The sequence below is a fragment of the Caenorhabditis remanei genome, chromosome V (assembly GCF_010183535.1).
Source record: "Caenorhabditis remanei strain PX506 chromosome V, whole genome shotgun sequence".
NCBI lineage: Eukaryota > Metazoa > Nematoda > Chromadorea > Rhabditida > Rhabditidae > Caenorhabditis > Caenorhabditis remanei.
In genome coordinates, this window is record NC_071332.1 from 3,024,557 (window position 1) to 3,273,178 (window position 248,622).

Below are 248,622 nucleotides of genomic sequence, written 5' to 3' on the forward strand. Positions count from 1 at the left end.
GAAATTATTTCCGGAAATCGGAAATATCCGAAATTTCCGAAAAAATATTTCGGAAATTTTCCGACGGAAAAAAGTTCCGGAAAAAGTCGGAAATTTCGAAAATTTCGGAATTTCCGATTTCCGTTCCGCACATCCCTGTGCGGGACGTAACGAATAGCAATCCGACCCGTAGTAGGTCACTGACATAGAACTCGCTGAGATCTACATTTTGGTATATTTATCAGTTTTTAATACTGCGTTTGAAGCGAGTTACGCGAATTGGAAACAGCGCCGAAAAGTTCGATCCCAACCTACTCCCTCCTCGCTTCCATACTTCCAAAATTTCCAGGTCGAGCCCTACCAAGTCACCGATTACATGCTTCCACCCGTCTATCCTTCGCCCTCCCCATCATCAATATACCAACCACAACCACAACAACCCGTCTATCCAGAAGTAAAACCCGCAGCTAATACCTCCTCAGTTATCCTAAGTTCCACTACCCTTCCAGCTTCTATAGGTTCAGCTTCTCTTCCAAACTCAGTTCCCCCTTTTGTACCTTCCTCAGTTGTCCCTCCGATCCCTGCGCCGCCCTCCCAACCCATAACTGTGGAGGAGGTGGGTCCGATACCTCCACCATCGGTACCATTATCCCCATGGATTACCCCTGAGCCGATCCCCACGCTCTCCCATACCGCCCGTCCCCCTCCACCTGCCACCACAATCCCCCCGCTACCCACACTTCTTCCCCCGTCCAATATTTCGGTTAGTTACAGTAACCCATTTTTGTTACAGTAACCCTTTTTTTTAGTATGTCACGTCACCACCGTCACAGGATTCACCATGTGCACGCGCGCTCTACGGTGACGCCACGATTATGTGTGAGCACCAGCAGGAGATATGTCCGATGGGCACGTTTTGTCAAATTGGGCAAGGACAGAGTATTTGTTGCCCGATTATGGGTGAGTACCTCAAAAAGTTTAATTTTAATGATAAAAAGTGTTCCAGAAGACCCTCCATGCGAGCAGTCAATCGAAGAAGGCGTCGGAGGTGTCCTCCTCCGACGCTGGTTCTTCGACCCGGCCACCCGTCTGTGCCAACCGTTCTATTATAAGGGATTCAAGGGAAATCAGAACAATTTTATGAGCTATGACACGTGTAATCGGGCGTGTGGCGCCACGAACGTTTGTCCGGGTGGGAGTCCGCAAATGTCGATACATACGCATCTTTTGTCGTGAGTTTTTATTTTGGTGGGAAGGGAAAACTTGTTGAAGAGCCAAAATACACAAAAACCACAACTTGTTGAAAAAAACACAACTTGTGGTTGAAAAAACACACGGAAAACACAACTCGTTGTAGAACCACAACTTGTGGATAAAAAACCACAAGTTGTGGAAAAAAACACACAAAACTCACAACTTATAACAAAAATACACAGTAAACACAACTTGTGGTTGCAAAAACACACGGAAAACACAAGTTGTGGCTGAAAAGCACACAGAAAACACAATTTGTTGAAAAATGCACAACTTGTTGAAAAAATACACGGAAAATACACAATGTGGATGTAAAACACAACTTGTGGGAAAAAACACACGGAAAACACAACTTGTTGAAAAATCAAAAACACAAAGTTTACAAAGAAACACAAGCTGCGATTGATAAACCCATGGAAAACACAACTTGTAGATAAAAGCACAATTTGTGGATGAAAAAACACAAATTGTAGGAAAAAAAAAACACACGAGAATCACAACTTGTTGACAGAAACACAACACACACAAAAACACAAGGTGCGGTCAAAATACACACGATTTTCTTAAAACTTATAACTTTTCCGTTTCCAGATGCAACTCGGAATCCGATTGTCCCTACTATCACGACTGCATTCAATCGACTCCTCATAATCTGTGTTGTCCAAAGGTTTTGGTTGCTCAGCCACCACCACCACTACCAATTCCAGCCCCTGTACCTCAAGAACCCTCGAATCTAGTGATCGACATCATTCCGGCTCCACAACACCCTCACCCATCCAACAACCTGTGCGACCAACCAGTCGACGTCGGCTTCGGACACCAGTCAGAGCACAGATGGGCGTTCTCAAACGGGCAGTGCACTTCATTCCTCTACGCCGGTCAGGGCGGTAATATGAACAACTTTTTGACCAGGACGGATTGTGTGAAGACATGTCAATCCTCAGTGTCTCCGCCTCCCAGTCAATGCTCGCAGCCAGCAGCCAGTGGACACGGGGAGCAGTACCTTTCCAGATACTTCTTCTCTCCAGAATATCGACAGTGCCTTCATTTCATTTATTCCGGGGATGGCGGAAACTTGAACAACTTTGAATCTCTCACGGAATGCTTGGAGACATGTGTCGCCAATGGTGTCAAGTTTAGCTCCCTGGCCAATAGTCCGATGTCACCGGTACCCCCGCCTCCCACACTCATGCCATCACTACCACCTCAACCTCAACCAACCTTCGAATTCAAACCCTTCAGAAATGTGTGTCCCCAAGGGGATCCGCTGATTACTGTAGATGGTCAACCGATCCAGTGTGACCCATCGAAAGCCGCCAAGTGCCCTGGAGACCACGTGTGCACGCCGAGAGGAAATGAAGCGTACTGTTGTCCGTCGCCAAGTGAGTACCGATAAATACGATTTTTGGGGTTACGGTATAGGGTTTAGCTATGCCGTCAAATCAAGGAACGCCATTTTGCAACCACATCCATGCTACCGTAATCTCTATCATTTTTTCAGTTCCAGAGTTTTTTGGTTATCCATATAAAGCCATAATCGCAACACGCTTCAATCTCAATATTATGGTCTCAAAAATATACCGAAATGTAGATCTCGGCGAGTTCCATGTCACTGCCTTATCACGGGTCAGATAGCTATTCGTTACGCCTCAATAGAATTCCACTACCCGGCCGCCGATGTCACAGAAAAGAAATCGCACGGAGCACATTTTTTGAGCCTCGCCGCAAAAAAGGTCAAAAGATTTTTTGATCATCATATTCAGAATGGCCGGAACTACCTGTGATCCAATTTTACTTTTTTTTCCACTTTTTTCACTTTTTTCCGGTCCGGAACACATTAACGAATGTCCATCCGTCGCGTAAAATGCCACGGACATATAACTCGATGAGATCTACATTTTGGTATACTTTTATGCTCATAACATTGAGTTTAAAGCGAGTTACGCGTCGTCTCGTGTCAGAATAGTCAAAAAATTCTGTAACTGAATAAATGTTAGAGATTACGGTAGCATGGATGTGGTTGCAAAATGGCGAGTTGCAAAATGGTGTGGTTGCGAAATGGGTCAGAGCCGTGTCAAATTTTTATAAACCCTTGTTTGTCATACTTACGACGAACCGGGCCGATTTGAGGATTTTCACCGGTCACGGGTTTCAGTACGAAAATTTGACGTTTTTTGAAATTTTTTGAAATTTTTATCGAAAAACGATGGAGCTTTCAACAATATTTTCAAGCTTCGATAAAAATCAAACATTTATAGCTTAAGGCCAAATTTATTCCGTTTCCGCGACGCGCACGCAACGCAGTTCGAAAAAATTCAAATCAGTTTGTTGCGGACCTTACACCTCGCGATGCAGGGATATGGGATTTTGACTACTTTTATAAAAATTTCGCACGTATTTAAAATAAATTTTCCTATTCCAGTGAACTTCTGTCTCCAATCCCGTCCACCAATCTCTGTGTGCAACGGTCCCGATTTTGAGCCAGTCCGTGAAATTCGCTTCACGTACGACCCGCTCGCCGACAGATGTGTGCGATTCAGTTTCCAGAATTGTCGAGGCGCCGCGTTTGCGCCGACTGGAAGCCTGAATAACTTTGTCAGCAATTCCCAATGTAATCGACTTTGCTGTAATCAAGGATACAATCTGGTGTACAAGCGACGTCTTCTGATGGCGATGAACGACGAGCCGATGGGGGATGATGAATGAAACAGACAAAACTACAGTAACCTCAATTCAAAAAAAAACGGGACAGAGACACAGAGTGTTGAACGTATGCGACATTCGCAACTTATCTTACTCAAATATGATTTGCTCAATTCTTCAGACTTTTTATATGTAAATTTTGGAATTCATTAAAATGCTAATTATCATTAGTTGTTCAGTTATAATAAAGTGATATAAAGAAAAAAATCAAACTGAAGATCAAAGTACAAATCGATAATGAAGTGGAGACCGATTCGTTGCACATATCCTTCTCACAACAGCACCATTTCTGGGTTAGCCCGTCCACTTCTTGAGTTGGGTAGCATCTTCAAATAATTGACAGTTGAAAGCGCGCTCTACGGAAAGCCAGTGGAGCGCATTTGCCAACTTTTCAAAAAAGTTATTACAGAGAGAAAAAAAAACTTAGCCTAACAGACCAAAGTCTGAGGTGGGTACTTTAGCCTAAGCCTAAGGGACTTCACCCAAATTTACCAATCGCGCTCCACTGCACTCTTCGCAAATTCCCTTACCCTGGATCCTCATCGGTACAGTAGACATCGACACCTGCACATCCGCGGGTTACCGTTGACCCATTTATGAATTTGATACAGAATAATTGAATCGGTTCGCACAGGTGTTCCTGAAAGTTTTTTGAAAGAGTTGTCAATGGAGCGCGTTTACAGGCGACACGGACAATTTGTGTTTTAGTGTGTCTACATGTGTAACCGGCATTAAAACGATTTTATTTCGTTTTTTCTGGTTTCTAGAACCATCTTATCAGGCAGCTAAGAATGTTGCAAATTTTTGCATATAAAAAATGTCAAACTTTGAAGATGTGAAACTAAGTGATGGGATGTGCAATTGCGAAAAAATTTTATTTGGCTGTGTAGATCAAAAATATAGCTTCATATTTGTAGTTGACAACTTTTTGATAGCTACTCACGCTTTTGAGATATGCGCCTTTAAAGTGGACCGGACGAGAGAGCGTGCAGAAAGAGGAGGGTGTCTAGCTTCTCTGCGTCTCTCTCACCCACAGCCGCCCAACTTTAAAGGCGCATATCTCAAAAGTGGGCGTAGTTATCAAAAAGTTGTCAACTACAAAAATGGAGCTCTAGATTTGGTCTACATTTTTGTAGTTGACAACTTTTTGATAACTATTCACGTTTTTGAGATATAGCGCTTCAAACTTGAGGGCGAGAGAGCATGCAGAAAGAGGAGGGTTTCTAGCTTCACTGCGTCTTTCACCTCCTACCGCTAACTTTAAAGGCGCATATCTCAGAAGCGTGAATAATTATCAAAAAATTTTCAACTACAAAAATGAAGCGCTTCATTAGATCTATACATCTATATAATTTTGGAACAATAAGATTCCAAACCGCGCTGTGTGAGAGGCTCTCAAAGTATTCCTTTTTTTAAAGTTTATTGCTCATATTAGATAAACTCTGGCAGTATCATTATAATCCGCTCCCGCCCAAATCCTCTTACCTGCATACTGGTATCATAGCACTTTAACGCGTCGGAATTAGTCACCATCCATGCCGAAAACAACAGTAAAACGAAGCCGAGAGACCGCGTCATGTCAAAAAGAGTTTTTGTGTATGATGTTGGCTCCGCTAGTGATAACAAAACCTTTTTTACAACCACCTTTTCCTTCTCCCAAATGACATAATTGACAGTTAACAGTGCTAATCATTCATTTCAGAAAGAATAGTGAGTGCATCGAAAAGAGAGAGAGAGAGAGTGAGAGATCGAGAGAGGTGACAGAGAAAAAAAGGAAGGAATTATTGTTCAGGGAATATAGTATATATACAATTGATTGAATTGTCGTCGGCGCACTATTTTGTCGTTTTCGTCTTTATTGATTGAAAAAAATGGGCGGAGCTTGCTCACTTTCCCGGTCCGGCGAAGCTCATGAACTTGCGAGCCTGAGTCTGTGATTGGAGGAGATCCGAGAGATCGCATCCCTGCGAGAGTCCCGCGTTGAGAAGGCATTGACGGTTGCGTTTCATCGTGTTTCGGATGATTCTGAAAGATGAAAGAGAAATGAAATTTATGAGTTCATAAACATCGTGTCAAACTGATTGGGTGGGGGGGGGGGGGGAGCTGTCAATTTGATTGGTTGGTTTTCAGAAGAAAATGCACGTGGAGGGTACGTCTTATCGCACGCCAACTACTGTACCTGGTATGTGTCCGGATAGTTTTATGATCAAAATGTGGCAAGTAGAGTTCGAACTTAGGTCTAAGCATAAGACACCGGCGGAATATCAAAAGACGGTCAAGCCTAAGTCTAAGGCATCGCGCTCAGGCTTAGGCTTAAGCCCCAAGAAACTTGTTGAGCCTAAGCATGAGTGACTTTTGAGTTTGAACCTATTAAGCCTAAGCCTAAATATAATCTCTGGTTTTAAGCCTAGCCTCAATCTTAAAAGTTTCTTAGCTTAGGCTTAACCGGCTTCTCCGAGCGTAGGTCTAAACGATGATCTGATTTTTTTTAACTAGAGCTAAGTTCAGCGCTTATTAACTCTTAGGCTTAGGCTTCACAAGTTGATTAGCATGACGCGTTCTAGGGTAAACCTAAAAACAAAGCGTTGCTCAAGACAGTTTAGAGTTAAGCCCCGAAAAACTCGTTAAGCCTTGCTTTTAAGTTTGAACCTATTTAGCCTAAGCCTAAGGGTTAATTGAGCCCTGAGCTTAGATCTAGTCTAAACACCAAAAAATTCTTTAAAGTTTAAGCCTAAGCCCAGAGAAACTTTTTGAGCCTAAGCCTGAATCGAATCTCTAGTCTTAAGCTTGGGTTAATTGAGCCTGTTAACCTGAGCTAAGCTCTCTTATTTAAGCCTAAGCGCATAAAGCCTTACAGTCAGACTACGGTACCGTTTAACCTCCTGGTCCCCCTTAACCTTTTCGCAGCACCATCTAGATATTCTTCAGATGACGTGAAACCCGAAAAACCGGGCGGCACCTTTCCTTTCATCTCCCCGGTTCCCCACCCCCTCCATAAATTCTCCTTCAACTCACTGGTTGGCGTCATAGTCGAACGACACGTCGGCACCATCCCTCTTCTGCTCCTGAATACGATCGGAAGGCATTTCGAAACGGAAGACACGAGACTCGACGAGAATCGCCGAGGCGACGAGCACCAAGAGGAGCATCGATGAGAAGCAGCTCATTTTTTTTGCTTTTTACCTGCAACTGGTTTAGGTTTTGATGAGAGAAAGTCGTTGGGGGGAGGGGTGTCAACGGGAAACGGAGAAAATGGACAAAAACCATCAAAAGATAGAGAAAAGTCAATCAAAAGTAGTTTGGTGCTGGCTGCTAGCTATCACATAAAATGGGGAAAATAGGAGAATTGTTATTGCGAATCGACCAAGTGATTACAATTACAATATTTTATAGTTAGTAATATTGCGATATCCACCCTGTCTGACAAAACAACACCCGACGGTGACGCAAATGAAATTTCTATTTCCTAGGAACCGTACTTTCGAAAATATATGGAGGAAAGGAGAATGTGCACTTTGAGGCGTGCATATGTCATAAATTATATGTCAGTCTGAAGTGAGGAGGTGATTGAAATATGTTTGTTTCGGGAGGAACCGAAAATCTAGTTGGGGAGAAGAAACCAAAAAAGAAAAAAGTTTTGCGCCAGGGCGGGGATCGAACCCCGGTGTGTCGGCGCGCCGGGCAAAAGCGCGACCGCCTGCGCCACACAGCTTCATTCTGTATGGATGTGAAGGGTGTAGATGAGCTGAGGGGAATTGGGAAATCTCAGGGGGAAATGAAGCACTATGCAAATGCGCTCGACGGAGAACACTCAAAAAAGTGGGAAATTTTCAAATTTTTGAGAAATTAAAAGGTATTTTGTGGTATAAAAAGAGGAACAATGACGTGCCCTTCAAATTGTGCAAATCTCCACCCGAACACCCTCGGCAAACCAAAAAATTTAGTGTCAACCCAATTATTCTATCCCCCCTCTCTCTCTCCCTTGGTTTTATTTATTTCACAACGAGGGAGCCGCGAAAAGGCAAAGAGCGACAAGGCGAATGGGATTGGTTTTGTGAGGGTTTTGCATATATGGGGGGAGCTAGGCAGGAGGCTCCGCCCACTTTTTCGAAAAAAGAGAAAAGAAATCCTTTTCGAAAACGTCATAAAATGTAATGGGTTGAAGAAAGCCATTCTCGACCATTTCGGAGCCATCAATTATATGGCATGGGGGGAGTACTGTAGTCGTTTAATTTTAATACATAATTGCTGATACTTACCTCCGCCGGAAATAGAGTCAAGTGACTTTTTTTCAGCACAAGATTATGAAAACTGACTGAAATTTCAAAATTTGAAACACTGTGTGTGTGTCATGAGGAAAAGGTGCAAAAAATGAAAGGACGATGACCCATTAGTGTAATGTAGCCATGTACATTATTTATTACGATGGTTCTTCGTAAATATTCGAGTAGAGAGAGATAGAAGGGAGATAAATTATGATGATTACATATGTTGCGAAGTGATGTAGGATGGGGTTATTAAATGGGATCGGACATCAGGAATTGATCTTAGAGGTGCTAAGAGCACAGGAACTTTGGGAGAAGGAAGTACAAAAAGTTAGGTCATCAGTGCTTACTAGGGAAGGTCATGGAGTCAGTGTGGACTTATTGGATGTGACCTATATCATCGGAAAGCTGAGAAAACGCTGATTCCAAATATATATTCAGTTTTTGCCCTCGAGGCCTGGTATTCGAGAAAAATGAGGTCAAAGTTTGGACCCTCTGACAAGTCATTACCTTTCCGACATAAATATCGGCAGCGTGGTGTAGGTGGTAGTGAGAAGGCATGGCATGAGTGAGGAGTGTGGGTTAGGTTCCCGGTTAGTTAGTCACGGTTTTTTCATTTTATTTGAAAGAAACTACGAAAATTTGTTGGAAAAAGTACGAAAATTGAGCAAAATTTTTGTCCGAGAAGACTACACGGCCGCGCGGAAAATCTCTTCCACCTAATCAGGAAGAGAACGTGAATGGTGGCGTTTAGAGCGATTTGATAAAAGTGTCTTAGAATTTTTTGAAGTAAAGAAATCTGTAACTAGAAAAATAAGAGTTCAGCCCCCCCCCCTCAGGAGACACTGAAATGGCTCCGCGACGTTTGGCAACCTGGACATTTCGAAACCACAACAAATGGAAACTAAACGTTCATGCGATTCAAATTATCAGTTGTCAAAAAGGCATGGTTACCAATTCGCTCGGTTTCGAAACGTCGTTTTGTTTCGGATAGTTCGCCGTTTTATTAGAGGAGAGTCCCATCTGAGCAGCCCTGACATTTGAAAATTAAGATCCTAAAAAGGTACTTCGGACTCTGAAACAGTTTCAAGAATTCAGTAAATGTTAAAAAGAAAAACTGCATATCTTTTTTCACTTTCTCACTAGAAAAAATCCAAAACCAGATCCAGAATCCTTATGACTTTACCTGCTTTCTAGGTATTTTTCAAGCAGTGAGATGAAAACAAGAGCGTAGAATTTCAGATTTTATGCCGAAGCTCTTAAAGCAAGCTCAAGAATTTGACCCCCCTGATACTTTCGAGTCCATAGATTCCAAATCTGAACTAAAATTCTGGTAAATCCATCTGTGAGCCGAAAAAAGTTATGATCCGTCAAACGTTAGAAATATGGCAACGGGTCATAACTCAGCTCACAGAAGGATTTCGCAGAATTTTATTTCAGATTCAGAATCAACGGACTCAAAAGTATCAGGGGCCAAATTTTCGAGTCGTTTGAATAATGTCAAGGAACCTTATATTATGCAAAACTGGATCTAGATACTGTGCTATTAGAGCCTCAAAATGAAACAAAAGCTCAGCTCACCACCATCACCGTCAGCTTCCAGACAGGACTGAGCTCATCATTTCTCTTTTTAGAGCTCTCTCGCCGGTTCTCACCACGAATACAATGAATATTTCAGTGCTGAGCAGCAGAGAGGGTTGCAGAGCATATCCCCCTTAACGAGACACTTCAACACCTGCACAGCACAACCCACGCCTTCTAAGGAGGCGTTTTCTGAGAGAGATGCCTGGAGAGGTGCGCCTTTTAAGCTTAAGCGGGTGGGAGGAGACAGTGTTGAGGAGGAGGGATGGATTGTGGGAAGTGGAATTGTAGTTGGGTGAGAGAGAGAGAGAGAGAGGCAAACTACACACGTCACTTACTGGTAAATCTGAAAATAGGGGAATTGGAGCAATAATAAGTGGTGACGGTAGTTGTGAGGTAAGCATCTGGTATGGATAAACAGGAATGGGGTTACTGTAGGATGGCTGATATTGCTAAGACACCTGCGGAGTTAATTGCCACGATATCAGAGCTGTTCGGAAGTAAAGTCTTGAAAAGCAAGTCGGCCTCGGATGCAGAAGTCATAAGGATTCTGATTGTGTTTCAAGTTTTGGGGGAATGAATCGAAATGCAAGGCGACCACAGTGATGTTACGTATGTTTTAAATTTTGGGATTCAGACTTTTCTTGCATAACTCAGGTCAACATTGAGGACAGACATATCGGAACCTGTGTGGTGAAAGCCTTGACCAGAGTTGAGCGAAATTCCGCTTTCCGCCTTCCGATGATTAATGATTTTTTCCTCAGCTTGAAAAATTTGATCACCTATTCCAATTTACGGATATTTTTGAGGTTTTTTGCAGCAAAGCTATCAGTGTTTACCGAAAAAACAAAATTTAGCAAAAATTTAACCATTTTAGTGTTTTTTACTGCAAAATAAGGCCAACATCGTATTTTTAAAAGAGATATCGTATTCCGCCTTCCGCCTTTTAGCATTTTTTTCCATTCCGCTTTCCGCCAAAAAATTTTCGCTTCCGCCTTCCGCTTTCCGCAGATATTTTTTCAATTCCGCCTTCCGCCTTCCGCTTTCCGCCCAAAAAAATTTCATTCCGCTTTCCGCCTTCCGCCTTCCGCCATTTCAAAAACCGCATTCCGCTCAACTCTGGCCTTGACATGCCCTAAAAAGTAGTTACCATGAAACTCAAGGGGGAAACTAGAGGTGTCAGTAGACTTCGGTTCTCATGAAAGGCTTTTATGGAAGATAACTGACAAAATGCTCAGAATTGTTTTGGCTTCAAACGGTGGGAAAGATAAGGACCTGATGTTGAACATTATAGTGCAGAAGCTGGACGCTGAGAAACTACGAATGGTTGGCACTGAGCCGCCAAGTTCATCTTGGCATTTTTAAGAAGCTGTTGAACTGTTCCATTACTAAGACACTATAACTTTGACGTGATGTTCCTTCAAATAGTTGAAAACAAAATTGAAAAAAGTTCGATTTCACAGTTACCCGTTACAGTACCGCTCAAATGTCTAACTTATTTATAGTATGTCCGATTGACCTGAAACTTATCATCAAAATCAGGACGTTGAAACAGTGCTTATGATGGCTTCCCGTTAGATATAGCTTAGTTCTAAGTACTGGTCAGCAACATTCTTCACATGTATCCCATACTGGTTGTCTGATCAAACTCATACAATATACAAATATTCATTTTAGGTAATTTCCCCAAAAACTATGAGGCACCGTGATTTTTGTTCAGCTAACAACGCAAAAACTTTTTTTTTCAATTCCCTATTTTCTTAGACACATCCTATTCAAATTCCAAAAAAAAAGCGAAATTGGCGTTTTTCCAATTTCACGGAGCGGCAGTTCCATTTTAAAATACTTTATTCATCATTCCGTTTCCATGACCAGCTTTCGATTTGCATAAGTCTTTTTGGCCTAGAAAATGCGAAATTGAAAAAAAAAAGAAAGAGGAAATTCAAATGAGATGGGAAATGGCGCTTTAAGCTTGAATCTTGAAAACTGTAATTTAGGAGGATAATCTTAATCTGAAATCAAAAATCACTCAATTCATGACGCATTTGTAATTGTAGGGTTGTGTGGGGAACCGTGGCAAAACAAGAACAAAAAATAAGAATAAAAATCATATCCTGCTACAAAATGATAGCCTTTTAGTATTTACTAGAGTTCCTAGAATTGGGTCGGCTCTCGGAATTCTGAATTCTGAATCCGGAACCCAGAATCAGGTATCTAGAATCCGGGTTGATCTGAAAAACAGGAAAGAGCAAGTGATCTGACAATCGGAAAAATGAGAGAATCGTAACACAATGATATCATATCGTTTGTATTTTACAGGGAAAGAGAATAACAAGAATTGGGAAATGAATAACTGGTAATATGTAAAAGTGATGTGATTTTTCTGCAGAATCGTGAATCACTCGTATTTTTCTCGCAGGTAGTCTAGCAAGGAATTGATAACAGTGGTATGGAAGAAATATGGGCTCTATTCCAGAATGGGGAATTTTAAAGTTCATTGGGGACTCTAGCTTCGTAAGAATTCTTCATGTATAAGCATACCGGTTCATGTTTAGAATGAGTTATACTTGGCAACCTATCCACTGTTCAAAAAATGAGTCTGAAAAATGTGGAACTTCATTGCTCAGATAGAGCTAACAAGAGTTGTCTATAACAATACGGTATTATTAAATTGTTTTGTTTTAAAAGTTCAAGACCGTTGTTTTTGAAAATCCCCTATTCTCATACTTGCAACGGGCCGGGCCGGGCCGGACCCGGCTGAAAAAAGGTCGATTTTTTGACTATACTTCAGAATTCAATCAAAAGATAGTTATGCATCAAAAAATTGAAATTTTTAATGTAAATTTTCAAAAAAATTCAAAAAATTTGGTAAAAAGTAGGTACCTTTTTTTGAAGCCGGGCCTTGAAAATTCTCTACCGGCCCGGCCCGGCCCGGCCCGTTCCGGGTCTTCGGGCCTTGCCGGGCCGGGCCGTAAATTTGCAAGTATGCCTATTCTCAAATAGAGCCAAAATATAAGTCGACGAGGATTCTGAATTCTTGATAGTTTAGACCGTTTAACTTTGATTTCATGCATTGAATAGCTCCATTAAAGGTACCAGTTCCATTATGTTAGGCTTACTACTTGATCTGTGTAACCGTTCTGGTCTTAACTATGTTCCCGTGAAATAAGTTCAAATGTTTTATTGAATCTTTGCTTCACCAAGTTCCAGAGCCACCTTAACTCCAACTTATGTACTACATATAACTATTTTCAAATACATATGTATGCCTTTTCACGTGAAAACGTGCACTTCATCGTTGTCTTCAGAGTTTCACACCGCCCACTTGAGATTATAAGTGCATACTTTGAACCTTCTTTTTTGGATATGAGTGAGTGAAGTTTGGTTTCGTCTTTCCAACCTGTAATATATGATCTTGACAAATTTAGATGGCCTTTTGACTCTTTTGAGGCAAGAAAACTATGAACTAGGTAAAATTTGTACTGTTGTTGATAAGTTAAATCATTTCCGAATTCCAAAAAATTTTATGCTGATAATAATAAAACGTTTGACAAACTTTTAGTCGGTTCTGATTTGAACCAGCTCTGATCCGAGAAATCGTGAAATCACGTTCACTAGTAAAATGTTCACAATTCGGTAAGACGTCAATCAGAAAAAAACTGACCGTCTCGTTTCTAAACGTCCCGATTTTGAGGAGCCTGTTATGGTATTCCATAATTTGATACGGTTTTCTGCAGAGTCTAAAACTACAAAGCCTATTTATGCGTTTCTGTCCAAGACTCTCATACGCCAAACAATACGAATTCAGAAAACTTTTATTTACGCTCCATAGCTTTTGACAAATAATATTCATAATATGTGTGTTTCTAAAAAAGATATGAAGATTGGAATGGTAATGATTATGGGGGAATGTATAGTTACAATATATTAAAATAAATTACAATAATTACAAGTAGACCTAAACACTTTGCTGTTGTACAATCGATAGAATGCACCGATCAATTGATGCAAAGAACGTGGAGGATGGGACAACCGAACAAAAGTTCTCATCATTACAGAGAACTGACAACACCGCTTCAGGTAGGCCACAGTAGAACACTTGGACTCCACAATTTTGAGCATCCCGGTACACGTCACGCAGAGCATCCACACCCATTGAATCCACGTATCCAATCGGGGCTCCATCCAGGATTAGAGTCTTCCCATCGATCAACGTCTCTCCTTCGGGCACCCGTCCAATAGATTCAGCCATTTTATCCAGGAACAAAGTGACATTGGCAAAGTGAATCGCCCCTCCGAATCTCACAATCTCGACGCCTTCTGGAAGATTCTGACGTGGAGTTTCATCGTGCAACACTTCCGTCGAAAACGTTGGCCATTGTTGGCGGAGAACCAGTGTGAAGAGAGAGGAGACGAGAGAGATGACCAAGCCAGTGGTGACATCGGTGAAGATGGTCGAGAGGCATGCGACTAGCCAGATTGTCTAAAAATGGAATCACTGATAAGAAGGAAAGGGTCAGGAATGGAAGACATAAATATTTTCCAGTTGATGCATGTGTTGATTTTTAGAAAGAGAAGCGGAAGGGCGGTTTGAACTTTGGTCTAAAGGAATGAGCCGGAAGTGCAGAGTCTTAGAGAAGGTGGCCTAGAAAACGATGGCCTAGTTTCTAATAATGGCGGACTAGAAAACTAGGGCCTAGATCAGAATGGATAACTTTGGGCTTCCAAGGCATCACCTTGATCGGTCGGTGGCAAAACTTTTTAGAAATTGGTGATTTCTAGTGAATTTCGATTAAAAATTCTCAAAAAATGTAAGATTTTCAGCGTTTTTTGACTAAAAATCGCTAATTTTTCATTCAAATCAGGGGATTTCTCGTGAATTTCGATCGAAAATTCTCAAAAAATGTAAGATTTTCAGCGGAAAATCGTTCATTTTCCATTTTTCCGTTTCACTTTGGTTGAAAAAACCCGATTTTCAGAGTTTTTCGGCTCATTTTTTATTCAAAACATGTGAATTCTTGTGAATTTCAATAAAACATTCTGAAAAATTAAGGATTTTCAGCGTTTTCTGACTGAAAATCGCTTATTTTCCATTTTTTCCGTTGCATTTTGGTTGAAAAAACCCGATTTTTAGAGTTTTTCGGCTCTTTTTCAATTTAAAAAAGATGATTTCTGGTAGATTTCGAACAAAAATTCTCAACAAGCAAGGGTTTTCAGCGATTTTTGACTGATAATGGCTCATTTTTTATTCAAAACATGTGAATTCTCGTAAATTTCGATCCCGAGATGATGTGCGAAGTTTTTCACGCCAATAGCCTAACTGTTAGAATACACCTACCTACCGTGGTGGCCTAACTTTCCTAGATTGTGGCCTAACATTCCCAGAAAACTCACAAAATCATATTTGCTAATCCTGTACAACCTCGGCAACTCCTTCACGTGCATGAACAGACTCTTCAAGCTGACTATTACGATACACGCCAGAATACACATTGGCAGTGGCTCCAAAAATGGTCCAAATATCAGAATGACGGTGAGCAGCAGCAGTGACGAGAATATGGTATACAACTGAGTGTTGGCACCAGACATCTCACAAACCGACGATCGGGATAGCGATGCTCCGACCGGGTAGACAGGGAAGAACGAGGAGATCGCACTGGCGAGCCCGATGGCGTAGAGCTCCTGCGTGGCGTCCGTTTTGTACTTGTGCTTCTTGGCGAACAGTTTACCCATGGACATTACAAACATGTAGCAGACGATTGCGATGGGAATGGCGTCTTGGACAAGAGCAGGGAGGAAGTGAAGCTGTGGAAGAGACGGGGACGGGAAGCCACGTGGGATTTCGTGTACTGTCTTGATATGGTAAGAGGTGTCCAGGTCGAAAATCATGGAGATTATGACACCAAAGATGACAAGGATTAGCTCGAGAGGTGGTGGGATGGGGGACACTTTCTTGACAATCGGATTAATAAAAGTCCTTCCAAGATCCAAGAAGAGTATTCCGAAGATGGAAATCCCGAGGGCCACATAGTTGACACTTCCCAACGACCAAAACATATCTCGATACATTCTCACAATCATTCCGATCCCCTCATGACGTGGCAACTTGACACCTAGGACCTTATTCAATTGAGAAGTGAACACATGGACCGCGGCGCCAGTGGTGAATCCAGAGACCAGTGGGTCCGAGAGGTAAGTGGTGAGGAATCCAAGGCGCGATACTCCCATTATGATTTGAACGACGCCGACGAGCAGGGTGAGAGCGCTGGTGTAGACGAGTGGGTCGATGTATTCTCCGAGGGGGTAGTATTCATCTGGGACGACGGTGGAGGTGTTGGCGATGACGAGGCGTTCGGGCGCGTTGCGGAGGCGAGACGCACCCACCATCATAGACGCAACGGCGAAGACACCTAGAATGTTTGTTTTTAGAAACTTGAAGGTAGGTGAAAGTTGGGTTTATGGGGATTCTGAATATGTTTTCAAAATTTGAATAGCGTCGAAATAAAGCGAGTTATGCAGCACAGAATGGTCAGAGCTGCCAGTCGCGCCTTTCAAACGATCTATAAATTCGGTCATAGGTACTTCCGACTACGGGGAGTCCATTTTTGCAATCAAAATGGGCTAAATGCTTCTGTGATCCGAGCTGTGATCCCTCAAACTCCCATACGTTTGAAAAAGGTGAAGACCTTTGCGCACACTATTCGCCGACTTCCAATTCCATGTGAAAAAGCTTAAAGTTTGAGAGTTTATAACTCGGCTCGCAAGGACATTTAGTCGGTTTTGATTGCATGAATGGACTCCCCGTAGTCGAAAGTACCTATGACCAAATTTATAGATTGTTTGAAAGCCGCCAGATTCAGAATCCTCCCTCACGACGTCAACTCGGATCCCACTCACCAATCGAAATATGTCTTGCTGTGCCGAAGAACATATAAATAGTGCTAGCAAAAAACGACGAGTACATCCCATACACCGGGTCAACACCAGCCAAACTAGCATACGCCATTCCTTGTGGGACATGCATGATGCCGACAGTCAGCCCGGCAATCACGTCGCCACTGAAGTGCTCTTTCCATTTGTAGTTGGGAAGCCATTCGAGAATCGGAATGTATTGTTGAAGTTTCTTCCGGATTGGGGAGATCGGTTTGGTGTCCTTGTCAGTGTGGATGGTAGTGGTGCAGGGTTGGTAGACCTGGAAGAATGGGTTTTTTTGATGGGCACAAACGGCTTACAAAGTTTGGACCATTGTAGAGGAGGCCTTCCCTAGTTAGTTCTAAAACTTCTGAGTTCTAAACGAAACAAATGCCACAGGAGGAGTTTGCTTAAATACAACAAAGTTATCTGAAGCTCCGCTTATCAAAAGAGGCGGAGCTTCGAATGTCAACTCTTTAATTCACCAAGAACTATTTCAAATTGATCAGCAAGAATATTTCAAAAATTGTTGGAGCACGTTTGTACCGTCTCAGAAAACTAAAACTTACCAGCTTTAACAAATTATTTATACATATATCACTAGTAAGCTGACGTCGTGGGGATTCCGAATCTGTATTCGAATTTTGTCTGACCTTTCCATGAAGCCATGCACCTCGGATAGTATTGAACCTACAGAAAATCTGAGAACAAATACAGAATCCCCATGATTTCAGCTTTCTAGTCAAACCAACTAATAAAAATTTAATTTTAGATTCATGTATATAATGGGGGTTGTTCAGGTAAAAGTGTATTTTAATACATTTTTCCCCTTTTTGCAATTTTTTGACACGCTTATGTAGAAAAAATGTGAAAAAAGGGGGAGAAATGTATAAAAATGGGGAAAAATATGTAAAAGAAATACATTTTTCACAGTTATAGGGTAAAGGTAAGGTAATAAGGTAAAATATGCATCAAAAAACATCTTTACATGACCTGAATAAGCCCATTAAAAAAACTTCCGTGAATCATCGGATAAATTCTCGGATAGTTTTGAACCTACAGAAAATCTGCGTGATTTCAGCTTTTTAGTCATACCAATTTCAAGAAAAATAATTCAAATTTGTATAGTTTTTCCTACTTTTTCAGTTAAAAACCCGAATCACTCACCTCCCGCATCGTGCAACCTTCTATATAATTTCTCACTCGAGTCGTCCTCGTCCTCTGCCACAATAATCCGTGGTTGTTTCGAATTCAAAAATCTAAATAATATTCAAATATATGCATGAAAGAATGAGAACATGAAAAGTCGTCAAGTACAAGTGATCAATGGTAATGTTCTATTTTTATACTTGACATTCATTCCCCAGTCGCCCCCCTCCTCCCCCGATTTCTTTTTTTCTTTGATAAAAAAGGAAACGCAATGTATTCATATGAACAAACATTTGAACATTTGTGTTTTATCAATTGTTGTATCGCCGAAAGGAAAATAAGAAAATATAAAAATCTCTTCTAAAGAAAGAAACTCACTTGATTATATGTCTATATGTGTCCGTGGGCGTCTTGGTTTCCCTCTGCTCACCGATCATTCTTGTTTTTCAATTCTTTTTCCTCCGCCTCCCACTAATTACAGCCTGGACATGCCTCGAGATTTATATTAAAAGTTGTTGGTGGAAGCAGAAGCAAAATCGCAAGGGAGCACAATTGCATACGCATTTGACAATAATAACAGAAGGGGTGGGGAGAGACAATGTAAACAAGAGAGATTTAGAGAGGCAGAGGAAAAGGGTGCGCGGAGGAATTGATGAATGACAATGAAAAGGGGGGACAGAAGTGTTGTAATGTGGAGAAGGGTGACCTATATGATTTTCATGCAGAGACAGTAGAGAGTCACACTTGTAACGGGCTCGACCACAGTACAAAAGTTTAAAAATTTGAATGTTTTCGAAATTTTTTTGATTTTGCTGCGACAAAGTCGAAATGTGGTTAAATATCGAAAAAACCCAAGCGTACATAGAATTTTTGACTATTTCTGATAAAAATTTCAAAAATTAAAAAAATGTTGTGAAAAAATTGTGCACATTTTTGACTCCGGGCCGGGCCAACCAACTTCTTCACCACCCCAAGCCGATATTTTGTAAGTCTGGAGAGAATGAAAAAGAGATTGAGATTGGCTTTGTAACGCTTTACAAGGGTTATACTCGATCGGAAGGTTCATGCGAATTTCATGCGAACTATACAGTCTCCTTGAAACCAATTGCTTGCCGGGACCATTCGAGATGATGATCCACTCGACGGTGATACGATTGTTGTTGGTACCCTCCAGCCCTAAAAATAAATAAAATTTTCTGAATATTGCAAAATACCAAAATTGTGAAGTTTCTCGATTTATACACGCAACAAAAATCGACAATTCTTAACGTTGTGAAACCCTTCGTCATTCTTAACAGCAGATATGTGCGAAATTAAGACGGAAGTAAGACGTAAAGGATATTATTGAAAACAGTATAAAACTGACAGAAATATGTAATACCAAGTAAATTAGTTGTATTGAAGGCATAACTACCATTCGAGCATAAAAATCCTACTCATCTGTCACCAGTGGACCTGGAACAGTCTCCGATTCCGATTTCCGTATGTTTTAAGGCATACCAATTTCATTCTTAAAATTTTAAGTGATTAGTAAGACCAGTTGGGTCAAGTGGTGATCAGTTTTGTCCTTTTAATTATCCGAACTCCCGATGATTTTATAACATGATCTGATATTAACTAAGCATATTTTGTAAAACTGTAAAACACTTTAGGTTCCCTCGAGAATTAAAAGCTCAATGACCATCATCCTCATATCAAAAGTTATCAATCAAGATTTCTGATGCTGTTTTCAAAGAGTCCCCATCTAAAATTAGTACTCTCGTAGACAGCAGTAGTCACAAGCTCCCCGAGAGGCGTCATATCATAATTATCCATTTCTTGTTGTCTCTGTCTCTCCTGATATCTCATTAGTCATGTAAGCACACCTTCTTCTTTTTCCTTTTTTCGAATTTTCGGAAATGAGCTCTCAAGGTAAGTGGTTTGTCTCTATTTCCTCTGCTATATAGTTTTAGGATAACTAATTAATTAATTTCAGATTTAAATGGTCCATCAGTCGAAGTTGCCACCACCACTGCCATGTTAGCATGGTGGAATAACGTGGTGGCGTGTGCACTTTGCTCAGTGTTGAGTTTAATCGCAAGTTATATAATAGTACGTGCGAAATCGATACCGAGAGGGGTGAGGATATGTTATGTGCTCTTCAAACTTGTGGAGGTTGGATTTAATGCACTCTTTGTGGTTGCGTGCCCGGTGAGTTGGATAACAGAGAAAATCAGACCTGGTACGAATTTGTACCGTTCTCTTGACTGTAAAATGTCGTGGTTTTGAAATGTCCCGAAGCCGAGACAACTCAAAATTTCAAAACCAAAGACGTTTAGAAACTAAACAAAGGAAATAGATCCTGTTGGTTTTGAAATGTCCGGGTTTCGAAATAGCTTAGTTCTGGCTCCAGGACGTATTGGAACCGCGAATTTGCCGAATCTTACGTTTCGAAGTGTCTCGGTTTTGAAACGTCTCGTTTTGAGGAATCAAGATTCTCACCCTTTGGTGTCAAAATTTATTGAAAAAAACGGGTCATTTCAAAACTGGGAGCAGAACCAAAACGTTGTAAAGCTTAACGTTTTCTCGGTTTTAAAGTGTCTCGGTTTTGAAACGCCCGGTTTTGAAACGTTTTGTAACGATACAATCGTTTCTTAAGGCTTCAAGTGCGCAACTTAGAGCGCATTTACACAAAGCTATACTTTTACTCCAGTTTCAAAATGTACCGGTTTCAAAAAGTGTTGAAATAGAACAAGCGCTCTGTCGGCGTTTCAAATTTGTTCTCCATGGAGCGCATTTCCTTTCTTTTTGCAGATCTTCGTGGCCATCGAAACTTCCATCGATTTCGAGGGTCTAATGATTGTCAATGCCGGTATCATGCTGCCATCAACGCTCGCTATGATATGCCTAATGCTCTCCATCGTTCTCCTGACACAACTCATTTTTGTGTCTCCAATCGTGTATTGGATACGGTATCTGCAGATTTGTCGGTAAGATTTTCTTGTTATTATTGACAAAATTTGTGTGTTTTGATAATAATCACCGAAATTCTAAATTCCGAATTATAAATTCAAAAACAAACTACTATAGTTTTTTTTTCATTCTCACTTTTTGTTTTTCAAAACAACAGCTATAGCACATAACAAACAAAATAACTTGTCCACCGGGACTACACGGTTATCAATAGAGCGTACTTTCAGAAAAGGGATCCACCCACCACATGTGATATCTGTCATTTTCCTCAACATAATTCTGCTCCTACTCTCTGCAGGTGTCTTATGCTACGCCTCGAGTCCAACCATTGAGGATGTCATATATTTGAGCGGGATTGCTGTTAATTATGTTGGACATGAAACAGTGTTCCTCGTATTATCTTATGATGTAATTTAAGACGAGATTCTGAAAATCCGAACCCCCTTCTTTTCTTTTTCAGAAAAGTGGAACATCAATCACAGCATTTATCTCAAGTGGCACTTACCTCTTCATCTTGGTATTCTCTGTGGTGATAATGGGTTTCAGTCATTTGAGAATCAACACTCGAATTAATTCGAACACGACGATGAGTGAGAATTTGAAGAAGATGCAAGTTCGAGCCAATCAGATTTTGACGTCACAAGTGAGTCAGGGAGTTTAAGGTTTGCTTGTGCGGGGGTAAAGAAGAAAGTAAAACGGAAGTGAAATTACTTTCGATATTATGAAACTGACGACAATAAAACAAAGTTAATTAGTTGTATTGATACTATAATTACTCTTCGAGCATAAAAAATCCATTATCTGGTACCAATTGACTTGTAAAACCCTCCATTTCTTACTTCAGACTTCCGTGTATCAAATTCAGCTGCTTTTTCAAGTCCACTGGTACAGATAAGTAAAATTTTGGGATTTTTTATGCTTAAAGGGTAGTTGTATGTACATTCAATAGAACTGATTAACTTTGTTGCCATACTGTATAAAATAACTTTAATTCTTCCGTCTTTACGTCCGCACAGCTCTGTCACGACCAAAGTTGAACGGAATGCGGATGCGGAATTCCTTCCAAAATCTGATCACGTGTCCGCAAACCGATAATATAAAAATGCGGTCAAATCAAAAACTGAGTTTTATGAGCTGAAAAATATATCGAAATGTAGACCTCAGCGAGTTCAATGTCTGTGTGTTGCTACGTGTGATCCCGACCCGCGGTACCTTAACGAATATACATCCGGCCACAGATATAGTAGTCGGATACATAAGGTGCCGCGGCCCGGGACCAAGTGCCAACAAACCGATATTGCCTGGCCAAAGGTTCATTACCGATTTAGCGTTGGTCACTGATACACAATACCGCTCAAAAGTACATTAAGTTCTACCTTTTTTAGTTGAAAATGCCCAACTTTGAGATGGTGTCATAGTAAAACTAACTGTCACACAAAACAACATTTTATGGGATCGCACAGATCAAAGGTAGAGCTCCAATTTTGTAGTTGACCACTTTTCTGTACAAACACTTCCTAGAGAGTTATAGCAATTTTAAGTGAACAGCTCAAAAATCACTCCATTTTGCACTAAAATGGGTCGATTTGAGGGAGAAATTACTTTGACGATACGTAACTTGCTAGGGAGTGTCCGTACAGAAAAGTGGTCAACTACAAAATTAGAGTTCTACTCTTGGTCTGCTCGATTACAAAAAAAGTTATTTTGTAAGACAGTTAGTTTTACTATAACACACTCTCAAAGTTGGGCATTTTCAACTGAAAAAACCAAAACTTAATATACTTTTGAGCGGTACTGTAGAACTCGTCGAGATCTATATTTCGGTAAACTTTTCAGTTCTTAAAACTCATTTTGAAGCGAGTAAGTGTATCTCTATTTTCAGTTCATCATGACCCTAATCTTCATCCAACTTCCCTTCTTCTACTCAGTCCTTGGCCCAATGATCGGAGTATCCCAGAAGCTCGCCACCTATCTCCTCTCGATTCTCTTTGTCTGGGGACCCGTAGCCAACACTGCAAGTCTCTTCATTTTCAAGACTCATGTTCGTCAAACCGTTTTCTTTAAGTGTACTCAAGACAACGAATCGACCGTTGTGAATGTAGCGGAGAGATCTGTGATGAAGTCGGATATGAAGATGAGATCTGTTACTTGAAGACATTTTTTTACATTTTTATTCTGGATATAATATTTTTTGTTGTAAAAATAGTATAATAAGTACATAAATATTATATATAATAAACCTTTTTGAATAATTAGAAATTAGAGATCGGGCAGTTAGGAAAAATAGAAAGTGTGGGGGAGTGGTGAAAGAATCACAAGAATAAGAAGGAATTTAAAAAAAAGAAGCCGATTAGTGAAAAAAAAAACTTTATGAAAGCGCTCCCTTATGATTCAGGAACTCCATGAGCGTCTCGATTTCCAGATTGATGTTCGCTGTGGCACGACGGATGCGTTGAGCGATTTCATCAGTCTCACAGTCGTCGAACGAGCGGCCACAGAATGAGGCGACCATTGCTTGCGCTTGTGCGTCCTCGCTGGAATTTTAATTAGTCTTTAATTAGAGTGATTAGTAGTTGTTATGTTTGTTTAGTTGAGTTTGTTAAAAAAGGCTCATGCATAGAGAGTGTTAGAATTGAAAGACGGTAATTTCAGAAAATTAGTTACAGTTTTCCAAAAACTGTATAACTAGTCTTGTAGATCAAATCTAGCCTGAGATTTGAGATATGACGCTTTAAAGCTAAACAGTGAGGTAGCGAGAGAATGGGAGACGCAGAGAAGCTAGACACCATCCTCTTTTTGCACACTCTCTCGCTGCCCAACTTTGAAGGCGTATAGATCAAAAACAGGAGACGCTATCAAAAAGTTGTCAACTACAAAAATATAGAGGCAAATGTGATAAATATTTTTGTAGTTAACAACTTTTTGATAGCTATTCACGTTCTTGAGATATGCACCTTCAAAGCCAGGCGCTTAAAGCGACGAGAGGGAGAGAGACGCAGAGAAACGAGAGTGTCTACTTTCTCTGCGTCTCCTGGTGTGATAAACTTTACTAAAAGCGTCATATCTCAAGAACGTGAATAGCTATCAAAAAGTTGTCGACTACAAAAATGAAGATCTGGGTATGATCCATGCTTCTGCAATTCTAGAATTCCTGAAATTTGGAAATCTGAGAAAAATTTACTCGTTTTTACAACATATAGTTATTTCAGTGCAATTAACAGAGGGTTAGCAACATTCGCATTAGAATATGTACAAGACGTCTCGGTTTTGAAACGTTTCGAAACGATGCAATATTTTGTTATAACTTCAAGTGCGCTCTGCTAGACTTAGACGAATTCGCCGATAGAGTGCGCTCTGTCGGCCAATCAAAATTTTCCTCCATGGAGCGCATTTGCTTTCTTTTCCAGAAAATTTCATGTGTGCTCTAAGCACAATACAGTATCCATTCTTACTAATAGCACGGCATGCTTCTTACAACCGGGCTCTACCGAAACCTAAGAGAAAAAGAGACATTTTTCAAAGACTTTTCGGTGAAGCGCAGTTGTAAGAATTGTGAAATAATTTTCTACGGAAAGATAGCGAAAGCGAGATGCGGGAGAGGCTACCTGGCAACTGACACATGAGACCCGGCCTTCTTTCCGCCATCCGACGACGACGATCTCAACAGTTTATCCCTCAGCTCGTGCAAATCAATGAAGCTTCGTCGCTTCGACGGAGTCGATCGGATTTTGTGTGGAGTCGCGGTGAGATCCAACTGTTTCAACGCATCATTCAGATCTCCGCATTTTGTGCGTAGATCAGAGAAGTGGAGGATCGTATCTTTGACGATTTCATGGATTTCTGCCACCCAGAATTTCATTGAGAGACCCAGAGCTCGACGACATTCGTTGATGAAGAGCTGCGACTGGGCGACCGCCTGGAAATTAGAGATATTTATAAAATTATTAGCTGAAAATGCGTTGTTCAAAATTTTTGCAAAAATTTCTTTCGATACAGCGCCGTACCTAAGAACAAAACTTTACAATAGACTTTTTGATTGAAAAAAGAGAGGGGCGGAGCTTAAAGATCCTAAAATTAACCAAATTTTCGAAAAATTTGAGGAAAAACACGCTGAAAATCTTTATTTTTAATGACTTGGCACGGTGACAGGAGGCTCCGCCCCTTTTCTCAAATTTTACAATTTTCTTGTAGATCAAAACCAGCTCTCCATTTTTGTAGTTGACAACTTTTTGATAGCTGTTCACGTTTTCGAGATACGAATGGTCAAAGTTTGTCACCTGGAGGAGAGACGCAGAGAAACGAGGGTGTCTCGTTTCTCTGCGTCTCTCTGCGCATCTCTGTCTCACGTGGCACAGGTCGCCGTTTTTAATGACGCATATCTCAAGAACGGGAATAGCTATCAAAAAGTTGTTAACTACAAAAATGGAGAGCCGGTTTTGATCTACAAAACTATATAAATTTCAAAAGTTTTGGACTAGAGAAGAAGCCGAGACGCTCTCTCAAACTTTGGTATTTTTTCAAAAAAAAAAACACGATTTTTTTTCAAAATCCCTACCTTATCCAAATGATGATTATTCCAAAGTTGCAAATAATCTCCCTTATGATCTACATGTGGACTCCAATCCATAATTGCACACCAGTCCTTCATCAGCAGAGGCTCCACCTTAATTCCAGCTTGAAGCATACACAGAATCCCTTGTTTCGTGTACAAATCTCCTCGATTCAAGTGTGGGTACAAGAACTTGACGGTCATTTTCACATCGACTTTTTTGATCTCCTTGCGGACTTTGCTGAGGAGTAATCCGAGTAATTTGGCGCACGCCTTATTACTCTTACACTCATCTACCACCTCACATTTCGGCTCACAATCCTGATGAAAGCACGGGGATTTTGAGACGAAAATCTGGATTTCATGAAGGTCGACGGTGTATTTGGAGATCAAATCGTAGATCGCCGCGACCAATTGCTCTTCGACATGAGGCTCCCCTTTTGATTCATGATAGAAATCGCCTCGATAGACATAGTCCTCTCCGATAAGCGTCACAATCAACCCAGACGACTCGTGCTTGTGCTCGAGGAAACAGTTCTGGACGTGTTTTGGGACGGAAAATTTCGATGCTCCATTCGTACAGTCTCCGGAACATTTACAGGCGGCCGAGCAGAAACCGTAGACTGTCCGACACGCGCATTCTTTCTTCACACATTGCTTTTTGCCTTTTGCACATTGACATCCGGAAGTGGGTTTGGCCACTTTTGCCAGTTTTTTTGGGGCTTCCTGCAAATTTGGAAAATGTGTTTTTTTGTCAACAAGTTGTGGGTGTGTGTGTTAAATCGTGTGTTTTTGTCAACAACTTGCGTGTTTTTCAACAAGTTGTGTTTTCTTGTGAAATCGTGTGTTTTTGTTTTCCCACAAGTCGTGTTTTTTCAACAAGTTGTGTTTTCTTTAAAGAAATCATGTGTGTTTTTTTTTGTAAAACCGTGTGTTTTCCCACAAGTTGTGTTTTTGTCGTCAACAAGTTGTGTTTTTTTTAAATCGTGTGCTTTTGTCAACAACTTCTGTTTTTTCAACAAATTGTGTTTTTTTTTCAACAAATTGTGTTTTTTTTTCAACAAATTGTGTTTTTTGGACAATTGTGTGTTTTACCACAAGTTGTGTATTTTGTGAAATCGTGTGTTTTCCCACATATTGTGAGTGTGTTTTGTGATATCGTGTCGGTTTTTTCAACAAGTTGTGTTTTTGGTAAAATAGTGTGTTTTTGTCCACAAGTTATTTGTATATAGGAAACAAGCTATCGTTTGTTTACCCACAAGTTGCGTTTTTCGTGAAGCCTTGTGTTTTACCACAAGTTGTGTGTGTGTGTGTTTTCAGTTTTTTTACTACAACTTGTGTATTTTTAACACGCATGTCTTTCTTATCAACTGCAACAAAATGAGGTTTTTCAACAAGTTGTGTTTTTTCAACAAGTGGTGTTTTTTTAACAAGTTGTGTTTTCTCGCCAATTTCTTTATGTGCATGTGTGTGTGTGTTTTTTTTTGCCACAACTTGTGTGTCCCCGTGTGTGTACCTCCTCACCAACCTTATTCTTACAAATCTGCTTACACGCGCATAACTTGCTGCACCCCTCCTTTATCCTCAAACAATCGCATCTCTCGGATTTCGAGCACGCATTTTTCGCCGGTTTCGCCGGATCCACCTCACACGAACACTTGCAAATCGCCTGATTGAGACAGTCCCCTCGGTATCTGGAAAATTTCAAATTTCGCGGGTTTTTATTTTACGAAAAATCTTCTTATTCCCAATTGGACAATTGAGCCTTTTTAGAGTGCACTCGTGATATTTGATATGTTGTTGTGAGTATAGATGGGAGAGAGGGAGAAGATGTGTAAGTGTGGGTACGAAAATTTGCATTTTCGAAGAATTGGAGAGGATTTTTATACTATAGCGTGCCATGGACTCATTATACATCAAATAGCTTCAAATTGTTATTGGTTGTGTAGATCAAACCTAGCGCTACATTTTTGTAGTAGAAAGTTTTTTGATAGCTATTCACGCTTTCGAGTTATAAGCGTTCGAAGGTTGGAGTGAGAGGGAGAGAGACGCAGAGAGGGCAGACACTCTCGCTTCTCTGCGTCTCCTCTCTCACGCACTCTCTCGCCCGAAATGTGACCATCTTTAAAGGCGCATAACTTAAAATTGTGAATAGCTATCAAAAAGTTGTCAACTACAAAAATGTAGGTCTAGTTTTGATCTATCTGAAAATATAAAAATTGGAAAAAAATGGGCGGAGCCTGGCACCGTGCCAAGTCTGAAAATTAAGGATTTTCCACTGATATTTCGGAAAAATGTGTTCTTTCCTAATTTTTTTTTCAAAAAATTTGGTCAATTTTACGATTCGAATTTTTTTTTCATTTAACAGTGCGAGTGCCGATTTTAAAGGATCAAATTTGTTCACAAAAAACAAAAAGCTATGTATTTTTGGATAATCAGAAAGAAAGTAGAAAGAAAGGACGTAAGGAAGTTTTTTGTCAAAAAATTACAAAAAATTAGTAAAAAAAAAGCTACCTGTCACTAGATGATCACTAGATAAATAACATCTACGGCTCAGTGCTTGGTAATCATAATAGGTTAATTTAGATTGCCTATTTTTCAAAATGTTTTGTATTAAATTTGAGACAACGTTTTAAACTTCAATTTGACCAAAAATCACCTCAAAACACTAACTGAGATATGAGATATGTACAAAAGTTTATTCTTTAAAAAAACAAAAGTTGCTCAACTTTGAGAGCCCGCATTAGTGTCTTGAATGATTCAAAACCATTTGAAATTATATTCACCATGTAGATCAAATTTAGCCCTTTATTTATGTAGTTGACAGCTTTTTGATAGCTATTCACGCCTTTGAGATATGCGCCTTTAAAGTTTGGTACCTTGAGGAGGAGACGCAGAAAAATCAGACACTCTCGCTTCTCTGCGCCTCTTCTCTCAGCTACCAATCTTCAAAGCCTTGTATCTCAAAAGCGTGAATATCTATCAAAAAGTTGTCAACTACAAAAATGAAGATCTGGTTTTGATCTACATAACCAATCTGGTCATAGACTCACCTTGTACTCTCACAATGCTCATCACACGTCTTCCTTGCCGCCACACATGGACATGTGTCCGCACTGCATCGTCCTGAAAGTGAACAAAATCAAATAGTATGCACGTCACGTTTCTTACAACCGCGCTCTACCTAAACCGAAGAAAATTGTGTGCGAAATTGAGAGACTCAGAGAAAAAGAGACATTTCTCAAGAGCATTTTGGGGGAGTGCAGTTGTGAGAACTGTGTCGAGTTAATAATTTTCATCAATATTCTGGGACTCACCTTGCGACGCGATACACTCGCAACAATAATTAGTGGCTCTGCTCATTTCGGAAGCCATCTCGCTCGTCTCACGTCGTCTTCTGCGCACCGCCGCCGGCGTCGCCTCACTCTCCGAGATATCCAATTTCGACGCTGTGTTGGAAGCTTGTATGTGTGTGGTCCCAAAAAATCCGGAAATTGGGGTCTAAATTGACGACCGGCGGATAGATTGATGGTGACACAACAAATTTGATGACTATTTTGTTGGAGTTGGCGGTGCGGTCCTTTAAAAAAAAGTAAAGTGCGTTTCGGAAAAAGTGAAATAAAATTATTCGAAGACGTCGTCGGTCGGAAAACAAAATCTCGTTAATCTTGCACATGGCTTAGGGAAGGTGTCAAACGGAACGACTCATTAGGCATGGAGAGGGAGAAAAGAAAAAGGAGACGTAAAGGGCGGAAGGAAAGGAGAGAAGGAGTAATTGTAGGGTGTGGACGCTCTATGGGAGAAGGTTTTTTGGGTTTTGGATAGGATTAGTACCTTCGGAGGGCTTATATAAGGTAGGAGAGGTCGTTATGGGTTTTTTGTGAGAAAGCTAATCAAAAGTAATCAAAACTAGTACGAATTTAATCAAAAGTGTAATATCTGGGAAGTAGAAAAAAAATTGGGGTGGAGTTGATTGGAAGTAGGCGAAAAAACTGGCTTGAGCCAAATCATAAAAATCTGAAATTTTTGAACAAGTTTTCAGTACAGATTTAGAATCCTCATGACGTCACCAAAACTCAAAAATGGCCAAAAATTTATTCTAGCCAGGTCCGCGACACATTAGCGGATAGCAATCCCGCCCGTGCCAAATCACGAATATAGAACTTGCCAAGATCTACATTTTGGTATACTTTTCAGCTCACAATATTGAGTTTAAAGCGAGTTACGAGCCGGTTCATGTCGGCCCGGTTGGGTCCGATTTAACAAGTATGCTATTAAGAACGACCTTCAATAATTATCATCAATATCATCGATTATACAGTACCAGACAAAAAGGTATCAACTTTGGATGTTTTCAGTGTAAAATGGTCAACTTTAAGAGTGTGCCGTAGTAATTCTGAATGTCACACCATGAAAATTTTTTAATGAAACATATAGATTGAACGTAGAGCTCCATTTTTGTAGTTGACAACTTTTTTGTATGAACACTCCCTAAAGAGTTATGGTTATTTTAAGACGACAGCTCAAAAATCGCACAAATTTGCACTAAAATTGGTCGATTTAAGAGAGAAATTACTTTGTCGATATATAACTTGCTAGGGAGTGTCCGTACAAAAAAGTTGTCAACTACAAAAATGGAGATTTACCTTTGATCTGTACGATCCATAAAAAGTGTACTTGATGGGACAATAAGAATAACCACAACACACTCTCAAAGTTGCACATTTTCAACTGAAAAAACCAAAACTTAATATACTTTTGAGCGGTACTATAGCTGATATTTGTTCGATATTGTCAGCAATTTTACCCCAAAACAAGCCGAAAGACCTTAACCGATGAACAACTCATGTCGGGGGGAGGCGGCCAAATAAAACCTCGGAACATGAGCATTTCACAAGTTTTTCCTTCTTCTTCGTTCTTCCCCCTAACACATTTCTCATGGCGCCCCCCTCTCTTTAGTCAGTTCCCATCCGCGCGCCTTTCGCCACATTTGTCCCACGAGAGTCAGTAAAAGTAATCTATCGTCGTCTTCAGGATGTGTGTGTGCTTCACCACTAACTCTTCTTGCGCCAAAGATGACAACCAGATAAACTAGAAAGCCTCTCAGAGGGTGGTCCCTTTTTCAAGGATGTATGAATGTATGCATGTGAGCAAATATTTTGTGGTGGGATAAATCTGGAGGGGAATTGAAGAGGAAGATTAAATGAAACAAGAAGACAAGGCTTTGAGCGAAAGCTGAAGACGTGAAGATTCAGAATCTGTTTTCAAATTTTTCATAGAGTGAAAATGACCCGAGTTATGAGCCCAAGAATGTTCAAAGCACTGTAGTTTGGTTAATTTTGCTCCTTGACAAGTTTTGAGTCCAGATTCAGAATCCTCATGAAAATGTGAATTGGGATCAGGAATTTCATCTTGATAAGTTCAACACTGGCGATTCCGACGATGGCTTGGAAGCCTGGAAACGGGGGGAATTTTCGTGATTATTCAAAATGAAATTTATATGGTTGGAAAACTGAAAATGTGAGGATTCTGAATCTGTTCTCAGATTTTTGAAAATGTCGAATCGGATATTAAAACTCACTTTGAAAATTTAGGAAAAGTTGCTTGCAAACTACTGAACATTTAAATTTACCATCTGACTCCATTTTCAAAATTAATAGAAACTTACTAGAAAGGTGAAGCTATAAATGTTCTAAATCAAGTTAAATACTTTTTCTTAGCGTCCAGAATGTATTCAGGCTGGAATTCTCAAAATTTAAGAACAGTTTATAGATATATATGACACGAAATCTAAACTCATGAGGATTCTGAATCCGTACTCAAAATTTGTCTGGAAGCAAAAGGAGCCAAGTTACAGTGCTTTGAACATTCAAGACCTCAAAACTCAGTTCATTTTAAATATCTAGACGAAATTTGAGTAAAGATTCTGAATCCTAACGATGGTTGTTTTCGATTCATATAAGGCTTTTGAGTATTCAGTGCATTGTACCCTCAACTCAATTGGATTTGACCTTAGACTAAAATTAAGGTGACGATTTCTACATCCAACATTTCTAGACATGATTTAATCATGACATTGGTTGCAGCTAAAGAAAAAATACAGGAAAATATGAAAAAAGAGCAAAAATGTTATCAAAATTCCATCATGGTTAGGAAGTTGAATTCATGAGGATTCTGAATCTGTACCTAAAACTTGCCTAGGAGCAAAATGAGCCGAGTTACATCGCTTTGAACATTCTTGTGCTGATAACTCGGTTTAATTTCACTCTAGGAGAAATCTAAAAACGGATTCAGAATCCTCACGTCTTCAGTTTTTTGGCAACATATGAATTGTTCGGAAAAGTTTATAAAAAATAGTTTCAGCGGATGGATTTTGCCTAGAGTCTGAAGATAAACTTCTTTAAGCATTTCTGAGTGAGAAGTCCTGTATCTCGAATTCTGTTGATATTCTGAAAAATCGAAAAACGGATTCAGAATTCTGAAGTCTTCAGCTTTGTAGATGTATTGTAGATCGCTGATTGTCCAAGACACAAGGACCCGGTGGTTGCAAGAAAAAAAAAACAAAACAAAAAGGAAACTTTTTTTTCGAAAAACTGGAGCTGGAGCAAATTGAATTAGGGCTCGGGTTTAAATTAGACCCACCGCTCCCCGAGAGGGATCTAAACTCTAAAAATGTTGTCCCTCTATACTAGACACCTCACACGAACACACATCAATATATATATAAATGAAAATGAGAAACGGAAGAGAGGAGGTCTGGTAAGGGGAAGGGAATGAGCAAGAAAGAAAGACAAAATGTCCATTGAAACATGAAGAAGCCGTCGATGTGAGGAGGAGGAGGAGGAGGACCGCTGGGGTACTGGTGTTGTTGTTGTGCATGTGTGTGTGTGTGTGCTCCGGCTCCAAGCCCTCTCCCCGTGCCGTCTGCGTCTCTCTCACACTCTCTCGCTTCTATATTTGGCAATTTGCCAGTTGTGAAGAAGTCGAAGCCCCCTCCGTCTTTCGTTTAGGCTGGAGAGAGAACGAGAAAGAAAAGAAGGGGAAAAGAGGAAGAGCATCTTCTGGGATTGGAGCAGAGAACAGAAGATTATGCGAGGTTCGTTTCGAGAAAATGCGAAGGATGTAGAACGGAACTTGTCGGTTAGGTTTTTGTGTAGTTTCAGGAGGTTTTTCAGATTCCGGTTTAGCAAAGCCTAAAACAGGTCAATTTTCAGATTTACCTAGTAACATTTAAACGAATCAAGAAATCTGAAGATGTTAGGATTTAGAATCTGTTTACCAACTTTTCATAGTGTGAAAATTAACCGAGTTACGAGATCGAGAATGTTCAAAGCGCTGTAACTTGGTTCAATTTGCTCATAGACAATTTTTGTAAACAGATTCAGAATCCTCATGAATTCAGCTTTCTAGCCATAACCAAAATTATTCATTACTGTACCAGCTGAAAACTTTAAAACAATAAAACTAACTATTCCCCTGAATGAACCTCTTTGAACGAGGATATAAGCATGATAAAAATGAAAACCCATCACAGTACTAAAAATAGTTTTAAAACATTGTTTTTTCATATAAAACCGGCTGATTTTTCAGTTGACCGTTGAATTCAATATCAGATTGCTTAAAGTTCGCTAAATTTTTTTGTTTTCAAATTTTAGCCAGGATCAGAACGAACTGAATTACAAAGTATTGAACTGAGCTAACTTTTTCAATTTTCACGGTCAAAATGCTTTTTCATGACTACCGTAACTTTGTAAAGGTGTAAAAATCACAATAAAAATTTCATAATTTGTAATTTCTATGCCTGGAAAGCTGAATTCATGAGAATTCTGAATCTGAACTCAAAACTTGTCTAGGAGCAAAATGAACCAAGATACAGCGCTCACACTAGAAAAATTTCGAAGGCAGATTCAGAATCCTCACGTTTTCAACTTTCCGGCTAATTTGAAGACTATGTAGCCCATTTTTTCGAAAATCATAGTTTTTTTTTCCTGTTTCCATCTTTCAGGACCCCCTTTTCTTCACAACATTAAACTTCTTCCAAAAATTACATTAACCCAACAAGTGTCTGTTCCTTCCCCTTCATTCCCCCTCTCTTCCCATCCCCCCTTTTCATCGTTCAATTCGTAATTGCATGCATGTAGGCGTCCCCCCTCCTCCGTCCGAACTGGTCTTGAAATGACAGATGGTGTGTAGACGACTCCTTACTGATGAATGTTGCCCCCCTCGTCGAGCCCCCCCACGAGCCCCGCAACACAACTCGCATCAAGTACCTTTGACTAATGAGGAGGGGTGTGTGTGAAGCGGAACGAGTTAGTTGGCATTGAATAGAAAATAATAGAAGAAGGGAAGGGGGGTTCTTGGAAGAGTATGCGGAACAGCCAGAAAGAGGAGATGTGGAAAAGTTTAAACATTCATCTAGTGGCAACTATGGTCAAAAACAATTGTCCGTATGAGCCGTCCATGTGGAGTTATGAATGGTTGAAGTTTGTCAGTGTAAACTTGCACTGACCAAATTTTGGTCACTGTAACAATGTACACTGGTCAACTTGTACGTGTTGGAAAGATGAAGACGTGAGAATTCAGAATCTTGTGCAACCACCTGATCCTAGTGTCCTGGACAATCATTTTCGATTTGTCTAGAACGCTGAAGATGTGAGGATTCTGAATCCGTTTTTAGATTTTTCAGAATATCAACAGAATTCGGGATACAGGACATCTCACTCAGAAATGCTTAAAGACGTTTATCTTCAGATTCTAGACAAAATTCATCCGCTGAAACTATTTTTTATAAACTTTTCTGAACAATTCATACGTTGCCAGAAAACTGAAGACGTGAGGATTCTGAATCCATTTTCAGATTTCTTTTAGTGTGAAAATGAACCAAGATATGAGCTCAAGAATCTTCAGAGCACTGTAATTTGGTTCATTTTGCTCCTATACAAGTTTTGAGTACAGATTCAGAATCCTCATGAATTCAGCTTTCCAGGCATAGAAATCATAAAAATTATAAAACTTTATTGTGACTTTTAATGCTTTACAAAGTTACGGTAGTCGGTTTGAGCTTCAAGAATTAGGCTTTTTGAAAAAGTGGGTTCTGTTCAGAAGCTCACGAAAGAGTGACGGAAGAACAGCCATCCAGGAAGAGAACATGTGGAAAAGTTGAAGCATGTGGCAAACATGAAAAAAAACCTTTGTAATTGGACAGTTTTTGATACTATGATACTATGACTATAGTCAAAAACAATTTACAAACCAACTTCTACTCTTTATGCTCTTCAGAAAGGTGACCTACCAAAAGTGGCTAACTACAAAAATGTATCCATAGTCTTATCATACTTATCTGAAATCTATCTTCGTGTGTGACTTTGGAGAGAATTGCATGGTTTTTAAGTTTCCAGCAGGTACAGTACGCCTATGAAGATCATAAGACACCACTTTTAAAAATAAAACACGTCTGTCTGAAAATACACATATCACAGAACATTCAACATTGTATGACGGCGTCACTTGACCCGCCCGCCCGCTTCCCTTCTTCAGAAATACCTAAACTATCAGAATTTTGATAAGACACCTCACCTACTTCTTTGGATTCTTGAACAGCCTAACACGTCTAGATGACGTCTTGAAGTCAAAAATAATCCTTTCATTTTTGAACTCGGAACAAGGGAAAGTAGGTTTACGGTTGTTCCGGAGACACTGTGATGGTGGAAGATCAGAGTTTTCGCTATCTTCTTTTGGTTCTGGTCGAAGATAAGAAGTGAGATCATTTTCACTTTCTTCGTCACCTATTTTAACAGCCGGAAGACGATGATGTGAAGATTTTTGGAATATCTGAAATAGCACGTTGAATCGAGAGACGTAGAGAGAATGATCTGGAGTACAGTATACCCATAAGTTGAGAGAGTAAGGGTCTAATAGAGAGACGCAGAGAAGGAGTACGGTACAAATTTGAGATACCGAAGCTGAGATAGTATGGGGAATGGAGTGACGCAGAGAAAACTATGAGAATTTTTGAATAGTAAAAAACCGATCGGTAAACACCAATACACATCAGGAACGGAATACAATTTTCACAATTTTTATGAGAACCGGATCCCCCCAAGTGTATATAGATTTATTGGGGGATCTACATAAATATCCATAGCTACTTTTTGTCTTTTTAATGCTGAAAGTTTTTTTTCAACTTTTTTCAACTTTTACCGCTTCTAACTGTGTTGCATAATGTCACAGCGGTCCAAAGTTGTTGTCAATGTGTAAATCAAATCTAGAGCTTTATTTTGGTATAAGAAACTCACATAAACTGTGATTAGAGCTTTTTTCAATTTCCATTAAAACGCTCTACTTTGAGTGTGTGTCGCAATATCAAAAACTGTCCGAATTCAAAAAGTTTTAACATTTTTGTGTAGATCGAACCTCGATCTTTATTTTTGTAGTTGACTACTTTTTGATAGCTATTCACGCTTTTGAGATACGCGCCTTTAAAGATGGCTACCTTAAACAAGAGGAGGGAGAGACGCAGCGAAGTCAGACACTCCCGCTTCTCTGCGCCCTCCTCTTCTCTCGCTGGCACGGCTACCAATCTTTAAAGAAGCATATCTCAAAAACGTGAATAGCTATCAAAAAGTTGTCAACTACAAAAATGAAGAGCTGGATTTGATCTACACAAAAAATGCAATTTTGAAAATAAAAGGGAAATATTGGAGACCATGACGCCCTGTCAAAGTTTGCTTATTTTTTGCGTATAATAATGGAGAAAAGTGATTTTTCCGTTTGTTTACTTCCAAAATTGCCTAACACCGTCATTTTGGTATTTGCTTTTCTGGTATTCGGTTTTATTGGAAGCCAAAAACCGGAGGGTCACGTCCACTTTTTGCACTGACCACGTCGTCAAAGTTGACATCATCCCAATTTTAGGAGAGAGAGAGAACTTGAATTTTTAGTGTTTGAACTGACACACGACGACACGGAGTGACCCCCACCACTAAATAAATTTATGTTGCATGAATGCAAATCCGTCTAGATTTGAGACTGGTCGTGCCGGGGGAGACGCATTTTTTGATAGGTACGTAGAGTAATAACGGTGGATTAGCATAGAGAAAAACATGATATAAAAACATGCACAAAACTGAGGAATTTATAGGTTTCTATGTTTTTAAGACCTCATACACTTTAAGAGCCCGTTACAGTGTCCAAAATAATCCGGATTGTTCCAAATTTGCATTTTTTGTGTAGATCAAAAATAGGGCTATATTTTTGTAGTTGACAACTTTTTCATAGCTATTCACGCTTTTGAGATATGCGCGCTTGAAGTTGAGAAGATAGGTGGAGAGACGCAGAGAAGCTAGACTGTCTGACTTCTCTGCGTCTCCCCTCCCCTCTCTTCTCTGCTGCCTAACTTAAAAGGCGCATATCTCAAAAGTGTGAGTAGCTATCAAAAAGTTGTCAACTACAAAAATGGAGCTCTTCATTTTATCTACACGAAAATATAAAAATCAAAAAATTCTGACAAACCTTGGCTACGTGCCAGACGGTTCAAGAACCCAACTTTTTTTGGATAAAAAAATATTTTTTGCCTTGAAATAAACGCTCTAAGGCAGCTTCCACAGCGCGATACCAAAATCAGATAGATTCTAAGGTGGTTACGGTACCGGTGGTAATGTACAAGTATTGTATTAGTCGAAATTTTGTTAAGGTCGAAATTTTCAACTTTTTGCGCAACTGCGCTCTGTTGAACTGTATGCTACAGTAAGACAACGACTACAGTAGTCCACATACTATACCGACACATCTACTACAGTAAGACAATGACTGATACAGTAAGACAATTACTACCGTTTTACTTCGTACGCCACGCGACCGGAACGCATCAGGCTCAACACTAGAAGTTAGACAGCGACTACAGTAAGACAGGTTTCAAAATTGAAATTTTTCTTAAATCTGGATTTCTTAGGACATGGTTACCCGAATAAAATTTACAAAGAAATTTTAAAGAAAATTTTCCGTGAGCCCCAACCCTTTGTTGACTCGTCGCTTTCTGATTTCGGCAAATTTGAAGACCCATTAAAACTTTCAAATTCGAAACCCCGAGGAGGCGTGGTCGGAAGTGATCGCATGGCCTCTCCCCGTCGAAATAGTGTGTTGGCCGAAGACGACGTCCTCCCCCAATTCTGACCGGTCAACTGTTTCTCAATGAGTATATTTTATATCTCGAGTATAAATATCATAGAGATTTCAGGTTTCCTCACTTTTCTTTAAAAGTTTACTTGTCTTCTTTGACACTTCTTCAGATGCCTAACCACGATTTGTTGTACCCTCTGAACTCGGATTGTTTTGTGGGCGGAGTCAAAGGGGGCGGAGCCAGGTGTCATTTGGTACCATTAACCTAACTGTGTATATAATGCTAACTCATTTGGGTTTGTTATCTATCTCATCGCAATTGGATTTTTTTACCTTCAATTAAAAAGACACTTAATTTTTAATTTTGCTGAAGTTTCAGAATGCTCGACATCCTCATCCAGTACTCTCCAAATTGGACGGAACACACGACATGGCTTGTCATTGTCGCCTTCATCTTTGCCTTCTTGGTTTCTTATGGAATGGGAGCCAACGATTCGTGCAATGACTGGGGACCGGCGGTGGGCGCCGGCACTGTCAAGTTGTATCAGGCGTATATTCTGTCGGGAATCTTGAATGTGGCGGGAGCCGTTTTGTTGGGTGAGTCGCATTAACATGTTCTTGTAGATCAAAATTTGCTCTTCATTTTTGTAGTTGAAAGTTTTTTGAGAGCTATGCAAGGTTTTGAGATACAAAGCTTTGAAAGTTGCGATTTTTTTCAACTATTTGAAAAAATTGAAAAACTTTAAGAGCCGACAACTATGTCCAAAATTGAATTATTTTTACAAAATTTAGTGGTTTGAGTAGATCAAATATAGCTCTTCATGTATTTGAGTTATGCGTCTTTAAAGATTGGTAGGAGGGAAGAGACGCAGAGAAGCGAGGGCATCTGACTTCTCTGCGTCTCTCCCTCCTCTTGTCTGAGGTAGCCATCTTTAAAGGCGCATATCTCAAAAGCGTGAAGCCCTATCAAAAAATTGTCTACTACAAAAATGAAGAACTGGTTTTGATCTACTTGTTAGTATAAATGTTTAATATAAAAGCGCTCTGAAGTTGCTCGGTGTGTAACTTTTTAAAAATGAATCAAAAACGTTTTAAAATAAACTCAAGTTACCAGAATTTTGCGGAGAATAAGATTTAATAAGATAAAAACAATTGTTTTTATAAATAAATAAAAAAGAAAATTTTAGAAGGAAAATCAGAAAAAAACTGAAGATTTTGAGTGAATCCTAATTTGTCTTAAAATGAAGCAACATTTAACAAAAATTGCTAAAAATGACAAGATTTTTTTAAACAAAAAAAATAATCTAAATTTTGGTTAAAACTAGAACTTCAATTATTTGCCATAATTTTGTAAGACATAGGGTAAGACATAGACAAAATTTTCTCAAAATGAACTAAAATTTGTCAAATATAACTCAAAAAGGTTGTACATTTCTGGAGAATAAAAATAATTAGATTTAAAATTCTTCGAAATTCATGATTTTAAGTATTGCCCTGTAACTTACCGTACCTTCAAAGATTGGTCAACAGAAAAAATTCGAATAATCCTTCATTGGTCATACTGTAGTCTCTTATCTGTGATCTACCAAGAAAAACTTTTGATCTTCCAATACTGACCGGTCAGCTGTATCCCTCTCTATCACTCATGGAACACCTTTTTTATTTCCGAGAGAGAGAGAGACATTTCGAGATTTCATCTCTCATATATGACCGGTCAGAAAAGAAGTGAAAGTGAGAATGAAATCATCAACAAAACATTTGCAGACAGACAGTAGTGGTCATGAGAGAGAGAGAGAGAGGTTTTTATTTTCATGAATAATTTATGACTTTTTTCATTGCGACAGTTAGTTTTTTGAAACAAAGGGATTGATGAAGTTTTACGTTTCCAAAATTGATAAAGAGAGGACAAAGAGGACAAGGTTACTGTAGTAGAAGTGGAACTGAGGGACTCGCTGAATTCATTGATGGGGAGATAGTGTAATAATGATCTCGATTTGCCCTTTCTTTGAAAATCGAAAGACTGGCGGACGTGATGTAGCAGACAGCGTGTGAGGGGCTTGTGATTTTAAGGCTACAGTAGTCCCTACAGTAGTAGGGACTACTGTAGCTGAGCGGATTTGACTATGCTCCTTTAAGGGTACTGTAGCATTCGGTACGGTAGTAAGGTTACGGTTAGGTAGGAGCTGGACTAAGCGCTTTCAAGGATACAGTACCCCTCGCTACAGTATTCCACCGCATTTGTTTTTTTGCACTTTTAAGGCTACAGTACTGGAAGTGAGGTTACTGTCAAGTCGATGAACAAGATATCGGAGCGTCGTTCAGGTCTACAAATGTTTTTGTGGATGCGCCTTTAAATTACGTAGTAAGGAAAAAGTTAGGTATCTGATCATGAGCTTATAGGATTTTTTTTCAAGAAAAGTAACAAAAATTAATGACGATACTCTACACGATGCTCTGAAATATCACAAGACAAAAAGAAAACTTTTTTCGAAAATTTAAGTTTATAAAAATTTTAAACCGTTTTGCATACTTTTCAACCGGGTCGACGCGTAACTCGTTTAAAACAAAATATTTTGAGCTGAAAAATATACCAAAATGTAGATCTCAGTGAGCTCTATGTTTCTGATGTAATACGGAAGGGATGGCTAATTGTTATTAGGAAAAAGTCCCAAAAAACGCGAAAATGACCAAAAAGCGATTCTAGCCCGGCCCGTGGGACATTAATAACTAACCATCCAACCCGTAGTAGGTCACAGACGTAGATCTCATTGAGATCTACATTTTGGTATATTTCATAATATTGAGTTTGAAGCGAATTATGCATCGGCCCGTATGTCTTAAATCTCAACAAATTTTTGTAATTTTCCAAAATCCCTATCCTCATCTCCCTTGTCTTCCAGGCTACAAAGTGGTCGAAACCCTCCGTACCGGAATCATCGAATTCGACATTTTCGACGTGTACGCCCAATACAACGCTACCACCAATCAATACGACACCGTCGACTTCTGTGGTAACTCAACGATAGTCGGCGGTTGGAAAGCGCCCGACATCCTGCCAGGAGCCACGCCTCTCGAATGTGCCAAGTACACCTCCATCGACTTTATGCTCACGCAAACCGCCTCTTTGGCTGGCTGCGCCGCGTTTATGATCCTCTCCTCGTGTTACAAAATCCCAGTGTCCGCGACACACGCCATCGTCGGAGCCTCCGTGGCCACGTCATTCTACATTCGTGGAAATGTTGGAATCAAGTGGGGAGAGATAATGAGTATCGTTGTCTCCTGGTTCATCTCCCCAATTATTGCTGGTGTCATCGCGGGATCCTTGTATTACATCGTCAAGTTTTCCGTCTTGATCCGTCAGGACACCTTCAAATGGGCTCTAAGACTTTGTCCAATTTTTATGTGCTTCACTTTGGTCGTTAACTTGTACGCCTGTATTTTCGATGGATCTAAGTGTGAGTTTTTTCATTCCGTCTCATTCCGTAGGGATTTGACAAGTGGGCGCACTTTCTAAATTCTAAATTCTTATTTTCCAGACCTCGGCCTTGACAAACTCAGCGCATTTGAAGCTCTTCTTGTGTCCGTTGCCATCGGAGTTGCCGGATGGGCTATTCTCACTTTCCCACTGAAAAATTGGCTTCCAAACCGTGCCAAGAAACTTTTCGACAAGGAAACTATCAAAATGCAGAAGAGATTGGAATCTGGAAAAGCGCCAAGTAAGTTGTGCATTTTTTTGAGTGCGCGATTGCTTACCTGTGAAAAACTGCAACTTTAAAACTGGTGTATCTCAAAAAGGGGAGGAGCTAAAAAAAAGTAATCAACCAAAAAAATGTAGAGCTTTAAATTTTACACATTTTACTAGTTGACAACTTTTTGATAGCATCAAAGCTAGAGGAGATACGGACGGTTAAAGTTTGGAGAGAGACACAGAGAAACGAGAGTGTCTAGCTGTCTGCGCCTCTCCGTCACCCCTTCAAACTTCCACTGTCCATATCTTCTCAGGGTAAAGAGCTATCAAAAAGTTGTCAACTAGAGAAATGTTTAAAATTTTAAGCTCTACATTTTTATTTGACCACTTTTTTCTAGCTCCTCCCTCTTTTGAGATATACCCGTTTTAAAGTTTGTTATTTGGGCTTTGAAAACAATGGAAAAAGAAAACACCTCAATAATGAATTTTCGTGGAAACTACAAACTGCACTACTTACAATCCTCCCCATTTTCAGAGGGCCACAAAATCACCGACATGCGTGAGCCAGACGTGGCCGATAACATCAAAGAGCTCCCATGGTACAAGTACTTCTGGGCGTACGTCCCGGAAGACCGTCTCACCAAAAAAGTGTTCAACACCCTTCAAATCGTCTCCTCCTCAATGCTCTCCTTCACCCACGGAGCCAACGACACCGGAAATACCATCTCTCCGCTGCTCGCCATCTGGCTCTGCTATGAATCTGGATACGCGTTCGGGAATGCGGAGACTCGCGACGACACTCAACTCCTCCTCGGCTATGGATCACTGGCGATGATCGTTGGATTCGTGACACTCGGCCATCGAACTATCAAACTTTTGGCCCATGAGATGACTGTCGATATGTCACCTATCTCTGGTTTCTGTATTGAAGTCGGTACTGCCTTCACGGTCTTGATCTGTGTCAAGATGGGTATCCCTATCTCATCCACTCATTGTACAGTCGGTGCAGTGGTATTCGTCGGAATGGCAAAGTCAACTAGTGAAGGTGTCTCGTTCGGAACATTCAGGAAGATCTGCTTCTTCTGGCTACTCTGCTTCCCTATGGCCGCTATCATTGGTGTGGGAACCACGATGATTCTTCAACAATTCCTATAGGTTTTTGTACATTTGTGACACACACCGGTGCCTTTTTCTGATTGAAAACGGGTTCTTCTCTTTCTTTTTCTCTTTTTGCGACTCACATTCCGTTACATGTTCAAACTGAATGCACAATTTCCTTTCTTTTTCTTCTCAATAAAAAAATACATACTTTAAATAACTTTGAATAATTTTGCCCTTATTTTGGTTCAGATCTATACCAATTCCGTTCCAGCCGGATGTGATTAGGACCATCACTAAATCATACTCGCGAACCGGACTAGCACTCGCTTCAAACTCAATATTATGAACTGAAAAAATTACCATAATGTAGATCACGACAAGTTCTATGTCTATGATATAATACGGGCCGGGATAAAATGTCAAAAAATGGTAAAAAACCCGTTTAGCCCGGCCCGCGGCACATTAAAAATTTGCCGTCCCGCCGTAGTGGGTCACAAAGATAGAACTCGTGAAGATCTACATTTTAGTATATTTTGCAGCACATAAGATTGCGTTTTAAGCGAGTGACGCGTCGGCCCGGTTAGCAAGTATGCTTGAAATCCGGAAATTTATTTTTTAACCTATGGTATCTGTAAAGCTTATTCATGGGCAGTCTCGATGAATCCTTAACGGCGTTACATTCTAAACATAAAATTTTTGAATAATTTTGCCCTTGTCTTTAGTTTAATCATCATTATTTTGGGTTCAGATCTATACCAATTCCGTTCCAGCCGGATGTGATTAGGACCATCACTAAAATCATACTCGCGAACCGAACTACCACGTAACTCGCTTCAAACTCAATATTATGAACTGAAAAATATACCAAAATGTGCATCACGGCGAATTCGATGTCAGTGATCTGCTACGGTCCGGACTATTCGTTAATGTGCCGCGGACCGGGCTATAATGCCTTTTCGTTTTTAGTAAGGAAGTGGTCAACGCGCAGCCACTTTTTGGTTCGATTCCGCCTTTAGTTTTCTAAATTTCTCTTTTTTTATCTATTTAAACAGAACTTTCAAACCACCTACACCACGCTGCCGATATTCTAAACACGTCGGTAAGGTAATGACTTGTTAAAGGCGTATTGTGGTCTGTTTTCATGTTTTCATGTCATAATGTATGAGTTTCGGCGAGTTCATTTTCATGATTCAAGAATTTTATTATTCGGTCGACAATCGACGATTATTTTTGTTGTATTTCTTCAATAAATTCGATAGAATACGGTCAATATTGATAGAAAAACATTAAAAACTATCGAAAATAACGCCAGAAATAGCAGAATACTGAAAAAACAACTTTACCCAAGTGGAATTTCTAGAAAATTCTCAATGACCAAACTTTCCGTTGGTTTTTTCAGTATTCTGCTGTGTCTGGCGTTATTTTCGATAGTTTTTAGTGTTTTTCTATCAATTTTGACCGTATTCTATCGAATTTATTGAAGAAATACAACAAAAATAATCGAAAATACCGTCAAAATTGAAAAAAATCAACGCTGCCGAAGTAGAATTTCTAGGCCACGGTTACCAATTTTCTTCGGCCTTCTCAATGACCAAACTTTCCGACGGTCACTCTCAACGGGTTGCGGACCGACTTAAAAAATTCTTGAAGTATGAAAATGAACTCGCCGAAACTCATACATTATGACATGAAAACATGACAACAGACGACAATACGCCTTTAAACGTCCAAACTTTGGCCCCGTTTTTCTCGAATACCAGACCTCGAGGGCAAAAACTGAATATATATTTGGAATCAGCGTTTTCTCAGCTTTCCAATGATATAGGTCACGTCTCATAACTCCACACTGACTCGATGACCTTCCCTAGTTAGCACCGTTTCCACTAACGTACACTACAAAAGGAGTCTCTCTTTCAAAAATGCTTTCGGGATGTTTGTTTCATTGGTCTCCGAATCAATTCAATCTTAATTGATCAAATCTACAAAGCAAATCACACTGATCAATAATCATTTATTTACTAAATACCATTTATACATATATTTACATCATCATCCAACCCGTATCATTTCCTCGTCCAATCCTTCTCAATATCTTCTTATCAATTTCATCGGGATTCCATGCGACGGCTTTGCGACAACCTATAAGATTGTGATTTGATCTACACACCTTCTCTGTGTTCTCACCTCGAACAACGGCTTCGTTTCATAAAAACCAATTTTCGGCACCAGTCGGAAGTTTCTCAGAATATGTACCAGCATAACTTTTTCATTTAACACTGAAAACTTTTGACCGATACAATTTCGGAGTCCCGCGGAGAATGGTATATAGTCATAGGAGTGTCTTTTGAGACATTCCTCCGGCAGGAATCTATCCGGATCGAACTTTTCGGGATTCTGATAGACTTGCGGGTTGCAGTGGAGTACTGTAGGCGAGATGGTGATGTTCCCTTCAGATGGGATCGTGATTCCGTCTGCAATAGTGTAAAGATTAGTTTTGATTGTTGTAGAGGAAGGATAGGTAGTTCAAGGTCTTCTTAGGAAAGAGAAGAAAACGTTTAATTATGTGGTGATGTCATTGGTTTTAATCAATCAAAAAAAGAAGTGTCTATGTTCGCCAATAACAAGAAAAAAGAAGAAATTGATAAGAAGGGTACTGTAGGTTTGTTCGTTGAATAGGCAGTGTTTTTTTTCAAAAACAAACAATATAGTTAGAATAAGAGAGAGACGAAGAGAAGACATACGCTCTAGCTTCACTGCGTCTCTCCCCTCTCTCCCCGAGTGAGCTCCCTGGTACCTAACTTCAACATCGCATATCTCAAAAGCGTAAGTAGCTATCAAAAAATTGTCAACTGCAAAAATAAAGAGCTTAATTTGATCTACAAAACAATATTATTTTCTTTGCAGTGAGGTAAATTCTGACAGATTTGGCAGTGTGCCAAAATTTAGGGGTTTTCAATTTTGCTTGGTCATATTTAAAGTATAACAACCAAAGAAGATTTTTGTAATCAAAATAGACAAAAATTTGTTGAGAAGACGCAGAGAAGTCAGACACTCTAGCCTCTCTGCGTCTCTTTTCTCCTTAATTCCAGCTAACCATCTTCAAAGACGCATATCTCAAAAGCGTAAGTAGCTATCAAAAAGTTGTCAACTACAAAAATGGAGCTCTACATTTTATCTGCACAAAAATATAAAAATTAAAAAGTTTTGACAAATCTTGGCACCGTGCCAGGCGGTTCAAAAAATTGCATTTTAAGCAGAGAGGTTACGATAAGAAGAGGGGCCGATAACCCAACTTTTCGGTTAAAAAAAAAATTTTTTGACTTGACGAAGCGCAGCTTCTACAGCACGATATCAAAATTAGAACGGCTTTTTTTGAGCAACTGCGCTCTGTTGAACTGTAGGATACAGTAAGACTACAGTAGACTACATACCATAGCGACACACCTACTACAGTATGACAATGACTACTACAGTAGGATAATGACTACAGTGGGATCAGCAGAGGACCGTACTACCCTAGGTTACTGTAGCAAAAACGCGGAATGTCAAATTTTTAGGTTACAAATCCTACAAACCCCCATTTTCCCTTTCTTGTCCAATCAAGTCTTCTCCTATCCCGTACCCATCTCACTTTCAATGACTAAATCAACACATTTTTGTGACCTACAGTAACCCAATCACCGCGTGACTTGGCGCCGGAAGCAAAACAGATCAAACATTGACTCCCCCTCTCATACCTATCACAATATCTTTCGTCAATTTCCGCTGCACGCCTGGCACCGGTGCAAACATGCGTTTCGACTCTTTCAGCACCCTTTCCGTATACTCTAAACGGTTTATCTTCTCCGACGTGACGTCTTCATTTGGGTCCTCGCCGAACACCTCCAGAATCTCACGGTACACGTTCTCCTGGACGTCCGCGTTGTGTGCAAGATTCCAGCACAACCAGGACAGCGAGGTGGATGTTGTGTCGTGACCGGCGAATAGGAAGGTGTCGACTTCTTTGCGGATGTCTTCTGAAGTCAACTCCATCGACTCCTCACTCGACAACAGGATATCCAGAAAATTCATTTTTCGCTTCGACGTTTCCTTCTCGACGGCTCCTGACGCCAACGCGGCACGTCTTTCGACAATGGCGTCGTTTGTAAATTTTTTGAGGACTAGGAGAAAGTCATCGTGCATTTTTTGATAGCCCAGTGCCCAGTAGACGAATTTGTTCCAGAGGAATGGGTTGAGCGAGTACTCGACCTGAAAAATTTAGTTAGTTTTGTAGATCAAAACTAGGCCTACATTTTTGCAATTGACAGTTTTTTGATAGCTATTCACGTTTTTGAGATACAAGGGAACAAAGACGCCGCACAAAGAGGGGGAGGGCGCAGACAGTCACACACCCTCGTCGTCTGCGTCTCTCTGTTTCTCGCTTCCAGTTACCTAACTTTAAAGACGCATATCTCAAGAACGTGAATAGCTATCAAAAAGTTGTCAACTACAAAAATGAAGCCCTTTTTTTGATCTACACAGCCAATACAAATTCAAAATAGTAGAATGAAACCTGGTGAGTTTTCAGTATGTTAAAGTTAACCAATTTTCAGGCAAAAATTTTTTTTGAAAGTTTTAACTTTCACCGCTTATATCTCAAATGCCTGAATAGTTAGAAGAAAGTTGTCAAGCTATAGAGTCCGAGAGAGCGCAGAGAAATGAGACACCCTCGCTTCTCTGCGTCTCTCTCTCTCTCTCTCTCTCTCTCTCTCTCTCTCTCTCTCTCTCTCTCTCTCTCTCTGAGCAGCCAATCTTCAAATGCGCGTATCTCAAAAGCTAGCGGAGCTATTAAAAATCTATCAACTACAAAAATGAAGCCCTTTTCTTTATCTACATAGCTCACTAAATTTTAAAAACTTTGCTCAGTCCTTAGGCTCACTATACCGCTTTGAAGTTCGCCGTCTTTCCACTCACCGTCAACTTATTGAATCCCTCCACCGCTTTCACATACTCATGATGATGTTCGATTTGAGCGTTAAACTTGATACCCATCGCAGTCCCACAAATAATATCCAGGGTGCATCGTTTGAAAAATGGGAAGAGATCTATGGTGTCCTGAGTTTCCATCGCTTTCTCGATGCAGTCGATGAGGATCTAAACTGAGACTGGTGATGGCCAAGAATTCTGGTGGCCTAACTTTTATTAGAATATGGTTACCTTCGATTCACTATTAAAGACATCCAAGTACCCTTCTAACTTTGCAAAATGAAACGCTGGCGTCAACATCTTCCGATGATTCTTCCACTTCTCCCCCTGCTCCATCAACAGGCCCCCACCGAGCCATGGCACCAGAAATGAGTAGTCGTCGCCCTTGTTCACTTCTGTAGAAGATTCTAGAATAGTCTGTAACCGAAATATTCCGATTTTCCGAAATTTTTTATTTTATAGGTACCGCGGCAGTCTTCCCGTTTAATGGCCAGACATAAATACGATTCATCACTTGAGTCCTCATCAAGTTTGCACCTTTCGCTCGAGCTTCGTTAGCCAAGTTAACAAAGATTTCGACGAAATCTAAAAAATATAAAAAAGAAAAAAGAAAATCCGTCGAGCCGGATTCGAACCAGCGACCTAAGGATACCCACTGACTCTACAGTCCTCCGCTCTACCAACTGAGCTATCGACGGCACGAGTCAACAGGGGGCGACAAGCACGTCACTTACCTTCCGTTGTCTTATTTTTGAAGAGGGACGCGTTGCCGAATATCGGATGAGCTGGTGGTCCTGGCATCTGAAGAACAGGGAAATCAGATGTCAATATGTTTTCTGTATTATGTAATTGCCCGAATTCCTTAATTAGCAAGTATTTTTTCTGTTCTCTGGAAGATACACAAGAACTTGAGTGGCATAACACACAATTAGATATTGCAAAATTTGATTGGAGGGTTGGAAAACTTGGATTCAGAAGACACAACGACTATTTAGAGGAAGTAATTATAATATACTTTACATATTTATTAGAAGATCGAAACCTGAATATTTTAGTGGAAAAAGTGAAAAAGTTGATGGAATTTCTTAGTTTGTAATTGTCTCCGAGATGCTCCAAATTTTTTGAAAGTTATATCATTAAGTAGATCAAAACTAGGCCTTCATTTTTGTAGTTGACAACTTTTTGATAGCTACTCACGCTTTTGAGATATGCGCCTCTTAAAATTGCCACCTGTTAGTGAGAGAGGATGAGAGGAAGAGACGCAGAGAAACGAGGTGCGCATGCGCTCTGTGGATAGAAGGATTGCTGAAACTGTCATAACTCAAAAGCGTGAGTAGCTATGAAAAAGTTGCCAATTGCAAAAATGGAGTTCTAGGTTTGATCTACTCAGAAAAATATAATTAATTAAAATCGGTTCAAGTTGAACAAAGTTATGAGCTGTCAAAGTTCACGAACATTTTCAATGTTTCAAAAAGTCGCAACTGTCAAAGCTTTGTATCTCAAAAGCGTGAGGAGCTATCAAAAAGTTGTCAACTACAAAAATAAAGCCTTGTATGTAATGTATACAGCAAATGTAAATTTGAAAAGAATAAAGCTAAACCTGAGCCGTGAAACTCTTTCAAAGTCGGTCATATTTCGGGATGGGGTTGAGAAGTACTGTAACACCACGGATTCCAATTTTTGGAAAACCATAGGAATACTGCTGGGAAATTGCGCCAGAAACACGCCAGCTTCTCAGAATCTTCCCTAAGGTACTCTAGGTACTACAGTAGCTCAAAACAGTTCAGTAGCCAAACCGATTTACCGTAAGCCACATTTTAATCTACCTTACCTTCCCTCCATAGATCCAGAACTTTCTCATCAGCCTGATATTATCATAGAATGATAAAAGGTACACCAAGAATAAGATGATGGCCACCGGAATTAGTATTGACATAGTTTTGGTAGCCTTGAAGAAGTGCAATGGGAAAGGACGACGTAAATAAGTCAATTAGCCGAAGGGGGATGGGCGGTACTGATTGACTTGTGAATGATTTGAAAAAGGGGCGGGGCTTCCAACAACACACAAACTACGATTCGATTTGAACTTTTCAAATTTAATAGGCTCCGCCCCTTCCCCTTGGACAGTTTGTAGCGTGTAACATATTGTTCAACTGATACCATCAGACGGGTATCAATTACCTTTTTTCTTTTTCTCGAGTGTCTCTTCTCTTCTGTTTGATATCGTCGTGCGTGCGGGTCTCTTGATAAGGGCGCCATAGATCTGGAAGAAATTTGAACAGGTTGCCGGTGATCTCAATTCTTTGATCATCGGGTGGGAGGTGATTTGCAACTGTTTCCTGCTTGTCTCGTTTTTGTGACAAGACAGGTCATGTTCTGATTTTGTTTGTTACCGCTTAAAAAACGAAAATTTTAGGGCTGGGGAGTGTGAGACGGGGTAAAGGGTAGGTAGGAAGTAAATTTTTGGAATTAATTTGGGAAATTTTTCAATGTTTCGAGGCTTAACGGGATGGGATAAAAGCATACCTGCAACACGGGCCAACGTGTAACTCGCTTAAAACTCAATATTATGAGTTGAAAAGTATACCAAAATGTAGATCTCGGCAAGCTCTATGTCTGTGGCCAACTACAGTACTGGTCATAAAGAATGGGACACTTGCAGTTTTTAGTTGAAAATGGTCAACTTTGTGACTGTGACACGGCCTCCCTGATAGTCTCACAATATTGATCTTTTATGGAGTGTATAGATCACAAACAGAGCTTCATTTTTGTAGTTGACCACTTTTTTATACCGTCACATCCTAAGAAGTTAGCAATCGTCAATGTAAATCGCTTAAAAATCTCCTCTTTTAGCACTTAAACAATGCAAAAATAACAAGGAAATATTTTGACTACCTGTAACTTCGTAGGATGTGCCCGTACAAAAACGTTGTCATCTCCAAAAATGAAGCTTTATTTGTGATCTATATACTCCATATACAATCGATATTGTGAGACTATCAGGGAGGCCGTGTCACACTCACAAAGTTGACCATTTTCAACTAAAAACAGAAAGTGTCGCATTCTTTATTGCCAGTACTGTCCGTACCGGATGGCTTTTGATTAATGTACTGCGAGTCGGAAAAATTGTTTTTACAAAACGCGAAAAGGGCCAAAAAAACCATTCTAGCCAGGGTTGAGTGGAATTCCGCGGTATTTTTTTCATTCCGCCTTCCGCCTTTTTTTCAGCGAAGCTATCCGTTTTTACCAAAAAACGACATTTAACACAAATGTAACCATTTTTTGGGGCGTTTTACAACAAAATAATATAAATGTCCCGCTTTCCGCAATTCAAAAAACTGCATTCCGCTCCACTATATTTTTCTACATAGAACTTACTGTGATCCTCATTTTTGTATATTTTTCAGCTCATAATGTTGCGATTCAAGCGAGTCACGCGCCGGAACGTTTTTTTTTAGAAAATCTGCAGAAGTTTCAATTTTGGTAAATGAAATGTTCTGAGCCAAACAGGAAGCAGGCAGTGTAAAATATACTTAATTTTCAGGATTTCCCCAAAAAATGTTCAAATTTTTTGAATCACGTTAGCACAAAACTAACTGGGACTATATTTGTGATTAGTAGACGTCTCCCTCTAGGTTATGATATAACCTTGACGGTTCAACAGACTTCTTGGCTTCTTATTTTTGTTCGCGTTCTCTCAGATACTCTCATCTGCGTTTATGTTCTATTATTAGCATCCCCACTGTTACAATAGCTTGGGGATGAGGCGGTAGGCGGACTCTAAAACCATAAGAACTCTTACTGTAATCACCCCCGATTTATGACTTCCTAAATCGTGACATTTCTCATTTCCGTTAGACATCGAATCATTTTGTACCCGTAAACATCATTGTCTCAGGTATTCTGCAAAACCTGTCTTGAGACACGTTTTGTACAACTTTGTAACAGTTGATCTTTGTAAGAACAGAAATCAGATTCGTCACAGTTTCGAATAACATTTGGAAGAATATTTTTTGGGTTGTTCAGAATCTCTAGATCTCACTATCAGATTCCAATTGTTAACAAAAATGTCTTCCTCATATAATTCCTTTCATCCTAATATGATATCATTTCTGCCTTGTGTCTTGTTCAGAACACAGTGTCTCTGCGGTCTCTTAACTCTCTCGCAGACTTATTTAGGTACCGATGACTTTTAAAAAGCGATTGTTATCTTTTTACTAGGAAGTTTCTTGTAAAAATAAAACCATTTTCTGGTCATTTGATTCTGATATTTTTTTGATTGGGAGATGATGAGGCCCATACTCCAAGGGTACAACGAATGAGACTTGTTTTGGAGGGTTGGAGGGTACTTTGGTTTTATGCGGACCAAAACGAACCGGCGCGTAACTCGCTTTAAACTCAATATTATGAGATGAAGAATATACTAAAATGTAGATCTCGGCGAGCTCAATATTTCTGACCTGAAAATTTGTATTCGAATTTGTAATCGGCATGCATTTTTGGGCTCTATTCCAGTTTAGATGTCCTTTGAAAACTTGAACGTCCCAGAAAACACTTAGACGTCCCTTAAATCACTCAGACGTCCTTTGAAATATTTAAACGTCCTTTCGGATCCCAAATATGTTCAAAAATGTTTAAACGTCCCGAAAAACATTTAGACGTCCCAAAAAACATTTAGACGTCCCATCAAATATTAAGACGTCCCTTGAAGTCTGAAAATTTGGTTTTAAATAATTAGACGTCCCAAAAAACATCTACTAAAAGTCACTGAAAGTGTTCAAGGGACGTCTAAATATTTTTGGGACGTTTAAATGTCTTTTGGGACGTCTAAATCTTCAGAACTGTTTTTTGGGACTTTAAGGGACGGCTAAACATTTTATGGGACGTGTAAACGTTTTTTGGGACGTCTAAACTTTTGAAAAGACGTTGCGAAAGGCCGTTTGTGCGAAAGGCCGTTTAAGTGTTTCAAGGGACGTTTAAGTGTTTTTTGGGACGTTTTTAAAGGACATCTAAACTGGAATAGAGCCCATTTTTGCGTCAAGTACGATGCATGCACACAGTGCATCATATCTGACGACATTAATGGTTTACCTATTCAAATTTTCAAGTTCCCGAAAAATTTTCGGGAAATCTGGAAACGTTTTTCCCTCGTTTTATTCGGCTTCGGTACATTTCGCAACCGCAGAATTTGCAACCTGCCGTTTTGAAACCGAAACATTGAAACATAAAATGTGATACTCAAATTCAAAATGTTCTTTTGGGAAATGCTGGTTGCGAAACGATCAGTTGCGAAATGTCCGAAAATCAATATTATGAGCATAAAAATATACCTAAATGGAGATCTCGGCGAGTTCTATGTCTGTGGCCTACTACGGGCCGGATGACTATTCGTAAATGTGCCACAGGCCGGGATAAAGTTAAAAAAAAACACGAAAATGCCAAAAAAAGCCACTATAGGCCGGCCCGTCAGAGACATGGAACTCGTCGAGATCTACGTGTTTTAGGCGAGTTACGCGCCGCCCCAGTTTGCAAGTGCCGCAAATTTCGTGATTATTCAAACAATACCGCCTCGACACATTTGTTACACATTTATTACAGAAGTGGAAAACAAATCACATCAAATCCTTTTAATCAATTTCACTGGAATCCCCCTCGATGGCTTAGACACAGCCTCGAAACACGGCAAGCTTTCATCAAACTTCAGCGTTGGCTCAATCCGATAATTGCGGACCAAGTGGGCGACCATCACCTTCTCGTTCAAAATCGAGAACTTTTGACCGATACAATTCTTGACTCCGGCAGAAAACGGCACGAAATCATAGGGGTGTCGTTTGGCACATTCTTCAGGAAGAAAGCGATCCGGGTCGAAGATTTCCGGGTTTTTGAAGACGTGATGGTTTTTGTGGAGAATGAATGGGGAGATGGAGATGTTGGCGCCGGCGGGGATCGTGTAGCCGTCTGGAATTTTTCAATTTTTGTAAGGTAGCTAGATCGATGTTAGCTCTCTATAGGTCTGCAAGGTTTTCAGATATGCGCCTTTAAAAATAGGTAGAGACGCAGAGAAGCGAGGGTGTCTCGTTTCTCTGCGTCTCTTTTTTTGGGCTATCTAACTTTGAAGCTTCGTATCTCAAAAGTGTGAATAGCTATCAAAAAATATTCAATCACAAAAACAAAGCCCATGATACAATCTTCATTTCTGTAGTTGATCACTTTTTGATAGATCTGCATGGCTTTGAGTTATATAGCTTGAAAGACAGGTTCTCTGCGCACTCTCTCAAAATTGTGGATAGATATGAAAAATTGATAATTACAAAAATATAGCTCTAGAATTTATCTAAATTTTTGTAGTTGACAACTTTCTACTAGCATCTCTAGGTTTTGAGATATGTGCCTTTAAAAATAGGCAATATGAGCCAAGAAAAGGAGAGAGACGCAGAGAAGCGAGGGTGACTCGTTTCTCTCCGTCTCTTTCCTGGATGTCACAGCAAAAGGTTGTCAACTACAAAATCAATCTTCACACAATTTTTCACATTTTTTTAGTTTACTACTTTTTGATGGCCCTTCACGCTTTTGAGATACACCGCTTTGAAATTAAAGGTGAGAGAGAGAGTGAGGGGAAACGTAGACATGCAGACACTCTCGCTTTTCTGCGTCTCCCTTCATCTTCAAATGCGCATATCTCAAAATCTAGAACAGCTATTAAGAAGTTGACCATTACAAAAATATTGCCCTAATTTCGATCTACCCAACTAACCAATCTCCATCTCATTCTGCAACTGTCTCTCCACTGCTGGCACGGGTGCAATAATCCGTTTCGACTCTCTCAACACCCTATCCAAGTAGTTCAGCTGATTTGCTTGCTCATAAGAGATGTCACCATTCGGATCCTCCCCACACACCTCCACCAACTCTTCATAAACGTTCTGTTGGACATCTGGGTTATGAGCAAGATTCCAACAGGACCACGAACAAGAAGTTGTCGTTGTGTCGTGTCCTCCGAACATGAATGTATCAACTTCTTGTCTTAAATCTTCCTCAGTGAATACATTGGACTCTGTCTTACTCAGCATCAAATCGAGGAAATTCATACTTCGTTTTGATCTGGATTTTTCAGCTTCACCGGATTCCAGAGCTGCTTTTCTTTCGGCGATGATCTAAATTCCTTATAATTGATCACAAAATAAAAATCTCAAAAAGAACTTACATCTCCAGTAAATTTTTTCAAGGTGTAACAAAAGTCATCTTGTCGCTTTTTGTGTCCGAAAAGCCAGAAGAGGAAGGGATTCCACATGAGAGGGGAGTAGGCGTATTCGAGCTGAAACTTGGAAGTGTGAAAGGTTATCAAAAAATTGTCAACTACAAAAATGTAGAGCGGGATAAGATCTATATTTTTACAGTTGACAAAATTTTGGTAGCATTGCTAGCTTTAGAGATATGCGCTGTTGAAGTTGGGTAGCTAGAAGTGAGAGAGAGAGCAAGAGGGTGAGAGACGCAGAGAAGTCACATACTCTCATTTCTCATTTGTCTCTTTCATATACCAATTTGGCAGAAAGTGTGTAATGTCTAAATCATGTGCTTAAAACCAAAAAATATTTAAAACCTAAGCAGAAAAGCCAACTACTCTCGCTTCTCTGCGCCCTCTTGTTCTCTGACTTCCTGCAACGGTTTTTTAAAAGCCTATATCTTAAATACTCGCAAGAATATCAAAAAGTTGTCAACTACAAAAATGTAGAGCTGGACTAGATCTATATTTTTACAATTGACAAAATTTTCATAGCATTGCTAGCTTTAGAGATATGCGCCTTCAAAGTTTGATAGCTGGAAGTGAGAGAGAGAGAGAGTGAGAAACGCAGAGAAGTCAGACACTCTCGTTTCTTTGCGCTCTCTACAAAACTGTATATCCAACATACCATCATCGCAGTATACCCCTCGACTGCTTGCAGATACGGATGCTCATGATTAAACTGAGCACTGACTTTCGTTCCCATCGCAGTTTCACAAATCACATCCAGCGTGCACCGGTTTATATAAGGATGAAGGTTGACAGTTTCTCCATTTTCAGAGAATTTCTCCAGACAGTCAACAAGAATTTTCGATTCCTGATTGAAGACGTCAAAGTATCCTTCTAACTTTGCAAAGTGGAATGACGGGGTGATCAGTTTACGGTGGTTTTTCCAACGCTCCCCGACGCTGTAATATGGAAAAATTAGAGAAGGAAAATGCGCTCTACCGCACTTACGAAACAAGTAGTCCACCGCCGATCCACGGCCCAAAGAAGTCATAACTCTCTCCTTTGTGAATTTCTGTGGTAGACTCCAGAATCTTGGCAGTAGCTTTGCCGGTTATCGGGTAGACCAAAAGTTGTCCGGGTAACAAGAATCGGATGACTGACTTGCCTTGGTCACGTGCCTTGCGGGCCTCCTCTTGCATCATTTTTATTAGTCCTGAAATGGAATTAGAAAGTGCGCTCTATTGAACTCTTGTTACCATGACTCGTCTCATTCTGAAACATTGACATATTCCCGGTTAGCCAGTGACCTGGGGGTCCTGGTATCTTTGAGCCATAATAGTTGGCCTTCCGGATGCTTTGCAATTTTTTGAATAGGGAAAATAGGACAAGGACGGCGAAGGAAATAAGAATTGGTAATAGGAGAGCCATTTTTTGAGTTGGTTGTGTTTTACCGGTTGTCTTATATACCACTGTCTATGATGATCAATGGGTAGACTCTACCCAAATCGTGCAGTCAGACAAATGTGTAGTTTGTATTGATGGAGGCAACTTTGTTGGAATCTTTCAACAGTATTATGCAGTTAAAATGTTTAATTTTTATATATTTAGATTCATCAAGATTAGAGCTTCATTTTTGTAGTTGACCAATTTTTTCTAGGACTTTTCCCTGGAAAGTTACAAGCAAAAGTACCAGGTTCTCCACTTTAAAGGCGCATATCTCAAAAGCGTGAATAGCGATCAAAAAGTTGTCAACTACAAAAATAAAGCTCTGGTTTTGATCTACACAACCATATTAAAATTAGATAACCTTAATCACTTTTAAGACCAGGGCACTCTTTTAAAATAGATCGTTTTCACCTCATCGGTATTTCGTACAATACAAAGTACGGAATGAAAGGAGGTAAATTGCTATCAGCAGAGCGTAGCAGGACAAACAAATTTAATGGGATGGGAGGGGTAAGTATTTTGTTTTGGTTTTTTTTGGGAAATTGAAGTGGTTGGAAATTGTGTTCGCTGTTTTTTTTTAAATTGGCGGTCTATTATTAATGACAGATTCTGTGTCAATATTGAAATGCTCAAACCCCTGCTCAGAAAGATTTTGTTATTTCTTATTTTGTTAAGAAAATATTCGCAGAGATCAAAAAGTGAACTCGATAGATTCTAGTGTTCCCCAAATTCGTTAATTAGCAAGTATTATTCTGTTCTATGGTAGATACACACCTGAAAGAAGTACTTGAAAGTGTATGGCATAACACACAATGTTGGAGAATAGAGTGACGGATTCAGAGGACACAACGGTTGTGATACGTGTTGAACATGAAAACAGTCAAATTTAACGAGAACTGGATTTTGAGATACAGTCCCGTTATATACAATTTGGCCTTTTTTAGTCGAAAATCACTAACTTTGAGAGGGTGTTACGATATCACAGATTTTCCCACAATGTAAACTATGTATAAACTATACAGAACAAGAGTAAAGCTTCATTTTTGTAGTTGCCAATTTTTTTGTACGTACCGACACTCCCTAGCAAGTTACAAATCGAAAAAGTCATTTCTCTCTGAAATTGATCAATTTCAGTGCAAAATTCTGCGATTTTTAGCTGTCCCTTTAGAATGACCATAACTGTACATAGCTTTTGTAGAACAATCAGTGATACCGTAACACCCTTTGGTCATTTTCAATTGAGAAAGATCAAATTGTATATCTTACTGTAACATAAAAGTTTAGTACCAGTATCAGACACATATGTAATTGCCTATTAAAATTATGTACCGTAATATAATGTCTTTCTGAATTTGACACATGAAAGTCAGAAGTGGAGACTTTTACAGCTCCACTGATACCAGATGAGTAATATGTTTAAGAAACTGAAAAAAACCAATAAAGTACATTTTGAGTTACCGTAGAACCTGTAACCCATATTTCGAATAACTTCAACTTTCCATTGTTACATATTCTACAGTATGTAGAAAATAGGATATGGCGTTATGATAGAGGTTTTTAAAGTGACCAGTCCGCCACCCTGCCCTTGGTAGGTAGACATAGAACTCGCCAAGATCTACATTTTGGTATATTTTTCAGCCCTTAACAGTGCGTTTTAAGCAAGATACGCGCCGGCCCATGCCGGTCAAGGTAAGAAAAAAGGCACCTAGGGAAAACAACGGACCACACTTAATTATTCATGATTCACTAAATTTTAGTCATGATCGACCTTTTACAAAAAATCATTTCATTACAGACCCCTGACTAATTTTCCCCCGACCTATGATAAACTGATTGTTGATCCCTCACTCCTTCCTCCTCCTCCCGACATAAATCCCTCAAATAATTCCGTCTCCTGCAAAAGAAGCTACAAGCCGCTACCCGAGTGATCATCAAAGATTATGGCTATTGCGCAATCATGTGTACATTTCCCGCCGATCCAGTTCCCACGTGCGAATTGAATAAGTCCATTGTTTACAGAATGTTTCTGGTGAGAGGGGGAGCACAAAGCAGAATAGACGGCGGTACTGGAGCCCCCCATGCCCGAGGCAAAACTTTTTTCCCCTACCGCCGCCGTAACCGGAATTGTTACTACTCGAGTGTTTGTGTTCTTTGACGGCTCTCTCCCTCTTTGACAGCATACCGATGACTAGCCGTACCTGCCAACCAAATCACACAGACTGATACAAAAAAGTTGCCAACCCATGGTCAGTAGGGGCGCTATCCCCCACCCAGGGGCGCATATATAAGCGAGAGTTAGACGGCTCGCCGTTTAGGTACACCTCTCGACATGCGTTATCACTTGGCAACAACACTTGGTCTCTTACTTTGGTAGGTTGGAAGTTGAGAAGAGAGTTAATTCTAGTTCCAAAAATTTCAGTTTGAATTCGGGCGCCGCTCAAGTGGAGCAGTTGAATCCGGGAAGATACTATGCGAAAGCCGCTCCGGTGCTCACTCCAGATCTGTTACGGCCTTGCTTGACACCTCCATGTCCAGTAGCTACGATGGGGCCGGGGCCAGCAGGACCGGCGCCTGGAGGACCAATGGGTCCAGGACCCGAAGACAACCTTCCAACCCCTCCACCAGAGTACCCATCCCAGCAGCCAGTGTATCCGGGTGGACAGACGCCACAAGGGTATCCAGCTCAAGGGCAACAGGGGTATCCACAACCTGGAGCGCCTCAAGCTCCTCAAGGGTATCCTCAGCAGGCGCCACAGGCTCCACAGGCTCCTCAAGGCTATCCCCAACAGTACCCTCAGGGACCACAACCTGGAGCTCCACAGGCTCCTCAAGGCTATCCCCAGCAGTCTCCTCAGGCTCTCCAGGGATACCCCCAGCAGGCCCCACAAGGATATCCTCAACAAGCTCCCCAACAGTACCCACAGCCTCAAGGAGCCCCGCAAGGCTATCCTCAACAAGCTCCCCAACAGTACTCTCAGGGACCACAACCTGGAGCCCCACAAGGCTATCCCCAACAAGGACCTCAAGGACCCTACGCTGACCCGGCTCTAGGATACCCCCAGCAAACGCCACAAGGATATGCTCAACAGGCTCCCCAACAATACCAACAGGTCCCCCAGCAGCCACCAAAAGGATATCCTCAACAAGCTCCTCAGACACCCCAAGGTTATCCCCAAGACCCTTCCCAATATGGTCCGGCTCCAGGTCCCCAGCAACAACAACAAAATCTCTACCCATCCCAGCAACAACTTCAAGGATACCCACCACAGCAGCCACAACAGCAGTACCCACAGGCTCCTGGACCCCAACAGTACCCACAAGGTCCGGGACCTCAAGGTTTAGGACCCCAAGGTCTGGGACCCCAAGGCCCCCCACCCCAGCAACAAGTGCCATCTTACAACCAACCTGAAGCACTCCGCCAGGAAATCGATCAAATCCAGGAGGGACCAATGGCGCCAACCCGCGGGAACCGTATTCAGTTTGGAGATGAAGCGCAAGCGGTTTTCAGCAAAGCAGTGTACAACGCCTTGGGAGCACCTGCTCCACGAGCCGGAGAATATTTGCAACCCGCGAGAGCACCTGGCGCGGAGCCAGCTGGAGCCAAGGACCCGTTCACCTATGCGAATTACTTCATTGGAAGTAATAAGAAATCGGATTTGGATTTGGAGTGAATGTAGATTTGTGACGGATGCGAACCCTTTTTACGACGATCTTTAACTATTTATCTTGTTTTTTTAAATTAAATTTTAAATATTGTATTTTGTATTGTAACATCATTCCAAGACACATAATAAATATTTGAATGACAACAACTATGTACACTGTTTGCTCTTTTTCTCGGTAAATAAATAAATATGTGTGGAGGACAAAGAGTATAATTGAGTCAAGTTCCAGATGGTGACGTAGAGAACTAAGAATTCAGATTCCGTCATTTCCGTTTGTAGTTGACAACTTTTTGGGTACAGTAGCTCAATCTTCGGAAAGTTTATTAGGGACGTTCGGATCTTCATTTCCATACTTGAGAGCCCCTAACAGCAAAAAGTGTTACTTTTGGAGAGGGCGCAGAGAAGTCAGACACTCTGGCTTCTCTGCGCTCTCTCACTTCTAAGTACCTCACTTTAAAGGTGCATATCGCAAAAGTGGGCGGAGCTATCAAAAAGTTATCAACTACAAAAATGAAGAACTTGGTTAGAACTGTACAGTGAATATAAAATTAAGCATTTTGGTGCACATCTGACTTTTTGACGGTGCTTCGAATTCAGCGAGTTCAAATTTTACTCGACAGACCTGTGACTTGTAAGGAAAACGTTCAGAAGTTGTGCAGGGTGAAATCCTCTTCGGGTGGTGCATTCAATTTGATTATCACGTCATAAACATTTACATATCTTTAATTTTCCTTGAAATCGTTGAAATCCCGATCACAGATGTTAACCGCATCCCTTTTTCAAAAATTCTGATAGAATTATAATTTTTAAACCCTCGCCACGGTGTCAAATCTAGTACCACTGTCTTAAATTTAATATGATTGTGTGTATCATATCTAGCTCGTCTTTTTTGTAGTTGACAACTTTTTGATAACTCCTCACGCTTTTGAGATATGCGCTTTTAAATATGCGTCTCTTCTAATCTGAAATTAAACAAAACCAAGAATTTTTAAAGATCAAATCATATTATTTCATTGTGTGCAGTTTGCAAAATATACAAAAACAAGTTGGTCGAGTCGAAAGAAGTCTTATGCCTTGACAGTCTTGGCCTTGTTGGCTCCGATCCAATAAGCGGCGGTCTGGAATGGAGCGTAGGCTGGAACGGCCGCTGGGATGGCAGCTGGAGCAAAAGCTGGAGCAGCTGGAGCGAATGCTGGAGCAGCGGCAACTGGAAGTCCGTTGACTGAAGCAGCGGCAAGAGCTGGAGCAGCAGCGATCATTGGTGAAGCCATTGGAGCTGGAGCGTAGGCTGGAGCGGCGAAGGCTGGAGCTGGGGCGTAGGCTGGAGCAAAGGCTGGAGCTGGAGCAAAAGCTGGAGCTGGAGCGAAAGCTGGAGCAGCCAGAGCTGGAGCATACGCTGGGGCAGCGAGTCCTGGAGCAAAAGCTGGGGCTCCGAGAGCTGGAGCGTAGGCTGGAGCTGGGGCGGCGGCGACGACTGGAGCGGCGGCTCCACCGAACAAGGCTTGGTAGAATGGAGAGTAGGAGGTGGAAGGCCACGCGGCGAGTTGGGCGGTGGAGACGGCGAACAAGGTGCAGAGGATGCTGAAAATAGGTAGAGATGGTTTGGGATGGGGTTGCTGACTAGGGAATGGTCTAAACTGACCGTGGAGTTCAGAAACGGGACCTAGCACAATCGATAGACAATCAAATTTTAATGGGAAATCAGTTTTCAAAAAGTGCTGAATGGCCTCCAGAATCCAGATATTCTAGTCTGAAAATGCAAACTTAATACATGTGATTTACTCGATTTTTCATCCGAATTCAGTTGTGTTTCGTCCCAAATATCACGGCACCTGAACATCCCTCTCGGCCAGCGATTCGTGGTCGAGTGGTGAGTGCGTCTGTCTATGAAGCACGCTATGCAGGTTCGACCCCCGCTTTTTCAAACTTTTTTTGTTTTTTCTATTCTTCCTTATTTTTTACTTTTTGAGCCGTTTTTCTATTACATCTAACCAAAACTGCGAACGGTTCTGAATCACATGAAGTAATTTGAGAGTTAAGCGAATCAGAAGTACCGTCAACGATATTATCTACGACAAGACGGATATAAAATACTCACGGCGCAGTTTTGGTTTGATGTAATAGAAAAACGGCTCAAAAAGTAAAAAATAGGGAAGAATAGAAAAAACAAAAAAAGTTTGAAAAAGCGGGGGTCGAACCTGCATAGCGTGCTTCATAGACAGACGCACTCACCACTCGACCACAGATCGCTGGCCGAGAGGCATGTTCAGGTGCCGTGATATTTGGGGTGAAACACAGCTAAATTTGGGTCAAAAATCGAGTAAATCACATGTATTAAGTTTTGATTTTCAGACCAGTATATCTGGATTCTGGAGGCCATTCAGCAATTTTTGAAAACTGATTTCCCATTAAAATTCGATTGTCTATCGATTGTGCTAGGTCCCGTTTCTGAACTCCACGGTCAGTTTAGACCATTCCCTAGTGAGGCTTAAAGGACGCGCTTTAGGCTTAGGCTTAAGAAATTGCAAAGACTCATCAAAGCGCCGCTTAGGCTTGAGTTTCACAGTTTTCTGTGACTTAGGTTTAGACTTCAGCTAGATGAGTTGCTTTAAGTTTAGGCTAACTGTCTAAAGGTCGTTTAGGTTTAGGCTACGGCCCAATGACTCAAGGGCTTTTGAGGTTGTTTAGGCTCAGCGAAAACGGGCCGCTTAGGCTTAGGCTTAAGCGATCGCTGGGAGACTCGCTTAGGCTTGAACATAAATTGGAAAAACTGAAATTCTAGCCAATTCCAAAACTGAAAAACTTACGCGACAGACTTCATGATGCAAGTGATTGATAAACCAAGCGGATGGCTTCTCCACCGGTGCATTTCATCCGTCTTATATACCAAAGGCAGAGCAAACTAGAGATTACGGTATCAGTCTCCGTCTCCCCCAGCTCCCTCCTGCATTTTTTATGTTCTCTCGTTGAGGGGTAAATACCAAGGCGCGAAAAAAACCTTCCCCCTCGCGGCTGCCGTTCTTCTTCGTCTTACCGCGAGGAAAGATCAGTAGAGGCAGAACTAGAGAAAGGGGAAGTTTGAGGTGTCAGTTACTTTTTTGTCGGCACACACGGGAGGGATGATGATGAGCCGGTTTTACTACCACCGGCAGATATGTTTGCAGTTTATGCACTTTCACGCAGTAAGACTGGAATCCACCTATTGTTTATATAATACATTGCGCAATTTATATGTGTTTGATCGAATTGTATTGTATAGGTGAGAAGAATTGGCAGCTATCGGAGCAGCAAGTTTCGGCGGTGGTGGAGGGCAAAGATTGTGCCGTATAAGGAGATGGTGGTGTGTAGTTTGGACGGAAATTGCGGAGGGATTAGGTGAAAAAACGCAATTTGGAAGACTTGGGGACTGTAGATATAAAGATTTTTAAAAATTGAGGAATACAGGTGATTCTGCTGCGTCAAATCAAAACCATCCTGGCAAAATCTGGTACAAATCAGAATCGTCGGTGCTAATTACCTGGTTTTTTTTGGACAGTTTTGATTAGAACCAGAGTATGGTTCAAGAAATCCATTGATCTTCGGATATCAAAATTTGAGCCTAAGCCTGAGCAATTCATTTAGCTCAAGCCTGAGCCTAAATCACAGAAAAATGGGAAGCTTAAGCCTAAGCGGTTCTTTGTGAAGCCGTTGCGATTTCTTAAGCCTATGCCTAAGAGGATCCTTGAGCCTTCCCCCAAGCCTAACAAGAGAAGTCTTTGGAGACGGCACTTTCAAACTATCTACAAATTCGGTCATGGGTAATTTCGACTACGTGGAGTCCATTTCTGTAGTCAAAACCTGCTAAATGTCTCTGCGAGCCGAGTTATGAGACTTTTCATCTCAAACTTTTCATATGGTTAATGTTGTAAAGCGAATCCTTAAGCCTTTGTCTAAACTACTTTGCAAGCTTCAGCGATACATCAAGCCAAACACTAAGCAACCTTGTGTACCCATCCCAAGCCATCTCTCATTTTTTCGGTTACAGATTTTTTGCTGAGTTTAGAATCACAGCTTCAGACAGTTTCAGAAAAACTTCTAACAGTTTGAGATTTCAGAAATAAAAGGCTACAAAAGTATATCAGGCTAATGAAAGTGTCCCAAATTTCGAAATTATAAAAACTGGATTCTCTTGTTAAGTAAAGTTCCAAAACGGTTCTAAAATGTCTTGTCGTCAACTGAGGAAGAATCACGGATGCACATCTTCTCGGAGCCCAATAAATAATAAAAAAACACTTGGAAACTTTATTGACAAAATGAAGACATCGGTGTCGAAAAAACAAGGATATTGGCAGTTTTCCGTTGAGAATTACAAATTTGCGACTGTCTGAAGGTGTCCCTTACTATCTCATATTGTCAACTATCGATGGGTTGAGGGCGGTTCACAGAGAATTTCAGATTATCTATACCATAGCTGTTCGGAAGTGAAGACGGAAGTAAGTTGGAAGGAAATATTTTGACTGTTTGAAACTGACGGCAATAAGAAAAAGTTAGTTAGTTGTATTGAAGGAAGAATTCAAGCATAAAAATCCCAACATTTAACTCATCTGGTACCAGTGGACCAGAGTTGCACGGTAGTGAAAATTTCTTATCCGGAAGTCGAAAGTCGCAAGTGATTTTCCTTATCCGGAAGTCGGAAGTCGGAATGACATTTTCTTATCCGGAAGTCGGAATCGATTTTCCTTATACGGAACTCGGAAGTCGGAATGGAAAAAATGCTTGGAAGTCGGAAGTCGGATGTTGGAATTCCATGCAACTCTGCAGTGGACTTGAACAAATTTCCATTTCCGACTTCCGTGTGTCAAAATCAGCTGGTTTTTTTAGTTAAATGATGGAACTTTTATGCTCTAAGGGTAGTTTCGCCATCAATACAACTAATTTACTTTAATTTATCTTATTCCGATATAATTTCACAACCCTTTTTTCTTTGGCTGCAACGACTGATCCCGGAATTTCTGAGTTAAAGTGGCGTTTTCAATTTTTCCTTCATTACAGCCCTGGCTTCTTCTAAGCCGTCCTGTAGATTTTTGACCATCATCTTTCATTCAATAAGCCATCTATTCATAATGATTCCTTATTAGCAGACCACATTCCGTAACTCTCTCTCTTTCCCTCTATTCTTCCCCTCTCCCGAAACCAATGAAAAACGATCTCCGCCGCTCTTATACCAATACGCGTTCTTTTCTTTTTCAACGCGTACGTAGACGGGTGGGCATGGCTTATGGCACAATGCCCTTGCAAACGGAGGAATATAAAAGTGGCGGTGGTGCCCGCACCGAAGTACATCCATCGATCACTTCCTCATCTCAACATGCAAACCTTCTCGTGAGTTTTCAGTTTTCACACTTTTCTCATTTTTCTTAAAATCATATTTCCAGAGCTGTCCTCCTTGCTTTGGGTCTCTTCTCCGGAGTCTCGGCTCAACTCGCCGCCTGGCCATCTCAGAGCTACTCTCCATTCTACCAAGCCATGTTCGGAGCCGCCAGCACTCCAGTCCTCTCCGCTCCAGTCGCCAAGACCGCACCATCCGCCATCCCACTCGCTGCTCCAGCCCTTGCTCCAGCATTCGCCCCAGCTCCAGTGCTCGCCGCTCCAGCACCACTCTTGGCTCCACCAGTCTACGCCGCTCCACCACCGGCACCAGTCTTCGCCGCTCCAGCTCCACTTTTGGCACCACGTCCAGTCCTTGCTGCTCCAGCTTTCGCTCCAGTCCTCCGTGCACCAGTCCTCGCTGCGCCAGCTCCAGTGTTCGCTGCTCCAGCATTGGCTCCAATCGCCCCAGTCCTCGCCGCACCAAGATTCGTCCCAGCATACGCTCCATTTGCCAGAGCTGCCATGTTCATCGGATCCAACAAGGCTAAGACGTAAGCTATCGGTTATTTTTGGGATAGATTGACCATTATTTTATTTTCAGCGCCTAAGAAGGTTTCCCCTCTCCACAACTCTTCTTGCTCAAGAAGTCAACACGTACAACGACCATTTGTTTCTGTATAAATCGAATTGAATTCTCACCTTGCCCTAATCTTTTCATACTGTGCCGTAATTATTTGTTATTCCTTCCGTCTAATAAATTATGCACAATTATTCTACGCTTTGCTGACAAATCTATCAAAATCATTAAAAGTACACTAGAGCGAGGTTACACAGTTGAAAACCGTCACAAATCGTCAGCTCACCTCGACTAGCGTGCCAAGTCTACTTAAACCTATTTAGGATAAAGCCTAGTACAGTAGAGCGCAGTTACTCGGCTCCAGACTTCAGAACGTTGTTAGCTCTGGTCCTATAGGTCATGAAACAGTTTCCGGATATTGTTAGTTAGCGAGATAGCCAAATTAAGGCACGTTTTAAAGTTAACAGTATTTTACTATGAGCGTAAGCGAGGGTATACGACTGGAAAAAAATCTCCTTTACAGGCTTAAAACGACCGGCTAGCCCAGGCTTCCTAAGATGTCGTATACACCCGAGCTTTTTTCGTGGTTTAGTAAAACTTGCCTATCACAGACGTACTCCTTCAGCATATTCGAGCATTGCGACTTATGAACCCTGCATGCTGTGCTACAGTACACAACTACAGTAATCTGGCTGCCTTAGTCAGGGGAAAGTGTACCCGCAATGTTCAGTATCCGAGCATTAAAAAAAAATATTCTAACTATAAGTTCCTTAGAGCATCATAGTTAGGCAGACACTTTTTTCTCTTCCCTCCTCTCTATTTACCCAGGTTTGTTTCATATGCGGCAAACATGAAGAGAACAAACAAATGACCGTCTGCCTAACATCATGCTAAATACACGTATGATGATTTTTGACGCTACTTTTCAGGTTTCTTGTGTACCGGACATGTTGTTGCTTACTGTAGAACAATAGTGTACGCTACTGCTCAGGTTTCTTAGATACCGGACATTTCGTGGATTACTGTACATAATGTGTGCATAATTTATTAAACAGAAGGAATAATAAATAGTATAGGCACGTAATGAAAGGAAAGGCAAGTGGGTCGAGTTATACAGATATTGAAGGAAAAAATACTTTTCGTTGTTGACTTCTTGAGCAAGAAGAGCTGACTGGAGGGGAAACCTTCTTAGGCGCTGAAAATGAAATAATGGTTAGACTATTCCAAAAATAACTGATAGCTTACGTCTTAGCCTTGTTGGATCCGATGAACATGGCGGCTCTGGCGAATGGAGCGTATGCTGGGACGAATCTTGGGGCGGCGAGGACTGGGGCGACTGGAGCCAACGCTGGAGCAGCGAACACTGGAGCTGGGGCGACTCCAACCTGGGAGAGCACTGGAGATGGAGCGTAGGCGTAGGCTGGTCCGCGGAGCACTGGAGCAGCTGGAGCGGCGAAGACTGGTGCTGGTGGGGCGGCGAAGACTGGTGGTGGTGGTGGAGCGGCGTAGACTGGTGGAGCGGCAAAGACTGGAGCTGGAGCGAAGGCTGGAGCGAATGCTGGAGCAAAGGCTGGAGCAGCGAGTGGGATGGCGGATGGTGCGGTCTTCATGACTGGAGCAGAGAGGACTGGGGTGCTGGCGGCTCCGAACAGGGCTTGATAGTATGGAGAGTAGCTCTGAGATGGCCAGGCGGCGAGTTGAGCCGAGGCTCCGGAGAAGAGACCCAAAGCAAGGAGGACAGCTCTGAAAAATATGAAAGGGTTATAAATTTTAATAGATATGAAACTCACGAGAAGGTTTGCATGATGAGATGAAGACGATCGGAATTGATGGCTTCTCCGTTCCCATCCTCCACCTTATATATGACTTGTGAAAGGGGGTAGCTCTCCCACGGAGCAAGACAAAAACGCTTACGCACGCATGAGCCCGGTGCGCCCCTCCGCCGCGCAGGCCGCCCTATTCATTGGCGCTTCGAGCCGGGGGGAGAGAAGAGTTGCAGCCGGTTACTTGTCCTGAAACGGAAGTGGAAGACATTTTACGTGAAATTGAATAGTACACCTTACACTTTTTTGTCCTCTCTGTCTTCCGTGGAAACATTTTATTGATCAGAGAATCAGAAGTTGGACTTGGACTGGATTGGGAGAAGGGGGATGTGTCATGGTTACCGTGCTCAAATTAGATTGTGTTTCATTAATGTATGCGTCTGGTGTGAAGTATTTGCACTGAATAATGAAATCTCATAGGGTGGTGACTCATTAATGAATGTCCTGAAGGTGAGGGGGTGAGTCACAAGAGTTGAACAAGCACTCGGGTACTGTAGCGAAAATCCACTAGTATCCAAAAACAGTAACCCAACGATTTATAAATGTGATTTTAACGGTGAATTGACAGTGCAGCAAGCAAGAATATTCTGAGCTATAAACCTCCACCTAAATTTAGAAATAACTGTTTTTCTTTTTTGGCTACATTCACGACTATCGTACGGCCGGCCGTGAATTAACTGAATGAACTAAATTTTTGAACACCGACAGATCTGAAGAAGCGTAAATTTTCCACGGCTGAGAACTCCAATATAAAATTGCCCACTTCCCTTTTGACAGCTTGAGCTAACTTCTAAACTTTCATTATTTTGAATGTCAGGACTTGAATTTTTATATTTTTGAAATCAGCATGTTCTTCGCTTTGGATGATATATGTCATAGTTCTGCTGCAATTTCGGAACAGAAATTCGATTTTTTTAAGGCCATAGTATCTGTCTATTCATGAGCAGACTGTGTTGAGCCCTCATAAAACTTTGGCTAGGATGAGGGCTGCTGATAAGATTAATTCCATTTTTGCTGTTCAAATCAAGGATTCAGAATCTCCACGTCATCATCTTCCCCCTCTTCGCTCCATTGTTTCAATCTCGCCCCAGCTGATTCCTGGTGTTCTTTGTCTCCTCACAGAGAACAAAACAAAAACATTTGTCTTTTATTCTTCCCGAGCGTTCCCACGCTTCTGTTTGCTTCTCTCTCCCGAACACTTTCTCCCCTTTTCCACGTGCCGACAGCCCCCCCCCCCCCTACTAAGAAATCAGACCAGACCTGATATCAGATTAATATGAATGAATGAGTGCAAATAGACAAAAAGATTATATAGGGGACTGGTTACCGATCCCTGATAGTGATATTGATAGGGGGTTCAGAGTGTGAACTAGAGTTTTCTTTTTAATATTTGCACTCTCTGTCTGGCATAGGTTTCGTAGTTTGATCTAAGTTTGCTCCAACCCCTCCTGATTTCCAAGATTCAGAGGGTTGCACTCAAAGAAACTCAAAGAAGGAATGATGGTGAAGCAAAAACGTATAGTTAGCGGGGCAGCGCTCGGGAAAATAAGAGTAAAAAAAGGAGTGAACAAAGGAGTTCCTGAACAGTAGCCGACACGGCATTGGCAACACGAGACCGGTTTAGAGAGGGGAATGGGAGGAATGGAGGTGCTGAAAATAGAGGATAATGGGAGATAGAGATTTGAGAGGTATGATGAGGGGGACCAAAACGAACCGACACGGGCCGATGCATAACTCGCTTCAAACTCAATATTATGAGTTGAAAACTATACCAAAAAGTAGATCCCGGCGAGTTCTAAGCCTGTGAGCAAGTACAGGTCGGATGGCCATTTGTTAATGTACCACGGACCGGGCTAAACTGGCCTTTTTGCGTTTTTTGGCTCTTTTTTTGCTACTTGTGGAACATTACCACCGGAACAAGTCACGGATATAGAACACGCAAAGATCTACATTTTTCAGCGCATAAGATTGCGATTTAAGCGAGTTACGCGTCGGCTCGGTACATATTCAGAATTCTCAGGACTTCAACCTTCGTACAGTACTGACCAAAGTTTTGCTTGTCAAAAATGGGAAAAAATGTGTATAGAAGTGTGCGATGAAAACGGGTAATCCCACAGTATCGATTCCCACAGGTTTTGTAGATCACATGGAGCTCTTCACTTGGGCCGAGTAGACCGTCCAGTGTACAACTTATTGAGGGCCACGGACTAGCAATGCCAGTTTAAATAGGGTATTTTTGTGTAGTTGACTACTTTTTTTTGTACGGATACTTCTTGGGGAGTTACAACCGAGTTCTGGGACCGCCCGCACAAAAAAAGTGAAGCCTATGTATTTTTCTGAAGTTAAGATGGGCAAATCGTCAAAGGAGCCGTGGCACACTTTTGGCGGATTAGACTGAAACGGATTGAGAATTATGAAGTTTTTAGCGTTAAAGGAGCCAAAGTCGCATACGGATTTCAGATATTCCCCTCGGAAACTTTGAATAAAAACTTGTGAACGGTAACACTTTCTGGTCGCATAAGATCATTAGACTCTCCAATTTGGCTGAAATCGGCAAGTTGGGAAAAAAATCTGAAAAAATCTTCCATGGGCCTATTCACAAGATAGTGAAAAATATATACCAAAATGTAGATTTCGACGAGTTCTATATTCCTGACCTACTACGGGCCGGATGGCTATTCGTTAATGTGCCGCGGGCCAGGCTAGAATGGCCTTTTTGGCCATTTTCTCGTTTTTTGTCACTTTTTCCCGGCCCGCGGCACATTAACGAATAGCCATCCGGTAGGTCACGGACATAGAACTCGTCGAAATCTACATTTTGGTATATTTTTCAGCTCATAATATTCATTTTGACGCGAATTACGAGCCGGCCCGTTGACAAGTATGGAATATCTGAATTTTCGAATATTTCCTGTACAATGCAACTTGAAAACCCTGCTACAGTACACCACTACAATAATCTGGCTGTCATAGTCGTAGTTTGTGTCCCAGCAATTTCTTCCAAGCCTCAATCGGCAGAAACAGCTAGAACTACAGTAATCTTAGTCAGGGTTGGGAAATTCCGGGCTGGCCCGGCCCGGTCGGCCCGGATTCAAAAAATGTACACCATTTTTTCACAAATTTCTGCAAAACTTTCATTTTAAAAAAGTCAAAATTCTCAAAATTTCTCGTACGCTAATGTTTTTACCGATATTGTAAAACACAGTCGAAAAATCCACTTTTTTGCAAAAAAAATCAAAAAAAATTCAAGATTTTTTCAAAAAATTTCAAATTTCTACAGGAGCCGGGCCGACCGAGCCGAGGAAAAGTTCTCAGTCGGCCCGGCCCGGAATCTCCCAACCCTGATCTTAGAGGTCTCTACGGATTCTCAAAAATCACATTTCTCCGTTTTACACCTACCTATGCACCCCAAGACACATACTTCCATTACATATTTGCCATTCCCAATGCCAATCGTTTTCTTCTTCTCCTTCTTTCCCTTTTCTAATCGCATTTGTGTGTATCGGGGGCGGCGCTCCGTTTTTCCGTCGCCCCTGAGTACGCAAGAACTCTACCCGCGCACCGAGATGGAAAACCGTAAAGATGGGCGGAGCAAAACTTTTTCTGTGCTCCAAGAGAGCTTCACGCAAAAACTTGGGTGGCGACGACCGGTCATGACGGTAGTATAAAAGGAAACGAGTGATGAGCACTAAATCATCATTCGATCCTCCTCCTCCTCATACAACTCACTCAATATGAACACTGTCCTCTCGTAAGTTTTTTTTTTCATATATTTCTTATTTTTTGGTTTTTGGAACATTTTCTTTATTTTGCAACATTTTAGCCTTCTCCTCGCCAGTCTGGCAGTCACCTCCGCGCAGGTCGCCATCAACGGACCATTCCTCGGCCGCTACTACGTCGCCGCTAAGCCAGTGTTGGCGCCAGGAGTCGCTCCACTCGCCGCCCCGGTACTCGCCGCCGCTCCACCAGTCTTCGCCGCACCGGCTCCACTTTTGGCTCCACCAGTGCTCGCCGCCCCACCAGCACCAGTCTTCGCTGCTCCACCAGCACCAGTCTTTGCCGCTCCACCAGCACCAGTATTCGCTGCTCCACCAGCACCAATGTTGGCTGCTCCAGCGCCACTCTTGGCTCCACCAGTCCCACCAGTCGCCCCAATGGTTCCAGCCTTTGCTCCAGCTCCAGTCATCGCTCCAAGACCTGTCTTCGCTGCTCCAGCTCTTGCTCCAGCTCCAGCCTTCGCTCCAGCCTTTGCTCCAGCTCCAGTTGTCGCTGCTGCTCCAGCATTCGCTCCAGCCTTCGCTCCAAGACCAGTGTTCGCTGCTCCACCAGCTCCAGTCCTCGCTGCTCCAGGTTTGGCTCCAGCCTTCGCTCCAGCCTTCGCCCCGGCTCCACTCGTCCCAGCCTACGCTCCATTCGCCCGCTCCGCTTTCCTCATCGGAGGAAACAAGGCGAAGAAGGTGTCCGAGTAAGAAGTGTTCATTCGATTTACATTGTTTGTATATACCGAAACCCATGTCTTTATAATAAACTTTATTTAATTCTTCGTATTTTTCTTGTTTTGACACTCCGTGGTTTGCTGACGCAAATAGCGGCTAAGAATAATCCTGGGAGCTCTGCGAGCTCTGCGAGCTCGGTGAGCTCACACAAGCTCAATCAGTCTTCCTCTGCCTCAGTAGTTCCCCTCCAATGCAACTATCCTTCTTCTCGCTCTACTGCTACATTTGCAATGGCTCCGGCATCTTGCTCAACGCGATTCTTCTCTTCCTTTCCTCCCATAAAAGTATCGAAACCATTCGGGAGCTCCGCTATTTTCTCTCCAACATCGCCGTCTCTGGAATCGCCTTCGCCGCCTCCTTGTTAGTCCTTCAGCCGCAAGTGGTGACACGTGGCACGATGACGATCCGCGTGGTGCATGGACCAGCGCAGTACTTGACGGAGAATGCAGTGGTCTATTCAACTTTTTTGTCACAAATTTCAAATTTGGAACTTTCAGAAAGCAATCGGATGTGTCACGGTGATCTCGTATATGTATGCTTTACTATCGTTCCCACTGTTCTTTATCTATCGATCGATGATTTTGGCGAATAGGTTTGTTAAAGGGGAATGACTCAAAATAATATGTAGAAATTTCAGCAACATGTTCGGTCAGTATTTCACAAAGAACACATTGATGGTCACTTTGGTCATAGTTTTTGTGTTATGCTGCACGGAGAGTGTCTTCTTGTACTACTCGTCAATTCCTTATGCGGTAAGTGTAAAAAGTGCCGTCAAATTCTGTCGGAACGAACTCAAATTAATATGGTTGTGTAGATCAAAACTAGGGCTTCATTTTTGTAGTTGACAATTTTTTGATAGCTATTCACGCTTTTGAGATATGCTGCTTTAAAGCTTGCTTCTCTGCGTCTCCCCTCTCTCGCTCCCTCACTGTCTATCTTTAAAGGCGCATATCTCAATAGCGTGAATAGCTATCAAAAAGTTCTCAACTACAAAAATTGAGTTCTAGGTTTGATCTACACGAAGAATGCAATTTCAATAATTATTGGATGAAATCAAAGCCTTGTTCTAATGTGTCAAACTATAGTGTCAAATCGTTCAGTTTTTCGTGATGAAATCAGTTGGGTTGTCGGTAACTCTCTAGGGACCGCCCGTACAAAAAAGTTGTCAACTACAGAAATTGAGCCCTAGTTTTGATCTACATACCCTGAAAACTTGGGTCTTTTGGGAGCAGTGCAAGTGCGCCCCATTGTACAATTTTCCAGGACCTTCTCGACCGTGCCAACCGTACCACCTCTATCGTCGAGGAATTCGAAAACTCGACTCTCCTCCTGAACCAACACCTTCGTAACATGGACATCAACTCTCAGCACCCCGTCACCAACGTCTCCAGCGGAGTGATCCAATCCGCCGAGGAGCTAAGCGGCAAGCGTCACTTATCCCTCTTCGGCGACGATCACTCCCGCAATCCGCTTATCCTTATATTCCACGGAATCCTTGTGATCTGTCATGTGCTCTCCTACCTCATCATACTCGTCTGTGCTCATTTCATGTTGAGAACACTCAAAACGAGACAGGGAACAATGTCAAAAGACACGATGCTCGAGAACGAGCTGCTCGTCCATTCCGTGTTCGCCGTGGCGTTTATCCCGTTGTTGCTCTCGGCGCCAGTCGGTGCCAACGCCGTGTTGGTGACCGTTTATGAGAATAGTTTGTGAGTGGAAAACGGCATTGAAAATGAGCAAAATTTCATTATTTTCAGAAAATGGCAAGAATTCCTACCAACCTACTGTATGTCGATGGTACCCGTCTTGTCTGCACTCTACACTATTGTGTTTATCGGACCATACCGAGATGCTATTATATCGTTTGCCACTTTGAAGTTTTTAAAGAAAAATCAAAATGATACGCGGAAGAATGATGATGACTCTTAAAGCCTCTTAGTGTCTGAAATTGCTATGGTTGTGTAGATCATAAATCGGGCTTCATTTTTGTAGTTGGAAGTTTTTTGATAGCTAATTGCGCCTTTTAGTTATGCGGCTTTAAAGATTGCCAGCAAGAGAGGGGAGACGCAGAGAAACGAGCGCGACTGCTTCCTCTGCGTCTATCGCCCTCACCTCTCGAACTTTAAAGACGCATATCTCAAAAGTGTGAAAAGCTATCAAAAAGTTTCTAACTACAAAAATGAAGCCAGATTTCTGATCTATCTAACTATAGCAATTTCAAAGATTTTGGACAAAATCAGACACCGTGGCAAGGATTTGAAGTTATTACTGAAATAAATTTATTGTCATTGTATCGCAAATAAATGAATGAAAAAGTGGATGAAACCAAGTCGATCGGTATATACAGAAATCGAAAATAATTAGTGAGAGCACAAATGAGCCAAAAAACTTAAGCCTTGATGCTCTTCGCCTTGTTTCCTCCGATGAGGAAAGCGGAACGAGCGAATGGAGCGTAGGCTGGGATGGCGGCTGGGATGGCAGCTGGAGCCAAAGCTGGGGCGAAGGCTGGAGCCAGAGCTGGAGCAGCGAGGACTGGAGCTGGTGCCAAAGCTGGAGCAGCGAACACTGGTCTTGGGGCGGCGAGGACTGGGGCTGGAGCAGCAAGGACTGGAGCTGGAGCGAATGCTGGAGCAGCAGCGACAACTGGAGCTGGAGCAAAGGCTGGAGCTGGAGCAAGAGCTGGAGCAGCGAAGACAGGTCTTGGAGCGAGGACTGGAGCTGGAGCAAAGGCTGGAACCATTGGGGCGACTGGTGGGACTGGTGGAGCCAAGAGTGGAGCTGGAGCAGCCAACACTGGTGCCGGTGGAGCCAAAAGTGGTGCTGGTGGTGCAGCGAGCACTGGTGCAGGTGGAGCCAAAAGTGGTGCAGGTGGAGCCAAAAGTGGAGCCGGGGCGGCGAGCACTGGTGGAGCGGCGGCGAGTACTGGGGCGGCAACTGGAGCGACTCCTGGCGCCAAAACTGGCTTAGCGGCAACGTAGTAGCGTCCCATGAATGGTCCGTTCACGGCGACCTGAGCGGTGGTAAGGGAGAGTCCGGCGATGAGGAGGCTAAAGGATTTTTCGAATTTTTCAAAAATTTTCAAATTTGGCGGGGAAAAGGGAAAATGAAAACTTACGCAAAGACTGAGCTCATGATTTCTTGAGTTGGTTGAGGCTGTTGGGTGTGCTGTCTTTCCCGATGTCCCCATCGGGACTTAAATACGTGGCAAGGCACATGTGGAAACTAGATTGTTTCATTTTTTCATGCCTTCACGTCAAAAAAAAGGTAAATCGTTTCGCGCGCGGAGGCAAACTTTCGGGCGGCATGGGAAGAATAGGAGGAGGGGAAAAAAGTGTCTTTGAACGGGGTGGCTGCCGCGCGGCACACGGCGTAATGGACACAAACAAAAGGCGAGAAAAAGTTGTGGCTGGAGCCGGAAGAGAAGCGTTCTTCTCTGATGATGAGCAAACACTTCGGTAGTAATTGAGAAGTGGTGGTTGGCAGGGAGAGGGAAAGTGCGCTCTATTGTGAAATGCCTTGTTTTTGCAGTATTTTCAGGTTTTTAGACGTCAAAATGGATGAAAAAAAGGTCCCATCTATCAGAAATGTAGAAAACGAAATTCTCTATCATATGAGCCTGAAAACGTGAATTTTGGTAGAAAAATAACATTTTTGATACAGAAAAGCCGATTTTCAGAAAATGTAGTATAATTTTTTCGGCAGAAAACAATTTCTTATACAAATTGCACATATTGCACTTGAGGATGCTCTGAAACTGTTACAACTTCGCACACATTGTCCTTCGGTTTCGGTAGAGCGCGGTTGTAAGAAACGTGCCGCGCTAATATAATTTTGTTAATTGCCCCTGGAAAACCCCTTAAAACATGATTTTAAAAAAAGAATTTTCTCATAAATATATTGGACCTATTCTGGGGTAGCAAAAAATAGTTTTTTGCTTATTTTTTGCTATTCAGAAAGAAGCAAAAAAAGCAAAAAACTCCTGGTTTGGAGGTATTTTTTGCTTGACCTTTTCTAGGCCAGCTCGCGGATTTCTAGGCCATGTGTAGATTTACGGGAGAATTTTTGGCGATTTTTTCAGCATTCATGTACTTTATCGCTACTTTTGAACTGAATTTGTAATTTTATTGATTTATTCCATACTTTGCAATCGTTAAATGATTTTTTTCCGAACTTTGCTGAAAAAATCCCAAAAAAAGCTCCCGTAAATCTACACCAAACACAGGTCTTGCAGCGAATGGCCTAGAAAACCGCGGGCTGGCCTCGAAAAGGTCAAGCAAAAAATACCTCCAAACCAGGAGTTTTTTGCTTTTTTTGCTTCTTTCTGAATAGCAAAAAATAAGCAAAAAACTATTTTTTGCTACCCCAGAATAGGTCCATATCTAAATTTATTTTTTTCTCTTATTTTTCACATTTTTTCTCCATTTTCAACGCCAAAATTCAGAATCCCTGACGACTACACCCTGAATAATGCAAGCGCGCTCCATTGCACACGCAAATTTTTCGCGGAAAATTGATATTTTTGAATTTTATTTTTGCGATTTTCAGTATTTTTCACTCAATTTTTTGGTTTTTTCAGACTTCTGGGCATGACGCTCAATAATCAATCACAAAATCTTATAAATTTCGCGAAAAACTGTGTGGAAAATGAGAAAATTGAGAGGTAATTCACAAAAATCCCGAAAAAAACAGAAAAAAAAATCAATTTCGAAATTCCAGAAGAGCAATCGAACACATTATCGACATTATCGACACGTTGTTAGGGGAAAATTTCATTTTCAGTGATGAGGAATTGGATGAAGAGGAGTTTTTGGGAAAATTGTTTGTGAAAAAATATTATTTCAAAAAAAAAATTTTTTTAATTCCAGAACAATTCTTCAATATATCACATACTCCTTGGATCTGATCATTGAAAAATATCGATTATCGATTGGTATTGATTGATTTTTTGGCTGAAAATCACTAAAAATTAAATTTTCAGACGAGATCTCTCATTTATTTCAAGAAGTTATCACTGCGATATGCGCTTATGGGGATGAAGAGTTGGCGAGGAGTTTTGATGTGGGTTAGCAGTGAAAATAGCAGTTTTAGACTGAAAATTGAGTGAAAAATGTGTTTTTTCGACCTGAAAACCGATAAAATCGCAGAAAAATTAGTCGAAAATGGTTTTTTTTGCAAAAATGAAAAAAAAAATTAATTTCAAAAATTGATTTCCTGTCGGAAACTTTTATTTTCGGCATGAAAAACCTCGAAATACGCGCCCGTATCCCCACAATTTGGGGCATGGGGGTTGATTTCCTGGGGGCGTAGAGGTTGATTTTTTTTTGCTAATTCGATTGCCCACAAAACACTTTTTTACTCAGTAGGAACCGAACCCCGGATGTTGTGTTTCACAATCATCCGTGTTATCCACTTCTCCAAGTGAACACGCTAATTATCGGATTTTATGGTTAATATAACTCCACGCGATTTTAATTTCTGAAAATTTAACTTTTAGGTACGTGAGCATGTATTCATTCACCTTTTTCTAGTGGATTCGTAAAAGCAGTATCCCGGCTCTGCTTTGAGCATAAATACGGGGCCAGAGCTGTTTTAAGGTAATCGCTACTTCTAAGGTGCTGAGCCAAGGGGCGGAGTCAGAGCAAGCTCCAGGGTGTCCCTGTTTTAAGGTAATCGCTACTTCTAAGGTGCTGAGCCAAGTGGCGGAGTCAGAGCAAGCTCCAGGGTGTCCCTGTTTTAAGGTAATCGCTACTTCTAAGGTGCTGAGCCAAGTGGCGGAGTCAGAGCAAGCTCCAGGGTGTCCCTGTTTTAAGGTAATCGCTACTTCTAAGGTGCTGAGCCAAGTGGCGGAGTCAGAGCAAGCTCTAGGGCGTTGCTGTTTTGAGGTAATCGCTACTTCTAAGGTGCTGAGCCAAGTGGCGGAGTCAGAGCAAGCTCCAGGGTGTCCCTGTTTTAAGGTAATCGCTACTTCTAAGGTGCTGAGCCAAGGGGCGGAGTCAGAGCAAGCTCCAGGGTGTCCCTGTTTTAAGGTAATCGCTACTTCTAAGGTGCTGAGCCAAGTGGCGGAGTCAGAGCAAGCTCCAGGGTGTCCCTGTTTTAAGGTAATCGCTACTTCTAAGGTGCTGAGCCAAGGGGCGGAGTCAGAGCAAGCTCTAGGGCGTTGCTGTTTTGAGGTAATCGCTACTTCTAAGGTGCTGAGCCAAGTGGCGGAGTCAGAGCAAGCTCCAGGGTGTCCCTGTTTTAAGGTAATCGCTACTTCTAAGGTGCTGAGCCAAGTGGCGGAGTCAGAGCAAGCTCCAGGGTGTCCCTGTTTTAAGGTAATCGCTACTTCTAAGGTGCTGAGCCAAGTGGCGGAGTCAGAGCAAGCTCCAGGGTGTCCCTGTTTTAAGGTAATCGCTACTTCTAAGGTGCTGAGCCAAGTGGCGGAGTCAGAGCAAGCTCTAGGGCGTTGCTGTTTTGAGGTAATCGCTACTTCTAAGGTGCTGAGCCAAGTGGCGGAGTCAGAGCAAGCTCCAGGGTGTCCCTGTTTTAAGGTAATCGCTACTTCTAAGGTGCTGAGCCAAGGGGCGGAGTCAGAGCAAGCTCCAGGGTGTCCCTGTTTTAAGGTAATCGCTACTTCTAAGGTGCTGAGCCAAGTGGCGGAGTCAGAGCAAGCTCCAGGGTGTCCCTGTTTTAAGGTAATCGCTACTTCTAAGGTGCTGAGCCAAGGGGCGGAGTCAGAGCAAGCTCTAGGGCGTTGCTGTTTTGAGGTAATCGCTACTTCTAAGGTGCTGAGCCAAGTGGCGGAGTCAGAGCAAGCTCCAGGGTGTCCCTGTTTTAAGGTAATCGCTACTTCTAAGGTGCTGAGCCAAGTGGCGGAGTCAGAGCAAGCTCTAGGGCGTTGCTGTTTTGAGGTAATCGCTACTTCTAAGGTGCTGAGCCAAGGGGCGGAGTCAGAGCAAGCTCCAGGGTGTCCCTGTTTTAAGGTAATCGCTACTTCTAAGGTGCTGAGCCAAGGGGCGGAGTCAGAGCAAGCTCCAGGGTGTCCCTGTTTTAAGGTAATCGCTACTTCTAAGGTGCTGAGCCAAGTGGCGGAGTCAGAGCAAGCTCCAGGGTGTCCCTGTTTTAAGGTAATCGCTACTTCTAAGGTGCTGAGCCAAGGGGCGGAGTCAGAGCAAGCTCTAGGGCGTTGCTGTTTTGAGGTAATCGCTACTTCTAAGGTGCTGAGCCAAGGGGCGGAGTCAGAGCAAGCTCCAGGGTGTCCCTGTTTTAAGGTAATCACTACTTCTAAGGTGCTGAGCCAAGGGGCGGAGTCAGAGCAAGCTCTAGGGCGTTGCTGTTTTGAGGTAATCGCTACTTCTAAGGTGCTGAGCCAAGGGGCGGAGTCAGAGCAAGCTCTAGGGCGTTGCTGTTTTGAGGTAATCGCTACTTCTAAGGTGCTGAGCCAAGGGGCGGAGTCAGAGCAAGCTCTAGGGCGTTGCTGTTTTGAGGTAATCGCTACTTCTAAGGTGCTGAGCCAAGTGGCGGAGTCAGAGCAAGCTCCAGGGTGTCCCTGTTTTAAGGTAATCGCTACTTCTAAGGTGCTGAGCCAAGGGGCGGAGTCAGAGCAAGCTCTAGGGCGTTGCTGTTTTGAGGTAATCGCTACTTCTAAGGTGCTGAGCCAAGTGGCGGAGTCAGAGCAAGCTCCAGGGTGTCCCTGTTTTAAGGTAATCGCTACTTCTAAGGCGCTGAGCCAAGGGGCGGAGTCAGAGCAAGCTCTAGGGCGTTGCTGTTTTGAGGTAATCGCTACTTCTAAGGTGCTGAGCCAAGTGGCGGAGTCAGAGCAAGCTCCAGGGTGTCCCTGTTTTAAGGTAATCGCTACTTCTAAGGTGCTGAGCCAAGTGGCGGAGTCAGAGCAAGCTCTAGGGCGTTGCTGTTTTGAGGTAATCGCTACTTCTAAGGTGCTGAGCCAAGGGGCGGAGTCAGAGCAAGCTCCAGGGTGTCCCTGTTTTAAGGTAATCGCTACTTCTAAGGTGCTGAGCCAAGGGGCGGAGTCAGAGCAAGCTCCAGGGTGTCCCTGTTTTAAGGTAATCGCTACTTCTAAGGTGCTGAGCCAAGTGGCGGAGTCAGAGCAAGCTCCAGGGTGTCCCTGTTTTAAGGTAATCGCTACTTCTAAGGTGCTGAGCCAAGGGGCGGAGTCAGAGCAAGCTCTAGGGCGTTGCTGTTTTGAGGTAATCGCTACTTCTAAGGTGCTGAGCCAAGGGGCGGAGTCAGAGCAAGCTCCAGGGTGTCCCTGTTTTAAGGTAATCACTACTTCTAAGGTGCTGAGCCAAGTGGCGGAGTCAGAGCAAGCTCCAGGGTGTCCCTGTTTTAAGGTAATCGCTACTTCTAAGGTGCTGAGCCAAGTGGCGGAGTCAGAGCAAGCTCTAGGGCGTTGCTGTTTTGAGGTAATCGCTACTTCTAAGGTGCTGAGCCAAGTGGCGGAGTCAGAGCAAGCTCCAGGGTGTCCCTGTTTTAAGGTAATCGCTACTTCTAAGGTGCTGAGCCAAGGGGCGGAGTCAGAGCAAGCTCCAGGGTGTCCCTGTTTTAAGGTAATCGCTACTTCTAAGGTGCTGAGCCAAGTGGCGGAGTCAGAGCAAGCTCCAGGGTGTCCCTGTTTTAAGGTAATCGCTACTTCTAAGGTGCTGAGCCAAGGGGCGGAGTCAGAGCAAGCTCTAGGGCGTTGCTGTTTTGAGGTAATCGCTACTTCTAAGGTGCTGAGCCAAGTGGCGGAGTCAGAGCAAGCTCCAGGGTGTCCCTGTTTTAAGGTAATCGCTACTTCTAAGGTGCTGAGCCAAGTGGCGGAGTCAGAGCAAGCTCTAGGGCGTTGCTGTTTTGAGGTAATCGCTACTTCTAAGGTGCTGAGCCAAGGGGCGGAGTCAGAGCAAGCTCCAGGGTGTCCCTGTTTTAAGGTAATCGCTACTTCTAAGGTGCTGAGCCAAGGGGCGGAGTCAGAGCAAGCTCCAGGGTGTCCCTGTTTTAAGGTAATCGCTACTTCTAAGGTGCTGAGCCAAGTGGCGGAGTCAGAGCAAGCTCCAGGGTGTCCCTGTTTTAAGGTAATCGCTACTTCTAAGGTGCTGAGCCAAGGGGCGGAGTCAGAGCAAGCTCTAGGGCGTTGCTGTTTTGAGGTAATCGCTACTTCTAAGGTGCTGAGCCAAGGGGCGGAGTCAGAGCAAGCTCCAGGGTGTCCCTGTTTTAAGGTAATCACTACTTCTAAGGTGCTGAGCCAAGGGGCGGAGTCAGAGCAAGCTCTAGGGCGTTGCTGTTTTGAGGTAATCGCTACTTCTAAGGTGCTGAGCCAAGGGGCGGAGTCAGAGCAAGCTCTAGGGCGTTGCTGTTTTGAGGTAATCGCTACTTCTAAGGTGCTGAGCCAAGGGGCGGAGTCAGAGCAAGCTCTAGGGCGTTGCTGTTTTGAGGTAATCGCTACTTCTAAGGTGCTGAGCCAAGTGGCGGAGTCAGAGCAAGCTCCAGGGTGTCCCTGTTTTAAGGTAATCGCTACTTCTAAGGCGCTGAGCCAAGGGGCGGAGTCAGAGCAAGCTCTAGGGCGTTGCTGTTTTGAGGTAATCGCTACTTCTAAGGTGCTGAGCCAAGTGGCGGAGTCAGAGCAAGCTCCAGGGTGTCCCTGTTTTAAGGTAATCGCTACTTCTAAGGTGCTGAGCCAAGGGGCGGAGTCAGAGCAAGCTCTAGGGCGTTGCTGTTTTGAGGTAATCGCTACTTCTAAGGTGCTGAGCCAAGTGGCGGAGTCAGAGCAAGCTCCAGGGTGTCCCTGTTTTAAGGTAATCGCTACTTCTAAGGCGCTGAGCCAAGGGGCGGAGTCAGAGCAAGCTCTAGGGCGTTGCTGTTTTGAGGTAATCGCTACTTCTAAGGTGCTGAGCCAAGTGGCGGAGTCAGAGCAAGCTCTAGGGCGTTGCTGTTTTGAGGTAATCGCTACTTCTAAGGTGCTGAGCCAAGGGGCGGAGTCAGAGCAAGCTCCAGGGTGTCCCTGTTTTAAGGTAATCGCTACTTCTAAGGTGCTGAGCCAAGGGGCGGAGTCAGAGCAAGCTCCAGGGTGTCCCTGTTTTAAGGTAATCGCTACTTCTAAGGTGCTGAGCCAAGTGGCGGAGTCAGAGCAAGCTCCAGGGTGTCCCTGTTTTAAGGTAATCGCTACTTCTAAGGTGCTGAGCCAAGGGGCGGAGTCAGAGCAAGCTCTAGGGCGTTGCTGTTTTGAGGTAATCGCTACTTCTAAGGTGCTGAGCCAAGGGGCGGAGTCAGAGCAAGCTCCAGGGTGTCCCTGTTTTAAGGTAATCACTACTTCTAAGGCGCTGAGCCAAGGGGCGGAGTCAGAGCAAGCTCTAGGGCGTTGCTGTTTTGAGGTAATCGCTACTTCTAAGGTGCTGAGCCAAGTGGCGGAGTCAGAGCAAGCTCCAGGGTGTCCCTGTTTTAAGGTAATCGCTACTTCTAAGGTGCTGAGCCAAGGGGCGGAGTCAGAGCAAGCTCTAGGGCGTTGCTGTTTTGAGGTAATCGCTACTTCTAAGGTGCTGAGCCAAGGGGCGGAGTCAGAGCAAGCTCCAGGGTGTCCCTGTTTTAAGGTAATCACTACTTCTAAGGTGCTGAGCCAAGGGGCGGAGTCAGAGCAAGCTCTAGGGCGTTGCTGTTTTGAGGTAATCGCTACTTCTAAGGTGCTGAGCCAAGGGGCGGAGTCAGAGCAAGCTCTAGGGCGTTGCTGTTTTGAGGTAATCGCTACTTCTAAGGTGCTGAGCCAAGGGGCGGAGTCAGAGCAAGCTCTAGGGCGTTGCTGTTTTGAGGTAATCGCTACTTCTAAGGTGCTGAGCCAAGTGGCGGAGTCAGAGCAAGCTCCAGGGTGTCCCTGTTTTAAGGTAATCGCTACTTCTAAGGTGCTGAGCCAAGGGGCGGAGTCAGAGCAAGCTCCAGGGTGTCCCTGTTTTAAGGTAATCGCTACTTCTAAGGTGCTGAGCCAAGGGGCGGAGTCAGAGCAAGCTCCAGGGTGTCCCTGTTTTAAGGTAATCGCTACTTCTAAGGTGCTGAGCCAAGTGGCGGAGTCAGAGCAAGCTCCAGGGTGTCCCTGTTTTAAGGTAATCGCTACTTCTAAGGTGCTGAGCCAAGGGGCGGAGTCAGAGCAAGCTCTAGGGCGTTGCTGTTTTGAAGTAATCGCTACTTCTAAGGTGCTGAGCCAAGTGGCGGAGTCAGAGCAAGCTCCAGGGTGTCCCTGTTTTAAGGTAATCGCTACTTCTAAGGTGCTGAGCCAAGTGGCGGAGTCAGAGCAAGCTCCAGGGTGTCCCTGTTTTAAGGTAATCGCTACTTCTAAGGTGCTGAGCCAAGTGGCGGAGTCAGAGCAAGCTCTAGGGCGTTGCTGTTTTGAGGTAATCGCTACTTCTAAGGTGCTGAGCCAAGTGGCGGAGTCAGAGCAAGCTCCAGGGTGTCCCTGTTTTAAGGTAATCGCTACTTCTAAGGTGCTGAGCCAAGGGGCGGAGTCAGAGCAAGCTCCAGGGTGTCCCTGTTTTAAGGTAATCGCTACTTCTAAGGTGCTGAGCCAAGTGGCGGAGTCAGAGCAAGCTCCAGGGTGTCCCTGTTTTAAGGTAATCGCTACTTCTAAGGTGCTGAGCCAAGGGGCGGAGTCAGAGCAAGCTCTAGGGCGTTGCTGTTTTGAGGTAATCGCTACTTCTAAGGTGCTGAGCCAAGTGGCGGAGTCAGAGCAAGCTCCAGGGTGTCCCTGTTTTAAGGTAATCGCTACTTCTAAGGTGCTGAGCCAAGTGGCGGAGTCAGAGCAAGCTCTAGGGCGTTGCTGTTTTGAGGTAATCGCTACTTCTAAGGTGCTGAGCCAAGGGGCGGAGTCAGAGCAAGCTCCAGGGTGTCCCTGTTTTAAGGTAATCGCTACTTCTAAGGTGCTGAGCCAAGGGGCGGAGTCAGAGCAAGCTCCAGGGTGTCCCTGTTTTAAGGTAATCGCTACTTCTAAGGTGCTGAGCCAAGTGGCGGAGTCAGAGCAAGCTCCAGGGTGTCCCTGTTTTAAGGTAATCGCTACTTCTAAGGTGCTGAGCCAAGGGGCGGAGTCAGAGCAAGCTCTAGGGCGTTGCTGTTTTGAGGTAATCGCTACTTCTAAGGTGCTGAGCCAAGGGGCGGAGTCAGAGCAAGCTCCAGGGTGTCCCTGTTTTAAGGTAATCACTACTTCTAAGGTGCTGAGCCAAGGGGCGGAGTCAGAGCAAGCTCTAGGGCGTTGCTGTTTTGAGGTAATCGCTACTTCTAAGGTGCTGAGCCAAGGGGCGGAGTCAGAGCAAGCTCCAGGGTGTCCCTGTTTTAAGGTAATCACTACTTCTAAGGTGCTGAGCCAAGGGGCGGAGTCAGAGCAAGCTCTAGGGCGTTGCTGTTTTGAGGTAATCACTACTTCCAAGGTGCAGAGCCTAGGGGCAGAGTCAGAGCAAGCTCTAGGGCGTTGCTGTTTTAGAGAGCATACATAGGTGCTCCAAATCATGTAGTATAGGTCGGAGTTTTTAGGAGTTTTGGGGGCAAGGTGGAATTAGGTCGGGAAAAAGTGGAGGAAAAAAGTTTCAATTACATTTTTCACTTTATATTCCTCTTTATCAGATTGAGGACCAAAAAAAGGTTAGTAGATGGAAACATTTCAATTTCTGCAGCTCGTAAAAAATTTTGATTTTTCCCCTACAGGATTTTCGGCCATGTATGAAAGCATGCTTCAGGGCGTCCATACACTGTATAATTAAACACAGTCTCCTCCATACATGTTCAGATTTCTTGTGGCTTTTTAAGGAAAATTTGGGGAGGGTAGTGAATCTACTAGTGATGAGTCGGGAAAAAGCGGAGGAAAATTTTTTTCGTAAAATTGTTGTCAAAATTTCAGTGGTAGGTTGGAAAACAGACTTTTTCACAATTTGGTAGCTCGTAAAAAATTAATACTTCCCTCAAGAAGGAATTCTGAGCACGTAAGGTGTTCCTCCCGGCGCTAAGGAAGTTGGGAAAAAAAGTTTTCATAGAAATTCAGAAAAAGTTGACAAACATATTAATAACCGTTTTTGTCAATTCTTTTACGGGTTTCTAAGAAACCTAAGCCTAAGAGAGTGGTGTAAAGTGGTCCCCCACAAGAATCACACAGGTTATGTAAACTTTGTTCACCATTCAGCGCACTGATTCTAAATCCTCGAAGAAATGTTTTTTTACTCCCAAAATTTCATCCTATGTGTGCCCAGTAATAGAAATCTATGTGAACACCAATTTTTATTGCTGACAGAAAAAATATTCACAGTTCATAAGGAAATAAAATCAAATTCAAGTGGATAGATCGTTCAATAATTTGCCTTCAGTGACTTTCTTTGCACAAATTCTTCTGCCGATTGCCGGAGGGGTCCTTAAAACTGCTCCGCAGACATTCCACGTCGGCGAAAACAATAAAATGAAATTTGGAAAACCGAATTATTTAAATATTCGAAGGTCAAAAAACACGCGAAAAAAAGAATGGTGAAAAATCCCGAGGTCACACGCATTAAAAATTCAACCCCCATGCCCCATCTTGTGGGGATACAAGCATCCCCTCGAAATTGCGGTTATTTTTGATTTGAAAAACCATAAAATCGCAGAAAAATTGGTCGAAAATCGTTATTTTACGCAAAAAATGAAAAATTCAACAAAAAAAAATTAATTTCCAAAATTGATTACCCAGCAAAATGAACTATTTTCTGCATGAAAAACCTTGAAATTTCGGTACTTTTAAACTGGAAAATCGAGTTTTTTCACTTAAAAATGATAAAATTCCAGAAAAAATGGTCTAAGTATATCCTTTTAGCCCCAAAATACACGATAAAAGGTTTTCGGAGCCTAAAAATCAAGAAAAAGCTGAAAAATTCATAAAAAATTGATTTTTTGTTGTGAAAAACGATTTTTTTTTCATAAAATTGAAAAACAGCTGTAACATGTGATAAAAATTCAATTTCTGGTGGTTTTTGACAGAAAAAAAGAGTTTTTCGACACCAAAACCCATAAAATTGCTCAAAAAACCAATTTTCTACTTGGAAAATATGCAAAAATAGGAACATTTGGATTTCAAGACGTTTTTTTACCCATAAAACTTGAAAAATGCTCAAAAACTTTGTTCCTTAACCTTATTTTCTTATAAAAATCCACAAAAATATGTTTTTGCCCCGAAAATCAGGAATTTTTTATCAAAAATACGCGAAAAACAAGTTTTTAGACTTAAAAATACCAAAAATAAGTGGAAAATCACGATTTTCCGTCAAAAAATGTCCTAAAAATTGTCGAAAAATCAAAAAAATTTCAGATAATTCTGAAACTGCTGCTCTCCGCCTCCTCAAAACTAGAAGGCGATGAACACGAGACGATCCTTCAGAATCTTCTCCACGTCGTCAATTTCTGTGATTTCGATTCAGAATCCTCGACGTCGATTCCGATTCTGATTCCACTGAAGACAGTGATGAGACTCGAGACGAACTACGACGGCTTCTTCAAACTTCATCTGAGTCTGAATATTCTGACGTCGTTGTTCGAAGATGACTTCATGGAGGATTCAGAAGTTCTTCTGGAGTACTGGACGCCTTCTAAATCGTTTCTGAATGAGGAAAGAGCACCGGAAGAGGCGTGGATTGTGGAGATTTGTCTGAAAGTTTGGATGAAATGTCTGAAAATGAGAAGGAAGAGAGATTCGGTGGTAGAGCTGGCCGGATTTATTGGGGAGATTTTCTCAACGTTTTATGCGGTTGCTGAGTTTAAAGACGAGGTTATGCAAGTGTTGGAACAGGTTTTTCAGGTAAAAATTGAGGAAAAATGGGGGTTTTCAGGTAAAAATATAGGAAAAATGGGATTTTTCAAGAAAAAAAATATTATTTTTCTTGGAAAAAACGAGAAAAATGCGATTTTTCATGAAAAAAACTTGTCATTTTCACTGAAAACTGAAAATTATCTTTAGAAATCATGCAGAAAATCAGTTTTGGAATGGATTTTTTAGCGTTTTCTTGGATTTTCGTCATTTTTCGACCGAAAATTTACGATGTTTAGAAGAAATTCATGCTATAAATCTTTGAGATTGTTTTTGACTGTGTTAAATGGAAAAAATTCGAAAATTTTCAATTTCAGCATGAAAAGAAGTCTATAACGCGAGATTTTTGATTCTCAAAATGCTAAAAATGCTTATTTTCGTAAAATCCTTTCAAAAAGAGATAATTTTTTAAAATGTTTATAAATTGCTTACAACGCAATGTTATGAGCTGAAAAATATACAGAAATGTAGAAATGTAGAAATGTTCCAGCCAAATCAATGAAAATCTCATGAAAATCAGCGAAATCTCCAGATTTTGCAGCTTTTTCTGGGTTAAAACCCCCTATTTTCAAATAAAAACCGGAAAAAAATGTTTCGTTGCGGAAAATAATCCAGTTTTCTTCATTTTCTGTTATTTCCTACACGAAAATCCTGAGTTCTCGATGAATGTTTTGGTTAAAATCAATGTTTTTGCACAAAAATCACTGAAAATCGCTGGAAATATCATTGAAATTAGAATTTTTGACATTTTCTGTCACAAAAAATCATATTTTTGGTTTTCAACTACCTTCTCCTACGATTCTCGGCACAATTCTTACAACTGCGCTCCACCGAAACGCTCTTGACAAATGTCTCTTTTTCTCTGAGTCTCTCAATTTCGCACATTATTTTCTTCGGTTTCGGTAGAGCGCGGTTGTAAGAATTGTGCCGAGCTAATAGAAAATATGGATAATCCAAAATACACCGATTCTCTTGAAAATTTTCTGATTTTCAGCTTTTCACAGCATTTTTAAGCTAGAAACTCCAATTTTCATCCGAAAATGATACATTTTTCGTTTTTTTTAATGGGTTATTCGCCGAACCGGTTTGCAAGCATGTAATATCCGCACAGGGATGCGAGGCGTAAGGTCCGCAACGAAAAGTTTTGAAATTACCGGTTCAGTCGCGATGCGTGTGCGTCGCGTTTTTCATTGAAATATACAACAAACACACGCTAAACTTGAACTTGACACTCAGCCAAGTCAGTTTTTGGCACCGTGCCAACCGCTGAGCGACGGAGGACCTTGCGTTTTGCACCCCTGTGATATCCTATTTTATCGAAATTTTACCCATCTTTTTCTTCCAGGAAATCCGTGCGTTCATCCACGAAAACGAGCAAATTCTGTCAATTCACAAAGATCTTCGAGAGAATCTTCTGGAATGGTTGAATATCTATCTGGAATTGATTGATGACACCACTGATGAATTCGGACTACTCAACACGTTCTCCACGTTTCTCGTTGATCTGACATCGAATCAAGAAGTCCATGAGATACCGATGAAATTGTGTTTGGCGCCGAGTGAATTGTGTGTGGTGAGTTTGGAAAATATCGGTGAAAATCTCATGAAAATTACCGAATTATCAAGATTTTTAGACTAAAAATACGATTTTTCAGCGATTTTTGAGTGAAAAATGCGCATTTTCGCATAAAAATACAGTTTTTTTCTATCGAAAATCATGAATTTTCGATGGAATTTTTCACAATTATCAGTCATTTTTCATCCTAAATCATGAGTTTTCAAAATGAATTTTCATTAAAATTATAGATTTTATTCAGAAAAAGTAGCTAAAAATCGCAGAAAATTTATCAGAAACTTCCGAATTCTGCCAAAATTTTTTCGAAAAATCGGAAAATTACTGAAAAAATTATGTTTTTTTTTTCAAAATCGCTCAAAATTTCACCAGAAAAAAGTATTTTTTAGCTGAAATTTCAGCTGAAAATCTAATTTTTCAATAAAAGAGACGAATTTTGACGGAGAATTGCGAGAATAAAAGTGCCATAAAAATCTACATTTTCCTTCAGAAAATTCTGGTTTTCACTCTATTTTTCCATTTAAACCAAAGTTTTCACTATAATTTTTCTGAAAATCTCATTTTTTGAAAACAAAATTCTGCAAAAAAGAGGCATTTAGCTGAAAAATTGAAATTTTTGCTCCATAATCGCTTAAAATCTCACAAAAATCACCTTATTTGCAACATTTTTCAGGCTGAAAATCTCATTTTTCATGGAAAAAAAAATCGATTTTTGACCAAATTTCACTAATTTCCCATCAAATTTCCCCCATTTAAAACAAAATTCTGCAAAAATGAGATATTATGCTGAAAAATTAGAATTTTCGTCCCAAAATCGCTTAAAATCTTACAAAAATCACTTTATTTGTGACATTTTTCAGCCGAAAATCTCATTTTTCAATGAAAAAATCGATTTCCAGACCCGAATCAAGCTCTCCCTGGAAACCATCCGTACCGACTGCCTCCCCAACTACCTGGACCTCCTCGCCTCTCTCTTCAAGCTCTCCCGAATCCAAAAACCGGAAAATTTCCAATGGTTCATCCAGGACGTTCAAAAATTCAATTCCATCGAAAACCCGCAATTCCCACGTCTTCTCGGCGCGATTTTGAGTGTCCAACACCCGATTTGTCAATCATTTTGCAAACAATTCGCACCGTCCGTCGATCAAATGTGGCATAGGCTGAAAAACGATTCGAGTGAATCGACAAGGTGTACTGTAACCTCGATAGCGATTTGCCTCGGAAATTGCTCGTTTTTACAAAGTAACGATGAGAAGTTGAAGCAGATTATCCCGTTTTTGTTGATACCTTGTCTCGGAGACTTTCGGGAGAGAGTTGGTACGAAATGGGATGGATTCAGAATCTCCGGAGCTCAAAGAAACGAATCGATTCTGGATTTACAGCGATTCGCGTCGGTATTGGAGACGAACGACTCGGAGGAATGGAGAATACGCGCGGCGCAATGCGCTCTGCAAATCGATAAAAAGACTGGAAAATACTTGAATCTAGTGGTTGATATGAGTCTCTCGGTGATAGCAAAAGCTGAAAATGCTAAAAATGTGACCCAATGCCTCCCTGCGATCACCCATTTCTTGTCTGAAAATCCGCAATTTATTGGAGAATTCTTGACGGTTTTGGTGACGAAGCTAGGAAAAGGAGATATATGCAAAGCGATACGGAAAATTATAGAGAATGCCAAAGATGCGAAAGGAAATCTGAAAATTGATGAGCAAGCTCTCGCCGTTTCACTCAATGAGCTCACAAAACGAAACGAAGAGAGAAGTTTCAGTGCTGAAAAGGAAATGCTGAAAATGTGTAGAGCGATGCTGTTGAATGTGGATTCGAGACGACGATTGACGCCGGCGTTCACACCGGTTATCGAGGCGATTCACTTGGCGTTTGGAGAGGAGGAGACCGCCGATTGCTATTTGTGGGTGAAAAGAAGACGTGCGGATTCTGAATTTCAGACAGAAAACTGTGTAACTCGATCCTAACAAGAATATGAAAACGGATTCAGAATAATCGTGTTTTCAACTCTTTCACGAAGAAAATTGGGATTTCTGAAACGCTGATATCACGAGGCTTCTGAATCACTTTTCAAATGTTAGCTAGCGTGAAAATGATCCGAGATACAATTAGTTGTGTAACTCGCTTCATTTTGATGCTATTCTAAATCTGAAGATAGATTCAGAATCCTCGTTATCACAGCTCTGTTTTCATGAAAAATTCTAAAAATTTTATTTCTGGAACCGGGACGACGTTGGGATTCTAAATATGTTTTCAGATTTTCTGAAAAATCAAAATAAACCGAGTTACACCACTTTCAGACAAAAAGTCGTGTAACTCGCTTCATTTTCATCCTAGCAAGAATCTGAAAACAGATTCGGAATCCTCGTGATCACATCACTCTTTTTATGGAAAATTCTGCTTCTGAAACCCTGAAGACGTGAGGATTCTGAATCGATTCATTTGATGGCCGCGGACTAGAAAACTTTTTTCTAGCTTCTGTTGATTGGTTATCTTTATGATATAAAGACTTTATCCAATAAGCAAAAGCTGGAAGATTTTTTTTCTAGTCCGCGGCCGCTGACGTGCGTTAGTTCGTCTTCACGCGATTCTGAATCCTCCTACGTCTTCAAGATTCCATATTAGCCCAGTTCTTACAACTGCGCTCCACCGAAATGCCCCTGAAAAATGTATCTTTTTTCTCTGAGTCTCTCAATTTCGCACACAATTTTCTTCGGTTTCGGTAGAGCGCGGTTGTAAAAAGCGTGTCGTGCGAATAGATTCCAATAAGACTTGATAATTTTCAGCCGCGTGTGGGAGCTCGTCACCTGTAAGAGCTCGATGACTGTCGAGCGGAAACAACTGATCTACATCAAACTCATCATCCAAGGATTCCTCGAATCCAACTCCACGTCTTCTATTCAAAAATTCACTCATAACGTGCTCACGGCAAAGCTTCCAGATGACGTTAAAGCGATCGTGTGCTCCGCCCTTTTCGCTCACGCTTGCTTCATGGATACACTGGAAATCTGGAATCTCACTATCTCATTTACACGTCAATTAGCTTCAAATCTCGTCAAGAATCTGGTGGACGCGACGGAAGACGAGCTATTTCAAGCGTTGTTACGTCGATACGCCACGATTTTTACGCGCGCTTTCCTTCATCGATTGTTTTTGGAGTGCTCCGCCGAGCAGCTCGATGAGCTCAAAATCCGCGAGTTGGCGCAATTTTTTGTGACCCAAATCGCGATTTTTTTCAAATTTTCAAACTTGAACGCGGCGATCTCGACGATCCGCCCGTCTCTCTTCTACTACTCGATAATTTCGGGTGCCCGTGGGATCCACGCGGAGCACGTGTGCTCCGTCATCGACTTTATCTATCAGGAGCTGACGGCGACCACGCCCACTTCGATCCCCAAAAATCCGAGCGATATGAAAGTGATTTTGAGTCAACGAAAATCGCTGTGCACCGAGTTGTTTCCGAAAATTGTGCAATTTTTGCAGTTTGAAGAGGGGGAGGAGGAGCGAAACGAGATCTTTTGGAAGTTCTGCAAAGAGCAGTGTGACTTCAACGAGGAGAATCTGAATGCCGTCACGGCGACGTTCCGAAAACAAGTTTTCGAGAATTTGCTGCTCGTTGCACCTCATGTACTTTGTGACATTCAGGAGGACTCCAGAATCCCACTGCAACTTCAGAAGACGTACGAGATTATGAAGAAGGGGGAGAGCTTCACGATTGCGACGGCGATGGATACGAGGAATGAGGGAATTGAGATTATATTCACATTCCGGAGCTATTTCACAGTGGACGCGTATTTTATGATGAGAGACTCGGCGGCTGCCAGTTTTAGTGTGGTACTTCAGAATCTGAAAACCAGTTTCCTTGACGCGCACTGGTGGGCGATTCTGATGACGTTGCGGCAGAGTCCGCCTGAGTTGGAATCCACGAGACAGTCTTGGTTCACGTTCATCGAGGAGATTAGTTTGGAGACGTTGTTATCTCATCTATGGAGACTTATCACGGATATCTCGAGGGTTTGGAATAATACGGCGATTATTGAGAGAGTGTGGAGTCGGTTGGGCAATGCTAGGTAAAGATTTTGAGACCGATTCGCTTCAAAATCAAAAGTTTTGGGTGGAGAAAAACAGTATAATGTGTAGATCTCGACAAATATCGCTGTGAAAGAACATTATAATGTAACTAGTCTTGATTAAAGGTGGAAAATGTCTGGAAAACGGCAAAATAAAGAATACTTGCAAACTGGGCCGCCGCATAACTCGCTTCAAATTCAATATTATGAGCTGAAAAATATACCAAAGTGTAGATCTCAGCAAATTCTATGTATATGACTTATTCCGGTCCTGATGTCAGATCACTGATGTGTCACGAGACCATTTTTTGTGTTTTTGTCAAAAAAGTTGTTCTAGGTCAGACCAGCAAACTGGCATCAGGACCGGAATAAGTCATATGCATAGAATTCGATGAGATCTACATTTTCGTATATTTTTCAGCTCATAATATTGAGTTTGGAGAGAGTTATGCGGCGAGCAAGATTGTAAGTATCATTTTGCGTTCCAGATATTTTTTACTTTTAATCAAGACTACTTACATTATAATGTTCTTTCAAAGCGAATATTTGTCGAGATCTACATTTTATTGTTATTTTTTGCTGCACAGAACTCTAATTTTCAAGCGAGTTGCAGATTTCTTACTGTAGACTTCCTATAATTTTAAAATCTTTTAGTGGGAACATGACGAAACTGTTCTGGGTGGTGCCTGTCGAGGTGGAGAGGAACTTTTTGAATATATCGATTTCGAGATCGAGACAAGTGGATGATGTGCTCGAGTTTATTGGCCAATTTGAAAGATATCCGTCGTTGCAATTTATTGATAATTTGGCGAGCAAGATTGAGAGAAACAAAGTGGGAAAGGAGGAGATGACGAAATTGGTATAGGATTGTGGGAATGGGGGAAAGGGACTGAAATTTCAGATTTTGATTTAGAAAAGTCTGAAAAGATTCTGTTAGCTTCAAAGAGGATTACGGTGACTGTATAGTGTAGAAAAATATGAACTATGATAATACTCAAAAACACCGAAAAATTTCAATGTCTCAAATTTTTCCGCCAGAAAATCTTGAACTTTCTAAGTGGCCAATAAACTGACCGATGTTTTTCTGTTGGATTTCTAGGCCATCGGTCTTGAGGCGAAAGTTCTTCGGCCTTGTCAGTTTCACTTTAATTAAATTGTTTTCAATAGTTTTCAATGATGTTAGTCTATCGATATTGATAAACCAATCGCTTTGAAGAAAATTGAAAAGAGTTGAAGTGGGACTGACAAGTGGAAGAACTTTTGCCTCAAGACCGGTGGCCTAGAAGTCCAACAGAAAAACATCGGTCAGTTTATTGACCACTTAGAAAGTTCAAGATTTTCTGGCGGAAAAATTTGAGACATTGAAATTTTTCGGTGTTTTTGAGTATTATCATAGAAATGTTCATATTTTCAACATGTAGTTGTCAAGGTCCGAGCCGGGTTTCAAAAAATGACCCTTTTGTCGAAAATTTTTCAATTTTTCATCGAAAATGTGACCATTTATGATGATTTTTCAGACTTTCTTCTAGTTTTAAATAATAGTCGAAAATTTGACTTTTTCGCGAAAAAATTTGAAATTTTAACTTTGGCGCCAATCTGCCCGGGCCTTGACAACTATGCAGATTACCGTAATCCTCCGATTTCGAAATCCAAAAAAAACTATCTTTCCCTATTCCAGATCGGCGCTCTCACTGGAATCCTGCCAATGTGTCAATCGCGAAAACAACGAAACCAACTGATCTCTCTTCTCCAAAAGATCCCAATCACCTTCTCCGTCGCCGCCGATCACGACTTCGTCCGATGGGATCCCTCGTTCAAATTCTTCTCCGAACCGAGACAGCTGACTCAGGCGGTTCTAGAGGAATGCGCTGAAATTCTGGAGAATATGGTGGGAACGCCCAAGTTGGAATATGCGGATAGAACGATGTGTGATGCGTACAAATTCTTTAATTCGAGTCTAGCATCCGAAGAGTGAGACTGAAAATTTTATTTTAAAAAACTTAAAATCGAAAAAAAAATTTCAGCATGAAACTCACTATAGATGGGCTGAAAAATATGTATGCAATAATGTGTTCGAAAAAGCCGGAACCTGTAATGATTGAACAAAAAACGATTGATGAGCTCACCACGTCTGGAAATTCGCGAAATGAGTCGTTCGCTCGTTGGCTTACTGTACTCATTATAAAATGTGCTGAAATGGCTGAAAATACGGCTTTAGGGAGCTTGGTACCAATTGCTCATTGTAATGATACTCGGTTTTTGGCGAAGATGGCGATGAGATTCATTCTGACTGTGATTCAGATGGAGAGGGGATCCGTCACGCAATGGGTACGGTAGTTAGGCATTTTTAGACGAAAATGAAGGAATCTGTTCCAAAATGTGTAGAAAATATGCCGATATACGTATTTTCATGAAAATTTTCAGATTTTCAGCTTCTCGCGGCATTTTGAAGCTGAAAAGTTCGATTTTCAGTCGAAAATGATACAAAAATGATCCAAAAACCCGATGAAATTCTCAGAAAACTTCCGATCTTTAACTGAAAAATTGGATTTCAAAATAAATTTTTTTAAACACTAATTTTGAGGCTTTCTCCAAAAAAAAACACCATTTTTGAGACTGAAAATCTCTGCAAAAAGCTGAAAAATCTAGTAAATCCACCTGAAATTTTTCCACCAGTTTTTCAGCAAAATAGGTATAATTTTTGAGAAAAATTCTAATTTTCACCAGTTTTAAACTGGAAAATTGGAATTTTCTTTTGAAAAATTTGTTTTTAAGTGAGATTTCGCGATAATTTTGGGAAATTCGATTGTTTCAGAATAAAACTGCTAAAAATCGATCTATTTTGCTGGAAAACAGGAATCACCAAAAAATGTATCATTTTCGGCTGAAAATTGAACTGTACAACTTCAAAATGCCATAAAAAACTGAAACTGTATAAAAAATTCCCGAAAATCGGTGTTTTTCGCTGAAAAAATCCTGAATTTTGAGTCATTGAAAAAATCCTGAATTTTGAGTTCAGTTTTAAAGACGTATTTTTCGGTTTTTGTAATTAAAAATCATAAAATTAGCATGCCCAAAATCTCTTTTTCAATTAATTTTAAAACAAAAAATGCAGTTAAAAAAAAATAATTTTCCCCCCGGATTTCCAGATTCTGACAACATTCGAGGACGCTCTAACCTGTGCCCTCAAACGACGTCTCACTCATTCCGATCGCGGCGCGTCCACATTCATTTTCTACGTATTCGACTTTCTCTACATCTACTCGAATTCAGAAGACGTCCGACGTCACAAAGAGATGCGAGAGAAAGTAGTGGAATTCTGGAAGTGTATGATGTCATGGACACGAAAAGACTCGCACGGACACGATCAACCGTTGATTGTGACGGTTGCCGAGTCGTTTGGAATGGAGAAACGATGCATTCTGTGGCTGGAAGTGTTCATGGAGATGAAGAGGATGGAGCAGCACAAGAAACAGAGCCAACAGCTTCAAGAATCGTCGTCAGGGATTCAGAAGATGACGTCTGGAGCGATGTCAACGACAATGGAGAGCTCCTACTATTTCACACTGATGAATTTATACGCACGAATACACGAGTTGAATGGTGTCAAGGGGGCGTACGCTATGCTGAGCAAGACGCAAATCGATCATGTTTATGGGAAGATTTGTGTGAAGGAGGCGTTCGGAGAGATGCATTCCGCGGCGTCGTTTGGAAAAATGACGGGAAAAGGACGAGCGTTTAGTGTGGGTATTCAATTTGGTTGAAAATTGACTTGGAGTAGATTTACGTGGCACTAGGAGCCTTGTGTGGATTTACGGAGAGTTAGGGACGATTTACAGAAGAGTGGGGTAGATTTACGGGGTGCTAATGTAAATTTACGGGCGGCTAGATACGGTTTACAGAAGAGTGGGGTCGATTTACGGGGGAATCGGGGGTAGATTTACGGTGAATCGGGGGTAGATTTACGTGGCACTAGGAGCCTTGTGTGGATTTACGGAGAGTTAGGGACGATTTACAGAAGAGTGGGGTAGATTCGCGGGGTGCTAATGTAAATTTACGAGCAGCTAGATACGATTTACAGAAGAGTGGGGTCGATTTACGGGGCGCTAATGTAGATTTACGAGAAAGTTTGGGTAGATTTACAGGCGTCTAAGGACGATTTACAGAAGAGTGGGGTAGATTTACGGGGTGCTAATGTAGATTTACGGGAGACTAGCAGTTTAGTGTTTTTAGGAGGAACTTTCGTGTGGATTTACGATCAGGCTGATCGGATCAGCTAAGGACGATTTACAAAAGAGTGTAGAAGAAAATGAGAGAATCGCAGTCTGGGGTAGATTTACGAAGATGTTCGGGTGGATTTACGGGAAGACAAGATCTCGGGTCTATTAGCTCGGCACAGTTCTTACAACTGCGCTCCCCCGAAATGCCCATGAAAAATGTCTCTTTTTCTCTGAATCTCTCAATTTCGTACACAATTTTCTTCAGTTTCGGTAGAGCGCGGTTGTAAGAAGAGTGAGGTCACATTTCAGCTTTCTGAGTATATAAAAATCGTATTCAATTGTTACAGGCCACGGAAACCATCAAGAAAATGATTGATGAGCAAAATGCACTTGACTATGCACCAATTGAGAAGAAGGAGCAAGATGAGTACATCAAATCGCTGAAAACGTTGACACAATGGACATCGAACGATAATGATGTAAGCTATTTGAGATTACTGTAGCTACAGTACTCCAATTCGTTTTCAGATCGCCCCATCGCCTCAAGTCTTCTCGAAAACTATCGAAACACGATCCGCTGAGTCTGTAATTTTGACAATGATCAAAACCGAGGAACCGCCTGAAATTATTGATGAAATGATTCAAAAAGCTAAGGAAAAGATTGTGGATCGACTATCGGAATTCGCGATCGGCGGATCGTGTAGCTATGAGACGTCGACTCCATTCATTATTGAACTTCAGAAGTTGGATGAGATAAGCGAGCTGAAAAATGCGAGAAAGGAGGATTTGTTGGGATTCGACTCGAAGTTTTGGAAGAATTTGAATAAAGTGAGCAAGAATCAGAGGATTGTGAAGAAAATGAGATTTCTGAAAAGCGCAAAAGTTGCTGAAATCAAAAACGAACTTTTTTTTCAAAATAAAAGTCTTATAACTCACCATTCCAAAGCGAATATGACGAGATTCAGAATCCCACCGTATTTTCAGCTTCAAAATGGAGGCGTGAGAATTCTGAATCAGATGGTTCAGAAATCTTGCTTAATGAGAAGATGGCCGTGGACTAGAAAACTCTCTGCCAGAGATTGCTGATCGGCCTAACAGACCTACAGTAATCCCTGGCTGGGAGTTTTCTATTCCACGGCCGCTGAGTTACGTCGCATGCTTACAATTGAAAATTAAAGGTTTTGATCGAAATTTTTCTCATTTTTCTAGAAAAAAACCTTTTTACAGGAAAATAGGGGGTTTTTTAGTCCGGAAATTCAGAAATTTGTTTCCCGAGAGGCACGCTAGCTCTAAATTTTTCAAAATAAAAAACGAGTTACCAGACGTTTGAATCATGTGTGTTTTCCTGTGGCCGTGGACTAGAAAACTCTCTGTTAGAGATTGCTGTAAAAGGCCTACAGTAATCCCCGGCCGCTGAGTTAGGTTACATCATTTAAATTGAATTCTCGTGTTTTCAGCTTTTTGGACACGCCTATCACGAAAAAAGGGTTTTCCGAAAAGCTGAGACCACGAGGATTCTGAATCACTCTTCAAATTTTGGCTAGCGTGAAAATGGTCCGAGATACAAATAGTTGTGTAACTTGCTTCATTTTGATTCTATTCAAAATCTGAAGCTAGATTCAGAATCCTCGTGATTCCAGCTCTCTTTTCATAGCATATTCGGCTTCTACAACCGTGAAGACGTTGCGATTCTGAATATGTTTTCAGATTTTGACTGCCATCAAAAAGAACAGAGTTACACGATTGATTTTCAGACAAAAAGCCGTGTAACTCGCTTCATTTTGATGCTATTCAAAGTCTGAAGCTAGATTCAGAATCCTCGTGTTTCCAGCTCTCTTTTCATGAAAAATTCGATTCTGAATCGATTTCAAAATTTTGATTTTCAAGAAACTGGCATCCGTTTGACGGCCGCGGACTAGAAAACTCTCTGTTAGAGATTGCTGGTTGATAACAACCTACAGTAATCCCTATCAGAAACTTTTCTATTCCACGGCCGCTAAGTGACGTCGCGATTTCAAATTTCCAAATTTTGCTTTAATTTCAGCGCACAAACGACGGTGAGCAATCGATGACAATTCTCGAACCGATTCTCCGTGTCCGCCGCTCGATGCTCGATATCCGAAGTCAAACGATGAGCGAGAAAGAGAAGGATACAATCAGATCTCGAATCGTCGACTCGCATCTTCAAAGTGCTCGAATCGCTCGGCTCACCGGATGTCTCGAAAGAGCACAACTCTCAATCATTAATGCGAAAAAAGTGTTACCATTTGAGAATAAAATCGTGCTGGAAGAGGCGAAACTCCGCCTACAAACATCGGATGAGCTCAATGGAATGAGTCTATTGGATAGTATCATTGCGAAGAATTTCGCTGAAATTCAGACGACCTATAGTCACACTCAACAGTCGACGAATCTTGATATTCAAAAGTCGGCGAAGCTGAAAATCGATTTATTTCCAGAAGAGACGAAAAAGTTGTTCTCATCAGTTCAAATGCTCCGTATCTCTCATATGATCAAATCGGGGAATACTGTAGGCTTCGAGAAGTTATTCGATGAAACGAAACAGCTCATCGAACTGTTCGCCGGCTCGAATGCCATGTACGAAGCCGTCTGGTTTATGGACTATTTGTCGAATTATAATGAGCGGAGCAAGCCGGTGCTCTCACTGCTCACAGCGTATGGAAAAGTGGCTCAGCATGAGAAGAATGTGGTGCTGCAGGCGAGAGCGGTGGAGAGAATGACTTCGTTGTGGTTGGCGAATGCGAAGAAAGTGGTGAGAAAACCCTGAAAAGGCGAAACAGACAAAAATTTCCAGATTTTTCAAAAAAAAATTTCAGAAAAATTGTCCAAAATCTTCTGAATTTCCGAATTTTTAAAATCTGAAAAAGTTTTTTTCTGAAAATTTCGTTTTCAAAAAAATATATTTAAATAAAATTTTAGCGTCGAAAAGCTGTCAAAATGCAATATTTCAGTTTTTTTTTTTCATTTTTGACGAAAAAAGACGAAAATTTTCCAGATTTTTGGGTTTTTTCTCAGAAAAAATTGTCCAAAGTCTTTCGAATTACGAAAAAAAATTTGTAAATTTTGAAGGTCCGGAATCAAAATTTTCAAATTTTTTGCTATTTTTCATTGCAAATGAACATTTTTGATGATTTTTCAAAAAAAAAAGGCTTTTTCGCGAGAAAAAAAAAATTGAATTTCGAATTTCGGCGCCAATTATCCGGGCCTCGACAATTATGAAAAAGTATACATAGATAACATTTCACCGTCGAAAAGGTGTCAAAGTGTTAAAAATTTCTAGATTTTCAAAGAAAAAAGCTGAAAAAACGAAAATTTTGATTTTTTACTCATTTTTCCTGTAGAAAAATTCGAAAAATTGGATATTTTTAGCTATTTGTTCATCCTAAATATTGAAATTTTCAAATTAGAAAAAATTGTCCAAAGTCTTCCGAATTTCTGAAAATTCCGTTTTTTTTTCTATTTTCAAAAAAAAAATATATAGATACAATTTCAGCTAAAATTACAGAGAAAATTCAAAAATAGGATATTTTCAGCATTTTTCGATTTTCACCATTTTCCATTCAGATTTTTTTTTTGAGAATTCTGAATTCGGAATTTTTTTACCAGATCTGAAGCCAAAAAACGCCAATTCCAGTGAGAAATTTTGGAATTCTGAAAATTTTGAGAGCTGCTGCCTGAATCCTGCTAGAAAGTCGATATTTTTGATCTCAAACTTTTTTTTTCAAAATATCTCGTATTATTGGAAAGCTGAAGACGTCAGGATTCTGAATCTATTAACAAAATTACTGTAGCTTCTGAATGAGCTGAGATGTCAGATACTGTAGTTTATGAGATTCAGAATCCTCACAAATGTCGGCTAACTCATATAAATGGAAAGCTGAAGGCGTGAGGATTCTGAATCCATTTTCAACATTTCTGTAGCTTCTGAATGAATCGAAATACCTAAGATTCTGTAATTTGAAAAGTTCAGAATTACTGCGCCGTCAGAATTCTGAATCTAATACCAGATTTTCAGTAGCTTTTGAATAAATAGAGTATCCTCCAAATAAATGAATTTTCAGTCCGACCACATCGCGAACAACAAAATCTCGAATGGCCAAATCAACGACCTCCGCGCAAACGTGCGTCAAACGTGCACAACGATGAACAACGCGCTCGACGACATTGGCTGGCGTGCCTTCTACCCGGCGTACGCTGTTCTCACCCGTCATATCGACCATAAAGACGATGAAGTTGCTCGAAATATCAAGATTATGATGAGAAAACTGATTCTCCGAATGCCACATCAATGTATGTGGCAATCGGCGTATCTCCTCCGTCAAAATATCGCTGGAATCAAGGAAAAGTATATGGAAGTGCTGGCGGATGTCAAAAGAAACGCGCCGTGCTACGTGACGATCATCGATCAGTACGACTACGCGTCGGGAATATTTAATCAAATCTCGACGAAAGTGGATTCCAGCGAGTGCAGACTATCCGAGAGAGTTGAGGGTATGAAAATCCTGTTTCGAGATAAGAAGTATGATGCGAAGGAGTTGGAAATGAATCGACGGCTTGATGGGGATTGTAAAGTGTTTAATGGAATTATGGTACCGATTCGATCGGTCATCGATGAATCTGTACACTACCCGGAGTACGGTGGTGATAATGACGCGGAGAAGGCGTGTCAGTTGCCTGATCAATATTTGATTCATGATTTTAGTGAGCATGTGAAAGTGCTCCATTCGAATACGAAACCCGTTTTGATTGAGTTGACTACGATGGCGGGGAGAAAGGTTCGATTGATTTGTAAGAAGAATGATGATTTGACGAAGGATTATCATTTCAATAAAATTGTCGAGGTAATTATTGTATAATTATGGAATCTGAAACAGAGTTGAGCGGAATTCCGCCTTCCGCCTTCCGCTTTCCGCTCTCCGCCGAAAAATGTTTTATTCCGCCTTCCGCTCTCCGCTTTCCGCCGATAATTTTTCAATTCCGCCTTCCGCCTTCCGCTTTCCGCCCAAAAAATGTTCATTCCGCCTTCCGCCATTTCAAAAACCGCATTCCGCTCAACTCTGATCTGGAAGTTTGATGGGAGCGGTGGAGCGCGTTTGAAATGTTGTAAAATTTGAATTTCGCGCCTAAACGTTTGTCTAGTAGGGCTACATCGCACATTAAAAGGGTTCAACTTAACTTTTGTCATTTCCACTCAATTCACTGCGTAGCGACTTCCTGTTATTAGCCGAGTATTTTTATCAAAACTGCGCCCCACCGCAAACGAGAGAATATCGGCAAGATTTTTTGTTTTTTCTCGCCCCGACTCAGATTTTCACAGTTTTTGCTATATTATCGCTATTTTACAAACGTTTTTTCTGTAAATTACTATGAAAAACAACGAAAATTGGTCAAAAATTGTGAAATCTGAGTTGGCGCGAAAAAAAAACTCCGCGTCTCTCGCCGATACTCTCTCATTTTGAGTCGGATTTTGAATTTCGCGCCAAAACTTTTGTCTAGTAGGGCGCTGTTGCACATTAAAAGTGCTCAATTTAACTTGGCTCATTTCCGTCTGAAAATCGAATTTCCCCACCTTTTCGGTAAATTCACTGCGTAGCGACTCCCTATTTTCGTTGATCTTACAACCGCGCTCTACAGAAACCTGAAAATTGAAAAACCGCTAGAAGACCAAAATACACCACCAATTTCGATTTTTCCGAAATTACGACCTTCTGAATTCACCCATTGGACCCATCCAAGGCAGATATAGTCCTCCAGGACTATATTCGTCTTCGATGGGTCCGCTAAGTGACGTTCGGTGCACAATCATCGATTTTCGCCCATTTTCAGATGTGCAACGACCTTCTCATGAAAGATGAACAAACGAAAATTCAGAATATGGCGGCCACCACATTCTCAGTGATCCCCCTAGCGAAACATGGCGGAATCATAGAGTTTATTGAAGGCGTCACACCGTACTACGATACACTTGACACCATCATGCAACTGAAACAAAACGAGTGGTCTGGGAAGTTGTCAAAGTGGAAGGATGAAATGAGCAAATTGAAGAGCCGAGAGTCGCGAGCCGAGTATTTCAGAGAGGTCGCGTGCAAACAGACGCCAATCGTCATGTCGAAATGGTTCCGTATCCAATATCCGGAGGCCGGCAAGTGGTTTGCCAGCAGGAAACAATTTGCAAAATCCGCCGCCGTCATGTCGATTATCGGATACATCTTTGGACTTGGTGATCGACACACGAAGAATCTCATGATTCATTTACAGACGGGAAAGTGTATCCACGTGGATTTCGATATGATATTCAATAAGGGCGAAACGTTGGGCACCCCGGAACTCGTGCCATTTCGACTCACTCAAAATATGATAAACGGAATGGGAGAGGTGGCGTTGGATGGGGAATTCCGGACGGTTTGTGAGCAGACGCTCCGAGTGTTCCGAGAGAATTCATACGAAATTGAGAAGTATATTTCGGATTTGCCGAATTTGGTGGCGGATTTTGCGAGTAATAAGATGGCACCGGTAGGTTTGATTGTCCACGAGGAGTACACGGAAAAAAATCCGAAATTTTTGTTAAAAATTCTTATAGAGCGCATATTCAGCAATATAGCCAAAAGTTTTGAAATTTCGCTTTTCTGATAGTCCACGAGAAGTACACGAAGCGGTTGTCATTGGAGCGCATTTACTTGTTTTTGAAACTCAAAACGTTAATTTGAGTTTTGAAAACTTGAATTTAATTTTTCTGAGTTTTGTTAGAGCGCGTTTTCTGAATGAAAATTTTGAAAAGGAGTGTTTTGAAAATCCACGAGGAGTACACGAAGGGAGTTATCAATAGAGCGCATTAACTTGTACACTAGTGATTTTTACTTTTTCAAAACTGAAAATCGAACTTTTTGGTATCAAAATGTTACTTTAAGTTTCGAAAACTTGAATTTTTCATGTTTTTCGCATTAGAGCGCGTTTTCTCAATAAATTTTTTGAAAAAGCTTGCTCTGAAACTCGACGAGAAGTACACGAAACGGTCATTTTCTGCAAAAATTGATTCGGGATTTGAATTTTGGGATTTCCTGGCTTTGTTACAACTTTTGGAAAATTTTAGCAAAATTCGATTTTTCTAGAAATTTTTCTTTAAATTGACTGAAAATCTCGTAAAATTTCACAAAAATTTCTCACAATTTTCAACAACAAAAAAATCTCGCCACACCCTTCTTCATTTTCCAGAAAGACTTCGACATGACAGAAGCGAAACGTCTCGTCTCGGGCCGAATACGCGGACAAATCATGACGGTGAAATTGCATAAGAGCAAAGCGATCACCTACCCAATGCAAGTATCCCAATTGACATCATCACTCATCGATTTGGCGACGAGCGACGAGAAACTGTGCGAAATGTTTCCCGGATGGATGCCGACGTTGTGACAATTTTATAATTTTTCAATTTAAAAACGGTTTTTTTGCATTTTTATATCATTTTTATTGTCTCCTTTCCTTTAATTTTGTAAAATACTTTGAAACTTTCTTTATCAATGGCATGAATGCGGAAGAAGACAGAAAAAGAATTCTTACTACTTATTTACTACTATTTCCCCCTTCCGATAACAGTTTCTGACGGTTCTGAAGGCCGCTGCTGTATCTGCGCCTCCAACCTTCCCCCACACTATTTCCCTTTGATGACCACCCCGCAGTAAAGCGGAACTGAAAAATGGTCAAATAGCAAAACGGATAGATAGAGTAACCTTGAGCCATCGATATGGGAAAAAAAGGAGTATAAAAGACCGGGGTAGACCCGAAAAAGGCATCTTGGTCTCATCATGGTTAAGACATTGGTTCAAATCGCGTCGGTTGGCAGCGGAGTCGCCGTTCTCGCGTGTCTCTTCACCGTCGGATACATCTTCAACGATATCAACTCGTTCTATGATGACGTCATTGATACCATGACTGAGTTCAAGGTGAGAAGCGTTCTCACGGAACCCTTAAGGGGCTCGGAAACACCAAGCAATTGCGCTCTAGCGGATAGCAAATTCCTTCCGCTAGCTGAAAATCATCGCGTCTAGAAGCGGCGCGGTCGCGTAGCGTCCCTCACTAGAGCGCTGAAAGCACGGCCTAGGTGTACTGAGCAAATGCGCTCAATCGGGCAAATTTCAGAGAGCCGCAGACGGTTAGAGACTCTAGCTGACTGCGTCTCCTGGTCTTGTGCGATATTTCTCGCGCTTTACGTGAAAAGCGTTTTTCAGATGCGCAGTGGTTGCGTAGCGTGCATCAGCTTATAAACGAAAATTTGTTTCCGAAAGCGACGCGGTTGCGTAGCGTGTCTTAAGCTTTTCTGAGAGAGCATAGGCTACTCTCTGCGTCTCTCTGATTGCTATTTCCACAATTTATCAATGGAGCGCGATTCCACCCCCACCACTCCCCACCACTGCCACCGTAACCATTTCTCAAATCTTTCAGACGAACGAGCAACAAGCATGGAATTCAATGCAATCTCCATCCGACATCTTCGGAAGAATCAAGCGTGGAATCAACAAGCGTAACGCCCAATGCAACTGCGGTGCCCAATCGAACGGATGCCCAGCCGGACCACCAGGACCACCAGGACAACCAGGAGCCCAAGGAGAGGCCGGACACCCAGGAGAGGCCGGAAAGCCAGGAGCCAACGGAGTGACTATCGGACTCACCGGCGGCGACGGACCATGCATCACTTGCCCAGCCGGAGCACCAGGACCAGCCGGAGCTCCAGGAGCACCTGGACCACAAGGACCATCGGGAGCACCAGGACAAGACGCCGTCGGTGGAGGACCAGGACCAGCTGGACCACAAGGACCAGCTGGAGACGCCGGAGCACCAGGACAACCAGGTGCACCAGGAGCACCAGGAAACGCCGGACGCAGTGGACAACGTAGTCGTGGACTTCCAGGACCAGCTGGAGCACCAGGACCACAAGGACCAGCCGGAGGACCAGGACAACCAGGACAATCCGGAGGAGCCGGCGCACCAGGACCAGCTGGAGCACCAGGACCAGCCGGACATCCAGGACAAGCCGGAGCACCAGGACAACCAGGAGCACCAGGAAATGCTGGAGCACCAGGAGGTGACGCCGCCTACTGCCCATGCCCAGCTCGTGCCAGCGCTGTCCGCAAGCACCGCAAGGTCTTCCGCAGACGTCACGCCAAGGTCTCCGCTTAATTTCGAATTGAGTAACACTGAAATAAACTTTTTTAATGCATCATTTATCGATTTTTCACACAACAATTATTTGGAGGCCGCAGTCTTTGAGATACTTGGGGTAGTAGGGGTCTTGGATACAGATGTCGATGGAGTCTTAGACATCTCCACACTCTTAGGCTCCGCCTTCTCATTCTTCTTGAACTTTCTAACAAATCCTCATCTTCTGCTTCTTTGACACACCAAAAAACAACGTAACATCCCCCAAAACAATGCATAGAATCATAATTCAAAAAACAGAAAAATGGAGAAGTGCCCCTTGTCCCAAATGCCTAGTGTTTCAGACTTCTTGTTATTCTTGACCACATAGAAATCCATTGCACACGAAGACCTCTGTGCAGTTTTTGGAGGTTCAGGAAGTCGTGGATTCTGGATATTTGATGAATACGGTGAGAGGAGGCTGTAAGCGCTTACGATTCATTATTCGCTCCTGTGTAAACCGACCGAATGAAGTTGTCGTTGTGGAACTGGAGCTCAGTTTGAAAAAAAAAACAGTCTGTCAGTGGGCGTGGCTTCATTTACATAGCGAAAAAAAACTCAATTTTTGAAGATGCATATCTCAAAACCGGGAAGAGATATGAAAAAGTTGTCAACTACAAAATTGTAACTCTATTTATGATCTACATTTTTGTAATTGACTATTTTTTAATAGCTATCATTGTTACAGAGATATATAGAAAAATTGAAATTTAGGATAGGTATTTAATTGAATTCAACCTGATAGCACGAAGAATTATGCGAAACTGGTAGTTTTATAGCATATACAGTCTAAAAAATTAGTATGTTTTATGCAATCATCACTGTTCGATAGAGAGACGCAGAGAAGACAGACACTCTAGCTTCTCTGCACTCTCCCCCTCTCTCACCTCGCCGTTCTTTTGCTTATCTAACAGGACGCATATCTTAAAATCTTGAGGAACTATCAAAAATTAGTCAACTACAAAGTTATAGCTCAATTTGTAAACTATATTTTTGTAGTTGGCTATTTTTTGATAGCTGTTTTAGTTTGCGAGATACGGGCGGTCAAAATTGTGAATTTTGTTACAAACTGTGATCTAGAGGTACATAATGGCTGTGATGGTATATATTTCAGCATTTTTTTCATCTTCTTTTGTAAATTTTGCAATTTTTGTAATATACATGATGTACGCTGACAGCCAATATTTAAAGAAGAGACGCAGAGAAGTTAGAAACTCTAGCTTCTCTGCGTCTGCCTCTCTCACTCCTCCATGTTCTCTCGCTTGCTTATCTAACACGTATCTCAAAACTCTGCAGAGTTATGAAAAAGTTGTCAACTACAAAATTGTAGCTCTTTTTATTATATACATTTTTGTAGTTGATCGATTTTTTGTTACTCTGCAGGTTTTCGAGATGCGACGCTTCAAAAATTGGCGTTGAATACCGCTCCACCTCACTCTTTCCTTTTCAATCAAATTTTTTCGGTTTTTTTTAAAATTTCACAATTCAAATGCCCCGAGTGTCAACTCTGCAACTCGATACTCAGCGAATAGCATTCTTACCGCCTTCCCCTTCAAAGTAACCAATTTTGTAGCTGTAAACCTCTCCAACTTGGAATTTTCCTCAAATTCCATCGCCAAAGGAAAATTGTTTGTTTGATAACGATCATGGGTAGAGGAATAAGTTCCTTGGAGACGTGGAAGCGGTGTTATAGAATCTGAGTATGAGAGGCAACGTAAAACTTTTTATTGATTTTGATTTTATTGAAAAATTTCGAAAATTGAAAAAATCAAGCAACAATCTTGGCGTGACGTCTGTGAGCCATAACCTTGCGGTGTTTGACAACATTGGAGCGTGCTGGGCATGGGCAGTAGGCGGCGTCACCTCCTGGTTGTCCATCATTTCCTGGTGCTCCGGCCTCTCCGTCTTGTCCAGGTTGTCCTGGTTGCCCATCTGGTCCTGGTGCTCCAGCTGGTCCTGGTGCGCCGGCTCCTCCGGATTGTCCTGGTTGTCCTGGTCCTCCGGCTGGTCCTTGTGGTCCTGGTGCTCCAGCTGGTCCTGGAAGTCCACGACTACGTTGTCCACTGCGTCCGGCGTTTCCTGGTGCTCCTGGTGCTCCTGGTTGTCCTGGTGCTCCGGCGTCTCCAGCTGGTCCTTGTGGTCCAGCTGGTCCTGGTCCTCCACCGACGGCGTCTTGTCCTGGTGCTCCCGATGGTCCTTGTGGTCCAGGCGCTCCTGGGGCTCCGGCTGGTCCTGGTGCTCCGGCTGGGCAAGTGATGCATGGTCCATTTCCTCCGGTGAGTCCGATAGTCACTCCGTTCGCTCCTGGCTTTCCGGCCTCTCCTGGGTGTCCGGCCTCTCCTTGGGCTCCTGGTTGTCCTGGTGGTCCTGGTGGTCCGGCTGGGCATCCGTTCGATTGGGCACCGCAGTTGCATTGGGCGTTACGCTTGTTGACTCCACGCTTGATTCTTCCGAAGATGTCGGATGGAGATTGCATTGAGTTCCATGCTTGTTGCTCGTTCGTCTACAAGATTTGGGAAATGGTTACGGTGGGGGTGGTGGGGGTGGAATCGCGCTATATCGATAAAATGTGAGAATAGTAAACGCTCAAAACAGAGAGACGCGGGGGGGGGTCTTCCAGGGGCTTAAGGCGTGCTACGCAACCACGTTGATTCTAAAGCGCTAAGAACGAGAAATATCGCAAAGACCAGGAGTCCCAGGCAGCCTAGCCGTCTGCGGCTCTCTGAAGCTTTTCCGTTAGAGCATATTTGCTCAGAACTCCAAGGGACGCTACGCGACCGCGCCGCTTCGATGATTTTCAGCAGGCGGAAGTAGGAATTTCCGAGCTCCTTAAGGATTCCGTAAGAACGCTTCTCACCTTGAACTCAGTCATGGTATCAATGACGTCATCATAGAACGAGTTGATATCGTTGAAGATGTATCCGACGGTGAAGAGACACGCGAGAACGGCGACTCCGCTGCCAACCGACGCGATTTGAACCAATGTCTTAACCATGACTGATGCCAAGATGTCCTTTCTCCCAAGATTCTTCTTATTTTTATACTGGGAAAGGTCAAGACCTTGAATCGCCCATCCCCCCATTAGCGGGAGACGCCGTTCTTTGTCCCTGGTGTAATAATCGAGTAAAGATGGCTTCCGTGTTTCCCTTTTTCCAGTGGAAAGCGCGCCGTTTTTACACTTGAATAGTAAGACTGTAAGAAATAAACTTATTTATTTTTTGGTTCCTTATTTGTAAGTAGGTAAAGGGGAAGTGTTTTTGTGTGAAGCTTCAAAGGAATCTGTCTTGTGTCTTGGAAAGGCTTTTCTGAAAAATATTGTAATTGTTGGACTAGAAACATTATTTTGTTTTATTTCCAATGCATTTTTTCTGGTGGTCCCTAATGGCTCATCGGAGTCAACGGACTAGACGATTAGAGTAATGAAGTTTTTACAACCGCGCTCTACCGAAATTAGGGAAAAATGAAGTTGACAAACGCAGAGAAAATGTATTTTTCAAGTGGATTTCGGTGGCGCGCAGTTGCAAATACGGTGCTCCGTTAATAAGTGGGAACAGTTTAAATCATTCGCCGTATTTATAGTAAAAAAATTGTTTAATATAGCAAATACTCTCGGAATTTGAAGTCCTGGCCTAGGATCCGATAACTCAGCCATCGTGATATTTGACCACGTTATTGGGCACAGCTGAAATCGAGTGCTACCGTAATATGCCAACAATTATTAAATATTCTTTCAAATATCCCTCCAAAATATTACGGTAGCACTCGTTTCCAGCTGAGTCGAATAACGTCATTTTGTGGTTAATTATCAGGATGGCCACCCCTCTTAATTTTAATACATATTTCAATTATATGTCAAAAACTTGATAATCTCAATCATTCGACTACAGGTAACCAAAATCATCGAAATGATATGTTATTTTGAGTCTTGTTGAGAGAGAGAAATACGTATTGGGTAGAGTCTAGCCCGTTTTGTGATTTGAAAGGGTATGTGTGTGTGTGTCTAGGCGGCTTGAGTTTCTGGATAAAACAAATGCAATTGATAGAAATAGAGTTCTACAAGGACAGGAATCAAATCAGTCAAGTTTGAAAACGTTTTGTGAATAACAAAACTGCAAATTTTTAAAATGATAACCGTAAACTGGCGGGAATTGTTATTCTGAAATGCTTCCTTATTCATGTTAATAATTAAATATGAGACTGTAGTGTTCTCACCCATTTTGAAAGTTATGATTCGGAAGCAGGGATCTCGACAAAAATCCTTTTTGTATCGATGTTATAAAAAGTGCAATATGGATTATAAATCGTATTTTGATTCCTTGGATACTTGGAAGTTGGAATTTCTAGAATATAGGAGGCTGATGAATGACCTATTGCGCTTATATAAATCCCTCATATCCAACGAAATCTGATATACAGTACCGCTCAAAAGTATATTAACTTTTTGTTTTTTGATCATAACTTATCTCAAATAGGTCCGATTGAGCTGAAACTTTGGGAAAACATTTATTGTAGAGTTTTTAATATATTTACATTCCTGTAAAGTTGACAAAGAGATGTTAAGAAAAGAACTATTATTTATTGAAATACCAAAAAACCATTCGTTTGTACATATTATTCATTTTACATTCCTAAATTTTGGCACTTTTTCAATTAATTCGAATAAAAAATTCAAAGAGATCAAATTTAGATTCTCAAAAACCCGATAACCCAGAAGTTTGCACCCATTGCTTATAATAAATAAGGAAATTCAAATAAAAAATCAGACATGCGCCTGTTTATTACTAAAATGATGGCGCGTCGAGTTGCGACCGAACAGGATCGATTTGAAAGCACGACGGAATTCTGTGTTGAAGATTGTGTAGATGATGGGATTCATGAATGAGTTCATATAGCCGATCCATGTACAGTAGAAGAACAGGTCGTAGCCAACCTGGAAATAAGAGAAGCTTGAAAACGTGTATAGAACTACAAGGGCTAAGATCTCTAGACAGCATACTAGCAAACCGGGCAGGCGCGTAATTCGTTTGAAACACAGTATTATGTGCTTAAAAATATAGCAAAATTTAGATCTTGGCGTGTTCTATATCCATGACCTATTATGGACCGTGTGGCGAATCGTTAGGTGGGGAAAAAGTGCAAAAAACACGAAAATGATCAAAAAGCCATTTAAGCCCCTCACATTAACGAATAGCAATCCGGCCCCGTGTTACATCAGATTTGCAAAATTCGGGGTCGGACCGGATTTGAAATTTTTGAGCTTTTTTCTCTACAACTTTTTTTGTAAATTTTTTAAAAAATCTTTGAAACCTACAAAAAATGAATCTTGAAAAAGGTTTTCTTCCTAAAAATCGGGCGGGAATAATTTTTTCGAAAAAAATCTTATTCGTTATTTGGTCAAATAATCAATGTAACCTCTCAAACAACCCCTGTTCTGTAAATGTGTCCTACTATGGCTAGTCCGTAATATGCCTCGATCCGGGAAAAAATTCCGAAAAACGCGAAAATTATCATAAAGCCATTCTAGTCCGCCCCGCGGTACTTTAACTAGTCATCCAGCCCTAGTAAGATATAACAAAATGTAGAACTCGCTGAGATCTACATTTTGGTATATTTTTCAGCTCATAAAACTCAGTTTGAAGCGAGTTACGTGCCGGCCCGTTTCGGCCCGGTTGACAAGTATAGTATCCTATCACAATTGGAGTTCAAAACGCCAACTACTACAGCTCCACATACCCTCCCTTACCTGACACGAATCCTTATTGAGCAAAATGCACACCGCATTCAATATATTGATAACGAAGAACGGCACCCAGCACACCAGAAACACGCCGACCACAACGCCCAACGTCTTCGTCGCTCGTTTCTCTTTCCGCTGCGCTTTTGACACCTGAAACTAAGTCCCCTTTTTGTCAAAATCGCATTTATTAAGATTCAAAATACCTTCCTCTTCAAACTATGCTCATGTTTGATTGCCCTCTTCACCAACTTCACCGCAATCCCATTTCGACTGCTCTTTTTTGAGCTCTTCGTCGAGTCGACGGATCTCAAGCTGCCGGCGCGTGTTTTTGACGAGCATGTAGTGCCAATTGAATCCATGCGTTGAAGGTCAAGATCTGCATATAATAGAGCGTGAGTTAAGTGGTTGACGTAATAGGCTCCTCCCACTTTTACAGATTTGAAGAGGCGCAGAGAAACAAGAGTGTCTGACTTCTCTGCGTTTCCCATTCTCCCTGTTTCAGCATTAAATCTTTAAAAGCGCGCATATCTTGGAAGCAATCAAAAAATTCACAAGACAATGTAAAAATAAAAAAGATCTAGACATACTGTGCCTAGGTGTAACAATTTTCAAAGAAATTTGAAAAAAATTGACTGATTTTAAAACGTTGCTACGAACTCAGTTTTTGCCCGACTAAAATTATTTTATATGCATCTTGTAGCCCTCATTTAGCCCATTATTTTTGTAATTGAGACCTTTTTGATAGTTATTCACGTTTTTGAGATATGAAGGCTCAAAGTTTGCAGCTTCCCACAGTCGAAGGGGGGAGACGCAGACAGTCAGACACTCTCGCTTCTCTTCGTCTCTCACTATAAGTTGCAAACTTCAAAGACGCATCTCAGGAACATGAATAGCAATCAAAAAGTTGTGAACTACAAAAATGAAGCGCTCCACTTCATCTATAAGAAAAATGTAAAGTTGTGTAGGTAGGACAGCAACTCTTACAAAAAAGTCATTTTTGAGGTTTTTCTACAGGAAAGGGATCTACACTAAAAACTGGCTATCATGCGTCTTTATCTTGCCACAATTGAGAAAGGAGGAGACGCAGACAGTCAGACACTCTCGCTTCTCTGTGTCTCTTTGATGCTCTCTATCCCTAAGCCGCAAACTTCAAAGACGCATATCTCAGGAACATGAATAGCTATCAAAAAGTTGTGAACTACAAAAATGAAGCACTTAATTTGATCTATCCGAAAATTACAAGTTCAAAAATTTTCAAGTTTTCAACTTTTGTTTTCCCCAAAACTAACATTTCGACTTACTCGGTAAGCTTGGCCTAGTCAAAATCTGAATCGCGAGTGGAGGATCCGCTTGTGACACCCGTCTACTCGACTCGACACTGCACCCCTTCAGATTATTCAACGCATTTCCCTCCATCTCTCGGACCGTCAACGCGAAACTGACAGTTGGTTGCATCATACTCCCTTCTTTAGTCTCAGCGAGCACATCTTCCAGAACTGTCTCAGTGATCAACGCGGGGTAGTTGGCGATCTCATCGGGGTCGCCAAGTAGCTCGGCACCTGAAACATCACTCAGTTGTTGATCAAAATTCTACAAATGTCTCACTATTCGCCGTCGTACTTCTGCTAAGCGTCGTCGTCGGAAGGTAGTCGATGTCTCGTGACGCTGAGATAGTTTCAGTCTCAGTCTGCGAATTGGGGGTGGGGCGGATTGGCATGGAGACGCGACGGTATTCTTTAGGGGACTCTGTGATAGGGTTAGCGAGAATCATTGAGTGCTTCTTCATATCCGATTTATCCCTTCGGAATAGTCGAGGGGATCTTCTGGAGATGGTGCGGATGATAGATGGGATCAGGGCTTCGTCGGGTTGTTGGTTGGTTCTAAACAAATATTTGTATTTAAAAAAGTAAACTACAGGTACTTACATTGATGCCGATCTGGAATTGCTCCTCGAATTACTTCTATTCACTTTCACTATTTTCCGATGATGCTTCGTGGAATAGTTTCGCGAGAGGTTTCTGAATCGTTTCTGGCCTTTGATGGTATAGTTCCTCCCATCGCCTGATGAAGTTTGGGAGGAGGTTGGTTGCGAGTCGTCTCCATAGGAGGAGCGTCTGGAAATCAGTCAGGATGAGTTAAATCTTTTTTGGCGGTTTTGAGGAAGTTCAAATGCCTGCCATCCCGTCAGATGAAGTTTTACTTTTTTGGTTTTATGATTTTCTTATAGATAAAGTCTAGCGCTTCATTTTTCTAATTGATAATTTTTTGATAGCTCCTCACGCTTTTGAGTTATGCGCCTTTAAAGCCGGGCGCTTATGGTGACGAGAGGAAGAGAGTGGGGAGACGCAGAGAAGAGAGAGTGTTTGCCTTCTCTGCGTCTCCTCTCTCTCTCCTCAATTGTGGAATAATGGCGCATGGTAACTACTTTTTAGTGTAGATTTCCCTTTACTGCAGAAAAACTCTTATAGATCTTATAGACAAAACTTCGATTTTTCGCTATTTTTCTACTCTTCCCTTAAAAATTTCCGAACTTTGACTATCCGTAACTTCCGAAGCAATCTCCCTACCGCTTCAATTTGTACATTGTCTTGTAGATCAAACTTAGACCATTATTTTTGTAGTTGAGACCTTCTTGATAGCTATTCTCGTTTTTGAGTTACGCTCCTTCAAAGATAGGCGTCTCTAGTGGCGAGACGCAGAGAAACTAGAGTGTCTGCCTTCTCTTTGTCTCTCCCACTTTCTCCCTCTCGCCGTAGCTTTAAAGGCGCATATCTCAAAAACGTCAAGAGCTATCAAAAAGTGGTCAACTACAAAAATGTAGATCAAAACTAGGCCCACAATTTTGTAGTTGACAGTTTTATAATATCTGCTCTGCTCACCTCGATATCGTCGTGCAATTCTCCGACACAAAATCATTCGTTATCACATTCACATTTTCCGATAATGACTCTATACTGGATCTTGGCGTCGAGCTATTCCCAAACTCTCGTTCATCTGAAAATCAAATTTTTAGAATTGATAAAAAAAACTAAAATGTTCATGCCGAACGCAAATCCCAAGCAGTTGTTTTATTGTTTCTTGCTGTTTAAAAACACATGCCCGCTTCAACTCATTAATTTTCGAAAAGTTTTGATCTACATACTTTTTTCATGCTCTTTTTTTCAAACGTCATGCATAGTGTAGGGTGATAGTGTGAGAAGAAGCAAGAACAGAGAGTGGGTGTAGTGAAGGTGCTTCACAGATAGACAGTGCGGAATCGACATACTGAGAAGAAGTGGTGGCTGAGGAGAAGAAGGAGCATCTTCAGTAGTAGTTGCACGAGCAGAAGAGGGGACGGAAGTTTTGAAGAAGGCGGGCATGCCGACGGTCGACGCGGTCGGAGCTGGCGCACCACCCACAGACGCCGCGTTTATAATCCGACGCAGCATGGACGTGGTGCGCGGTGCCGACGCCTCGACAACGCCCTGACCACTATCCGCGTGATAGTCGTCGTCGACGTCGTCGTCGCCATCGTCACCGTCGTCACCGCACAAGTCCATGTCCATGAGCTCCTCGTCCTCCCACTCCTCTTCACCTGCGAGTTCAATGGCACGACGGTGTCGCTCGAATTGACGCATCCGGCGGGTCATCGACGGGAGAGCGGCCATCATCACGTTCACGACTGGAACACGTTCGTGGAGGGGAACATGGGGGGAGGCGGGGCGTGTTTGTGGTAATAAGGGTAAGGTTTAACTTATTTTTGAATAATCTATGGATCTTAAGGGATTTATTGGGAAAAGTTTGGTAGCCAACTGAAATGTTTTTTGGATGGAAAAATTATGATTTTTTTCAAATCAGTTTTTATATGTATCAGGTCGGCACAGTTCTTTCAACTGCGCTCCACTGAAATTCCCTTGAAAAATGTCTCTTTTTCTCTGAGTCTCTCGATTTCGGTAGAGCGCGGTTATAAGAAGCGTGCCGTGCTAATAGAAGAAGTAAAAGTCTCGCGGTACAGTAAGCTACAATATGGTTACGGTAAGCGGTAAGCTCTGCTGAAAAGTTTTAATTTTGACACTAGAGCGCAATAACATTATTTTCATAGAAAATTTGGTGACCAACTTTGAGAGCTTGTAACTTTTCCAATTTTTATCCAAATTTTTCAATTTTTTTATTTTTCTTGTAGATCCAATCTAGACCTACATTTTTGCTGTTGACAACTTTTTGATAGCTATTCACGCCTTCGAGATACACGTCTTTAAAGATAAACGGCAAGAGGGAGACGCAGAGAAGCGAGAGTGTCTGCTTTCTCTGCGTCTCGCCCCCTCCTCCTAGGAAAGCTGCAAACTTTAAAGACGCGTATCTCAAAAACGTGAGTAGTTATCAAAAAGTTGTCAACTACAAAAATGTAGCCCAATTTTTGATTTACAAGTAACACTAAAAATACAAAAAATTGGTCGATTAGAAAAAAAGATACAGGTTTTCAAATGTTGAATTTAAAAAAAAACTTAAACATCTAGAAGAAAAAACCACGAATCCACACAGTTTTTCTAATCAATAAAGTCTTTGGTATATAAAAATCGGGATCCTTAGGAAAATTTATTCTAAAATTATCCATAAGCAAAAAAAAAACTAACCTGGTCCTGCAACAATCCTGCCCGCTGCCTCTTCATCTACCTGCTCGTCTCCAGTGTCTGGTCTCATGCTGAAACAAAAATTGCTATTAAACCAAATTTCGAAAAAAAGATTTCAGAATCTTACGTTAACCCATGAGCGATGGTATTCTTCTCCCGTCGCATTTTCGCCGCCTTCTCTCGTTTTTTCAGTGCAATTATGATACGGATATAGACGAAAAGGACTAGAAAACAGGGGATTACAAACGAGATCATAGAACTGAGAATAGAAAATTCCGCGTTATAAAAACGACATTCGTAGGGGTTGGCGTCGGGTGGCCGGACGTTTACACCTGCAACACAAATCAATCGATAATTATTTTGTTTGATCTACTCACCAAACACCATCGGACTAGCGAGGGTAAGACTAACTAGCCAAATGACTGCAATTAAATACCAGACTCGTTTCACATTTTGAGACTGACGAGAATATTGGATAGGGAGGGATACTGCGCGGTATCTGAAAAAGAAAAAGAAAATTTGAAGTATTTTGGGGGAGGGGTACTGTAACTGCTTACCGATCGAATGATATCACGGCTAGCAACAAAATCGAGGCTGTACTACAACACACATCTGAAGCCATGTAGACGTCGCACATCAAATTTCCGAGATACCAGTCGCCGTTTGTTACCTGAAATAGAAAATTGCATTTTTTTTAACACTTTTTCTTGAAAAATTCTCAAACTTTGACTCTATGTAACTTTCCGAGAACGTTTTACAACGCTTAGATTTCTGAATTTTTTTGTAGATCAAAAATAGGCCTTCATTTTTGTAGTTGACAACTTTTTGATAGCGATTCATGTTTCAAGATGCAAACGGTCAAAGTTTATTACCTGTAGAAGAGACGCAGAGAAACGAGACACTCTCGTTTCTCTGCGTCTTCCCCTTTCGTTGTTTCAAGTATCAATCTTGCGCGTATCTCAAAAGCGTAAATCGCTATCAAAAAGTTGTCAACTGAGAAAATAGAGAACAATCTTTGATCTACACGCTGGTCTTAAAATTTCAAATATTGAATAAAAACTTAAAAAGTTACAACCTCTCAAAATTGGCCATTTTTTCACTGAAGTTCATTTTTTTTGTCTGTAATTTCCGATTTCCAAGTTTTGTATTTCATAGAATTCAAAAATTTCAAAATGTGGCAGTTTGCGTGCTCGGCACCGTAGACGCAGAAACGCAGAGAAATCAGACACTCTCGTTTCTCTGCGTCTCCCACCTCTCTCTCCCTCTCGTTGTTTCAGATACCTATCTTAGAAGGTGTGTATCTCAAAAGCGTGAATCGCTATCAAAAAGTTGTCAACTACAAAAATGAAGAGCTAGGTTTGATCTACCAGAAAAACATAATTTTAAAAAATTCGGATAAAATTTGAAAAAGCCGTGAGTGTTCAAAGTTTGAATACCCATTTTCCCAAATTTTCTTTTTCTTTGAAATTTCTTGTTAAAACATTTTTTTTTCAGATTTGACATTCCCTCACTCTAATGGGCGGTCTGTGCCTGCCTCTGCCTCACCAAACATTCTCTGATCCCCTCTTTCCATTTTTAATCAACTTGAAATTCTCCTTCTCACACGTGTGGGGTGGATCTCTTAGAAGGCGCAAAGAAGCAATAAATAAAAGTGTGCGTATCCATCCAATTTGACACTTCTCCCCCATCCCCTCCCTTCCACGCCACCCATCCATCATCACGCGTTTTCTCTCAATACCAGAACATGCAAAAAAAATGGAAAAAAACCTAATCCAAGGAGGGAACAAAGAAGTACACATTCTGTCAGTCAATCGAGTTATGTGATAGCTGTCAAGGGATTACAAAGTGTCCCACTTTTCCCCCTTTTTTTGCATATTTCATTTTCAAAACTTTCGTATAGTACATATGCATGGTTACCGACGAGATTTACGACGTGGCAACCAGAGAATCCCGAGACTCAAAAAAGAGAGAGAGAAAAAAGAGACACTCAACAAATTACTGCTTGATCGCTGATGTCTCTGTGCTTGTTAGGCATGGGACACGTCACTTCAGGAAAAGGGTTGTGAGGAGTGGTAGTAGGCACTCAAAAAGAAAAAACCCCTTCTTCCAAGATAATTGATCACTTACATATACATACACCGCGTATGGCATAACTATGATGGCGACCAAAAGATCCGCTACCGCCAAGCCGAGGATCAGGAAGTTGATGGCGGATTGGAGGGCGCGGTAGCGGAGCACTGATATTATTACCTGGAAAGAAAAGAAGATAATTGGGGAAGTTGGTAATTAGAGGTTATTGGGTTAGGCTGCATCGGTTGAACCCTAATTATGCAAATTTCGAACAATAGGGTCTCGGAGGCCGACTCTCACAGAGGATCGGGCTTAAATTCAACCTAGCTTTGGGTTTTTGGCCATATCTCAGTTTACTGTGATGTTATCAAAATTTTAGTTATGTTTTCAAAAACCTTGGAAAATTTTGAGTCTATGAAACCCGTTCCAGAGTGTGTATAGGTTCATTGATCCGACTCCACCTGATATTTTGGGCCATATCTCATTATGGCCTAATGTTATTAAAAAATTATCTAAATAATTGAAATCCTCGTAAAATTTCAAACTACCAATATCCCATTTTTGTGAATTTTGACTTTTACTACCTGGGTCGCCGAATGGTTTCAATAAAGTCTACCACCGGTTCGACCTAGCATAGTGTTTGTGGTCATATCTCAGTTTATTGACGTGTTATCAAAAAACAAATAGCGTACTCAAAATCCTTACAAAAAACTAATTCCAGTGAATGTAATTTAAATCAATTTAGAACAAAAATTGGCTCTCTGGCTAAGTGTTTCAAACAAGGGTAGTTTTATCCAGACTTCAATTGGCCGCTACGTTTTGGGATCAAATTTCTATTTGTTATGTAGCTAGTTTAAATTTAATAACAAATTCAAAATTCTCATAAAATTCTGCACCGATTGAACCAAAATTATGTCAATTTTGAGAAATAGTGTCTCAGAGGCGAGGGGTTTTCAGCCTAGCTCCAAGTTTTTGGTGATATCTCGGAATGTCTTTTTCCAAATTAAAATCTGATTATATATTCTAAATCCTTATAAAATTATTCATGAAATGAAGATTTAATTTGTTAATTTTGGGTCAGGATGGCCCAACGGTTTTATCGAAAACTTTGTAGTCACGAGATCGGATCTATATATTTGGTCACAACTCTATTTTTCGTGAATCAATTTAAAATTTGAATACATATCTAGAATCCTCACAAAATTCCGCATTGATTGAACCCTAATTATGCCAATTTTGAATAGCAGGGTCTCAAAGGCGGACTCTCATTAAGGATTATGCTTAAACTTTGCGTTTTTGGTCATATCTCAGTATGTAGTTCCCCAGTTTTAAAATAAATTAAATATTCAGAATTCTCATAAAATTTTACATCGGTTGAACCCCTCAAATGTTAATTTTGAAAAAAGAAAAACTTGAAATTTTTTAGTCGCAGAACCCCTTGAGAAGAAGTACACAACACATCATTTAGCATTTCCAACAAAATGTTGTTTTTCAAAAACTTATCTAATTTTCTGTGCTCGATCATTCAACCGGACATTTGTGATTTGATCTTTTTAAGTATTTAACAACTATCAATTAATCTTTCGGTCTTCTATAATTACAGACTTCTTCTTTTTCAAGTAAGTCAGACACTTTTTGGTAGAGTGACTAACCAGAAGGTTTCCGAGAAGTGTGATGAGTGGAATAACAATGAGAAATAGTCCAGCATAGTTCAGTGGTATCCCACTTCCAGTCGGTGTCATTTGTGTGATTATCGTTGGAGATTCTGAAGGTACGACGGTGGTGATGTTGTTGGGTGGAGGCCATTCGAGGGAGACATTCCATGTCTCACCGGCCTCCATTGTTTGTGGGGGCTTCGATCACCTGAAAATTGTGTGAATTTAAGAGTGAGAAACATGGGGGAAAAAAAAAGAATGAGAAACATGGGGGAAACAAGAAAATACGATCAAGAAAAAAAGTGCGACTGGAAAAAACTTCAAAAAATTCAGTTGAAATCTCTCAACTTTGAAGCGTTATCGCCATGTCAGTATTAATCTGGATTGAAAAATATTGTAAGATTCCGGTAGATCAAATCTAGCGCTTCATTTTTGTAGTTGACAACTTTTTCATAGCTATTCACGCTTTCCAGATACGAGCCTTCTAAGATTGCAAAGTGGGAAAGACAAGAGGAGAGACGCAGAGAAACGAGGGCGTCTGCTTTCTCTGCGTCTCCTCCCCGCTCTTTAAATTTTGAAGCATCATATCTCAAAAACGTGAATAGCTATCAAAAAGTTGTCAACTACAAAAATGAAGATCTAGGTTTGATCTACGCGTTGATGTAAAAATATTCAGTTTTGATAAAAATGAAAAAAAAAGTACACAAAGAAAGACGAAAAGTTTAGAAATTGCAGAAAAACAACTTTTTAATGCAAAAAAGTCCAAAATTTAATTGTAGCCTGTCATTTAAATTCAAACGTACCCCACGAGACACAGAGAAGCTAGAGTGTCTGTCTTCTCTGCGTCTCTCCCCCCTCTTCTCTCTGAGTGAGGGAAGCTGTCAACTTTGAAACTTTATATCTCAAAAACGCGAATAGCTATCAAAAAGATGTCAACTACAAAAATAGAGATCTAGCTTTGCTCTACATGATTATTAAAATTTTTTTTAATCGGATCAAAATTTAAAAAGTTATAAACTCTCAAAGATGGACAATGTTTAACCAAATGAAAAAAAACGGGGATCCCGAGACAACTTGTGAAAATTGTGGATCTCTTTTCCCAATTTCCTCACAAAACCCTCAAAAAATTAAGAAATCTAGTCTCCCAGAGGAATCCCATATGATTCTCTCCCACCAATTGAATATTCAATACTTTCCTATCGAAAGGGTCAATGATGAGTCTCTTTTCAGCAAAATTTCGAGACGAGGGGGAAGTAAAAGGGGTAAAGGAGCAAAGTGCAATCAGAGAATATATTATAAGAGAAAAAATAATAAATATATGACTCTTGTTTTCTGGAACACCACTTCTTTCTCCTCCTCCTAAGACTTCAAAAGGTATCTCCGTCTCAAGAAAAGAAAAAGTATGAATGTCTTCTCTAGACAAAAAAAAAGAGAAGGGGGACTGAGGGAGAGAAAAAAGTGGGCGTGGCCTAAGGAGAAGGAACGAACTTTGAGATATGGGGGACGAGGAGGAGACCAAAAAATGCACATAAATTGTGAGAAGCCGTTCCAGTTTTTTTGTCTAAATTGGGACAATAAGCACACTTTTGAAGTTTTTGTAAGCGCGCTCTACCGTTCTAAGTTTCTCTGCGTCTCTCCCCCGACTATACTATTTTCAAAATAGAGCAAGATTGTAGAGTCTTGTACATAAGAATGAAAAATTTTCTGTAAGTGTTCATACTACAAAGAAAAACAATCCATGATTATATCAAGAAAAAGGAAAATTAAATTTATGGGGGTATCACCATGTGTTCCTGGAAAATTTGTACATTTGTTAGTTCTGTAGAATTAGGTGGGAATTTTCTGATAAATGTTGTTTATAAAAGTGGGATAAATTTGATTTTCTGTAGAAACCTAGAAACTGGAAACCCATGTGAAAGTCAGAGAACAACTGTCTAGGGCGCTGTTCAGACAATTTGGAGAGACCTTTATGATGCCCAGGATTATGCCAAATTTGAAAATTTTGTAATATTAGATCAAATCTAGATCTTTATTTTTGCAGTTGATAACTTTTTGATAGCTGTTTTAGGTTTTCAGATATAACGGTTCAAAGTTTGAAACTGTTTCTCATATTTCAATGAAAATGGTTAACTTTGAGATTCAGCCGCAGTCTCAAAATTTGTCAAAACTTTAAAAATTTTGTAACTTTCAAATAGATCAAATCTAGCTCTACATTTTTGTAGTTGACAGTTTCTTGATAGCTAATTACGCTCTCGAGATACGAGTCTTCAAAGATAAGCACGTAAAAAAGAGACGCAGAGAAACGAGACACCCTCGCTTCTCTGTGCCCTCCCACTATCTCCCTCCTATCGTTTTTCAAAAGCGCATATCTCGAAAGTATGAGAAGCTATCAAAAAGTGGTCAACTACAAAAATGGAGTACTAGATTTGATCTACAGGAATATATAAAAATGCAAAGATTGGGGTAACAGGGGAAAAAGTTGGGCAGCTTCAAAGTTAGTCAATTTTTTCAACTGCATTTCAGAGAAATGGTGAAAAACTGATTCCTAATAATTTTTCAATGTTCTAGGAATGGGTCTTATCAAACATAAGTTTCTGTCGCCGAGAAGAACAGATGTTGATGAGAGAAGAAAAAAAAGAACAGAATGAAAAAAAAGAAAAGAAGATGAATCTCTGGAATACCACCACCACCACAACACATTCATTCATGCAAATCTCTCACTCCCAGCCACTCATCAATTATCAATTTGGAGAGAATAAGAAGAAGATGAGAAGAAGAAGAAGAAGAAGACGTAGTCAGTGACGAATCAATCTGTAATTGGTAGAGAAAGAGCAAAGGCAAAAGATGGCCAATTTAAGATAAAATGTTCTATGTGTGAATGGGGGGAAAAAGAAAAAGAAAGAAAGAAAAGTAGGGGAGGTGATTCAGGGGAGCAGAACACCAATTCAATTTTCCCCCTGATTTTCTGATTACCTCTTTTTTTGGTTTATACAAACATTGATCTCTAGGAAATGAGAAAAAAGAAATAATTTGAAATGTTTAATTAAGGGGAAATGTTTATTGGGAGACACCATTTTGAGCATTAGGCATCTACATAAATGTATACTTTTGTGAACTAAGAATCTTACAAGGAAAAACTTTTTTATAAATTGGACCGTTGATTCCAAAACTACAGGAAAAATCAGGAAAATGCTCCCATACGCTGCGCTAGTAACTTGTCATTGAACCAAACCTAGAACTGAAATTTTTCAATTTAGAGGTACAATGATTTTGGACCAATTATCGATGTAGTTCGGGAAACCTAAACTTTTGAAATTATGGGTCTTTCCAAGTGGTAATAGAAATGGTTCAGCTTGTGCGTCCAATAACAGGGGTCATAACTTCACAGTGGAAAATCATGAAAGTGTTGGACAGAAATTGTTATCTGATTTTAGACAGTTCATGTCTGGAAAAATGAGAAACTTTGACAGTGACACCTTCCACTCATTCCGCGAGATTGGGCACGTTAAAGTTCACGTCAGACACATGGAATTTCACAAAATCAAGCATAGATTATCAAAGTGAGAGGATTCTGAATATGTTATCTTTCAAAATTACAGTGTTGTTATAATAGAGCGAGCTACAGGGCTTAAATACTCGGGTGTTGAAGAATCGGTCAACTAGAGTTGGAGCTAGTTTTAACCCTGTGATACAAGAATCCATGCAACACTGACTATTGCGTGTTCTACATAAGCGGATAGAAAAACACGTAAGGATTTTGAATCTGTTCTTGAAATTTGTCTAGCTTCAAAACGGCCTAAGTTACGAGGTTCTGTTACTCAAGTTCTAAAAGTGTGGTTTAGTTGAGCTATTATTGAACTCCGTGATTCCATTAAAAACTGACCCCAAAGTGTTTTACATAACTGGAAAGGTTAATACGTAAGGATTCTGAATCAGTTTTTAAAATCTGTCTAGCGTCAAAATAAAGGGAGTTACAGAACTTGAACGTTGTGTGCAGCATATCGAGGCTACTTGAAAACTAAAACCTGATTCAGAATCCCTATAACTTCAGCGTCCAAGTCATACCAACTTCAAAAACTCTGAAATTCCTTCACCCCATGATTCATAAAAAGCAAGCGACCACTGAACTCTCTATGTCGAAGCGTGGGAGCCTCCATGGTAAATAAGAAATCGTGACAAAGATCTCATTGATTAATTATTCTAGCATCGTTACACACGTCGACGTCATTGGTAGATCAAAAATAGGGATTGATTCAAAAGTGAAGTCGACTGGAACAATATGAAATAAAAACCGACGCCTTATAAATTTGTCTTAAACCAAAAAAAGTGGTATATGTACATGTATGTATCTAACTAAAAGAGAAAGAAAAAGTAGGAAAAAAAGAATCCAAAAAGGGAGAAAAGGGGAAAAAGTGGGGGGAGCATAATTGTCATGGAGAAGCAATTGTGTACATACATGTATGTGTTTTCGTCCATGTGTTCCACCACATTTGTTCATCACCATATAAGGAAAATCAGGAAACAAGACGAGGGCAATTTTCTCATTTTTATACTTTCTGGAAGTCAGATGAATTTCTTTTCTTGGCTAGTATTAAGTCTAACGTAAATCGCCGACACAAAATGACCGTACGCAAATGCGCCCCACCGCACACCCATATTTTGAATTTTTAAATTTATCAAAAATACCACACACATAGGGACCTGCCGCACCCTCATTTTTCAGTGCCTCGGTGGCTCAGTGGATGAGGGTGCGGCTGGTAGTCAGTAGGTGTTGGGTTCGAACCCATGCTACCGAAAATTTTTGATATTTTTTAAACATTAATTCTCAGTTTTATTAGTAAGTTAGGAAGTTTTTTCTACTTTTTGGGCCTTAGGACAGATATTAGGACAGATTTTTACTATTTTAAAACATACTTTTACTTTGAGCCTCTATTAGAGTTTCTGCTAAACGTTTTGGTATTTTCTCGCTGTGTTTTCCTAAAAATTCAAGTTTTCTGACCCAGAATTAACTGGTTACAAAACTTGGGTGACTTTAACTTTATATCTCTATAATTATAGTCAAAAAATTCAAATCTCGCGCCTATTTTTTGAGTTCAATAGAGCGCATTTGCGGACGGTCATTTTGTGTCGGCGATTTACGTTAGAGTCTAGTATTAACACGGCACGCTTCTTAAACCGCGCTCTACCGAAACCAAAGAAAATTGTGTGCGAAATTGAGAGACTCGGAGAAATAGAGATATTTTTCAAGGGGATTTCAAGAACTGTGCTGAGCTAACATTTTACTACCGCGCCATATGCTCTACGGCACTCTTAGCTCTTGACACGAGTTCACTAGAGCATGAATGCTAAAGTTAGGGAAAACCTTTAAAAAGTACATTAAAATAGGAAAAAAACTGCAGTTCCAACTAAAGAGCGTTCTTCTTGATAAGGTAAGCTAGGTATTAGTCCTTAAAACTCCTATTGGTGGGTTTCGGTAGAGCGCGTTTACCTCAGCTCCTTAACTACATGAGTGGGAGGATGTCATCATGAAACTCAACTGACCGTTGAGTTCAAAAAGTTACATTTTTGGAATCGTTACATCAAAATATTACGTATGAAATGAGTTCACTAACTGAAAGATCGAAGAGTTTTACAAAAAGGGGTCAGATTTTTTAAGACTTAGCTCAATTTAGGAGGATGCTAGCAGAAAACTAGTTAGATTTTTGGAATTTTAGGGGAATTTGGTATATGATGGTCCCAATTTTTGACAAGATTGAACTGAGACCTTCTGTGCTTAATTTCATTTTGGGGCATCGTACTTTAGGTTTTTTGTGTCCGAACTCAAAATTGATAACATATTCGGAATCCTCGTGAAATTCTGATTCGAGTACAATCTAGTTTAGTCAGTTTCTTTTTAAAAAAAAGACCCCCGATGACTGAGTGGGTTTGTGAAAGGTCTCGCCGGCTCGCTATCTCACGGTTTTTTCCAAAACACAGCGGTCTAAGGTCCCATTGAAAAACGGCTTACAGATTTGGAATCGACTACAGTATAGATTTATCAATTTTGGAGTAGTGGACTTGGTTAGCCAAGAGATTTTAACGCAGGTCGTACTGGCCCAAGAGCTGTAACTCTGCGCCTAACTAACTAACTAACAAGTTTGATATTCACCATATCTCTGCTCATTTGAGTCCGAGCTAAAAACTAATTACAAATTCAAAATCCTCATAAAATTTTGAATCTATTAGGTCAATCTCGGAGCACTGCTGAATTGAAACCCGAGTATTCTAGATCAACTCTTAAAGTCTATCATATCTCAATTTTTTGTTGTCGGATTTAAAAACTGATTTAATATTCAGAATCCTCGTAAAATTCCAAAGCAATTACAGCCTAGTTTTGCTAATTTTGGAGCGTCCGGTCATGATGACCGGAAGCTTCAACAGGAGGTCCTACGAGCCAAGTTCCATATCTCTGCTCATAGGAGTCTAAGCTCCAAACTAATTCGATATTCTGAATCCTCATGAAATTCTGAATCGATAAGAGTTCAATTTTTCAATTATAGAACACTAGGTCTAGCTGTTTTAAGAAATCTCAAGGACAGGCAAACTTAAAACCCTAAAAATAGGCGTCATATGCGTTAGGCAAGACCGAAAAACGAGAATTGAATAGAAGGTCAATTTCCAAAAAGTCAAGAATGCAACCTCACTTCCTCTTGCTTTTTGATTCGAGAAAGGGGAGCAAAAATGTGGAAAAACGAGGAAGGAATGACTTTCTTCTTCTTTTTGCGGCATTTTTTTCCGAAAAATTGAGGAAATGTTGCAAATGCGGTCTACTGTACACTAGGAGTCGTGAGAGCTGGTAATCGCGCTCTACTGAACTCAACGCAACACGAAAAACTGCGGTAGAGCGCGTGTTCCTTCGAACTAGGACTTATTCTACACGAACTTCTGCGCTCTACCGAACTTCAAGGAACAATCGCGCTCTACTGAACACACAAAAAACTACGGTCGAGCGCGATTGCTTTCGTACAAATGATTTCTGCAAAAAAGTAAAAAGAAGGAGAAGAACGTAATGGAGTGCATCTGACACCGTTCTACTTTTCTTCTTCATGTCAAATTCAGAAAGATTCAGAATCTGATCATTCTGATCACATGTCTCCATGTCTGGAAGGGATGAGGATTGGTCATCGTGACCAGACTCATCTCATAAAATAAGAATAGAAGAAATCATTCAAGTATAACATTTCGGGAATCAGAAAATATACGGGGAGCACTAGTTTTCGAAAAAGGCGCCCGTGATGAGAGAGGGAGAGAGGAGCATAACAATTGAATAATAGAACATTGTGTGTGTGTGGCAGGAGGATATTTTTGTGTTTGGTTGGAAGAAAAAGAGGAGATTGCGGAGAAATAATAATAAGTCTTAGATGACATAGTAATGGCTTAAACGGGTTAGGTCTGGAATTGCAAAAAAAACATGAGTATTCATTTACAAAACTTTGATTTTTCACTTTTTTCAATTTTTTTTTGAAAAATTTCCCAACTTTGACCATCCGTAACTTACAGGACAATTGTTCCACTGCTTCAATTTTTATATCATTTTGTAGATCAAACCTTGCTCTCTATTTTTGCAGTTGACAACTTTTTGATAGCTATTCACGTTTTCGAGGTATGCGCTTTTAAAGATAGGTACTTGAAACAGTGAGAGGTGACGGCGAGAGAGACGCAGAGAAACGAGAGTGTCTCGTTTCTCTGCGTCTCTTTTCCAGGTGACAAACTTTGACCCGCTGTATCTCGAAAACGTGACTAGCTATCGAAAAATTGTCAACTGCAAAAATGAAGATCTGGTTTTGATCTACAAGAAAATGTAAAATTCGAAAGGGTCGGGTAATTTTTGGAGAAGTTAGAGGATACCCAAACGGTGTCCGTTTTAACTGTTTGGTAGCCTGACAAAATGAAGAAATCTATATGACTAGAAAGCTGAGAAATTGAGGATTCTGAAACTGTATTCAAAAATTGTCTAGCTATAAAACAAATGGAGTTACATCACTTTTTGTCTGAACTTTTCTGAAATTTGAAGGAAAAAATTTCGGATGTTCAAAGTCTTGTATCTCAGCTCGTTTTTATCCTAGACAAAATATGAGCACAGATTCTGAATCCCCACATTTTCAGCTTTTTGAGCATATAGTTTTCATTCGTGAATCTGTAGGCGACCTTATTTCTAACCATCATTTCTAACAATACCTAGCCGTCACTGAAATCAAACTGGGAAGCGTACCAGAATAGATACATAGGTCAAAGCAAGTGTTGTGTACAACTAAGAGTACATTTTGACGTCTTTCAGATTCTATTCAAAAAGTTTGAAATAGGAAAATTTTTAAGATGGAAAAGGGGGGATTATATCTGTAAACAATAATAACAGAGTCCGGCCGCTTGATTATTTGGAGCATGGTTAATAGGAAAATCGCATCGAAAACTTAAAATTAGGATGTATATATATATAAATAGAAAGCTGAAGTTGTGAGGATTCAAAAACTGGTTTCAAATTGTGTGAAAAATGAAAATGGGCGGAGTTACGAGGGTTTCAAGTTGTTCAGTTTCAGGACAAAGTGTACAGGATTCAAACGGATGTAACTCCGTTAGTTTTGGTGGTAGAAAATTGTTGAATATAGATTCAGAATCCTTATGACTTCAGCTTTCTAATGATATAAATATTGTTTTTGAAATATTGTGGAAAACCCCGTGGCCGAGCGATTTCTAGGCCGCGATCGTTCAAGTGTGCGACCCTCTCTCTAAACACGATCTGCAAGTAAACTCATTTCAAAAAAAAACATGGTTTGTTTTTCAGGTCAATGATATTGGTCCCACGGTAATTGCAATTAAAAATAATTAAGTAACTAATTATGTCAATCGAACGCGTTAAAAATCGAACATTAAACTCTCATGTTACAATTGACAAAATTAATTTTGCAGGCTATAACAACAAAAACATTTTTAAACGGATTAAAATTTTGAACGCCTATCAAAAATATTTTTAAGTGTGCAATATGCTACAAGTGTGCTCTACCGCGACAAGTAAGACAGAGCTCCCTTGCATATTCATGTACGCACCCATCATTTCAAGTCAACCGGCGGGGGTATAGCTCAGGGGTAGAGCGCTCGCTTCGCATGCGAGAAGTCTGGGGTTCGATTCCCCATACCTCCAAATCTCTTTTTTTCTTTTTTTTTTGAAAATAATTACTCAAAGTGTGAAAATGTGAGTCCCCGGGTCCCCCCACAAATCGGATACATATTATACAGGAATTTTGAGTATAAAAGAGAGAGAGGGAGAGAGGAGCAATGAAGCGTGCCCGGATTTGTATCCGACGGGGCACCCCACGGATTCGGTGAGTCGAGAAAATGAGAAGGAGAAACGTCTTCTTCTGAAGTTGGGGAGACGAGGAAATGGAGAAATCTGGAATAAAATGAAGTATACAAGAATATCTATGAACAAGGTTCCAACAAAACATGTCTCAGATGGGGGGACACATATGCCCAAAAATAATTTGGTTAATTGGGGAAGGATGGATTGAAGCTATTCATATACATGCACTTTTTCAAAAGAAATCTTATTAACTGAAAAAGAAAAGAAAAAACGTTCAAAAAACTACTAGTCAATTTTCCGACTAGTAGAAAAACTCTGATTTTTACTATTTTTTTCACTTTTCCTTAAAAAGTTTTCCTAACTTTGACTATTCATAACTTTTCGAGCAGTCGTCCCATCGCTTAAATTTCTATATTATTTTGTAGATCAAACCTTGTTCTCCATTTTTGTAGTTTACATATTTTTGATAGCTATTCACGCTTTTGAGAAACGCGCCTTTAAAGTTTGGAAGGTGAAAACGAGAGCGAGAAAAAGGTGGGAGACGCAAAGAAACGAGAGTGTCTCGTTTCTCTGCGTCTTTTCTCTAGTTGACAAACTTTGAGCGGTCGTATCTCAAAAGCGTGAATAGCTATCAAAAAGTTGTCAACTACAAAAATGGAGAGCAAGGTTTGATCTACAAAATAATATAAAAATTGAATCGGTGGGACAAATGCTCGGGAAGTTACGAATAGTCAAAGTTGGGAAATTTTTAAAGGAAAATTGAGAAAAATAGCGAAAAATCAAAGTCACAGTTGAAAATGTTTCTAGGCCATGGTTTGGAAAGCCAGGCCACCAGAAAACCAGGGTGTCTTCAGAAGCGGGTCCTAGAGGTTTCTAGGTTTCTAGGCCAATAGCCCCACGTTTTTTGATATAACAAGAATCGTGGTCTTTCAGAAATCCGAAACTTGTCAAAAAAAATCCGATTTTTGGAGGCTTCTCAGTATGGCTCGTGTCGTTTTCTCGGTGCCGGCGATTCGATTAGTCGAGGCGGGGTCGGTCGGTCGACGACGAAAACGACTATGATGATGCAGAAGGAGAAGAAGAAGACAACGTCTTCTTTTCTTCCTTCTCTGCCTATGAAACAAATCAAAAACGGATAGGGGGAAAAAATAGAAGATGTGCAAAGGGGGGGGGGGGGGTACTTTTGAATAGATCCTTGAAATATGAGTAGAGGGGATGTAGGAGGGAGAGGGAAGAAATTGAGTTAGGTGTAGGCCTTTTGAGTGTTATAATTCAAAAATGACTGCATCAATTGAGTTATGAAAGACAGAAGGGGGGGGGGCACAATTGAGATCGTATAGCTTTCCTTGTGTAGATCAAACAGGTGACTGAAAAAAGTTGACCTGCAACATTTTGGAATGATTTCAGCTGTAATGGGTCTGATTGAGAAATCTAGACACATGATTTTTTTTTTGAAATTTATATTTCTGTGTAGATCAAAGTTAAATCTTCATTTTTGTAGTTGAGAACTTTTTGATAGCTATTCACGCGTTTGAGATATGCGCCTTTAAAAAGGGGAGAGACGCAGCGTCTCTCTCACCCGCATTTCTACTACCAGTCTTTAAAGGCGCATATCTCGGAAGTGTGAATAGCTATCAAAAAGTTGTCAACTACAAAAATGAAGAGCAAGTTTTGATCTACAAGATGATACAAGAAATTAACATCTAGAACAGCCATGGACAATGTGGCGCTCTTAAATGTGAGCAATTTACAAGAAATTTTATGCTGCTGCATTTCTAGCTCTTGGTTAACCCGTTTCAGCCATTATTATGTCATCTAAAACTTATCTTTTCCTCTAACCTACGGGTTGGTTATAAAATTGAAAATGTGGTACCACCAGTAAAAGTCTGAAAAACATTACTTACATTTCTAAAAGTGTCGTGACCTATAATCTTCGGTAGAGTTTTTTAGATCATTCTCTAGTTCTGATATTGGTCACTAGCAATTTTTCAACAAAAACAATTAAATCAATAGTTCCGTTTTATGGGCGGGGCTTAGGTATTTAGGTAGTCCTATACTTCAGCGATTCCAGCTTCCAAGTATCCAAGGAATCAAAACACGATTTACATTTCTTATTGAACTTTTTGTAACAACTACAGTACCGCTCACAAGTATATTAAGTTTTGGTTTTAAAAAAGAAGGTCCGACTTTGAGAGTGTGTCATGGTTATACTTATTGTCCCATCAAGTGGATTTTTAATGAACTATACAGATCAAAGGTAGAGCTTCATTTTTGTAATTGACAACTTTTTTGTACGAACACTCCCTAGAGAGTTATGGTCATTTTAAGACGACAGCTCAAAAATCGCACTATCTTGCACTGAAATGAGTCGATTTGAGGGAGAAATTACTTTTTCGATATGTAACTTGCTAGGGAGTGTCCGTACAAAAAAGTTGTCAACAACAAAAATGAAGCTCTATTTTTGATTTGTCTGATCCATAAAAATCTACTCGATGGGACAATAAGGGTTACCATGACACAATCTCAAAGTTTGGCGTTTTCAACTGAAAAAGGCAAAACTTAATATACTTTTGAGCGGTACTGTATTTAGAAAGGATTTTTGAAAGGATTCCAGCTTCCGATTCATAACTTTCAATATAGATGAAAACACTACAATTAAGATTTTAAAGATAGTAACACTGTAGCTTTTGGGATAGAAAAGCAAAATTTGATAACGTATTCGTAATCTCCACGGTTTCCACTTATAGGCACACATCGCCGAAACAACCGAAAAAAGTGATTACCTCATCTGAAGCAACCCTCCTACAAGTGTTTTGATTCAACAAGTTTTGTGCTTGGAGTGTTTTTGACCGCCCTCTCTCTCTCTCTCTCTTTCAGCAAGACCACCTCAAAAAAGATGACGCGTGAATGTGTCAACTAACACATAAAAGAGGACTTGTCACCGAAAAAAACCTTCTTTTTTGTCTATGACTGCAACACAACGTGTTCCAAAAATTTGTTCCAAAAATTTAGCTGGGAATTGTAAAGTAGGCGGACGGGGTGGGGGGGGGGGGGGGGGGGATATATTTTTGGGGTCGTTGACCTGCTGCAGTGAGAAGAGAACACTGGGAGGGTGGAGCTAAAATTAAATTGAATTGCATTGGTGTTCGATGGATAAACGGCAGTGGTGGTAGGGCATAAATATGTATACCAGGGGGAAAGGGGGCTTCTCCTTTTTTTTTGTTCTGCAGGATATTTTAGTATACATTGGTGGAAAGGGAGAACTTTTGATTGGATGGATTGAGGGCAGGGGGATAAAAAAAGTTCATTAGGTTAAATGAAGGAGGAAGATCGGAAGATCAAATGGGGTCACTTAAATGCGGTTTGTAAATCAAAATTGGTATTTTTAGGAAGCTAATGACTTGAGGATTCTGAATCTGTTTGAAGTTTTGAGTTGGCTATAAAACTGACAGGGTTACAAGGCTTTAACTGAATTCAGCTCTCGAAAGATCAGGTTTTTTACTAGGGACAGGGCTACTTTAGGAAATAGAAAAAAACAGTTCAAAGACTGATCTGAATTAATTTTCTTACTGCATGTGGTATCAGGTTATAAAGTTTCCAAATCTGATTGAAATTCTGAGATGGCTATAGTAGAGACCGAGTTACAAGGTTTTGAGCTTTTGAGCTGGTACATTGTTTAACGGGAAACCGGTATTTAGAATAAGTAGGCTAGTTTTTTATATCAAAGTTAAATTACTGTAAAGCTAAAATCATGAGGATTCAGAATCTGTTCGAAATTTAGAGCTAGCTGTAAAACTGAACGAGTTGTAAGGTTAATCGTGAGGTTAGAATATGTCATGGCTATAAAATACTGGGCGAACAGTTTTTGGTAAATGAAACTTATACGGATTTAAAGCTGACGTCGTGAGGATTCTGAATCTGTTCACAAAATTTGACTAGCATCAAAACGGACAGTTATACAACAGGTCGAAGTTTTAGATTTAACAGTGAAAAGGGACCTACCAATTTTGACAGCTTGTATCTCGGTTCATTTTGACCGTAGAAATGCTTTGAAAAGAGATTCAGAACTTTTACGAGTTTAGCTTTTTATTCATATAATTTTGGATCTGAAAAAGTTGATCTAGGACTAGAAAAACCTTATCAAAGCAGTATATCTCATTTTTCACATAATTACAGCTTTAGGGCTCTCTAAATTACGCCTCGACGGTGGAAAGTGAAAACTGGGCGGAGCTAAAAATTATCCGGTTTAAAATCGGAAAATTCTCAAAAAAGCAGCTCCTAAAATAAGAAAATCAGAAAAATCCAAAAAAATTGCAAAAGTGGGCGGAGCCTAATCAGAAATGTTCCATTTTACGGTATCGAGATACGTAGATTTTCACGATTATTTTTCAAAAGTGGGCGGAGCCTAACTTACGTGAATATTTTTGATATTTCCAAAATGAATGTATGCTTCTGACCTGATAAAAATCTCAAAATCCAAAAATGTGTGAATTCTTTCTGTTCAAAGTCCGAATCAGAATAGCACAATGCAATTTTTTCCATCTGTGACGCAAAAAGTGAGTGGAGTCTGAAATTGAGCCCCCCAAATGTTTTTGACGAACGGCGGGCCCGCACTATGTCTCTATATGTATATGTGAATGCCCACAAAGCCCCCCCCCTCCAGAAATTCTAGACAGGGGGGGGGGGAATAGAGAGAGAGAGAGAGAGAATGGAATGGAAGTATTCAACTCAACCAGAAGAAGACAAAAAAAGTAGAATCAGAAGCGCGTCACTCAAAAATTTGACAGATCGAGTGGAGACTCACGGAACATCTACGTTTTTGTTGGTTACTTGTTTTTAAGACCCTCTGTGTGGTAGTATAGGGGGTCTTTAAGAAAATGTATACAATCACTTTTGGAAAAAGTTGACTTGAGTGCAAAAAAGTTTGTGCAAGTTTGTTTTTCAGCTGCTTCCCCTCCAACCTTAATGAAATGAAAATCGAGAGATCAGAGATTGAAAAAAGCGGAGAGCAGAACCAAAGAACATACAAAAATTGACAAATTTGTGGTACCTGTATTTCAATCAATTTTCATCTTAAGGTTCCCATTTTACATTTCTTGTGTAGATCAAGTCTAGAACTTCATTTTTGTAGTTAACAACTTTTTGATAGCTATTCACGCTTTTGAGCTACGACGGGTTAAAGTTTGTCACCTGGAAAAGAGACACAGAGAAACGAGACACCCTCGTTTCTCTGCGTCTCTCCGACCCGCATTTCTCCTACTAGAAAATCGCATATCTCGGAAGTGTGAATAGCTATCAAAGAGTTGTCAACTGCAAAATTGAAGATCTAGATGTGATCTACAAGAAAAGCTCAAAATCTGAGCAGTGGGAGAGGTTCTCGGTAAGTTACACACAGTCAAATTTAGACACTTTTCAAGGGAAAAAGTTTTTTTTTAACCGATAAATCAAAGTTTTGAATAGTTCTGCAAAGGAAGAAAAGTGAGAAAATAACAAAATCTAACATAAAAATAAAATTATTGCCAAAATGCAAGTTTAATCAGACTTAAATTTTCAATGAGGGCTTTCTAGGCCACGGTTAGGAATCTAGGCCATCAAAAAACTGACGAAATGTGCTGAAAAAATCCGAATATTCACAAGAATTTTGAGACCCGCCTCACTTCCGACCCCCTTACCACTACCATTTTCAAATAACACCGCCCCCATCTAGGTCAAAAAAATGAGCTAACAACCGGTATGACCTTTTCAAGTGTATTTAAACTCGTGTTTATCGGTGGTGAAGAAGTAGGATTGAGTCAGGTTTTTAGAGGACATGCACCATACTAAAACACATACTTGAAGAAATAAGGGAAAGAGGATGTTGTCTTTTCAAAAAGTTAACGACGAAATTAACTTCAAATTGATGAGGAGAAATTAGAAGAGCAAAAAGGAAGCTTCTTCTTTTTTGGGAACTGTTAATGAGAAGGACAAGTTTGGAATGGTGGTTCAAATTGGGCTAAAAATAGAATGGAATGGAGTGTTCAAAAGTTCAAGATGGATATTATCTTCGGACGGGTACCGTGCAGAGATGTTGGGAAGTGAAAATTTTCTTATTAGGAAGTCGGAAGTAAAATTTCTTATCCGGAAGTCGGAAGTAAAAAACACCCGGAAGTCGGAAGTCGGAAGTCGGTATTAGATTTTTTCGCAAAGATTCGAAAACTCCTAGAAAAAGTTCATAAAATTCGCGAAAATCAGTGGAAAATTAGTTTTTGGCTGAAGAAAAGCCTATTTTCTGTCCTTTTAGACCATTTTTCCATGTATTTCTGCGAAATTTACTTTTCCGAAATTTCACTGTTATGTAATGACAGAAGTCGGAAGTGAAATTTCTTATCCGGAAGTCGGAAGTCTGAAGTTGGAAGTGAAAAAAACCCGGAAGTCGGAAGTCGGAAGTCGGAATTCCCAACAACACTGGTACCGTGGTGGCTCCGGCTAGCACAACTACGTCAAAAATGTTATGGTTATATACTCTTTACCTCTGGCCCACTCTAAGACTGCCCTTCTTCGTCTCGGACCTCGAAACTCATCTCACCCGTACACTATTGGAGGTTCCCTCATTGATTCCGTTGATTCTGTTAGGGATTTAGGTTTATTAATAGAGCCTAATCTCAAGTTCACTAGACACATTAATCGGGCTGTTGCTCTCGCCTTACTCCGTTCAAAACAACTACTGAAATCTTTCAAATCCAACTCTCCCCAATTTTATGTCTTCCTATTCAAAACTTACGTTCTCCCTCTAGTTGAATACTGCTCCGTCGTTTATTCGCCTCCCCCATCATCTAAACTAGCGCACAAGCTCGAAACTCCTCTCAGATTCTTTTCGCGGAAAATTCTTCAACGCTGTAACACACCTTATTGTTCCTACTCGGATCGCCTCTCCCAACTTGACCTCTTTTCTATGCGCCACCGTAGGCTCAAAGCGCAACTACTTCTCTTATACAATCTTATAATCGGCGCCTCATATTTTCCTAGTCTTGAGACCAATGTCAGGTTAAGCTCCTCCTCCCGTCGCCCAATGTCTCTTATCTGTGTAAATCCTAATTGCTCTAATTTTTTCTCAACTGTAATACCTATTTGGAATGCCTTAACTATTAATGCCCTCATTTCCTTTGCCCATCGGAATTCAAGTCTCTTCTTGTGAATAATATTGCACGATTCTGATTTTTTCTTTCTTTATTCTCCTTCCCCCTTGCCCAACACCTATTTTATAATTCCTTATTTCCCGGTTTCCTTTTCTCAGGTTTAGTCTCGTGAGGGACTTTACCTGACCTCCAGTGACATTTACTGTATATTTAAACAGTTAAATAAAATATCAAATATCAAATAGATCAAAAATGGCACTTTGTTTTTGTAGTTGACAATTTTTGTGATTGCTATTCACGTTTTTAAGATATGCGCCTTTAAATTTGAGGAGCTGAAATTGAGAGGGAAGGGAGAGAGCGCAGAGAAGTCAGACACTCTCGCTTCTCTGCAACTCTCTCTCTTTAAACTTCCGTTTCACTATATTTGTATACCGTAAAAACTGTATTTGAGGTGCATGCAGCTCTATTGTTCAACGGGTCTGTCGGAGTGCACCTATATTAGAGGGGCACCTCAATTAGAGGGTGCACTTCTATTTTTTGTCTACGAATTCGCCCGATCTCTTAACCTAAACTATCTCTTGAATTTGTTTAATTTCAACAGTTTTTAATGCCGTATTCATCGAACTTTCACGTAAAAAACGGAGAAAATTCTGTACTTTTATAGCAAACTACGTTTTTAAGGGCACTTCAAATAGAGGGGCACCTCAAATACAGTTTTTACGTATTTTATTTCCACCAAAAAATGTTATCTGAAGACGAATTTTTTGAAAAAATAATACAAACGACAGGTACCTCGAATTTTTTTTTTGAAAAATTGGACTATTTTTTAAAAGTGTTCCCCGCTTTCCAAAGTTGTCCAATCGACAAAAAATCAATAATGGTTGTGTAGATCAAACATAGGTCTCTATTTTTGTAGTTGACAACTCTTTGATAGCTATTCACGATTTTGAGATATGCGCCTTTAAAGTTCGGAAGGTAAGAACGAGATCGAGAAAAAGATGGGGGACGCAGAGAAACGAGAGTGTCTCGTTTCTCTGCGTCTCTTCTACGGGTGACAAACTTTGACCATTAGTTGAGGAGCTTTTTCCTTTTCTCAACGGTAAGTCACAAACTACACTAAACCACAACAAAGATCAAAAGTTGCCGGAACTAAAATTGAAGAAAAAAAGTGGGGCGTGGCCTATTTTAACCCTGAGATATCCTCAACTGCAAGAAGGCTCTCAAGAGCAAATCGATTCAATTTCCGTTCTTTTTTACAACCTTCTCCCCCTTTGCTAGGTTTTCTTCTTTTCCTTCTTCTCACATTTCGCCGCCGCGCATCACCGAGGTAGACGTGAAATGAAAAAAGGAGCAGAAGCCGAAGACGGAGTCAAGAAGAAATTCAGAAGGCTTGTCCTCTGCCACCGGAAATTAGAAAAAAAATGGAGAAGAAAAAGTAGAAGAAAGATGTTTGGACACTTTCAATGAGGGGGGCTCGAGTGGATTTTGGGGTGGAATAGAGAAGAATAAAAGAGAGAGAGACCGAAATTTTATGCGCTCGTTAATCGTGTTCAATCCAGACGAACATAAATTGAAAGTTTGAAGAAGAAGCCATGGAGCACTTCGGGGATATGGGCGGTGCATAAAGGACTGGCGAGTCTTGGATCCAGAGAGCTTCACCGGTGTTGTCCTGGTGACAATACGGTACCTATGGTTTTTGACGGCCTTGTAGAAACTAGTCCAGGAAAATTTTACAGCTCCGTTCAGTACAGGTCCATTTACTCTAAAAAAGTGAGAACGATCTGTTTTAGAGGACGGACACAATATACGGTCCTTAAGGTATCTGAGGTATGAAGGTGCGGACGGTGCAAGCTCAGCATCTGTGAACCCCTCATACTCTTGGGATCAGGGAGATGCTGGCGACGATGCAACATTATTAGAGTAACTTGTAGGTTGGTCAAAAAAATTTTGAGCTACAGTACCTGAAGTATGGTATTTGGAATATGCAGTTGGTGCAAGCTATAAAGCCGCCCATCCCCGAAGGTATTGAAAGTATTATCACAACATTCAAAAACAGACCCTAACTAGGCATGAAGTTAACGACTTGTGGGCCGCCAGTATTTGGAATTGACTACCGATGTCACCGATGGTACCGATGTGACCGTTAGTTTATGACAACCATACTGAGTAACAGTTATAGGGTATGATGATACTTATCAAGGCCTGGTAAGGCCCGAAAGCCCAAAGACCCGGGCCGAGAAAAAACTTTGAAGGCCTACCCGGCTTAAAAAGAGAACCAAATTTTTTCAACATTTCATCAAAAATGCTCACATTTTTGATGATTTTTTAGAATTTTTTATAATTCTCAATTGTAGTCGAAAATGTGAAATTCGAAAAATATCGAAATTTTTCAATCACTGTGCCAATCATCCGGGCCCCCTCGAGTTGCTGGTACAGGTCTCTGAACTCGCGTTTTGGAGGCGGAGCTTGAATTTTTAATTAAATGAGAACAGATAAAAATAAAATTAGTGAATGATATGATTTTGGCTTCGGGACGTTTCAAAACGAGATGCTTGGCAACCAGTACCGCCTTGTTTCGAAACGACCCGGTATCTAAAACACAATATAACACGTAACATTTATTAGCAAGACCCTCCCCAGACACTCCTTAGAGACAGTATCCTGTGTTTTGAATGTTTTGATCTACCCGCCCCTCTCCCTCTAAACGGATATGAGTCACAAAGAGAGGTGGTAACTGGAAACCCCACCGCCTCGAAAATGAGAAAAACAAGGTAGTTTTATTTCAAAAAGGAGAAAACGAAAAAGTGTTTTGATACACACGTTTTTTGGATGGGTATCAGTTACAGGAAAGAAAATAAGGAGAAGGAGATGATGGGAAGAAGATAGTGACGGAGAGGCGAATGGAAAACATGAAGGCTAGGAATGGAATGGGAGGAAAGAAAGTGTGTGGGAGTTTTGGGAATGATATAGCATGTGGAATTCAGGGGAACGGAAAAAAATTGGGATCTTGAGAAATCGGAAATAAGCAAAATCTTCATAATGTTAGATTTTGTTAACAATTTTGTATAGAAGATGTATAGAAAGTTAAACTTGGGTTATGAACCGTTTGTCAGTGACTTTTGACAGATTTTCCACCGATTATTTTGCAAAACAATGTATAGAAAAAAGCTCTTGTTATCTGAACTTTGCTTGTGATGTCTCAAGTTTGTAGACTAAACTAAAGACTGGACGAGATTCACATTTCGGTATATTTTCAGCTGACGCGGTGGCGCTTGAAGTGAGTTATGGTCCTCGCTTTTGCCTGGTTTGCAGATATTGTCAAAATAAAAAAGTATACTTGACAACCGGGCCGAAACGGTTCAAGAGTTTCTAAAGTTCTTTGAGCTGCAAATAATATCAAAATATAAATCTTGTCAAGTTCTACGTCTCTGATATAGTCCGGGCTGGATAGCGGATCGTTAATGAGCTACGAAAGGACCAGCGGCACCTTCATAATACGACTTCCGACCCGAACCCGCAGAAATCTACATTTTTGTATATTTTTCAGCTTATAACGTTGAGTTTGAAGGAAGTTATGCAACAATTTATGCTAAAATCACGAAGTACTTTTTCAGGTATGAAACTGCGCTCTAACATAATTAAAATGTTCCAAATAAAGTTAGGACATCACCATCGAAGTTTTGCTGAGTTCGTATGTCACTCTCACTTTTCATTACTATGCATTGTTTTGCAAAATAATGGGTGCAAAATCTGTCGCTGCCAAAAGATCAAACCCATTATTCCCCTTGTGACTGGTCAAAAAAGAGAGCATAAAATAGTGTCATGACTCCACTTCTGAGTGGAAAAACATGAATCCAGACTCTCGAAGGAGACTCATTTTCCGCCCGCATGACTTGTTCTTCGAAACTGAACTCCGCGACCAAACTTCGAGACGAAGGTGTTGTGCTTTCTTGCCGCCCTGCCACACCTCTGCACGCACTTCCGGTAATTCGAACAACCCGAGTCGTTTTCTTGTTTCTTTCAACTGTTTGGAGAAGAAAAGGGGATTGGATGAATGGGGTGGAAGACGTCAAGAATTGAATGATGGTGTTTTCAAAGGTCAGTTTTTTAGGAAAAGTTCAATGTGCTATAGAATTGTTGGAACACGTGATCACTGGAAGTTGAGAAGGGATTCTGAATCCGCTCATATCCCATCTTCTTGTCAGCGTAGTTGTGAACTAACCATGGCACTTTGACAGAAATTAGTCCGGGATTGAGCGGTCTAAGAAGCTTAATAACTGCGACCACTGCTAGACACCGTATCCCCTCGAAATATGAGTAGATTCAGAATCTTCACGACTTCAGGTTTTGTTTTTTTCAGGACTGCTAAAAAAACTAGATTTCGAAAACATAGGCAAATCCGAAATTTCGGAAATTACGAGATACGAGATTTTGGAAATTTCAACGTGCTCGTTTTTTCAAGTCATCCCCCAAAAAATAGTCATCAAATTGATAATCAATCAAATTTCAACATACTGGCGAACCAGCGCGTAACTCGCTTGAAACACAATAAGCTGAAAAATATACCAAAATGAAGATCTTGACGAGTTCTATGTCTGCGGCCCCCAACGTGGCGAATGGGTGTCTGTAAATTTTTTGTAGTAACTCCATTATAAAATTGGCCCATGACATTTTTAAGACTTTTCATTATAAGGACAGTTTAGTAATTGCCATAGATAGTCGCTGAAACTGAGCAAAGCAACAAAACTGAACAAAATTTCAAGTATAGCAAACGCTACCTGACATTCCTACTAAAAACTAGAAGTTTACGGCAACATCGACTTCAGATGATAAATGTGTGTTTAGTCGGTTTCCCCCCCCCCCCCCCCCCCATGAGTTATGTACTTCCCTCTCCCCATGTTTTCTTGAGTAGAGGGTGGACACAACCTATTTTCTCGATTATCGAAAGAGGTCAACATATTTTTAGAAGACAATTTGAGAAAAAGGTTGCAAAAGGAGGCGAAAAGAGATTGAAGTTTGAGGGGGCGCATTATAATTGAGACAAGGATGAGAGGGAAGTTCACTTCCTGGTGGGAAGTGAGATGACGTCTGAGATGAGAAGGAGCAGAGAATTCATGGAGAAGAAGAATCAGAACACAAACAATGTGAACTTCAGAACGAGACAGGTAACAAATTTCGAGCTGAACAGTTGTTTTGAATCGCTGAAAGATACCTATTTTGGTTTTCAGTACTGTAATTCGGAAGAAAAAAAAAGAGTTTCTCCCATCCAGCCAACCCTTCCAAGAATGTCATCACTCTTCTGAAGATAATCGGCGGAGATTTTCCATTGTATTGACCAGTCAAAAATTCGAAATAGACAGGTGGGAAACCAAAAAAAAGTGAGTTTTTTTTTTTGAATGCTCTCGTCGGGAATCTTCAGATATTTCCCAATTTGATGTTTTTGAAGAAAAAAGATCAAAAACGACTCCTTTTCTGCAAATCCAGCTCTAAATAACCTGAAATGAAGGTGTGACAAAACCATGCCGCATAGTTCCTGAAATGGGAGGAGCCAATTTAGCCCCACTCATTTCTTGGAGACGTAATTGTCTGAAAATGTACGCAGAAAATATTATACAGAAAAATACGTTTTTAAAAATATAAAAAAAGTCAGAATATCAGAAAGAAATGGGTGAGAAAATGCAAGGAAAGAACAACTCTTAATGGGGGGAGAGACGTTTGGATATTACTTTGGCTAGACAGGGAATTGAAATTAACAAAAGAAAATAATTTAAAGTGATTGAAAAATAAATAAAAATAAGTAATAAGACAAGGGAAGGGTGGAGGAGATGAATGAAGTGGTGGTAGATACGAGCTTCTAGATCCACTGCTGCCAATCCTGTCGGACGGGGAGAAAGCTGAAATCGAAATATACTGAAACATACCTGAACACCACTGAAACTAATGTGATGACGCCCTAGCAAATATTCGGCACCATCTGCATAATGAACACAATCTTTTGATAGAGATAGAGAGAGAGAGAGAGAGAGAGAGAGAGAGAGAGAGAGAGAGAGAGAGAAAACCTAGAGAAGTCAGATACTCTAGCTTCTCTGCGTTACAGGGAGAGAGATACTGAGTCTATGAAAAACTGTGTCTTCGTTGAACCTTCTTTTTATCTTGCTTTATTTCTTCAATGATTCCGAGTAGGGCATAGTTTTTCTTTAATTCGTTGTAATTGTAATCAACTGAAAATATTTATACATTTAGATAATCTTTATACACAACTCACGGAAAGTGCCTTCCCTACATACTGGACACTGGATACAGTCACAGTCTATATTGTAGAGCATCTTTGCACATCCAGAACAAACAGTGTGTCCGCATGACAACATTTTCGGAGTTCTTTTCTTGATTGATTCGTGATAGAATAATTTGCAAACGCTGCATTTTAAGTCGTGATATCTGAAAAATAGAAAAGTTAAGTTTCTGAGATTGAGCATTATCAAAATGATAAACGCCAACAAACCTCAAATCAGTTTTCTCCTGTTCGAAACCGTTGTTATCTTCTAACTTTTCATCATCACTACTATCCATTATTTCTACAGTATCCACAGTAGTATTCAAATCATCCTCTTCTTCCTGTCCCCAATTCGACTCGAGAATCCACACAATCCAATAATCAGATAATATAATAATATGAAGTGCTGTATACATGATTTGAAAGCAAACCAACGGATACAAACTGAACCAAACATTGAAGTACCACAGAGTGGACAGGAAAATGACTAAACTCCACTGAACGATAGAGCGAAGATGCCCAGAAACTATTTCGTGTCTTTCCTTTACAGATAGAACTAAATTGTATATGTTGGGCACCATAAATATGGTATAAGACATGAAAGATGCGTAAGAAGACATGTAGAAACAGCGGAATGTTACCTGTAAGAAGCTCAATTACTTAGAAAGCAAAATATTGATTCAAGTCTTTTGGCATTTTTCCGGTTCTTTTCCAAATGGGTCTAGCGAAATGGCAAAAGACTTATGAATCAACCTAATAGAATGATAAATAGAACCAACCTCAGATGCGACTCCATTTCTCGCAAAAACAATATAGGGAGCTATTGAACATAATGACACTCCGAAATATCCAAATCCATAATGTACTCTACTTATCTCTAAAACATTTCTTTCGCGTCTACTCGTTAACTCCATAACTATCGCGTTTATTAAAAACACAATAGTTAAGACTATTATATACGTGTAGAGAGGCGTTAAGTCTTTCGGACAATCGAACCAGAAACCATAAAAAGATGCTACAAACAATAGTAAATGGCGGAAGAATCCATTCAATGCAACTTCGCATCTCCATTTGTCTAACTGATACAGTGAAGGCATTGCTGAAACAAAATACTTTCATATAAAAGAAGGAAAATAAATACTATAAATGATATAGAAAGAAGGAAAAAGAATGGGTGGGATAGGGAAAATAAATAATATAGGGGAAAACGAAAAGAAATCAATAAAAAAGAGAACTGAGGAAAGGGGGAAGAGGGGATAATGACCTGTAGGACAAGTCTTACTGTGAGGAGGGAGAGAGGGCAACCATCTGCTCTATGTGACATCATCTGACAACGACAGAGAATAAAAGAAAAGTGGAACACGAGGGGGAAAATGGGTCAGGGAGAGAGATCATGACGGTGGAACGGGCTCCTGGATCCACTGCTGTCTGACGGGAAGAAAGCTGAAACTGAAATATACGGACACATTCCTGAACGCCACTGAAACCAATGTGATGACCCCTAGGAGATGTTCGGCACCATCTCCACGATGAACACACTATTTTGATAGAGAGAGAGAACCTAGAGAAATCAGACACTCTAGCTTCTCTGCGTTACAGGGAGAGAAATCTTGAGTCTATGAAAGACTGTGTCTCCGTTGAACCGTCTTCTTATCTTGCTTCATTTCTTGAATAATCCCGATTAGAGCGTAGTTCTTCTTTAATTCTTCGTAATTGTAATAAACTGAAAATCTTTTCATTTTTCCATAATCTTTATACAAAACTCACTGTCAGTCACTTCCCTACATATTGGACACTGGATATAGACGTAGTCTATTTTGTAGAGCATCTTTGAACATCCAGAACAAACTGTGTGTCCGCATGACAACATTTTTGGAGTTCTTTTCTTAATTGATTCGTGATAGAATAATTTGCAAACGCTGCATTTTAAGTCGTGATATCTGAAAACTGGGAATGTTTATGGCCCAAATTTAAATTGATTAAGTACATCAAATGAAGATCTTCATTTTTGTAGTTGACTGTTTTTAAATAGCTCGGCGAGGTTTTGATATATGCGTTTTCAAACATAAGCAACCGAAATCAAGGTTCAGAGACAAATGGCACTCTAGCTTCTCTGCGCCTCTTCTTCTCCTTTTCCGAGTCCGATGCCAATCTTTGAAGACGCATATCTCAACACCTAGCAGAGATATCAAAAAGTTGTGAACTACAAAAATGAAGATCTTTTTGTGATCTACACAAACCTTAAATCAGTTTTCTTCTGATCGAAACAGTCTTTATCTTCCAAATCTTCATCATCACTACTATCAATTATTTCTACAGTATCTACAGTAGTATCCAAATCATCCTCTTCTGGCTGTCCTATATTAGACTCGAGAATCCACACAATCCAATAATCAGATAATATAGTAATATGAAGTGCTGTGTGCATGATTTGCAAACAAACCAACGGATACAAACTGAACCAAACATTGAAGTACCACAGAGTGGATAGGAAAATGACTAAACTCCATAGAACAATAGAGCAAAGATACCCAGAAACTATTTTGTGTTTTCTGTTCACAAATAGAACTATATGGTAAAGGTTGGGCACCATAAATATAGTATAAAACATGAAAGATGCGTAAGAAGACGTGTAGAAAAATTGGAATGATTCCTGAAAGAAATTCAATTACTTAAGGAGAATTGAGGTCATAATTTTTATTTTAGATTTCGTTACTTCAGTATATTCTAAAAAACATTTATATTGACGCACTATGTATTATCGTTTTCCTAACTCAAAAGGAACTTTGGTCGAAAAGTGTTTTTGGCGTCAGTGAGTCCTCGTTAACTCACTTTTCAGTACCATGAAAGCTACAGGTCATCAAAGTCATGTCTCACTGAAACCATCTAATTTCAGTGCAGTTTAGCGAAATTTTGGAGTTTTTTGCTTCGACAACCAGTAAAATTCAATACACCGATAAACACTATCAAACTTTGTCATTTTTCACTGAGAACAGGCAAAGTTGATTTATAACTTTTGTAGCGGTACAGTACCTTCAGTCCTCTTCTTAGAAAATTAAATAGAAAATGAATAGAACCAACCTCAGATGCGACTCCATAATTGGCAAAAACGAAATAAGGAGCAATACCCCATAACAATAGCCCGGCAGATCCTATTCCATAAATTGTTTCAATTCGCTCAAAAAAACCTATCTCGCTGCCCATTGAATCGATATATATCAAGACAGTTTGGATTAGTAAAAACACAATAGTTAAACCTATTATATTCTTGTAAAGAAGCGTCAAGTCTCTCGGACAACCAAACCAGAAACCATAAAAAGTTGCTGCAAACAATAGTAAATGGCGGGAGAATCCATTAAATGCAACGTCGCATCTCCATTCGTCTAACTGATACAGTAAAGGCATTGCTGAAACAAAATACTTTTATGTAAAAGAAGAAAAATAAATACTATAAAAGATGTAGAAAGAAGGAAAAAAAGTGGGTGGGATAAAGGGAAGAAATAATATAGGGGAAAACAAAAAGAAATCAATAATAGTAAAAAAGAACAGAGGGAGGGGAATGAGGGGATAATAACCTGTAAGATAAGTCTTACTGTGAGGGGGGAGATGTCAACCATCTGCTCGATGTGACATCATCTGCCAACGACAGAGAACAGAAGAAATGTGAAACACGAGGGAAATGTGGGGCTGGGAGAGATTTTGATGGAGGCAACGGGTTCCTGAATCCACTGATGTCTGACGAGAAGGAAGCTGAAACTAAAAGTTACTGAAACATACCTGAATACCACTGAAACCAATGTGATGACCCCTTATGAGGTCTTCGGCACCATCTCAACAATGAACACAATGTTTTGATAGAGAGAGAGAGAGTCTAGAGAAGTCAGACACACTGGTTTCTCTGCGTTACACTGAGAGAGATATTGAGCCTATGAAAGACTCCGTTGAACCGTCATCTTATCTTGCTTCATTTCTTGTATGATTCCGAGTAGAGCGTAGTTCTTCTTCAATTCAATGTAATCAACTGAAAATGTTTTCCTATTTTCAGAAACTTCACGTTAAACTTACTGTCGATCACTTCCCTACATACTGGACACTGGATATAGACATAGTCTAATTTGTAGAGCATTTTTGCACATCCAGAACAAACTGTGTGTCCGCATGACAACATTTTCGGAATTCTTTTCTTAATCGATTCGTGGTAGAATAATTTGCAAACGCTGCATTTCAAGTCGTGATATCTGAAAAGAGAAAAGTGAATCTTCTGACATTGCAGACATTATTAAATTAATAAAAACCAACAAACCTTAAAACACTATCCTCCCGTTCGAAACAATTGTTATCTTCCAACTTTTCATCATCACTACTATCAATTATTTCTATAGTAACTACAGTAGTATCCAAATCATCCTCTTCTTCCTGTCTCCGATTTGACTCGAGAATCCACACAATCAATATATCAGACAATATAGTAATATGAAGTGCTGTGTACATAATTTGAAAGCAAACTAACGGATACAAACTGAACCAAATATTGAAGTACCGCAGAGTGGACAAGAAAATAACTAAACTCCATTGAACAATAGAGCGAAGATACCCAGAAACGATTTCGTGCCTTTCGTCTCTTGATAGAACTATATTGCGAAGGTTGGGTACCATAAATAAGGAATACATCATGAAAGACCCGTAAGAAAACGTGTAGAACAGTTGGAATGATTTCTGAAAAAAATTCAATTACTTAAAGGAGCCAAAAACTCAAAAAGTTAATTTAGTCATTTTCTTAAAAAACACAATAGAAAAATGAATAGAACCAACCTCAGACGCGACTCCATATTTGGCAAAAGCAAAATAGGGAGCTATATCCATCATTAATACTCCGCAATATCCTATTCCATAATTTAATTCATTTAGCTCTAAAACACCTCTCTCACTGCTCATCAAATCAGCATATATCATGACTGTTTGGAATATTAAAAACACAATAGTTGAACCTATTATATTCTTGTAAAGCAGCGTCAAGTCTCTCGGACAACCGAGCCAGAAACCATAAAAAGTTGCTGCAAACAATAGTAAATGGCGGGAGAATCCATTCAATGCAGCGTCGCATCTCCATTTGTCTAACTGATACAATAAAGGCATTGCTGAAACAAAATATTTTTATATAAAATAAGAAAAAATAAATACTATAAATGATATTGAAAGAAGGAAAAAGAATGGGTGGGATAAAGGGAAGAAATAATATAGGGGAGAACGAAGAGAAATCAATACGAAAAAGAAGAGCTGGGGGATGGGGAAGAGGGGATAATTGGATAGAGGGGTGAGGGGGAGGTCTACCATCTGCTACATCTGCCAATGAAGGGGGCAAGGAGAAAGGCGGAACTCTCGGGTAAGGGCGGGGGGAATGTGACAGGGAGGGAGATCTGGATGGAAGAGACGGTGGTTGTGTCCTTCTAGACGAGCGGGAAGACGCTGTAATTTTTGAAGGGCAAATTTGATCAACACATCTCAAAAGAAAATCTCAAAATGTGGCAATTTCAAAATTAATAGATATCATACAGTCCCAGCAAAAAAACGTATCTTATTTTGCCTTTTTCTGTTTAAAAAAGTAAAATTTTGAGAGTGTGACATAGTAAAACTAACTGTCCCACAAAATAACTTTTTATGGGATCGAACAGACCAAGAATAGGACTTTATTTTTGTAGTTGACAACTGTTTTGTACGGATACTCTCTGGCAAGTTACATATCGATCTTCGCAATTTTCGAGCTGATGTTTTGAAATGGTCATAACTCTCTAGGGAGTGTCCGTACAAAAAAGTTGTCAACTACAAAAATGAAGTTTTACCCTTGATCTGTATGATACATTAAACGTTTTCTTGATGTAACAATCAGAATTACTATGGCACACTCTCAAAATTTTACTTTTTTAAACAGAAAATGGCAAAATATGTTAGATTTTTGAAAGGTACTGTATACAATGTGTGAAGGACCTCAAAAATGAAATTACCCCAAATTGCAGTTTTTTTCTCAAATTGACACCAAATATCAAGGCTGTCTGAATTTCAATCAATTTTGAAATTTTTACACGAAATTTTTTACTGTCCAAATTCAATGTGTTTCAGGTGTGCTGCGTTAGCGATAACGACTATTTCGAATTGTTTCTAACTTTTTCCGAAGATCTGATTGTTTTCTGATATTTGACATCAATTTCGACCCAACATGTAAATTTTTAATTACCTCAGAACAGCTGCTGCACAGGCAATAAGCGGGAACCTGTAATCGAAGACCGAGAGAGGAATGTTCTCCAAGAGGTGCCAATAAGTGGCATCAACTGAAACAGCAGCAATGAGCACAAGGAGAAGTCCCGAGGCGATATTCGTGGCCATTTTCACTTTTCCCAGTTTGATGATCAACACATCGGCTGGAATATTATTTAATGTTACTCATTTTAAGCCTATCAGAATACAAACTCAGGATGATCCCAAAGACAAACGTCATGTAGTTGTCCAAGGATGGGTCAGATGGATCAGAAGAAAAGCAGCTCAACACGAGAAAGGCGACAATGAAGAACCACATTGCACCGTTCCGCCATGTTTTTGAACTCTGCAAAAATGAAATTGGTTTGTAACTGTAATGTTTGCAATCATTTTGATTTTACAAATCAAAATAGTTGCAGAGTTGTTGGTTGCAAATCAAAATAGTTGCAGAGTTGTTGGTTGCAAATCAAAATAGTTGCAGAGTTGTTGGTTGCAAATCAAAATAGTTGCAGAGTTGTTAGTTGCAAATCAAAATAGTTGCTGAGTTGTTGGTTGCAAATCTAAATAGTTGCAGAGTTGTTGGTTGCAAATCAAAATAGTTGCAGAGTTGTTGGTTGCAAATCAAAATAGTTGCAGAGTTGTTGGTTGCAAATCAAAATAGTTGCAGAGTTGTTAGTTGCAAATCAAAATAGTTGCTGAGTTGTTGGTTGCAAATCTAAATAGTTGCAGAGTTGTTGGTTGCAAATCAAAATAGTTGCAGAGTTGTTGGTTGAAACTCGCATTCAAAAACTTTCCAATTCGAATTTTCGTAATTTTAGATTTGAAACTATGAGCATTGGAAAGCAGAAGACAAATAAGCATGACACCACAGTTGTGAATTTCTAATTTCAAGCTGAAACACATCATGCAGTTTATTAAAACAGAAGTGTACATGCGTTAACCCACGAATTCGCCACAGAAATGACTGCAAATGACTCTTCACTTTCAAGTGTGATGACTTCTGAAATTCAAACTTTTTAAATGTTCTAAATAAAGTGTCTAAATAGAAATGTTTCTTTTTCAGTTAAAGTGGAATTTTCCAGTTCTCTTCTAAATTGTTATTCATTCAATCTAGGTCAAGCTAAATGTTCAGAAACGAATTTACCTTCCGAAGCAAGAAGCTGTAAATGACACAGACGGCTTCGCTTCCACTCGGGAATCCGATCGATCTGTAATATGCATGTTATCTGCGATTGTTTTGACTGGAAATTTACGAGAGAGCAACACCGAGGTTGGTCCAGATACAGTCACTTCTCTCCTTCTTAAATTGCTTCATAGCGAGTCCGGCAATCGCCAAAACAACCAATCCCATCTCGAAATATTCGGTCAGTGTTGTGGCTGGAGCGGGGTTATGGAGAACTTCTCTGATATTGTTCATGGCCTGTGTGTGAAGCTCCATCCACTCTTCCGATCCTCTTTCCTCTCTTTGGAGTCTCTCTTCCGTATCTCTGGTGATATTTTCAATTGCCGCCAGTTTTCCCTCTGCTGCTCTCTTTCTTATGTTGGCCTCCCTGAGCTCTGGCTTCAATTTTTCCAGACCCCTCAATTCCCTTCTCTCTTTCTTCACTTCTTTCTTCCAGTTCTCAATGCTTTTGAGTGCCTGAACACTGAGGCAGAAGCCACATCGTGCCGAAAACTCCGTGAACTCGATTCCCGCTTTTCTCGCAGTCTCGGCGTACCGCTTCAGACGGGCTTGATGTGTTTCAGCTCCAGTGTTCTGATTATAAAACCAGGATTCTTGTTGGCATTCTGAAAATAAGACGTTTGCAGGATGCAGAAATATGAAATGTGGGAATGTTTGAGCTGACCAGTTTTCCCGAAGTTTCACCCTATTCTTCAATTATAGTGAGCAAAGCTCTACACCGGTGCTGGAATCGATGGAAATCCGGTATTTTTTTTTACCGGTGAAATTCTATCGATTTCGCAAAAACGAAAATCGGAAAGAAGCCGACAGTGTAAAGTATAATTTTCCAGAAAAAAAACGGTGAAATCGGGGAAAATAGAAGAAATGTCTGTTTTCACAGAGGAAAACGGTAGCAGCTCGGTTGTTGTTTTGGGTAAACCAGCAAAAACCGATTGAAACCGATTTTCCCCGGAGAAACAGTAATTTTTACTCCCAAAAACCGAAAAATGTTTTCACCAACTTTCATCGGTTTTCAAGTATCCGTTGAGAGCTTTGGCCGCTAGTTTTTTTTTCGAAATTATTTCTCTTCATTATTTCATTTCTAAGTTTCTTTAAATTCAGTAAGAATCTTGTTTTGAGGAAAACATAAACCAACCTTGGTGAGGACGAAGTTGTAGACGACGAAGATCGCCTCACTTCCGCTAGGAAACCCGATAGACCTGCAACATGAGTACTTTTCTTTTACCAATATTTCGATTTCAGATCTTACGAGAGTCCCACAGACCAGTTGCTCCAGAAACCGCTGCTTCTTTCCTTATGGAACTGCTTGAAAGCAAGTCCCATAATTCCCAGGAGAACGCACACCATCGGAACCCACGCTGGAACAACTCGGACCTTATCTTCTTCTTTAACTTCTTCGACTGGGGGATTGTCCAGAGATCTTCTGATGTTCCTGATGGCAGTGGCATGAATCTCATGCTACTCCATTTCCTCAACCATGGGACGATCGAGTCTCGCTTCCGCTGCTCTTGTGGCCGCCTCCACATTGTTGATCTTCTCCTCAGCGGCATACAGTTTCCTCTGCAGGTTATTCGCCTTGTTCTTCAGCTCCCGCGATGGATTGGTGGGATTGACTTGGTGCTGAAATCTTGTGTTCTATTTTTTTTACAAGGCGAGATAAGACGAAACACGACGAAACACGACGAGACGATACGAAACGAGACGAGACGAGAAGTCAAAATTACAGTCAAAATTCTAGTTCTGAGGATAATATTTTATAAATTTAAGTGTGGAGACGAGAGGACATAAGCTTAGAACAAGACGAGACGAAACAAAGGGTACATCACGAAAAGCAAAAACACTCTCATAACTACCTCGTGAAGCTGGTATCTGTGGGGCGATGTGCTGCCCCACCAACCACCACACAGAAAGGCGATGACAAGCAGAAATCCGACGACGACCGCGATGGCGAACCACTACGTTCCATAAACCCTGGTCATATCATCGCAGTGGCGACCGGCCTTGGGACTGGAATCAATGACTTTCCGAAGAGCATCATGAGTGAGAAAAGGACGAAGTCCATTATTACCCTGGAAGAAGCAAGTTCTCGTAAGCTGATAGTAAAGAAAACGAACTTTAATCAAAGCCAAGTGGAAAAATAAAACGAGAATTGATAGAGAATCGGTGCAAATTATCGAAATAAAAAAGTTCCGACATTTTTTCTAGATGCGGACTTTAGATTTCGGCGCCTGCGCGGGTTTTCGCAAGGCAAACGAGCAGTTTGGGTTTACAGTTTTTCGCTGGTGAACTATTCAGAGAAGGGTACTGCTTCTCAAATTTCATCGTTTCTTCGACAAAATATTACTTCAAAATGTATCGTTGACAATATATTTTAAACACGGTCTCCTAAAGCAAGGTGCGGTATGGCGCTCTCAGCGTGTTTTTGTCTGCGCACGCCAATGGCAAATTCTGCGCCAATGGCGTTTCCCGTGCGTACGAGGTTTCGAAATTCCGAGCGCGAAAAGACCCGATTATTTGGCTAGAATTCTAGTTTTTTGTCAAAATAAAATTTCTGGGACAATGTTTCCAAAACCAATTCGCTAACTTTTACAGTTAGTGTTTTTCGAGTCTATTAACTACAACAAGGAGTAATGGCGATAAAACACCTATTCAAGTGCGAAAGGTTTTTCCGGGGGAGATCCGCTGCGTGCGCACCGCGGCTCCTTTCCAAAATAAGGCGCGAAGCTCTTTTTTTCGTCAAGAAATTTTGATTTTCCTCATCGTTTTAATTCTGATTCTCGTACATTCTCTTCGTTTTTCGCTCGAAATAATATTATAGAATCGAAAAAAAAACCTATTTTCAGTGAATTAATGTAGCGAACAGTGGACAAAGTCAACGTACAGCTCAAGGAGGAACTTTTCAGGTTATTTTTTCCACGTATTATTTCTGTTTGGACAGTTTTTCCCTAGGTTCATGAATAAAACTTTCAGTTTTCTTCTTTTACGTTTTGTCAGCAGCTGAAATTGTGAATCTTCGACTCGAGTTCACCTCAACAACGCGCACCATTAAAATTTATTTATCTTCCTCGCATTTTTAATGCCTATGTAATCAAAATGGCCGTTAATGAAATAGGAAAAACTTGATGGCAGTGAAAATAACTGAAATTTCGCTTTTTACTAGAGTGACGTGTTGACACGGATTTCGGAAAACCGAAAATTTTTTTTCGGTTTTCGAAAATCGTGTCATTCCGACGTTGCGGTTTCCGACACGTTTCGAAAAAAGTCAACGGTTTTCCGAAACGAGTTGGCCTAGAAAACTCCGCGTGTGTACTTCACGAGGACAATTTTTGTACTTCACGAGAACAATTTATTTGTTGGGAATTTCTCATTAATTTTTTCCAATTTTACTCTTTTTTTTTCTAAAATTTTTATGAATTTTCTGTAACGTTATACGATTTTCAGAAAAAATAAGAAAATTTGCGAATAATTGATTTATTTTTACAAGTAATTAACGTTTTTTAAAGTATTTTTTCATCTATTATTCGCAAATTTTCTTCCTTTTTTTTCTGAAAATCGTATAATGTTACAGAAAATTCATTAAAATTTTAGAAAAAAAGAGTAAAATTGGAAAAAATTAATTCTTCTGTCTCTCGCAAAGCACTAAAAAAAATTTAAAGGGCATACGCAACAGTTACTCACCGATCGAAACCAAAAAATCGTAAAAATGATGGCAAAATTGATTGTCGCTCGATTTCGTTCAAAAAAATTTTGAGGAATTTTTGCGCCGAGTACGGTACGCAAGTCCGCAAACACGCTGCGTAGTTTCTCGTCAACAGTAGCCCGAAGGAAAATTGTGAGGCGCCAGTCGGAATAGAATCCAGTTTATTTGCCCCTTTTTACACAATTTTTTCATTTTTCAAGTTAAAAAATAATTTTTAAAAGTTGAAATTTATTTTTTTTTTAATATTTCACATGTTTGTTTTCTATTGTCGCAACAAAAAAGTTCCGACATATTTTCCCCCTCGGTGTTTGCGGACTCAAGCCAAAATTTGATAATTTTGGCTGGAGTCCGCAAACACCGACGAGGAAAAAATGTCGGAACTTTTTTATTTCGATTATAAAATGCTAAAATTTCTGGCTTTGGGCACTGAAAATCACTGAAATACCGCCTGTTCCTTACATTTCCGTTTTTTCTGTTCATTTTTGCTTTTCCCGAAAGCGAAACTGTGCGCGAACAGTGTTTTAAAATATTTTTCAAACTTTTTTTCAAAAAAAAACACTAAAAATTCGGCAAAATTATTTTAAAAATGTCCAAATATTGATTATTTTGACAGCAAAAATTTGAAATTTACTCGTTGTACAACTTGTTGTCAGTATTTTAGTAATAATCTTGCGAATAGGTTTTTAGGCACAAAATTAATATTAAAAATTCGAAAAAGTTGGAGAAATCATTGTATTTGTTTATTGATTTTCTGAAATTTTATATTTTTGCACAGTTTTTGAAAATTATTGAAAGTTTCCGCGTTGTTCGACTGCTGTCTCGATTTTTTAGAAAAGAAATCAATTGGGTTGCAAACTGTTCTCCGCGGAAACATGTTTTAAATCAAAACAATTCTCATTTTTTCTCACAACACGATTCTAGTTTTTTAAATCTGAGATTTTCGAAATCGTGTAGATTTCAATTTATCTTTATTTCCCGATAATTTCGCGTCAGCTTTCTCCGACATTTTTGATTTGAAAGTATAGTGAATTTAGAATTTTTCAACGAATTCAATGAATAAAAAAAATTATCCGAATAAAATTGTGAAAGAAATTTTCTCAATGATGTTTTCAAATTCAGTGCATATTTACTGACTTTACTAAATTCACGTAATACGGTGTGTTGTAATCTGGATTAAAAGGTTTTGGTTGTTTATGAGGTTTGAGTGCTTCTATCTCTGCTGGTTTAAAGGCGTATTGTGGTCTGCTGTGATGTTTTCATACCATAATGTATGAGTTTCGGCGAGTTCATTTTCATAGTTCAAGAATTTTTTAATTCGGTCCACAACCCGCTGAGAGCGAGCGCCGGCAGCGTTGATTTTTCAAATTTTGACGGTATTTTCGATTATTTTTGTTGTATTTCTTTATTAAATTCGATAGAATACGGCAAAAATTGATAGAAAAAACACTAAAAATTATGGAAAATAACCCCAGAAATAGCAGAATACTGAAAAAACAACTTTACCGAAGTAAAATTTCTAGAACATTCTCGCTGACCACATTTATCATCTGAAGACGATGTTGCCGTTGTAGAGTTTGTACGGTTGGCACCGTGTGTTCTTTTAAACATTTCTTTAAAGTCGCTTGAGTTTCTACACTCACCTCCGCAAGTCACTGTGTGCCGCGTTGACCTACGGGCGCGCGCGCATTTCTCGTCGCTGTTTGGTCAATTTCGCTTTTGAAATGGAGAATTTCGACAGTCTTGGGCGCTGGCGGAGGCACGTTAGGTGCTCCGTTAATCTCGTTAGTAGGTTGTTACCTCTTGCTTTGGTTTTTAGACCATTTTTATAGTTTTCTTGTGTTTGTAGTGGGTTTTTAGCCAGTTAGCTTGAAATAAAGGGTTTTTTATATAAAATCTGCGTTTTGGTTTGTGTTGCGCGTTTCAGGTTTAGTTTATATCAAAACGTGGTTTTGATATCAATTGTATTGATTTTCTCGCTGCTTTTTGGCGTTGGTGTTAAATTCGTCGTTTCTTTTGCGTTCTTGTGTGTTTTCTCTTTAGCTAATAAGTTCAAGTTCACTCGTGAATTTGTGGTACTTATTACTAGTTGTTTGTTTCAGATCAACACCACTGTAAAGTTGTTAGTTGCAGATCAAGAAGTGGAAGAAGAGGCGATTCGGTCTCATGGTTTGTCTCCTCCTTGCGTTCGGATGTCTCCACGTCCCCGCACTATCTGGACCAGCAACCGACAACTTCAAGATGGTCATCTTCGGAACGATGATGGGTTTGTATCCAGAAAATGCCGCAATAAATATATTTCATTACTTGTCAGCGGATGTGGCAATCACCCAGATGGCCGTGATGAAGCATTCCACACTGATTGTCGCGGCCACACTTCTCGTTATGATTGTCATTTCGGCAGTGGAAGCTACTCTGATTGTTAAGATCCCAGATATCGTTGCTTTTTGGATGGATTCCTATCTGGCGGCCATAGCACTGTTCGCAGCGATACTCAGGTATAGTTAGCTTTGTCTGAATTGGGATCGGAGCAAGGGAACGGACAGGTTTTGGAAAACAGTTCACGCTTTTAAAGAAATTTCTCGGTCATTTTTAAAACGAGGGAAAAAATTGGAAACAGTGTGAAGCTTCTCCAAATGCCTGTCAGTTTTCAAAACTTCAATTCCAACAATTTGAGACGATTCTAATCACTCTTCCGATTGAAATGCCTCGTAACAGAATCTCAATCTATTAGAATTTCATCCGATTTTGGTGGAATTCAGAAGACTACTTCAGTACTCTTTCCACAAAGTTTTGGAATCCCTAGGCCAAAATGCTCTAAGCTATAAGTTCTCGAAGTTTGGCACTAATTTAGCAACCGAGATCGTCATTAGTCCAAGAATTGAGCCATTATGTCACAGTCTACTCTTCCCCCTTTTTTTATATGGTGGTGTGGCCGAGAGGTTAGTGGGTTTATTAGCAGCCCACGCCTTCTTACAACTGCGCCCCACCGCAAACGAGGGAGTATCGGCGAGAGACGCAGAGTTTTTTCTGGCGCGAAACAGATTTTTACTATTTTTGATCTATTTTTGCATAATTTTCTCTCAGAAATTGGCAAAAAAACTATTAAAAGTTGTGAAAATAGGTCAAAAATGGTAAAAATCTGTTTCGCGCCAGAAAAAACTCTGCGTCTCTCGCCGATACTCTCTCGTTTGCGGCGGAGCGCGGTTGTAATGAAAATGCTCGGCTAATAAGTGGTAATCAAAAGGGGCATAGTTCGATTCCACGGTGGTGTATGTTAAAATTTTTTTTTTGTTTTGGAGTTTGTGCTATAGTGATTAGCTTCACTTTCTTCAGGCATTTTTTGCGATTATACCCTAGGAATCAAATTTCACCCTTTTTGAATACCGTCCCAAATCAATAACTAACCTCTCCACCATTTCAAAAAAGAGAGAAAGATTAGACTGTGACATTATGGCTCAATTCTTCAACTAAAGATAATCTCGTTTCCGTGCCAAAATTCGAGAGCATCTAATTCTAAAATGTTGAGGTCCCATGGTTAGAAGGCAATTCAATCGGATATTTCTTATTGAAAATTTTCAGTTTCTGCAAGGTCAGAGAGGTTTGAGTGCAGCTTATCCAGGACTCCCGCATCAACCTCCACTCCATTTCCCTAGCCATCCCTTTCTCCTTCCCCTTCTCTTTCCCCATCCCCAGTCCCCTCATTTCTTTATTTATTATTATTTTCAATTAATTTTTCCTCCAATTCCTGTCTTTCCCCCCTTAAGAGGTGTTGTTCTCTCTTTTTCTCTACCCTCTCCCGTTTTTTTCTGCCCTTTTTGTAAGTTTAATATTTTCATAAATTCATTTTTCTGTATAATATTTTCAGCCTACATAACTCGTTTCAGATTAGTACGTTTTCAAGAAATGGGAGGGACTTAATCGGCTCCTCCCACTTCAGCTGCAAAGCGGCACGGTGAGAGCTCCGCCCAAATGGAACAGAGAAGCAGAATACTTGATATGCCGATAGACAACTTCTTAGGATGTGATCGTACAAAAATCTAGTCAACTAGAAAAATAAAGATCTACTTTTGATCTACACACTCCATCAAAATATGACACTGTGAGACAATCAGTGAAGGCGTGGCACAGTCACAAACTTGACAACTTTCAACTGAATACTTCAATTTCAAAACTCTCCAAACGAAATGCACAACGCTATGATATCCGGATTGTATGCATTCACAAGTAGAATATCTAGTTTCTTCCACTAAATTGAAAATTCTGTTTGAATTTCAAAATAAACAACTTTTTGGTTTTTCAGCGAACATACAGTACCACTAAAAAACTGGAAACTTTAGCTGCTTTCATTTAAAACATGATGAACTTTGAGAATATGTCACGGGATTGGTGAGGGTCTTGTACTATCAGCAATTTCATAGAAATTGTTTATCACATCTGGATCTTCATTTTTTCAGTTTATAACTTTATTCCACGGGCACTTCCTGAAAAGTTACAAGTGATTACTGAAGCTCCGATCAATTACAAAGCAAGACTGTGAAGTTTTGTAGCTTTTCACTTTGAGCACCTGCAACTTTTCAGGAAGTGTCCATGCAAAAAAGTTGTTGATTGCAAAAATGATGCTCTAAGTGTGATCTACAATTTCTATGAAAGTTGATAGTATAAGACCATCATCAATCCCGTGACAAACACTCAAAGTTCATCTAATTTCAACTAAAAACAGCTAAAGTTTCCAAGATTTCCTGTAATAATTTTAATTATTGTAAAGTTTGTAGATCAAAAGTAGAGCTGTATTTCTGAAATTAACTGCTCCGTTTTGGCGACACTCTCTGCCCAGGTACACGCCGACAAAACTGTTTCTCTCAGAAATCGACATTTTAATCAGAATTTGTAATATTTTCGAGTTTTTTACGTCAACTACTTCAACTTTGTATAGAATGCTCATAGACAAAAGTTGTTAAGACGCACTCTCCGAGTCGATCGAGCATCGATCAACAGACCATGTTCACCCGAAAAAAGTTGACCATCTCCGATTTGTCAATCCTTATGATCAAAGACACTATCAAGTGTTCTCAGGAGAATGGGGTACTTTTTGGCCAGGTCCGTCACCCGGGTACCTAGAAAAATCAAAAATCGATATTTTTCGAAAATTTTTCCTGAAGTAGTTAGCTATAAAATCTCAACGGGAAATTAATGTAGACACTATTTTAAGCATTTTTTGTGTTTAGAACAAAATTCCAGCTCAACACCTTCATAGTGAAAATTTTGAAAATTCATGAAATTTTTGGGTTTTTTTTCATGAAATCGTTTTTATCTCGACAGTGACACGTTAAGACAGCGTTTTTTATTTAATATTCGAAATTTACATAAAATTTGGTATCGGAAACATGTTGTCCCTACTCGTAACTCGGGGACCAAAGAACGGTTTTTGAGGGAAGAATGAGAAAAAATTGGATTTTAATTTTCGAGGTCCTCCGGTAAATTATTTTTGATGTTCCAAAACAAAGGTTTTTTGAATTTTTTCATTTAGTCATGTCATTTTATTTTATTCCCAACACGATTTCCGATCATACCACAAAAATATTTTCGAAAAAATTGAATTTTTGAAATTTTTTCCTGAAATGAATCATTTGAACTGAAATATGAAGGATAACAATATAAAATTAAGAGGATATGATTGAAACATAATTTAGGTTTATGAAAAAATTAATTTCCATCATCGGGTCATCTGCAACGTACAATTTCATGATGAAATTTAGAGAAATGTTCAACTACGGTAGTTGATGCATAGGAACTTTGTACTTGCAACGTTATTTAGCAAAGGACTGTGTTGAAAATGACAGAAAACATTAAAAAAACTGCAAAAATAGATTAATATAGCGAGACTTTCGAAAAAAATTGAAAAAAAGAGACTCATACATGTTCAATGGTCTGACCTTTTTTGGAAATCAGAAAAGGTTTTTTTTTCAATTTTTTTCGAAAATCTTGCTATATCAATCAATTTTCGTAATTTTCTTATGTTTTCTGTCATTTTCAACACAGTCCTTTGCCAAATAACGTTGCAAGTTCAAAGTTCCTTTGCATCAACTACCCTAGTTGAACATTTCGCCAAATTTCACTCTGAAAGCGTACGTTGCAGATGACCCGATGATGGAAATCAGTTTTTTCATAAACCTAGATTATGTTCCAATCATATCCTCTTAATTTAGATTTGTTATCCTTCATATTTCAGTTCAAATGATTCATTTCAGGAAACAATTTCAAAAATTCAAAAAATTCAATTTTTTCGAAAAATTTTCTGTGGTATGATCGAAAATCGTGTTGGGAATGAAATAAAATGACATGACTGAATAAAAAAATTCAAAAAACCTTTGTTTTGGAACATCAAAAATAATTTACCGGAGGACCTCGAAAATTAAAATCCAAGTTTTTCTCATTCTTCCCTCAAAAACCGTTCTTTGGTCCCCGAGTTACGAGTAGGGACAACATGTTTCCGATACCAAATTTTATGTAAATTTCGAATATTAAATAAAAAACGCTGTCTTAACGTGTCACTGTCGAGATAAAAACGATTTCATGAAAAAAAACCCAAAAATTTCATGAATTTTCAAAATTTTCACTATGAAGGTGTTGAGCTGGAATTTTGTTCTAAACACAAAAAATGCTTAAAATAGTGTCTACATTAATTTCCCGTTGAGATTTTATAGCTAACTACTTCAGGAAAAATTTTCGAAAAATATCGATTTTTGATTTTTCTAGGTACCCAGGTGACGGACCTGGCCAAAAAGTACCCCATTCTCCTGAGAACACTTGATAGTGTCTTTGATCATAAGGATTGACAAATCGGAGATGGTCAACTTTTTTCGGGTGAACATGGGTCATCGAACGAGTCAGAGAGTGCGTCTTAACTACAAAAACGGAGGTCTTCTCTTGATCTACGATTTTTTCCGAAAATTGAAATTACGAGACCACGAGTGGTATCATGACGTTTCAGAATTCAAGGAGGTAGGTGTAGTATTTTTTTCAAAAATATCCGAAAATCTCACTAGTGGCCTAGAAACATACCCTGCAGACTATAAAACATACCCTGCAGTTGTGGCACCTTGGGCTTTCATCTCGACAGCGAATGATGCACTGACTGGCAGCAACTAAAACTCCATACAACAAAACTTGAAGAAAGATGATTTATACCTTATTTATGGTACCCAATCTTAAAAATTTAGTTCTACCTGTAGATGAAAGACACAAAACAGTTTCTGGGTATCTTCGCTCTATCGTTCAGTGGAGTTTAGTCATTTTCCTGTCCACTCTGTGGTACTTCAATATTTGGTTCAGTTTGTATCCGTTAGTTTACTTTCAAATCATGCACACTGCACTTCATATTATTATATTGTCTGATTATTGGATTGTGTGGATTCTGGAGTCGAATAGGGGACAGCCAGAAGAGGATGATTTGGATACTACTGTGGATACAGTAGAAATCATTGATAGTAGTGATGATGACGAGTTAGAAAATAACGACTGTTTCGATCAGAAGAAAACTGATTTGAGGTTTGTGTAGATCACAAATAGATTTTCATTTTTGTAGTTCACAAGTTTTTGATAACTCTGCTAGGTGTTGAGATATGCGTCTTCAAAGATTTGCATCGGACTCGGAAAAGGAGAAGAAGAGGCGCAGAGAAGCTAGAGTGTTCTTTTTCTCTGCGTCTCATTGCACCTCGTATTCAGTTGCCTATGTTTAAATGCGCATATATCAAAACCTTGCCGAGTCATTTAAAGACAGTCGACTACAAAAATGAAGATCTTCATTTGAACTACTCAATCAATGCAAATTTGGATCAATAGCATTCCTAATTTTTTAGATATCACGACTTAAAATGCAGCATTTGTAAATCATTCTATCACGAATCAATTAAAAAAAGAACTCCGAAATTGTTGTCATGCGGACATACGGTTTGTTCTGGATGTGCAAAGATGCTCTGCAAATTAGACTTCAATATCTGCATTTCTTGTCCAATATGTAGAGAGGAGACTGACGGTGAGTTTTGTATAAAGATTACGGAAATATGAGAACGTTTTCAGTTGATTACATTGAATTAAAGAAGAACTACGCTCTGCTCGGGGTTATTCAAGAAATGAAGCAGGATAGAAAGGCGGTTCAACGAAGGTACAGTTTTTCATAGCATCAACTATTTCGATTAATAAAACAAACGTCTTCTCCATCATGATCTCTTCCCCTACCACATTTCTCCCCTTGTTCCCCTTTTCTTCTATTCTCTGTCATTGGCAGATGATGTCACATCGAGCAGATGGTTGACCTCTCCCCCCTCACAGAAGGATTTTTCCTACAGGTTAGGTTATTATCCCCTCTTCCCCCTCCCACAGTTCTGTTTTTTATTATTGATTTCCCCTTATCCCAGCCCTCTTCTCCTTCTTTCTATAACATTTATTCGTTTTTCTTCTTTAACATAAAAGTGTTTTGTTTCAGTAATGCCTTTTCTGTATCAGTTAGACGAATGGAGATGTGAAGTCGCATTTAATGGATTCTCCCGCCATTTGCTATTGACTGCAGCATCTTTTTATGGCTTCTGGTTCGGTTGTCCAAGAGACTTGACGCCTCTGTACAAGAGTATAATAGTCTTAACTATCGCGATTTTAGTGTACCAAACTGGCGTCATATGCATTACTTTAATGAGTAGCGAAAGCGAGACTTCAGGTTTGGGTGAAGTACTTTATGGAATAGGATATTTCGCAGTGTTAGTATGTGCTATAGTTCCCTACATTTTTTTTCTCGATTATGGAGTCGCATCTGAGGTTGGTTCTATTTATTTATGCTGTAGCACCAGAAAAATGGCAAAAGACATGAATCAACCTGATGTTTTGCTTTCTAAGTAATTTGACCATCTTTCAGACGTCATTCCACGGTTTCTACACGCTTTCTTACGCGTCTTTCTTGTTTTATACCATGTTTATGGTACCCAATGTTGAGGATTTAGTTCTAATTGTATACAGAAAACACGAAGTAGTTTCTGGATATCTTTGTTCCATAGTTCAGTGGAGTTTAGTCATTTTCTTATCTACTCTATGGTACTTCAATGTTTGGTTCAGTTTGTATCCGTTGGTTTGCTTGCAAATTATGCATACAGCACTTCATATTATTATATTATCTGATTATTGGATTGTGTGCGTTCTTGAGTGGAATAGGGAACAGGATGAAGATATTGATTTGGATACTACTGTAGATACTGAAATAATTGATAGTAGTGATGATGAACAATTGGAAGATAACGAATGTTTCGATCAGGAGAAAAACGATTTGAGGTTTGTTGGCTTTTAAAAATTTGATAATGTCTCTGCAATCTCATATGCTTCACTTTTCTCTTTTCAGATATCACGACTTAAAATGTAGCGTTTGCAAATTATTCTATCACGAATCAATTAAAAAAAGAACTCCAAAAATGTTGTCATGCGGACACACAGTTTGTTCTGGATGTTCAAAGATGCTCTACAAAATAGACTATGTCTATATCCAGTGTCCAATATGTAGGGAAGAGACTGACAGTAAGTTTAACATGAAGTTTTTGAAAATAAAAAAACATTTTCAGTCGATTATATTGAATTAAAGAAGAACTACGCTCTACTCGGAATCATACAAGAGATGAATCAAGATAAGAAATCGGTTCAACGAAGACACAGTCTTTCATAGGCTCTCTATCTATCTATATATCTAAATTTTTTCCAATTTTTCCTCAATTTCTCAAGGTTTTTGACAGGTATGTTTAGTATATTTCAGTTTCAGTTTTCTCCCCGTCACACAGGATTGACAGCAGTGGATCCAGAAGCCCATGTCTACTTCCACTTCATCTTATTTCCCATTTTCATTTATTTCTTTATTAATTTTCATTAATTTTTTATTTATTTCCGTATTCCTGTAATCATGCCTTTCCTTCTTATAAGACCTCCCTTTTCTCTCTGACATTCTGCTGATTTTTATATTAATAAACTTATTTGTCTGTATAATATTCTCTGACTACATAACTGGTTTCAGGCTATTCCGTCTTCAAGAAATGAGAGGGGCTTAATTGGCTCCTCCCAACTCCGCAAAAATGCGGCACGGTTTTGTCGCGTCATCATTTCATATCATGTAGAACTGGATTTGCAGCGGAAGAGTTGTTTCTGAGCTCTTTCCTTCAAAAACATCGAAACTGTCACAGGCATTTGAGACTTAGGTATGGATCGGCATGTGGTCGAGTTGAAGAAATATTTCGAAATATTTTAAATTTTCAAAAAAAAATTCGCAAAACTTATTTCACTCAAAAAAAATTTATTGGTTCGTTTCAAAGTAAAAAATATGAAAAATTGAAAAAAAAATTAGATAGATAGGTGGAAATTGATCCTATCATAGTTGTCAAGGCCCGACCCGGGCAAATTGGCGCGAAAGTCAAATTTTCAAATTTTTTGAATTTTTCCACGAAAAAGTCAAATTTTCGACAATCAGTCAGAATTAGAAGAAATTCTGAAAAATAGTTAAAAATGATCACATTTTCGATGAAAAAATGAAAAATGTCGAAAAAAAAATTGGAAAAAAGGTCATTTTTTGAAGCCGGGCCTTTAATTTAATTTAATTTATTGTGACTAAAAGGAAACCAAAAAGATACAAAAGACTAGAAACGATCCCTCACGAGACAGTTTCGAGTAGAAAATAGGGATGACATGATACATAGGAAACGGGGAATGAGAATAAATATAAAAAGGAGGGTAGGCAGACAAGTTGGCAAGGGGGAAGAGATAACCGTAGAAGGCAAATTAAAGGAGAGAATAATGATATGTATTTAACAAAATGACCAGATGAGATAATAAATTAAAACCGGGTAATGGCAGAGTCAAGAAGATGTTCAAATTGGGAGGGGGAGAGGAAACTACTAAAATTGGCAACAATGGCATTCCAGATGGGAAGGATAAAAGAGAAAAAATTGTCGGAGAGGGGGGAGACATAAATGAGAGTCATGGGTCTTCGTGGAGAACTTGACAGTCTGATAAAGGAATTGAGATTGGGAAAATGAGATGCGCCAGCTATAAATTTATACAGGAGGAGTAATTGGGATTTGAGTCTACGGTGTCTTATAGAGTAGATAGAGAGAAGTTCTAGACGATGCGAATAAGATGAGAAAGCGATATTGCATCGTTGGAGAGTTTTCCTAGAGTAAATTCGAAGAGTGGATTCAAGAAGTCTGGAGAGGGATGAGGAGGGGGCAAGACAGAAAATGACAGAAGCGTATTCAAGAATAGGAAGAACATATGTTTTGAATAGAAAAGAGTAAAATGCCGGATTATTAGACTTGAAAGATTTGAGGATTTGGGAAGAGCGAAGACGAGCTAGAGATACTGACTTTTTAATGTGGGCAGAAAACTTGAGGTCAGGTTCAAAGAGAATTCCGAGATCACGAACAGAGTGGGAATCTAGAATGGGAGAGCCAACGATGTGAAACCGGTGAGAGGGGTTGAGGGAACCCAAGCGGAGTAAACCCGTTTTGGAATGAGCCAAAGGAAGATCATTGGAAACTGCCCAGTCGGAGACCAAGTCAATACCTGCTTGGAGGCTGGAGGGAAGGTGGGAGTAAATTTTTATATCATCAGCATAAGCAGCGAAGTGGAGATAAGGGATAGATTGAAGGCTGATTAATAAATCGTTAATATACAAGAGGAATAATAGAGGTCGAGACGGATCCCTGAGGGACACCAGAGTGGATCAGAGCAGAGGAAGGATCGGTGGTACTGTTAACTTTGACGGAAAAGGAACGGGAGGTGAGAAAATCAGAAAACCAAGAGATAAAGAGAGGTGGAATGTCAAATAAGGCAAGCTTGTTTAGAAGTAAATTGAGAGGAACCTGGTCGAACGCCTTCTTGAAATCAAAGAAGACAACATCCAGGGAACCGTGAGTTTTGAGAATTATCTTGTAGTTGGTAACAACTTGAACAAGAGAACTAGGACAGGAGCGCTTGGCGAGAAAACCGTGTTGGTGTGCAGAGAGTTTGTGAAGACAATCTAATTTAATTCGGTTACAAATAATTCTCTCGAAAATTCTGGAAAAGGGGTCCGTGAGCGAGATGGGGCGGTAGTTTTCCGGGCAACCAGGATTACCTTTTTTGTGCACCGGTATAATTACAGCCTTCTTCCAAGAAAGCGGAACTAATGAAGAGCGGAGAGATTCACCAAAGATTATCGAGAGAGGAAGAGATATAGAAGTGGCACATTTTTTAATCAGGAAAAAATTGGCGAGGTGGGGAGAAAAGCCACAGCGAGGAGGAAGTTTTTGTAGGGCATGCTCAATAACCCAAGGAGCGAACAAATCATTGTCAAGCAAAGGGGAAGATGAAGGGCGAGAGGAGGAGAGATGAGGAGCAACGTATGAAGCAGGAGGAGAAGTCTTGAAGTTAGACAAAAAGGAAGATGAGAAAATAGAGGCTTTCTCTGAGTCGGAACAGACGACACGTCCTTGGAAGGTGAGGGAAGGAATACTGGATACGGTTTTTAATCTTCTAGTGATGAGCGAGCGGGCAACGGAAGTATGTGGAGATTTCATGAGGATTTTCTCAGTTCTGGCGTAGTTGCCACGAATGGTTTTGGAGAGATTGCGAATTCTACAGCTGAGAGCGTGAATATCAGTAAAGGAAGCACGATGAGAGGCTAGGAGCTTGGTGAAACGGCTACGAGCACGACGGAGCTGACGAATTGACTTAGAGGGAGGACTAGGTTTTGTCAAAGGCTTGGGTGGAGTGTGCAGTAAGATTAGGTCCGAAAGGATCTGAATAAATTTGTCGAATTTGGAAGAAGGACAGGGGAGGGAACTGAGAATAAGATCCCAGTCCAGAGAAGCAATATCAGAATTTAACAGGCCATAATTGCACTTTTTATAGTCAAGCTTAGGGAAAGAGGGACTAGGAGAGGGGAGGATAGAAGAAAGAGGATTAGGAAGAATAGAGAAGTTGACGCTCATGTGATCAGAATTTAGGAGAGGGGGGTGGCAGATCGGAGGAGAAAGAACAATATCATCAGAAGAAATGACTAAATCAAGGATGTTGGCTGTAGTAGATGAGGAGCGGGTAGGGAAAGAAACATGTTGAGTAAGTCCTTTAGAGGAAATGAAATCGGAGAAAGGATGACAAAATGAAGGATCCTTCCAGTCCACAGAAGGGAAGTTGAAATCACCCAGGCAAACTACAGAGGACAAAGGAATGAGGCTTTCAAGGTGGGAAGTGAGAGCAGTTAATTCAGATGATTTACCGTCAGGAGGACGGTAAACTAATACAAGTGTAAAAGGTGTGAATTTAGGAAGATCAAGGTTTGAGGAAGAAGGAGAGACGAGGCAAGCAGAGATTTCAGATTGATGATGAGGGTAGTGGAGGTCTAAGTTGGTCGAGATAGGAGTGAGACATAAGTGATTTTTGGAGAGGAAGGCAACACCACCACCGGAAGATTTGCGGTGGAGAGACGGAATACGGTCGGAGCGAACAACGGAAATGTTACGAGACTCAAAAAGGGAAGAAGGAATGGAATCAGTGAGGAAAGTTTCGGTAAGGGCTAAGATATCATGGGAGGAGGCTAAGAAAAGGTCTATAAGAAGAGAAATTTTGGTAAGGCTGGCGACACCTCGAATATTTGACAAGAGAATATTAATTCCAAAATCAGACTGCGCAAGGTAGGAGGGAACAGAAAGAGAAAAAGGGTTCAAAGTGGGAGAAGAGGATTGCGAAATAGAACACGAAGAATCATAAAAAGAATCAATAAGCACTGGAGATACTATAGGCGGACAGGCACTTATACAAAAGGACGTGGCTTGGAATTGAGCTTGTAGGTGATATCAGACATGATGAATTTCGACTCTTTGGCAATCTTGTTCTGCTCGTAAACGAACTTCCGAGAGGCGCGCAGGGTGTCCAGTTCGGGCTGAGTCAGATCACGTCGGGCACGGGGTTTGCTGGTGATGTCCATAAGAGATTTGTCAGAAGAGCGGATCCGGTGAAAGCCATGCAGGAAGGTATCACGGTCTAGCGAGGAGTCGAATTGGAGCTTGAGCGGGCGAAATTTGGAGGAGCATTGGTGACGGTGAGCTTTCTTAGGAGCAGGCAAGTGATGGGACGAGGCGAGTTTCTGGAAGAAGTCGAGGTCTCGTTCGTCTTGAGCATTGTTATCACGATCGTCTGGCATTCTCTCGATTACCACACGAGTAGCCTTGTCCAAGAGTTTCGCGGCCTCGCGCGCGATATCCAAGGTGCTGAAAGGAGTGACAGATGGAGTAACGACTTGCGGAATATTAGAAGAGGTGTCCATTGGAGAAGGAGTATTGGCAGCAACAAATGGGTCCTGAAGCAGTGGATCCGCGATTTGAGACATGTCAGGGAGGATTTCGCAGGATTCGGCCACTGCGGCAGCGAGTTTGTTCTGACCCGAATCAATTATGGCTCCACGTAGCTGATTGACCAAAGAAGTGAGGGCAGCGACTCGATCATAGAGATCTTTGTAGGCAGAATATGGCACAAATTGCAATGGAGGATCGTCATCAGTAGAAGTCTGCTTCCGCTTGGAAGCTGGACGATTGAACGCCATTAGAGGGGCGGAAATCAATCAATAATAGCGAATGCGGAAAAGAAAGGGAGGACGAATGAGAAAGGGAGGACGAATGAGGTTCGGGCCTTGCTGGGCCTTGCCGGGCCGAGCCTTGACAACTATGGATCCTATGAAAAACTGCGTCTCCGTTGTACCGTCTTCTTATCTTGCTTTATTTCTTGAATGAGGTCAAGTAGAGCATAGTTCTTCTTCAAATCATCAACTGAAAATGCTGTCATATTTCCATAATCTTCATAGAAAACTCACGGAAAGTCCGTTTGCTACATATTGGACACTTGAAACTATCATAGTAGTCTCCTTTGTGAAGCATTTTTGCACATCCAGAACAAAACGTGTGTCCGCATGACAACATTTTCGGAATTCTTTTCTCAATTGATTCGTGATAGAATAATTTGCAAATGCTGCATTTTAAATCTTGATATCTGAAAAGAGAAAATTGAAGCTTCTGACTAGTGAGATCGCAGAGGCATTATTAAATTTTTTAAAGCCAACAAACCTCAAATCATTTGTCTCCTGATCGAAACAGCCATTATCTTCCACATCTTCATCATCACTATCAATTATCTCTACAATAGTATCCTCTTCTTCGTCTTCCAGTCGTTCAATAACACAAACAATCAATAAATCCGACAATATAATGATGTGCACCGCCGTATACATGATTTGCAAGTATACCACCGGATACTTTCCGATCCACACCTCGAAATACCACACAGGAAATAGGAATACAACTAGAATCGATTGTACAACTGAGGGAAGATATCCAGCAATTACTCTATGCTTGTCTTCAACAGACCAAATTATGGCGTATGTGTTGGGTAGCATGAATGAGATATAGATGAAGAAAGAAGCAAAGGAACAAGTGTGGAAAGTGAGGAATGCTTCCTTAAAGATAATTAAGTACAAAGAACATTAAAAAATAGGTACCAACCTCAGATGCGACTCCATATATCGCAGAAGCTACATAAGGAGCTATAGCACATACCAGCACTCCAAAAAATCCAGTCTTATAACATCTCCTAACGTGATCAAACATATCTCTTTGAGCCAAGTCTTCGAATATTTTCAAAACGAATTGAAGTATTATGAACGCAAAAATTAAAAATTTCAAACTCGTGAAAAAACGTGTCAAGTCCCTGGGACCACCCGCCACGATATTAAACACCGATGCTAGGATCATTAGCATATGTCGGTGGAATCCACTCCAAGCAGCTTCCCAACTGAAGTAGTCACAGTTGTGTAGTAGAGTCATGGCTGAAATTGGGAAAGTGTCATTTTCAACTGCACGGTCTCCCACACTGGGAAAAAGAACTGCAAGAAACTTGAAGTCAATTTTTTGCACTGAAAATTTACTTTTTTTTAAAGATTTTCAGACGTCGCAATGGATGAAAAGAAATCCCTCCATTCATCAGAATTATAAAAAACAAAATTCTCTGTCGAATGAGCTAAAAAACGGGAATATTGGTGAGACAGTAACTTTTTTGATACAGAAAAACGTATTTTCAGAAAAATGAGCTAAACTTTTTTGGCAGAAAACATTTTCGAATGAAAATTGCACATAATGCACATGAGGATGTTCTAAACTTGTCATTTTTCTGAAAATCTGTTTTTCTGTATCAAAAAAGTCATTTTCTCCCCAATCTTCAGGTGTTCTGGCTCATAAGATAGACAATTTTATATCCTACAATTCTGGTGGGGGGGACCTTTTTTTCCAGACTTGCAAAATTCCGGGCCGGATTTGAATTTTTGAACTTTTTTCACTACAATTTTTTGTCCAAAAATTTATTTTCTGAAAATTTTTCATATTTTTCTTCAAGTATATTTTTCAACATCCTTTAAAACCTAGAAAGGCCCGGTCCGTTGCAAGTCTGTTTTTTTCATGCATTGCAACGACTGAAAATCTAAAAAACATAGTACATTTTCAGTGCAAAAAATGAAAGAATTGAATTAAAATGTGAGAAAATCGGCTTCACGTTTCTTGCAGTTCTTTTTCTCCCAGTCGGAGACCGTGAACTGAGAAAAGATCAATAAACGAGGTGTAACGTAGAAAATGGGACATGAGGAGAGAAGAGCGAGAGCGACGCATTAAACACCTACAGTGACGGGGTAAGGCCGACCATCTGCTCCTTGTGACATCTACGAAGACCTCTCCTCTCAGAGAACGTTTTATTGATTTTATCCCGAACCGGGCCGGGCCTATTTCCATATTTTCACTGGCCGACCCGGGCGTCCTGGGTGAAGCGATTTTTTCCGAAAAACATTTTTTCAGCAGCACGTTCCGCCACACTGCGAAAATGAATTCTATTTTTTTATTTTTTTCCACTGAAAATTCAGTATTTCCAGGTTTTCAGAGTCACAATGGATGAAAAAAAGGTCCCATCCATCAAAAATGTGAAAAAAATTATATCCTCTTTATAATGAACCAAAAAACGTGAATTTTAGCCAGAAAATGGCTTTTTTGTACAGAAAACCCGATTTTCGGAAAAATGAGTATAACTTTTTTGGCGAAAAACATGTTCGAAAGAAAATTGCAGAAAATGTACTTGAAGATGATATGAAACTTTTTAAATTTTTGGGAAAATAATTATTGGCTGAATTAGCTGAAAATCACGCTTTTCTGAAAATCAGTTTTTCTGTATCAATTTCTCACCAAAATTCACGTTTTTTGGTTCATCATATAGAGGATTTATTTTTTCACAGTTCTGATGGATGATATTTGAAAAAAAAAGAAGTTTTTGGGCACTTTGAGCTATAATTTGAGCAAATTGACGATATCAAACAGTTCCACAATGAAATTAGTGATAAAACGTGCTAGTCAAAATCAACAAATATGCAGTGAAAACTATCAATTTTACAAATTTTGATTTTGCAGCGATTTTTTTGATTCCTCACTAATTTTTTAGCGCCACAAAAGTATCTGACATTTTAGAAATTCCGGAACCAAAACCATTTTTTAAAATTACATTTAATTCCGCCGGCTCTATTCCAGATTAGATGTCCTTTAAAAACTCAAACGTCCCTTAAAACACTTGAACGTCCTTTCGCACTCCAATTTTTTTAATACGTCCTTTCAAAAGTTCAGACGTCCCAAAAAACGTTTAAACGTCCCATAAAATGTTTAGACTCCCTTGAAGTCCCAAAATACAGTTCTGAAGATTTAGACGACCCAAAAATATTTAAACGTCCCTTGAACACTTTCAGGGGACTTTCAGCGATTTTTAGTGTTGAAGGGACGTCTAATTATTTAAAACCAAATTTTCGGACTTCAAGGGACGTCTCAATATTTAATGGGACGTCTAAACGCTTTTTGGGACGTCTAAATGTTTTTTGGGACGTTTAAACATTTTTGAACATATTTGTGATCCAAAAGGACGTTTAAATGTTTCAAAAGACGTCTAAGTGTTTTTTGGGACGTTCGAGTTTTCAAAGGACATCTAAACTGGAATAGAGCCATTCCGCCTTACACCTTTGGCATTGTTTTCATTCCGACGTCTTCCTTTATTTCAAAACCCGCATTCCCGCAAACATCTTTAATTGTATCTTGATAATATTTCAGCCATGACTTTGTTATACAACTGTACCTTTCGGAGTTGTAAAGCTGCTTCGAACGGATTCATACGACATTTGTTAATTGTCGTTTTATCCCTGATCTCTACCTGCATCTTTACTCCCAGAGGGCTCGTGAACGTTATTTTGTTCTTAACTTTTTTGTTTCTGGTATTGCAAGTTGTTCTGACCATCATGTCTCAGGAAGGTTATTTAAAGGACGGTGGGAAATGTTATAAGATTGGATATCTCGGAGTGTTGCTATGTGCGATAGCTCCCTATCTGGTTTTTGCCAAATATGGAATTGCATCTGAGGTTGGTACCCATTTTCAAGGAATTTGACTTATTCCAATCATTCCAGAACGCAGTATACGGTTTCTACATCTTTCATTTCAAGTCTCTCTTTCTTTATCTTTCATTTATGCTACCCAACACAGAACGCTTAGTTCTTGGTGTAGAAAGGGAACATGAAGACATTTCTGAGTATTTTCGCTCTAATCTACAATGGATTCTAATTATTTTCCTATCTTCTGTGTGGTATTTTAAAGTTTGGTTCAGTCCGTATCCGGTGGTATACTTGCAAATCATGCACACAGCGGTGCAAATCATTGTATTGTCAGATTTCTGGATTGTTTGGTTTGTCGAGCGGAATAAAAGAAAAGTGGAATTGGAGACGAAAAAGGAAGAAGAGAATTTCTGTTTTGAACAGGAGAAGAGCATTTTGAGGTTGGTGGACTATTAGCATGGATGTTGTAGATCAAAAGTGCCTTTTTGTTTTTGTAGTTGACAACTTTTTGATAGCTATTCACGTTTTTGAGATATGCGCAAAACATTGTAAACTTTGGTCGTTTTCAGTTGAAATTGGCCAACTTTAAGAGTGTGACACTGTAATACTGGCTGTACGAAGGTAGAGTTTTATTTTTGTCGTTGACAACTTTTTTGTACGGGCACTCTCTAGCAAGTTACGTATCGACAAAGTTATTCCTCCCTCTAATCAATCATCTCAGTGCGAAAGAGCGCAATTTTTAAGCTGTCGTCTTAAAATGACCATAACTTTCCAGAGTGTCCGCACAAAAACGTTGTCAGCTTCAAAAAAAAAGCTCTTATTTTGGTTTGTTCAATTCGGTAAAGACCTGCTTGGCCAAAGTTAACAACCTTTTGGATGGTACTGTAACCCGACAAGCTTTTAACGGTCTTGCACCTTAGGCACCACCGGATGAGAGGAGGCGAGACGCAGAAAAGCCAACTCAATCTACCAGTAGATTTAGAGCAAAATCATTTAACCTTTTTCAGATACAACAAATTAAAATGCAGCGTCTGCAAATCATTCTACCACGAATCAATTGAGAGAAGAACTCCACAAATGTTAGAATGCAGGCACACGTTTTGTCAAGGATGCACAAAAAAGCTTAGCAAAAACTTGTATATAATCTGCCCCATATGTTGGGAAGACACTAACAGTGAGTTTGACATAAACTTTCTGAAAACTAGAAATCATTTTCAGTTGATGAATTAAAGAAAAACTACGCTCTACTCGGAATCATTCAAGAAATGAAGACGGTTCAACGGAGACGCAGTTTTTCATAGGCTCAATTGTTTCGATTAACAATTTTTGCTAATACGGTTGTATCAATCAAATCGTGTTCTTCGATTTTGCAATTGACAATTTTTTGATAACTATTCAGGCTTCTGAGATATACGCCTTTAAAGTTACGAGGAGAGAGACGCAGAGAAGCTAGATTGTCTGACTTCTCTGGGCTCTCTCTCTCTTTCTTTCTTTTTCTATCTATCTCTAATATATTCTCTAAACGGAAGCTATTCAATCTTTCTTCAGTTTTTGTTTCTCTTGATAGGCAATCGCGCTCCACCGAACCTCCGCAAGCGGTAGAGCGCGTTTCCCCCATTCCCTCATTGTACAATATTTGAAAATTTATTCAATATCTCTCTCTCTCTTTCATATTCCAAATAACATATTCATTTCTATCTAGTCTTCTGCTTCGTCGCCGTCTGTGCTCGAAGGGGCGGAGCTCTCGTCATCGGAGCAATCAGATGAGATTTCAGAACTTCCCACATATCGGTCCATGTCCAGATCTCTGCATCGTATGACACTTTGATGATGTGGAGTGTCGAGATGATCAACTCCTTCGCGTGATGCGGCTTACGGTAGCAGAAGAGAAGGATTCGGTAGATTTTGACGAAGACGTCCGAGAGCACTTCGAACGCCGAGTGAAGGAAACGAACGATGATCATGAGCATGAACATTAACGCCGCCCACAGGATATCGACTATGTCCTGAAATTTGTGTTAGTTGTGTAGATCAAAACTAGGGCTACATTTTTGTAGTTGACAACATTTTGATAGCTATTAACGCTATTGAGATATACGTCTTTAAAGATCCGCAGACAGTTAGGCACTGTCGTGCCTTCTAAACTTTCAAGACGCATATCTCAAAAGCGTGAATAGCTATCAAAAAGTTGTCAATTGCAAAAATGATGATCTAGTTTTGATCTACGCAGCTACATTTATTTTAAAAATTTTTCACCGATTTTGGGATAGCGGCATTGCCTCAAAGTCAACCCAATTATTGAATTTTAGTGAAAATTGCCTTTTTTGAGAGCTTGCTACAGTGTAATTTTTGTACCATTTTCGAAAATTCTTCATGTTTTTTGTAGATCATAAATTGAGCTTTATTTTTGTAGTTGACAATTTTTGTATATGCGCCTTTAAGAAGAGACGCAGACAGTTAGACACTCTCTCCTCTCTGCGTTTCCCCCTCTCTCGTCGTGTCGCCTACCAAACTTTAAACCTCAATATCTCAAAAGCGTGAATAGCTATCAAAAAGTTGTCAACTACAAAAATATAGCCCTATTTTTGATCTGCACAACCGTTTAAGATTCAAAAAATTTATTCTACGTTTTGACCCCAAAACACTGCTTCAAAGTTAACCTACCTTCACCCCAGTAGACTGCACCACTGGCTGAGCATTCCCATCGACGACGGCGGTCTTCATCTCGGTTTTGTTGCTCTTTTCAGATTTTGTAGTTTCAGTTTTTGGGATCGCAGTGCGTGTCGAACTGCTATCCGCCTGGAAGGTGGGGGCGTGGTTAGAGCCAGTGGGGAAGGGGGCGGAGCTTACCATTTTGGAAAAGTTCCGTCGAATTTCTCTGTGTCTAGTAAAACTAAAATAATGAGTGATATTTTAGAAAAGAGAGATTTTAGGAATTGATAAAATCTTTGGAAGATATCTAGAACACGTGATTTTTCGGTGGTAAAAGTCCCAGTTGCATGTCACGCGAATTTTCGCTGCGTAGCGACTCATCGGAGATACGGAGTCGAAAATTAAAAAAAACGTTTTGGCGGAACCGTACAAAGTGGATGGAGCTAAAATCGTCTGAAACGAGCGGTATGGCATTCGAAAAAATTTGCTGCGTAGCGACTCTCTAGGCGATACGGAGTCTACAAGGAAAAACTGTTTGCGCCAAAATTGCGGAAATAGGCAAAGCCGATCCAATTATGAAATGGGCGCCACTCCGAATCACTTTTTGTGTTTTGGCTGCGTAGCGACTCAGGAAGATACGGAGCCACCTATCTCCTCAAGTAGTGCAGTAGAGCGCATTTGCAAACTTTTTTTTGCAAAACATGTGAATAGAGCCTTACTGCGTATCGCGCAGTCGCTGTACATTCGCTGCGTAGCGACTCAAGAAGATACGGAGCTGAGGAAACGCGCGCTACTGAGAACCTCACTGCGTATCTTTTTGTCTATGTATTCACTGCGTAGCGACTCAACAAATTTATTCAAGCCTCCTTCGGCTTCTGAGACATAGGAGTTATCAAATGCGCTCGAATCATTTCCCAAATTCCGCTCCACGACCATATTTCGGCGTCATACGAAACCTTGATCAAGTGCCACGTCGTCACAATCAATTCCTTCGCGTGTTGCGGCTTACGGTAGCAGAAATTGGCAATTCGATAGATTTGGACGAAAAATATGGTGATTTTCTGCAATTTTTTAGTGGATTTTCGGGCAAAAATCGGCTATTTTTATGATTTTTACCTCAATAGCCAAACGAAGAAAGCGAGTAACGATAACCAGAAACGAGATGAGACTAATCCACAAATTTTCGATGACATCCTAAAAAAAATTGTTTGCTGAAAGTTTTTTTTTCTAAAAATTCCAAAATTGTTACCTTAAACCCAGTCTCCCTTGGCGGTTTTCCAGATTTCTTGCTATTGAGCTCCGCGATAATTTCATCGGCATCTGGAGACGAGTCTTTCGGGATTGCGGTTCGAGTTGAATTGGTTTTTGACTGGAAAAATTGAAAGCTCCGCCCCTTTTTGCAGTTTCGCTGCATAGCAACTCAGAACGATACGGAGCGGGCAGAAGCAGCGTGCGGCAAAACTGCAAAAGTGGGCGGAGCCTAACTTTTGATCACTGCGTTAAAATTTCTTGCCTAACGACTCAAAAGGATACGGAGCCAAAAGAGTCGGTGAAAGAACTGCAAAAAGTGGGCGGAGCCAAAATCATTTGAAACGGGCGCCTCAAACTTTGTTGCGTAGCGACTCAAAAAGATACGGAGCCATACGAAGCCAGTCAAAAAAATGTGCGGCAAAACTGCTAAAGTGGGCGGAGCCTAATTTTAGAGCACTGCGTCAAACTTTGCTGCGTAGCGATTAAAAATGATACTGAGCCAAACGAAGTCAGTCAAAAAAGCGTGCAGCGAAATTGCAAAATGTGGGCGGAGCCTAGCAGTAGGCACACAAATTAAATCTGATTGAATCCTGCTGTTTTGAGTCATAGTGAATTCGCTGCGTAGCGACTCAGAGCATGCGGCAAAACTGCAAAAAACGGGGGCGGAGCCTGATTCATCTGAAAACGAAAGGAACATTTTCGCTGCGTAGCGACTCAGAGTTACGATACGGAGCCTAATAGTAATAGAGCACGTCTGCACACTCCCTCAGAGGCAAATCCAAATGAGGCTCCGCCCATTTTTCGGCGCATACTTCTTGCGGTAAAGTGGGCGGAGCTGCAGACTCACCATTTTTCTTTTTCTTTTCCCACCAAGTTTCCTGTCAGACCAAGTTAATGACGAGTTTCAGAATGTGCCGAAAATTTTTTTTTGTTGAAAAAATCATTTTTTCGAGGAAAAAAATTTAGAGCGTTCCTCCGGTGCCCTAGCCCCAAGTTCTCGCCAAACTTTTTTTTAATGAAAACCAATTTCAGACAAAAAATGTATACTAGAAAAAAAGCACTACCTGTGAGCAGAAAAAAAGAAAGAGGGGAGCTCAAAAAATCAAGTTTTTAAGTGAAAATACGATAATTTTTTTTGGCAAAAATCAATCAATAAAGGGGACTAGATAAGTACGGATCACAGTCACAACGAAAAAAAAATGAAAGAAAAATGAAGAAATTGAGCTCTAAGCCTGCGAGTTTCCAGCCTCGACGACGGTCTTCGGCTCGTTCTCGCCTCGCCACGCCTTCAATTTGAAAATGGTGTCGATGGCGAAGAGGACGGTCAGGGCGACGCAAATGATCTGAAAAATGAATGTTCGAGAATGTTCGAGAACGTTCAAGAATGTTGGAGAATGTTTGAGAATGTTCAATAATGTTGGAGAATGTTCGAGAATGTTCAAGAATCTGAATAAAAGTCAGTCGGTAGCCTAGCAACTGACAACCCGGCCATCGTTTAACAAGAAACGAAACAAAATTATACGGAGCCAAACGAAGCCGGTGAAAAAAAGCGTGCGGCAAAACTGCAAAAAGTGGGCGGAGCCTAGCTGTAGGTAGATTTGAGCCTTGAGTCGAACGAATTCGCTGCGTTGCGACTCAGTACGATACGGAACTGATATAAGGAGCATGCGGCAAAACAATTTGAATTTGCGTACTAATAGGCTCCGTATCGTTTTGAGTCGCAATGCAACGAAATCTAACGTCGACCTACTAGATGCTCTTTGTCAGTTTTCAGATGAATTAGGCTCCATTCGCACTTTTTGCAGTTTTGCCGCTTTTGAGTCGCTACGCAGCGAATTCGTCATGACTCAAAACGGGATTCAATCAGATTCAATTACCTAACATTTCGGAGCATTCTGAATGTTCCGGAAGGTTTTCGCTGCGTAGCAACTCGATAAGATACGGAGCCTCCTACCTCCCCTGATGGTGCGGTAGAGCGCATTTGCAAAGATGATCAGATTCAACTCTTTTTTGCAACCTCACTGCGTAATCTGGTCTGCGTATCCTGGTCTGCGTATTAACTGCGTAGCGACTCAACAAAATACGTAGTTAAAAAAGCATTTATGCAAGCCTCCTTTACTTTCTGAGATATCGGAACCTTCCCGAACATTCCCGAATATTCTTCAACATTCTAAAAAATCCTGTCAACTCACAGCGGTCATGATAGCAGCTCCACGTCCGTCGGTTCCCCAGCTTGCGGATAAATGAACCATCAACCAGATCGAGATGAAATAGAGCAGACTGTTGAGTCCGTAGAAGAGGAGTTCCACGACAATCAGTCCCTCTCTAGTGGCCTCATCGTTCAGTGTCAAGTGTGGGAAGACGACGTATCCGAGGAGAAGACCGGTCACAATCAGAAGGCATTCAAAGGAGATGTGCTCGGTCCACGCGGCAGTCGTTGTACGACGGTCAGAACAGATGGCCAGGATGAACGCGATTGAGGAGAGCGCCTGGAATTGGTGGAATTTAAATTTAAATATCTTTTTTTTAGTATGGTTGTATAGATCAAATCTAAAGCTACATATTTGTAGTTGACAACTTTTTGATAGCTCTTCCCACTTTTGAGATATCTGCCTTCAAAGTTAGGTTCTGGAGCGAGAAACGCAGACAGTCAGACACTCTCGCTTCTCTGCGTCTCTCTCTCGCCGCCTGTTTTATAAGGCGGATAACTCAAAACCCTGCAGAGCTAGAAAAAAGTTGTCAACTACATAAATACAGTCCTGGATTTGGTCTACATGGTCATTTTAGTTTCACAAAACTAGGAGAAATGCGGGAGGCGTGGCTTACAGGGTCGTTTTCAACTTTAAAAAAAAATTTCAATGGTTTTGTCTTTAATTATAAAATTTTGAGATTCTAGTCTGATTATGCGCTCTAGTGACTATAAAAAGAGCTCAAAATTCACTGATTTTGAAAAAGTAACTTCATTTTTCAACTAGTCGGTACGGCGCCTCATATTGACCAATTTTTTCAATTTCGCATTCGTTTTGTAGATCAAAACTAGTACTTTATTTTTGTAGTTGACAACTTTTTGATAGCTATTCACGCGCTCAAGATACGCCGCTTTGAAGTTAAGCACTGTGAGGAGAGACGCAGAGAAGCTAGAGTGTCTGACTGTCTGCGTCTCCCTCCCCCTTTCATTCTGGCAACTAAACTTTAAAGCCGCGTATCTCAAAAACGTGAATAGCTATCAAAAATCTGTAAACTACAATAATGAAGCCCTAGTTTTGATCTACACAACCATTTTAATTTCAGAACTATCAAACTACAAGTTAGACCTAGAAAAAACTCACAATCTCAGCAATCTTCAACACTCCAGGAAGTGTTGCCAAGTATCCAGTGTTGAGTTGTCCCTGACGGTTGGTCGGGATGATTTTCACCTTATTAGCCATATGGAATTGAATCTTCTTCTTCTCCTGAAACACAATATTTAGTTTGGATAGTACCCTGTAGAGCCCCGCCCCCAAAAAATTTTAGTATCCGGAACCTTCTTGGGAGAAGCGTCAGGGCGGGTGATGTCATCCGAATGCGGTAAGTCCTTAGCGGGTCCCAGCTCGACAGTTGTACCCTCCTCGGTTCTCATCATGATTCTAAGGATTACGGTTTTTATGTGGAAAAAGTTTTGGCGCAAGAAGGGAGAAGAAAAAGAATTCCTTTATTGTCAAAAATGACAAAAAAAAACAATTTTTGGTTTCCTGACAAAAGGAACAAAAGCATAAAGTTCCTATACGTGTCTCTAATAAAAGAAAATAAATAAATTGTCTTTCGGTGACCTGGTTTTCGACGCAAAAGTGACAGATATAGTAATGTAGAAAAGAAGAAGAAGAGGAGATGCGGAATGATGATAGTCTCGAAGGAAGGGTCGAGAAGAAGAAGAAAAAGAACAGAGATGAGAGATCGAGATGACAACACAGAAAGACTATTGTACTTGTACATGGGGAGAACTTTTTATAGAGAAGCAAATTGAGAAGGAAAGATGGTAAAGGAGACTGAAGTTATATTTTTCTAATTACAGATTTCGACACCAAGCCAGTTTAGAACGTACATATCTCAAAAGCGTAAAGAGCAATCGAAAAACCGTCAACTATAATACAAAAATGGAGATCTGGGTTAGATCTATAAGACCGATACAGTTTTGAGGTAGTTGAAAATCATGGAGCCAGTTTTTTTTTCAATAACCTTAAAGATGCGATACTTCAGAAAAATCTAGGAAACTTTTATTATTGATGCATTGTTTTAAACGCTACAATTCCCACTCTTCTGACTCAAAATGAGCTTTCGTTAAAGAGGTTTTCCACGCGGCCGTGTAGTCCTCTCGGACAAGTTTTTCTGCTAAATTTCTGTTTCCCTACTTTTTCCAACTAATTTCTGTAGTTATCACTATTTTCATTGAAAAAATAGGAAAAAACACACTTTTCAGGGCCGGGCCAAGCCGGGCCTGGATAATTGGCGCCAAAATTCGTACTTCAAATTTTCCGAATTTTTTGAAATTTTCTGAATCCTTCTCCCAAAAAAGTCAAATTTACGACTATGATTCTGAATCAGAAGAAATTCTGAAAAATCATTCGAAAATGTTCTTCGATTAAAAATGTCACTATAAAACTGGTTGACGTGAAACGCTTTAGACAAGAATTAATTTTTTTTTAAACAGTCAATTTAAAAAAAATTCTCAGTGGCCCCACGATTTCCAACTACCTCAAAACTATATTGGTCTTGTAGATCAAACCCAGATCTTCATTTTCGTAGTTGACAACTTTTCCATAACTATTCAAACTTTTGAGATACCAGCGTTCTAAGCTGGTGGTCGGCTAGAGGCGCAGATATGTGAGGCGCTCTCGCTTCTCTGCGACCTCTCTCTCACATCTTTAAAGACGCATATCTCAAAAGCGTGAATAGCTATCAAAAAGTTGTTGACTACAAAAATGGAGAGCTAGTTTTGATCTACACAACCAATATAAGTTTGAATAGCTCTAACACGGAGACACTGTCTCAAAGTCTGATATGAAAAAAAATCACATTCATAGTAAAATTGAAGTTCCGCTTCATGAACCTCCATAATAGTAAGTGGTCATGACATGTACAAATACCAGAAGTGATGTCTCACATTCCAAAAGTATGTATTATATGTTTAGTGGAGAGGGGAGGAAGTCACTGAAATAACAAAAGGGTCATGTTCCCTCAAGTATCCGGAAATGGAGGAGAGACGGGAGACGGGAGGGAGAGAAAAGACCTTGAATGATATTTCTTCTTCGTCTTCTTCTTATTTCGGGGTGATAAAACAATAAAACAAACGAAAAATATGTACAATGTTCTCTTTTTGTTGGTTTTTCTACTTTGGGGGTGAATACAATGAGGAATCGTGAAAACATCTTGCTTTAAAATTATATTGATTTTGTAGATCAAAACAAGCTCTACATTTTTGTAGTTGACGGTTTTTCGATTGCTCCTCACGCTTTCGAGATATGCGCCTTTAAAGATAGAACGATGAGAGAGCGTGCAAAAAGAGGAGGGTGTCTAGCTTCTCTGCGTCTCCCCCACCTTCTCCCTCTCGTCTCCAGAGATGCCTGACTTTGAAGACGCATATCTCAGCGGGGTGAATAGCTATGAAAAAGTTGTCAACTACAAAAATATAGAGCTAGCTTTGATCTACACAACTATAGCAAATTCATCAAAATTGAACAGTTCCAGACACCACGGCACTGTCTCAAAGTAAGGGATTCTAAAACTTACGATTTTTCTCAATGTTCTCTATAATTTTAACAACAAAAAAAAGTGTCATCCTTGAAACTCTATACTTTTGTTGTCTACTTTTTCTATTCTTATATTTTCCGACTGGGTGGTTTAGGAGAAAGAGGATCAGAGAAGGGAGAGGCAGGTGTGGTAGAAAAGGTGTGTCATTTCTCTATTTTTCATAAAAATAGGTGATATCACACATAGTGTTTTCTCTTAAATTGAAACATGACATGAAACATCTATTGAATAGTTGAAAACAATATGAAGGAAGAATTGTTGGAAAATATTTCAGTGGACAATGAAAATGGTGGAAACGATACATTTTGAAATTGTATTGATTTTGTTAATCAAAAATAGGGCTACATTTTTGTAGTTGACAACTTTTTGGTAATTCTTCACGCTTTCGAGATACAACCGGTCAAAGTTTGTCACCTGGAAGAAGAGACGCAGAGAAGTCAGACGCTCTAGCTTCTGCGTCTTTCACCCCCTCTCTCTCCTTCTACTTCGCTATCTTTAAAGACGTATATCTCAAAAGCGTGAATAGATATCAAAAAGTTGTCAACTGCAAAAATAAAGAACAAGTTTTGATCTACACAACAAATATAATTTTAAACAGTTTCAACAATTCTGGGCATTATGGCACTGCTTTAAAGTCATTCTTCAACTTTTAACAGTTTTCTCATTGTTTTTGCTATAAAAGTAAAGATTTTGGCGCATTTTGAGCCAAAAAAATAAATTTCATCATGAAAACGGTTGAGGTGGACTTCAGTTGAAAAAAAAACCGCAGAATTCAAAAAGTTGCCACGTGGTTCAAAGCATCACAAATGACTCAAAATATGATGATTTTTCTTATAGATCAAATTTAGATCTCCATTTTTGTAACTGTCAACTTTTTGATAGCTAATCACGCTTTCGAGATACAACCGGTCAAAGTTTGTCACCTGGAAGAGGAGACGCAGAGAAGTCAGACGGTCTAGCTTCTCTGCGTCTCCTCCCTCTCATTCTACTTCGCTCATTCTACTTCGCAATCTTTAAAGGCTTATATCTCAAAACCTAGAAGAGCTAGAGAAAAACCGTCAACTGCAAAAATGAAGATCTTGGTTTTATCTACACAATCAATATAAATTCAACACAATTTTCCAGCACAGTGACGTCACGAGGCTCCTTCAAAACACCTAATGCATGTTTTATGGCATTAAGTTGCTATCCATAAGCTAGTAAGTAGGAAATTATAAAAAACTTAAAAAAAGATAGTATAATGTTTGGTCTTGAACTGTACATATAACCTGAATGACCAAGTTTTAGAAAATTCAAAACCTGGCAACACAATAGAAATTACCATATCAAAAAATCATACAAAACATTTTCTATAAACTTTTTCTTACAAAACCAAAAACCCCAACAAGACAAATGATAAGAAGGTGTGGTCTCTCTCTCTTTCCATCTTCTTTTCATTCATTCACAAAAAATGTAACAAATTTAGTCTATTACCTTTTCGTGAATTTGCCAGATGCGAATTTCGATTCAGAAAAGTAGTAGGGAGAGGGGGAAGGACAGGTAAATAAATAACTGGTAGAATAACGGAGAGGACACTGAATCCCCCTACCTATCCGGATAACCGGATTTCAGCTGGATACTCTCAATTATACATACACACATCATTTTTGATGATGACATGATCAGAGGGAGGAGGAGGGAATAAACATGTCCATTTTTTTTATTTTGGAAGTAGTAGAAGGTAGGACATATGGTGAAGATGGATTAGGACAACCTGTACTGAGTATCGTCATTAGTAGGGATAGCTAAACAGAGTCGCTATGCAGTGAACTCGAATATAGGTAAGATTTGTATATGGAGCGTTTCGAATGAACAAAATTACCTTTTTAAAGGCAAAACAGTGTGGTATAATGTAACCTAACTTTATAAAAACAAGTGATTTTTAGGCCGCATGAAAAAAATTTTTAGACTAAACTATAGAATGTGTGTTCTATCTCAAACAACACAACTATTTCTCAAAAAAAGTTTTTTTTTCTCAAAAAAAAAGGTAAATTTTAACAGCTTGCCACGAAGTCAATTTCAATGTTTATCTTAAACTTTTGTTATTTTTAGGTAGATCAAGTCTAAATATACATTTTTGCAGTTGACAACTTTTTGATAGCTATTCACGCTTTCGAAATATGCGCTTCTAAAGATAGACAGATGTGAGAGAGAGAGAGACGCAGAAAGTTAGCGCGTCTGCTTTCTCTGCGTCTCCCCCCACTCTCTCCCTCTCGCCGCCAGAGGTGCCTAACTTCAAAGACGCATATCTCAAAATCAAGAAAAGCTAGAGGGAAAGTGTCAACTAAAAAAATGTAGCCCGGTTTTTGTTCTATACAAAATATGTTGAATGTTTGAAAATGGACATAAAATGAGTCCATGGCGTTTCTTCAAAAAATTGAAAAAAAAAGTTTTTCGTCAAAATACATAAGGGTTTAAACAGAGTATAGGTTCTCTGACCTACAAAAAAACCTGGTCTAAGCCAAAAAATATTTGTTTTTTTTTTGGTCAGGGGACGGCGTAGTCAACACGTTAAACGTGAAGCATCAAAATTCAGTGCCTTAGCAGGGATACGGTAGAAAGTGCGCTCTACTGATTAGAGCTTCAAGATTCAGTAGATTCCAAGGGGGATATGAAAACGCGCTTTAATGATAAGTGGATTCTGAGAAACTTTTCTCTCATAACACCTTGCCATTAAGCAACTGCTCCCTCTCCTCAGCATTTTTTTTCTTATTATCTGTTCGCGGGGGCAGGTGTCATCCCTCCCGCGGGGGGACCCTCTCAAACGTACCACAGTTTGTGTCTCGGTGGTGCCGTCCGGTTTGCGGATTGTGATAATATCTGTCTCGCTCATGTCTTCCACTGGATGCTCCTGAAAACTGGCGGCCGCTCGACGCACTTCTCCTGCAAAATGAGGAAAAGATGGGTGTGTTGAGATGGAATGGGGGGGGGGGGGGGTAGGTGAGAGGTGTGTGTGATATGAAAAGGTCACAAATCAGTCATTGAGAGATAGGGAACATGTCTTGAGACATTTGACCTCAAAATATCAAATCTGAATTGATTTTAAAGGTTTTTAATAAAATTATCGTTAAAAACTCACTAGGAAAGGCCCTCGAGTTAGTGTGGAGATATGGGACGTGACTTATATCATTGGAAAGCTGAGAAAACGCTGATTTCAAATATATTTTCAGCTTTTGCCCTCGAGATTTGGTATTCAAGAAAAACGGGATCAAAGAATGGACCACCTAACAAGTCATTACCTTACCGACGTGTGTAAAACGTCCCATAATTCCACACTGACTCGGTGACCTTCCCTGGTCAGACTACGGTACTGCGCCACCGGAAATTCCCTTATTACGAGTTTACTACCAGCTTGTAGATCAAACCAAGTGCTACATTTTTGTAGTTGACAACTTTTTGATAGCTATTCTTCATTTTCAGATATACCGGTTTTCAGTGCCTAACTTTGACACCCAGTCTCCACCCCGTAACAACTTTTTATTGTTCCAAAATTATTATTATTTTGTAGATCAAAACTAGCTTTACATTTTTGTAGTTGACAACTTTTTGATAGCTATTCACGCTTTTGAGATATAACACTTCAAACTTAAGGAGCGAGAGAGCGTGCAAAAAGAGGAGGGTGTCTCGCTTCTCTGCGTCTCCCCCAGTCTCTCTCTCTCCTGCCGCCAGAGCTGCCTATCTTTAATGGCTCATATCTCAGCGGGGGGAATAGCTATCAAAAAATTTCCAACAACAAAAATTATCAGCTAGACTTTGACTTTACAGTAAGCAAAAAAGTTTTGAAATCCAACAAGTTTTCAACTAACTACGCCCTATCAAAGTGGACTAATCAACACAAGAATTTCAATTCTTTAAAACCCCAAAAAATTAATTTTCTGACAAAAGCGATTAAAGGGAAGTGATAATTAGAACGAATCAAAAGAAAATTATCTCTCCGAAATGTGAAACAAAAAAAACGGACTGTCCATACCCATTTTCTTGTTTTGAAGGGGGAGAGAGGTGATAAGAAAGATGAGAAGAAAGGAGATGATTCGTCTTGAAAAGGTCAGAAAAAGAAGGCGTTGTAATTTTTTTCTAGAAAAAAAGAAGGCAATTTTTGGGCGTTTGATCTACATAACTGTTCGAAAAATTGTGGGCGTAACTGCCCAGAAATGAAATCTGAGTTGTTCAAAATTAAGTTCGATTAGTAGACCGAAATCAGGGCTACATTTCTGCAATTCACAACTTTTTGATAGGTATTCACGCTTTTGAGATATGCGCTTTCAAAGTTAGTAGAGAGAAAGAGAGGAGAGAGACGCAGACACTCTAGCTTCTCTGCGTCTCTAACATCGCCCTCTTCTCTCCTGTTGCCAGGTACCAATATTCAAAGGCTCATATCTCGAAACCTAGCAGGGCTATCAAAAAGTTGTCAACTGCAAAAATGTAGCTCTATTTTTGATCTACACAATAAATATAAATTCAATGTGCTAAAACAATTAGAAACACTGTGAAAATTTGGTGAAAAACCTTTTTTTATCATATTAAATTTTAAGCACGATTCTTCTAATTCCAGAAATTGTATTTGAAAATGTCAAAAAACAATAATTTTCCTTTCTTCTTTTTCATGATTTGGCAAGACACAGACAATCAGACACTCTCGCTTCTCTGCGTCTCTCCCCTCGTCCTCTACTCTCTTGTTGTCAGGTACCAATCTTTAAAGGCTCATATCTCGAAACCTAGCAGAGCTATCAAAAAACTGCCAACTACAAAAATGTAGCCCTATTTTTGATCTACACAATTAATATGAATTTTAACATGTCGGACAATCAAGAGTGTAGTTACAGGCTTTTGAAAACAACCAAGGTCTCTAAACTGGGTAACTAACAAGACAAAATCAAACAAAGTGTATGTAACTATTTTCAAAAACTGAAAAACAGAAAAATGCTGCTACACAAGACAAGAACTAATCCGAAAGTCAAACTCCTCGAAAAATACCTTCAACAGGAATGGCTGCCGTGTAATTGAGCGTATTTCGAAGTGCCGTCGACACTGATTTCTTTTCGTCAGAAGACATTTTTTTAGTAAATGATGAAAATGAAATGACTGAATGATTTGAAAAAAGAGAACAGTGTAACAAAATTGGGCTACATAGAGAAGAGAAAGTAAAGAAAAGTTCTGATTTGTATCGAAAAAAAGAGAAACAAAATGTTGACTAAAAACAGACAGCATAACAAAAACAGCAAAAAGATAGTTGTTTTCACGAGGGTAGCAAATGCGCTCTATTGATAAAGTCGCATTATGGAATCTGAGTTTAGCAATGGAGCGCACTATACTCAATTTCTGAAATTTTGATAGAACTAGTGAAAAATGCGTCAATGTGGTGCATCTGTACTAAAACTATAATTTCTCGAAAACCTATAAGTCGAATTGGCTGAAAATTGGCAGAAGTGTTAAGGAAAACACGATTAATATAAATAGAGCAAGATTTTTCATAAAATTAATTTCTAAATTCAGAAAAATGCCAAAAAGTTGAGCAGCTAGTTCACAGTGGAGTTTAATGGTGCATCGACACTAAAATTTAAAATTTCTCAAAAACTAGAAAAGCTAAATTGCTGAAAATTGTCTGAAACACTAAAGAAATATTGCTTAACACGAATAAACCAAGATATTCTCAAAAATATAGGTCTAAATATCCAAAAAATCTTTTTTTTTAATTGGAAACTAACAAACCAAAAAAATGGTGCATCTGCCCTATTTCAAATTGGAATTTCTCAAAAATTTGTGAATGAAAATTGCTGAAAATTGTTTGAAACACTAATTAAACATTGCTCAACAAGAATATAGCAAAATATTCTAGAAAAAATCGTTCTAAATTTCAGAAAAAACCAAAAAAATTGAGCAACCCGTGAAAATGGTGCATCTACCCTATTTCAAAGTGGAATTTCTCAAAAATTTCTGAATGAAACTTGCTGAAAATTGTCTGGACCCATATTTGGGACATGCTGATTAAGAATATTCAAAAATAGTTTATGTTTGACAACGGATTCTCTAAGCTACAACTCCAGCTCCAATCACACCCTCAAAAAACTCAAAAACTGAGCCATGAGCCCGTAAACTCAACGAAAAAAAAACTTTTTGGAGCATCATCTTTAACTTTTTTGTCTTCTTCTCGTGGTATACACTGTTTGTTCAGCAATAGAGATTGAACGGGAAAGAGAATGGAATGAAGAAGATGGTTTTTGGCAGGAAGGGAAGCACTTGAGAGAGAGAGACGAAATAGTGTGGCAATTGGAGAGACGCAGAGAAAAAAGAAAAAAGGTTTTCAGTTCCAAGTGACAATAGTTCGTAAGGGGGATTCGAGAACTTTCAAACTTTATCAAATCAGAATCTGTTTTCTCTGCGTCTCTCAATTCTATATACTCTCTCGTTGGTGATAAGGGGGGGGGGATGGCTAATGATTGATTTGTTTCTTTTCTTTTTTTTGGAATTAATTTGCCAGACGGTACACAACGACACAAATAAAAAAGATACCTATAATGGAGGAGAGGTAGTAATGTTCCAAGCGGGTTGCTGGCAGATGAGTAAGCATGTCTAGTGAGGGGTCATCTTGTGTGAAAAGGGGGGAATATTAGATATTATTAAAATATTCAGAATTTGCGAGGAGACGACGTCACGCAATTCGAGGGTGGGCAGGTTTATGACAAGGGAGAAGGAAATAGATTATTGATCTACATGAAAATGATACATAGCGGAAACCACTTAGCAAAAGATAAATAGTGTTCAACAGGCAAAAACAAATGGTCGCGTTATGAAGGTATGGTGCCAATTTTCTAGCGATGGGTTGTTTTTGAAATTAATATGGTTTTGTAGATTAAGAATAGGGCTTTATTTTTGTAGTTGAAAGTTTTCCGATAGCTCTTCACGCTTTTGAGATATGCGCCTTTAAAGATGGCGAAGCAGAATGAGAGGGAGGAGACGCAGAGAAGTTAGAGTGTCTGGTTTCTCGGCGTCTCTTTCTCTTTCTTTTTGAGCGACTGACGGATATAAGTATTTTTTCAATAAAAAAGTGTGTTTCTGCTGAAGTTTATTGAAAATCGATCATAAAAAAATATGAAGTAACTGCAAAAAAATGTTTTTGTCAGTAAAAAATAGCTGAACTTTGAAAGAGAGCAGTAAGCTTGTAATTTATCCCACAATTTTGAATTTAATATAGTCTTGTAGATTGAAACTAGGGCTTTATTTTTGTAGTTGACAACTTTTTGATAGCTCCGCCCACTTTTGAAATATACACCTTTGAAGATGCGAGTAGTAAAAGGAAGAGGAAGAGGGAGATAGACAGAGAGACGCAGAGATGTTAGAGTGTCTGCTTTCTCTCCGTCTCTCTCTTTCTCAATACCACCACTATCAAAACCCATTCACAGAAAATAATCATATTACAGATTATATTTCTGAACTGATGAAAAGGAAACCAGGTACAGAAAAACAGGTTTCCGTTCAAAATTGGGGTCATTTTTGATAAGGTGTAACTAGCTCAGATTTTGCACCACAATTTTGAAATTACTATGATACTGTAGATCTAAATTAGAGCTACATTTTTGTTGTTGACAACTTTTTGGTAGCTGTTCTAGGTTTTGAGATACACGCCGTTGAAGTTTGGCACCTCTGAGAGTGGGAGTGGGGAGACGCAGAGAGATTAGAGTGTCTGCTTTCTCTGCGTCTCTGTTCTCTCTTGCAAACTTTGAAGCGTTATATCTCAAAAATGTGAATAGCTATCAAGAAGTTGTAAACTACAAAAATGGAGAGCTAGATTTGATCTACAAGAAAAACTAAAAGTTGGAGCGTACTTTCTATCACAAGTGAACACAAACTAACCAAAATTAAACTCCGCCTCCGCAGCACCTCCATTGAGTCGGTGTGATTCGAATCGTAGATTTTTCATTTCGTTTTCGTCTACTTCGTCTACTTCTACTAGAGAATGGCAACTTTCGGAAAGAAAACTGATCGCATTTTTCAAAGAACAACTGTTCACTAAAGAGCATTTGCTCTTTTTTTTTCCATCTCTCTCTCAGTGTCAACCGCTTAACCTAAACGTTGTACATGAGAGCATTTCATGATTAATGGCTTGTGAGAAATAGTGTGGGTGTGGGGAGAGACGCAGAGAGTGTAAAGTGATATCTTATTGTTAGGAGGTGTGGATAGAGGATAGAGGGGTGAAAAGTTCATAGGATCTTTTTGAATAAAATAGCACCAGAGTTTCCGCATTGGTCTTTGTCTTCATTGGTCATTAATCTCGCAATAGCATGCAGCTCTTGATTGATTTTTTCCACACTGTTAAAAGAGGCAACGCCTCAGCGTTGTGCCAATTCGATGGGTTTTCAACGCTTAGTAAAAACTCACTGTATCAATTTCCGGTTTGTTGGCTATTCGAAAATCTGAATACCTCTCCCAGATTTGGGTTTCTAGCCGAGTTATGATGAAAAAAGTGAGGGATTTATATGAATTTCAACGTACCCTTCTCCATGGTAAAAAAAATGACTAGGTCAAGAAAATCAAAAATATTTTAGATTTGAGTTATTCAAATCTAGAATATCACTCACACAACTTTACAGACAATTCTGGCCAAGTTTGAGTTACAGATATCTCCTCAATTTTTCGAGCTAAAGTTTGAGCTGTCGTAACTTTCCAGATTATGATCTCAAAATCTCAGAAACTTTGAGAAAATAGTGGAATATACTTCAAAAACACAAATAAATAGCTGAAAGTCAGTTTTTGTCGTATTGTTCAATTTTCTTTTCATTTCATATCCGAAAGCCTCATGGGCCTACGATAGTGAGATATTCTGACACATGGAATACCAGCATTCTTGTATATAATCAACTTTCAACTCTTAATTTGTGTTTCTGAAGTGTATTCCACTGTTTTTCAGTTTCTAAGGTTTTGAATAATAATTTGGAAAGTTACGACAGCCCAAACTTTGGCAATCCATTTCTGAAAAGATTTGATCCTATCTTTCGAAAGAAAACATTTCATTTTTCTAACTCAATCTATCGTTTTGATAGGGTATGGTATAAAATTCTTAGAACTTTTAGGATACCAACAGATCAAAAAATCAGCCAAAATGTATCAGTTTGGCTGATGTGTGATAGTAATGGTGGCTGAAGCAAGACATTGTTTAAATTCAAAACATAGCGATTTTCGAGGTGTTTACTTTGACGGTCTGTATCTTTTCAGGGACGTTTTGTACGAAAAATTTGTCAACTGCAAAAATGAAGCCCTACTTTTGATCTATACGTTCCATAAATAATTGACATTTTGAGACAATCCGTTTTAACTGGGCGCTTTCTCCAATTTCACCGATTGTAAATGAAAAATCCAAGTGTTGCAATATTACTGTAGAAACCGGGGAAAAAGTGGAATATGAGAAATATAGTAGACAATCATTGAGTAAATCAGTATTGGTCTTTCAAAGGTATCACAAAACAATTTCACGCTGAAAATTGTAATTGTATCAATTTCCAACAACATAGAAAGCAAAAAAAACTTTGTTGCTGGGGGGTCGAACCATACGGTGTCTAGCTGTTCAATCAAAAGTTAAACTCTCTACCAGTTGCGCCAAAAGAAATGGCTGGCGGCGTTTCTCTTTTGCCCTATAGGAAGTTGCTCCTCACTGATGCAGCCTAATTCGGTTTTCACTTTTCCAGTAAAAGATCACATTTCATGATATATAGATGTATGTGAACTGTCATGATACATTGTTTGCACAGCACTTTCATTTATATAAAACAGCAAATATAAAAAATATTAGATGATGTACTCGGTGACATTTCAGAAAAAAATGCGAATATTTACGGACGTGTGAAGTAGGTGATCCCAAGATCTTTCTGGCTAGGCGTGTGATAGGAGACATAACTTATGACAATAAACGAATGATTCTCTGATGACCATTGTGGGCGGCATGAAGTTGCGAAGGTATTTTCTGAAAGAAATTGGAGAATTATTGCGGTTGGGGGAGGGTCGTTTTGAAACCGGGACGGTTTAGAAACGTGGCGTCAAGAACCTAGACATCTCGAAACCAAAGAGTTTCGAAACGGATTTTCATTTTCATTTTTGACGAGTAAACTCGTTTTTTTTGTTCAAAAATTTGTATGTTTTATTTTTCTCTCCAATTTTCAGGGGAAAAACTTTTTTTTTAACTCACTTGCAATAATGGCACTTGTTGCTGAAACAGTTCACATACATCTGAATGTAGTTGTTGACTTGGGCGACGTTTGTGGGCACTCTGAAAATTAATTAAGTTTGATTTTTAGGCTGAAAATTCAAAAAAGGATGAATAATATTCAAAAATTTCAAACTTTTTGACTGAAAATAACCAAGAACTTGAAATTTTCAAATTTTTGACTGAAAATTTCACATTTTTTTGGTTGAAAATGTTCAAAAATTACCAGAAATTTCAAATATTCCAAACTAAAAATGACCAAAAAACTCGAATTTTCAGATTTTTAGGGGGTCAAAATCCCTAAAATTGACCTAAAATTACAGAGTTTTCGACTAAAAACGACCAAAAACTTGAAATCTTTAGATTTTTTGCCTAAAAAAAGCAGTGACTAACGTGAATTTGGTGACCGGAGAGCATAGAATGATCTCTCTGGCAGACTTGGTGAATTCTCGATACACTTTTCTCTTCGACTGATAGATTGATTCCGTATCGTACAGTGATTCGTCCTCTCCGCCCAGTATCAAATCCTCCAGAATCCCGAAATTCAACACCAATAACGCCTTCATACACGAGACGAACTCTTTCTCGGTGGCCGGAACTGTACAGTATTGGACCTGAAATGAAAGGAATTGTTTAAACAAAATTCGAGACGTTTCAAAACCAAGACATTTTGGAACCAAGACATTTCGAAACTCATAGTGAGTCATTTCGGAACCTAGACGTGAAGATCATAAGCCGTTTCGTAACCAAAACCTCCCAATTTCAACAGAAAAACAAAGAGAAATTTCGATTTTTAAAATGAATTGTAGGGTTTCAAGACGTCTGGTTTCGAAATGAGTGGTTTCACAATCAGAACGTCCTGGGGTACTGTTCGACAGGATATCAATGTTACCACAATTACTCAAAACTATGAAATTTCAAAACCAAGACAGTCCTCAACTAAGACCTTTTGAAACCGGGTTCTCAACCATCTTGGTTTCAAAACTCCGTCAATTTCAAAGTGGCTCGCTTTTGAAAAAATTTGATTCTAAGGTGTCTTGATTTCGATGAATCTATTACAGTATTCTCGGTTTCAAAACGTCTCAGTAAATGTTCAGAGTCCAAGTATCTTCTGGAAATGTTCAGTCCAAAGAGCTTCTGTTTTGAGAAGTCTCGGTTTTTAAAACGTCTCGGTTTCAAAACGTCCCAGAATCAAAAAACCCTTATTCTTTCGTGTTACAATTGATCGTAATCAATCCGGAAACAGACGACACGTTTCGAATCCTCCTTTTTCTGATTCCGATAACAACAAAAATCTTCACGTCGTCGCTTTTTGGAAACCGTATGTTTTTATGACGTGGATTAATCCGAATACAGACGACACGATCGGATTCCCCTAATTTTTCTGAATTCTATAGTACCAAAAAAAATTTCACGTCCCCACATGGGTTCGAACCAACTAACTGTAGTCAACGTTGCCTAACTTGCCAGATGGGACGTGGCGGCGCACTGAGCTTAGCCGTACAGCCCTGAAAATGCCTGCCGGGGCGAGGAAAGAAGAGAAAACGCTTTGTCGACCGTCTCTCCATCTATTTCCGCTGCCGATACCTACATGCTGTATCAGTGTCTCTGTCTCAGAAGACGCCACTTTGAGAATAAAAAAATAAATAAATGGGCATCAAGTGGTGAAAATTTCTGATCTTTTGGCCCAACTGTGAAGAAAATCGGTTCAATCGGTTGGGTTTTTTAATAGTAAAGATTATTTTTCTTTTAATTTGAACAATAACTCTCATCCAGAAACTGACCTCAACCAACGTCTTCGAATTCCTAAACGATCGATGACTGATCCGTTTGAATTTCCATGACATTGCTTCGCCACGTGTCCGATTGAAGACCGCATCCATTGCGAGTACTAATCCCTTGTTCGCCTCTTCGAAATGTTTTCCGAATTTGATTGGGGGCGGGGCGGAGAGACGGGATCCACGTGGCGATGAGACCGGATTCTGTTTGAATGTGTCGGTGACGGCGAGGATGTTTCTCTGAAATTATAGATTTTTGATTGAAATTCATGGAAACGAATACCTCGATAGCCGTTCTCTCATTCATTGATTGTTGCATTCTGTCGAATAATCCGTGAGAATGCGGGTCGTGGAACTCATGGGCCTGGAATTGAAGAAATATTAAGGTGGTGAACTTTTTCGAAAACCCATTAAAAATTCCATCATATAAGTATTGAAGTTTGATATATTTACAAATTTGACGGTTTCAAAACCCAGAAAAACGATTTAAAATGCCCAATAATAGACTTTTCATATGTATAAAAATTCATAAAAATGTAGAGTTTACAGATAACTAGGGAAAACTTTCGGAACATGTTAGAAACATGACCATCCCCACACAAATTTTTAGGCCCCCCAACACCCCAGAAACCGTCCAAATAAATTTTATCTTTATGTTTTTAAACTTTTCTCAAAAAATCCCTTTAGAAATCCACAATTTTCAAATCGTCTACGGATTCCCCGTAACGTGTTCCATAAGATAAAATTCAAATCATCAAAAAAACCAAAGAACCAATTTGAGATAGTTTGATTTTTCCAAAAATCTCCCTCTTATAAAAATATTTTTAGTTCTGAAAATGATTATGATATTGATAAAACACTTAGAGTCCATTCCGAGATAACACACCTCAGAAATGTATTTCGAAAATCACAGAAAAACGTTCAAACTATAAAAAGCAGTTTTGATACCTTTTGAAGGACACTCACAGCACCGCCCAAAAGGATATCAACTTCGGCTGTTTTCAGTTGAAAATGACCAACTTTGAGAGTGTGTCATGGTAATACTTATTGTCCCATCAAGTAGATTTTTAACGAATTATTTAGATCAAAGGTAGAGCTTCATTTTTGTAGTTGACAACTTTTCCGTACTGACACTCCCCAGAGAGTTACATATCGGCAAAGTAATTTTTCCCTCAAATCGATCAATTTCAGTGCAGAATAGTGCGATTTTTGAGCTGTCCCTTAAAATGACCATAACTCTCTAGGGAGTGTCCAAACAAAAAAGTTGTCAACTACAAAAATGACGCTCTACTTTTGATCTGTATAATTCATATAAAAATCTACTTGATAGGACAATCAGTATTACCATACCACACTCTCAAAGTTGACCAATTTCAACTGAAAACAGACAATGTTGATAACCTTTTGGGCGGTACTCTATGTGATTTTTGGAAAAATTAAACTATCTCAAATTGGTTATTTGGATTTTTGATGGTTTGAATTTTATCTTATAAAACACGTTACGGTTGGCATCGTGTGCTCTCCTAAACACTTCTTTGAAGTCGTTTGAGTTTCTAGACTCACTTCGTATGTCACTGTGTTGCCGCGTTTGACCTATGGGCACGCGCGCACTTCTCGTCGCTATGTGTCAATTTCACTTTTAAATGGAGAATTTCGGCACTCTGATGTGCTGGTGACGGCACGTTAGGTACTCCGTTATTCTCAGTAGCAGATTTTACCTCTCGCTTTTGCTTTAGACCAGTTTTTATAGTTTTATTGTATTTTAGTGCACAGTCTCCCAGTCTCCCAGAAACAACTGCAAGAAAATTTTTGATCTACCCTTATGAAACGGAAATGTTGAGAAATTTGCAGGTCTAAAACTGTACTACTTTAATTTTTAGCGTAAAGCTCAAGGTCGGAAGTAAGACAATTTCAGTTTTAGAATTATTCTGACTGCATTATCCAACCATTCAATGCAAAAAATCCTGGTTTTAGATTTTATTTCAGGTCGAAAAGGCAGTTTTTCTTTTTCGATTTCATTAAAATCTATCAGCGTTTTCAATTCTCAATATTATCAAACAAATGATAGCTTAAAACATGCGCCAGAAATTTTTAAACATTTTTGATGGATGGGACCAAATTTGGCTTAGTAATTTTTGAGAAAATAACAAAAAACCACAAAATTTTCGGAATTTGATCAATTTCTCGAAAACTACTGAGCCAAATTTGGTCCCTTCCATCAAAAATGTGTAAAAATTTCTGGCGCATGTTTTAAGCTATCATTTGTTTGATAATATTGAGAATTGAAAACGCTGATAGATTTTAATGAAATCGAAAAAGAAAAACTGCCTTTTCGACTTGAAATAATATCTGAAACTAGGATTTTTTGGATTGAATGGTTGGATAATGCAGTCAGAATAATTCTAAAACTGAAATTGTCTTACTTCCGACCTTGAGCTTTACGCTAAAAATTAAAGTAGTACAGTTTTAGACCTGCAAATTTCTCAACATTTCCGTTTCATAAGGGTAGATCAAAAATTTTCTTGCAGTTGTTTTTGGGAGGCTGGGAGACTGTGTAGTGTGTAAAAATAAAGTTTGATCAAGGATTTTCAAGAAACTTTTCGCGGGCTGAAACGCGCACTACAATTCCCTGCGTTTGCACGTTTCAGCCCGCGAAAAGTTTCTTGAAAATCCTTGGCCATACTTTATTTTTTCGCAGTACTTTTTACAGTAAGCGTATTTGGGACAGTTACTTTTTCCGAACAGTTTTTGGCTCAGCAGTGTGTTTTTATTATCAACATACATAGCTTTCTCTTTCTCAAATACACAACCTAATATTTAAATGTTTTCGTTTAATTTTATACTCAAAAACTCACATGAATAGCCGCCTCGACATCCTCGAACATTCCTCTCTTATCGAATACAGCATTCAATCGACACTTCATATTCGACGCTCTGAACATCTCGTTATAGACACCAGCCACCTCACTCAACGCATCTATCGTCCGACTCATCTCCTCTTCCGTCTGATTCTCTCGTAGTGCTTCGTCCATCGCCTTCTGAGATTTCGTTCGGAGTTTGTTGAGTCGAATTCTCATAGACTCCGCCCAGTTTAAGATAGGCACCGCCCCTTTATCAGTGGTGTTGGATGGGAGGGTAAGGAGGAGTCTCCTCAGCTCTTCAATCGTTGTGTTATTGAGAAGTGGGTGTTTCCGAGCTTCTTCCGCCGATGGCCGGTTCGTCACTTTAAAATGCATGAAACTCGACGCGAATTCAACCAGGTTTGAATGGAAAAACGACTGAAAATTAGAAAATAATAATCCTTTTTTGATCTCAAATATTGTTCTCATTGAGGGTCTACAGTACCGCTCAAAAGTATATTAACTTCTGCCTTTTTTAGTAGAAAACGCCCGCCCAACTTTGAGAGTGTGTCATAGTAAAACTAACTGTGCCACAAAACAACTTTTTATGGGATCGAACAAACCAAGAATAGAGCTTCATTTTTGTAGTTGACAACTTTTTTGTACGGACGCTCCCTAGTAAGTTACATATCGTCAAAGTAATTTCTCCTCAAATCCACCAATTTCAGTGCAAAATCGTGCGATTTTTGAACTATCGTCTTAAAATGACCAGAACTCTCTAGGGAGTGTCCGTACAAAACAGTTGTCAACTACAAAAATAAAGCTGTACTTCTGATCTGTATAATTCATTAAAAATTTATTTGATTATTCAATCAATATTACCATGACACACTCTCAAATTTAGACCTTATCAACTGAAAAAACCAAAACTTAATATACTTTTGAGCGGTACTGTACTTGCAAAAATAGTTTTTCAGTATTGAATTCAGCATTCCAATATTTTCCAATTAGAGTGCATGTTTTGAAATTCCTATACATATAATAACACTCACCCTATCAAGAACTGGTTTCCGTTCGTCGAGTATCTCAGAATAAATGAAAAATTCATTTGTGCTACCTCCATATGGAATCTCCGCAGTTAACATAAAGTGAAGGAGGACTCCAATTCCCCATACATCTGCTTTCGGTGAGTACATTGGATTGGCACCAAGGATTTCCGGAGCCATGAAAAGGGGGTTAGCGGTCGATAAATGGTTTTCGATGGCTTTTAAATTCTTTGCCAACCCGAAATCGCACAGAACAACTTCTCCGTTACTTCTGATCATAACATTGTGCGGAGACAAGTCACCATGAATGACTTCCTTTTGATGAATGTACTGGAGAGCTGATAATGTTTCACGGATAATAAACAATGCTGCTCTTGAAGGGAGGACCTTATGAATGCTCATTAATTGGTAAATATCGATGAGCAACAATTCGAGGCAAATGTATATAGTCTTCTGGAAGAAAATTACGGTTTTTAGGTTTTGCTTGTTCAGTCTTACGTTCTCCATAAACACACCGAACATTTCAACGATATTCTTGTGACCTCGAAACTTTTCCAAACATTCCACCTCAAAGTTCACTTGTTTCATTTGAATCAGTGTTTTTCGAGCCGTCTCAATCGTTTTAACCGCCATCGTTGTAGATTTAAAAGCATATCGATAAACACTACCAAAACGTCCCTCTCCAATTTTGTCCTCTTTCGTCAACTTCTCAAAATCCACCGTCTGTCTTGCATCTGTATTGAGAATCAAGTTTTGAAAATATTCTTCATCTCCGAGCAGAGGTTGTAAAAACAAGACTTACCGTTTATAGTTAAAACACCGGATGCTTCTTGTATGGTCTCCAAAATCTGTTCGATTTTCTCCGTATCCGGATGCATAGTGGCTCTCGGGGGATCAAGAAGTAGGGAAAAATCTGATTTAATTAAATGTTATAAATTTCAATTTGAGCCCTGAATTTGGGGTTTAAAACTTGTAAATGATCTCACCTCTGTCCATTTAGATCCCTCACCGTTTTACTAAACGTTGTAACAACTGCCTCGAGTTTGAACACTCAGGGTATATATTGATTTTTTGTTGCACCGTACTGGTTGGGGTTTAGCACTCCGAGATCATTCTTATAGATAAAAGACAAGTGGTGTTTGTTTTTTTGTCTGACTAGAGAATGGTTAGAACTGACTTTGGAGTTCAGCAACGAGACCTAGCAATTTCTGAGTGGCCTTCAGAATCCAGATATCCTGGTCTGAAAATTCAAATTTAATACATACGATTTATTTGATTTTCCACCCAAATTTAGCTGTGTTTCGCCCCAAATATCACGGCATCTAAAAAATGTCTCTCGTCCACAGGCAAACCGCTGAGGATGAAATTTGGTCCAAACGCGTATGAACACTCGGTGTCAAAACGATACCAAAAAAACCATCAAATTTGGTCCTAGTTTGGACCAATTTTCATCCTCGCGGTCGGCAGCGGTAAATTTGGACAGGGGTTCCCCGGAAGAGAATTTTCTGGTTCTTTCTAATTAAAATAGTTACGAAGCAGCAAACAATTGTAGCAATGTATATGAATATTTATTTTATTCAAACTTAAGAAAAAGCATAGAAAAATTTAGAAAATTTTGTGGAAATTCGATTATTGTTTTTGATGTTGCTTCTCAGTCTGCTTTCGGGGGCCCCATCGGCATGTCAACGACAACCTGAAAAAATAATTGACAACTATTATTGGTGATATTCATAAGGTAAAATTTTTTCGTACAATTGCCAAGCTTATTGAGACAAATTTAATAAACAAAAGAGGATTATTTCAACTAGAGCAATGACTTTGTAATTTTGAAAAACTTTTTTTTTTGTTCAAAATCTGAGTACAAATACAAAAGGTGGAATTATTTGTACTTTTTCTTGAAGTTTCGAAAATTTACAAACAAATTATTCAAATCTATCATTGAAATCTTCTGTATTTCAATTTCCATTTTAAATTTTTTAAAGTTGTTTTAAAGTTTCGGAGTTTTTGTGAAAGAACTTACAGTAATGGAAATGAAGGGAAAACATCGAGAAATGCGGCGGCCGGATTCGTTGAACCAAATTTTTTATACCTAGACCGTGGATGGCTAATTGAACACCGAATTATAAGTTTTTCTGTAAAAATCTAGTATAATTTTGAAAAGTGCGCCAAGAAAACAGTATAAATAGCATGAAATTCTTCACTTTTTTTTCATTTTTTTTTGTTAACTGCTATTCTGATGACGTTCGACGTTGGACACGTCATTTGCCTTCTGCTCCAGAAGTTCAATGTCTCCATTCTTGAAGATCCGAAAATATCTCGAGAGGAAACAAAAGTTGCCGTTTGCTTCTGTACTCAAACAATCTATTTATGGTGAGGTTGATGCTGAAGAACAGGACCAGCTCACTGTCGAAGGTGATGGGGATCGGGAGATCGAGTAGTTTAAAGTAACTAATTGATGATTAGTTCAGAATGTCCATAATTCGTTCAAGCCTTCGACGACGTTCTTTCTTTACATTTGAACCAGCGCTGGGCAAATTATTTGACCACGTTTTCAGTTCACCGTGACCGCACAACCTTGTTACCTGAAGTGAGGCACCTAATGTAAGAATTGGTAATTAAAAACGCGGAGAAAGTTTTGAACAGATTGGTTAATTTTCACCAAAGTTATCAAACATTCAAAACAAGAATTCAAATAAGTTGCCCAGCCCTGATTTGGACATCAAGTTTGGAGAAAAGTCATTACCCGAGATGAGATCCAAAAAGCAGTTGACTGCTATCGGCAGCCAGAATGAGGATATCGAACTCTCCCTGTGAAGACGACGCCGATATTTTTTGAAATTTTTTCCAGAATTGAATCATTCGAACTGAAATATCAAGGATAGCATTATAAAATTAGGAGAATATGACTGGAATATTATTTAGCTTTATAAAACAAATGATTTCCATTATCAGGTCATGTTATTGACGCTTTAATGATAAAATTTAGCGAAATGTTCCCCTTGTGAGGTAGGTTAGCAAGATTTTCAACAAAAAAATTGAAAAAAATAAGACTCATACAGTAGCGGTCATAGGTGAGTATACCTCCACTCTTTCATGTGTATCTCAGCTGAAACAAGTCCGTTTTGCATAATCTTTTTTTTCAAAGATAGATGAAACATTCAGCAATAAGAAAACAAATTTTTTGAAAATGTTAACATTTTTAATTTTGTCGATAATCGATTTTTCCTGACCGTGATTTGAAAATAATAATTTTAAAAAACTTTTTATTTTTCTTTTGAAGTTATTGAGTTTTTGATATCAAAATGATGGAACATGTTCAAATAAACAAAAAATTATGTTGAATTGGTTTCTGAAACCCTAAGCATCGTGCTAGAGCTTAAGAAGTCAAAAATGGCGCCCTGGGGAAAACCTTCATAACTCATCAAAAAATTATTCAAATTAGCCGAAACATGTATCAAAAAACGTGTTTTGAGTTTTTCTACAAACCAACATCAAAAAATCAATATTTTAGAAAAAATAATTTTTCATTTTTTTTTCACTCAAAATTTTTTAATTCCAAATTTTCCTAGATTTTCGATATTTTCTGGCTATAAAACGAACAAAAAACTCAAAAATGTGCATGTGAAGTGCTTTATCAATTTTGAGTGAAAAAAATATGAAAAATTATTTTTTCTAAAATAGTTGCCCGCGTATGAATACGGGGTGATAGGGTCCTGATAAAATAAGACGACAAATACACAGTTTCTTACAATAAATTTACTTTATTGCAAGAAAATACAATAAGAGAGCGATAAACTTACAAAACAATAGTTAAAACAACCAACACACAGAATTTGGTGTTTGTTAATAGTAAAGATTCCTTGGTTTCCTACACTAAGAAACCTGTGCTCAAGTAAACTATTATTCTGTCTATCACATCCTATTCTACTCTTCCTCACGACATAACAGTAACTCTCTAGGAAGTGCCCGTACAAAAAAATTGCCAACTACAAAAATGAAGCTCTACTTTTGATCTGTACGATCCGGTAAAAATCTACTTAATGGGACAATCAGTATTACCATGACACACTCTCAATGTCGCGACGGTTTATGGGGTGGTGAGCCCGAACCGGCCGCGAGGAATGAGAGGAATTGAACTTAGAAAGACGAGCCAACACAAGTTTTAAATGACAACGGTTTATTCGATAATATACGCGAGTTAAATACGATACCTTCAATGTTCCCTTTCGGCTTGGCGTCGATAGACGAAGGAACCTCGGATGATGGTGACGGCAACGTTGGGTTAGGCATTGTAGGCAGGAAACGGCTACGGCTGGTTGAGATGTTCCTCTCTGTTGAGTAGATACTGATTCATTGCGTTTCTTCCTCCTACATCGACAGTGCCACGTAGTAGGGTCATCAAGATAAGGATTTGTGGAGCACGTCGGTCAAGGGAATAATTAAGGGTATCATATCTTCCTCACGTCTATATGAAGTTCATCGTTGTCTAATTAAGAATAGGAGAATAATCTACGATTTAGATTGTACCAGTTGTGATAATATAGCTAGGGCTATTATTGTCACGACACTCAAAGTTGACCAATTTCAACTAAAAACGGCCAAAGTTTGCAACGGTACTGTAGGTTAACGCGACAACACAGTGACATGCGGAGCTGAATCTAGAAACTCAAGCGACTTTAAGACCACTCTCGGAGTCGATCGCGCATCGATATACAGGTCATAGGCACACGAAAAAAGTCGACCATCTCCGATTTGCCAATCCTTTTGACCAAAAATAGTATCAAGTGTTCTCAGCAGATTGGGGTACTTTTTGGCCGGGTCCGTCACCTGGGTACCTAGGAAAATCAAAAAATCGATATTTTTCGAAAAATTTTCCTGTTGTAGATAGGGATGAAATCTCAACGGAAAATTCATGTAGACACTATTTTAAGCATTTTTTGTGTTTAAAAGAAATTTCCAGCTCAGCACCTTCATTGTGAAAATTTTGAAAATACATGAATTTTTTGGGTTTTTTTCATAAAATTGTTTTTATCTCGGCACCCGAGAAGACAGCGTTTTTTATTTGAAATTCAGAATTTGCATAAAATTTAGTAACCATATTGTCCCTTCCCCTATCTCTATCCCCAAAGAACACTTTTTTTTGGGAAGTATAGGAAAAACTGCGATTTCAATTTTCGAGGCCTTCCGGTAAATTATTTTTGATGTTTCAAACTGATGGTTTTTTATAATTTTTTATTCAACCATGTCGTTTTTCTTCAGTCCTGATACAATTTTCTATCATACCACAAAAAATGTTTCGAAAAAACAGAATTTTTTGAATTGTTGAAGTTTTTTTCCAGAATTGAATCATTCGAACTGAAATATCAAGGATAGCATTATAAAATTAGGAGAATATGACTGGAATATTATTTAGCTTTATAAAACAAATGATTTCCATTATCAGGTCATGTTATTGACGCTTTAATGATAAAATTTAGCGAAATGTTCCCCTTGTGAGGTAGGTTAGCAAGATTTTCAACAAAAAAATTGAAAAAAATAAGACTCATACAGTAGCGGTCATAGGTGAGTATACCTCCACTCTTTCATGTGTATCTCAGCTGAAACAAGTCCGTTTTGCATAATCTTTTTTTTCAAAGATAGATGAAACATTCAGCAATAAGAAAACAAATTTTTTGAAAATGTTAACATTTTTAATTTTGTCGATAATCGATTTTTCCTGACCGTGATTTGAAAATAATAATTTTAAAAAACTTTTTATTTTTCTTTTGAAGTTATTGAGTTTTTGATATCAAAATGATGGAACATGTTCAAATAAACAAAAAATTATGTTGAATTGGTTTCTGAAACCCTAAGCATCGTGCTAGAGCTTAAGAAGTCAAAAATGGCGCCCTGGGGAAAACCTTCATAACTCATCAAAAAATTATTCAAATTAGCCGAAACATGTATCAAAAAACGTGTTTTGAGTTTTTCTACAAACCAACATCAAAAAATCAATATTTTAGAAAAAATAATTTTTCATATTTTTTTCACTCAAAATTGATAAAGCACTTCACATGCACATTTTTGAGTTTTTTGTTCGTTTTATAGCCAGTGGCAAGGTACCCTCATAACCCTGTAGTTCTCCGAGTCCTCACAATAAATACGCAACGACACTCCGCCAAAGGCTCACGCGCCTACCGTAACCTCAGCGCGTCAGTTCACGTGGACACGTGTACTCCACGTGGCAACAAGTAGTTTCTGGAGTCGGTTGGCTTTCAGAGTTTAGTTCTAGTTTTAGCGTTGGTTGTTTTAACTATTGTTTTGTAAGTTTATCGCTCTCTTATTGTATTTTCTTGCAATAAAGTAAATTTATTGTAAGAAACTGTGTATTTGTCGTCTTATTTTATCAGGACCCTATCACCCCGTATTCATACGCGGGCAACTATTTTAGAAAAAATAATTTTTCATATTTTTTTCACTCAAAATTGATAAAGCACTTCACATGCACATTTTTGAGTTTTTTGTTCGTTTTATAGCCAGAAAATATCGAAAATCTAGGAAAATTTGGAATTAAAAAATTTTGAGTGAAAAAAATATGAAAAATTATTTTTTCTAAAATATTGATTTTTTGATGTTGGTTTGTAGAAAAACTCAAAACACGTTTTTTGATACATGTTTCGGCTAATTTGAATAATTTTTTGATGAGTTATGAAGGTTTTCCCCAGGGCGCCATTTTTGACTTCTTAAGCTCTAGCACGATGCTTAGGGTTTCAGAAACCAATTCAACATAATTTTTTGTTTATTTGAACATGTTCCATCATTTTGATATCAAAAACTCAATAACTTCAAAAGAAAAATAAAAAGTTTTTTAAAATTATTATTTTCAAATCACGGTCAGGAAAAATCGATTATCGACAAAATTAAAAATGTTAACATTTTCAAAAAATTTGTTTTCTTATTGCTGAATGTTTCATCTATCTTTGAAAAAAAAGATTATGCAAAACGGACTTGTTTCAGCTGAGATACACATGAAAGAGTGGAGGTATACTCACCTATGACCGCTACTGTATGAGTCTTATTTTTTTCAATTTTTTTGTTGAAAATCTTGCTAACCTACCTCACAAGGGGAACATTTCGCTAAATTTTATCATTAAAGCGTCAATAACATGACCTGATAATGGAAATCATTTGTTTTATAAAGCTAAATAATATTCCAGTCATATTCTCCTAATTTTATAATGCTATCCTTGATATTTCAGTTCGAATGATTCAATTCTGGAAAAAAACTTCAACAATTCAAAAAATTCTGTTTTTTCGAAACATTTTTTGTGGTATGATAGAAAATTGTATCAGGACTGAAGAAAAACGACATGGTTGAATAAAAAATTATAAAAAACCATCAGTTTGAAACATCAAAAATAATTTACCGGAAGGCCTCGAAAATTGAAATCGCAGTTTTTCCTATACTTCCCAAAAAAAAGTGTTCTTTGGGGATAGAGATAGGGGAAGGGACAATATGGTTACTAAATTTTATGCAAATTCTGAATTTCAAATAAAAAACGCTGTCTTCTCGGGTGCCGAGATAAAAACAATTTTATGAAAAAAACCCAAAAAATTCATGTATTTTCAAAATTTTCACAATGAAGGTGCTGAGCTGGAAATTTCTTTTAAACACAAAAAATGCTTAAAATAGTGTCTACATGAATTTTCCGTTGAGATTTCATCCCTATCTACAACAGGAAAATTTTTCGAAAAATATCGATTTTTTGATTTTCCTAGGTACCCAGGTGACGGACCCGGCCAAAAAGTACCCCAATCTGCTGAGAACACTTGATACTATTTTTGGTCAAAAGGATTGGCAAATCGGAGATGGTCGACTTTTTTCGTGTGCCTATGACCTGTATATCGATGCGCGATCGACTCCGAGAGTGGTCTTAAAGTCGCTTGAGTTTCTAGATTCAGCTCCGCATGTCACTGTGTTGTCGCGTTAACCTACAGTACCGTTGCAAACTTTGGCCGTTTTTAGTTGAAATTGGTCAACTTTGAGTGTCGTGACAATAATAGCCCTAGCTATATTATCACAACTGGTACAATCTAAATCGTAGATTATTCTCCTATTCTTAATTAGACAACGATGAACTTCATATAGACGTGAGGAAGATATGATACCCTTAATTATTCCCTTGACCGACGTGCTCCACAAATCCTTATCTTGATGACCCTACTACGTGGCACTGTCGATGTAGGAGGAAGAAACGCAATGAATCAGTATCTACTCAACAGAGAGGAACATCTCAACCAGCCGTAGCCGTTTCCTGCCTACAATGCCTAACCCAACGTTGCCGTCACCATCATCCGAGGTTCCTTCGTCTATCGACGCCAAGCCGAAAGGGAACATTGAAGGTATCGTATTTAACTCGCGTATATTATCGAATAAACCGTTGTCATTTAAAACTTGTGTTGGCTCGTCTTTCTAAGTTCAATTCCTCTCATTCCTCGCGGCCGGTTCGGGCTCACCACCCCATAAACCGTCGCGACATTGAGAGTGTGTCATGGTAATACTGATTGTCCCATTAAGTAGATTTTTACCGGATCGTACAGATCAAAAGTAGAGCTTCATTTTTGTAGTTGGCAATTTTTTTGTACGGGCACTTCCTAGAGAGTTACTGTTATGTCGTGAGGAAGAGTAGAATAGGATGTGATAGACAGAATAATAGTTTACTTGAGCACAGGTTTCTTAGTGTAGGAAACCAAGGAATCTTTACTATTAACAAACACCAAATTCTGTGTGTATGTGTGTATGTCGCCGATCCTACCGCCCTCCCTACTGAACCGATTTTCTTCGAACTTGGACCAAAAGATCAGAAATTTTCCCCTCGCAATGCCCGTCTATTTTTTTTAGTTAGAATAGGTCTCGACTAGGTCACTAGGTGAAAAACACGGTTTTCAAGCCTTTCAGTGGTTTTGGCTTCCGAAATAGGGAAATAGGAGTTCACGGGGGAAATAATTATAGAACTTTTTCTTTCTTCAAATGAATTCATTTCTTCAAATTTTCAACACGGGTGGTGTAGAAAAAGAGGTTGAGCAGCCGTTAGGCTGCGTTAACCGACTGGTAATCAATAATTAAGAGTTCAATACTACGTAGAGTTCACGTCACGTTAATGCCAACGAGGGCGGCCACGTTCCTTGCCAACAGGTACATATCGTGAAAATAATTTATCCCTCAAATCGACCAATTTCAGTGCAAAATAGTGCGATTTTTGTACTATCCTCTTAAAATGACCATAACTCTCTAGGTAGTGTCCGTACAAAAAAGTTGTCAACTACAAAAATGGAGCTCTACCTATGTTCTGTATAATTCATAAAAATCTACTTCATGAGACAATCAGTATTACCATACCACACTCTCAAAGTTGACCAATTTCAACTGAGAACTGAAAAAAAGTTTGCAACCTTTTGGACGGTACTGTACTGGCGCGCGCGCACTTCTCGCTGCTATTTTGTCAATCTCGCTTTCAAAATGGAGAATTTCGGAACTCTTAGGCGCTGGCGGCGGCACGTTAGGTGCGGATGTTATTCTCGTTACCTACTAGATAACTAAATAAATGGGAGAATACAACACAAGAAATTATGGTAAGTTGTGATTAAGGAACTTCGTCGTAGCTTGATTACCTACTAGAAAAAATGAGAAAAAAGCTTATCACTTTTCCAACAATTCGCAAAAAACATTCCATGTTTATGACAAAAATGAGCTGAGATACAGGAGTTTGAAAATTACAGAAAATTTTGGCATTTCAAAAATGACTTTTTTCGGAGGTGGGGAGTGAATACTAAAATCAAACGCGCTCCGCTGAAAAATTTTAGCGTGAAATTCAACTTTTTTAAAATTTTACATATTTTTTTGGTAGAATTGATATAAAAAAAGACGCGCGACAGTCAAAAAACTTACAAAAAATGCGGGAAAACTGGCATAAATCAACTCAAAAAGTGGTCGAAACGGCACAAGGAAAGAGCGAATTGAAAAAATTAAAATTTGAATTTGTCTCCAAGTCTACTGGAGCCCCAGCCCTCGTGGGCCTACAAAAAACAACATTTTTGTGTGATTTACATTCAATATAAGGGGGTCTGAAAACATTTCTAAAAGTTTTCAGGGATATGATTTGAGAAGCATTCCATATTATCGTAGCGTATTATAACAATATAAAAATTAATTCAGTTCAAAAGCTCTTGGATGAATTCGAAAATGGAAACTGGCTGTTGGATCGTCCCTCTGTATATGAAACCATCCGATTCTCCCATTTTCTTGTGTAATTGTCACGATAGACTCATCACTTTCCCTGACAAGATGATAACCAGTTCTGATGGTGTTTCCTGATGCAACGAGCACTTCGTGTCGAAACCGATGAACTTGGATTGATTTGTTGCTGAAATTCGGATCGTATCTCAAAAACGTGAATAGATATCAAAAAGTCGTCAACTATAAAAATGAAGATCAAATCTAGTTCTAAATTTTTGTAATTGATAACTATTCACGTTTTTGAGATATGACGTTAAAGATGTATAGATTTTTCACTCAAAAGATCCCATCTCTGAACGTTCCTCCCTTGGCACTGAGTTGTCACAGTTATTCAAATTTTAGTTAGTTTTGTAGATCAAATATAGATCTTCATTTTTGCAGTTGATACCTTTTTGATTGCTATTCACCCCACTATGATACGCGTCTCCAAAGTTTGGTAGGTGCCGCGGCGAGAGGGAGAGACGCAGAGAAACGGCGGTGTCTGCCTACTCTGCGTCTCTCCACTAGGGTGCTTATCTTTAAAAGCGCATATCTTAAAAACGTGAATAGCTATCGAAAAGTTGTCGACTACAAAAATGAAGATCTTGGTTTGATCTACAAAACAAACTAAAATTCAAAAAATTGTGATAACTTAGAGCCAAGGGAGAAGCGTTCAAATATGGGATCTTTTCAGGAAAAATCAATACGTGCTGATTTTTAAAGACACATATCTCTAAAACGAAAAGAGCTATTACAAAGTTGACAATTACAAAAATGAAGATCTTGGTTTGATCTACACAGGAAATGTAAATTTGAAGCTATTTAACAATGCCATGCAGAGTTACAAACCTCAAAATAGCGTTCCTATAATGGTGCTCATAAGAAATCATGTGTTCGCTTTTCAATCCTTGAACATACGAATCGACATCCAATTCGTCCAGTGACTCCAACATTAAACACTTCCACGCCGGTGTCCAACCCTCTCTCCACATCTCAACAAGCCGTCCGAAATCCCTGTTCGACAGATTTGATCTACACAGATAGACGTTTTCCGACGGGATACCGATGAGTTGTTCCAGTGAGATCCAGTAGGAGTGATCAACGTTCAAAAATTGGGGAGAGTGTCTGAAGAAGTCAAATTGAAATGTGTCACCATCACGAGGCTCGAACAACAATTTCAGCTGCAACGTGGCATTCTGACGATTGATTATTGAAAGTGCCAGACGGTCGTTTATCGATTTTTCACTCTTGATTTCGAAAATCTCTATTCTATTCTCTTCTGATATCAATTCCATCACACTATCGATTTCTTCTTCTTCATATAGATCACAGTCAAGATGGATCGTTTTCAGGGGAACATTGAATAAGTCGGATAGGTAGATCACCCAATTTTTCGATGTGAAAACTAGGTTTTCAGAGTGGAAGACGTGAGTGGTGTACTCGGTGACGTAGGGAGGATCGCTGCAAATTTAATGGTGCGTTGCTTGTCGCGTAGCGTGTCAACTCACTCTGGCAACCATTCCTTATAGGGTACCAACTTCTCCTCGGGTACCCACTTCTCTATCTGGAATCTCTTCCCTTCATTTGACCCAATTTTCAGCACTAAATCAGTCATTGGACAAGAGAGAAACCTCATTGAAATTTGGGGATTCAAGGAGAATGTGACTTGAAATGATTCGATTTTTGATTTCAGCTTGCTACTGGCTCGAAACGCTTTGCACATTGATTTGGAGCGTTTACTGCATAACGATAAAGATATTCTGCAAATTTATAAGTAGATCAAAAACAGGGCTACATTTTAGTAGTTGATGGTTTTCCTCTAGCTCCGCCCACTTTCGAGATATAACAATATCAAACTTCTAAATTTTGCAGCTTGAAACTAGGCTATTTTTACTTAATTTTTTTATTTAATTATTACTTTTCTGGTAGATCAAATACGAATCTTCACTTTTGTAGTTGACAAAATTTTGATAGCTATTCACGCTTTTGAGATATGCCTCTTTAAAGATTAGAATGTATTGATTCTTCACTCAAAAGATCCCATCTCTGAACGTCTCTCCCTTGGCACTGAGTTGTCACAGTTTTTCAAATTTTAGTTAATTTTGTAGATCAAATATAGATCTTCATTTTTGCAGTTGATACCTTTTTGATAGCTATTCATCCCACTGAGATATGCGTCTCCAAATTTCGGTAGGTGCCGCCCCGCGAGAGGGAGAGACGATGAGAAGCGGAGGTGTCTGCCTTCTCTGCGACTCTCCGCTAGGTTGCTTATCTTTAAAGACGCATATCTCAAAAACGTGAATAGCTATGAAAAAGTTGTCAACTACAAAAATGGAGAACTATGTTTGATCTACAAAACAAACCAAAATTCAAAAAACTGTGATAAGTTAGAGCCAAGGGAGAAGCGTTCAAATATGGGATCTTTTCAGGAAAAATCAATACGTGCTGATTTTTAAAGACGCATATCTCTAAAACGAAAAGAGCTATTAGAAAGTTGACAATTACAAAAATGAAGTCCAGGATTTGATCTACAAGGAAAATCAATAAGTTCAAAAATTGGATTGAATATGACGAAGTTACAAATGGTCAAAGTTGACCATTTTGAAATTTAGAAGAAAAAACAAGAACTATTTCTTTAAACTCACAATTCAAGCGGTGTCATCCATTGTAAAATAGAATTTAATAAAATTATTGGAAGACGGAAAATAGGTAGTTTCGACATTATTCCTTTGTTTTTATCGATCTGACTGTGAGCGGACACAAACACACGAAGCGAGGAAGAGTAATGGTTCTGAGGGAAGATAGATTCGGAAGGCAAAAAAACCTGAAGACGTGAGAGGATTCTGAATCTAATGAAGTTTGATTTTCTCAAAATCATGTTATATGAGAACCAATCGATATGGCAATAAGAATTTTGCGAAATTTTTTTAAATATTTATTCCAGTATTTTAAAAGCTTCTAAGCCAGTCAAATTTCAGCCCACTCTCTCCAATTTCATAATAGCTCTGTAGATCAAAAACAGGGAAGAGTTTTTGTAGTTGAAAGTTTTTCGATAGGCTCTAATTCTACCTTGTCTATTCAATTTTTGAATTTTTTTTTTGAATTTTCTGGTAGAGCAAATCTAGATCTTTATACTTGTAGTTGTAAACTTTTTGATAGCTATTAACGTTTTTGAGATATACGCCTTTAAAGAAGCTAGAGTGTCTGACTGTCTGCGCTCTCTTTAAAGGCGCATATTTCAAAAGTGTCAAAAGTTGTTAGCTACAAAATGAGGCTCTAGATGTTATCTACAAGAAAAAAGATACATTTTTGAATAAAATGAAACTTGATATGTATTTCAAATGCAATTTTGAGATATGCAATTTATAGAAATAGGAAAAACAATTGGGGTACAAAAAATGAAAGAAAGAAACATGATGATGATGATGATCTGATGGCAAGAAACAAGTCGAAAATACTCGAATTTTGGGAGGAAAATCGTTGAGAAAAAAGAAAAAAAAATCTAAAACGAAGTGATCTACGAATAAAATCAATAAGAAAAGAGCCTAGGAGACTTGCGATAGGAGACATAATTTATGACAATAAATAAATGATTCTCTGACGACCATTGTGGGCGGCATGAAGTTGCGAAGGTATTTTCTGAAAGAAATTGAAAATTATTGGGTAGGGGGATGGGGGTACGTTTTGAAACAGGCAGGTTTTGGAATCGGGACGTTTTAGAACCGAAGCGTCAGGGACCGAGACACCTCAAAACTGATAGTCAGACGTTCTCAAAGATAGACAATTCAGAATCGAGACGTTTCGAAACCGTGCGAATCTAGTACCATAGTGGGTTGGATTTCGGAACCAATAGATCTAAAAACCGGGACGTTTCGAAACTAACACTGTCTGAAACCCAGACATTTTGAAACCGAAAAGTCTCGAAACTTGGACGTTTCGAAACCAAAACACTTTGTAATCACGACATTTCAAAACCGGGACACCTCGGAACGGATTATGTGACATTCCGGAACTAAATCGTCCCGAATCTGGATGTATAGAAATCGGGTCATTTTGAAACCGTGACGTTTCAAAACCGGAACATTTAGCAACCGTTTGATTCTGGGAACTGAGGCGTCTCGGAACCAATGGATCCCGAAACTGGGACGTTCCATAACCGAGACATTTCGAAACTACCTGATTCTGATGTTATCTGGTCAGACACTTCGGAACTTAGACGACTCGAAACCGGGACGTTCCATAACCGAGACGTTTCGAAACCAAAATCGCCCACTTCCCGTCAAAAATGTGATTTCAAAACGGTTACAAAACGTCCTAGTTTCGAAACGGACGGTTTCAAAACGTCACGAAACTCAGTTTGCCAGGAAAACTCGATTTTTTCGTTCAAAAAGTGATATTTTTGGTTTTTTCAGGGAAAAAACTAAATTTTTAAAAACTCACTTGCAATAATGGCACTTGTTGCTGAAACAGTTCACATACATCTGAATGTAGTTGTTGACTTGGGCGACGTTTGTGGGCACACTGAAAATTAATTAAGTTTGATTTTTCGGCTGAAAATCTCAAAAAATGATGAAAAATATTCAAAAATTTCAGATTTTTCGGCTGAAAATCTCAAAAAATGGCTGAAATTTTAAGATTTGTTGACTAAAAATCACAAAAAATGCCCTCAAATTTTAGATTTTTCGGCTGAAAATCTCAAAAAATGATCAAAAATTTCGCATTTTTTGACTGAAAATGACCAAAAACTCGAATTTTGAGATTTTCTTGGTGAAAATCTCAAAAAATGGCTGAAATTTTAAGATTTTTTTCACTAAAAATCACAAAAAATGACCAAAAATGTTGAAATTTTTTGCCTAAAAATGACCAAGAACTTGAAATTTTCAAATTTTTGACTGAAAATTTCACATTTTTTCGGTTGAAAATGTTCAAAAATTCCCAGAAATTTCAGATATTCCGACTAAAAATGACCAAAAAACTCGAATTTTCAGATTTTTAGGGGGTCAAAATCCCTAAAATTGACCTAAAATTACAGAATTTTCGACTAAAAACGACCAAAAACTTGAAATCTTTAGATTTTTTGCCTAAAAAAAGCAGTGACTAACGTGAATTTGGTGACCGGAGAGCATAGAATAATCTCTCTGGCTGATTTCGTGAATTCTCGATACACTTTTCTCTTCGACTGATAGATTGATTCCGTATCGTACAGTGATTCGTCCTCTCCGCCCAGTATCAAATCCTCCAAAATTCCGAAATTCAACACCAATAACGCTTTCATGCACGAGACGAACTCTTTCTCGGTGGCCGGACGACGAGTACAGTATTGGACCTGCAATGAAAGGAATTGTTTAAACAAAAAAGATAATCGGGACGTTTCGAAACCGGGACAATGTTTTTAAAAAAAACTCTTAAAAGTACGCGTCGAAGGCGCGCCAGTTTCTTCAGAATTTTCCTCAAAAAATTCTCGTTCGGGAAAAGTTTCCCCAACGACAAAAAGCGTGAAAGGCGCGCCAGACAACCAAAAATCCTTTTTTTTTTCAGAACGTCCCGGGACTCAATTTTGTCAGGAGAACTCGATTTTTTCATTTAAAAAGTCATTTTTTTCGGTTTTTTCCGAATTTTCATTATTACGAAAAGTTTTGGTTTCAAAACGTCCCGGTTCCCAGGCGTCCCATTTTCCGTTTTTGAAAAGACTTAGTTTCAGAATGGCCTTGGTTTCCAACTTTTAAGTTTTGAGATGTCTTGGTTTCAAAACGTCCCAAAACCAAAATCTCTCAAAAAAATCCAATTTTCCATCTTTTCAGCTCAAAAAAACCATATTTTAATCTGTTGTTCACTATTTTCTGGGATTTGTTTTAAAACGTCCCGGTTCCCAGATGTCTCAGTTTCAAACATTTCTCAAAAATCTGATTTTTCCATCTTTTAGCTCAAAAAAACCTCATTTTAATCGGCTTTCTGCACTATAAATCATTATCCATATTTTTATCAAATTTTCAGGCTTTTCCACCCAAAATCTCTCAAAAAAATCCAATTTTTCACTTTTCAGCTCGAAAAAATCACATTTTAATCGGCTTTCGCCACTATAAATCACCTCGGTTCCGAAACGTCCCCGTTTTCAGAACGTCTCAGTTTCAAAACGTCCCAAAACCAAGAACCATCCAAATTTTCACTTTTCAGCTCGAAAAAATCACATTTTTGTCGGTTTTTTCACAGTTTTCCATCCAAAAACTCACCTCAACCAACGTCTTCGAATTCCTAAACGATCGATGACTGATCCGTTTGAATTTCCACGACATTGCGTCGCCACGTGTCCGATTGAAGACGGCGTCCATTGCGAGTACTAATCCCTTGTTCGCCTCTTCGAAATGTTTTCCGAATTTAATTGGGGGCGGGGCGGAGAGACGAGAGCCACGTGGCGATGAGACCGGATTCTGTTTGAATGTGTCGGTGACGGCGAGGATGTTTCTCTGTGAAAATGGAAATTATAGATTTTTGATAAAATTTTTTTATAAAAAGTACCTCAATAGCCGTTCTCTCATCCATCGATTGTTGCATTCTGTCGAATAGTCCGTTACAGTGCGGGTCGCGGAGCTCATGGGTCTGAAATAGGTGAGAAATTCAAATTTTGGATTCGAAAAACGCGTCTAAGACGCCCCAGATTTTTTGAGAAACTTATGAAACGAATTTTAGAGCATTTTCTCACTCTTCAAACGCGTCTAAGGTGCCCCAGACTCTCTTTACTTTCAAGTTTTAGAGAATTTCCACATCTGAAACGCGCCTACGGTGCGCCAGGCGACGTTTTTGAGTGAAAAACGCGTCTAGGGTGCACCAGACTCTTATAATTTTTGCGTTTTGAAGTATATTCACGTTTCAAACGCGTCGAAGGTGCGCCAGACTTCCCAATTCCACTGATTTTTATAGTTTTTTTTCAGCACTTTTTGAACACGCTTAAGGTGCACCAGACGCCGTTTTTCAGTGGAAACTCGAAATTTGGAAATGTTTTAAGTGAAAAACGCGTCAAAGGAGCGCCTGACGATGTGTGAAAAACTGGAAATATCCAAGGAGATTTGCCCCAGACGCCGCTTTTGAATAAAAACGCGTCAAAGGTACGCCAGTTTTTCAGGATCTGGAAATTTTAATGTCTGGCGCGCCTTCGACGCGAATTTTAGTTTTTGCTCGAATTACCCAAAAAACTGCAGACCTCATACGCGTAAAAAGCACGCCAGTTTCTGAATGAATTTTGACCTGTCTGGGGCGCCTTAGACGCGTCCTTTTAAGTGTCGACAGCCTTATACGCGCTAGAGGTACGCCAGTTTTAGAAGAAATGGATTTTGTGGTTATCTGGCGCGCCTTAGACGCGCACTTTTAAGCGTTTTTCACTATTTAGGTTCAAATTTGGCACTTTTCAGGTAATTTTCATGGTTATTGGACCATTTTTCACCATTTTTCCCCGAATTGTCGTCCAACAACTCACATGAATGGCCGCCTCGACAGCCTTATACATTCCCCTCTTATCGAATACAGCATTCAGTCGACACTTCATATTCGACGCCCTAAACATCTCATTATAGACACCGGCCACCTCACTCAACGCATCTCTCGTCCGACTCATTTCCTCTTCCGTCTGATTCTCTCGCAGCGCTTCGTCCATCGCCTTCTGAGATTTCGTTCGTAATTTGTTGAGTCGAATTCTCATAGACTCCGCCCAGTTGAGGATAGGCACCGCCCCTTTATCAGTGGTATTGGATGGGAGGGTCAAGGCGGCTCGGCTGGGAGCAGCGGCTGCTGGCGTGGCTCCGGGAGCTCCAGAAGCCGCCGGAGCTGCTCCAGAAGGTGCTCCTGGAGCCCCTCTCGCCTGTCCTAAAACTGGCATCGATTGGGAGTGAGGTATAGTGCCGACGGAAGCTGAAGACGTGGAGGACGGTGGAGGTTGTCGTTGGGCTCCAGATGCTCCAGACGCTGATGACGTCGTCGGCTGTTGATTGGATTGCATTGCGGCTAGACGGAGAGGTCGAAGGATACGGGCTCGACCGTCTACCTGGAAGGATTGAGAACGGTTTTTGGGGAATTTAGGCGGAAATTTGAATAAAAAGGACGATTTTTAAGAGAAAAACGGGTTTTTGGAGAAATTTTTGAACTGGGAGGGGGGAATTTGGGACAAAAATTGAAGGAAAACTAGAATTTTTGAAAAAAAAAGGACGATTTTTAAGGGAAAAACGGGTTATTGGAGGGATTTTCGAACTGGGAGGAGGAATTTGAATGGAAAAATGGTGGAAAATAGAGTTTTTGATTTTAAAAACTGGTTTTTGGAGGGTGGAAATTTTGGAATTAGGCGGGGATTTGAATAAAAAAAAGGACGATTTTTAAGAGAAAAACGGGGATTTTTGAGCTAGAAAAAGGAAATTTTGGACGGAAAATTCAGATTTTTTGGGAAAAAGTTCGCTTTTTTTCAAAAAATGGATTCGAATAGAAAAATGTATAAGAAAAATGGATTTTCAATCAGAAAATGAGTATTTTAATACGAAAAACTCGGCTTTTTGGATTGGAAGCGTAGGTTTTCAGTAGACTATTTCAACAGAATTCCAGTCATTTTTGGTATGAATTCATAGCTGAAAGACTCAGAAGGTCTGAGACCTTTGGATCCCTTTTTTAGATGGAAAATTGTTGAAAATCCAGTTAAAAATGAATTTGAATGAGCGATTTTCAGACATTTTCAGTGAAATTTAAACAGGTTCTCTGGAGAAAGATGTTCTGAAACTAATATCCCTGAAATCAGATGAAAAAAAAAACGATTTTATAAGTGGAAAACCAATAGCGTTTTGACGGAATTCCTCATTTTCTGTGTCATTTTTATTGAATTTCAACGATTTTTCGAGAAAAAAAAGCGCATTTAAATGTAGTTTTTCGATAAATTATCTTTTTTTTTAGTTGGAAAAAGGAATTTGGATGAGGAAAGCGAATTTTCTATCAGAAAATCATAAAAATATCATTTTTCAAACAGAACGGGTTTTTCAATGAAAAATTGATGTTTTGAACAGTTTCGAGCTGGAAAAAACGGGTTCTAAGGTATGAAAATGAAGATTTTCAGCCAAAAACAAGGTTTGAGTAGATTTTAAGATGAAAAATGGGAATATATACAGGAAAATTAAGCAAAAAATGAGGTTTTGAAGGTTTTTGAGGTAGAAAAACAAGAAAAATCATCGTTTTTCATCGATTTTCACCGAATTTCAACAGGAAACATTACTAAAACATAGTTATATCGATAATTATCTATTAAACCAAACCAAAACCACCCCAAAACCACGCACCAATTATAACCCACTAATTGCCTAATTACGACCAAATAATTCTTCTGAAATCAACAATTTTCCCATATAACACACACAGAGAATTGCACACAGTCGTTTCTCCATATAGACAGTCACTCAATACTCTCTGCGTCTCTCCCCTCATTTCAACGCGTCTCTTCACTATTTCCCCCGTTGGGTGCAGATTCGCAACGGAGCGAGATTGCTTTCCGTATAAAAAGGGAAGGAAGATAATTGGGCGGTGTTATGGGGGCCTATTTGGGAAGTAGCAAAAAAAGCATAAAATCGTTTTTTGCAGACTTGTCACGGGCCGGGCCAAAACCAGGAAAAATCTCGGCCCGTTTTGAAACATTTTTTCAAAACATTTTTTGTTTTGAAGTTTTTTTTGGAAATTTTTTGAACTTTTTTGAAAAACACAGGGTCAAATTTTGTCCATATGAATTCAAATTATTTTCGCGCGAAACCGGAAGCTCAGTGAAGCGCGTTTGCACACAACTTGCACGTTGCCAATTGAGTCGCCGATCAGCATAATGCGGCCTTTGTATAACGTGGGTACAGTAAGACGAACGATAGGGAGTCAAATTTTTCGAATGAAGCTAGCTTTTCTTCCATTTTTCTCGCTATTTTCGAGAAAACTTTGCACAAAAAAATATCGAATTCATTAAAAAGGAGAAAAATACAAATTTTTAATACACAAAAAAAAAACTTTTTGGATGAAATTTTTGAATTTCGCGCTAATTTAACGCTAATTTTTTTTTGGAGCGCAGTTGCTTCATATGGGCATTCTATGACCCTGTGAAAAAGTATAGTTTTCGAATAAAAATTTAAAATTGAATCAAAATGTGAATATGTATGATAATTTAAGCATTTTTACTCTTTTTTTCGAAAAATTTCAAAAAAAAAATTGGTAAAAATGGGTACCCATTTTTACCAATCCGGGCCGACCGGGCCGGGCCGGGCCAAGAGAAATTTCGGCCCGGCCCGGCCCGATTTTTGACAAGTCAGGTTTTTTTGTATAGTTGGCAAGGCCCGAAGGCCCGGGCAAATTGGCGCGAAAGTCAAATTTTCAAATTTTTTGAATTTTTTTGAATTTTTTTTTGTCCGACTATCATTCAAAATTAGAAGAAATTCTGAAAAATAGTCAAAAATGGTCACATTTTCGATGAAAAATTGAAAAACTTTCGAGAAAAATTGGAAAAAAAGGTCATTTCTTCTACTTTTTCCATCAATTTCCAATGTATTTTCACACCTTATTGACGAGTGGCGGTTTGAGTCGTATCTGATCCAAATCAATCATTCGTCCCATCATTTCCTGGAAATCGAAGAATTTTATAGATTTTTGACACTGAATTTTTAAAAAATCAAAGTTTTCTAGCAAAAATTATCCAACTTGTAATCACGGACTTAACAAAATTGGGGAGTCTGGCGCACCTTGAGTTTTTGGAGTTTTTTGGGGAAAAAATTGGTGAAAATTGGTCTTAAAACTATAAAAATTACCTGAAAAATGCTAAAATTGAGGCTGAAATCGCTTTTTTTTTGTATAAAATAGTTCAAAAACACCTAAAAGTACGCGGCTATAACAAAACGCGTCAAAGACGCGCCAGACAATCTATTTACTCAAAATCTGGCGTACATTAGGCGCGTTTCAGAGCTGAAATTAACTGGAAAACTCAGTTTTTCGTTTGGGGAAAAATTAGGTGAAAATTCCAGTAAAAACTAGAATTCGCGTCTAAGACGCGCCAGACATCAAAATCTCCAGATCCTGAAAAACTGGCGTACCTTTGACGCGTTTTCATTCAAAATCGGCGCGTCTGGTGTACTTTAGAAGCGTTTTTCCGGTCAAAACTCTTTGGAAATTTCGAGTTTTTTACTGGAAAACATCGTCTGGCGCGCCTTTGACGCGTTTTTCAGAATTTTCATAAAATTTCAAAATTCTCCGAGTATTCATCAACTTTTGAGAAAAACCTCAAAGACGAAGACTTTTTTGAATCTGAAAACGTATTCTGGCGCGCCTTTCACGCGTTTTTTTCTGATTACCTCATTCGTTGGAATCCTATGCGTCAAAGGATTAAATTTTTGATTCTCCATATTTGGATCCTTCTGGAATTCATATCATTTTCAGACGTTTCAGACTCAACCAGATAACAACTTGGTCCCAAAACGGGCACAAAAGAAAGGGGGCGGGGCTTAAAACAATGGAAAAGAAGCATTCATTCGATAACAGAAAACAAATGGATGAGGAATGTGTAATGATGAGGAGGGGGCGGGGCTTAGAAAACATTAAAAATAGAAAAAATAAAGCAAGTTTCGGGGATTTTTGGCGGGAAAACGAAGCGAAAAAAGCGTAAAAAATCATCATCATCGGACAAGAAGAACAGAGGAAACGAGAGAGAAACCGTGCGGCATATTGTACAGGCAGCGAGAGATTTTGTGGGGAAAAATTATGAAATTATGGAACAGCAAATATTGAAAAAATGAACAAAAATTTGAATTTTTGGATGGAAAAGTGGGCGGAGCCACAGAAATGTTTGCAAACACCGAAAAGGGCGGGGCCTAACTGATATCATTCAAAAAGTATTACAAAAATTCGAACTTTCGGCGGAAAAAGTGGGCGGAGCCGCGAGAGAAACCGTGCCGCACAGTGATTTTTGCAAAATTGAAAAGGGGCGTGGCCTAAGAGATACTAATGAAAAATATAACCAAAATCCGAATTTTTGGCTGAAAAATGTGGGCGGAGCTCCTCAAAAATGGGCGGAGCTTAATTGATATTCAAAAAAATAACAAAAATGAGAGAGATTTAGGCGGTGCAGACGTTGGGTGTGAAGAAGGCGATGGGGAACGATTTGATATGAGTCTGCCATTGAGGAGACGTCTGGAAGTAGCGGATTCCGTTGTACGCGTTGCCGTCGATGATCACTGAAATTCAGATATGTGCCCGGGTGGCGTTGAGCGCCTCGCATTTTCAGCCGAATATTGAAAATGCGACGAGAAAGAGTGTGCGAAATGGAGAGACGCAGACACACTCTCTCGATTTTACACACTCTCTCTCGTCGCATTTTCGCCCACTTTGAAATCTTTCAGCGCCCAAAGCGCCTCCATAGGCACATCCCTGCTGAAATTGCAGAAATTTTTGAAAAAAATTTGGGATTTTTCGTCAAAAATTTTGTTTTTCGTCAAAAATTGAGGAAAAATTTTATTAGCACTGCACGCTTTTTACAACAGCGCTCTACCGGAACCGGAGGAAAATGTGTCTTTCATTCAAATTTCAGACTGTTTTTTATGAAAAAAATATGAGTTTTCAGAAAAAATTAGAGCAATTTTTGCACGTTTTTCAATTAAAGTTGTCAGTATTACTTATGCTATGATTCCTCGTCATTTTAGCTGATTTTTCCAAGTTTTTCGTCCGAATTTTTTAGAAAACAGAAAAAAAACAGAGCTTACAGCGTCAAAAAGTCCAAAAATAGCGATTTTTCTCACAAAAACTTTCTTTGAAAATCACAGTTTTAGGTAGGTAACTAGTTAAAAACCATAAATACTCAATGAATTCTAACACTTTTAATTGAAAAACTTGCAAAATTTCATGCAAAAACTGTGATTTTTCATAGAATTTTAAACATTTTTTCTTTTTGAAAACTCTTTTTTTTATGAAAACAGTCTGAAATTTAAATTTTTCCAAATCCTCAAAAGGAAAAGAGCTCATTTTCTATTTTTTGACTGGAAAACCACAATTTCGGCGGATTTTTCAAATTCAACAATTTTCACCAGACTTGTCACGGGTCGGGCCGGGCCAAAATCAGGAAAAATCTCGGCCCGGCCCGGCACGTTTTGAAACATTTGTGTTTTTGAACTTTTTTTTTGGAAATTTTTTGAACTTTTTGAAAAAGTATAGTTTTCGAATAAACATTTAAAATTGAATCAAAATGTGAATATGTATGATAATTTAAGCATTTTTACTCTTTTTTTCGAAAAATTTCAAAAAAAAAATTTTTGAATCCGGGCCGACCGGGCCGGGCCAGGACAAGAGAAATTTCGGCCCGGCCCGGTCAAGGAAAATCTCGGCCCGGCCCGGCCCGATTTTTGACAAGTCTGATTTTCACCATACTTGTCAACCGGGCCGGCGCTTAACTCGCGTCAAAATGAATGTTATGAGCTGAAAAATATACCAAAATGTAGATCTCGACGAGTTCTATGCCCGTGACCTACTACGGGCCGGATGGCTATTCGTTAATGTGCCGCGGGCCGGGAAAAAAATGCCAAAAAACTCGAAAATAGGCCAAAAAAGCCATTCTAGCCCGGCCCGCGACGCATAACCAAATAGCCATCCGGCCCGTAGTAGGCCACGGACATAGAACTCGTCGAGATCTACATTTTGGTATATTTTTGAGCTCACAATATTCATTTTGACGCGAGTTACGCGCCGGCCCGTTTCGGCCCGGTTGACAAGTATGATTGTCACTAATTTCAGCAGTTTTTCCTCAAAATTTTCATATGTCTGAAACTTGATTTTTCTCTAGTTTTCCAATTTCTCACCAGTCAACTCATTATGTTTTCCCGTCGCACTACACAACATTCGTCCAATCGACGACACTTGTGACGGTACCGCCCCCTCCTCGGGCTTCTGCTTCTGCCCCTTCTTCATTCCCAACTTTTGAAGCATCTTATCTTTTCGTTTCTCTTTCAGATAAGTTAGACTGAGCGACCCAGAACTAGGAGATCTCGACACTAAAAGTGTCTTAAAATGTGCTTTAATAGTGACTTTCGCCGTGTCTTTTTTCGAGTTAGGTGTCGTGACCGTCGAGGAAGATGTGGACGGTTCGGGAGGGCCATAGGAGGAGTACTGTAGGGGTACTGTAGGTTGATTATTCGGCCAGAAATCCATATTAAGCTCCTGGCCATCCACATTCCTAAGCTGTGGCGAATGAGGAGGCGACGATCCTCCATCGATTTTCGAAATTACAGACTCCTCCCTAGGCGACGACACAATCGTCTGTGCGAATCCATTCGAATCGTCGTCATTCTCGATGATTTCACACTGTCTTAGACTGCCAACTCTAACTTCTGAAAGAAACGGGAGGAAGACACGACCGCCTTCTGGATCTCGGTCGGCTGTCAACTGAAGCATCGCTTCGCCGATTGGGAGATTCAGTTTCGATGAGCTGACACTGTTGGGCCATGCGGCGATTTTCGCGGCGAGACCCGTTTTTTCAGAGTGATTCATGTCGCCGAATCGGTCCCAGAGATCGCGACACAGATTGTCGAGTTGGGGGTCGATTCCTGGAAGAAATTGGGATTTTAAGGGGAAAAATATGGAAAATTTCGGTTTTTCACATTGAAAATATGCAAAGAAGTGCTTTTAGTAAATTTTTATGTCTAGCAAAGTTTTTGATACAAAAATCACTATTTTTGGACATTTTTAGAGAAAATTAGGATTTTCAGCGAAAAAATATGTAATTTTTCGATTTTTCACATGGAAAGTAAGCCAAAAAGTGTTTTTTTTCCATCAAAATCTGTAAAATTAGTGGATTTTCTCAAGATTTTTGAGCCGGAATGCTCATTTTCTGTATCTAACTGAGTTTTTGTTACGAAAACGCGCAATTTTGGCATTTTTAAGATAAAATTGTGGATTTTCTTGAAAAAATGTATTGGAAGCGCTCAACAATGAGATTTGACGATTTTCAGCTGAAAAAAATTAGAAAATTTCAGATTTTTATGTCTGATTTCAGATCCGATTATCCAAAAAAAAATGATATTTTTCTCAACATTTTCGAATCAAAATTGAATAAACCCTAGTTTTTCTAAGGTTAACGAGATTTTTAATATGAAAAATTGCAATTTTCGGCGATTTTATGAGAAAAATGTGGATTTTTTGGGCAAATTTATAAAATTTTGATACATGTTCAGTGAAAATAAGCGATTTTTCAGTGTTTTTATCATAAAAAACGATAAAATTGAGATTTTTCAGTATATTTGTACTGAAAACCTCAATTTTTCCTGATGGATCTGCATTTTTTTAAAGCGATTTTCAGCAGAAATACCCCGTTTTTGCAGAGGAGATTTTCAATTCAAATCAATTCTCTCTCTCACCTTCAATCAACTTATAAAACAGTGAACTCGTCGACGGAATCGCCACAAATCTCAAATGATTGATGAGATTGGCGAGTGATTTGTGGGCGAGACACTCGACATAAGCTTTGACGACTTGTGAGAACAACTTGTCAGTTCCAATGATGCCAACGATTGAGAGCGGCGGATTCGATGAGTTACTGTGACAGCTGAAAATTTAAAAATGAAATTTTTTAAAGATTTTTATACAAAAATTTCCAAGAAATCGCGTCATGATTTGCTAAAGAAGGCGATTTTTTGCGGTTTTTCCAGAAAAAAACATTTAAAACGCGTTATAGGAACGCCAGGCAAGCTGTAATCAAGTTCCTGTCTGTCTGGCGCACCTTTGACGCGGTCCTAATGCTGAGAAAACACGATGAAAAAATATATACATAGGGAATTGAGATTTTCGTTGAAAATTTCCGAAAAATCGCTTCGGGATTGGCGAGTTTTTGCGTTTTTTCTTGAAAATAAAAACATTGAAAACGCGTCTTAGGAACGCCAGACAAGCCGTAATTAAGTTTCTGTCTGTCTGGCGTAACGTTGGCGCGGTCCTAATGCTGAGAAACCAGGCGCACCTTTGACGCGCAATAAGGAGAATAAACACGCGTTGAAAGCGCGCCAGAGTCAGAAGCTGTGTGTTTTCATATCTGGCGCACCTTTGACGCAAACAAACATTTTATAAATGCGTCAAGGGTGCGCCAGGATCTTCAAATACCTAAAATTAAAATTGGCGCACTTTTGCCGCGTTTTCATGAATTCAAAACGCGTCAACGTAACGCCAGATTGGAAAATTCGCCTGAATTTGAAGTTTTTGAGTCTGGCGAACCTTTGACGAGCTTCGAATGTTAGAGGAACACGCCAACGGAACGCCAGACCCAAAAATTGAATCTGGGGCGCTTTTGACGCGTTTTTAACTTCTAGAATCTGAAAACACAAAAACACCCAAATTCGGGAAAAATTTGACAAGTTTTTAATGGCTGGCGTGCCTTTGACGCGCTCCAAATGTTAGAGAAACACGTCAACGGAACGCCAGACCCAAAAATTGCAGCTGGGGCGCCTTTGACGTGTTTCAAATCAATGAAAACGGGTATGACAACTTTTTAAGTGTCTGGCGTGCCTTTGACGCATTTTCTGTCGCAAATTCACACTAAAACCCGAGTTTTTGAGCTCTAGAAATTTGAAAACTCACAAATTCTGAATCCGATTAATAACATGACTCAATGTCTGCCGAACTTGCGAGAACGACGGGCAATTCACCAGTGGTACCGGTCCGGCCAACGTCGCGTACGCCGGCCATTCCGACAAATTACACAACCAAACGGCGTCACTCCCATCAGGGGACATGTTGGTGCCAAGGATGGCTGAGAGTTGTTCGGATAGACTGACACCTCGATGGACCGCCGTGGTCGATGGACCGGGAGTGGTTTGGTCATTCTTTATGGAATTCAGGGTGGATGAATGGGGTATCATCTGAGAATGAGAATCAAACGATGACGTCATCACTCTCATTCCAGCGGTCCTTACTGGTGTAGTGCTCTCAGGGTGGGCGGAGCCTATCGAGTCTTTTTGGATGAGGCGATTAGCACCTCGGGTGTTCTCCTGATCAGAATCACCGTCTCCATCAGAAACCTCGTACATCGCCGCTAGATGATCAATTTTCTCTTTTTGATCAAAAAACGGTGCTAATTGAGGTCTCCGATTACTCCGTATCGACGCGTCATCGTTAAACATCTCCGGACCAGAATCATACGGAGAATCCAGGTCATCGTCCTCCCACGGCATCTCTTTCACCTGGACACCTGGCCGGCGACCGTCTTCCGGACGGAACATGTTAAACAACTTGTTCATCTGATACTTCAGATTCTTCCCCTTCGTCCGACGGGTCCCTTCAATCTCCGCCCCCGACGACGTTTTATGCCTCTGATGGCTCCGCCCACTTGGCATCTCGTTCAGATCATCGCCAACGTCATCGTAATCCGTCTCCGTCTCCTCTTCTGAATCCTCCACGTTCTTTTTCTGTTTGTCGCGATCGTCGACGATCTCGGGAGCTTGGGAATAGCATGAGGCGAGGAAGAGCTTTCCGGCGCATGCACCGACTGAAAATTTGGGTTTTTTCGGGAGGAAAAATGGGGAAATTTCACTGAAAATCTCAAGTTTTTCGAGTAATTTTAATGGAAAATCAAGTTTTTTCTAAAATTTTCGACCAAAAATTGATCAAAATCATGTATTTTACTAATTTATCGATGAAAACTAAGATATCTGGCGCACCCTTGACGCGTTTTTCTTGAAATCTCGCTCAAAATCTCACAATCCTACTTGAAAATTTCAATTTTTAGCGTTCTTCATAACTTTTCCAGTCCAAAAACATCTATTTAAGTAGAAAATAGCTTTTTTCAAGCTATTTTCAAAAATTGAACTTTTCTTTGAGAAAATACAGTTTTTCAACTGAAAAAGGATATTTTAAAGCAATTTTTAAAGAAAATTTTGAGATTTTCGAGCAAAAAATGGCAAAAAATGAAGAAAAAAACAGAATTTCAGTCAAAACAGCTCAATTTTCAGCGAATCTGACGCACCTTTGACGCGTTTTTAAACTACCGAATTCGGAAGTGAATTCAAAACGCGTCTAGCGCGCGCCAGATACAGCAACTCTTGGAAGAGCGATACAATATCCTAATCTGGCGTGCCTTTGACGCGTTTTTCTGACATTCAAAACGCGTCAAAGGCGCGCCAGTAGCTCAATTTTCAGCACAAATTTTATGTGCATATGGGAAAACAGCCATTTTAAAAGGGATTTGATAGCAAAAATCCAGGAAATTGATCACTTTCGGCAAAAAATTTTGAAATTTTGAAAGAAAAAAAAAGAGAAATTCTAGGAAATCCGATGTTTCTGAGGTAATTTTGATCATTTCTATGCGATTTTTCAGACACAAACCTCCTTTCAATTCGACCTCATTCTCCGATGACGGGTTCAACTGAATCTCACGTAAACCGCCTTGTTGCATTATCTGGAAATTATAGAGAGTGGTAATCTGAGTACAAAACTTTGAAAATTGGTCTAAAACCGGCAAAAATGGCATAACAAGCACGAATTTTCAGAAAAATGGAAAAACTCAATATGATGAGTGGTCGAACTTTTCATGTTGGGTTTCTAGGCCAGCGGACTTGAGGCAAAAGAGAGATCGCTGGCCTAGAAACCCAGCAGTCTGGCGTACCCTTGACGCTTTCCAAATGTTCGAGAAACACGTCAACGGAACGCCAGACCCAAAAAGTACAGCTGGGGTGCTTTTTACGCGTTTTTAACTTCTAGAATCCGAAATTTTCAGCATTTTCAAACTAAAAATTTCCAAATTTTTTGGTTCTCTAGACCCAAAAACTGCTTTTAGCCGCTTGAAAACCACAGAAAACTGCAAAATGTGGATAAAACAACTCGGGGACTAGTTTTCCACTTGGTGTCCTAGAAAACCAAAATCCGTAAAAACTAGTCCCCGGGTTGTTTTATCGACTTTTTGCAGTTTTTTTTTGAGGTTTTCAACCGGCTAAAAACAGTTTTTGGCAGACTTGTCAAAAATCGGGCCGGCCCGGGCCGAGATTTTTCCTGATTTCGGCCCGGTCGGGCCAGGCCGGGCCGAGATTTTTCTTGACCGGGCCGGGCCGGGCCGAAATTTCTCTTGGCCCGGTCTGCCCGGATTCAAAAATGGGAACCCGTTTTTACCAAATTTTATTTGAAATTTTTAGAAAAAATAGAGTAAAAATGCTTAAATTATCATACATATTCACATTTTTCAGAAAATTTCAAAAAATTCCAAAAAAATTCAAAAACTCAAAATGTTTCAAAACGAGCCGAGCGGGCCGGGCCGGGCCGGGCCGGGCCGAGATTTTTCCTGATCTCGGCCCGGTCGGGCCGGGCCGGGCCGAGATTTTTCCTGATTTCGGCCCGGCCCGGCCCGGCCCGTGACAAGTCTGGTTTTTGGGGACTAGTTTTTACCAGACTTGTCAAAAATCGGGCCGGCCCGGGCCGGGCCTCGGGCCGGGCCGGGCCGAGATTTTTCTTGACCGGGCCGGGCCGGGCCGAAATTCCTCTTGGCCCGGCCCGGCCCGGTCGGCCCGGATTCAAAAATGGGTACCTATTTTTACCAATTTTTTTTTGAAATTTTTCGAAAAAAAAGAGTAAAAGTGCTTAAATTATCATACATATTCACATTTTGATTCAATTTTAAATGTTTACTCGAAAACTATACTTTTTTCAAAAAATTTCAAAAAATTTCCAAAATTTTCCAAAAAAACATCAAATTTTCAAAAATGTTTCAAAAACTGTTTCAAAACGGGCCGAGCGGGCCGGGCCGGGCCGGGCCGGGCCGGGCCGAGATTTTTCCTGATTTTGGCCCGGCCCGGCCCGGCCCGTGACAAGTCTGGTTTTTACAAATTTTGGTTTTCTAGGCCACCAAGTGGAAAACTAGTCCCCCGGCCTATTTTTTCGACTTTTTGCAGTTTTTTGTTGCTTTTCAAGCTCTTCTTTTCTGCGCCTTACATAAGTGAGATTAATATTTCCAACGGCTAGATCTCTGAGTCCCCCGGGCAATCGATTCTTGTACTTTTTCCTCCGTTGAATCAATAATTGAAGAACATTCGATTTTCGCTTCAAAAAGTGCGGATATTGAATACAAAACGAAATGTCACAATCCAAATCGATTCGTCCATGATTGGGTGTCACTTTGATCTCGTTACTCCTCAAATATCGACTCCGTTTCGAGAGCGGTAGTTTCGCGGTGACGATGATCGAGTTGACTTCTGGAGAGACGCAGTCGAGCAGAATTCGATTGATTGACACGTTGAAGATTCTGAAGAGAGAAGCGACGACGTTAGGATTTGGAAAAATTTCAATTTTGGAATCTGGCGCTCCTTTGACGCGTTTTAATTGCCCCTAATTTCGCGTCAACGGCGCGCCAGATTCAAATTCTTTTTTGATTTTGGCTGTCTGGGGCACCATAGACGTGTTTGGGCTTTTATAAAATGCGTCAAAGGCGCGCCAGTCACAAAAGAGAGTCAAGGAAAAACATCCAGTTAGAGATCTGGCGTTCCTTTGACGCGTTTTATTTGCCCTAATTTAGCGTCAACGGCGCGCCAGACACAATGAAAATGCCGAAAAAACACTAGAAAACGGTATTTTTGGTACATTTCAACCTGAAAACGCGCCAGATTCAAATTCTTTTTTGATTTTGGCTGTCTGGGGCACCCTAAACGCGTTTCGGGTTTTATAAAATGCGTGTCAACGGAAACGCCAGATCTGCTAACTCGCATGAATCTTATGGCTTCTGGCGCACCTTTGACGCGAACACACATTTCAAAAATGCGTCAAAGATGAAAAAAAAATTTAATTTCTGATTTTTCAAAAAATTCACATGTTTTTCTCCTGCCATCTTTTTTTTTTTCGAAAATCCGGTTTTCAAGTGGTTACAAAATGAATTTGTTCCCCCCAGTGAACACCTGTTTTTTTGACAGATTATGTCTGACCAGGAACAAAAAATGTCAGATCAATCTTCGATCGTTTTACAGTGAATTCGAAAACAGAAAGTGCGAAAAAAAGCGGTGTTCGAGGTGGAAAATCGTGTAAAAATCATGAAATTCCGTTTTTGTTTGTGTCTGGCGCGCTGTTGACGCGAAATTAGGGTAATAAAAACGCGTCAAAGGAACGCCAGTTTGCATAAATTGCTTTCCGGTTGAAATTTGATTTGCGACTGGCGCGCCTTTGACGCGTTTTATAGAATTCAAAAAACGCGAATCCCGCGAATTATTATTTTATTATCGTCTGGCGCGTCGTTGACGCGTCAAAGAAACGCCAGCTTCTAACTGGATTTTTTCAAATCTAAGTTTGTTTTGTGGCTGGCGTGCCTTTAACGCATTTTATAAAAGCCGAAACGCGTCTAGGGTGCGCCAGACAGCCAGAATTAGGATCTTGGCGCGCTTTTGGCGCGTTTTCGGGTTGAAAATAGCATAAAATTACTCAAAAAACCAGTTTTCAAGAATTTTGAGTCTGTTTTTTGGCTGGCGCACCTTTAACGCATTTTATTAAATCCGAAACGCGTCTACGGTGCGCCAGACAGTCAGAATTAGGATCTTGGCGCGCTTTTGGCGCGTTTTCGGGTTGAAAATAGCATAAAATCACTCAAAAAACCAGTTTCCAAGAATTTTGAGTCTGTTTTTTGGCTGGCGCGCTTTTAACGCATTTTATTAAATCCGCGTCTACGGTGCGCCAGACACAACGCGTCTACGGTGCGCCAGACAAACGAAAATGAAGAATTCGGTTCTGGCGCGCTTTTGGCGCGTTTTCAGGCTGAAAATAACATAAAAGCAGTCAAGAACCGGTTTTCGCGGATTTCAGTCACTTTTTCAGCATTTTTCAGCCAAAACGCGTCTAGGGTGCGCCAGACAGCCAGAATTAGGATCTGGCGCGCTTTTGGCGCTTTTTCACGATGAAAAGTGCAAAAAATGTCGTTTTTCAGCGTTTTTTCAGCATTTTCAGATAAAAAAAAGAAAATTTTCCTCACCTCGGTACAGTCGACGGTGTCGCCCTATCGACGTCCCACGTGGCGTATAGCCGCATAGCCATCGAGCTACTCTCATGTTGTTTCTCCATTATGCTATACGTTCATCTCCCTTTTTTTGATTTTCGGCTGAAATTCGGCTGAAAATGCAAAAAATTGAGTGGAAAAACGATATAAAAACGCGATAAAAACGCGAAAACTGGAATTTTCAGTTCATTCAGTATGAAAACCGGGTATACGGATTATTGGGGGGGAATGAAGAGGTGTTTTGGGGGCGAAAACGACACGTGAAAGTTAGTTCAAAAGAATGAATGTATGACACTGAATATGTTATGAGATGACATATATATATATTGTTCTCTGAAAAAAAAGAACATCTGGAATTCACTATATGTTATGTTATGTGGAAAACTAATAGGGAACAGATAGAGAGAAACCGATCGAAAATCACACAGACTCGCTCCGCCCACTTTTGCAATTTCACCGCACGATTCTTTTTTTTTAATTGTTATTCAGTTCATCCTCCAGGAAAAACTGAATTACAGTGAATTATTAGAACGGCACGCATCTTACAACCGCGCTCTACTGGAACCCAAGAAAATTTTGTGTGAAATTGAGAGGCGCAGAGAAAAAGAGACGTTTTTCAACGGAGCGCAGTTGTAAGAACTGTGCCGAGATTATATGCGGTTACATTGCAAAAAACGGTATTAACGCGACAGACAGGTCCCGTAACGAAAACTTCTTACTGTATTTAGTTATTTTTGAAAAATGAGTTTTCAGTAAAATTGACGACTCAAAAAAAAGAATTTTCGACTCTTTTGAGTCGTCAATTTTACTGAAAACACATTTTTTACTAACTACAGAAAGAAGTTTTCGTTGCGGGACCTGTCAAGACACTTTATTAACGTTTTTTGCAATGTCACCGCATAGTACAGTGTAGCTCAGTTCTTCCTGGATAATAAACTGAATCACATTGAAAAAATGGATTGTGCGGTGAAATTGCAGAAGAGGGCGGGGCGAGATGTTTGCTTAGAGGCCGCCAACCTAGAAATCCAAACAGAAAAAGTTCGGCCAGGACTAACAACGCCTCGTAACTCCCTTCCAACTCAAATCTATGAGCTGAAAATATACCAAAATGTAGATCTCGACGAGTTCTATGTTTCTGATCTACTCCGCGCCGATGGGGAAGAATTAATGTACCGCGGGTCGGACTAGAATGCCCCGCAACACATTAAAAATTCTCCATTCGAGAGCGAGAGTTGGTCAGAAACATAGAGCTCGTTGAGATCTACGTTTTGGTATATTTTCAGCTCATAGCAATAAGTTTAAAGAGAGTTATGCGCTCTTGTTAATTCTGGCCGAACTTTCCCAATTTGGGTTTCTAGGTTCGCATACTCTTGTCTTGAAAAATGAGCAAAAAACGTTAGGAATCGTCGTTTCGTTTCCTACAATCTTGTAATCAAACTGGAAACGTCGGATTTTCAGACTGAAAACCAATCATTTTTCTAGCATTCTTATAGAAAAGACGAGATTCAATCATTTTCAGCCACCGTCACCATCAAAATTTTTTCGTTTTCAATACGAAAAGCGTGGGCAATGACGAAGAGCAACATAAAAATAATTGAATGGGTGGCTGGAGGCTCGACTCTTGAGACCGCATTGTTGTAAAAACGACAGCAAATTGGTTAGAGAAGAACCTTCCGACGGTTGACGACGACGACAAAAGGTCGGTGCGAAATTAAATTTGTGATGAAAAGAGAGTGAGGAGAGGTGTTCACACCGATCCCCTCAAGACACCCTCTCGCGCAGTGTGTCTGCGTCTCTCTCTCTCTCTTCTCTCTAAATGAATAGAGAGTATAGCGGAAACGAGATAGAGAGAACATGGAAAGAGGAAAATATATAATGACACCGGCGCACGATAATAGAGTGAGAGAGAGAACTGCCCAACCGTACCGAATTCAATTTCTGTGTTTGGTATTATTGCGGTGGGAATCGATTAGCGATCTCTTCTGACTGAGAATATGAGGACGTGGAGATTCTGAATCCGGGTTCTGGCAGATTTCAGATGATATGGTCTACAATCCAGAGGCTCTCGAGCTCAAATGGCTGGATGCCTTCCAGTGGAAGGTTGGAATCGAAAGGATTCTGGATCTGTTTGCGGATTCCGATAGATTCCAGATTTGCAGCTCAATGCCAGATGGCTCAAAAGTTGAAGACGTGAGGATTCTGAATCCGGACTCCGATTCTGATAGATTTCAGACTGGATCGGGGTTCGCCCTGATTCTAGATTCTGAAACTGTCGAGAAAAAGGATTTGAGCTCCAGATAACTGGAATTCTAACTGAAAACGTCAGGATTTTGAATCCACTTCCGGATTCTGATAAAGTTCAAGCTGAATGAAAAGTTGAAACCGTGATGATTCTGAATCCGAATTCAGATTTTTGCAACTTTCAAGCTGAATCGGAATATGCCCGGATTCCAGATTCTGAAACTGTCAATATTCAAAATTGAGATTTTTCATGGATTTCAGTTGACTGGAAACCTGAAACCCTGAGGATTCTGAATAAGCTCTCAGATTCTGTTTGAAACTGAAATAAGCATTGTTATCCAGGATTTCTGCCTGAAAATGCTTGAATCTGATTCCGAAAATTCAAAAAAAAACTTCATTTTGACGGTTTCAGAACCGATTCAGCTTTCCAATCATATGAATTTCAGCCGGCTTTCTCAAGGATTAAACGGATCTGAGGATTCCACCCATTCATTCCTTTCTTCTCTGAGAACTCTCATTTAAACTATTCATTCCCCTCGAGTTTGTTGTTGTCATTGCCAAAGAGCACTTTCTTTGCTTTGTTTTCAATTTTTGCCATTTTTCGCCAAGAGAACACTTCAGAATTCTTGAATACGTGCATTCTTGAAGAAGTGTACTGCCAGCGAGTCGAAAAAAACGGCGAAAAACGAAAAACCCGCTATCATATTTCAGGTAGTCGGGTTGCGGCGGCGAGAGTCCGAAATGTTCACTCGCGTCAAAACGCATCTAGGGAATTCGAATTGACATGAGAGACGCATCAATCATCCGTCGATTCGGAAGATCGAACTTGCTGATATCTCTATACATGTCACAAAGAGACTCTTGCAGAAAATAAGGAGAAACCTCCCTTCTTCAATCCAAAAAAAAGGAGAAGAAGAAGGACCCGGAAATGTGGGTCGCGGTTTCCGGCAGCGGCCCACAACAATCTAGACGACTAGAATGCGATACCTCGTTTTAAATCATGACGTTGGTTTATCTGCCATTTTAATTAGAGATGTCTCCAGAATTGAATAGATGACGTGAGGCGCTTGGAAACCTTGAGATCTCAAAACTATTACGGTAACCTGGATGACAGACAGTCGAGGCCTAGGATCCGACAACTCGGCCATCGTGGCACAAAAAATTATACCATTCGACACACTTGGAAAGGAGTGCTACCGGAAGGAAATTTGGAAATTTGCTGAATTTTTTTTTAGATTTTCAAGCTATTTTCATTGAAAATCGAAAAATCAGTAAATTTCCGCCCCCAAAATATTACGGTAACACCTGTTTCCAGCAGTGTCAAATGGTGCCATTTTTTGGTACGATGGCCGAGTTAACGGATCATAGGCCAGAAATGTCATTTATCCAGATTTTCGTAAAATCTCGATTTCAGAAAGTCTCCAGAATTGAATAGTTGAAATGAGTATGAGGCTCAGGGAAGTATAGAGAACCTTGAGATCTCAAAACTATTACGGTAACCTGAATGACAAACAGTCGTGGCCTAGGATCCGTCAACTTGGCCATCGTGCCACAAAAAATGGCATCATCCGACACAGCTGGAAACGAGTGCTACCGTAATATTTTGGGGAGGGAAGGTGGAAATTTGCTGAATTTTTTAGATTTTCAAGCTATTTTCACTGAAAATCGAAAAAATTTAGTAAATTTCAAATTTTCGCCCCAAAATATTACGGTAACACCTGTTTCCAGCAGTGTCAAATGATGCCATTTTTTGGTACGATGGCCGAGTTAACGGATCCTAGGCCACGACTGTCTGTCATTCAGATTGTCATAATATGGGGTCCGAGAAGTTTAGAAACCAGACATTTCGAACTGAGACATTTTCGGAATGTTTTGGTTTCAGAACGTCCCTGAGCAAAGTATACCCATATATATGTCAATACACGTACAAATACTCGGAAATGGAATTTCAGCCTGTGTTATTCCAGAGAGTAAGCACCCGTTCACTTGGCGACCGGAAACTGATAACAAAGAGGTGGCAGCAATGGTGTTTGCGCTCTCTCTTTTTCTGACTAATAAGCTAATTGGAAAACAGAAAAACGGAACGAAGCGAGGGGAAAAGAAAATTGCATTTCTTTTCCACATATTTTCGACACCCCAATTTCCAGAATTCTTCTTCTCGAGTTAATTGGAAAATTATGCAGTTTTTGGAAGTGAGATCTACGAAATTTGCTATATTGGGGCGGAGCCTGTCGGTATTTCATCATTATACATGTTTTCAATAGGAATACATTCAGGGGGTATTTTGTTCAAAAACTGACGAAATTTCATTGCGAAATGTGGAAATTTCAGTTTCAGACAGACAAGTGGGAGAAATGAGTCAAATTTGTTAATAAATGAAATTGGTAGATCAAACTATTTCAAAACTTCAAAAAACGCGGAAAAATGAATTCCGGGCCTGTTTGAAGGGGAAAAATGCTCGGAAAACGGAGCCAACTAATTCTAGATTTGAAAACTATCCAAAAGTCTGGAAACCGCTATAACTTTGTATAAAAGCCTTTGAAATTTTCAAAATTTGATCGAAAAGATAACCGATTCCGTTTAAAGGCGCATCTAATTCAGTGAGAATGGTTTTCAGATTGCAGAGTTGATCTAAGCTTAAAACCATCACAAAAGTCAAAAAATTCTAGTAATTTTTCTTGAAAATCGCTGAAAATTCTGGAAATTTGACTAAAAATTAAAACAAATTTTAGTAAAATTTTCAAGATTTTAAAGAAAATTCTACTAAAAATTCGAGTTTTCCTGTGATTCCAATGATCAAATCGTCAAAATCTTGGTTTTTAATTGAATTCCTCCTAATTCGAGTCAAAATAAGAGAATAGAGTTTCTCTAGTCGAGTTTGGGAAGTTGGAATCACAAAAATAGTTCAATTTTTGTCAAGTTTGCAAGATTTTCAGCGATTTTTAAGCAAAATCACTATAATTTTTTTGATTTTTGTAATGGTTTTCAGCTTACTATTAGATCAACTCTGCAATCAGAAAACCATTTTTACTGAAACAGATGCGCCTTTAAACGCGGCCGGCCATCTTTTCGATAAAACTTTGAAATTTTCAAGGCTTTTATACATAGTTATTGGTTTTTCCAAACTTTCGGATAGTTTTCAACTCTGGAATCAGTTTGACTCTTATTTTGGATCTTTTCTCCAGTCGAGACCGTTTTTCGCGGCTTTAAACAGGTCGTTTTCCCGCATAGTTTTGAGTTGGAAATTCCAACTTGGAATCAGTGAAAAATAACGCTATTTTCTCGATTTTCTCAAAAACCGAGCACAAAAACATCACGCCGTGAATACCAAATGAGATGAATTGTCTTGACATCTTCTTCTTCAATGACATCTCTCTCAATGGAGCATGTCGACGATGTTGATGACATAGGGCAAAAATGGGGGGGAAGGAGGGAGAAGGAGGACTTGAGTATGTAATAGAAGTGATGGGGGGCGAGATAGAGAGATGGAGAGAGACGCAGAGAGCACAAGGGCATTGCTCTTTCTCTCGTTTTCTCTTGTCGCAACACACACAATGAATTCTTCTCCCTCTTCCCATTGAACGCCTTGTCGCCTCCAGAAGAGAAGACGTGGTGGTCGGGGAGGACACTACCAATGTGGTAGAGATTAGGGGGGTGTCTCACCAAATATCATTAGAGCCATGACATGTAGCCATTCGGCTGCAAATGACACAAGGCGAGAGATAGAGATCATCAGCTGAGTTGTGTGCTCCAGGAGAGAATGATATAGGTGTAAACTACTAGTGGGGGGGGGGGGGGGGTCTTCTCTGAACGAAAAGTAAAACAATATGATTCGAAATGTTTATAGAGAAGGGATGGGAAACTGGGAGAAGACATGAGTCAGATAAGGAAGGGCGCTGAAAATTTTTATTTCCGTTACACGGTTTTCAGCAGGAATAACAAGCGAAATTCCAGCTTCTATGAATTTGGGATTCAAGCCCGGTGATAACTTTCAGCTTGTAACCACCGGCCTAGAATCCCAAACTTGAAAAAACTCGGCCACCCCTTACCACTTTGGATATTTGTCCGTTTTAAGCGCTGAAAATTCGTGTTTTTAGCGTTTTGAGTAGAATTTTCTACAAATTTTGACTCAGAATCTCGTAACTCACTTCAAAATAAAAATTTAGAAGAGAAAATATATACTGAAATGTAGATCTCACAGAGATCTTGATTTTGGTATATTTTTCTCTGCGAAATTTTAATTTTGAAAAGAGTTATAAGATCTTGATTAAAATCCGATCAAAAACCCAGAAAACACAATTTTCCTATGAACAAAATTGAGCAAAATCTCATAGTAATCAGTGGTGGCCGAGTTTCTATCAATTTGGGATTCTAGGTCGGTCACCACAAGCCAGAGGTTCTCTAGACGGCCTAGAATTCCAAGCTTGAAAAAACTCGGCCACCACTGATCACTATGAGATTTTGCTCATTTCTCACGAAGAAACCCGTGATTTTGAAAGAATTTTTGACTCAGTATCTTGTGATCCGTTCAAAATTCCTCAAAACGCAAATTTCAATGTGAAAAACCAGCGAAATTCCAAAATGATAAATGGCGGCCGAACAATTCCAATTAGGTATTCTAGGCCGGTCACCACAAGCCAGAAGAACTCAAGCTTGTAACCACCGGCCTAGAATCCCAAACTTGGAAAAACTCGGCCAGCACCAATTACTATTGGATTTTGCTCAATTTTCAGATGGAAAAATTGTGTTTTTGGGGTTTTTGATCGGATGTTCAATCAATATCTCATAACTCCCTTCAAAACTAAAATTTTGCAGAGAAAAATATACCAAAATCAGGGTCTCAGCGAGATCTACATTTCAGTATATTTTTCTCTTCAAACTTTTGATTTTGAAGTGAGTTACGAGATTCTGAGTCAAAATTAGCCAAAAAACCCTGAAAACATGATTTTTCAGCGCTTAGAACGGACAAAAAATCTAAAGTGATAAGCGCTGGGCGAGTTTTTTTTTCCAATTTGGGATTCCTGGCCGATGACCCCAAGCCAGAAGTTTTCGAGAACTTTCAGCTTGTGACCACCGGCCTAGAATCCCAAACTTGGAAAAACTCGGCCAGCACCAATTACTATCGGATTTTCTCATTTTTCTGACTTAAAATCCATGTTTTCAGCGATTTTTAAATGAATTCCTTAAACATTTCGAGACATCACCTATATCAACATCTTCCACCCGAAATTCCCCCTCCATATAATGTTATTTCTCAAGTTTCATCGGTTTTTGGTTCCCTCCTCTCCTCTATATGTCGTTTTCGGAGGTCCCTTTGGCACGTGCTATTCTCGGATATGAAATAAATTCAAGAGAGAAGATAGAGATAGCTCTCACGCGTTTCTGATCTAACCTGGCGGGCCAACGACCGATTTCAGCAGGAAATGAGGGAGAGAGAGCAAGAATCAGAATTTATGGAGGAGAGGGTGGAGATCTAACGGAAGTATATAACTAGAAGATTTTTTCACTAGGAAATTATAAAGTTTTTTCGATTGAATCAGATAAATTTTGGATTGTCGGTCTAAATTTTCTGTAATTGCCAAACTAACTAAATTGGGTACCGGAAAGTCAAAAAATTGGTTCGAATTTCGGAAAATCTGGAAAACAATGGACCTTAAAGGAGGACTGAAGAAAATTCTGAGCAACTTTCAGCATTGGAGCATATGCTAAAAATCGCTCTAAACGCTCTAAATTCCCGTTTTACCGGCTCAAAAGGAGCCTAGGTGGAAGAGTTTTCCCATGCGAGTTTTTTCCCCCGTGTAGTCCTCTCGGACAACATCATTTCTCAATTCCTCGTTTTCTCGGTTTTTTCAACAAAATTTCGTGTTTTTTTTTCAATTTATATCGGAAAAAAGAAGAGAAAAAACGAAATTTTGTTGGAATATCGAGAAAACGAGGAATTGAGAAATGATGTTGTCCGAGAGGACTACACGGAGGAAAAAATTCGCGTGGGAAAACTCTTCCACGAAGGCTCATTAGGAGTCAGGAAAACGGGAATTGTGGTGTTTAGAGCGATTTTGAGCACATGCTCCAATGATGAAAGTTTTTCAGAATTTTCTGAAGTATCAGAATGTGAAATAAAAAAATATGACTTCAGTCTCCTTTAACTGCAAATATTTGGAAAAAACTGTCTCAGTGTGCAAAATTATGAGTTTTTTAGATTTCTGGGTCAAATTGGATGAAAAAAATCAAAACGCGAAGCTCATCTGAATCGGAAAATGACTGAAACTTCTGGAAACGGAAGAACTGAGAGACCACACCTAAAACCGCACGGATTTTGACGATTTTCACTTGGAAAATCTGACTAAAACAGGGTTGAAAACGAAAATCGGCTACAAACTACAAAAAAAGGCATAAAATATGCGTTTTCGAGATAATTTTCAGCTAAAATCCATTAAAATGGTAATCTGTATCGGTTTTAGATCGGAAATTAGAGAAAAAATCGCATCTAGAGCTCATTTGGAATGAAAACTGACTATAACCGAGAAAACCGGAAGAAATTAACTCCAAAATGACAATTTTTAACAAGTTTTAACGATTTTCAGATAGAAATCCACGGAAAACTCGGTAAAATCGTCAGAAAAGTGTTTAAATGAGATTTTCACAAATAAATTTGAGTTCTGGAGCATTTTTTAGGGAAAAATGTTTTAAAAATCCGAAAAATCGTTGAAAGCGAGTCTCGAATTTGAGCAAATTAATTTAGATCACCAAAACTGGAATCGACCGAGAAAACTCGTTTTTTCGTATAAATTCGTCTCACGGACTTCGAAAACGACGAATTTTCGAAGTTTTTGGCTAGAAAATCTTTGTAAAAATAGGAAAAATGAGGGAATTCTGAAAAAAAATCGATAAATAATATCGGGAATTTTTTTAAAAAATTTTTATTTCAGCTAATTTCCGGGAAAATTACAGCTCTAGGCTCCAAAAATACGAAATTTTCAGCGTTTTCAGCTTGAAATAGTCGAAAAATCAGTCATCTAGACAGAAAAATTTCTGAAAAATTAAATTGAAGCTCAATTAAACTGAAATTTGAACTAAAATTCTTCAAAACTCAATTTTCTCGAATAAATTCACAATCTGGACTTCAAAAATGGCTGTTTTTCGCCGTTTTGAGCTGAAAAAAACGACGAAAAATCTGAAAAAATTCGAAAAATAGATAGAATTATGCAAAACTACGAAAAACTACAGCCCTAGGCTCCAAAAATACGAAATTTTCAGCGTTTTCAGCTTGAAATAGTCGAAAAATCAGTCATCTAGACAGAAAATTTCAGAAAAATTGAATTTAAGCTCAATTTAAGTGAAATTTGACAGAAAAAAACTCAAAAACTGGTTTAATAATCTTAAAAACTCAATTTTTTCGAGATTTGAATAAATTTGGGCTCCAGATTTCGAAAAACGACGAATTTTCGATAATTTGAGCTGAAAATTGATGGAATATCGGGAAAAATAGCTAATTTTGAGTAGAATGAACAAAAAATTTATTTACTGTTAAAATATAATAAAAATCGGTTTAAAACTCAAAAATCACAATTTTCCAATGAAAAAGTAGCCGAAATTGCGAAAATTTCAGTCAGAATACCCCGAAAATACTTAATTAAATTCTCAAAAGCACGCGTGAACTTAATTTTTCCTCTCTTCTTCGCCCGTCTGTTTTCGTCTTTTGTCACCGAAATAAAAGTTACTCTCTCAGCTGATGGGAAATAGAATTGAAATGTGACCTTTATTCTCGTTTTTTTGAAAACAAACTTGCCGGAAAAAACAGGAGAAAAAAGAGGAAAAAAGAGTTCAAAATTGAGAAAAATGCCGAAAATTCATGGAGAAATAGTGTGGAGAAACAAGAGACGCAGAGAAAAAGCGTGCGGCGGAGCGCGATTGCGTCGACTCAATACGCGGGAGTTCAAAAAAGAATAAATGTGTTTTTGTGTTTAAACTTGTTTTTTCTCAATTTTTTCAGCTTTTTAAAGATGTACCCCACCGATAATGTATTTTTCGTCTTTCTTTCTAATCTCCCGTTCGGTTCGAAACACACACACACCATATTATTACAATTTAAAGCCGTCTCCTTTAAATTTTTTCCCTCTCTCTCTTTTTTCTTTATTCTGCGTGTTGTTTGTGTCAGTTTTCAGAATCTGCAGCTTCATCTCTCTCTGTCCCCATCCATCATCATTATCTCGAACATCTTTGCCGTAAAAGGGGGGCGCAGAGACACAGAAGTAATTGAAAACGGGGGTTTTGGTTATGAGAATGCGATACACGGCATCAAAAACAGATGTAATGCTTAAATTTTTAAATTTTTATATAAATAAAACATCGATTTTCATTTTTGTAGTTGACAACTTTTCGATAGCTCTTCACGATTTTGAGTTATGCGCTTTTAAAGAAAGGTTGCCAGCGGCTTACTTTCACTCGGTGATATCTCAAAACCGTAAAGAGCTATCAAAAAGTTGTCAACTACAAAAATGTAGGGCTAAATTTGATCTACAGTTTTGTAGTTGACAGTTTTTTGATAGCTGTTATAGTGTTAGAGATCTAAGCTTTCAAAGTTACAGGAGAATTATAGGAGAGCATGACTGACTGAATAAGAGCGCAGAGAAGCTAGACTGTCTCACTTCTTTGCGTCTCTCTAGTAGAGCAATCAATGCGTCAACAAGTAAGAATTGAGTTGTTTGATTCACAATTCACTTGAATTTCATAGTTTTTCAGATACATTGAAAGTTATGTTGGGATCTTATTTCATCAAAAAGTAGGTAAACTTCAAACAGATTCAGCAGTACTTCAAACTAATTTTCAAGTTATTATTTTTATATGGTTGTGTAGATCAAATTTAGAGGTTCATTTTTGTAGTTGACAACTTTTTGAAAGCAAGTCACGCTTTTGAGATATACACCTTTAAAGGTGGAGTACCAAATTCTTTCCAGACTTAAGCGAATATCTCAATAGGGTGAATAGCTATCAAAAAGTTGTCAACTACAAAAATGGAGATAATGATCTAACAAGGAACACAATAATATAAAACTTGAAACTGCTCGGCCGATAAGAAACCCGGGACGCGCTCTGAAACTCAAGGAAGATTCCCTCGGGTCCAATGAGTTGTAATGGTTTGAACCGTACTTGCAAAGTACGTAACTCGCGTAAAATTCAATATTTTGAGCTGAAAAATATACCAAAATGTAGATCTCGACGAGTTCTATGTCACTGGCCAGGCGTTTTTTTTTCAATTTTTTGTCCAAAAATTTATTTTCTGAAAATTTTTCATATTTATCCTCAAGTATATTCCTCAAAAACCTTCTCACAAGGGAACCTTTTTCATACACCGGTTGGGAATTTGATGAAACTTGGCACACATATGCTTTCGAATGTGCTCAATTGAATGGCGTTGTCAGAATTTGCAGAGTTATGCTCATTGGCAAGAAATCTCGATCTGAAAATTCTGGAAATCCTAGCCTCATTTTGTCCACGCGGCATCGCCCTCTTGACTCTCCTTCTCTCAATACAAAAAGCATCGAGAATGGCGCAGGGGTAGTGAGGGGGTGTGGTGTTGGGAAGGTGGTGGGTACGGTTCCTCTCCCCGAAATACTTTTTTTACATTTTTGAATTTCAATTTTAAAGAGTTTCTGATTGGCTCAAAGATCTTTTTTTGGATTTTGAATCATCGAAAATTGATGATTGTGTGTTCAGGAAGCAGTTATGACAAAAAACGAAAACTTTTTTTTTTGAGAATATTTCCGCTTTCCGACCATCAAGAGGTGGACGAAGTAAATTTTTTTTCAAAAAAAAAAACAATTATTTCTCATGTGATTTGTTCATATGAAGTAATTTCAAAACTTTTATTTCAAAATATTTTCTTTCACTTCGTCCACCTCTTGATGATTGGAAAGCGAAAAATTCTCGAAAAAAAGTTTTCGTTTTTCGTCATGAATGCTTCCTAAACTCACCGTCATCAATTTTCAATGATTCAAAATCCAAAAAATCTTTGAGCCAATCAGAAACTCTTTAAAATTGAAATTCAAAAATGTAAAAAAAGTATTTCGGGGAGAGGTACCGTACCCACCACCTTCCCAACACCACACCCCCTCACTACCACTGCGCCATTCTCGATGCTTTTTGTATTGAGAGAAGGAGAGTCAAGAGGGCGATGCCGCGTGGTCAAATTGAGGCTTGGATTTCCAGAATTTTCAGATCGAGATTTCTAGCCAATGAGAAGAACTCTGCAAATTCTGACAACGCCATTCAATTGAGCACATTCGAAAGCATATGTGTGCCAAGTTTCATCAAATTCCCAACCGGTGTATGAAAAAGGTTCCCTTGTCAGAGGGACGCAGTGTTGCGCCAATGGCGTTTTCGCGTGCTAAAAGAGGAATTTCGGAGCATCGTACACACCGGCAAGCTTCATTGGCGCGCCACTGCGCTTCTCTGAGTTCGAAATCTTCCAAAAACCGTTCTTAAGAATTTTTTTTTTCGAAAAAATCGGAAATTTTTCGAAATTCTTTTTTCAGTACTGAACTTCCGGCCCGGGCCGTTGCAAGTCTGGAAAAAGTGCAAAAAAAAGCGAGAATGGTTAAAAGCCCGGCCCGCGGTACATTAATAAACAGCCATCCGGACCGTAGTAGGTCACGGGTATAGAAATCACCGAAATCTACATTTTGGTATATTTTTCAGCTCATAATATTGAGTTTTAAGCGAGTTACTTGTGTGTTTGAACTGTTCTATTGTAGATCAGTAAATCTGTAAATCACTCACTACGCTCCACATTTTTACAGTCTCCTCCTCCAACAAAAAAAATCTAGACGTCGCTTTCCCTCATCAATTAACCTGTGTCCATAGATCAGCTAACATTCTCCCCCTTAGTGTAATGCATTGTCTGATAACAACGGAAGACGTCTTCTGATGACAAAAAAAGGTTCGGTGGTTCATTTTCTGAATGTTCATCTCGTCGTCACCATCAACCCCTTCCCTCCCCCCCAAATAACTGTGTGTTGCGCAATAAATTTACGCGCCTAGATAATACACACACCTATGCGCGCGCGTCACTATCTCTCCCCTCTATCTCTATTCTATTCAAGTTCGATTTGGGGGGCGGGACCTCTAGCTTCATCTCTTTCCCTCTCGTTTTACGCCTTTTTGGAGGACAGGTAATCGGTGGGGTTGAATAGTGTCAGTCATTCGTAGTAGTCTCTCATCACAACTCGAATGATGAGGTATTGTCTTGTGGCGCTGCTTGTGGCGCTTACTGCTGATAATGTTTATGGACAGCAAGGTAAGCGGGAGGTTTAGGGTTACTGTAGAGCTGGAATTGTTTTCGAAAGTTGCAGTAGTTAACGTAGATAGTAAAACAGAGTGTGCAAGTGTTACTTGAAAACGTGTAACTTTGCGAGATTTTGTCTGATTTCTTTGAAATTTAGTTTTCTGAAAAGATCAAGTCTAGAGCTACATTTGTATAGTTGACAACTTTTTGATAGCTATTCACGTTTTTGAGATATGCATCTTTGAAGTTTGGAGCTTGAGATGAGAGACGCAGAGAAGGCAGACACTGCCCCTTCTCTGCGTCTCTCCCTCCCGCGGCGGCGCCTACCGAACTTTGGAGGCGCATATCTCAGCGGGGTGAAGAGCTATCAAAAAGTTGTCAACTACAAAAATGTAGATCTACACTTGAACTACAACATGGTTGTAATTTTGAAGCAGGACGACAATAATAAAGTTAAACGGTTTCAAGCAGGACGACATTGATAAAGTTAAACGGTTTCAAAGTTTGTAATTTTTATTTTAACGCTTTTTGCAATCTTTCATTGTGTCATGGCGCCCTTGTTGTCAAAATTTTAGAACGCTGTGTAGATTAAAACTAGTTCTACATTTTTATAGTTGACAACTTTTTGATAGCTCCGCCCACTTTTGAGATTTTTTCAAAGAACGATGCTTGAAGCAACGACCTCGGCAGCCCAGGCTTACTTCACAAGAACGCCACAGCGCTCCGGGCTGTCAAAATGTTTTATATTTATAATCATTCTGTAGATCACGCCAAGACCTTCATTTTTGGAGTTAACAACTTTTTGACATCTATTCATCCCGGCGAGATATCAGGCTTTGAAGATAGGTACCTGGAGAGACGCTCTCTGTAGTCCTGGCTAAACTGAGATTCTCAGCGCGCCAGCGCTTACCAAAAGTTTTAAATTTATATAGATTGAGTAGATCTAGCCTAGAGCTTTGTTTTTGTAGTTGACAGTTTTTTGATAAGACGACTCCCTAGAGAGTTATGACCCTTGGAAGGCTGGCTACCTAGGGACCGCCCGCACAATAAAGTTGTCAACTACAAAACCGAAGCTGTCGATTCGATATTCCAGAATTCGCCGCTCCACCCCTGCAATCCGTCCCTTCTCCTCAACCAGAAATAATCCGTTTCGGATCGGGCGAGCCAGTGCGCGCGATAAAAGCCAATCAGTTCCAAATCGAGTTGCCCAATATCTATGACCCATTGCGGGAAGACCGTCCAAAACGTCAAAATAATAATCATGTAGGCTACATTCGGCATCCGACGTTTCAAGTTCCTCAACAGCAGCAACAATTCCAGCAGTTCCGACCAGCCGGCAACGTCTATATCGCTCAGGTACAGTAGGATTTGAAATATAAAAGTGAATTGAAAAATCTATAATTTTCAGCCAAACCCTACCGTAGTCCGCCAGTACCCATTCCAGCCGGCTCCAGTCTTCCGTCAATATTATATTCCTCAACAGTTCCAACACCAAGGACCACCACAATTCATCCCACAGCAACAACAGAGACCCCAACAATACGTACAGTACCCCAGATTTGATCTACGTCCACAACCGGTCCGGCCAGTGCGTCCGGTATACATTAACACCACACCACGCCCATTCTACACAGAGCGTCCACAGGCTTCATATGGAGATGAGATCGAGGACTCGAACTATTTGAATGTAAATTATCAAAAAGTTGTGTAACTTTGTAGGATCTTGTCGTATTGTTTCAAATTTACAACCAATTTGTAGATCAACCCTAGATCTACATTTTTGTAGTTGACAACTTTTTGATAGCTATTCACCCCGCTGAGATATGCGTCTCCAAAGTTCTCTAGGTGCTGCCGCGAGAGGGAGAGACGCAGAGAAGGCAGCCGCCCTCGCTTCTCTGCGTCTCCTCTCTCTCCCTCCTAACTTTGAAGGCGTGTATCTCAACAGCGTAAATAGCTATAAAAAAGTTGTCAACTGCAAAAATGTGGCTCTTGACTTGATCTTTTCAGAAAACTAATTTTTGTACAAACCAGACAAAATCTCACAAAGTTACACCACCTTGAAGTTGACTTCCTGTTTCTCTACTTCACCAATTTCAGAGCCGCCTAACCCCTGCTCCAATTGCTCCAACCTACTCTGAACGCCCCCCTCTCACCCAGGGATACTCCGAACGTCCTCCTCCACCACCCACTCAAGCTCCATACATCGAACGTCCAGCTAGACCAGTGCTCCCATCTCGCCGCCCCGCCCCCTACATTGAGCCCGCCCGTCCAACGCCATACATTGAGCGGCCTGTTCCAGCGAGACCAGTTGTTCCAGCTCGCCCCGCCCCTTACATAGAGCCCGCCCGTCCTGCTCCGTATATCGAGCGACCAGTTGCAACCCCGGCTCCATACATCGAGCCAACCACCGCCAGACCGCAACCAAGACCTCAACCGCCAAGAACTCGTCCGTACATTGTGCCAACCACTCCGAGACCACGCCCAACTACGAGACGTCCGGCTCCGACTACCCCTGCCTATGTGGAGCCAACGACTACTACACCACGCCCGACACCGAGAGCAACGACTCGCAGAGCAACAGTAAGCCGGCTTTCAGATCCACCCGTAGGTTTAAGTTTTTTGCACGTTTCCCTTTTGTAGACTCCACGACCTACCACCACCACCACGCCACGAGCCACACCTGCTCCAACCACTCCACGCGCCACGCTACCACCAACCACCACTCCACGAGCAACTCCGGCTCCAACCACTCCACGTCCAAGACCCACCACGAGAGCACCACTTCCACCATCACCACCACCTAGAACTACTAGACGTACCACTCAGGCGACGACGACTACACCGCGGCCAACGACGACGCCACGGCCAACGACTCCTAGAACTACGACTACTCCAAGGTGAGGCGATGTTGGTTTTAACTAGTCTAAATCCTTAAAGAGTTAGTAGACTAAGATGAGAAAAGAAGACAAAAACTAATGGGAGGGGTTGGGGTTCGAACCCCGGTCGCGAGATTACTGGTCAGAATTCTACCCAGTTGAGCTACCAGGGGCAAGATCGCTGCTCGCCGGCAAAGGTTGTGATAAATGTTGGCTTCGACAGCGACTGGCTTGGCCACCGCCTGCCGATCCTAGGATCATATGGCTTACCCGGTAACAATTCTGACCACTAAAAAAACGACCAGGGTTCGAATCCCAAGTGCCCCTAATAATTTTTGCATTCTTTTTAAAGACCAACCACCACAACCGCCGCTCCAACAACCACCACAGAAGCGCCAACCACCACTCCAGGCTACGAAGCTGTAGAGGAGCCGGTGAGCTTTTATCCTTTTTTATACTTTTTAAGTCTGGAGCATTTCAGAAATACGACGAAACCTTCGTCGGCCAGTACTATTACGGACGTCGTGGAGAGGGCGGAAACAACACGTTCCCACTTCCATCTTGCTTCTACAACCCATCTGGCTATGTCTGTTGTAATCTTATGCTCAATGAGCTCATGACGACTTCCTTCGAGGAGGTGAAGACTGTGACCAACTTGTGTAATGTCCACAGATTCGCCATTAAACTTCAAAAACACTCGGAGAAGATTTTCGATACACAATTCGAGACGATTGTTTCCTATGAAGACTTCTCGCAGAAGATTCATTTTAAGAAGGATTTGGTTTGCAAGGTCGAGATCGAGGGACGGTCAGTGTCTCCAGGATTCAGGATTCAGGACCAATCACTGTAATGAAAAAATTCTTCCAGATTCATCTTGGCCTACGCCACACCGGAAGATGTTGAGCAGGAGAAAATCATTCCAACTGTCCCATCCAAGGAGATTCAGAAAGATTCGTTCATTTTGAAGGAGGAGGTGAAGGCGAAGATTCGGCAGATTGAGAGAGAACTTTAGGCTTAAATGGATGTAAGAAGCGAATAATTTTTGTATATTCTCTGGAAAAAAGTATTATGTGTAAATAAAGATGAGCTTTTCTTTTTTTAGTTTTTACAAGTTCAGAAGGAAAGCAGTAGGAAGCTGTTATATTGATTGTGTAGATCAAAACCAGTGCTACACTTTTTTAGTTGATAACTTTTTGATAGCACATCACACTTTTGAGATATCAGCGTTTTCAGCAAAAGCATCATTTTTTCAAGTAAAAAAAAGACTCTCAATTTTGGCTGTTTCAAAAATTGTTCCTAACTATTTCAACCGTTTCAAATTTACATTAGTTGTGTAGATCAAACATAGCGCTACATTTTTGTAGTTGACAATTTTTTGATAACTCCTCACGCTTTCGAGATATGCGCCTTTAAAGATTGAGAGGTGAGAGGGGAGAGGGAGAGAGACGCAGAGAAGGCAGACACCGCCGCTTCTCTGCGTGTCTCCCTCTCGCGGCGACAGCTACCGAACTTTGGAGACGCATATCTCAGCGGGGTGGAGAGCTATCAAAAAGTTGTCAACTACAAAAATGTACATCAAATCTAGATATTTATTTTTGTAGTTGACAATTGTTTGATAACTGTTCTAGATTTTGAGATAAACGCCTTCAGAGCTGATTATCTGATTATCTTCCAAGTCCCATATCTCAAAAGTATGAAGTGCTATCAAAAAACTACAAATTACAAAAATAAAGACCTATATCAATCTAGACAATTAATATAGCGCTTTCAATTAAATATTACATCATCAATGAGTTTGCGGATCACTACCCCTATTAAGCTGCAAGTGTCTAAACAGGATTGCCAATTAACCCATCATCTCTCTAATTTAATGACTGTTTCAGATGAGATCATAGTTCATGATGTTTAACATTAACAAGAAGCGGTAACTAATAGGAAATTCCAGAAGATAATAAAATGGAGGAGAAAGGAAGAACTTGATATGAAGATATGAAGTCTGTACCTTGATTCGTTTTCCTTTTTTTCTCCGATATGAATCACATAAGTTCTGACTGACATAAGAGATTTTGTCCCCCCTGATAACATCAGATACGAATTAGGAGGAGAGAAAGTAGGAATGATGAAACGCCCGTGAGTGAAAGTAGTGTTGGGGGGAGAGATTATGTGTTACACATGATGGTAAACTTGGAACATGATAATAATACAAAATGTTGTAGTTATCAGGGACTTCCGACTTTTGGATTCTGAAAGAAAATTTGAAAGATTTCTTTAAATTTGCGTAGTTTCGATAGGAAGGTTGAAATCGATCAGTTTTGAAAACCATCCACATGTAACTTTGCTGAAATTTT

At 39.8% G+C, this 248,622-nt stretch overlaps 38 protein-coding genes across 38 annotated transcripts; 15 read left to right on the top strand and 23 right to left on the bottom strand.

Moving 5' to 3' along the window:
• Positions 1 to 4,111: 4,111 nt before the first annotated feature.
• On the bottom strand, positions 4,112 to 5,469 carry GCK72_016982 (uncharacterized protein; the record flags this gene model as incomplete). The annotated part of the gene is made up of 3 exons (XM_053731809.1): positions 4,112 to 4,262; positions 4,467 to 4,576; positions 5,422 to 5,469. 3 exons carry the CDS (start codon positions 5,467 to 5,469, stop codon positions 4,112 to 4,114), a joined length of 309 nt encoding a protein of 102 aa, XP_053580722.1.
• A 353-nt stretch (positions 5,470 to 5,822) lies between these two features.
• On the bottom strand, positions 5,823 to 7,103 carry GCK72_016983 (uncharacterized protein; the record flags this gene model as incomplete). Its single annotated transcript, XM_003104313.2, has 2 exons — positions 5,823 to 5,961; positions 6,952 to 7,103. 2 exons carry the CDS (start codon positions 7,101 to 7,103, stop codon positions 5,823 to 5,825), a joined length of 291 nt encoding a protein of 96 aa, XP_003104361.1.
• A 6,637-nt stretch (positions 7,104 to 13,740) lies between these two features.
• GCK72_016984 (uncharacterized protein) lies at positions 13,741 to 17,870 on the bottom strand (the record flags this gene model as incomplete). The annotated part of the gene is made up of 4 exons (XM_053731810.1): positions 13,741 to 14,265; positions 15,177 to 16,192; positions 16,680 to 16,974; positions 17,862 to 17,870. 4 exons carry the CDS (start codon positions 17,868 to 17,870, stop codon positions 13,741 to 13,743), a joined length of 1,845 nt encoding a protein of 614 aa, XP_053580723.1.
• GCK72_016985 (uncharacterized protein) lies at positions 15,927 to 16,196 on the top strand (the record flags this gene model as incomplete). Its single annotated transcript, XM_053731811.1, has 1 exon — positions 15,927 to 16,196. The coding sequence occupies one exon, from the start codon at positions 15,927 to 15,929 to the stop codon at positions 16,194 to 16,196; it is 270 nt and encodes an 89-aa protein (XP_053580724.1).
• A 1,871-nt stretch (positions 17,871 to 19,741) lies between the features above and the next one.
• GCK72_016986 (uncharacterized protein) lies at positions 19,742 to 22,947 on the top strand (the record flags this gene model as incomplete). Its single annotated transcript, XM_003104329.2, has 6 exons — positions 19,742 to 19,754; positions 19,819 to 20,033; positions 20,637 to 20,812; positions 21,023 to 21,203; positions 21,256 to 21,438; positions 22,678 to 22,947. The coding sequence occupies 6 exons, from the start codon at positions 19,742 to 19,744 to the stop codon at positions 22,945 to 22,947; spliced, it is 1,038 nt and encodes a 345-aa protein (XP_003104377.2).
• GCK72_016987 (uncharacterized protein) lies at positions 22,720 to 22,953 on the bottom strand (the record flags this gene model as incomplete). The annotated part of the gene is made up of 1 exon (XM_053731812.1): positions 22,720 to 22,953. The coding sequence occupies one exon, from the start codon at positions 22,951 to 22,953 to the stop codon at positions 22,720 to 22,722; it is 234 nt and encodes a 77-aa protein (XP_053580725.1).
• A 210-nt stretch (positions 22,954 to 23,163) lies between these two features.
• Positions 23,164 to 28,719, bottom strand: GCK72_016988 (uncharacterized protein; the record flags this gene model as incomplete). Its single annotated transcript, XM_003104412.2, has 6 exons — positions 23,164 to 23,329; positions 24,401 to 24,711; positions 25,351 to 26,070; positions 26,873 to 27,038; positions 28,398 to 28,470; positions 28,662 to 28,719. 6 exons carry the CDS (start codon positions 28,717 to 28,719, stop codon positions 23,164 to 23,166), a joined length of 1,494 nt encoding a protein of 497 aa, XP_003104460.2.
• A 9,122-nt stretch (positions 28,720 to 37,841) lies between these two features.
• On the top strand, positions 37,842 to 42,304 carry GCK72_016989 (uncharacterized protein; the record flags this gene model as incomplete). Its single annotated transcript, XM_003105865.2, has 4 exons — positions 37,842 to 38,058; positions 40,362 to 40,916; positions 40,998 to 41,177; positions 41,685 to 42,304. 4 exons carry the CDS (start codon positions 37,842 to 37,844, stop codon positions 42,302 to 42,304), a joined length of 1,572 nt encoding a protein of 523 aa, XP_003105913.2.
• A 2,031-nt stretch (positions 42,305 to 44,335) lies between these two features.
• GCK72_016990 (uncharacterized protein) lies at positions 44,336 to 49,151 on the bottom strand (the record flags this gene model as incomplete). The annotated part of the gene is made up of 8 exons (XM_053731813.1): positions 44,336 to 44,389; positions 44,435 to 44,721; positions 45,988 to 46,498; positions 47,204 to 47,383; positions 47,447 to 47,632; positions 47,682 to 47,800; positions 47,950 to 48,016; positions 49,047 to 49,151. 8 exons carry the CDS (start codon positions 49,149 to 49,151, stop codon positions 44,336 to 44,338), a joined length of 1,509 nt encoding a protein of 502 aa, XP_053580726.1.
• A 3,681-nt stretch (positions 49,152 to 52,832) lies between these two features.
• Positions 52,833 to 55,874, bottom strand: GCK72_016991 (uncharacterized protein; the record flags this gene model as incomplete). The annotated part of the gene is made up of 6 exons (XM_003105853.2): positions 52,833 to 53,173; positions 53,970 to 54,369; positions 54,420 to 54,530; positions 55,126 to 55,405; positions 55,455 to 55,659; positions 55,703 to 55,874. 6 exons carry the CDS (start codon positions 55,872 to 55,874, stop codon positions 52,833 to 52,835), a joined length of 1,509 nt encoding a protein of 502 aa, XP_003105901.2.
• Positions 55,875 to 58,221: 2,347 nt separating this feature from the next.
• On the top strand, positions 58,222 to 59,563 carry GCK72_016992 (uncharacterized protein; the record flags this gene model as incomplete). The annotated part of the gene is made up of 2 exons (XM_053731814.1): positions 58,222 to 58,262; positions 58,312 to 59,563. The coding sequence occupies 2 exons, from the start codon at positions 58,222 to 58,224 to the stop codon at positions 59,561 to 59,563; spliced, it is 1,293 nt and encodes a 430-aa protein (XP_053580727.1).
• Positions 59,564 to 64,904: 5,341 nt separating this feature from the next.
• GCK72_016993 (uncharacterized protein) lies at positions 64,905 to 65,461 on the top strand (the record flags this gene model as incomplete). The annotated part of the gene is made up of 2 exons (XM_003105868.2): positions 64,905 to 64,918; positions 64,972 to 65,461. 2 exons carry the CDS (start codon positions 64,905 to 64,907, stop codon positions 65,459 to 65,461), a joined length of 504 nt encoding a protein of 167 aa, XP_003105916.2.
• Positions 65,462 to 66,671: 1,210 nt separating this feature from the next.
• Positions 66,672 to 67,287, bottom strand: GCK72_016994 (uncharacterized protein; the record flags this gene model as incomplete). The annotated part of the gene is made up of 3 exons (XM_003105838.2): positions 66,672 to 66,678; positions 66,729 to 67,226; positions 67,274 to 67,287. The coding sequence occupies 3 exons, from the start codon at positions 67,285 to 67,287 to the stop codon at positions 66,672 to 66,674; spliced, it is 519 nt and encodes a 172-aa protein (XP_003105886.2).
• Positions 67,288 to 71,040: 3,753 nt separating this feature from the next.
• GCK72_016995 (uncharacterized protein) lies at positions 71,041 to 71,775 on the top strand (the record flags this gene model as incomplete). The annotated part of the gene is made up of 2 exons (XM_003105876.2): positions 71,041 to 71,057; positions 71,130 to 71,775. 2 exons carry the CDS (start codon positions 71,041 to 71,043, stop codon positions 71,773 to 71,775), a joined length of 663 nt encoding a protein of 220 aa, XP_003105924.2.
• A 217-nt stretch (positions 71,776 to 71,992) lies between these two features.
• Positions 71,993 to 73,734, top strand: GCK72_016996 (uncharacterized protein; the record flags this gene model as incomplete). The annotated part of the gene is made up of 5 exons (XM_003105851.2): positions 71,993 to 72,253; positions 72,300 to 72,394; positions 72,440 to 72,554; positions 73,066 to 73,514; positions 73,563 to 73,734. 5 exons carry the CDS (start codon positions 71,993 to 71,995, stop codon positions 73,732 to 73,734), a joined length of 1,092 nt encoding a protein of 363 aa, XP_003105899.2.
• A 2,657-nt stretch (positions 73,735 to 76,391) lies between these two features.
• Positions 76,392 to 99,235, top strand: GCK72_016997 (uncharacterized protein; the record flags this gene model as incomplete). The annotated part of the gene is made up of 16 exons (XM_053731815.1): positions 76,392 to 76,465; positions 76,522 to 76,623; positions 76,671 to 76,735; positions 76,784 to 76,863; positions 77,472 to 84,095; positions 86,084 to 86,569; positions 87,924 to 88,151; positions 89,051 to 90,060; positions 90,944 to 92,227; positions 92,882 to 93,086; positions 93,906 to 94,198; positions 94,252 to 94,555; positions 95,377 to 95,970; positions 96,795 to 96,926; positions 96,976 to 97,275; positions 98,492 to 99,235. The coding sequence occupies 16 exons, from the start codon at positions 76,392 to 76,394 to the stop codon at positions 99,233 to 99,235; spliced, it is 12,525 nt and encodes a 4,174-aa protein (XP_053580728.1).
• Positions 99,236 to 100,610: 1,375 nt separating this feature from the next.
• On the top strand, positions 100,611 to 103,878 carry GCK72_016998 (uncharacterized protein; the record flags this gene model as incomplete). The annotated part of the gene is made up of 3 exons (XM_003105844.2): positions 100,611 to 101,309; positions 102,295 to 102,981; positions 103,681 to 103,878. The coding sequence occupies 3 exons, from the start codon at positions 100,611 to 100,613 to the stop codon at positions 103,876 to 103,878; spliced, it is 1,584 nt and encodes a 527-aa protein (XP_003105892.2).
• Positions 103,879 to 104,270: 392 nt separating this feature from the next.
• GCK72_016999 (uncharacterized protein) lies at positions 104,271 to 105,642 on the top strand (the record flags this gene model as incomplete). Its single annotated transcript, XM_053731816.1, has 2 exons — positions 104,271 to 104,408; positions 104,908 to 105,642. 2 exons carry the CDS (start codon positions 104,271 to 104,273, stop codon positions 105,640 to 105,642), a joined length of 873 nt encoding a protein of 290 aa, XP_053580729.1.
• GCK72_017000 (uncharacterized protein) lies at positions 104,904 to 105,786 on the bottom strand (the record flags this gene model as incomplete). Its single annotated transcript, XM_053731817.1, has 2 exons — positions 104,904 to 105,532; positions 105,738 to 105,786. 2 exons carry the CDS (start codon positions 105,784 to 105,786, stop codon positions 104,904 to 104,906), a joined length of 678 nt encoding a protein of 225 aa, XP_053580730.1.
• A 275-nt stretch (positions 105,787 to 106,061) lies between these two features.
• On the top strand, positions 106,062 to 108,638 carry GCK72_017001 (uncharacterized protein; the record flags this gene model as incomplete). Its single annotated transcript, XM_053731818.1, has 3 exons — positions 106,062 to 106,083; positions 107,575 to 108,188; positions 108,555 to 108,638. 3 exons carry the CDS (start codon positions 106,062 to 106,064, stop codon positions 108,636 to 108,638), a joined length of 720 nt encoding a protein of 239 aa, XP_053580731.1.
• On the bottom strand, positions 107,429 to 108,742 carry GCK72_017002 (uncharacterized protein; the record flags this gene model as incomplete). Its single annotated transcript, XM_053731819.1, has 2 exons — positions 107,429 to 108,163; positions 108,518 to 108,742. The coding sequence occupies 2 exons, from the start codon at positions 108,740 to 108,742 to the stop codon at positions 107,429 to 107,431; spliced, it is 960 nt and encodes a 319-aa protein (XP_053580732.1).
• A 33,556-nt stretch (positions 108,743 to 142,298) lies between these two features.
• GCK72_017003 (uncharacterized protein) lies at positions 142,299 to 143,254 on the bottom strand (the record flags this gene model as incomplete). The annotated part of the gene is made up of 4 exons (XM_053731820.1): positions 142,299 to 142,405; positions 142,450 to 142,622; positions 142,687 to 142,902; positions 143,238 to 143,254. 4 exons carry the CDS (start codon positions 143,252 to 143,254, stop codon positions 142,299 to 142,301), a joined length of 513 nt encoding a protein of 170 aa, XP_053580733.1.
• Positions 143,255 to 144,074: 820 nt separating this feature from the next.
• Positions 144,075 to 144,886, bottom strand: GCK72_017004 (uncharacterized protein; the record flags this gene model as incomplete). The annotated part of the gene is made up of 3 exons (XM_053731821.1): positions 144,075 to 144,181; positions 144,226 to 144,398; positions 144,699 to 144,886. 3 exons carry the CDS (start codon positions 144,884 to 144,886, stop codon positions 144,075 to 144,077), a joined length of 468 nt encoding a protein of 155 aa, XP_053580734.1.
• Positions 144,887 to 146,384: 1,498 nt separating this feature from the next.
• On the bottom strand, positions 146,385 to 147,324 carry GCK72_017005 (uncharacterized protein; the record flags this gene model as incomplete). The annotated part of the gene is made up of 4 exons (XM_003105857.2): positions 146,385 to 146,479; positions 146,524 to 146,696; positions 146,762 to 147,174; positions 147,271 to 147,324. The coding sequence occupies 4 exons, from the start codon at positions 147,322 to 147,324 to the stop codon at positions 146,385 to 146,387; spliced, it is 735 nt and encodes a 244-aa protein (XP_003105905.2).
• Positions 147,325 to 148,686: 1,362 nt separating this feature from the next.
• GCK72_017006 (uncharacterized protein) lies at positions 148,687 to 151,240 on the bottom strand (the record flags this gene model as incomplete). Its single annotated transcript, XM_053731822.1, has 6 exons — positions 148,687 to 148,874; positions 148,924 to 149,056; positions 149,855 to 149,918; positions 149,964 to 150,466; positions 151,029 to 151,092; positions 151,143 to 151,240. The coding sequence occupies 6 exons, from the start codon at positions 151,238 to 151,240 to the stop codon at positions 148,687 to 148,689; spliced, it is 1,050 nt and encodes a 349-aa protein (XP_053580735.1).
• A 4,516-nt stretch (positions 151,241 to 155,756) lies between these two features.
• Positions 155,757 to 156,098, top strand: GCK72_017007 (uncharacterized protein; the record flags this gene model as incomplete). Its single annotated transcript, XM_053731823.1, has 2 exons — positions 155,757 to 155,856; positions 155,905 to 156,098. The coding sequence occupies 2 exons, from the start codon at positions 155,757 to 155,759 to the stop codon at positions 156,096 to 156,098; spliced, it is 294 nt and encodes a 97-aa protein (XP_053580736.1).
• A 4,855-nt stretch (positions 156,099 to 160,953) lies between these two features.
• On the top strand, positions 160,954 to 163,296 carry GCK72_017008 (uncharacterized protein; the record flags this gene model as incomplete). The annotated part of the gene is made up of 6 exons (XM_053731824.1): positions 160,954 to 161,141; positions 161,453 to 161,628; positions 161,673 to 161,757; positions 162,699 to 162,911; positions 162,979 to 163,151; positions 163,196 to 163,296. The coding sequence occupies 6 exons, from the start codon at positions 160,954 to 160,956 to the stop codon at positions 163,294 to 163,296; spliced, it is 936 nt and encodes a 311-aa protein (XP_053580737.1).
• Positions 163,297 to 167,409: 4,113 nt separating this feature from the next.
• GCK72_017009 (uncharacterized protein) lies at positions 167,410 to 168,198 on the bottom strand (the record flags this gene model as incomplete). Its single annotated transcript, XM_053731825.1, has 1 exon — positions 167,410 to 168,198. The coding sequence occupies one exon, from the start codon at positions 168,196 to 168,198 to the stop codon at positions 167,410 to 167,412; it is 789 nt and encodes a 262-aa protein (XP_053580738.1).
• A 128-nt stretch (positions 168,199 to 168,326) lies between these two features.
• GCK72_017010 (uncharacterized protein) lies at positions 168,327 to 169,471 on the bottom strand (the record flags this gene model as incomplete). Its single annotated transcript, XM_003105845.2, has 4 exons — positions 168,327 to 168,421; positions 168,466 to 168,641; positions 168,716 to 169,104; positions 169,151 to 169,471. The coding sequence occupies 4 exons, from the start codon at positions 169,469 to 169,471 to the stop codon at positions 168,327 to 168,329; spliced, it is 981 nt and encodes a 326-aa protein (XP_003105893.2).
• A 2,489-nt stretch (positions 169,472 to 171,960) lies between these two features.
• GCK72_017011 (uncharacterized protein) lies at positions 171,961 to 173,352 on the top strand (the record flags this gene model as incomplete). The annotated part of the gene is made up of 4 exons (XM_003105874.2): positions 171,961 to 172,080; positions 172,127 to 172,491; positions 173,059 to 173,225; positions 173,270 to 173,352. The coding sequence occupies 4 exons, from the start codon at positions 171,961 to 171,963 to the stop codon at positions 173,350 to 173,352; spliced, it is 735 nt and encodes a 244-aa protein (XP_003105922.2).
• A 393-nt stretch (positions 173,353 to 173,745) lies between these two features.
• GCK72_017012 (uncharacterized protein) lies at positions 173,746 to 175,177 on the bottom strand (the record flags this gene model as incomplete). The annotated part of the gene is made up of 4 exons (XM_053731826.1): positions 173,746 to 174,057; positions 174,716 to 174,850; positions 174,902 to 174,944; positions 175,134 to 175,177. The coding sequence occupies 4 exons, from the start codon at positions 175,175 to 175,177 to the stop codon at positions 173,746 to 173,748; spliced, it is 534 nt and encodes a 177-aa protein (XP_053580739.1).
• Positions 175,178 to 177,180: 2,003 nt separating this feature from the next.
• On the bottom strand, positions 177,181 to 179,576 carry GCK72_017013 (uncharacterized protein; the record flags this gene model as incomplete). The annotated part of the gene is made up of 4 exons (XM_003105878.2): positions 177,181 to 177,297; positions 178,147 to 178,443; positions 179,284 to 179,406; positions 179,478 to 179,576. 4 exons carry the CDS (start codon positions 179,574 to 179,576, stop codon positions 177,181 to 177,183), a joined length of 636 nt encoding a protein of 211 aa, XP_003105926.2.
• Positions 179,577 to 183,774: 4,198 nt separating this feature from the next.
• Positions 183,775 to 186,833, bottom strand: GCK72_017014 (uncharacterized protein; the record flags this gene model as incomplete). Its single annotated transcript, XM_003105821.2, has 3 exons — positions 183,775 to 183,810; positions 184,551 to 184,663; positions 186,755 to 186,833. The coding sequence occupies 3 exons, from the start codon at positions 186,831 to 186,833 to the stop codon at positions 183,775 to 183,777; spliced, it is 228 nt and encodes a 75-aa protein (XP_003105869.2).
• A 4,811-nt stretch (positions 186,834 to 191,644) lies between these two features.
• GCK72_017015 (uncharacterized protein) lies at positions 191,645 to 198,517 on the bottom strand (the record flags this gene model as incomplete). Its single annotated transcript, XM_053731827.1, has 9 exons — positions 191,645 to 191,735; positions 191,958 to 192,038; positions 192,369 to 192,589; positions 193,760 to 193,993; positions 194,037 to 194,117; positions 196,609 to 197,031; positions 197,646 to 198,092; positions 198,138 to 198,373; positions 198,442 to 198,517. 9 exons carry the CDS (start codon positions 198,515 to 198,517, stop codon positions 191,645 to 191,647), a joined length of 1,890 nt encoding a protein of 629 aa, XP_053580740.1.
• A 9,308-nt stretch (positions 198,518 to 207,825) lies between these two features.
• GCK72_017016 (uncharacterized protein) lies at positions 207,826 to 209,530 on the bottom strand (the record flags this gene model as incomplete). Its single annotated transcript, XM_053731828.1, has 3 exons — positions 207,826 to 208,042; positions 208,744 to 209,355; positions 209,403 to 209,530. 3 exons carry the CDS (start codon positions 209,528 to 209,530, stop codon positions 207,826 to 207,828), a joined length of 957 nt encoding a protein of 318 aa, XP_053580741.1.
• A 3,432-nt stretch (positions 209,531 to 212,962) lies between these two features.
• GCK72_017017 (uncharacterized protein) lies at positions 212,963 to 218,508 on the bottom strand (the record flags this gene model as incomplete). Its single annotated transcript, XM_003105818.2, has 5 exons — positions 212,963 to 213,220; positions 214,125 to 214,358; positions 214,411 to 214,491; positions 215,366 to 215,929; positions 218,449 to 218,508. The coding sequence occupies 5 exons, from the start codon at positions 218,506 to 218,508 to the stop codon at positions 212,963 to 212,965; spliced, it is 1,197 nt and encodes a 398-aa protein (XP_003105866.2).
• Positions 218,509 to 221,709: 3,201 nt separating this feature from the next.
• Positions 221,710 to 229,938, bottom strand: GCK72_017018 (uncharacterized protein; the record flags this gene model as incomplete). The annotated part of the gene is made up of 6 exons (XM_053731829.1): positions 221,710 to 222,473; positions 223,284 to 223,471; positions 224,494 to 225,400; positions 226,237 to 226,309; positions 227,833 to 228,142; positions 229,850 to 229,938. The coding sequence occupies 6 exons, from the start codon at positions 229,936 to 229,938 to the stop codon at positions 221,710 to 221,712; spliced, it is 2,331 nt and encodes a 776-aa protein (XP_053580742.1).
• A 13,405-nt stretch (positions 229,939 to 243,343) lies between these two features.
• GCK72_017019 (uncharacterized protein) lies at positions 243,344 to 247,286 on the top strand (the record flags this gene model as incomplete). The annotated part of the gene is made up of 8 exons (XM_053731830.1): positions 243,344 to 243,410; positions 244,492 to 244,754; positions 244,807 to 245,085; positions 245,496 to 245,978; positions 246,039 to 246,295; positions 246,627 to 246,708; positions 246,756 to 247,081; positions 247,142 to 247,286. The coding sequence occupies 8 exons, from the start codon at positions 243,344 to 243,346 to the stop codon at positions 247,284 to 247,286; spliced, it is 1,902 nt and encodes a 633-aa protein (XP_053580743.1).
• Positions 247,287 to 248,622: the final 1,336 nt, after the last annotated feature.